The 253,861-nt window shown below is 52.8% G+C and overlaps 3 protein-coding genes and 1 non-coding gene across 6 annotated transcripts; 3 read left to right on the top strand and 1 right to left on the bottom strand.

Annotated features, from left to right (window-relative positions):
- Positions 1-24,956: 24,956 nt before the first annotated feature.
- HHIPL1 (HHIP like 1) lies at positions 24,957-48,943 on the top strand. Its single transcript, XM_036317330.1, has 9 exons — positions 24,957-25,276; positions 30,999-31,645; positions 33,093-33,236; positions 36,233-36,561; positions 37,152-37,278; positions 39,642-39,787; positions 43,082-43,163; positions 45,774-45,856; positions 47,659-48,943. The coding sequence occupies exons 1-9, from the start codon at positions 25,001-25,003 to the stop codon at positions 48,291-48,293; spliced, it is 2,469 nt and encodes an 822-aa protein (XP_036173223.1). The 5' UTR covers positions 24,957-25,000; the 3' UTR covers positions 48,294-48,943.
- A 5,415-nt stretch (positions 48,944-54,358) lies between these two features.
- LOC118660179 (cholesterol 24-hydroxylase) lies at positions 54,359-79,390 on the top strand. The gene is made up of 15 exons (XM_036317316.1): positions 54,359-54,610; positions 61,332-61,412; positions 61,962-62,043; positions 65,566-65,639; positions 66,111-66,197; positions 68,802-68,940; positions 69,779-69,889; positions 70,978-71,128; positions 71,261-71,323; positions 72,202-72,274; positions 75,247-75,331; positions 75,958-76,068; positions 77,663-77,751; positions 78,424-78,490; positions 78,613-79,390. The coding sequence occupies exons 1-15, from the start codon at positions 54,489-54,491 to the stop codon at positions 78,781-78,783; spliced, it is 1,506 nt and encodes a 501-aa protein (XP_036173209.1). The 5' UTR covers positions 54,359-54,488; the 3' UTR covers positions 78,784-79,390.
- A 7,977-nt stretch (positions 79,391-87,367) lies between these two features.
- Positions 87,368-244,085, top strand: EML1 (EMAP like 1). Of its 3 annotated transcripts, none has more exons than XM_036317294.1 (23): positions 87,368-87,521; positions 180,449-180,631; positions 190,666-190,801; positions 201,709-201,843; positions 212,588-212,616; positions 213,454-213,510; positions 216,206-216,335; positions 219,252-219,401; positions 220,639-220,708; positions 222,640-222,750; positions 223,504-223,599; positions 225,122-225,256; positions 226,214-226,313; positions 227,323-227,477; positions 229,220-229,345; positions 229,854-229,985; positions 232,732-232,799; positions 234,034-234,122; positions 238,629-238,726; positions 238,824-238,911; positions 240,567-240,662; positions 241,870-242,000; positions 242,569-244,085. In XM_036317294.1, exons 1-23 carry the CDS (start codon positions 87,494-87,496, stop codon positions 242,692-242,694), a joined length of 2,469 nt encoding a protein of 822 aa, XP_036173187.1. In that variant the 5' UTR covers positions 87,368-87,493; the 3' UTR covers positions 242,695-244,085. The 3 variants fall into 3 exon arrangements, with proteins under 3 accessions (XP_036173187.1, XP_036173178.1, XP_036173196.1); XM_036317285.1 differs by lacking the exon at positions 87,368-87,521 and adding an exon at positions 130,938-131,151; XM_036317303.1 differs by lacking the exons at positions 87,368-87,521; positions 213,454-213,510 and adding an exon at positions 131,085-131,151.
- On the bottom strand, positions 168,990-169,067 carry TRNAI-AAU. The gene has a single exon. It is a non-coding gene; the product is annotated as a tRNA-Ile (tRNA).
- Positions 244,086-253,861: the final 9,776 nt, after the last annotated feature.

Genomic DNA, 253,861 nt, shown 5'->3' with positions numbered 1-253,861 from the left:
CGCGTCTGCTGGGAGAGGAGCGGAGGGGGGCGTGGATCTCCAGGGACCCGCCAGGAGATAAATAAAACCCGCGTTCTCGACCGTGAACGGCCACAGCCTGGAGCGCGCGCCAGCTGATGTCCCCATTTACAGCCGCTCAGCCATTCATCAGCCACTACCAGCACCTACTCTAGCTAGACCTGTTCTAGTCCCTCCCCACCTCCCTTCCGCGCCCGCCCCCGACCACCACCAGGGCTTCTGCAGAGGACGACAGCAGAAGCCGGGGCTCTCTGAGGGAACTTTGCCCTCTGAGGAGAAGGAAAGAGAAAATAAATGAGTTAACTATGAGGCTGTAGTAAGTGCTGTGCAGGGGATTAGACAAGCTGCTGCCACAGAAAGTGATAATCAGTTACTTTAGATCCTGGAGTCAGGGAGGACCTCTGACCAGGTGCATCTAATCTGAGATCTGAGCAAAAAGAAGGACAAAGATAAGAGGAAAGGGCACTCTCGGCGGAGGGAAAGCTAGTGCAGAGGCCCCGGGGCTGGCGGCCTATTCAAGGAAGGCCAGTGGGGCTGGGAGTGGGCCAGGGGAGCGGATGAGCGATGAGGCCAGCGGGGCCAACTCATGCATGATTCTAAAGCAGCTGGGAAAGCCATGGGGGTTAGCAGGAAGCAACATGACCCAGTTTGCCTTTTAAGAGGCTCACTCCAGACCATATGTGGAGAAGGGATTGGGGGGAGGGGAGTGAGCACAGAGAGGCCCAGATTCAGGACCTCCTTCCCCACCCATCAGCCCCTCTTTGCAGGTAGATGGCCAGGAGGGGGCAGGGGGAGGTGAGAGGATGAGCCTCGAGGGCACAGCTTTGAGGGTTAAGCCCCGGGGCACTGAGGGTCCCCCCGCACCTGGCCCAGGTGAGCCTGTGGAACCCAGGGACCCCTGGCCAAGACCCCCAGGAGCACCCCTAGCATCCCCATGGTGCAGCAAAGACAGTGCTAGAGATGAGGCTACGGGGTGGTTTGAGAGAAAGTGTCTGCTCCCAGCACCATGGCTGGACAGGCCTGGGCAGAACAGGATAGGACCATAGGAGGTGGCAAGGGCCAGAGCTCAGACAGGCTCCTGAAGCAAAGCCAGAGCCACCAGAACCCCAAAAAAGCCCACATCCCCCAGGGCCCAGCAAGAGGCACCAAGCCCCCTAGAATATTCATGGCCCAACAGACCCAGAGCCCTGAGCCAGGATCTCAGGAATATCAAGAGTCTGTGCTTATTTAGCCTTCAGTCATGAAAGCCCTGGCTTGTCATGGAAACTGTAGCAGCAGACCATGGACCCCTAACACTGTTTCTCTCCGTACCTAGTGAAAGTCCTTGTGGGTCTTTCTAAACACCAAGGTGCACCCCCACTCCTCTACTTGTTTCCAGACTCCCCCAGGCTATGTGTCCATTTAAGCCACACTAATGTTTCTGAGAGCAGGCTGGGGCGAGAGCTGGTACAGAGCAGATAAAATATTCCAAAACACAGGCTCTGTGAACCGGGAAACTGCGATACACGGGTGGTAAGTGATTGTCCCCCCACCAGGAGGGGAAGGGGCTCTCTCAGCCTCCTGCCTGGCTGAGGCCCTGAGCACAGACCCCAGCACAGGCACCATCTGGTGTTTGCTGAGTGAATGTGGGTCCCTCCGGTGCATGACCAATGAAGTCTGAGCCCCTCATTTTGAAGGTGAAGAAACAGCCACCAGAAGGTCACATTCATCGCCCAGGGTCACTTTCATTCATTGGTTGACTGAACACAAAAACATTACATGTGTCTTTATCCACATACTAGAGGCCCAGTGCACAAAATTTGTGTGTGTGGGGGGGGGGGGGGGGGCGGGGAGCGGCCTCAGCCTGACCTGCACCCTCTCTAATCCAGAACCCCTCAGGGGATGTCCGACTGCCTCACACAATCTGGGACCACTGGCTCCTAACCATTCGCCTGCCTGCCTGCCTGATCATCTCTAACCCCTCTGCCTGCCTGCTTGATTGCCTCTAACTGCTCCCCTACCAGCCTGATCACCCCTAACTGTTCCCATGCTGGCCTGATCGCCCCTAACCGCCTCTGCCTCACCCCACACCTGGGACCCAGGATTCCCTCCTCCAGTTGGTCGCAGACACCCGGGACCTGGGCTTCTCTCCCTCTGGCCGGCCGCAGACACCCAGGCCCTGGGCTGGTTTCGCCCAGGCCAGCCGCAGCCACAGGCACCCAGGACCACAGAGCATGCAATTGTCCCTCTTCTGGGCCACAGGCACAGCCTCTGGCGCCCAGGACTGCAGGGTGTGCAGCTTGTCCCTCTCCCGGGCCACAGCCTGGCTGGTCCCCATTCCTCTCTTGTGAGCTCATTTGTGCCTGGCTGGTCCCCATTTCTCTCTCCCCAGTGTTGAGTGCCTGAGCCGTTGAGGTGTGAGGGTGTGACGATCATTTGCATATTAGCTCTTTATTATATAGGATGCATGTATATGTGCAATCACATATGCATTGTAAATTGTACCACAAAAGAGATGAGCCGAACGCATCATTCTGGGACACGGAGCAGCTTCCTGGAGGAGGTGACACTGGAGTTGGAACTTGAAGAACAAGTAGGAGTTTGTCAGATTGTTGGGAGGGAACAGCACAAACCAAGGCCCAGAGGTGAGCAACAGTGAGGCGTGCGTGCAGACACGGCCATGCCCACTGCTGGAGTACGTGCGAGTGGCCTGGGAGGCACAGGGCTCTGTGAGCCTCTGGAGGAAGTATGGCTGCCTCCCTGGGACACTGCTAGTTAACAATAATCATCATCACCACCACCACCTACCAGCATTCAGTGTGCGCCAGGGATTCGAACCAGGATTGAGCAGGGATTCCTGTAGGCCTGGTTGTTTGTCTCCACCAAGCTCGGATCACCGAGTGTGACCCCATGGACAGTGTTCAGAGGCCCGTGGATGCCTGAGGACTCTGGTGTGGTCAGCAAAGGGTTGTGTGGTGGCTATTTCTGCAGGTCAGGGAGGCGATAGCAGCTGGCCAGTTCTGGGGCCTGACTCAGGGTTCCGTCCCTGCCCCCTGAGGGACCCTGAAACGGGAGGTCACCATGCAGGGCTGAAATGCTGTGATGCAGCAATCAAACAGGGCCCATGGAAAAGTGACTGTAGTTTTGTTTTGTTTTGTTTTTTGGGTTTTTTTTTATGATTTCAGAGAGGAAGGGAGAGGGGGGAGAAAGAATTAGAAACATCAATGATGAAGATCATTGATTGGCTGCCTCCTGCACATCGCCTACTGGGGATTGAGCCCACAATCCGGACATGTGCCCTGACCAGGAATCGAACAGTGACCCTCTGGTTCATAGGTCAATGCTCTACCACTGAGTCATGCCGGCCCGGCCAACTTCCTTTTGGGATGGAGCAGCAGGGAATATGGGGAAGCCCAAAAATGTAATTTAGTGATCAAGTGTCTCAACTCCCACTGACCCTGGGCCACCAGCAGGAGAGTGTGCAGGATGTCAGCCCCTGGAGGGCAGCAGTGGGCAGTCTAGGGGGGAGGGATGGGTCAGAGGGTCAGCTGAGGCTGGGAGACAGCAGGAGGCGGCAAAGCCTGGCCGGCCAGAGGCCAGGGAGAGCCGCCCTGTAGGGACCCATGTGAGGGGGTTGTCAGGATCGGCACCTCTCTCTGCCCCTCTCCTTCCAGCTGGAGCCACTGATGTCCCCTCACACCATTGCCCTTGGCAGCAAGGCCCGAAGGGAGGCTCAACCACAGGGGAAACTGAGTCAGGGGAGCTCTTCACAGGACCAGCTCTCACCTCAATGCACTTAAAAAACATGGTTCGTAGTATGAACTATTTCATGTTACAATCAACTGTGATACAGCTGGTGCCTGGGAGCCCACTGCCTCGCTGAAGGAATGCAGACCGCTGGTCAAATGACCCAGCCCACCCAACCCTAGGGTAACCACAATTCTTTGTGTTTGTTTATTTTTATTTTTTTAATTTATTTTTCCCATCACCATTTATCCCCTCTATGCCCAATTCCGCCCCCCCCCCCCCCAAGATTCTGAATGACACGTTGATTATTCCTGTGCTTCCAGGGCACTCCGTCTCCCCTTTGTGAGGCACTGCTTAATTCTGCAGGCTTTTGCACCTCATTAAATGCTGTTGTGCCCCATACATTCCGTTCCGTTCCGCAGTACGCCTTTCAGTCGTCACGTTCATCTCTGCAGCTTAGCTCAGTCATTTGCATGGCTGTATAGCATGCACTCACTCAGCACGGCTGACATTTTGGATGGAATAAGTACATGCTGTGAGGGTGCAGGGGGCTGCCCTGTGCGTGGTGGGATGTCCACCAGCACCCCTGCCCTCTGTCCATTGGATGGAGGTAGCACCCCAACCCTAGTTGTAAACGCCCAAAAGTGTCCCCAGACCTTGCCCAATGGCCCTGGGGTCAAATGGCCTCCGTGGAGAAGCCCTGCTCTCCTAGAATCCATGGCACGAGTATATGACCTTGACTGCTCCCGGTGAAGGACATTTGCTTCTATTTTTTTTTTTTTTTTTTTTTTTTTTTTTTTTTTTGCTGTAACTGTGATGCTGCCGTGGACATGCTTGTGCACGCGTCCTGAGGCACATGAGCATGAACTTGGTCGGGTGTATGGCAGACCCAGAATGGCTGGCCACACGGGGCACACGGCCTGGGGATGGCTGGATGGTGCCCATGTGCTTTCCGAAGGGGCGGTGCTGCCCGGCCGGTGTGCTCAGTGGTTGAGTTTCCTCCCATCATCAGGAGGTCACGGTTAGGTTCCCTGTCAGAGCACATGCCTGGTTGGGGGTTCGATCCCCAGTCGGAGGCACGCAGGAGGCAGCAGGTCCATGTTGATGTGTCTTGCTCATGGATGCTCCTATCTCTCCCTCTCCCTTCCTCTCTCTCTAAAATCAATAAAAACAGCCCTAGCCGGTCTGGCTCAGTGGATAGAGTGTCAGCTGCAGACGGAAGGGTCCCGGGTTTGATTTCAGCCAAGAGCACGTACCTTGGTTACAGGCTCCTCCCTGGCCCGGGCCCTGGTCGGGGCTCTGGCGGGAGGCAACCAATCGATGTGTTTCTCTCACATCAGTATTTCTTTCTATCTTTCCCTCTCTCTTCCACTCTCTCTAAAAATCAATGGGAAAATATCCTCAAGTGAGGATTTAAAAAAAAAAAAAATCAATAAACAAAGAGGTGGTGCCGCCGGCGGGGCAGAGAGTGCCTTGCCCATCCTGCCAGGGCTGGTGTTGTCCTCTGGTGGGTGAACCTTCGTGCACTTTCCACGACCCACTCTGTCTCCCTCGGGACTCTCAGAGCACCAGAGACGCCCAGGCCAGATTTCACACTGGAGGTGCCCAGTAAAAGAGAAGGAACGGTATGGCAGGTTTGCCCGCTGTGACCCCTTTGAAATGTTTACTTTTATCATAAATGGATGCTCTCACACACGCACAGATATAAGAGTTTGTGCCACTCGCAGGATAATTACAGGGCTGCCGGCAGGAGACATGTTCCAGGTCCCAGACATGCGGCCTTGGAGCCCGGCTGCGGCTGAGTATCTGTGACTGCCGGCAGCACTGTGCCCGGAGGGGGGAAGCCTGGGCGGGCGGCTCCCCCTGTGATGGGCGCTTTGCCTCTGCCTCGCCCCAGGCTGTGCTCCTTGAGGCCAAAGCCTCCCTCTTCCCTGGGACCCTCGGTGGGGCCCCGGTGGTGTCCTATGGGCGTCTGCAGCTGCACCACCCGCACCGGACACCTCTGGGCCACACCTGTGCAGCCCCCCACGGCCCCCGACGCCCTGCCTGCCAGGCCTTGGGTGCTGCCCTAGGCCCCAGGTCTCCAACCCGCCAGGCAGAGATCCGAGGCCCGTCTCCCCTGCTGCCTGAATATTTCATGCGCCGAGGGTGGAATGAAAGTCTGCAAAGGCCTTAATTGTTAATGTGCTTCTGCCGGCTGTGGCCCAGCTCCCCAGCCCCCTCCCTCGTGCTCCCTCCTGTTCCACGCAGCAACCACTTTATCACTCATTCCTCCTGGAGCAGCTCTGGTGAGGCTGGGCTGGAATGAGGCTGTGCCCCCGGCCCCCAGGAGCCTACCGCTGGGCAGAGAGAAGGGACCTAAGTAACTGAAACCACCAGACTATCGGGTTTTGTTCACCGCTGCTCTCCAGTGCCCTGCGGGTGCGGAGCCAGAACTCGGTGTGTGTTGAATGAATGAATGAATGAATGAATGAATGATGAAGTGGGCCGCTGGGCTCAGTGGGGGAACCCTGGGCTTAGAGCAGCGGTTCCCAACCTGTGGGTCGGGACCCCTTTGGGGGTCGAACGACCCTTTCACAGGGGTCGCCTAAGACCATCGGAAAACACATATATAATTACATATTGTTTTTGTGATTAATCACTATGCTTTAATTATGTTCAATTTGTAGCAATGAAAATACATCCTGCATATCAGATATTTACATGACGATTCATAACAGTAGCAACATTACAGTTATGAAGTAGCAATGAAAATAATTTTATGGTTGGGGGCCACCACAACATGAGGAACTGTACTAAAGGGTCGCGGCATTAGGAAGGTTGAGAACCACTGGCTTAGAGTCTGTGTGTCTGGGCTGCAGGTGGCCCTGGACACGTCTGAGCACCTCGACCTCTGAGCCCCTGCTCTGCCCTGCGGTTCATGGGCTGCAAGGCCTCGGGCACCCACAGTCCAGACAGGATGAGCCTCTCGAGACCCCGGAAGCCTAGCTGCAGAGCTGAGCCATCTCCCAAGAGCGGCTTGGCCTGGCAACAACCCAGCACCAGGACCCAGCGCCAGGACCCAGCACCAGGACACCTACCTTTGCTATGAGAAACCATCTTCCACGTGCTGGGCACACTGAGTCCCTGCGAGCCGGTCAGGGTCCTAAGGGGGCAGCTGGTTAGGCTCTCCACACAAGGCCGGCCCCGGGGCTCTCAGCCCTGGGCACGGGTCCGAATTACCTAAAAGCTGGTCAAATGCAGGTGCTGGGCCCTCCCCAGACCAATTTCATCAGAATGTCTGCAGAAGGGAAGTCTCGCAGACAGGGCGGAGAAGCCCTGGGTTCGATGAGGTGTCAAGTCAGCCTGAGCTAGGAGGAGCCACCCCATTTCTCGGGGGCACACCCTTCCCCAAGTGTCTGGATTTAAAAGTCCTTCTTTAAGGTCCAAATTCCCCTAAGAATCCTCAACTCTGTGGCCTAGGACAGGGCAGGGGCCTGGGGATGCGAGAGTTCCCTGTTGTGTTCATGTAACAACCCTCGTTTCTGCCCTGCATCTAGTGGCATAAAACGAAGGGAAGGAAAGTATGAAAGACTAAAATACCAAAAAATTACCTGGGACTGATGAACGCTGTGGACAAAAAAAAAGGCGCTTCTATGGAAAGGAACATGGCAGAGTGGCCTGATCATAAATTCCCAACTCGGCAGGTCATGGTGGGTAGGCATGCCCCAGGCACCTACTAGTAACTTTTAACTTTTTACTGATTTGAGATAGATATATAGAGAGAAACATCAATTTGCTGTTCCACTTATTTTATGCATTCATTGGTTGATTTTTGTACGTGGCCTGATGGGGATCGAACCTGAAACCTTGGTGAATAGGGACACTGCTCTAACCAACTGACCTACCTGTTCAGGGCATACCCGCTGTGGTGAAGGTTTAAGCCAGCCCTGTCCATTGTTCTCCTACATCTAGGTTAACACACCTTTCAGATGCCAGAAGTAACACCCCGCATAATGCTGTTAACGATCCTGTAATTCAGCCCCGCCTTGCTTTCTCCCACCTCCATGTACAGTCCCTCCTCAATTTCAAGTGCATAAAGGAGCTGCATAACTGTTATTAAACTGAGCATTTGAGATCTTGCTTCCCAGCATATGTCGGCAGTTTGGCTCAAATAAACTCATAATAAAAATTCCCTCCCAGAAAAACAAAAAAAATTCCCTTACATCAATAACACAAAGGGCCAACATAGAAATGAGAGGGGGAAAAAAAAAACCACCACCAACAAAAACCCAAACTAGGCACATCAGTACACTAAATTGAGGAGATCCCAAAATCATCATCCAGAGAGGGAGAGAGAGAGAGAGAGAGAGAGAGAGAGAGAGAGAGAGAGAGAGAGAGAGAGAGAGAGAGAGAGAGAGAGAGAGAGAGAGAGAGAGAGAGAGAGGAGAGAGAGAGAGACAGGAGAGGAGAGGGGAGAGGGAGAGGAGAGAGGAGAGACAGGGAGAGAGGAGAGAGGAGGGACAGAGAGGGGCTGAAAGGGAGACAGGGAGAGAGGGAGACAGGGAGAGAGGGAGAGAGGGAGAGAGGGAGAGAGAGGAGAGGACAGGGAGAGAGGGAGAGAGGGAGACAGGGAGAGAGGAGAGAGGGAGAGCGGAGAGGGAGAAGAGGAGAGAGGGAGACAGGGAGAGAGGGAAAGAGAGGGAGAGAGGGAGAGAGGGAGAGAGAGGGAGAGAGGGAGAGAGGGAGAGACGGGAGAGGAGAGAGGGAGAGAGGGAGAGAGGGAGAGAGGGAGAGAGGGAGAGAGGAGAGAGAGGAGAGAGAGAGAGAGAGAGGGAGAGAGAGAGGGAGAAGGGGCGGGCGGGGAGAGGAAGACCACAGACGAAGGATCAGAAATCACAGTATCGCTGATATTCCCAACAGCCCTTCAGAAGCTGGCAGAACCTGGAGCAAAGCCTTCAACCTTCCGACGGAAATTACTTTAGTCCCTAATCAATCAAGTGCAGGGGTAGAAGAAGACATTTAAAAATTTTTTTCTCCCAGACATCCTTTCTCTAAAATTAGGAGAAAGCAAGGAGCCTGTGAGGTGATGGTGTAAGGGCCGCCGCCAAGGGGGAGGGCTTGGGGGCCCGAGGCAATCAGTACAGATGGGGGGTGGGGGAGGGGGAGGGTTCTGGGAGGAGCTGGCTGGAAGAGCGCACAACTCAAGGCATGGGGGGGGGGGGGGGGTGGCCGTCTTCAGCCGGGTTGGTGGAGAACGGGTGATGAGCCCAGAGGAAACCAAGTCAAAGAGGAGGCAATGCCTAATCCCAGGGACGCCCAGAAGCCCTGCGAGGAAGGAAGCAGTCAGGGGACACACGGTGGCTCCGCGGGCTGCAATGTTTATCCTATGTAAACTATTGATTTAACAAAAAAGCGTGATGTAGCCATCCTGGGCGGGCGGGGAGGGGCCTCAGGGGACTCACCCCTCCTGGTCCCTAAGAGAAAGGCAGTGATAAGCCTAAATCAGAGAGAGGAGAAAGCTGTGTGTGCTTGGAGGCAGGACGATAAGGCAAGTGGTTGCCTGGGGGGCGGGGGGCGGGGAGTGGGGGGGCGGGAGCAGGAATCAGGGTGGAGACATGAGGCAGGAGACGTGTGTGTGTGTGTGTGTGTGTGTGTGTGTGTGTTAATAAGCCTTATAATTTTATTTGATTTTTGAAACTGTGTGCGTGCATTTTTAAATTAATGTATATATTCAAAGACTGGCACTGGGCTTCCCATTAGAAACACCAGGAGCTAGAAGATCCCAGGGCCATCAGGTGCTATACAAGACTGAGGGGAAGGGATTTGCTGAGAGAATCAGGCAAGTATGAGGCTGGAGCACCAACATCTTCAGAAATGCAAGCTCGCAAAAAGACATGAAGTGCTGTGCGCCTTCTAGAAGCTTGCGAACACCTGTTCTCCTAGGAGCTGAGAGCAGGGCGACTTCCTCCTCCCTCCCCCCCGCCCCCCCCCCCCCCAACAGCCCTTCACATCCTTCACGAACTGACCAGCTCACAGGTGCAGACCCGTGGGGGCTGGGCTGGGCCAGAAGCTATCAGAGGCCCCTGGCCCAGGGTGGAGAGCTCAGCCTGCGAGGGCCCGGGGCCAAAAGGGGCCGATAAGATAACCGAATGCCTGAGCCGCTGACAAGACTGTCACTGAGGTCTGGAGTAGGTCAGATGGAGAAACTCAGAAGAGAAACACAGATAGATACCTTACAGGTTTTTTAGAAAATGCACCCCCCTCCCCCACCCCCTGCCCCAGGCATAAACAAATGAAACTCTACAACAGCGGTTCTCAGCCTGTGGGTCGCGACCCCTTTGGGGGTCGAAGGACCCTTTCACAGGGGTCGCCTAAGGCCATCGGAAGACACATATATAATTACATATTGTTTTTGTGATTAATCACTATGCTTTAATTATGTTCAATTTGTAACAATGAAATTGGGGGCCACCACAGCATGAGGAACTGTATGAAAGGGTCGCGGCATTAGGAAGGTCGAGAACCACTGCTCTACAAGGAAAGGAACGGCCATTGGCTACTGGGTGACTTTCGGAATAACAGTTACACTGACGGGTTAGCTAAGAACTGGGTAAAGTCCCCTCTCGGATGCTGAGGGTGGAGGTTGGGCAGCGGGTGGGTCTAAGAGAGCTGAAGCCCCATCTGTCACACCTGGAAGGCAATAGAAATATCCAGAATTGGAAAATCTAGACATCTTATTAGGAAACGTGGAGGCCCAAACCGGGGAAACGGGTTGTCCTAGGGAGTGGGGGAGGGGAGGAAGACACAGGGGTCCATTTCCTCTCCTTCCAAATATTGGGGCGTTCTTTGACCTGTTTTTCCTTAAGTGCGTGCATTATTTTGTTTACAACACAAACATAATTTGTGTGAGTAAAAAACCTCGCTGTGAAATAATCGAGAAGGAGCAGGAATGCTCCTGGACAGTCACCCCCAACCCGCCCTCATCAGCGTGGCCCCAGGCCCCAGGGCGTCTTCTCCTGGGCAGCGCGCTGGGTCAGCCCCACATTCTCAGTCATTTCCAGTTTATGAAGCCGCGCTGCGTCCTCCTCCTGTCCTCCAGCAGGCTGTGAGGAGGAGCAGGAGTTATTATTGATCACCAGAAGTTGAAGAATTATTATTGATCACCAGAAGTTGAGGTTCACATGTGTATTTGGGGGTTCATAACGGACCTCTCCCATGGCAGGTGCACCCTGCTGTGAGGGCAGGTGAAGGACCCAGGCAAGAGCCAGGGGAGGCAGCCACACTGGAATTTCAGAGCCAGAGACCCCCTCCTGGCCAAGGGCTCTCAGCAGGGGGCGGGCACGGGGAGCCCAGGCTTGGGGTGTCCTCAAACCAGCCCCTGTGGTCCAGATGAAATGTGCATGATGGGAGAGGGAGAGGCGGGAGGGGGAGACACAGGCCGGACAGGGGTGCCAGCGGCTCAGAGTCCAGCACCACACACAGCCACCTTCCTTCCCCCCAGCAATAAAGCACACAGCAGGTGCTCAATAAAAGTAACTTAATCTTCCTGTCCTCTAGTAATAAAGCCAAGTGTTCCCTTTCCCCGGCAAAATCTTTACATTTTAACAGAAGCCCCTGATTAAGAAGGGGGGGGGGGGTCAGCGGTGGACTCCAGGGCAGAGTGCCAGGCGGCAGCAGCTAGGAAAACCTGCCTGCTCCTGGGGTCCCGTGCCGGCAGCCCCGGGAGCTGGTGCTGCCTGTGGTCTGCTGGGCTCGCCCTCCTCCCCCGCCAAGCCTGGCTGTCTTCATCTGGAATGCGCACTTCCAAAAATCACCAGATTCTCCTGGGCTGAGCTCATTTCACAATCTCTCCCTAATACCGCAGAGGGGTTTTTCCCTGGACTCATCCTTAAGGAATCGCGGCTCTCAGAGCCGGCCTTAAAGGGAGACCTGCAAACGGCTGCTCTACACCCCTATGCAGTCAGACACACACTTGCACACACACTAGAAGCACATCATTAAAATGATAGGAGCCAGTGGGGCTGCAGGAAGCAGCTCACTCTGGGAGGGAGGATGCTCTGTGAGCTATGGCAATGAGGAGCCCCCTTCTGAGCTCAGCACACGCACCTCCTCCACCGGGAAGCCTTCCCAGACTCCTCCCACCCACACAATCAATGCTCCCTCTTGGGGTTTCTCCCGCCTGGGGGTTCCAATAGCACCTTGGTCTCCTCTAGGAACTTCTTCCATTGCCTTCCCCCACTCCCAGTCAGACTGCAAACTTGAGGACATTCATTCATTCAGCCGGGGACGGCCCAGAGCCCTGTACCGTGTACCCATGATCTGTGCTCCTCGCCCTTAATGTGGCCAGGATCCTGATCTGACAGACGAGGAAACTGAGGGTCAGACAGGCTCGGCCATTTGTCTGGGTCTGTCTGGCCCCACGCACAGTGCTGCCTCTCCAGGGACCCAGCTCTGGTTGGGCTCTGGGGACCCCAGGGTCCCAGGCTGTAAGCTGGGGGGAGGGGGGAGGTAGGTAGGCGGACGGGGCCAGCACAGCGCAAGCGTGCCCTGATCAGGGAACCTGGGGCCGCTGGGAGCCTGCCGGGCTGGGAGAAGGACTGCACACGTGTGCCCTGGCATGGGAGGCAGCCAGGTGAGGAAGAGGGACGGGGTGTCCAGGACAAAGGAAACACTGTGGCAAAGGCAGGGAGGTGTGACAGACACTAGCGTGACTGGGAACAAGCTCTTTATGTTGTTCTTTGGACGGAGTGGAAAATGTGGGCCGGAGAGACGGTGGTTAGGAGGGGAGCTCACAGCTCCCTGGACAGAGTGAAGATCAGCGTAACCTGGAGTAAGAGGGTCTCTAAGGGCGGGCCTAGGTCTCTGCCTGCAGCCCTGCCCATCGAGATGAGTGCTGGGATGGAGCCACGGGGGGCTTGCTTCTCAGATGTGCCGCTGGCAACAACGCCCCAGGAGCGCCCGGCATTGCCAGGAATCGCCCGCCGCAGGTGAAGCAGAAATGCAACCAGCAGGACGGAACGGAACAGGGGCAGCCAGGGCAACGTGCATTCAGGCCGAAAGGTCAACAGCACAAACTGACAAGTTATTGGTGAGGGTGTTTGGGTTTTTTTTCCTCCCAAATTGCCTTAAAAGGGGACACGTCCTGAGGCTGAGAGGGGGAGACCTGCCCGCGGAAGGTCTCCCTAAACATCCTGTGGTCAGCGATGGGTGTTTTTATATGTGCCCTGACCAGGGATCAAACCCACAGCCTTGATGTATGGAGTTGATGCTCTAACCAACTGAGTCACCGGCCAGGGCCCAGCTGTGGGAACTTGGGACTGCAGGTTCTGTGGGATGCTGTGGGCTCACCCTAGAAGCACACAGCAGTGTCACAGGCCCCCCTTCCTGTCCCCACCGAGCTGGCCAGGATTCCGTCACTGCCCCCAGGCAGCCCACAGGAGCTGACGCCTCCCAGCAACCTCACTTCACTTCGCAGAAGAGGAAACTGAGGCAGAGGGAGATCTAATCATTGGCCCAAGGTCCTGCCGCCAAGGTGTGCCAGGTCTGCCTGGCTGAGTCCGGTCTGACCACGACGCCAAACTGCCTCCTGTGGTCGTTGCCATCATCACAATAGGATGCTAATCATCGTGATAATTATTATTATTACTGAGGGCGGTGCTCCAGGCCGGCAGGTCTGCGGTGGTGACTGCATCATCGGGGGCCTGGCTGCTGCCCAGAATTTGGCAGGTCCTATCCCAGGGGCCCCAGGACGAGGCTGGAGCTGTGTGGCCTGGGCCTGTGAGCCTGGGTCTGTGGGCTCCCTACATCGCAGAACCTCCAACCATTGCTCCCGGATGCATTTGGTGATGTGGCCAGTGTGAACGGAAACGGTGAGAACTCAACCAGAGCTTTTATGGAGCAGAGCTCCCCGCCCCAGGCTAAGGCCCCTGAACCCAAAAGGCAGTGCGTCTGGCTGGTTAAGAGCGCCAACCAGGCCCAGTCTGCCCGGACTTCAATCCTCCATGTGTGACTCTGGATGGACTTCAATCCTCCGTGTGACGGGAGGAGCGGCCTGGCCGGCGCTCTGCTCCCTCTGCGGGGCAGTGCAGAGCTCCAGGCCGGGCGGGCTGAGCGCTGAGCACTCAGTGTCCGCATCCTGCCCCTCAGCCGGGCGCGGCTGAAGCGGGAGATGCATGTCCACGTGCAGAGGGGACCCGGGCTCAGCATACCGGCTGGCCTCAAGTGTGTTAACTGAGTGGCTGACGTGACTGGGACAGTCCTGTGGCCCCAGCGGCACTGGCTCTGGGGTGGGGAAGCCAGCCGGCTTGCCGGCCGGGGGAGGGGGTCCAGGTCCCTGTGTTTGTGATCCTTGGGCCTCCTGGTTCCCACGGAGCTAAGAGGCCTGGGAGGAGCCTGCCAAACAGGTTCCCAGCTTCCCCTGCCTGTCAGGACACCAGCTCCATCCTGTTCCTGTCTGTCCTGCGTCCTGCCAGCTGGGATCAAGGGATAAGGTGGGCACTGCCCCAGCCCACTCGCGGCCTCTGGGACTCGGCCCACCAGCTGCCCGGCTCTGGGCTTGGAGGCCAAGCCTGCAGCCTCAGGCCGGGGGATCGGTGCCTGGGTCAGCGCAGAGCGGGCTCCATGGGCTCCCCCAGGGTGGGTGCCCAGCCTGCAGGCTGCCTGGAAGGGATGGCTTTGCAAGCCCGGGGTTGAGAAGGGTGGGGGCGGCCCAGACAGAGGCACCAGCACAAACAAATGCAGGAGAGGAGGACTCGCAGGTGCCTTTGGAGACAGGCAAACGGACAGAGCAGAGGCCACGAGGTCCCCGGGGACCGAGGTCCCCCGGGAGTGTTGCTGAGGCTGGGGACCGTGCAGAGGGATGGGGCGGGTGGGGTGGGTGGGGTAGGTGGGCCGTGGCTGCATGTGGAGGACAACCTCTTCCTCTCTGTTCTCTGAGTGAAAACAGCAACAACAACGATCGCTTAGAAACTTCTGTTCAGGAGAGGGGTGTGTGGCCACAGTGACAGGGAGGCTGGCAGGAAGATGGAGAGAGACGGAGCTTCTGGGACGCCAAGAGGCCGAGTCCCAGTCCGGTGCTGCCCTCTCTCCTCTCCAGGATCCTCCTGTGTAGCCCTGGTCACCTCCAGACATGGTGTGGCCACCAGCAGCTCCACGGGGCCCCCTGGTGGCCGGAGAAGTCGCTGTGGCTACAAGGGCGGCGTGTGATCCTGGACATCCACTGCCCTAGGACCTTTCTCAGGGACCCAGAAGGCCAGCCAGGAGCGTCTCTGGCCCCCCACATCCCTGTGAGGTGGGCGTTACCCCCCTGGTCTAGATGTGGGGGTGGGGAACTTCCCGCATCACCAGGCTGCTGCCGAAATCCATTGTCAGGGAAACAAGCAAGAGGCAGAACGTAAATAAAAAATAACATGACGGTGGCCCTGGATGGTTTGGCTCAGAGCATAGAGCATCAACCTGCGGACGGAAGGTCCCAGGTTCGATTTTGGCCAAGGGCACATGCCCAGGTTGTGGGATTGTTCCCCAGTAGGGGCGTGCAGAAGGCAGCCAATTAATGATTCTCTCTCATCATTGATATTTCTATCTCTCTCTCCTCCCTTTCTCTATAAAATCAATAAAAAAGTATATTTAAAAAATATGACAGTGTATTTATTTAAAAATAAAGAGTGTGTGCCCTGGTGCGTGCATAGCCTGGAAGACCGCAGGAGAGCCTGGCATTGCCCGGGGCTGCCCGGAAGCAGGCCTGGGGGCTGGGGCCTAGGGTGGAAGGTCCCATCTCACTGGGTTTAGTTTTGTGCCTTTGGATTTTGGAACAACAGAGAAGTATTGCCTATACTTAAACATGCATGAAAGATTGGAATCTACACGGACGGCCAGTGACAGAAAGACTTGGAAGTGACCACATGTTTCCCCAGTTACAGCAGCCTTACAGGGGTTGCTCACAACTACTTGCATGCCTCCAGGGATGGGGTGCTTACCCCTTATGGGGACAACTCCAATCTGAAAGACCCCCCTGTCCATGGGCTGAACAGAACTCCCTGGTTTAACCTCCCTCCCCTGGTGATCTCTTAGGTTAATGTTGGATGTCTAGACCTACCTGAGCACCCCTGGGTGCCAGGGCCAAGGTTTCAGCTCCCATCGAGCTCTGAGTCCAGTTTCTGGAACCCCAGCCATGGGCGGGGTTCTGAGGCCATTGGGTACAAGCCCTGGGCAGAGCAGGACTTGTCCACTGCACACCGAGCGGGCAGCTGCTTTGTAACAACAGAGAGCAGGCCCTGCTGCCCAAAGCCCCTGTCCACTCACGGTTCCCATAATTCATTGTGCCTTAGAGGTGAGCAGCTCACGCCCTTGCAGTAGGATGTCTGACAGGATGCATCTGAGTGGTCCTCCAGTCTCAGCATCCTGAGCCTCAGTTTCCTCATCTGTGAGGTGGGGTTCATAACAATACCAGCCCTAGAAGGTCGCTGTGAGGACCGAGGGAGATGAAGGGGATGTGCACGGTGGCGTGTGAGAAGAGCCAGGCAGGTGATGGAGGAGGAGGGTGCGCCCAGGAGCGCTGCCAGCAAGTGGGCAGGACGGAGCCACAGGGGGAAGGAGGGGAACTGTGGGTCTGGGGAACAGGGGACATAGATCCTGTCTCAGTTTGCTAGGACTGCCATAATCAAGTTCCACAAGACGGGGTGACAGTAGGGTGGTGGAGGCCTGGGGCAGGGGCAGGGGGCAGAGGAGGACAATAAGGGGTCAATGGGAGAAAAAAGGGGACATACGTAATACTTTAAAGAATAAAGATTTTTTTTTTTTTTTTTAAAAAAAAGACTGGGTGACTTAAACAACAGCGATGTATTCTCTCGAGGTTCTGGAGGCTCTGAAATCGAGGTGTCTGCAGGGCTGGTTCCTTCCGAGGACCCGTTAGGGCTGTCCTGGAGCGAGGCTGGAGCGCCCGCCTCTGGAGCGTGGCAGGACACGAGCAAAGCTGGCATTTATTTCTCGTGGGGCCCGGGAATGAGGAAAGGGAGGCTGTGCTGGGCCCCCCAGAAGGCAGGGGCGCTCACAGTGGGCTCCAGAAAACCTCCCAGCCCCTGGCCCCCTGGGGAAGTGTGCTTAGGGACTCAGGGGGTGCAAACATCTATCCCGGGGATTCTGAGCAAGAGCTTGGGTGAGCATCTCTCTGGGGCCCGGGGTGCTTCTGCTCTAGCGATGCTGGGGCCGGGGATGACATCTGTCCGCCCCCCTACCCGCCCCGCCGGGGGTCCCTTCCACTGCACTTCCCAGCTAACTCTTCTCCACCCCTGCCAAGGCGAGAGTGCCACTCCTTTTTACAGATGAGAAAACAGAGGGCGAGGGTCCTGACTTAGCTCTGTATCGAGGCAACAGGTTAGAATAGTGTTAATAGGTGAGACAAGAAGTCTTGTAAAAGTGAATGAGTGGGCCAGGCTTTGACTGCAGGACTTCTCAGAGCCTTTAGCATGCATCTTGGACTCTCCAGGAGGGGCGTGGAATGTGGTGTTTCTCAAACTTACCCGACCGTGGAACCCTATGCAGCCCCAGCTCCTGACAAAGGCACCCAGAACCCACACTCTACGGAAAAGAGCAGGGAAAATGTCAGGACGTTTGGAGTTGGAATCCCTGCCGGACGGCTGGGCCATCTGGCTGTGGTGCAGATGAGGAAACTGGGGCTCAGGGAGGGACTATTCAAGGTCAGGTTAGAAACCTTGTGCAGATTCGTGGCCAGGACTGTTCAGCACCCTTTGGTCTATATGCTGGTCCTTGGGCCCCTCAGAATAAGGAAAAAGGTCATTTATTCCTGTGAACCCTGAGAAAGAAGACACCTGCTAAGAAGGGCTTCTGGCAGCTAACTGGACTCAAATGTTAAAAAGACAGAGCCTAGCAGCCATTTCTACACAGAGGCCTCTCACACAACCTGCACTCAGGGAGAAGCGGCACTGAACTGCCTGCCTGCACTGTGCTCCTGCCAGTGGAGCCAGCCCTTATAGAGCAGTGCCTGGATTCTATTTCAACCAGTAGGACTGAGGCTTTCCCCATCCAATCAGAGCTGTATAGTTCTGACCAACCAGAGAGGCTCTATTCTGACCAATCAGCATAGTGCCTTTTGTACCAATCAAACTGCAAGGATTTGGAGTCCTCATTAGCATGAAGGCAGACCAATCAGGGACCGGGGATGGGGATTTCTGTCCATATGAGGCAGCTTCCCGGTCCCCCTGGGAGCACACTTTACCTTTTCACCAAGGGCTGTGTTTCCCTGGTGGGGCTGAAAGCAGAGTGGAGCAGACCAGTGCACACCCAGGAGCAGCATGGCCGCCTGTCCCACACTCCCCTTCTGACACCAGCTCCCGGGTCACCCCTGTGTCTGGGCTCTGAGCTCAGCCCAGGGTTACCATTCCCCTACTGCCACCGGCCTCTCTGCTGACCGCACCCGGGCCCCAGGTTGGAGGAGATGCTGAGGGAGCCAGGGCCCTGGAGAACTGGCTGACAGCACCCCTTCTAGGACAGGCCATGGGCTGCTCACAATTAAATCGGCTGCTTTGTCAAAGCCACAGGGGTGACAAGCCAGCAGATTACCAGCGGGATAAGAGAGGGCTGGAGCCCTGAGGCCACACAGCTGGTGGCAAGCAGGGGAGGAGGCAGAGGTGGCAGAGCCTGCTGCTGACTCCACCTGTGCCTTCACCCTCACGTGTCCTGCCCTGAGCCCTGGGCTCAAATCCTGGCCCCAGGACAATTCCTTGTCATCAGCAACCCGTGCCTCAGTTTCCCTATCTGCATGTGGTGAAGGAAGCAATAGAAACTCAGGCTGGTGCAGGCAGGTGGGGAGGGAGGTCTTGGCTGCAGACCATCAGCAAACTGCCTGGCCAGCGTGGCTCAGTGGTGGAGCATCAACCTACAAGCCAAGAGGTCACGGTTTGATTCCCAGTCAGGGCACAGGCCCGGGTTGTGGGCTCAATCCCCAGTAGGGGGCCTGCAAGAGGCAGCTGATCGATGATTCTCATCATTGATGTTTCTATCTCCCTCTCTCTCTCTTCCTCTCTGAACTTAATAAAAAAAACTATTTTGAAAAAAGAGTATCAACTTGCCCTTGCGTTCATGTGAGACCCGAGGAGACTCTGAGAATAACTGGGAAGACTCGGGGGTCCTGGGGGCAGTGGGGGCAGTGTCTGGGGGAAGAATGATCTAGTTCCTGGTGCCCGCTGACAACTGAGGGCCGAGGCCTGACGCCTCCCGTGTGCCATCTCGCTGGTGTGGGGCCTGCCTGAGGTGACACAGGCACAGCAGCGGGTGTTCAATAAACGCTATTTGTCTTCCGCTTTCTTCTTTCCAAGTTTAAACTTAAAAATAGATGTTGTGAAAGAGAACATCCGGTTGGCAGGCAGGCGGGTCCCCTGGGGTGATCGTCGCTGCCGGTGGCGGTTTGCGACAGCGGCTGAGGGTGGCGTTCTGGACAGCAGGTAAATGGAAGGACTATCTACCATATGAGCATGGAAGAATCCCAAACACGGGGTTGTGGGGAAAGAGAAGTCACGAAAGGAAAAGTATGCAACAAGAGACCATCTATAGAGCTTAAGCACACAGTAGACTGGAGAGCATGATGCTAAGCGAAATAAGCCAGTCAGAGAAAGATAACTATCACATGATCTCACTCATTTGTGGAACATAATGAACAACATAAACTGATGAACAAAAACAGATCCAGAGACAGAGAAGCATCGATCAGACCGTCAAACCTCAGAGGGAAGGTAGGGGAGGGTGGGGGTGAGGGAAGAGATCAACCAAAGGACTTGTCTGCATGTATATAGGCCCAACCAATGGACGCAGACAATTGGGGGGTGAGGGCATGAATGGGGGAGTGGGGGGTTGAGGGCATGAGTGGGGGAGTGGGGGGGCAATGGGGGGATAAGGACACATATGTAATACCTTAATCAATAAAGAAAAATAATAACACAGTAGGTGCCCTTCTCTGCATTGTGATAGCCCGTCCACCTGCATGGGCTCACTTTTCAGGAGAATTTCTGTCAGGAGCAGAGGAAAGGCCACGGGGCATCAGCTGCCCCTGCCACAGCTCCATTTATTGAGCACATACTACAGGCCAGGCACTGTTCAATGGCCTCACTTACTATCGCCCCTTACCAGGTGCCTAAACCGAGGCACAGAGAGGTTACGCGTCCCGTCCAAGGTCACACAGTAAGTTTCAGAGCCCTAACTCAAACCCCGTGCTCCTGAGTACTCACCCACATCACCTGTGGCTCACAGTTGCTCATCTTTTAAGTACGATTTAAGCCATCTGAAGCAAATGTGCTCAATTAGTCACATGGGTAACGTCTGGTGGTGTGTTCCCTCTCTTCCTTATAATTCTCTGCAGGTGTGAAGTGTTCAGAAAAGCCCTCTGCTGGCCCCAGGCCCCTGCCTCACTGTGAGCCACAGCGCACAGGTAAGGTAGGCAGGCAGCCAGCGTGGCAGAGCGATGACCAGCTCACTGCTCCGTGTCCATGAGACCCTCCCAGCACGTGGTCCTGCTGGGGCTGAGCGGCCGGAGGAGGCCTGAGCCCGGGGAGAAGGGATTAACCGCAACCTGGGCTGCTCCCCTCAAGGCGGGGAGGGCGGGTGGCCCAGTGGACAAACAGGCTGCCCATGGCCTTCCTTCCCTGTCGTTCCGGAGAAGGAACTAACACCCATGTAGCTGGCAGAGGTCAGGTTTGCAGCGGCCGATGCATGGCTGCCCGCACTGACCTGGTCTGGTTGGAAGAGGTTTTGGCTGGTTGCTGGCCTGGGTGTCCTGGTCCTGGCAGCGCCGGCCCACTGGGCTCCTGGAAATGTGGGCAGTGCTCCTGGGCCCTCATGCAACCCTCAGGACCAATGGGCTGGCACCCAGAGCAGCCAGGCCCAGTCTCCCCCCACCCCCCCACCCGCCAGGTCTCAAGAGGTGGGGAAACTGGGCTGAGGAAGGAGGAGGGTTCTACGTGGGGCCACAGAGGGGAGACTGCAGCAGGACTGGGTGTCCCCCTCATGCCAGGTGGAGCCTGAATGGGCGAGAAGGCAGCTTTGTGGGCCCTGACTCATCGGCTGACATCACTAAGCCAATGTTTGGGGAAGAAAATCTGAGGTTTTCTCAGTCACAGGGCCAGCTGCCCAGGCTGTTCCCATCAGACAGGGCTTGAGGGCAATGGGCTCCAAGGGCCAGCTATGCTCCTGGTGCCAGGTGCATCCTCCCCAGCTCCCCATGACCAGCCCCGGCTCCAAAAGGCATTTGGTGAAATTGCCCAGGTCACCTAGCCTGTGCCTTCCAGCTAAGGCAGGAGGTCAGGCCTCATGGAAATAGCAAAGCCAGAGCATTTCATTCACTCACTCACTCACTCATTCATTCATCCTTTAAACAGTAGAATGTCTGGCATGTGCCAGCACCCTACCCTGGGGGTTCAACAGCTGGAGACCTGCCCTCTGGGAGGGACTAGAAGACCCTGTTCAGACTTCTATTACTGAAGTGTGATCTTTTCTGAAGTTAGTGTAGCTACTCCTGTTGCTTTTGATTCGTGGTACGGTGGTATGTCTTCCTCCATCCCTCCATTTTTACCTACCTGAATCTTTATATTTAAAGTGGGTTTCTTGTAGACAACCTACAGTAGAGCCTTGTTCCTTTTTTAAAAAAATTGATTTCAGAGAGGAAGGGAGAGGGAAAGAGAAACATCAATGATGAGAGAGAATCATGGATCGGCTGCCTCCTATACACGCCCTACTAGAGACTGAGCCCCAAACCCAGGCATGTGCCCCAAACGGATATTGAACCAGTGACCTCAACCAACTGAGCCACACCAGCCCGGCTTTGAAGAACTTTGAACATTATTTTGTAGGGCAGCTCTGCGGCTGCTGCATGCCCTGTTTCCGTTTTTCTGAGAAATTCTTTATTTCTCCTTCACTCTTGAAGGATAATTTTGCCAGGTAGAAAAATCTATGTTGATGGCTTTCCCCCCACTTTCACCACTTTACATACTTGGCTGCACTCTCTTCCTGCCTGGCTTCTAAGGAGACGTTCGCTGCCATTTCTGTCCTGTGCCTCTGCGGGTCAGGTGTTCTTCCCCTCTGGCTTCTTTCAAGATCTTCACTCTGTCTTTGGTTTTTGCACTTTGAGTATGATCTGCTCAGCTGTGGATTTTTGGGGTATTTATCCTGCTTTAGATGTTCTTAGATTCCTTATCTGTTGCTTTTGGTGTTTGTCATTAATTTCAGAAAATTCTTGGCCATTATTACTTCAAATGTTTCTTCTGCTGCATCTCTCTCTCTCTCTTTCTGGTTTTACCACCATACATATATTATTCCTTTTGAAATTGTCTTACGGTTCCTGGATGTTCTGATCTGTTTGACTTTTCAGAACATTTTTTCCCCTCTCTGTATATTAGTTTGGGATATTTCTACTGACATCTCCCCCAGCTCACTGATTTTTCCCCTGGCAGTCCACTGATGGCCTCATCAAAGGCATTTTTCCTTCCCTTTTTTTAAAAAAAAAATTTTATTGATTTTTAGAGAGCAAGGAAGGGAGAGGAAGAGAGAGAAACATCGATGTGAGAGCAAAACATCAATGGGCTGCCTCCTGCGTGTCCCCCAACTAGGGATCGAGCCAGCAACCCGGGCGTGTGCCCTGACCAGGAGCGAACCAACAACCGTTCAGCGCATGGGACGAAGCCTCACCAACTGAGCCACACTGGCCAGAGCAAGGCATTCTTCCTTCCTGTGGGTGTTCTTGATTTCTACCATTTCTCTTAAATGTTTTTCTTAAAGTTTCCATCTCTGTTGACACTGCCCATCTTGGTAACTTTTTCCATTAGAGCCCTTAACATATTAATCACAGTTATTTTAAACTCCCCGTCTGACAATTCCAAATTCCGTGTCTGCCCTCGGTCTGGTTCTGATGCCTTTCCTCTCCGGTCGGCATCTCTTCTTATTATGTGGCATGCCGGGCCGGGCACCCTTTTCTGAAAGCCAGACATGATGTGCTGGGAAACAGGAACTGAGACAGACGGGCAGTTTGTGCGAGGATTTCTGTTAACCTGGCGAGGGCTGGCAGAGTTTCATCTCTGCGGTAGCTGCGGGAGCCAGCGGCTGCAGATTCCTCTGGCCTTGTTTCTCTCGTCTTTTTTTTTTTTTTTTTTTTTTTCCCCGGTTCCCTAAGAACTCCTCCTTAGATAGAGTGTGTCTGGGAGCTCTTGTCATGTGGCCCTGTTATACTGGAGGCCTATTGAGGAGCCAGTAAGGGGGTGGGAGGAGAAATGTTCTATCATCCTATGTCCCTGGGCTGTGATAGTCATTAGTGCCTCTCAGCTCTCTCCCCCCACCCCCTTAGGTAACACGGGAAGGCTAGAGGGGCTGGCGTTGGGGGAATGCCTTCCTCCAGGGTGGACAGGTTCTGGTAAAATCATGTTCCCTGGAGAGTGGGCCTTTGCTGAGGAGAACGATATGAGTGTATTTCACAACGACAACTTTCCACTCCCCCTGCAAGAGCTCCGAGGGAGTTTGGGAGGTTCCTGGAGGTAAAATCACAAAACTGTGCTCCCTCCCTTTAGCCTGTGACCCCCCCCCCCCACGCCCCCCACTCCGGGGTTTCTCAGTTTCATACTAGTGCGCACTTCGCCCAGGCCGTTCACCCGCATTTCGGTGTAAGCCATTCTGCCCGTTTACGGCTCCAGCACCTTCTCCTGGTGAACAGATCGTGGCTGAGACTGGATTTGCTTGTCTTCAGGTTTTTGGGGGGTGTCGACCTCAGAACCCAGTTCTCAAACGGGTCTAAGAAAAGGCACTGGTTTTCAGTTTGTTAGCTTTCCTCCTCCTGGCAGGACGGAGTGACGACTTCCAAGCTCCTTACCTGTCAGAGCAGAAAGGGAGTTGCTTGGGCCCTTGCGCACCAGCGTTGCCACGTGAGCAGGGCAGGCTCCTGACTCCCCACCTGTGTTCCCTCGGCTGTGTGATGGGACCATGACCCAGAGGTGTGATTTGATACTGGGCAGGAGCCCGGCCAGGGCTGCAGGATGGAAGCTGGAAGCCCACCCAGGAGGTTTGCAGCCGTGGAAGGGAGCAGCCCCAGCCGGCCCGGGCTGTAGGGGAATCTGCTGGCTCAAGAGGGGAGAGAGGAGGAAGCCTGGGGTGGGGACCACGGGGGGACTCGGAGGCCACCCCCTCCCCGCTCCCCACCCCCAGCCTAGGTTTCACTTCTACTTGTAATTCCCAGGGCAACAACGCCTGTACTTTGCACCACGGCTTCCCCATTTTCAAGTGATTCTGTATGAATTCCCAGCCACTGGCTCCATTGCATCCCTACCCTGGCCCCATCAGAGGTGGTGTTATAGAATTTTTAAAAATATATATTTTTATTGATTTCAGAGAGGAAAAGAGAGGGAGAGAGAGAGAGAACCATCACTGATGAGACAGAATCATCAATTGGCTGCCTCTGCACGCTCCCTACTGGGGACCGAGCCTGCTACCTGGGCATGTGCCCTGATGGGGAATCTGATCAGAATCCAACCATGACCTCCTGGTTCGTAGGTCGATGCTCACCCACTGAGCCACTTGGGGTGTTCTGTTCAGTAACCGGACATGGTTGTCGAAGGTAGTTTTATTTACTTGCATCAAGTCCAGGACGCAGGACTGGTATCCAAAGCTCTGTCCAAACCCGGAAGGTGGGTTACCTGTTGACGCCTTCTTGGCGGTTGGCTACCCTTACCCTTTGGGTTCCTGTCAAGGTCACTTTGTTTACAGCAGCATCTGCAAAATACTAAGCTCCATCCGAGCATTTACAAGCATAGCATGGAGTGACAGCATTTAGACCTGCTCAGAGCTGGAGACCCTCCTAACAGTGGGGGACGGAAACCCAGGACCCAGGGCCTCTGGCCAGGGCTCCGGAACCTCCAGAAGCAAATAGCGCCCAAGGGCGGACGCTGAGCCCCTGGCAGAACCGGAACCGCGACACCCAGCCCACACCGGGCCCCAGGAGGCCAGGCTATGCCGCTGTACTTGGGAAGGCTGCCGTCCAGGAGGCACGGGCTGCCCGAGCAGCGGGAACAGGCTGTTCGAGTTCCAAGTTCTGCAGGCGCCTCCCTTCCTGCAGGCGCCGAGGTGTCCTGGACCGGAGGGGACCTCCTTGCTGGGGAGGTGGCCAAACGCGAGGGCCCGCCGTCGCGAGCGCCCAGGGAGGATGCGGCGAGAAGGGAGGCGGGAGCTCAGGGCGCCCCCGGCTTCCAGGGGGCCGGGCCGGGCCGGGGCGGAGCGGGGCGGCGGCGGCATGGCGGGACTGCGGGCCGGGCCCGGGGCCGGAGCGCTGCTGGCGCTGCTGGCCTTGCGGGCGCTCGGGGCGGCGGCGCACCCGCAGTGCCTGGACTTCAGGCCGCCCTTCCGGCCGCCGCAGCCGCTGAGCTTCTGCGCGCAGTACTCGGCCTTCGGCTGCTGCGCGCCCGAGCGGGACGCCGCGCTGGGCCGCCGCTTCTGGGCCCTGGCGGCGCGCGTGGACGCGGGCGTGTGGGCCGAGTGCGCGGGCTACGCGCTTGACCTGCTGTGCCAGGTGAGCGGGCGCGGCGGCGGAGGGTGGCGGGCAGCCCTCCTGGACGGGAACCACCCGTGGGCGGCGGGCTTTGGGGCCCCAGTGGGAGTCCCGGGGGCCGGGGCGGGGAGATGGGCATCCTGGGATGGCCCCCGAGGGCTTTGCCCTTCGCTGGCTTTGTGACCCGGGCTTTCTCTGGACCTCAGTTTCCCCTCCGGAGGCAGGAGGGATGGACCAATGGTGTCCTCACTCCCCCAGCGTTTGGGGCCACTCCCTGGTGCTGGACCCTGCACGTCACAGCTCCTCCTTCCCTGTCAGGTGGGGACAATCTTACCCGCCCCAGGATTGCCTCGCAGACTAAGTGAGACGTATTAGGGGTTCAATGGACATTTCCAGTTGGATTTCTCTAGTGCCTGCCTTCTTGGCCCCCACTGGCCGCCACTGGCTGCCCAGCCCTGGGTGGGAACGGAGCCAGGCCCAGAGGCCGGTTCAGCGAGGGCCTAGAGAGCCGGGGACTTGCTGGGTGGTCACACAGCCCAGTGGTGGCCATGGTGGGCACCTGGCCCTCACTCATTGCCAATGTGAGTGGCCGCGTGGGTGGGAAATAAGAGGGGACGGGCCGATGGGGCCCTGGGGAGCTCCAGAATGCACAAGGGGTGCTTGCCCTTGGTGGGCTCTGTCCAGCCCCTGCTGTGCATCTCGGGAGCCAGACGGTCTGGTCAAGGGTCCGTCTGCTTCTGGGGCTCCACAGGCCCAGGTCCCATGGCTTTCCCACCCCCGCCACATAGCAGGGCTGGTGCATTCGCTCCAGATTTGTTGGTCGAGCACTTACTGTGTGGCAGGCTCAGCAGGGCAAATACTAAGGTGGGCTGTCCTCTTTCCCTAAGAGGAGGTCCCCTCTTTCCTCGGGAATCTTCCCAGCACGGGCTGGCCTTGAGCAGCCAGGGTGGAGTGGTTGCTAGCACCTCACCCCAGGCGTTTCTGGGAGTGACCTCACATCTGGAGTGAGCCCAAAGGGCAGTGAGGCTGGCTGGGGCTTCCCTGCGAGGCCTGGTGGAGGGTGGGAGAGGACCAGTTGGAGGACTGTGCTGGGTGAGCCAGGCTGCATCTGGATTATTCAGCACCTCCTGATTTCCACCCCTCTGGGCGGTGGCCCAGTGCCTTATTTGCAAGTGTTAGTCAGTGATGGTAACCATTCCTTAAGCATTCACCTCTGCCTTGGGGGGATGGGCTCCAGAGGAGGGAGGCCCTGAAAACACGCCCACCCCCAGGGTCCCCTCCAGAGCCTGCCCGTCTGGCACCCACATCTCCTCCAGAGCCCCCCCCCCCCCCCCCCCCCCCCCCCCCCCCCCGCCCATGGCTCCTCAGCTAGAGGGCCATTGTCCCTCCTGGCCCTTTCAGATCCTTTCTGGGAAAGGCCACACTTTCCCTGGAAAGGTAGGGAAGGCTTCCTGAAGGAGGGAACCTTGAGTTGCGTAGCCTAGGTTGTTGGAGCATTTGCTGAACAAGCACATGCATCATCTCAATTTATTCCTTCCAACAGCTCTGTGAGGTTGGAACGCCTTTCCTCTTTTGCAGATGGAGACATAAGCACAGAGAGGTTAAGGAACTTGCCCAAGGGTACACAGGGAATGGTAGACTCAATCTCCAGTGTGCTCTGGCTCCAAAATCCTTCTCTTGATCACTTTGCCATATTGCCTGCCTTCTTGAAGCCCCATTGTGGGCTGAGTCCCGGGTTCCCTGCCCTGGAGGGTCCCATAGTCTGTGGGGTGGACAGACATGCTCAGAGATGATTAAGTCCTAGCTAAGCAGAGCGGCTGAGCCGTTTCTGGCAGTTGCAATGTGAGAGCAGAAGTAGAGAGCTCACTCCACGAACCACAGAAGTACAATTTGGTGAATGCTGCATCTGCAATATGAACCGAGGGCTGTGGGAGCATCCATGAAAATAAACACACACACACACACACACACACACACACACACACACACAGGTGAGTCACTTTTCCATGGGTTTTCTGCAGCCTTCCCCCACTGGCCAGGGAGAGCCAGGGCCCTGGGAGGACGGAGGAGTCAGTGGAGACTTTGCAGTTGGGCCCCAAGTCATGTCTTCCAGATGCAGAAGGGGGCAAGGAGGGACCATCCTACACGAGCACTGTGTGCAGAGACTCGTTCTTCCTAAAGAACAGCTGGTGGACCTAAGAAGCCTTCAGGACTCACGCCCTGGCCAGTGTGGCTCAGTGGTTGAGTGTCATTCCATGCACACGCTGGGTTGCAGGCTCAGTCCCCAGTAGGGGGCGTGCAGGAGGCAGCTGATAGATATTTCTCTCTCATCAATGTTTCTTTCTCTCTCTCTTTCCCTCTCCCTTCTCTCTCTAAAAATCAATAAACACACACACACACACACACACACACACACACACACACATCCATACTAATAAAAGGGCAATATGCTAATTAGACCGGGTCAACTGGACATCTTCCGGTCATCCTTCCGGACAAAGCCATGGTGGAGGGTGCCAAGGCAGAGGTGGTGAGGGGTGATCAGGCCAGCAAGGGAGCAGTTAGGGGCGATCAGGCAGGCAGGCAGGTGAGCAGTTAGGTGCCAGCAGTCCCGGATTGTGAGAGAGATGTCCGACTTACTGGCAGTCGGACATCCCCCGAGGGGTCCCGGATTGGAGGGAGAGCACCCTGGTCCTCCATCCTAAGGGTGTTAAGGGTGAAGATTTTAGGGAAGGTCCCAGGGGAAGATCTCAATAGAATATTCATCAGCTTTCTAGGGTTGTCCTTTTAGGGTCTGGGCCTCCACTGATTGACTGGTCGGAGCCAGGGCAGGGGGTCATTATTCAATGCAGCTGGTCCTGAGGTCAGCAGTGGTGTTGCTTGTCTGGTTTTGCTGCTTTTCTGGGCCTGGAGCTGAAATACCACTGAGTCTAGTATCTCTAGGAAGGAAAGGTCAGGGGTCCAAACCACAGGAGCAGCGATATGCTAGGGAGGAAAGGTCGCCCTGGGGATGAGGTCCCACCCTACATTTGCCCTTTGCTAGGCACCCAGGGCTTTCCATCCTGGTGACCTTCTGTACCTGGCCCACCGTCCTTGCTCAGCTCATGTGCATGTAACTGCCTGCCACATCCCCGCCTCAAGAATCTTGGCTCTGAATCAGTGGTTCTCAACCTTCTGGCCCTTTAAATACAGTTCCTCATGTTGTGACCCAACCATAAAATCATTTTCGTTGCTACTTCATAACTGTAATGTTGCTACTGTTATGAATCGTAATGTAAATATCTGATATGCAGGATGGTCTTAGGGGATCCCTGTGAAAGGGTCATTCGACTCCCAAAGGGGTCGCGACCCACAGGTTGAGAACTGCTGCTCTGAATTCTTTCAGAGAAAAGGGACACAGGGTCTCTTCTGTAACTGCTTCCTGCTGAAGAGGGGCAAAGTTTTCCTTTGGAGCTGAGATCCTTGCTGTCTGTCAGAGGGATAATGAGGCCTGGCATGGAAGGAGGTGGCGATGGTGTCTGGAGGTGGTGTTCCCTGAGTACGAGTGGGGCTTGTGACCTGGTGGAGTCTGGATGTCACGAGGCCCCAGCTTGGCCACTTCTTGACGGGTGCCTTTCTGGAAGCGTCAGTTCCTCCTCTGTACAACAGGGGTCACAATGGCCATACCTCGTGAAGATTAGGTGGCATGTGTGTACAGACCCTCCTGGTCCTCCCACAGCCACTGGCTGGACTCAGGAGGCTACGGGGGACCTTGGGGTGGGGAGGTGACACTGCCCAGAGCCAAGCCTGGCCATCTGCCCCACTTGTCAGCAGAGTGGAGCATGTGAAATGTGCGGTCCCTGTCTGAGCTGAGACAGGGACTGACCAGGCTCTACGCACACGTCATCAAGTGTCCCTCAGCTCCACAGTAGCAGCGGAGGGTCCAGGGAGACAGGCTGTGGTGTGACCAAAAGCACAATCATGTAACGGGAGGGAGCAGCCCCTGGCCCGGAGCCTAAGCACGCAGCCAAGAGGGCAGCCAGTCACCTGCTTCCCCTGGAGGCCTCCTGCTGGAACCCAGACTGGCCCAGCCGATGAGGGGGACATGCGGCTGTCAGTGCCTTCCTTTCCACGGGAGCAGCTGCCCCTGAGGCCTCCTGGGCCCACAGTTGAGTCAGAGCAGACCTTGGCCTGATGAGCCCATGGTCGGGGAGGGTTCGCGTCAGACTCAGATTGGAGTCACGTCAGGGAGCAGGGGAGGCGAGGCCTCTGCTCTGGGAAGGTGGGGTGCAGAGGAGGCGCCGCGGTGCGGGGGGCACTTCACTAGGCCTTGGGGGTGGGCAGTTGGCCAGCCAGTGGAGCTGGGATTTACTCCACTTCTCTGCCCGCCCAGCCTGGCCACTCTGGCACGTGACCTTGGTCAGTGGCTCCCTTCTCCGAGGCTCCCCTTCCCCATTGTGCCATGGGGACAGGAGCCAGCCTCCTGCCTGCAGCTGCGTCAGGAGGAAATTCAGATTCACTGGCGTACCCAGCCTGTTCCCTCGCCCACAGCCTGCCCCAATACCCGGGAGCTGTTACTGTTAACTGCTATTTCTCCAATGGCCATGGTTATTCTTTCAGACGGAATAGGATTCTGCCTGTCAGGGAAGGGCATGCCTGCAAAGGGAACAGCGCTTGCTGAGGCTCAGAGGTGAAAGTGTCGGGAAATGGAAGGTGGGCAGGAAGCGGGAGCAGTGGGGACCGGAGCTGATGGCAGAGCTGTGGGGAAGCTGTGGGCAGAGTATAGGGATCGGCAAGGGCCTGGTACCTGTGTCTTGGCTCTCAGGCTGGGGGAGGTGGAGTGGGCTCTTAGCTCTCACAAGGTGGGTGCTGCAGGCTGGACACTGGGAGAGGCCTGAGCAGGTGTGTTGCCTCCGTCTGGGTTCCCAAAAGCAGAACCTGGGGCAAAACATATGGGCTATTTCCTTATTCCGTGAGATTGACGGGGGGGCAGAGAGAGAGCCCAGTCCAGGATGCTGCAAAATGTGGCTGATGCTTCAGCCGGTGGGACCACCTTTCCAAGGAGCTGGGTGGCAGGACTGCCGGTAGCAGGGCCGGGAGGAAGGCAGGACAATTTAGCCACCAGCACCTTTCTCCCACGGAGCAAAGGTTTGCCCCCCGAGGCATGAACTCCCCTACCTCCCAATCATGTTCACGGGGGCACTGAATGGGATCCACAGAGTCTCACCAATGGAGGCCCTGGGGGGAGGTGGGGGAGCCTGAGCTGTTGGCTTTTGTCCCATGGAGTTAGAGGCCAGCAGAGCTGAAAAGGGGCCAGTGAGGCCCAGCGGGTCCGACTCCTTTGTCTCATAGAGAAACTGCTCTGGCAGCCGCTGGAGGGGAGGACAGCACCAGGGGCCCTTGAGTCAGGAGCGAAGCAAAGGAGAACATTATGCGGATAAAGGGCGGCGGCATCAATGGGATTAGAAGAGAAAGTATATAAAAGAACTCAGACCCTCCTGGCACACAGTAGGTCCTCAGGGGTAGCTGCTGATGCTGTTGTTAGTAGCGGTTGTAATGTGCTTAGTGGTTCTCACAGAAGCATGAAGGCGAGGCGATCGGAGGCCTGCGTAGTTGAGACTAATCCTGGTAACGGATGGGATTGTCCCCATTTTACAGATTAGCAGCCTGGGGTTCTAGGAGGCGGGGTGACCTCTCCAAGGCCACACAGCTGGTATGTGCCACCACAGAGCATCCCGAGCTGTCCCTGTCCCTGTCCCTGCAGGAATGCTCGCCCTACGCAGCCCACCTCTATGACGCCGAGGACCCGTCCACGCCCCTGCGCACCCTGCCAGGGCTCTGCGAGGACTACTGCCTGGACATGTGGCAGACCTGCCGGGGCCTGTTCCGCCACCTGTCGCCCGACCGCAAGCTCTGGGCCCTGGAGGGCGACCGCGCCAAGTTCTGCCGCTACCTGTCCCTGGACGACACGGACTACTGCTTCCCTCGCCTGCTGGTCAACGAGAACCTCAACTCGAACCTGGGCCGCGTGGTGGCCGACGCCAAGGGCTGCCTGCAGCTGTGCCTGGAGGAGGTGGCCAACGGGCTGCGCAACCCCGTGGCCATGGTCCACGCCCAGGACGGCACCCACCGCTTCTTCGTGGCCGAGCAGGTGGGGCTGGTGTGGGCCTACCTGCCCGACCGCTCCCGGGTGGAGAAACCCTTCCTGAACATCAGCCGGGCGGTGCTCACCTCGCCCTGGGAGGGCGACGAGCGGGGCTTCCTGGGCATGGCCTTCCACCCCCGCTTCTGGCACAACGGCAGGCTCTACGTCTACTACTCGGTGGGGGTTGACTTCCACGAGTGGATCCGCATCAGCGAGTTCAGGGTCGCGGAGAACGACACGAACGCCGTGGACCACAGCTCTGAGAGGTGGCCTCTGGGAGCCAGGCCGGGCGGGGCAGGGCTGAACCTGGGCCAGTCAGACCCAGCCTTTACATGCTGCATGTTGCACGGGTGGTTCAATGGTTTCAGTGCCACCCGGGGAGGGGCTGACCCCTGTGCTCTGGGGTCAGGGGAGGGACAGCTGCCAGACAGACAGCACAGGATCCAGAGCCCCGGATCAGGCACTTCAGGTGGTTTGTTTCACTGGGTTCTCGTAAAGCCCAGCCAGGTCAGTGTTACTGTCCCATTTCACAGATGAGGAAGTGGAGGCTTCAGAGGTGACGTGACCTGCTAGGTCGCACAGCCAGGAAGCTCAGAGCTAGCATTCTGGCCTGTCCGTCATACAAGCCCATCCCACTGCTCCTCTCACCCCCACCCCATCCCCACAGCCCCAGGTGACTGAGCCCTGCGCCCTGCCTTCCACTTCTCTTCACCTGGACCTTCCCCACTCCCCCCGCCCCCTGCCCCAGCTGGTTTAGCCATTCCTTACCTCCAGGCCTCTGCCCCCGTCAACACTGATCCTGCTCTCTGCGTACTATTTACGCCCGGCTGTTTCTGAGACGGGCTTGTCCTGACCTTGTGTGGAGGGCACACGCACCAGTGTGAGTCCCATAGGGAAAAAGCCTGTACCAGGTCGTTCCCTAGGCAGAGCTTGGCATGGGAGCTACTGGGGTGTGAGGAATGACGACAGAGCAACGTGGGGAGGACGTGCGGCAGCTCTGAGTTTAACAGGTGAAGGAAGCTGCCTCACCTCCTTGGCTGGAGCACAAAGTGAGGGGTTGGGGGCACTGGAGCCCCGAGCTGGGGCCACTCAGCGGAAGCTGGAGCCGTGGTGGGCCCGGGCAGCAGGAGTTGGATCTAGGGAGGAGATAAGCTATTGGCAAGACGCAGCCGAGAGAGAGAGAGAGAGAGAGAGAGAGAGAGAGAGAGAGAGAGAGAGAGAGAGAGAGAGAGAGAGAGAAAGAGGAATGCCCTGGCTGCCCCCTTCCTCCTTGCCTCCAATCTCCTGCCAAGGAGGGAGTGTAGAAGTGTTCCGCTTACGTGTGGGTAGCCATGGCTGATAGAACAACCAGCTATGCCTGGGCCCACAGTTCTGCATGATCATCACAGGGCAGGGGTTAGCAGGGAGGAGCAGTCGAAGAAGCGTTAGACCAGAACTAGCAGACCTGAGTTCTAGTTCCAGCTCTGCTGTGTGCCCTTGGGCAAGTTTGTCAACCCCTCTGAGCATCCAAGTTCTCATTAGCACAACAGAGTGAACTACCCATGCCCAGCCCTCCAGACCTTTGTAAAAACCACGTGCTAAAAGGACACGCAGAGTCTTTGCCACTGTGCAGTGGCATCCAGGGGAGAGGAGGTCTTGTGGCTGTGATCTTGTTTTGTATTTTGGCTGAGGATATTTTGGGGGCCGGGGGTGGGGACATTTATCTTCTTTTAGGATAATCCTGGAGATTGAAGAACCAGCGGCGAACCACAACGGGGGCCAGCTGCTCTTTGGGGACGATGGGTACCTCTACATCTTCACCGGAGATGGCGGGATGGCCGGAGACCCCTTTGGGAAGTTTGGAAATGCCCAAAACAAGTATGTCCTGCTTTCAACTGGCTGGTGGGCTGTTCACATGCCCTGGATCACATGCTGTTCCGGAGGAGAGTTCCCTCCTCAGCCACACAGCGCAGGGCCGCAGGCAGGGGCCTGGGTCCCAGCTCAGCCTGCAGCTGGCCAGCCGGTGACCCAGGCAGGCCACTGCCACTCATCAGCCGGAGGAGAACAGCACTATTGCATGGGAAGGCTTGTTGTGAGGAGTGAGAGCGGTCATGTTTGTAGAGGGCCAGGCACAGTGCCCACTGGCCACAGGCACCTGAGAAGCGATGTTAGAGGGCATCTGGGAAGATGGGATTTTTTCTGAAGTCAGCTCAGCTCTGCTGGAAACAGAGGAAGGAAAGGGATGCTTCTCAGACCACGTGGGGAGTGCGAGCTGGTTGGAGCAGGGCTACATGGCACGTGGGTGTTCTGCCCAAGGCTCCCCCACGATGGCCCAGACATTGAAGCATAGTTTTGTTCTGTTAGTCACTTTTTTTTAAGTACTTTATTTTTTATTTTTGTTATTCCTCAGCTGAGGATATTTTTTCCATTGATTTTTAGAGAGAGTGGAAGGGAGGGGGAGAGACAGAGAGAGATACATTGATTGGTTGCCTCCGCACGGGCCCTGTCCTGGGACAGGGATTGGGCCACAACCGAGGTATGTGCCCTGGACCGGAATGGAACACCTTCAGTCCACAGGCCATGCTCTATCCGCTGCGCCAAGCAGGCCAGGGCAGTTAGGCACTTCTTGGCTTGAGCAGATGGCCTGCCGTCATCCCACTCCTAGACACACACACACACACACACACACACACACACACACGTCTTGTGAGTCTAGACGAGGCCATCCCGCAGCCTCAGGGCAGCCCCCTCCACTCTCTCAGCCAACAGTGATGACACCTTTTCGGCCCAGAAAGTAAAAATAGCGAGCCTGATGCTGATCACAGCGGTGAAAGTGCTCACAACTTGCGACTCGTGCTTTCACCTGGGGCTGTGTAAGAGGCATCGCACTTTCTCATGTTTGGGGCGAAGTTCAGAAAATAGAAAGGAAGGATTTGTGGATAACTGGACAGAACTTAAAACATTCTTTTGCTGCTATGAGCTTGGCCCCCTCATACACGGCAGCCTGGGCTGTGGTCTGCAGCTTGGTGGCGAGCAGGCTGGAGTGGGCGATAGGAGCCCTTGGGTGGTAGGGGGTTAACTGTGGGGCCTCTATTGGGTGGGAGGGTTTTCTCACCTGAGAGGACACGGTGAGATGCCTCCAAGGAGGGTGCTGATGCTGTGAGAATGACAGGCACACAGTTGCAAGACACTTTTTAATATATTTTATTGATTTTTTACAGAGAGGAAGGGAGAGGGACAGAGAGTCAGAAACATCGATGAGAGAGAAACATCGATCAGCTGCCTCCTGCACACCCCCCACTGGGGATATGCCCGCAACCACGGTACACGCCCTTGACCAGAATCGAACCTGGGACCTTTCAGTTCGCAGGCTGACGCTCTATCCAGTGAGCCAAACCGGTTAGGGCAGGGGTGGGCAAACTTTTTGACTCGAGGGCCACAATGGGTTCTTAACCTGGACCGGAGGGCCGGAACAAAAGCATGGACGGAGTGTTTGTGTGAACTAATATAAATTCAAAGTAAACATCATTACATAAAAGGGTACGGTCTTTTTTTTCAATAGTTTTATTCATTTCAAGCAGGCCGGATCCGGCCCGCGGGCCGTAGTTTGCCCACGGCTGGGTTAGGGTCAGGTCACTTTTGTCCTGTGACGAATGAAACCCACAAGCCACTCTCTCCTGGGAGCTGTGTGGAGGTTAGGGCTGCACCCCAATTCTACGTGGTTCTGGAGAGCCCCTGAGGTGACTTTGCTTGCCTCCATGGAGTCCAGAGCTGTCTAGGGGATCTGGCAAGGGGTCCCCCTGGGTTGCCTCATCTTTGAGGTAGGGGTGGAGGGTGGAGACCGTGGGATGAACTGGACCACACCGAGGCCCATCTGCACTCTGAGGCACCGTGGTTCTGCCCGAGACAGCCCTGGGAGTGTGAGAGAGAAAGCGAGAATTCAGCCCGTTTCCGGCTAAGATAGCAGTGTCTTCTCCCCGCTCTCCCAGTCCAACCTGTACTCCATATGGTGCACTTGACTGCCTCCAGTCACTCACTCATTCACTTTAGCAAACATAAGGAGCACCTCTTATGTGCCAGCACTGTGCTGGGCACGAAGAACACTACACGACTCATTTTCCTCGCAGCATTTCTGTTCACCCTGGAGCACAATCCTTTAAGAGGGCAAGGAGGCAGGACCACCTCAAGTGACGGTGAAGGACACAGGCCGGGGGAGGTCAGTGTTGTGGTAGAGAGCATGGGATTTTGGCCCCGGCTGGTGTGGCTCAGTGGATAGAGCCCCAACCTGCAGACTGAAGGGTCCTGGGTTCGATTCTGATCAAGGGCACATGTTCTGGCTGCGGGCTCGATCCCCAGTAGGGGGTGTGCAGGAGGCAGCAGATCAATGATTCCCTCTCATCCTTGTGTTTCTCTCTCTCTCCCTCTCTCACTTCCTCTCTGAAATCCATAAAAAAATATTTTTTTTTAAAATGTGGGTTTTGCGGCCAGCCGCCAGGACTAGACCCCAGCCCCACCGTTCACCGGGGGCGTGGCACGTGGGCATTCATGTGACCTTCCTGAGCTCAGGTCCCCATCTGTAAAGGGGGTCACAGCAACACCACCTGCCGGAAGCTGTGTGGTGAGGCCGAAGCGAGGCTGTAGGTGCTGTAAGTCCAGGGCTTGGCCCAGAGTCAGGTGCCGGGCGCTGCGGAATGAATGAAGGAGGTGACCCAGCTGGCAAGTCGCTGAGAAGGACCTGACCCGGCGGGGTCTCTGGCCCCACAGCCAGGCTCACCTTGGCCCTGGCTCAGCCATTGGCCCCGGGTGGTGCCCGAGCGCCCTGGCGCAGTCACCTCAAGCCGCGCCCTCCCCACCTGCCCTGTCCGTGCCCGCAGGTCGGCGCTGCTGGGCAAGGTGCTGCGCATCCACGTGGACGGCACCGAGCGCGGCCCGCCCTACCGCATCCCGCCCGACAACCCGTTCGTGGGCGACCCCGCCGCGCGGCCCGAGGTCTACGCCCTGGGGGTGCGCAACATGTGGCGCTGCTCCTTCGACCGCGGCGACCCGGAGTCGGGCGCGGGCCGCGGGCGCCTCTTCTGCGGCGACGTGGGTCAGAACAAGTTCGAGGAGGTGGACCTGGTGGAGCGCGGCCGCAACTACGGCTGGCGCGCGCGCGAGGGCTTCGAGTGCTACGACCTCAAGCTGTGCGCCAACGCCTCCCTGGGTGACTGCCTCCCTCCCTCTGCGCCCCGGACCCGCCTCCCGGATCTCCCCCATCCCCCACTCCCCTCCCCAAGGCTGTGCGCCAATGCCTCCCTCCCTCTGCGCCCTGGACCCGCCTCCCAGATCTCCCCATCCCCATCCTCCCACTCCCCTCCCCAAGGCTGTGCGCCAATGCCTCCCTCCCTCTGCGCTCTGGACCCACCTCCCAGATCTCCCCCATCCCCCATCCTCCCACTCCCCTCCCCAAGGCTGTGTGCCAACGCCTCCCTCCCTCTGCGCTCAGGACCCACCTCCCGGATCTCCTCCATCCCCTGACTCCCCTTCCTGTGTCTGTCCCAGGCTCAAGGAGACCGCCCTTGGGGACACCCTGATCCCAGATCCACCCCAAGGGATGTGCGCCAATGCCTCTCCCCTGGTCCCCACACCCGACCCAGGACCTGACCTAGCCTCTTCCCACTCTCCCCCTCCCCCATTCTCCTGGGATGCTCCTTGCTCTTCTCTGCACCTAGAAGCTGTAAGCACCCGCACGATTTGTTTGGGGGAGGGGGGTGCTGATCCCTTCCACTCACCCCGGCTTCCCCCACCCTGCAGATGATGTGCTGCCCATATTCGCCTACCCACACAAGCTGGGCAAGTCGGTCACCGGAGGCTACGTGTACCGGGGCTGCGAGTACCCCAACCTGAATGGCCTCTACATTTTCGGCGATTTCATGAGTGGGTGAGTGGCCTGACAGCCGTTCTAGGAGGCAGGGAGGGCAAAGGAGGGACCTAACAACTTCCCTGGGGGGCCAGGACCTGTCACTGCACCAGCTGGCCAGGGCCCCAGGTGCATTGGTCCAGGAGAGGCCAGAGAGGCCGTCCTGCTGGGGAGAGGGGAGCTGGGGCTCCAGCCCAGGCCTGACCACGGGGGCCCCTGGAGCCTTGTTTCCCAATTCCCACACTCTTCTGCCGGACGCCTCCCTGGGGGGCAGAGCATACCCCCCATACCTGCTGTGGGTCAGACTCCTTCCCCCGAGGAGTTTTGGGGCCTCATGACCACCTCGCTCTCCCATTGTACAGAGGAGAACACTGAGGCCCAGCGAGGCCCAGGGCAGGGATGCACCTGGCACGATGCCTGAAAGTGCAGCTGAGGTGGCCTGGGTCCCATCCTGCCCCCCTATTAGCCATGTGACTGCCTTCTCTCAGCTTCAGTTTCCTCATCTGCAAAATGGAGATGGTGATAGCAGCTGCCTCCAAGGTCGTCTGAGGACTGAGTCCGTTAGTACATGCACAGCACTTAGAATCGAGTAGCTCAGCATCTGGTAGCTGTTGCTTATCCCCACTGGAGCCGGTGTACCGAGGGCAGCTGCTGCTCAGGAGGGTGAGGCGTGAAGGAGCCTGAGGCTGGAGGAGAATGCTCACCTCTGCAGGCTGCTGACCCGGGCGTGTCTGCAGCTGGAGCTGAGAGAGAGCCTCTGGATGCTGGATCCTCTTACCAGCTCCGCCCCTTCCTTGGGGTCTGCCTCTGGGACTCAACTATCCCACCTGGAAAGTGGGTCTAAATGAAGCCTCAGCTTTTACCCCAATTCTCCTATCTCCTAAGTCACCTGACTGCAGACATTTAACTAATTTTGCCTCCCTTTCCCAAGCCCATCTGCTGGGCCAGGCTTTGTGCCAGGGCCAGAGAGAACAACAGAGTTGAAGAGTACCTGACACCCAAGTCAGGGAGACAGACACTCAGTCCACTCTAGTCTGCCTCAGAGTGCTGGAGAAGCCCAAGGTGGAGGCATTCAGGAGGGCTTCCCGGAGGAGGGGGCAGCGACCAGGGCCTGGGAGTATCAGTAGGTAATTGACACGCGGGGAAGGGAGTAAGGGGCCCGATCAGCATATTCTGAAGGTGCCCAGGTTCCATCTTGAGCTCCCAAGTGGAGGCAGCTCCAAAGTGTGTGCTCACTCCTGGCACCAGCCTCGCAGAGCTCTGCCACCCAAGCCAGCTCCTGACTGCCTCCTGGTGGTCACTGGGCGGGGGTGGCCTGAGGGGGCAGGAACCGAGCTGGTCTTTGGTCTCTGTGTGCCCCCCCTTCATGCTTCTCTGGTACACAGTAGGTGCTCAGTAAAGACTTCATGCAGGGCAGGCTTCATGGATGTGAAGGGCCCCATGCTGAGAAGGGCCCGCACATGGCTTCATGCTCTGCTGTCTCACTGTCTTGACATTCTTAACCCTTTTAGAACAAGGGACCCTGCACGCTCTGTTTGCACCGGACCCTCCAGTTGTGTGTGGTCCTGGTTGTGTTGGGGGCGGCAAGAACGGCTCCAGGTGTTAGACCGGCGGGGTCAGACCCGCCTGGGTTCAGCAGCCTCTAGCTGGGAAAGAATTCAGAGCCAAGACGCAAACTATAAGAGAACACTCGTTTGGAAAATCACCAAGGTAGAAGAACTTTGTAGAAGACATGGACTTAGGAACAAGTTACAGAGGCAAAGGAAGGGCCCTTGGGGTTTAGAAGTGAGGCAGGTACAGCTGAGGCTCCTGGGGGGAGGGAAAGGCAGGGCTGCTCCCAGGAGGGAGAGCCCGCTGGGTCCTCTGTCCTAAGGGTGTTAAGGGTGGAGGCTTTAGGGGCGGTCCCAGGGGAAGATCTCAGTAGAATATTCATCAGCTTCCCAGGAGCGTCCTTTCAGGCCTCCACTGATTGACTGGTCGGAGCCAGGGCAGGGCGTCATTATTCAGTGCAGCTGGTCCTGGGGTCCGCTGTGGTGTTGCTTGTCTGGTTTTGCTGCTTTTCTGGGCCTGGAGCTGAAATACAGCTGAGCCTAGTATCTCTAGGGAGGAAAGGTCAGGGGTCCAAACGAAGGAGCAGTGATATGCTAGGGAGGGGAGGTCACCCTGGGGGTGCGGTCCCACCCTACACTTGTCCGTTGCTAGGCGCCCAGGCTTTCCACCCTGGTGACCTTCTGTACCCGGCCCATCGTCCTTGCTCTGCTCATGTCTGGCTAACTGCCCACCACAGTTGCATGGGTAGCAGATGAGTGGGTGGATGGGTGGGTGGGTGGGGTTCCCCTGCGCACCAGGCCAGGCGTGACCCCACAGCTCATTCTCCTTTGCAGGCGCCTGATGTCCCTCCGAGAGAGCCCGGGGCCGGGCCAGTGGCAGTACAGCGAGCTCTGCATGGGCCGCGGCCAGACCTGCGAGTTCCCGGGCCTCATCAACAACTACTACCCACACATCATCTCCTTCGCGGAGGACGAGGCCGGTGAGCACTCCCGAGGACGCTCGTCCCGGCTGCCCATGCCTGGCTGGTCCCCCCATCCCCTGGGTCCTTCTGGCTTGGGGTTCGAGGGATGAGGTCTCAGGCCTGAGGTTTAAGGAATGGGGTGGGTCTCAGGCCTGAAACCACTTCAGGATGAAGAGTGATGTGTTGGCGGGAGGGTGGGGCTGGAGACCTTGCTTGCGCCTCATCCTCACCAGCTTCCCCTCCCCCTCCCCCCACCTCCGCCCTGGGTGAGGTTGCTGGGAGGCTCAGCTCCGGTGACTTGGGGAAGAGTTCAGGGCAGTTAGAGGTCCAGGAAAGTTAGGGACCAGGAAATACTGGTGGAAATGCAGGCGGGGGCAGGGGTGGGGGGCAGGGGTGGGTGTGGGGAGTGCCTCCCAAGACCTCCACTGCCCCGGGTTCCTGATGGCAAGTGTATTGGGCCTAGAAAATGAAGCCATGCGGGCTTCAGAACGTGGGTACCACCGCCCCCTTGCCTGTTAGTGGGTCTCCGTTCAGGCACTTGCATTTTCAGTGTAAGGAACAGTGGGGAGGGGGGAGGAAGAGGGGCCGTGGGGGCTGGGTCCCACTCCAGCCTCCTGCCTTTGTCCTTGGCCCTGGATTGTCCCTGGACAAAAGACTAGGGGCCCACGGTGGGGCCTAGTGGATGCTTGGCCCGGTTGCTGGGCAACACCCACCAGGGGGCCTTTGGAGGGGTATCCCCTTGCAGAGCCCAGTGCCCAGAGACCCCAGGCCTGAGTGTGGGAAACCTTTGTTGAGCCGACACCCATCAGAATCTAAATTCTCCAAAGGGCAGCCGCAGCCCCCACTGCCCTCCCCAAGCCCAGTGGGCTCCTGAAAACCCTTTCTTTTGGCCAATAGGGGGTTAACAGGTTTGGAAGGAGAGATGCTCTCTCTCTCCTCGGCCCCCCTAATCCCCCCCACCCCCCAAGAAAGGCAGGGCCTGGAAGATGCATTTCCCAGGGCCCTTCCTCAGCTCTCTGAGTGGCACCGAGTGAGGTGACAGCCAGGCGGAGGCCCCTCGGAGACGGATGGCCCAGGGACAGCCTGTGGCAAGCTTGGGCCGCGGCCCCTGGAAAGCACTGCGCTCTGGGGTCCAGCGCAAACAACCCGCTCCCAGCTCCAGGCTCCAGCCTCCATCTCTCTAGCTGCGCCTCTAAGACAGCGGTTCTCAACCTTCCTCATGCCGCGACCCTTTAATACAGTTCCTCGTGCTGTGGTGACCCCCAACCACAAAATTATTTTCGTCGCTACTTCAGCACTGTCATGTTGCTACTGTTATGAATCGTCATGTAAATATCTGATATGCAGGATGGTCTTAGGTGACCCCTGTGAAAGGGCTGTTCAACCGCCAAAGGGGTCGCGACCCACAGGTTGAGAGCTGCTGCTCTAAGACTTGTAAATTGTGAAACAAGGGCGTCTGCTGGCCCGGCGTCCTCCAGGGACCGTCCACATGGCAGAGACCAGGAGGGCAGCCTGGCCCCAGGCAGGTCCGTCGTTGCTGGTGGGGCTCCCTGCCTGTGCATGGGGCTAGGGCAGCCGTGGGCAAACTACGGCCCGCGGGCCGGATCCGGCCCGCTTGAAATGAATAAAACTAAAAAAGAAAAAGACCGTACCCTTTTATGTAATGATGTTTACTTTGAATTTATATTAGTTCACACAAACACTCCATCCATGCTTTTGTCCCGGCCCTCCGGTCCAGTTTAAGAACCCATTGTGGCCCTCGAGTCAAAAAGTTTGCCCACCCCCGGGCTAGGGCCACGGCTCCCAGCAGATCAAGGCCAGAGGGAGCGTGGAGTGTGCCTGGTCCAAACCCATCACTTTACAGGTCGGGAAACTGAGGTTGACTATTCTGCTCAGCCCTGGGGCGGGGAATGTTGGACCCAGCTGGTGCCTGGAGGCCTCCCAGAGGGCCATACGCTTGAACTTGGTCAGTTGGAGGAAGACAGGGGAGAAAGGCATTCCAGGCTGCAGAAGTGGAGTGCGCGAAGAGCCCCCAGGCCCTTCAGGGGCTGGAGTGCAGATGGGAGGGCCACACCGCCAGGAGGGAGACAGTGGCTTCCAGGGCCTCTCTCCGGAAGAGGCCCAGAGAGGAAGTGTGCCTGTGTCTTGGCCTCATGGCCACCATGTGTCCTACATCCGTGTGAGCTTGGGGGCAGAGACGGTGCTGAGATAGGGGCCTCGCTTGCACTCCCCAGCTGTGTGATGCTGGACAGGTCACTTGGCCTCTCTGAGCTCTCTTTTCTCACCTCTAAGATGGGAATGATGAAGCCTGTTTCCTGGACATAGGTGCCTCTGGTGGCAAGGGCCGGGGGCAGAGAGCGAGGACTCACATTCCCTGAGCGCCCATGGTGCCAGGTGCTTGTGACCCCACTCACTGCATTTCCACTCCCGTCCCCAGAGGTGGGGAAACTGAGGCCCAGAGTGGGGGTTCCCGGAGCTGCGGGTGCTCACAGGGGGCTGAGTGCAGGGACTGGCATTCACACGAGAAACTCCCCAAGCTAGTGTTCTGCCTGCTAGTCAGTGAGTGGAGACAGACTCTAGCCTCCGGACTTGGCCGGCCCAGATCCCGGTGACTGACATCAGCAGTCAAAGCTGGTGCTGACAGCACTGACCGTGTGCCCTTTTAATCTAAATGACAGTCCTGCCCGGCCGGTGTGGCTCAGTGGTTGAGCATCGACCTATGAACCAGGAGGTCACCCTGGTCACGGTTCAGTTCCTAGTCAGGGCACATGCCCGGGTTGTGGGCTCCGTCTCCGGTAGAGGGCGTGCAGGAGGCAGCCAGTCAATGATTCTCTCTCATCCTTGATGTCTCTCTCTCTTTCCCTTCTCTCTGAAGTCAATACAAATAGACCCAAATGACAGTCCTATGAGGCATTTCATTTTGGGATGAGGAAGTTAAGGCTCCAAGAGCCAGGTGTGCCCGCATTACCCAACAGGCAGTTAGTAAGGAGCTGGGACATGGACCCTCATTGCGCCCAGAGGTGTGTGGTGCTGGGCGTGAAACCCAGGCCGGTGACCAGGGGCTTCTGAGGGCCGAGCCTGGGTGGTCCAGCAGAGTAGCCACTGCCCTGGGGAGCTACAGAGGCCCCGGGGCACGTCCGCGGCCGTCTGGGGCTGTCTCAGTTCTGGGCGCTGGTGAGCTGCGTGGGCCTGGACCCCTCAGGGCTCGCCTCCTGAGGTCGGGGTTGGTCTCAGAGCCCGAGGTGGGGGTGTGGGGCCGCTGGGACAGCCTCCAGGCAGCGTGCTCACTCCCTGCCTTGTTTCTTGTCCCAGGGGAGCTGTACTTCATGTCCACGGGCGTGCCGAGTGCCACAGCAGCTCGTGGGGTCATCTACAAGATCATCGACCCCTCCAGGTGAGCCACACCCCCGGCGCTGCCCGCACTCCGTTACCTCAGTTTCCCTCTCTGGCACTCCCTCAGGCGGAGATTATTCATGTCCCCATTTTCCAGATGAGAAAACTGAGGCCCAAAGAGGGAAGTGGCTAGACAAGCCCATCCTGCTGGTGAGAGGCAGATCCAGGATTCAAACCCGGACTTCAAAGTCCACCTCTATCCACGACAGGAGGGAGTCAAACGCACTGATTGGGGGCTCATAAGCACAAGCCCCATCATCACATTTTTTAAAAACTGAAAGCCCTTAGAATTTAGAATAGTTTTAGGTTTACAAATAAGTTGCAAAGATAATACAGAGTTTTCCCCATATGCCCCTCACCCTTCTTATTTATTTATTTATTTACTTACTTATTTATTTATTTTCCTCTATTATTTACATGTCTTACATTATTACAGCACCTTTGTCACAATTAACGAGCAATATTGGCACATTACTATTCATTAAACTCCATACTTCTTTTTAAAATTGAGGTGACTGCACTTTTTAAAAAGAATTTCTCTAGTTTTTCTCTCAGATTCTTTTTGCTGTTCCAGAATTACGTTAGTCATCACGTCTCCTTAGCCTCCTCTGGTCTGTGACAGCTTTGCAGACATTTCTGCCTACCGCATTTTTTCCTGAAATCACAGGTCTGTTCATTATTACTATTATTTTTTGTTGTTGTTAATCCTCGCCTGAGGATATTTTTCCCATTGATTTTTGGAGAGAGTGGAAGGGAGGGGGAGAGACAGAGAGAAAGACATCGAGGAGAGAGAGGCATTCATTGGTTGCCTCCCGCACACAGCCAGGGCCGGGGATCGAGCCTACAACCGAGGTCCGTGCCCTAGACTGGAATTGAACCCGGGACCCATGGGTCTGCAGGCCGATGCTCTATCCACTGAGCCACATCGGCTAGGGCCTGTTCATTATTCACATATTTCTCAAGAAAACCCTCGGCCTCCCCTCTTTACGTGGGCAGCGCCAGGATTACCTCCGTGTGAAGGGCACCTGCCAGCTTTGCATTTCCCCTCGTTCCTTTCCCCGTTCTGCATAAACATTTCCATGTTGCATCCCCCCAAAAGGACCGGTTTTAATGGCTGCGTAATTTTCTGATGAGTCATCGTGCCCTAGCTATCTTCCCCGTTCCTGGCCGTTTCCAGCGTTTAGAGCAGATGCTTCTCTAAGGAAATGTCACATGCACGGAGCACCTAATTCGCCAGATGCGCCTCGGACCGTCACTGCCTTATCTTGGCTTATCCGGCGGCAGGGCAGAGGTCGCTTCTGCTCACGGTCTTGTGTGTGGGAAGAGGCAGAAACCAGCCAGACTTCCTCCCTCCCTCCCTCCCTCCCTCCCTGACCCTCCTCATCCCTCTCATTTTTCTCTTTTGGAATAAACGTGTTTCTTTGCCCGGCAGCATGTTGCACGAGGCCCCATTACAGAACCTTTGGAAAACGAAGGCATGAGGAGTGGCGGGGTGGGGCAGGGCTATTCATTACCGCCCAAACATAACCGCATTCATGTGGCAGCTTTGGGTGTATCGCCTACCTTTTGCACAACAAAAATGTTTTTCATAATTTCCTTCAGGAACAAACCCCTGCTGGGCCTGTGTGGGGCATGTGGATAGTATTTGGGTTCGGGGCCACCAGAAAACCCACCGTCTCCGGCTCTGACAAGTGCTGCCTGCTTCTTCATTCTGGGGGCGGGGGGGGGGGCAGGGGTTGGGGGCAGGCCCACAGTTTCGCTCTGCGGCTTCCCTCTTTGGCCAGGCCCGTCTGGAGGCCCCTCGTGTCATGTGGCTGCTTCACCCCTTGGGCTTTCCCCTGAGCTGGTGGAACCTATTGAAGTCTGTACCCACGTGGTCAGCCCAGAATCGGCGGATCCCATTCAAAGACTCACAGATCGAGAGCCAAAAACTAATTAAAACGAAATTCCATTCCTTCCTGGTGCCCCTTGAAGATGCCAGAAGAGCCCAATTCATAGTCCTGGCAACCTTTTCTGGCTCTTTTCTCTTCCAACTCTCTACGCGCCTCCCCCCATCCCCCACCCCCCCAAGCCCCTGGGTCCCCCAGCTCTGCTGCCAACCCGGAGACACACTCTCTCTCTGCCTTTTTCCTTTAAATGGACTGAATCTCTCCCTGGTCCCTGCTGGCAGAGGAGCCTCTGTTTCTGCGTCACCAGAAACCCAGGAACCAGGAGGGCAGGGACCCTCCTCAAAGGCTGTGGGCTGGGGCCAGGGTAGGTTACAGTGACAGGAGTCGGACTGGCAGGCTGTGGGAGGTTCAGAGGACAGGCCATGCCCGGAGTTAGAAGTGGCTCAGGTGAGCCACCGGCCTCATGCAGAAGTGGGAGGAGGGATTCCTGTCCTGGGACTGGACTGGACTCCTGTAGATCCTGGGGCAAGGAGCACGTGGGGACACTGGGCCACACAGCAGGTGCTCCATAAATGGCCACCGGTGTCACCTGCCCAGGCCTGGAAGCACACGGGCCCTCCCCTCCCTGCCTGGCCATGGGGGCGGTTGGGGGGGGTGCGATGTCAGAGGACATGCTCAGGGCGGGCTCCCAGGCGGGTTCATAACCTTCTGTGTGTTGGCAGACGGGCACCCCCCGGCAAGTGTCAGATCCAGCCCGCCCAGGTGACGGTGAGGAGCCGCCTCATCCGCTTTGTGCCCAAAGAAAGTAAGTGTCCACCAACAGGGATCCAGTGGGGGAGGGACGCTCCTACAGCCCACACCCAGCATGGGCCCTCCCAGCTGGACCCTCTGCCGGGCCCTGTGCTGGGCACACATTAGACGCTCAGTTAAAGTGGGCAATGTGTGCCAGTCCCAGGCCGTGGGTGGGTGGCGCAAAGGGGCTGCAGGTCTCAGAGGGGGCATGCGAAGGGAGAAATAGCTGTTTCCAGGGAAGCACCCTCAGAGTCCACGAGAGGCACAGAGAAAGAGGGTGTGTCATGTGTGAGCAAAGGATACTGGACCGTTATCCTGGGTGCAGGGTCCCTAGGGGAGGGGGTATCAGGGCTGGGTCGGCCACAGGATGCTTCCACTTTGACAAGGTTGGTGCGGAGGGAGGGAGGGGTGCCAAGCTTCAGGACCTGAGGGGCCGGGCAACGCCACCACTGACTGCCCCCGGGATCAGGGGCTACCTGGAGAGGCTTGCCCTGAGGAAGGAGTTGTTCTATGGGGCCAGGCTCGGTGGGAGCGAGGCCCAGTGTTGCCAGACCTTTCCATTCTTTTTTCTTTTTTTTAATAGTTTTATTGATTTCAGAGAGGGAGAGATAGAAATATCAATGATGAGAGAGAATCATTGATTGGTTGCCTCCTGCATGCCCCACGCTGGGGATGGAGCCCCCAACCCCGGCCTGTGCCTCGAACCGTGACCTCCTGGTTCATAGGTCAGCGCTCAACCACTGAACTGCACTGGTCGGGCCAGACCTTTCCATTCTTAAGAGAAGCAGGAAACCCACCCGTTCATTATTCAGTTCATTCACAGCACTTCCGTGCGCTTCATTTTGGGCATGTCACACTGAGCGAGATGGATGTGGTGTCTGCCTTTCCGAGCTGTTACCTACACATCTCCTCATTTGAAAATGTTGGCTTTAAAAAACCACCCTGTGGCCCAAAGGAGCTACTTCAGGAGGGCGAGTGTACCCAGCAGGTCACCAGTTGGCAGACTGGGTGTAGGGGCTGTAGAAGGAGGGCAAGGCTAGGCCCCTGGGCGGGCGGGGTGCCTGGCCCCGAGGAAGGGGACCCCGGGTGGAAGAAGCTGGGGGAGAGAGGAGCTCGGGGTTTGGGGGGAGTAAGTCCAGCCTCAGGTGGCTTCAGGTCTGGGCCAGTTTTGCAGACACTCCATTCAGCAGTTTCCGGCACTCTTGGGGGGACCCGCTCCAGGTCAGGCCAGGCCCTGTCCTGGCCGGGACACACAGACATGTCATTTAGCATCCCGGACCCAGTGACAGCGTGTGTGCTGGTGCCATGGGGACCCAGGGCAGTGCAGGATGTGGGCATGGAGGTCTCGGAGCAGAGGCTGAGGGCTGAGCCTGGAAGGGAGAGGAAGGGTGCACCATGGCGGGTGGGGGGTGGGGTGGGGGTGGGGGAGAGGAGTCTAGGCAGAGGGAGCAGCAAGAGGCCAAGCGGGAGAAGCCGGCAGCCAGGGGCCTGGCGGGAGGCTGCACCCTGAGCAGCAGTCCCTAGGCAGGCTGGTTCTCATCCAGCCCGTCTGCCGTGGCCCCCTCCTCCCATCAGAGGGTCTCAGCTTCCCCCTTAAACCAACCATTGGAACCGGAAAGGGTCACTTGCTCTGAGAAGCCCCGAGTTTACAGTGTGAGGGACGGGGACTCCCAGGAGGCAGGGCGACCAGAGAGGCACGCAGCCGCGATGTCTGAGTGGAGGGTAGAATAGGACATCTTTCCCTGGGGTCTGCATTCCCGGACGGAGAGCTGGGGGGCCAGGGCCGCTCTGACCGCAGGCTCTTCCCTCCTGCAGAGTTCATCCGGAGGGCCGAGAGCACCCCGCCGCCCACGAAGGTGCCCAGCCGCCGCCGCCCCACAGCCCCTCCCCCCGGGCCCACCCCGCGCCCAGCGAGGCCCACCCCACGCCCAGCGAGGCCCACTCCGCGCCCAGCAAGGCCCACCCCGAGCCCAGCAAGGCCCACTCCGCGCCCAGCAAGGCCCACCCCGAGCCCAGCAAGGCCCACTCGGCGGCCTGGCGGCCGGAGGGTCAGCGGCCGGCGGCGGGGCCAGCCTGGCACCGAGAACTCCGCGCCCTTGAATGGGGCCGTGCGCCTGGTGCGGCCTGCGGGCCTGAGCCCCGGCCGCGGGCGTGTGGAGGTGTTTGCAGGCGGGCGTTGGGGCACGGTGTGCGACGACGGCTGGGACATAAAGGCCGCCGCCGTGGTGTGCCGCCAGCTGGGCTTTGCCCACGCCGTGCGGGCCACCAAGGGCGCGGAGTTCGGGGAGGGCCGCGCGCTGCCCATCCTGCTGGACGACGTGCGCTGCGCGGGCGACGAGAAGACCCTGCTGGAGTGCAGGCACAGGGGCCTGGGCACGCACAACTGCCGACACGAGGAGGACGCGGGCGTCATATGCAGCCATGAGGACCCCGACCGTGGGCGAGGGTAGGGGTCCGGCCCGGCTGTCCTGCCTCGGGTCGGAGCCTGGCAGGGCCCTCCACCCGTGTGTGCCTGGGGCGTGCGCCGGAGGGAGGGTGGAGGTGGCCATGGGTGTCGTGTAGAGGGTGGCGCATCTGAATGCGGCCCTCACTGAGGTGTGCACGGTGTTCTCTGTGTGTCCCTGCTCACGTGTCCCGTGTGTGCGGGGCCCGGGGCCCTGCAGGGTTGGTCCTGGTCTTTTCTTACCTCCGAGCAGCGGCATGAACACCGTCTGGCCTGGGGACCCTGAGCACTGAGGGCAGCCACCCTTTAAGGACAGACATGGCCCCTGGCTGTGTTAACAGAGGCCCAGCTGGTGGACCGGGGGAGGGGACCAGGCCTGCCCTGCCAGGGCTGGAGCAGAAGGCCCCAGAGCAGCTGAGGAATGTGTGGCTGAGGAGTGTGGCCCCGCAGTTAGAGGCGCTGCAGAGAGCGGGAAGGCATCGTGGCTGCCCCCGTGAGGGTTAGGCTGCCTGGGAGGAAGCAGTGCCTCCGGAGGGCGGGCTGGCTGGGGGGGACTGGGTGACCCTGGGGCAGTGGTCGGCAAACTCATTAGTCAACAGAGCCCAATATCAACAGTACAACGATTGAAATTTCTTTTGAGAGCTAAATTTTTTAAACTTAAACTATATAGGTAGGTACATTGTTATTAACTTAATTAGGGTTCTCCTAAGCTGGCCTTTGCTAAAAAATGTCCTCAATCTGATTGAGGTACGTTCGCTGAGGTCGACCCCTTCCAACTCTCCTATCCTCAACTCGTGCATGAATCGCGAGCCCCTCCCCCTCGCTGCGTATCCCGGGGCCCGCCTGCGCCCCGTCTCCCTTTGCCTAACTGACCGACACCCCCCACTTCTTCTAACGCCACTTCTTCAAAATAGTCTCGCCCAGGCCGAAAACTGACTTCTGCGCATGGGCCACCAAGTTTCAATCGCACTGTACATGCGCGCCCGCACGTGGTATTTTGTGGAAGAGCCACACTCAAGGGGCCAAAGAGCCACATGTGGCTCGAGAGCTGCGGTTTGCCAACCACTGCCCTGGGGGAAGCCTCCTGGTCGCCTGGGACCTCATCATGACATTGGGCCCCTGTGGATACTTTGGGGGGTGGGGGAGGGTTGTGTGTACTGGGACACCCATCCCTAAGGCTTGACTCTGCCCTGCTCCTCAGGACAAGCCACCAGCCACTCCTAGTTCCCAGGTCCCAAGTCCCAGGTCCCAGGTGAGTGGGGGACTCCAGGCTTCTCTGCTCACCTTCAGGGCTGCATCCGGGCCTGTGGGCCACCTGTGTGACCTCCAAACCCAGCCCTGCTCAGTGAACCCTCCCTTCCCGCCAGCCCCACGAGGGGCGACCGGGGCTGGGGCCCAGTGAGACTACTGATGCTTTGTCTCCAGGGGCTGTGCCGACATGTGACTGTTTACAACCCCTTCCTGCCTCTTTCTCCGCCCCCCCCGCCTACCTGGGAGTTGGGGTGGGGGCCGACCCCGCAGCCTCTCTCTGAGTCTCTGTGACCATGGATGGCCTTGGCCCTGGCTCATGCCAGGCCTGTGGAGGGGCGTCAGGGACATAAGCAGATGGTCACTGGGCAGTGAGAGCGGAGTGGGCACTAGGGGCCATGTGGCGGCCAAGGAACCGGCTCCGAGTGTAGAGTCCGGGCTGCAGGGCCACCTCTCCGACTCCTACCTCTGCCCTGAGCTGGGCGTCCTGGGCCCCGGCTCTCACGGCGTGTGGGGCCCGTTGAGCCCCTGGTGGAAACCTCCATTAGCCCCGCCACAGCGTGTCACCTCTGTGCTGGTCACCGCTGCGAGACCGCACAGCAACGAAGGTGCACAGAGGCTAAACATCTTAAATGGGGGCACCCCGGCAGGGAGGGAAGAAACCAAACTTGAACCCAAGCAGCCTAGCCCCAGGGCCTGCCGGCACCCTCGCCACTGCACTCCCAAGAACGCCAGCTGCGCCCAGAAAGGTGCGGCTTGGTGCCTTCCCACCCTCCATCCAGCCAAACTCCTCACTGTGCAGAGGGGAGCGCAGTCCTGAAGGCTGTGAGGGCCTGTGGCTGTGAAGGCCGAGACCAGAGCCCGGGAAGGTGGGGTGGCCCTCCAGGCTCTCAGAGCAGGCAGCACCCTGGCCTGCCCATCAGAGGGACAGAGCTCTTGGTCCCTCTGAGCCAGCGTCAGGGGGTAGGTTGCAGCAGCCTCTGCCTCCTCTTCCTGGGCTCCTCCGTGCCCCTCCCCGTGCTGCCCAGCTCCCCTCTTCATTTCACAGCCTGGAGGCTGGGAGGCCACAAGGTGGGGCCTGGGAGGCGGGGCAGAAGTGATGGGGAGCATCTCGGCACTGACAGTCTGGGTTACCAGGTGGGCTCCTTGGCACCTTCCCAGGTGGTGGAGAGGAGTGGTCCAGCCCTCAGCTGGGGCCTTGGGCATCACTGCTGTTGCTGGGGTAACCGGGGGAGTCCAGGCTTCTCCACGCCTCTGGACAGCGCTGCCTCAGCCTGCCAGTCCTCTGGGCAGGGCGCTCCCCTCCCCCAGGCTCCAAACAAGGCTCGGGCTGCGGACTCCTGGGAAGGAAGTTGACAACAGAATCGCTGCTCCTGAATAGTGCACACTCCACAGGCCTGGCCGAGCCAGGGCCAAGGCCATCCGTGGTCAGGGTGGACGGCTGACGTTTGTTGAGCACTTACTACCTACTAGGCGCTGCTCCTATTATTCACTCATTTAGTCCTCATCTTTTTCTTAATACAAATTTTAACATTTTGTGTTGAATTTATTAGGGTGACATTGGTTAATAAAACGATATACAGTAGGTCCTCTGGTTACATCGGAGATCCGTCCCTATGCTGCGAAGTAACACGATTTTCGCCCTAAGTCGGAACCCACCCACATAAGCACCTACGTCACTCACATGGAGCACAGACAGAGCAGTAATGAAGTGAAACAGTAAAAAAAAAAAAGTTTTAAAGATAACAATTCCTGACCTTTACTTGTGGTAAATAAATAATAAAAAACATAAAACACATATGTACATACGTCAAAATGACGGAACTTTTTTTTAAATAAATAAACGGGAGATGGCGACGTAACCACGCAACGATGTACGTCGAGTCCAACGTAACCCTAGGACTGCCTGTATATCCTAAGAACCCCGAAACACCCATCAGAAAGAATGTATGCACCCCTACGTTCATAGCAGCACAATTTACAGTAGCTAAGATCTGGAAACAGCCCGAATGCCCATCAGGAGATGAGTGGCTAAGAAAGCTGTGGTACATTTATGCCATTGGAATACAGTATTCCTAGAAGTGGGGTCATTGGGTCAAATTTAAGCAGAATCACCTGCAGGGCTGGTTAAAACACAAGTTGCCGAGTCCTATCAGAGTTTTTGACTCCGTAAGTGTTGGTGGGCCTGAGAATTTGCATTGTGACACTGGGTGATGCTGATGTGCGTGCCTAGGGGCCACACTTTGAGAACCATTGCCTATGCCACTGCTGTCCAACAGAAATGTAATGTGAGCCACATAGGTCATTTCAGATTTTCTGGTAGCCCTGTTATAAAAGTGAAAAGAAACAGGTGACATGAATTTTAATAAGAATTTCATTTCACCCAACATGTTCAGAAATTATCATTTTAGCAGGAAATCAATATAAAAATAGCAATGAGATTGACATTCCTTTTGTATTAAATTGATGGGATCCGGTGTGTGTCTTTACACACACAGCCCGTCTCAGTTTGGACTACTTAAGCTGCAAGTGCGTGATAATCACATGTGACCAAATGATTTCCTGGCGAGCCAGAGGTTCCCCACCCCTCTAGGCGGGGAGGGGTGGGGGCAGAGGAGAGCCAGGTGATTGGCCAGGTGCTTCCCAGCGGCGCCCTCTGCTGGTAGCTGGCTGTGCTGCCAGCCAGGCTCATTATTCCCCACCCGATCACCGGAGCGCTGAGAGGATCGGATGAGCCGGCTGGGGGGAGGGGAGGGGACACTGTTGACGCCCCAGCAGGGACAGGCGCGCTCTGTTGACAGAAATGCCAGGTTGAGCCATGGTCACATTGATCCAGAAGTCTCTGGTGTTGACCTGTGCAGCAGAGACTATTAACGAACACCCACTCATCTCATTAGGTCTAGCTGGATAGGCTCCCACTCCCACTTGCATCCTGAGGCTGCTCCAGGCCTGCCTCATGGGGGACCCAGACTGTGGCCTCAACAGTTCAGGACCTGGCCCTGCCCTCCTTGCCCTCAAAGGACAATTGTTCGGGGTCCTCCCTTCAAACTGCCTCCAACCCCTGGAGCTTTCGCAGCCCAGAAAGGGCTGAGACCTCTCCGCCTCCCTTGGCCCCGCAGCCAGGGCAACCACAGGTCTCCTGTATGCGCCTGCGGCTGCTTCTCACCGCCACACGGGGGCGCGCCATCTACTGGCCCTTCGGGGAGGTCGTTCCTGGTCCCCGTTCCAGAAAGGACACCCTGGCTGTCATCCCAGGGGCAGAAATCCTGTCTCTTCTGAGCTGGGCCCAGATCTAAAGCTTGGCGCTGTCTGTCACCCCGCAGCCCCTACTCCCCTGACAGTCATGTTCCTAATGGGCACCGTCCTTGGCTGTACCTTTTCTGTTTTCCTGTCCCCCCAACCTCCCCTGGACTGGCCCACGAGTGGGCAAGGGACATGCCCTCTCTTCAGAAACCCAGCAGCATTTGCCTTTGGGCGCCCCCTCGCCAACCCGGAGGATCTTTATCTGGACTAGGAGTGGGCACTGTGGTAGAGTGGGAACTTTTCAGCTCTGCTGTACTGGCTACAGACCCCAGCTACAAATTATAAAACAGCATGCTGCTAGCTCAACCCCATAAGATGTGGTTTTATCACCTTTGCAGTTTGCCCCCAGGATAGCTGAAAACCTGCGTTATGTAAGTTTGCTGTTGTTCCATTTAGCTTGCCAACTAGGATGTGGTGTTAGTGCTTAAAAGCTGTTCTGCACCCGAGGTCAGGGCTGCTCTCTGGACTCCCTGCGTGGAGAAAGGGTGAGCAGTCACTGGCCAGTAATAAAGGCTCCTAAATTTTCATTGGTTTGGACTCCAGTGGTCATTCTGTTGCTCGCACTCCACAACAGGCACACCTGGCCCTTCCCATCCATTGCGTTCATTCTGGGAGCCCTGCGTGTAGAATTGGGAACAAGCCCAGAGCTGGCCTCTTCTGTCATATCCGGACATATGGTTACGGAGAAGCAGGTTAGAAAAGGGAGGGAAGTCTTGGTCATTATGGTTCAAGAATACCCTTGGCCACGCCGACCTTCCCTACCCAGATTTTCAGCCACTCCGACTCCAGCTCCTTGGGACCGGCGTCACCGCCTCCGACGCGGCTTCCTTGGATCTGGGAGGTTCCAGAAGCGCCCGAGATTCCTGGAGAGCAGCCTGGTGCGCTCTTCATTAGCAGACACAGGCCTCCCCGTGTCCCCGGGGGTGCTGGCCACTTGTCCCATGAGCCCGGCTGGGAGACCGAGGGCCCTCGATGTGGACAGGCCGGGCAGGGGAAACCAGCTTTGGGGGTGGGGGTGTCCAGGGAGAGGGTTGGGAACAGTTGGTGTAGTACAGAAATTTGGAGACTGGGCTGGGGTTTCCAGGAAGGTTTTAGGGGGAAATGAAGGGACCTAGGACCGCGCACGCGGAGAAATGCTATTTGGAGGCGCCAAAGAAGGCGGAACCAGCCAGCAGGAGTTACAGCCCCGCCAGATCGCAAGCTCCGAGGAACCAGGTTGCCAGGGACAACGCGTTCTGGGCGGAGCTTCTCTTGGAGTAGAGCTTGAGGGCTGAGGGCGGGGCCTGGAGAGGCGGGGCGGGGCGGGGCTTGCGGTCTGAGCCAGAAGCGGAGTTGTGATTGGCAGAGACCACATGTTATGGGCGGGGCCTAGGCTGGGCTTTTATTGAGGTTGGGGCGGAGCTTAGGGAGGGGCGGGGCAGAACGGGGGCGGACCCCGAGCGTGGAGCTGGAGTCGGAGAAGTGGTTGGCGGGGACCGAGCGCCCTGGGCGGGGTCGGAGCCGGCGGGGGCGGTGCCGAGCGGCGGGGGCGGTGCTAGGTCGCGCGGGGCCTGGGGCCGAGGCGGCGCTCGGCGCTGACAGCTGAGTCGGCTCGCGGCCTCCCGCCCCCTCCGTGCCCGGCCTTGACCCTGGTCTGGCCTGCCCGGGAGCCATGAGCCCCGGGCTGCTGCTGCTGCTCGGCAGCGCCGTCCTGGTCGCCTTCGGCCTCTGCTGCACCTTCGTGCACCGCGCTCGCAGCCGCTACGAGCACATCCCCGGGCCGCCGCGGCCCAGGTGAGCGGGAGGTGGGGGCGGGGGCCTGGAAGGGGCGCTCGAATAGGGGGTCGGGGGACCGCATCCAAGCCGGAGTCGGAGTCGAGGCCAGGGGTCAGCCTCGCCTTAGCGCGCGGCGGCGGCTTGGATACTGCGGCGGGGAGAGGGGCGCTAACTATTCTTAGTAACGAATTACTCACAGTCGCCGCAGCTGCTTGGCGACCACCGCGCTCGGCTGGGCCCCACAAACGTGATGGCAGCGACAACCCAGTTAGGTAGGCGCTATTGTTACCCCATCGGTCAGACCAGGAGACTGAGGCGCGCGGAGGCAAAGTCACCTGCCCAAGGTCACACCATGGATGAGCTTAAGCCTAGATGGAAGCCCAGATCAGCCTGGCTCTAAAGTGAGCGCTCTTAACTTTGGTGACTCGGCCGGGGTCACTCAACCAGGGTTGGAACACACTGTACTTCCGTCCCATGCCCTTTTGTATTTCTGTCCTGGTAGATCCTGTTTGTCTTCTTCCTTGGTACTTCCATTCCATCCTTGGCCCCCATCCCCTCAACTCCCCTCCCCCCACAAGAAGGTACCTTTCCGAAGCTTAAATCACAGGTGTCATTTCTCGGCTCCAAAGGCTTCCCATCGCGTAGAACTAAATCTAATTCTAAATGCAGCCCAGTCCCTGGCCAGCAAGGCCCCTGCTGAGCTGTCAGAACCTGCCCGTGAGGTTCTCTTCCCCCTCGCTTAATCACTGCTGCCCCAGGCAGCCTGCACCCCCATCCCCCAGCTGATTCCCTTCTTGCTAGTTCCCCATCCACTCTGTTTAAAGTCCACTAGCCCCAGGCTCCTGATGGGGCCATCCCCCCCGTGAAGTTACCTGCTGTTCACCTGTTGACTGTCCGCTCACCTGTTGACTGTCTTCCCCTCTAGAATGTGAGCCCGGGAGGGCAGGGATGCCGCGGTGCTTGTGTATCCCCACCCAGCGCCGGGCACATGGAGGATGCTCAATAAATATGTGTTGAATGAATGAATAAACAACAGTATTAGACACACTTTTTAAAACCTCAGGACCTGAACATTCGGGAAGGCATCCGCTTCCAGCACAAGCCAGGTCCTGGTGTTAGAAGCCTGGATTCCTGTTTGGTGGGTTTGGGGAAGATCTCTGTGGCTGGTGCTTCTCCGCGCTGGCTCCGTCCTCCCCGGCGCCCTCTCCCGCCCTGGGGTCTTCCTGACCCTTTCCCCCTCTTGGAGCAGCTCTGTCTTTCATGCCATGTTTCTTCCCAGCTTTCCAGACTTGACTTAAATCCTAACTCCTCAGGGAGGTCTTACCTGCTTGCATGCTTAAATATAGTCTATTCACTTTATAAACGCTAAGGGACCCTAATGGCAATTGGGTAATTAATTATGTGTGCAACCTCCTGTTAAGTGTCCGTCTCTCCCGTGGGCCTGTGTCTGTCTCGTTCTCTGCTGTGTGCCCCACACCTAGCGCAGCAGTGTCTGGTATTCGCATAGTAGGCACGCGGCAAACCACCGATTCAAGGTGGGAATCCCCTGAGCGTTCTGTGAGGGGCACGATCACCTGGCCAGTTTTCAGATCATTTGTTCTGGTAGATCGCATTATGGCTGGCTTTCTCTGGAACCCAAGTGCTTCCAGCATTGCAGACCCGGTCAACCTCTTGAGTCAAGCCTCTCTCTGCTCCTCTCCCCGCATCTCTCTCCCTCCCCCCGCACCCCCGTCATTGCATTTTAAAAATAAAATTCTGCATGCCATATAACTTGCCCTTTTAAACTGTACCACCAGCACTCGCGTTTCATCGGCCCTAAAAGAAACCCCATACCAATGAGCTGTCCCTCATCCCATCCTGACCCCCAGCTCCAGGCAGCCACTCATCTGCTTTCCGTCTTTACAGGTTTGCCTGTTCTGGGCATTGCATATAAATGCAATCATACAATATGTGGCCTTTGGTGTCTGGCTTCTTGCACTTAGCATGTTTTCAGGGTCACCCGTAGAGTAGCCTGTGTCCCTATTTCTTTCCTTTTTAGATCTGAATTCTCCCCCAAAACCTTACAGTTGTGGTGGGGGGGGGGGGGGAGAAGAGAGGGAGGAGGCTGAATGTAATTATGGTTGGGCGCTTTGTTCTAAGGAGGTGAACCGAATAGGGCACAGGCAAAAGACTTTGGATGCAAAGTTGGTTGGTGATCAAACATAAAACGGCACTAAATGAAAGTTCTGAAACCGCTTCCAGCACAAATCAGGTGCTTTGGCATCCAAAGCCCGTGACCGGCAATCCCATGGTTGGCAAGAAATCAGTGTATTGAGTCTCCAGGGGTGGCATTTGCCCCTCGATGCCTCAGAGTTTTGCCAGCTTGCGGGCAAGGACGCCTCTGCCCTGCAAAGAGGCAGCCACTGGGCTCCTGCACACCGACCCTTTCTCCTCCTTATTCTGCAGGAGTCGCCAAGATGCCCTCTCCTCCAGGTTGCCCTCCCTGATTGCCCCTCCTCTGTGTTCTTATTACAAACAATACCCTGCTGCACACCGATCCAAGTAGCGGCTGAAAACTCGGACTCAGTGTTCAGGTTCCACACAAACACTTTTAGCTTCTCAGTTTCTGTCTCTAAACTCCTCATCAGCCCCCACTCTCCTGGTAGCGTAGCGTGGGGCCGGGGGGGGGGGGGTAGGGGGCGTGAACTTGACAATGAAAAGCCTCACTCTCCCAGCGTTTTATTTCTTTTGCAATAAGTTCTTCAGGTTTGACTCCCCGGCGATGTTGGTTCTCTCCTCCCACTGCTACTTGCCAAGTTGCTGGGGGTGGGGGCTGTCCAACAAGTGATGGTGGAGACCCTCTGCTGGACTTCGGTGCCAGCTGAGCACTCACCCCCTCATCCTTCCGGCACCAGGCACCACCACGGCCCCTCACCCTCACTCCTAGAGGGTGGCCCATCCTGCTACCCTCTGGGTGGACACAGTGGGCTCTCCAGATGCCCTCTGCTCCAGTGACTGCCCACGCTTCTCTGCCCACAGGAAACTTTGGATCCCCACTGTGCCCGCCACAGTGTTTTAGGGAACGACACCCGCTGGGACCAGCCAGGCGGGGGATTTGCCCTCCCCTCTCTGCTGGGCTGCCCTGCCACTCCCAGTCCCCCACAGGGCGTGCCAGGTGGGCTTCTGCTGCCCCCTCCCAGCCCCAGTGTTCCACCCTCCCTCATCCTGTGGTCCCTTACCTGCTCACTTCTAACCCATCTTCTGGCCCTGCCTGTGCCTCCCCAGCGCCCCCTGCAGGAGCTGGAGGGAACGGGCTTTAGTTCCCTCTCTTGCCTGGCAGTGGAGACGTGGCCACTCTGTGCCCCTGTCCTTCTCAAGGTGTCACTCGCCTTCCTCCCCAGGGGCCCTGGACCCCAGTGGTTAGGGCGCAGGACCTCGGAGTCGCCTGGGAGGGTGAGGAGTTCCAGGCTGTTCTCACTCAAAACAGGGCGTTTTCCTGCAAAGGAGCAGCTCTGGGGAGTGACCATGGATACCAGATAATTCTGGAAATACAGCCGGTGGTGCGTGGTGTCCGCGGTCCACCTTCCTGCAGGTGGAGCGGGATACGTTCAAGTCCTCACTTCGGGTGGGGCTCAGCTCCCCCCTCCCTTCCTCCCCGGCGGCTGCTGCCCGCCTCCAGCCTCCCGGCCAGGGCGCTCTGCAGTCCCCGCACGCCCCCTCCGCCCCCCACCCGCACTCCCAGCCTTTCTTCTTGCCTCCCACTTCCCGGAGCAAATGGATCAGCCGAGAACTTCTTTTCAGGGCTCTGCTGCCACCGCCACCCCTTTGCCTGCCGCGGGCTGCTCGCCCTCCCCTTCCCGCTGGGCCCAGGGGCCCCGGCCAAGGCCAGCTGCCCTCGCAGCTCAGCAGCTCTGCCCCCACTGCCCCTCTCTGCGCCATCAGATTCCTTCTCCTCTGCATCCCTCCCATTTTTATATAATATGCTGTTAAAGCCACCCTTTTCTTCCCGCTCTCATTCCCTCTCTGCACCCCCACTGCGGCCTGCGGAGCAGCCTGCCTGTCTTTGGGCCCCGTTGTTCCCTCCTGTTCTCTCTTGAACCCACCACCCCATGGGGCTCCGGCTCCACCTCTCCACCCAACCTGCTTTGGTCCAGGTCCCAGCGACCTCCACGGAGCTCCTCCACGGTCCGTGCCGCCCTATCTGGCCCGGCCCCTCAGCAGCCCGGGCAGACGGATGCCTCCTTCCTCCTAAAGCCTCTCTTCCAAGGCCCCAGCCCTTGGCTCTGGCTCTCCTGTGCCTCCTGCTCAGTCTCCCTGGCAGGCTGTCCCTTTGCTGCCTGCCCTTGGGGCTCTGGGTGTGAAAGCGAGTGCACCCCCCTAGGGACCTGGGACTTCAGCGCTGCCCCGAGGTGGAGGGACGGGGCCCCTGGTGGGCGGAGGCTGCTCTGGGGGGTGCTGAGCTGGAGCTTCCGCCTGCCCCTCCTGCAGGCAGAGTCCAGAGCCCGGGGGCTTGGCCTCTGGAAGCCTGCACATCTGCACGCACATGGCAGGGACAATGAGGGGTCTGCTGCTCCCTCTCAGCGCTGCTCCCCTTAGCGAGTGCAGCTCCACCTCCTCCCAGTGGCCAGGGTCTTCCCTGACACCTGTCACTCAGCACACCCACATGGCTGGGCTCCTGGCTTCACTGTCACTCAGAAGCGGATTGCTTCTCACCTCCACCGGCCTGAGCCTGCATCACCTCTCACAGCCCTTCACTGGGGCCCCTGCCTCCACCCCTGAGCCCGCCTCCCCCTTCACTCTCAGCACAATACATTTAAAACCCAGATCCTGCCCTCGCTTTGCTCAAAACCCTTCACTGAGGGCAAAGCCAAAATGTGGACAAGAGCCCACAAGGCCGTCCATATCTGCCCCACCTTGGTGACCCCACCCTGGATCTTGGTTCCCTTATGCACCCTGCTCTAGCCACACTGCCTTCCTTGAACTTACTGAGCCCACTTCCACCTCAGGACCTTTGCACCTGCCATTCCTCTGCTTCAAATGCTCTCCCCCCAGATACCTGCTTGGCCTAGTCCCTTGCTTCTTACAGCTTGTACGACACCTTCCTAGAGGGATGGTCCCTCACCTGCCTGTATAAAATGGCCACCCCACATCCAGCCCCAGCTCTCCTTGCCCCCCACTCGGATTTTTCTCCCATCACTCTCTGAATTCCTATTTACTTACATGTTTACATATCTCCTGTCTTCCCCCAGGAGAATGAGGTCACTGACCCAGAACATCCCAATTGCGGTTTTGTTGTCTGGATGCTGTAGTAAGTGAGCTTGACTGGAAAAGAGTCCTAGAGGAGACAGGAGGTCATGAGTCCCTTGGAACATGCCTCAAGGTGACACCAAAGGGCTTGTCTGCAATTGGGTGATCACAGTGCAGGCTCAGTGTGGCCCCTCCATCCCCTGCTGATAAGGACTATGGGGAACCCTGGTTCCAGCCACACACCTGTGGGCAGGTGACCTCACCTCTCCAGCCTCAGCTGCCCTGCCTCCAGGTGGGGTGGGGCGGTCAGATGGGGTGAGGCTTAGCATGGCACCCAACATACGGAAAGTGCTCAATGAATGTCTCAAGGTAATTCTGCCGGGGTCCAACCCCAGCAGGTCCAGGGGTCCCCAAAGGTGTGGACGGAGTCGGCGAAGAAGGAATGACGCGGAGACAGCGTTCAGTTGATCAGCAGCCTAGCCAGGATCTCTAGCCAGGATCTCCAGCCAAGTTCTGGTCTGGATCTCCAGCGAAGTTCTGGCTAGGATCTCCAGCCAGGTTCTGTGTCCATGTTCTCTTGCTAGGTTCTCCAGGATCTCCAGCCAAGTTCTGGTCTGGATCTCCAGAGAGGTTCTGCTTCAGATCTCCAGCCAGGTTCTGTGTCCATGTTCTCTTGCTAGGTTCTCCAGGTTCTCCAGCCAGGTTCTGTAGGTTCTCCAGCCAGGTTCAGTCACCAGGCTCTAGTCAGGTTCTCTTGCCAATTTCTGTAGTCAGGTTCAGTCCAGGATCTTTTGCCATGTTCTCTCCAGCGAAGTTCTTCTGTCTGTAGGTTCTGTGTTCTAAGCTCTGTATTCTAAGTTGTGTGTGTAGGTTCTGTCTTCTGAGTTCTGTGCTCTAAGTTCTGTCTTCTTACATCTGTATTTATACCAGTTGATTCAATCCTATCAATCTCTATTACAAAGGTTAGGGCGTTTCTTATCTCCATTCCAGGGAGTAAAGATTATGTAGCTTAAGCATGATTGTTCATAGTTAAAGTGATTAATTACCCACCTGGCACTTAGTTAAGAGGTTTTATTCCCTCCCTAACTTCAGGGGAAAATCCCTACCTGGGGAAACAACCTTTCTCAGAGACCTTGGTTAAAACACATAGTGCCAAGAAGGTGAGCAAACATATTAAGAACAGTATGCCATATATGCCAGGTCCCTTGAAACAGCAAGCATGGACCGGCTCCCGGCATAATTCCACACAACGTTACTGAGGGCCAGCCCCTGACCTGCACCCGGGAGATGGTTTTATTTCTCTCCACCACCTCTCCAAGGAGGCCTCTGGAGCCGGTCAGACTCAGGTTTGCATCCTGCCTGGTGACTCCAAGCCAGTGCCCTATCTCGCCATGCCTCAGTCCTCCCATCCACGAAGTGGGTCTAATAACGCCGGCCTCGCAGGGCCCTGTGGGGAAGGGGGCTCTCTTTAATGGTGACGTCCAGTGATCACAATGCTTCTCATTTCTTCTAGTTTCCTTCTAGGACACCTTCCCTACTTCTGGAAAAAGGATGAGGCTTGTGGCCGCGTGCTCCAGGATGTGTTTTTGGACTGGTGGGTCCTAACTTGTCATTCATTGCCCTTATGCCAGGCCAGGCCCCATAGGGCCAGCCCAGTAGCACACACACTCCCTGCTCCCCTGCCCAGGCCACTCCCACCGCCAGCAGGCCCTCCCTGAGTGGAGAGGCACGGCAGGCTGGTTGGAAAGGCAATCCTGTGACCTTAGACCAGCCATCAGAACCTCTCCCGGCCTCAGCTTCCTCATCCGTAACCTGGGTGCGGGGCGTGACTGGACACGAGTCCTTGTGTGGGGTGGTGCTTTATACTTCCCAGAGCCTTTCAGAGACCTGAGCTTGCTTGATTCCCAGTCCAACCTGTGGGGCAAAGGAGGAGAGTAGCAAACCCATTTCATGGATGTGGAAACTGAGACCCGCTGGGAGATGTGACTCCGTAGTGAGTCAGCCCCAGGACAGAGCCTGGGCCCCAAGCCCGTGGTGAGCCCCGTCCTGGGAGGGGACACCCCGTTTCTCCTGCTGGGCCTGGGCGGGTGACACTCACGTCTCCGGGTGTTGACAGCCTCCTTTGGGTCACTTTGGTTTCCAGGGCTAAGAAGTATGGGCCTGTGGTGCGGGTCAATGTCTTCCACAAAACCTCGGTCATCGTCACGAGCCCCGAGTCGGTCAAGGTAGGAAACAGAGTGGTTTCCATGGGGATGGGCCTCCCCTGCCCGCGGTTGGGTGTGTGAAACGTGGCCCTGGGGACGATGGGAGAAACGTTCCAGAGGCACACATATTGGGGCTGGTTTCCCGAGGACCCAAAGGGAATGGCTTCTTTCTAATCACCCCCCGTTGGGGGGCTCCTAAGGGCAGCGCTGTGTGACGCGGTCAGGGAGGGGGCTTTGCTGTGGGACCCGTTTGGCGCACACACGTTTGGTTAGTTCACCTCTCAGCCTCAGTGCCTTCGCTGGTGAGGTGAGAAGATAACCAACCTCTCTCTCTCTCAGGGCTGTGATGCAAATTAAATATTGATCGATTATTAGCAAATAAGGGTCAAAGGATACTTAACCGTGTTTGCCATGGGCCGTGTGCTCTTCTGTGCACCTCTCAGTTATTACCCCATTAGATCTCACAGGGCTAGGACCCTTATTAGTCCCCGTTTTAGCGACGAGGAGAGGGACACAGGGGCATTAAGGGGTCTGTAATGTGTCAGGATGGTGTCTGCTCTGCAGGTCTTTAGAAAGAGTGGCCATCAGACCATCGACTTGGGAGTTAGCAGAATGGGCTCAAATCGGGGCTTTGCCACCAGGTGGCTGTGGGACCTGGACCTGTGGCTGTATCGGTCTGGGTCTCGGTTTCCTTGTCTATAACATAGGGATGCCGCCTTTCTTACGGGGGTTGTGAGAACGGGACTGACACGATGCCTATGAGTTATCTAGCCCGGGCCTGGCCCACAGCGATTGCTCCAGAAATGATGGTGCTGTTATACACGCAGGTGATGTGTGGGGCGATTCTCTGCATGGAGGGTGGCTGGTGGCACAAAGAGGGATGAAAACAACTTAGGGTGCAGATCAGGAGACAAGCTGGACTATTATAGTGCCTCTAGCAAGATGATAAAAATAACTTATAAAATACATTTTTATTAATTTCAGAGAGGAAGGGAGAGGGAGAGAGAATCATGGATCGGCTGCCTCCTGCACGCCCCACACTGGGGATCGAGCCCACAACCCAGACATGCGCCCTGACCGGGAATTGAACCATGATCTCCTGGTTCATAGGTCAATGTTCAACCACTGAGCCACACTGGATGGGCAAAAATAACTTTATTTTAAAAAGTTTAATTTCAAATACAGACATAGTCTAAGACGTTTAAAAGCATGCTACCAAAAGCCATGCACAAAAACCGTCATGATGCTCAATGAGAAAAGAAGTTGAAAGATATAGATCAATATGATGAAATACATTGGTGTACAGTCAAGTGTTAAACCAACCCTGAAATCCTGGTCATGATACAATCTGCCCCTGGATACATGGATACAGTTTGCTCATCTTTCATTAAGAATTTTTGTTTCTATCTTTATTCTTTTCTTATAAGATCTTTGTCTGGTTTTGGTATCAGTTTAATCGGCCTCATAAGATGAGTTAGGAAATGATCCCTTTCCACTTTCTTTCTGAAAGAGCTTGTATGAGAGTCGTGTTATTGCTTCCTTTAATGCTGGATAGAATTCACTGGTGAAGCCATTGGCCTGGCACTTCTTTAGAGAAGTGTTATTTTGTCTTAATTACACATTCAGTTTCTTTAATTGCTATATGACCATCCAGATTTCCCATTTTTTTCTTAGTTTGATGGCTTTCAAGGAATTGGTCTATTTCTTTTAAATTGTTGAAACTATTGGTATAAAGTTGTCCACAATATTTATTTACCTTTTTTGTTGTTGTTAATTCTCAGCTGAGGATATTTTTTTCCGTTGATTTTCAGAGAGAGTGGAAGGGAGAGAGACAGACAGAAACAGCAATGTGAGAGAGACACATTGATTGGTTGCCTCCTGCATGCACCCCGACCAGGGCCGGGAACCAAGGTATGTGCCCTTGACTGGAATCGCACCCCGGACCCTTCTGTCCGCAGGCTGACACTCTATCCACTGAGCCAAACCAGCCAGGGCTGCTTATTATCTTTTCAATGTTTACCAGATCTGTGTGATACTCACTTTTCCCCGGGAGCAAATCTCACAGCAACCAGCACCCCCCGGGCTGATGTGCAGCAGGGATGTCGCCTCCCGTTTCCCAGTACCCCAGAATAAAGCTCAGCACCCCCAGGGCAGGCCCCTCCAGCCCCCCCAGTCCCCACCCTCTGCGGATGCACCAGTAACCCTGCTTCCCCTGCCTGGACCACGGTCATCTCTCCCCTCCCCTGCAGCCGATCAGCTGGATCCAAAGCCTAGGACCATTTACCATGTGTGTGATCTGGGGCCAGTTCTAACTCTCAGCTTCCTTCATCTCTATGTAAATGAGCACAGCAGTACCACCCACGTCCTAGGGTTGACTGGGCACTGAGTGATCTCCGGGTGCTGATGTGCCCCTGGCATTGACGGAGCACCTGCTGGGTACCGGGCACCATTCTCATCCCTGTCATGTGGAACCAATTTATTCTTCAAGCGGACCTACCAGGCAGGCACACTCTTCCCCATCTTGTAAGATGAGGAAACTGAGGGCCAGTGGAGGTGAAGAACTTGCCCAGGGTCATCGGGTTGTTAGCAAAGGGAGGAGTGAGGATGTTGAGCCCATAGTCAGATTCAAGCCAGCTGACTCCCAGCTGGGCTGCACTGCCCTTGTAAAAAAGAAGGAACGCTTAACCATTTGAACAGCATGGATGGACCTGGGGAGCATTATGCTAAGCGAAATAAGCCAGTCGGAGAGAGATAGATATCACGTGATCTCACTCACGTGGGATATGTGGGATATAATGATCAACATAAACTGATGAACTAAAATAGATCCAGAGACGTAGAAGCATCGAACAGTCCATCCAACCTCAGGGGGAAGGCGGGGGGTGGGGAGGAGTGGAGGGTGAGAGATCAATGCATATAAGCATAACCCATGCACACAGTCAGTAGGGGGGAGTGAGGGAATGTCCTGGGGGGCGGGGGGGAATGAGCGGGGAGAGGTCAATGGGGGAAAAGGGAATCATATGTAATATTTTAAACAATAAAGAATTTTTTAAAAAAGAGCTGTTAGCTAATGTTACTATTGCACCATGCAGCTCTTGGTGAGGAAGCTGACCTCCTCCAGGAAGCCTCCCGTGATTTCCATGGCTGGGTGGGCAGCAACAATCCTGTGTCTGTGCCGAGTGTCTCTCCTGTGTCCTGGACACTCTCCCTCCAGGCTCTCTGGGTCCAGAGCAGCCATGTCCTTCTTTGTTCTTGCCACTTTGGAAGGTGGTAAGGTGTGGGCATTGGAGTGAGGAAACCCCCCCAACATTGCTCTCCAGCTGTGTGGCCACAGGACAATTGCTTCACCCCTCGGCGCCCCGTTTTCCTCACCCCTGAACGGGATGCTCTTTCTCCAGAGGGTTAGGTGAGGCCCCGTGTGTGAGTGCTCACCCGGGAGCAGGCTCGCTCCAGGTGATTATCTGGGGTGTGAGTCACAGGATTGAAACTGCCGAGATCCTCTCTCGGGTGCCCGGGCTGACGTTGGTGTTTTGGGATGTTTAGAAGTTCCTGATGTCCACCAAGTACAACAAGGATTCCAAGATGTACCACGCCATCCAGACTGTGTTTGGTGAGAGGTAAGGCGAGAGGGAGGGCCGGGGGGAGGCCTCTGGCTGGGAGGAGAGGGCTCACGGGCCCCAGAGCCTTGGGGTAGCGTTAGGGGCCGAGCTCCTGGCTGCCAGGCACACAGCACGTGCCCCAGGCCTGGTGGCCACTGCTCTCATCATGGGCACCTCCCTTTTCCTCTCTCCCAGGGCAGGTGGGAGTGCGGGGGTCGCTAAGACTGGGACACATGATCGCCTCATTTCTTTTTTGTTTATTTATTGTTTACGGAGGTTAAATTCACATACGTAAAATCCACCCTGTTAACCACATTGGAGGTACAATTAGTGCATGTGGTATATTCACAGCATGGTGCAACCATCAGCGCCGTCCACTCCCAGAACATTGTCGTCGCCCCAAAGGGGACCCCCTGGCCACCTGGCCGTCAGCCCAGCCCCCCCCTCCCCCCCCAGCCTGCTTCTCTCATCAGTGTCTGTGCCCCGCAGGCTGTTTGGCCAAGGCTTGGTGTCCGAGTGTGACTACGAGCGCTGGCACAAGCAGCGGAGAGTCATGGACCTGGCCTTCAGCCGCAGGTGAGCGTGGCCGGCCGGGCAGCGTGGGTCCTGGCTGGGCAGGGCGGTGCTGGGCTGCTGGGCTGGTGGGCAGGGGAGCGGGAGGGGCTCATCCAGGCAGCAGGGACAGAGGGAGGAGGCCAGCCAGTGGGCCGCGAGGCGGAGAGAGGTCCCTATCGGTTTGTGGATATCAGGGTTGTGACAAGGACGTCTGGACGTGTGGGGGTCCCTGTCCCCCAGGAGCTCCCCCCGGCGCAGGCCTCATCACTCTCATCTGGGCTTTTTATGTTATTATAGTTTTCATTTTGGGGTAACATTTGATTTTTTAAGTAACTCACGTTCAGATACAATTCACATACCACGTAATTCACCATTTACAGGGTGCAACTTAATGGTTTTGAGTATATTCAAAACTTGTACAGCCATCACCGTAGTCAATTTTAGGACATTCTCGTCACCCATCCCTCCACCCCCCCTCTGTGCCCGCAGCTCCTGGCACCCACTCACCTGCTTTCTGTCTCTGGATTTTCATATTCTGGACATTCCCTATAAACGGAATCCCACGTGTGGCCTTTGTGTCTGGCTTCTTTCACGCAGCACCATGAGGGCCATTCATGCCACATGATGCACCAGAAATGCGTTCCTTTTTACTGCCAGCGACGACTCCGCTGTCTCGCTGGGCCACGTTGGCTCGTCCGCCCTCATCAGCTGACGGGCACTTGGGTTGTTTCCGGTTTGGGGCTGCTCTGAGCATTCATGTATTAGTGCAAGTCTTTGTGCGGACGTGCGTTTCCGTTTTTCTTGGGCGTGTCCCTAGGAGCGAGGCTACTGGGCCACCTGGTAAGCCTGTGTTTAACATTCTGAGGAAGGTTAATCATCTATTTTGATATAACTTCAGATTTGCAGAGAAACTGCCAAGATAGTCTAAGGAACTCCTGTGTGTCTTTTACCCTGATTCACTTTTTAAATCACATCTGTTTATCGTTTCTTCTCTATGTGTAAATGTAAATATGCTGACGGTTCTCTGTGTGTGTGTTTACATGATTCATATTATTTAATATCGTGCGTATTTTTAAACCATTTGAGAGTAAGTTGGGGACACTGTGACCCCTTCCCTTAAATATTTCCGTGTGTATTTCCTAAGCACAAGGACTTTCTCTCACATGACTACCATATAGTTATCAAATGAGGACATGGAACGTGCTGTCCAGTCAGCCTGAATGTGATTGAATAGGAGAAAAGGACAACTACAAGTAATCTTGCACAAACATAAGCACTTGCAAACCATGCTAGTGTGATGAAGAAGTCGAGGGTGCTGTGGGAGCATCACTCAGCCTACCTGGGGCTCAAGAGACATTCCCAAAGGAAGTGGCACCTGGGTGTCCATCTGGAGAGTGGACAGGCATAGGTGGTAATGGGCGTGGGGATGGAAGGTGCCAGGGAGGAGAGCTCCGGGCAGAAAGGACAGCATGTGCAAAGGCCCTGAGGTGGGAAGGAACATTGCGCTTTGGAGGAGCTAAAAGGCCACTGTAACAGGAAGGCAATGCTGCAGGTGGCAGTGGGCAGGAGACAGGGTCTGCCTCCTGGTCCAGGTGAGGATTTTTGCCTCCCTCCTCAGAGCGACAGGGTGCTCCCAAGTGGCTTAGGTAAGGGACCCCATCAGAATGGTGCTTCTGTCCGGCCTGGGCCACAGAGGGTAAGACGTGAGCCAGCGTGGGGTGGGGTGGGGCTGGGCAGCAGCAGCAGGAGGATGCGGGCCTTGCCGGAGCGGGGAAGCCAGAGCAGGGCTGGTGGATGGGCAGCGAAGAGCTGATTTTCGTTCCTAATTTAAAAAATGGATCCTTTTTCTCTTCTCCCATTTTTTTCTTTTTCATGTTTTAAAAAATGTCGTATTTGGAAACGTCACATTTTTAGATACGTTTTAGGAATAAGAATAGGAGAAAGAACAGCCCTGTATCCTTTACCCAGATTGTTAACATTAAAAAGCGCCTTTAATTTCAAAAGCAGCACCTTCTGTTAGTAAAAAGTCAGAAATGTGTAATGTGCCAAGTGGCAGTCTCCCCCTTCCCACACTCCCCTTGGGGATGCCATGTTTGTGAGTTTGGAGTGCATCCTTCCACGCGTCTTTCTAAGCTCTAGGCCTGGCCGATGAGCCGGCTGGCTGTCCCGGGGCAGGGGGCACGGTGTGTTGGGATCCCTGACTCATGTCCCTGTGGTCTGGCACGGTGACTGCTCACGGGCAGGGAATGGGACGGGAAAGCCAGGCTGCAGGTGGCAGCCCGGGGCAGCCCGGGGCAGCCCGGGGCAGGGCAGTGCCCGCGGAGAGGCTGGTGGGGAAACTCATGGATTCTGGAGACCGAAGACGCCTTTCCTCCCTTCCTTCCCACTGTCCCGTGGAGTTTCTACACTGTCACATCGTCGTGAGGTCAGAGTTGAGGGGCCCAATGGCAGAACGAGGACCCGTGGGGCCGTGTGGACAAGGGCAAAGTGGCAGCGGCATCTGAGTGGAGGGGAATGTGAAACCTCAGGGCTCGTTTGATGGCGGGAACCCAAGCCCGGGAGCTGTGCCTCCCGCAGAAGCCCTGGGCCGGTCCCGCGGCCGTGACGCGTGTGCTGTTTCCCCAGCTCCTTGGTCAGCCTGATGGAGACGTTCAACGAGAAAGCGGAGCAGCTGGTGGAGATCCTGGAGGCCAAGGCGGACGGGCAGACCCCGGTGTCCATGCAGGAGATGCTGACCTGCACCACCATGGACATCCTGGCCAAGGTGAGGGGTGGACGGCCCCTCCCCCTCCCCCACCCCGGGGCAGAGGGCTCCTCTTCCCTCCCTCTTCCCCTTCCTTGCTGCTCCCCCGTGCCAGCGGCCCCTTCTCTGGGCCGAGCGCTTCGTGTCTCCTTAACTATTCAAAACAAGCCAGTGTGAGACGGGAGCCACTAGCTCATTCTCTAGAAATGGACACCGAGAGGGGTGGGCACTGGCCCAGGCTGGTCAGGGGCAGAAGCAGCACTGGCTCTGAGGCCTGCCGTCCTCCCAGCCCAAAGCCCACCTGCCCCCAGCTCATTCTCTAGAAATGGACACCGAGAGGGGTGGGCACGGGCCCAGGCTGGTCAGGGGCAGAAGCAGCACTGGCTCTGAGGCCTGCCGTCCTCCCAGCCCAAAGCCCACCTGCCCCCCCCCTCAGCTCCCCGTGGGGTAGCGGCTTGGCTGTTTACCCCGGCAGACCCAGCAGTGGCCCAGGTAGCCCCGAACCCAGGGGAAGGCAGGCCAGGCAGCTGGGGTGTAGGGACAGGGAGTGAAGCATCGTTGTCATTCAGCCATTCCCTGGGCAGCTGGGTGCAGAGTGGACGCCCACGGGAGGCTGTGTCTCAGGGACAATGCATCGTGTCAAGGAAGGGGTTGAGGTTTACTTAGGGGTTACTCTCTGCGACATAATTCTCACCACATTCTACGGGGTTGGAAGTATGGCTCATTGCAGGGAGTCTGTGACCCGATGCAGGCCAGTCCTTGGCCCAGGGTCTGAGTCTCCAGCTGAACGGTTCCCGGCTCTGCCCTGGGCTTCGGTCCTCCCATCCTCAGGTCTGAGCCCGGCCTGCTCTCTCCCCAGGCAGCCTTTGGCATGGAGACTGGCATGCTGCTGGGCGCCCAGAAGCCCCTGTCCGGGAAGGTGAAGCTGATCTTGGAGGGCATCACTGCGTCCCGCAACACGCTGGCGAAGGTGCGCCAGCACCCCTCCGGCGGCCAGCCGCCCGCGCGGGTGTCCTCTTCTGCTGGGGCGCCTCCACCAGGGATTTTTCCAGAATGAGTTCTGAGTTCCGGTTTGTAGATGTGAAGTGACTTCGACTCAGTTAGGATTTGCATACGTTGCCTCAAGGGGAGGCTCAGAATGAAAGTGGATTATGTAAATTAGGAGTGACCTTTCTCTCATGTAAAATGACCCCCTGAAACGGGCACTCTGGGATGGCTAGGATGGCTCCACAATGTCACGTGTTCCTGGATTTTCTTTCTTTCTTTCTTCTTCTTCTTTTTTTTTTTAATATATTTTTATTGATTTCAGAGAGGCAGGGAGAGGGAGAGAGAGATAGAAACATCAATGATGAGAGAGAATCATTGATCAGCTGCCTCTTGCATGCCCCCAACTGGGGATCCAGCCTGCAACTCAGGCATGTGCCCTTGACTGGAATCGAACCCGGGACCCTACAGTCCACAGCTCTATCCACTGAGCCGAACTGGCTAGGGCTGGATTTTCTTATTGCTCTACTGTCTCCAGCACATCGCCTCATTGTCATACGATGGCTGCTGCAGCTCCAGCTGTCACCCCCTGGTTCCAGGCTTGAAGGAGGACGAAGGGAGAAAGTGGTGCTTGAGCTGATTCTCAGACCGATGGCCAAGGCCCCCTCCATTCCCTGAGGCTCAGCCTCTGAGTTTGCAGCCCTCTGACGCCCCCCATTTTTTCAGCCGCTGATTCCAGCTCCCTGCCCTCTGGCTGTGGTTTCCTCCCTGACTGCAGTCCTAGCCCTCCATCCTTCAGGGACCCCTTACCTTTGCAGGGCTTCCTGAATGCTCTCAGGCATCTCTCCCATCGTTTTTAGGGGTTTGGTGCGGGAAGGGGAAGCCGATGGATGCTTGGGCCTAGCCGGCCTTCTGGACCTGTCTCCCTGGCGCCTTTATCTTTTCTAACATGTCCTCACATTCCCCCCACCTCCCAGCTTGCCAGTGGATGTATGGTCCTTTGGGAGCTGGGTGGGGGCAGTGGGGGCAGCGGGGGCATTCCGTGGCCCGTCCTGAGCTGGGGCTCTTGTTTAGTTCATGCCCGGGAAGTGGAAGCAGCTCCGGGAGATCCGGGAGAGCGTCCGCTTTCTGCGCCAGGTGGGCAAGGACTGGGTGCAGCGCCGCCGGGAGGCCCTGAAGCGGGGCGAGGACGTCCCTGCCGACATCCTCACGCAGATCCTCAAAGGTGGGGAGCCCTCTGCGAGGGCAGGTGGCCGGGGTGCCTCCTGACAAGGCAACTGTCCTTTGGGTCTTGGGAAAGGGAATGTGAGTGTGGCAGACGCTGCCGCCGGGCCCTGAGCCGCTGCTTGTCTTTCAGCCGAAGAGGGTGCCCAGGACGACGAGGTTCTGCTGGACAACTTCGTCACCTTCTTCATTGCCGGTTCGTAGCTGCATTGCGACCAGGGGCCCTGAGCTCTGCAGGAACGATGGGTCCCTGGAATCTGGACTCTGGGAGGTTTTCCTGGCTGACTGAGCAGTTAGGCTGTGGGATTGGGGGGCTGGGCCAAGGGGAGCGAAGCCTCTCTATGCCTAGGGGGGTCCAGGGGGCCCTCTTGGTGGCATCTGGCCTGTTAATGGCGCTGGCAGTCCTGAGGACGTGTGAAGCTGCCTTTTTGGGCTCAGGAGAGCTTGGCCGTGTGAATTCATGTTTCCGCCTCACTCAGAATTGGGGATGCGGGGTCAGCCTCATTCATTGCTCATCAAATATTTCTTGAGCATCAATCTTCACCTAGAAAACTCCTCCTCACTCTTCAGGACCCCCCAGGTGCTTCTTCCCTGGGGAAGCCCTCCCTCATTACACAGACACATCAGCCCCCCCACCCCCACCCCGCCCCGGGAGCTCTCCATGGTGCCCAGAGCTCCTCTGCCCTCATGTCTCACAGTTTAAGTTGCATATTTGTTGGTGTGATTTGATCAACGAGATGTGCTCTGTGACCTCAGAGAGACACATTGGTCTCAGCCTCAGCTTTCTCTTCTGCAAAATGGGAATGGACATCCCCCTTAGGCCAGGCCAGGCCCAGGGATGGTTGGAGGAAGGGGTTTTAGAGTGTGAACACCAGATGCCCTTTATCTGACCACACTGGCTGGCATCAGCTGACGTGGAAGTGGGCAGATGTCCCTTTATATCCATACACCCAGCTCAACCCTAGGGAGCAGAAGTGAGGGCCTGAGCTGCCACCAGGGGCTTGGGGTCTCAGAAGCCAGACAGTAGCTACTTTATGATCTGTGTGGAGCTGCCACTCTCCTCCTTTCCTGCAGGTCATGAGACGTCCGCCAATCACTTGGCATTCACGGTGATGGAGCTGTCACGCCAGCCCGAGATCTTAGCAAGGTACGGAGAGGGGGCCAGGGGGCGGGGGGCTTCCCTTGATGTTGGTGAAGGGGTTTGTCCAATGTCTTATTCCTCAAGGACCACCTGCTCCCACTGCCCTTGGCTGAGCCCTCTGCATTGTGTCCTGCTTCTCTTCACCCCAGGGCTTTTGCACATGCTGTTCCTGCCTCTGGAAGGTCTTTCCCCTGCTTTCCTCCTAGAAAACAACCACTTTTTCTTCTCCTCCTCCTCCTCCTCCCCTCCTCCTCCCCCTCCTCCCCTCTTCCTCCCCCTCCTCCTCTTCCTCCTCTCCTCCTCCTCCTCCTCTTCTTCTTCCTCCTCCTCCTCCCCTCCTCCTCCTCTCCCTTTTTCCTCCTCCCCTCCCCTCCCCTCCTCCTTTCTCCTTCTCCTCCCCTTCTCCTTCACCTACTTCTCAGACCCCTAAAGTAGCCACTAGCCACCTCCCAGCTCATAAATGCATTTTCTCCTGGGACCGTTTACTTCAAGTCTTTTTCAGTCATGGACTGGAAGCACCAAGATTCCAGGGACCATGGCTCTTTCCCTCCCCACTTAGTGCCTGGCCAGGGACTGCCTGTGAGGCCTGCACAGAATTCTAAGTAAAATGCCGAGGGGGCACCCGTCTTCAGCTGGCAGGAAAGGGGGGATGCCTAGGCAGATGGCATCTGAGTGGGCCATTGGCTTCCTTAAATACAAACAGGTTCCCCCAAAGACTGAGCCAAATGTGAGAGTGCCCTAAAAATGCCAGGTGATGCCAGTGAGCATGCCGTCACCCACATAACACGGCAGGGAGGGCACTGGGGCGGTGGGAGAGGCCTGTGGTAAGTGGTTATCATGGCCTAAAGGGCAGGGGGAATGGCTTCTTGAGAACATGAGATCATTTATTGGGTTTCTAAAAGGAAGTCATAATAATATGCTCTTTATAAAAAAATTTGGAAAAGAGCAGAAAAGTTAAAGCAACAACATTTCTAATCTATATATATAAAAGCCTAAGCGACCAGCCGACCATTTGACCATCCAACCGGTAGCTATGACACACACTGACCACCAGGGGGCAGACGCTCAACGCAGGGGCTGCCTCCTGGTGGTCAGTGTGCTCTCATGGGGAGCTCCACTCAGCCACAAGCCAGGCTGATGGCTGTGAGCACAGCAACAGTGGTGGGAGCCTCTCCCGCCTCCTTGGCAATGCTAAGAATGTCTGACTGTGGCTTAAGGAGCAGGCCTAAGCCATCAGTCAGACATCCCCTGAGGGCTCCCGGGCTGCCAGAGGGATGTCTGACTGCCAGCTTAGGCCCCATTCCCTGGGGAGTGGGCCTAAGCTGGCAGGTGGACATCCCGCAAGGGCTCCTGGACTGTGAGAGGGTGCAGGCCAGGCTGAGGGACACCCTCCACCCCCCCAGTGCACGAATTTTTGTGCACCAGGCCTCTAGTAATAATAATAAATCTGTCCATGGTGGCCCCACCCTTCCAGAGACAGTTCATGTTTAACTACTGAATTTCACCATTTATTTTGCCACGACATCACCCCATGTTATTGTAATCTCTTCTCAAATCCACTTTTTAGAAATGTCATGGTAAAGTACACGTATCTAACATAAAATTGACCATTTTAACTGCTTTAACTGTACAGCTCAGGGGCATTAAGTGGATTCACATTGTCACGTACCCATCCCCCCACCATCCCCAGAACCTTCCCATCTTCCCAAAAGGAAACTCTGTCCCCATCACACAAGAACTCCCACCCCCTCTTCCCAAGCTCTGGTGACCCCCATTCTACTGTCTGCCTAGCACCCGAGTTCTCCAGGTACTGTGAGGTGCGTCCACGTGGGAGCAGGTGTCAGGATGCCGTTCCTTCTTATGGCTGAGCTCCTCTTCCACTGTGTGGCTGGGCCATTCTTGTGGAGGCATCCGTGGACGTGAGGTTGCCTCCGCCTTTTGGCTGCAGTGAATAACGCTGCTACAAACATGAGTGTACAGACATTTATTTGTACTTTTAGTTCCCCTGGGCCAGTGGTTGGCAAACTGGCCCCTTGAGTGTGGCTCTTCCACAAAATACCACATGCGGGCGTGCACATACAGTGAGATTGAAACTTCGTGGCCCATGCCACGGGGCCAAAGAGCCGCATGTGGCTCGCAAGCCGTGGTTTGTTGACCACTGCCCTGGGAGCACACCCGGAAGTGGGATTGCGGGGTCAGATGCTAATTCCATGTTAATTTTTGAGGAACTGCCCTATCGTTTTCCACCATTTACCACCAGGGTTCCGGCTTTTCCACATCTGCCACCTTGTTCTCCTCTGTTGTTGACAACAGCCCTCCCAGTGGGTGTGAGGGGGCCCTACCCACTCGTATATATACACGAGTGGCCCTACCCACACGTTATCCTAACAGGCGCCTCCCGAGGCTCTCTTGCTAGGTCTCTGCACCGCGCATTCCGCTGTCTCCCTGGGCTGAGAGGGGCGCCTGTGTGCAAAGCCCTCGCTCTGGCGCGTTGATTTCTTGCAGCCGGTTCCCAGCAGCGAAGACAGAGGGTGAACGTTGTAAAGAGCCTGGGACACGGCTCCCATTGCTTGGGCTCCTTGGTTTGGACATGGCAGTTCCGGGATGTCTTAAGCCAGTGGTTCTCAACCTTCCTAATGCCGCGACCCTTTAATACAGTTCCTCATGTTGTGGTGACCCCTAATTTCATTGTTACAAATTGAACATAATTAAAGCATAGTGATGAATCACAAAAACAATATGTAATTATATATGTGTTTTCCGATGGTCTTAGGTGACCCCTGTGAAAGGGTCGTTCGACCCCCAAAGGGGTTGCGACCCACAGGTTGAGAACCTCTGTTTAAACAATTGGGGGAAGCAGTGTTCACGGGGGGCACCCCAACCTCTCTCTGCAGGCTTCCTTCCACCCCCCCACCCCCCCCACCCCCCCGCTTCTTAAAACTCTGTCCTTGGAGAGGAACTTGTCTTTGACCCCACAGGCTGCAGGCTGAGGTGGACGAGGTCATCGGCTCTAAGCGGCACCTGGACTACGAGGACCTGGGGAGGCTGCAGTACCTGTCCCAGGTGTGGGGGGCGGGGCGGGCGCTTCGGGGCAGATGCGGGGGACTCGTGGGTTTAGGCCGCCCTAACCCATTAGGATGGGGTTCTCTGACCTCGCTGCTCAGGGGAGCCCCTGGGAGACTAAAACAGCCCCACGCCAGGCTGCCCCGGACCAACGACACCACGGTCGCTGGGGGCGGCCCGGGCAGCCGCGTGGGCAGGCTTCGCCGGTAACGCCAGGATGCAGCCGAGGTCGGAAACAGCGCGCCCTGAGTGGAGCTGGGTTTGCGCCCCTGACTCGGCCGGAGACCCGCAGGCCCAGCGCCCCTCCCCTGGGGACAGAGCAGAGCATGGGGCCTCGCCTGAGCCATGGGACTCAGGATGGAGGGACCCCAGTGCAGAGGGAGGTCTGGCTCCCGGTCCGGGCTCTGCTGCTATTGCTTTGCCAAACCCCCTTCTCCTTCTGGGCCTCAGTTTCTCCTTCGGTTGAATGAGGGTGGAACACAAAGGTGAAGGTCACTCTGCAGGGGTCCGGGACCCAGTCCTGGACTCGGGCGCAGTCAGTGCCGGGAGCGGGAGCAGAGATGGGGCTGGGCTGTGTCCCCTGGGGTCTCCCCTTCCTCTCACTTCCTCCGCGTGTGGCTCTGCAGGTCCTCAAAGAGTCGCTGAGGCTGTACCCGCCTGCGTGGGGCACCTTTCGCCTGCTGGAGGAGGACACCTTGATTGACGGGGTCAGAGTCCCCGGCAACACCCCGCTCCTGGTGCGTGGGGGCCCTGCCTGCCCGCCCGCCCCGCGGTGGCTGATGTGGGCGCCCTTCTGAGGTGGGGGCGGTGGTCCATGGCCCCGTTCCCCTCACTGTGTGTTCTCATCCGGATCTCACTGTAAGCCCGTGAGGTCTTTCTCTCCCCTTCACTCTGTCCTGTTTAGATTACAGGGGAGGGTTCTGGATGGGGTGCCCCACCCCCAGCTGAGGGCCCTGAGGCGCAGAGCGGTGATTCCTCTTATGTAAGAAGGAAACCCTTCCCTATCCTGAGCTCGGCACACCCACTGACATCGCCTGCTAAGTTCATTTATTTATTTACCAGCCTCACCCGAGGACATTTTTCCAGTGCTTTTTACAGAGAGTGGGAGAGAGAGGGAAAGACAGCTAGAAATATCGATGTGAGAGAAATACATTGATTGGTTGCCTCCAGGGCCTGGGCCGGGGAGGAGCCGGCCCTTGACCGGAATCGAACACAGGATCCTTCAGTCTGCAGGCCAGTGCTCTATCCACTGAGCCAAACCAGCTAGGGCTGTCTTCTAAGTTTACATTTTTCTTTTGAAAGTGAGGTTCTTATCTACGTGGACTTGACCCTGTGCATGGTGTGAGGTAGGGAGGCCTATTCGTCAGCTGGGGTTGCCATAACACAGGGCCACAGCCGGGGGCTCGCACAGCAGAAACGTACTGTCTCGCAGGTCAGGAGGCTGGAAGTCAGAGAGCAAGGTGCCCATAGGGTTGGCCTCTGAGCCTGGATCCCCGGGCCTCAGTGCCACCTCGTAAGATGGGGTTGGTGGCCACAGTTTACTGACAAGAGTCGACAGGATAACGTACATCACTTGTTCGGCCAAAACCCCTGGCACAGAGTCAGCGCCCTTTGCTGACCTGAGACCCCTTCCTGCCTGACGCTCCCCCTCACTTTTCAGAGCTCAGTCCCAGGCCCGTCTCCATCCTTGAGACAGAGCCAGGGCAGAGCGGCTGAGGGAGACACTGTGCAGGGTCAAGAGGCAGAGGCTGGCACCTGGGCGGGTTGTGGGGGCGTGCCTGGCCCCTGGGGGCAGGGCACGGAGCATCAGGGTGATCAGGAGGCTCTGCGAGGGCAGGTGGAAGGCTGGGGGGCCTGCAGCTCCCACCCCCAGGCAAGCCTGGTGTTGAACAGCACGGCTCTCAGGATGGAGAGAGATGGCCTCGCAGCAGACCTGAGTTTGGCCGTTTACTGGTCAGGTGACTTCAGGCAAATCACAAACCTCTCTGAGCCTCAGTTTCCTCATGTGAAAATAGGGTCAGAGTCATGCTCCCACGGGTGGGCCAGGCATGGGACGACACAGCACACCAGGTGGTGGTTGGGGCATATTGGCCACCCCCTTTCTTCCTCTTAGAGACTTCCCAGGGGCCAGTGGGGTCCCACAATGGCCCAGATGGGTGGGTGGGGAGATGGGTGTGTGTGTGGAGGGATGGATGGGTGGAGTAGAGCAGGAGTGGGGGCTTGGGAGACTACTCTGCTCCAAATCACCCCACTGGGTGGCCGCAGCAGGTGGGGGAGGTGCGAGGGTTCTGATTCTTGGAGCCAGAGACAAGCGTAGCCTCTGCCCGGCAGTTCAGCACCTACGTCATGGGCCGGATGGACACGTACTTTGAGGACCCGCTGACCTTCAACCCGGATCGCTTCGGCCCCAAAGCACCCAAGTAAGTCTCCCTGTGAGCCGTCCATGAGGGAGGCCTGGTGGGACAAGGACGGTCCTGGGGCCTCTGGTCTGAGCTGCCCGTGCCCATCAAGCCCATGTAGCCTTCCAGATCCACGTGAGGGAGCTGTCACCCCACTGTGCCCCCTTTTACAGGGAGGAAATCACAGCTCAGAGAGCTTAGCCCGAGGGTGCACAGCCCCTAAGTGGCAGAGCTGGGATTTGAACCAGTCCAAAGCCCATACTTATAACCAGTCCTTACACTAGGAAGCCCTTGGGCAAGTGACTGCAGCTCCCTTGGCCTTGATGTTCCTATCTGAGAAATGGGAACACCACTGGCTCCCTCTGGGGGAGTGAATAGGCGAAAGGGCTGAAGCAATGCTGGGGCCAGGCTCCAGGGACAGAGCCCCCTGAGTCCAGACCCAGGCTGCCCAGAGCTGGAGGTGTAACCGGCCCAATGATAAGTGACATGGGGCCTCGGCGGGCTGCTCTGCCTCTCTGAGCCTCAGTTCCTCCATCTGTGAAGTGGGGATAATGACGGCTCCTCCGGAAGGCTCAGAGGAGGATGTGTGAGAAAATACGAGCGAGCGCGGCAGAGGCAGCTGCTGCGTTCAGAGTGTGCGAACCCCAGTCCGCCCGTCACGGGCACCGCCTCCTGACGCCTCTCTCCCCACAGGCCGCGGTTCACCTACTTCCCCTTCTCGCTGGGCCCGCGCTCCTGCATCGGGCAGCAGTTTGCTCAGGTAGGAGCCAGGGCTGCGGCGGGACTGCAGGGGTGGGGTGGGGTCTTGATCTGGGCCAGGACCCAGTGTCCATGGCCTTTGTGCTCACTGACTCCCACCCTCCCCCACCCCCACATGCGCAGATGGAGGTGAAGGTGGTGATGGCCAAGCTGCTGCAGAGGCTGGAGTTCCGGCTGGTGCCTGGGCAGCGGTTCGGGGTGCAGGAACAGGCCACGCTCAAGCCACTGGACCCCGTGCTCTGCACCCTGCAGCCCCGGGGCTGGCAGCCCGCGCCCCCGCCCCCGCCCTGCTGAGGCACCTGGGGCAGAATCGGACTCCTTGGGCAGGGGCCGCACCCACCCTCCTCTGCAACCCACTGCCACCCAGCCTGCTCCCTGTCCTCTTCCTCGGGGGGCCTCCACGCCGGCTCCCAGAGGGCCTTCTCCCAACCACCTCCTGCTTCACGCCCCTCAGAGCTCCCTGTCCGCTGCTAATCCACTGCCCTTCCTGGACCAGCCCCTGCCTAACTCCCAGCTGCCTCCCAAATGTGCCATCGCCCCCCTCCCACCTCTGCACAGGCCACTCCCTCTGCCAGACACCCTAACTCTTGCTTACTCCCTAAAACCCTCCTCAGGTGTCACCTCCTCCAGGAAGCCCTCCCTGCCACCCCCGGCCGGGCCAGGGGCCCCTCCTCTGTGCTTCCTTGGTCACCTGTGCTACCTCTAACACCACACTGACCACTGTTTCGTGAGTGCCCTTTGAAGTGACCGACCACCCTGCCAGGCTGTGAGCGCCTCAAGCGTGGGGTCTGTGTGTGATTCGTCTCTGAGGCCCCCATGCCCACCGAGGGCCTGGCACAGAGTCGATGCTCAATAAATATGTGTTGACTGCATGAATGACCGGCCAGACCAGGCCAGGGTGCTCTGCCCTCAGTTTGCTCATCTGTAAAGTGGGGGTGATGTTGAGGCCTGTCTCTCTAAGGGCTGGCACTGCTCTGGAAGTTGCCCCTGGAGAGGCCCAGACACCGTGCCTTCGGGACAAAACTGCCCAGGTTACTGGGAGGCCCCGTGTTAGCAGACACCTGCCCTTGTTACATGCAAGGCCATGCCCCTGGGTGTGGCATGAGGCTGGGATTGTAGGCAGGGTTTGGAGAGCTTGATGTGAGAGAGCCGGGGCTGGGGGCTGGGGGCCGGGGCCTGTGCAGTCTGGTCTACTCCCAACCAGGCCACTGGCTCAGAGGCTGGACCCCCGGTCCTCTCAGGGAATTGGTGGAGCCAAGCACCTGGGTGCCTGGCCTCACCCCCCTGACATCCTCTTCACCTGCTGCCACAACGCTGCCCCTCTCAGCCTGGTCAGAGGAGGCTGGCACGGCCCAGCCCCAGGTGGTGGGACTGCCGCCCTCACAATGGCCGGGGGTGAAGAAGCTGCCCGCCTCCCAGGGCCCCCGGGTGGCCAGGGGCAATAAAATTGACCGGCCAAGGAAGCGGGCTCTCTTCCAGCCCCGTCTCTCCTTCAACAATTGGGAGTATATGATTGTGCAAACACAACCAAATGCCCTCCCCCCGGCCTGGGTACCTGCCCAGAAAGGTGCCCCCACACGAGGCAGGGAGTGGATTTGGGCGCCTTGCTGTCCCCTGGCTCCTCCGTCCTTGCTGAGTCTTGAGCAGCAGCTCCGAGGATCTCCCCTGTCGCAGACGCGGGCACAGGCTCAGGGAGGCAGCGACCTGCCCAGTGCAGCACGGTGCCCTGTACTGGGTGGAGCAGGGACCCCACCCGGGCTGGCGTGGTTTCACCTGAGCCTCTGGCACGGGGCCTGGCCTCTGGAGTGCCAGCAGGCACTCGGCTGGCCCTTATCAAGCTTCTCCCCACCCTCTCTGTTTCCAGTTCCCTGCCTGCGAGTCCAGAACCTTCTGTGGCTCTGAGACTGGTATCCTGGGCTCCGCCGCCAGCTGCATGGCCAAACCCAGCCCTTGCTTGCCTCTGCCCTGCCTGGAAGCAGCCCCTTCTCAGGGCCACCCGAACGCTGCCTCCTCTCGTCTCATTCCTCAGCCCTCAGCCCGTCACTGCGCCCGGAGCCTGTCCTGCTGTGACCGCCACCCCTGCCCGCTGCAGGCACTCTCTAACGTTCACCAGCCCCTACAGTTCCCCCAGCAGTCCCCCAGCAGCCCACCCACAAACTCCATGCCCCCCACCACACTCCCTCCACATACAGGCCCCCAGCCACCCCACTCCATGCCCTCTGCCTCCTGCCATGGCTGGGCCTGGCCCCCACAGGACAGCACTGTCCACCTAAAGCGTCCACAGGCCACAGCCTCAGCATTCCGGGCACACGACCTGGAGGTGTCTGGAGAGGTCTGCAGGGGTCAGCTCCGCTGGAAACGTCAAATTGCCTTTACCATCCCCTGACTTAGAAGATATCTGTCTATTGCTAAGCCTGAGCCTTTGCATCGCTGTTTCTTCAAATCCTTTAGAGTCTGGCCCATTTCACAGATGAGAAAGTCAAGGCCACAGCACACAGCCAGGCCATAGAGGACTCAGACCCTTGGCCCTTTGCGTCCCGTGGCCTCCCACCAGCTTGACAAGCCGGGTCACGGCTTGCCTCTGAGTGTTGGAAACCCAGGGCTGGAGGTGAGGTGTGTTCGACGCCCCCCCCCCACCCCCCCGCCAGGTCTGCTGTTATTTTCTGTGGGTCAGGGCACCCATCCTGACCCTCCTGAGTCACTCCCTCTTACAAAAAACGGGCTCTGTGAGCAGAAGGTGGTTCTCAGACCTGGCTGCATAGATAGTCACCTGGACCAGCTGGATTAGTCTGTGCAGTGGGGCCTGGAAACTTCTCTTTTAAGCAACCTCCCCCCACCCTCCACCCCCCCACCCCCCCGTCCCAGAGACTCCAATGTGCAGAGGGCAGCTGCCAAACTGGGGCCAGGCAAGATGGTTGTGATAAAGACCAAGGCCCTGCAGCTGGGCCTCCTGGGGGCCAATCCTACCCCATCTGTCTCTGGTTATGGGGCTGGGGCCTCAGTTTCCCCATCTGTAAGGGAGGCCAAATAATAGGACCCACATCCTAGGGTTGGTGGGAGAATTAAGAGCGTTCTCTGTGGGTCGTGCTTAGCACGGAGCTTGTCAGCATCAATGCTCAGACCCTGCGGTGGCAGCTATACCCCTGTCGCCTTCAAGGAAGGATTCCCTGGGTGGCCAGGCCATGCAGTTCCCAATACAGCCACACGGTGGCGCCGCGCCGCAGAGCTCCGGTTTGTGTGTCCACAGCAGGCCAAATGGGCGGTACTGACCACCCGCAGGAGGGTCCAGGGAGGGCCCGAGGCTATGCAAGCTCAGTCTCCTGGAGGCTGGGTCATGGCGAGAGGGTGCAAACCCCACCTGGTCCAGGCGCAGGTGGTATGAGGTATCCACTGACCGCTGGGGTGAGGATGGGGAGGTTGTCATCACTGTCCCCACTTCACAGATAGGGCCACCGAGGCCCGCCCGGAGGGTGAGGCAGCTGGAGGAGGTGGAAGGAGCACTGTCATGCAGATGGGGGTGCGGCGATTCCCTCGTCTCTTCGCTCTCACCCCTCCTGGCAATGGGCCTGGGTCTGGCGGTGGGGCTGCTGGGAAGGGGCCACTTTGGCAAGAAGAGCCCATAGAGGAGAAACGCGCAGAGTCCAGGAGGCTGCAGGCTGCTTCCTGCTGCCTGGGAGGCCGGAGTGCCCGTGGTCCACAGAGCTGAGCAGCTTTAACGCTTAAAATGCGCTCTCTCTCTCTCTCTCTCTCTCTCTCTCTCTCTCTCTATATATATATATATATACAGTATTCATTTCAGAGAGAGGAAGGGAGAAGGAGAGAGGGATGGAAACATCAATGATGAGAGAGAATCATTGACTGGCTGCCTCCTGCACACCGACACGGGATCGAGCCTGCAACCTGTGCATGTGCGATGACCGGGAGTTGAACTGTGACCTCCTGGTTCATAGGTTGACACTCAATCACTGAGCCACACTGGCTGGGCTTAAAATGCTCTTTGCAAAGAGTGGAAGCCACCTCCCATGGCCTCGGACCCAGGGGCCTGGAGGTTTGTGTCCCAGGCCGGTCTGGGGGCAAGGCCGCGGGAGCCTTGACCTATGTGGGCTGCGGTGAGAAGATGGGCCCAGCCTGGTCGGGGAGAGGTTCCCCCTCTTTGCTCTGGGGACCGGGACAGGAAGCAGGCTCCAGAATCACCTGGGGGCCCTGCTGGCCCTCAGTGGCAGCCAGTTTGGGTGGACAGAGGGTCACAGTTAGTTGCCCACCTGGGAAAGTTCTGGATGGGGTATGGCCCCCCTGGTTGTCTTGACCAAAGGGGTGTGGTGTCCTTTACACTAGTCCAGGGTCAGGTGGGCCCAGCCCAGGGGGCCCACCGCAAACTGTGTGTGGGGGGGTCCTGGATGATTATGAGAGACAGGACGGTCACTGGGGGGCCTCGGGGCAGGGCGAGAGGGGCTCAGGCCAGGGGATCCTGTGGAGTCTCCCCCCCCCCCCCCCCCGCATGGGGGCCTGCCTTCCTCTGGGCGAGGATCCTGTGTCCCCAGCAGGACCCAAAGTGTGTGTGACCCCATGGAGGGTCTCCACAGCCCTGGGGTGGGTGACCCCCAAGTCCATGTATCTGCCCACAGCTCACCCTTGGGCTCCAGAGAGCCTCTGCCATCTCCTCCTGGCCGTCCGTCCCAATATAACCCAGCCCAGGGAGGGGCAGGCGCTGGGGGTATTTCTGGCAGGCGGGCCATGACTCTGAATCAGGGAGGGGCGGGACCTGGGGAGCCCAGGCCCTTCCTTGGCCTGGAGCTTAAATTCCCTCGGGGAGCACCGTGTCTCCAGCACAGCCTTCTCACTCCAGGAAACCAGGTCAGGGAGTGCCTGCGTGGGGCCTGCCTGGGGCCCTTTCCATGGACAAGACCGGAGAGGTGGGGCCTCACTGTCCCTGGAGGCCGCCCCCTGCTGTGAGCCCAGCAGCCTGAGGAGGAGCCTGCTACCAGCTCCACGTCCCCTGGGTCACCCCCACCCTCTCACTCGCCAGAGGACAGCAGCTCTTTGGCCCCCACCCAGAGGTGGGGTGGAACCAGGAACCCGGAACCCTGGCCCCAAAGGACCCAGGGGCTGCCCGTGCCCTCACACCCAGAGCATCCCATGCAGCTGGACGGCCTCTGCTCCTCTCTGCTGGCTGGGAGCCTGGAGACTGGGGGCTCTCCAAGGCCACCCAGGTGGCCACCAGCTTAGGTGCCTGGGCTGGACGGGCCTGGGTTTGGGAAACCAGCTCCCGGAGCTGTGCCGCAGCATGTGTGTGAGCCCGTGTGTGTGTGTTTCTGAGCTTGTGCATGTGTGTGAGCACTCTGTGCATGCGTGTACGTGAGCTTGCACATGTGAGCCCATGTGTGTGTGAGCCCCACGTGTATGTGTCCACTCATGTCCTCTGTATCTCGTGTTTCTGTGGCCTCCGTCCCTGTGCGTCTGTCTCAGGTACGAGGCTGTGTAGGGGTCTCGGGGTCCGTGTCGGGTGTCTGCACTGCGTGTACCTGGGTGTCTGCTCTGACCCGAGCTGTGAGGAGGTGTCAGTTCTAACGTGAGGGAGTGGACGGACCCGGGAAGCAGGACAAGGCCCATCGGTGCCCCATGGGTGCCCGTCCCTTGCTGTGCATCACGTTCAGAGAGGTTAGGAGGTCCAAGGCCACACCCCCAGAAGGCGTGGTCCACCCAATGTAGACATCACGGTCCTTCCACGAGTCCTGGCCACGAGGCCTGGTGAGGCCCCCATTTGAAGCTGTCCTGCTCTATTTGCAGGGGTCCCCAGCATGAGTCTCTAGGAGAGTCCTGAGAGCCCGTCAGCTGCACTGGGTGTTCCTGGGGGTGAGGATGTGGGACCCCTGAGACGCAGCTGGGGTGTGTATAAATGCGGGGTGAGCAGGAAGCGGGGCCTCCTCCCTGACCCCGCCACACTCAGATGCCCTTCCCACTTTGATAGGCCTCCCCTGACCCTCCCGTCCGTCCTGGACGCTCTCCGCAGAGTGGTGCTGCCGGCTGCGCAGTGTGGGAACTCAGGGTGGGGTGCCGGTGGGAGTGGGACAGCAGCTTCCCCCAGCCACTGTGACTCAGGGGGGCTGGTCCCCTGGTGTTTAGTAAAGTGCACTCTGCTCTTCCGGCACCCCAACTCCCGCCGACTGCCGAGGCCCCCTGGGCAGCCTGCCGCTCTCACCGCATCTCCCACTGCTGTCCATTCAGGGAGCCCCTGCCCCTCGCTGGCCCTTCTCTGTCTGCACCTGACCCTGGTCCTGCCTGGGCTCCAGGCTCCCCTCCAGGTGTCTGCCTGCACAACACCCCTCACCCCGGTCACTGCCCTACCTTTCCCCACCGACTCCACCAGCCTGTGAGCCTCAGGGGACAGCCATGTCCATGCCCACTGATGCGTGGAGATGCCAGGTCTCTGCCCACAGCAGGGACACCAGTGGCTGGCTGGAGAGTCGAAGCTGCAGGATGAGCTGGCAGGGGCCAGAGGTCACATGGGCATGTGTACCCACCACATGTACACACATGCTCCCACAGGCACATACCTGCTCCTGCTCACATGGGATCACCTCCCACATGCATACATGCTCTCTTGCACACACATATACACACGCACACGGGATGAGCGCACACACACACTCCCCTACACCCATGCACATGGGTGCACACTCATACACATTGTCATACACACGTGCTCACTTGCACAAACACAGACCCATCCTCACACATGTACACATACATATGCATTCTCACATGCACACACACTTTCCCACACACGTACCCAGCCCCATGCACACGTGTGGACACTCATACACATTGACACTGGCTCACACAGGCAGTGGGCCCAGAGATGCTGCAGTGACGAGGATCACAGGAATCGAGTTGTTTTTTCCCTACACACGTTCCTACAATAAAGAAAACAGGAAGGGACTTGGGGCCAGAGACAGGAAGAGGGCGTGGCCTGCGCGCAGGAAGCTGGCTCCAGCCGCGTGGACAGGGCGCCTGTGTGGGCGGGACTCAGGATGGACAGACAGACCTGGGAGATGGGAGATGGAATGCCGCCAAGGCATCTGGGCCCTGTGCTCATCCTCACCATAGCGTCCGAAGGTGTCACCCCCGTTTCCAGGTGAGAGACTGAGGCTGGGGCCAGGCTCGCCCCAGTCCCCGTGGCGGCTGGTGGAGACGACGTTCGACCCAGGCCCATTTGACACCACACGCTTCTGGGTCTGGTCCCGCAGCCGCTCCACTACGGAGCCCAGGGCAGGGGCTGCAGGAGACACCCCAGGACTGACCACAGGCCCCTGTAGGAGCGCACGTGCCTGTGGCAGCAGCGGGAGCTCCTCCTGCCTGAGCCTGGCCCACGGCCGGGTGCGCGGGAGCTGCTCACACCTGCTCTACGGTGTGGAAACAGACACGGAGGCCCACCGCCTGCCGGCAGGCCACCAGCCAGGCAGGTCTGACCGCCCGCCCTGAACGCGCTGCAGCTTCAGGAAGGAGCGAGGGCCGGCTGCTGGGCCCCTGGGTGCACCTCCCTGGCCCCCCCACAGAGGCCCGAGCAGGGCAGCAGCGTTCTCTCGCGAACCCTCTAAACCTGAAGCCGCACGCAGGTGAGGCTCCTCCCCACGCTGCGGGCGAGGAGGCCCCAGGTGCTCCCCCTTCTCCGCTTCCTCCCCTCACACCCACCCAAGACAGAGCGGCGGGGTTCCCCCTTTTCGACCCCCAAGAGGGGTCCCAGAAGCAGGCCTGACCCTGAGGGGGAGGCGGGCGGTTTCGGGGTGGGGGTGGGGGAGAAGGTGGGGTTCTAGGGCTCCAGAGACAGTCTTCCTCTGGCTTTGTCTTTTATTTTCTCACTTAAAATGTCAGCTGGGAGGGACCCAGGCTGACTAAGAGCCTGGCACTGAGGTCCCAGGATGCAGGCGGGACTTTTGGGGCCAAAATGGCAGAAGGCCCTGGGGAACCCCAAAGTCATTTAACCTAACCCCACCTGATGCTTGAACTCTCTCCATTGTGTCCTCCCTTAGTGGCTGTCTGGCGCTGCTTGCATACCTCCAGGGACAGTGAGCTCACTACCATATAGAACACCAAGAGCCAGCCCAGAGGGGGACACAGCCAGGACCAGCTCTGACGACGGTGAGGTAAGAGTGAGAGGAGCACAGGGGACCCTGGCCCACTTTCAGGGGCAGTCACACAAGGCTTCCCAGAGGAAGAGATGGGGGAAGGGACAGGGAATTCCTGACAAGGGGACAGCACAGACAAAGGCCGGGAGGTCTGGCAGCGCCTCCTAGGGATCAAACTTTGGAGTTGTTTGCCCGACAGCCGGGGTGACTGCACTCTCCCCTGCCCTGTCCCAGAAGGGGGTTCCTTGGGGAACACCGTGGCCTGGCCCCCCTGCATCTCTCCCCAGGTCTCTGAGCAGGGCTCTGGTGCTGGCGGCATTGCTGCTGGGTGTTGGGGAGTACCACTCCACCCCCTACTTTTCTGAGGTCAGGGACCCTTCGGCACCAGGATCTGCTCCCTCCTCCAGCCACACCCCCTTAACCCTGCGTGGGCACACACTCAGTGGGTGGTATCATCACTCGTTCTTTCTCTCCAAGGCCCATCAACGCCCCCTCGCTGACCACGTGGAACCATCCCAGGGAGGGAGCGTGCAGGCATTCCGGGGTCCCCAGGGCTGGGGCTGAGGTTTTGGGGGGCTGACCAGGCACCCAAGGGTGCCGTGGTTCTTCAGGCACCATTCAGAGGCGCTCAGAGAGGCCCGGGCAGGGAGGGCAGTGCCCAGATTTATCCACCAATCGCACGGGCCCCTGGAACTCGCTCTTATCTGCCCAGCCCAGCATGGGGGGGTGGCCTGGCTGGCGGGGGCGGGACGCCGCCTGGACACTGGGCGTGAGCAGGGCCAGCAGCCCCAAGCCCCACCAGGTGGGTGACAGCCGGGAGGGCTCCCAGCGAGCGTCCCTGCGGGCCGGCGGCTGGCTGCCCGAGCGTCTCCTGCACCATGTCGGACGGCGAGGGCCCCTCTGCCGGTGAGTGGCAGCGCTATATTTACCCACCACAGGTCCGGTTGCAGAGTCAAGGCCACCGGTCGCAGGGAGCTCTGCCCCCCTCCCCAGGCTGCAGGCAGCTGTGGGGCTGGATCCCCTGCCTCCTGGCCTGATGCCTGGGGGGGCCTGTGCTCCTGGAGGGGGGAGCTTGACTTTCAAAGCAAAGTTCTGCCCCCCGCCGCACCCCTGCTTCCCTGGGAGGCTGCAGCAGGAAGCTGTGCTTGCTACAAACCCCACCGCTGTCAGCCAGGGCGCCCAGAGCTGGCCCACAGTGCGGGGGGTGGGGGGGGGGGGCTGGGCTGTGGCTGGACCCCGGGTGGGCTCAGGGTGCCATGGAGCAGGAACTGTGGGCAAATGAGTGTGTGAACTTTTATCTGAGTGGGGAGCCCACAGTTTCCACCAATTCCCCGAAGGTCTGAGACCCATGGGGAGTTCTGAGCCCCTGGTCGGCCAGCACGAACCCCCGGGTCCTCCAGGCTGGAGACGGCTGGGGACATAGGCAGGCGGAGGGGCGGTCAGACACTGGGTCTGCCTCGTGCCCTCTGTCCTGCTCCTGGTGAGGGCGATGGTGGGTCCCTGGCCGGCTGCGCCTGGCTCCTTCCCGTTGAAGGCAAAGCTGTGATGTGGACATGTCCCTGAGCTGGCCTCGGTGGGGCTGGGCCGGGGACAGTGTAATCCCAGGGGGTACGTGGAGGACTCTGGAGTGAGTTCAAACCCCAGATCTTTCGCTTACAACCTGGTGACCTTGGGCAGGTGGCTGAACTGCTCTGAGCCTCAGTGATCCCAGGGGAAGGGACAGTGGTAACGGGACCTGAGCACAAGAGGTGCGAGGGGGAACGGTAGCATGCGGAGCGTCTGCCGGTGCCTGGTGCGCAGGGAGCGCCCATGGTGCCTCCATGAAGCGTCAGGTGGGGGTCTGGGCAGGAGTCCAGGGGTGCAGGGGCCTGTGGGTCCTGGTCCGGCCCCTCCCGCCGGGCCACCCTGCCTACGCCGCTGCACAGCCGTGGATTCCTTATTTGTCAAACCGCTGGGGAGAATCATGTGGCGCTGTCCCCGGGGTCCGGCTGGGTTGGGGGCGTTGGTGGTGTGGGCCCACCCTGAATGGTGTCTGATGGACAGTCCCGGCGCCCGGGCCTGGCTGAGTCAGATTTGGAACAGTGTGTGTGTGTGTGTGCGTGTGTGCGTGTGTGTGTGTGTGTGTGTGTGTGTTGGGGGAGGACCCCGACAAACCTAGCCTGACCTCACCCTCTGTCGCCGGGCGCCAGTGGTGCTGGCTGCCAGGAATTGTCCGCCGTGGCTGTGAAGGCTGAGGAGCCAGCATGGGCGGGGGGGGGGGGGGGGGGGGCGGGCAGACAGGCTCTTTCTGGCTGGCTCTGTCACACCTGACACGAACCCGGAATAGCTCTTTCCCTCCACCAGGGACACGGCCCTGCTTTTAGCAGCTTGTAAAGCCACCCCTGGACATGTGTATTTCAGGAAGGCTGGGATAATATTTAGCCCGCCAGGCTGTGGACTGAGCCCTGAGCATGTGTGTGTGTGCGTGCATGTGTCTGACGGTGCCTGTGTGTCCAGGAGGCTGGGGGAGGCAGCCTGCATACCCCCCTTCACCATTTTAGAAGAGGGTCACCTGGGTTGGGGGCCTGCGGGCACCGTCCTGGCTCTGCCCGCCCTGGCTGAGCAGGGGCCCGTCTGCCTGTAAAATGCCGTGTGATGGCCTTTGGTCTCCGCTGTGTGGGGCTTGTGATAGGACCTGGTTGGTAGATGTGAGGACAGCGCCCGGGTAGAGGGCTGTGTGTGTGTGTGTGTGTGTGGGTGGGGGGGGGGGTCTCCTATAGGGACCGCAGAAACCATAGGGCCGAGGAGGCTGCTGGGACATAGTTGTGCCTATTTTCAGGAGCCAATCCCTGGGCCTGTGTCAACAGCCGAAAAATTCTCAGCTCTCCACCTGCTACCTGAGTGACCTTGGGCAGATTACTCAAGGGCACTGTGCCTCAGTTTCCTCATCTGTTAATGGGGACAATAATGGGACATTAGCTCCTCAAGTTCCAGGGAGGATTAAGTGACTGAAAGCATGTAAAGCTGTTAAAACAATGCCAGGCTTTCTGTGAGCAGTGGTAGGTGTCATTGTTCCACCAGTGAGTGAGCTGCGGTCGCCATGCACATGCAGGGAGCGGATCGTCTGCTGTGTTCCGTGTCCTGGCCATTTTGGACACAGCGTTCCATCCCAGAGGGGGCATGGCGTGAACCCCACAGTATAGCCAGGGAAACCGAAGCTCAGAGAGGCAAACACATCGCCCAACGTCACCCCGCTGGTGAACGGTAAGGCTGGGATTCGAACCCAGCTCCACAGACCCTGTTTGTGCAGAACTCAGATTCGGTGCCCCTTCTCGGGGGGGGGGGGGGGGGCGCCCTGCTCTCACCCAAGGGGGAAGGTGGTCTCAGAGGCGTATTTGGCTCTCAGGCCTCCTCATTTCAGAGATGGCAGCTCGACATTGTCTCCCAATAACATGGAGCCTATAACAAAATGTGTGTGTGGGGGGGCGGGGGGGACACAAAAAGCGTGGCCCTTGTTAGGGCGTCAGGAGCATCCCACGGAGCAGAGCTCAGTGTAGGCGGTCGGCTGCAGGATGTGTGGCCCCAGGCCTGGGCCGGGAGCCTGCAGGCTAAGGTTACCGAGTCAGCATCGTATTTATAGCAGAAACTCAGCTGCACCCCCAACTGCCAGCCCCACACACGTCCAGGGAAGGTGCTGCCCTTACACTCGCCCCGATCCCGGCCTGGCTCTGCCCCTCAGTGAGGTGGGGCGTGGCCGGGTCACTCCCCTCTGAGGCCTGGTTCCCTCATCTGGAGGATGGGGCCCTGGCGGCCCCTCGCTGGGCCTGGGGACAGTGTCTGAGTTGGCACTGCCTGGATGGGGGCCGGAAGTGCTGGCTCCAAGCATCCTGGGTCTGTTGATGGTCTTTTCCTGCCTCTGACCGGACCCGCCCGCTCTCCCGTCCGCAGAGCTCTGCAGGAAGAGAACCCAGCCTCCGGGCTGTCAGTCCCCTGGTGTTTGGGAAAGTTTCCAGCGAAGCCACTTTACAGTTCCCAGCACCAGAGAGCAGCCGCTGCATCCTCGGCCGTCCCCCGGAGCCCAGGGTTCGAGTCTCCGCGCTGCCCCTCCCTGTCTGGGGCTCTGGGCAAGTCACCGAACCTCTCTGAGCTTCCGCTGGGTGGGCACTGGCCTTGCCTCGGGGGGTGAGGTGAGAAGGGACACCCCTAACTCGAGCACATGCTCAGCCAGCGGAGTGACCTCTCTCTCCTCCTGTCACCTCCCATCAGCCCCCCACTCTGGGCACCAGTCACCCTGTTTGTAGAGAGGGGAGTGGCTGCCTTGGCCAGTGTTCAGAACTCCTGGAGGGATTCCAAGTGACTCGGGGTGGGGTGGGGTGGGGGGCTGAAAACGCTCTGGAGACCCCGAAAGGCCCCCTGCTTGGCTCTCACGGCATCTCCCTCGGCCTGAGTGCAAGGAGGGTGCTCTCTTTCTAGTCACTGACTGGCCTGGGAGAGGAAAGGAAAGCCTGTTAGTTATTTAGGCCGCACGCAGGGAGGGAGGGTCTTTCCCAGGAAAGGCGGGCATGGTCCCTGGGCCTTAGCATCTTTCCAGGTTGCTCCCCTCATGCTGGTGAGGGCTGCCCCCTTTCTAGGCGGGAAAATCGGGTTCAAGTTACGTGTCTTGGGCAATCGGGAGCCAGTGTAGACTCTGGCTCCAGGGTGGTACCGGGATGGCTTCAGTGCTGGGGGTGGAGGGACTGCAGAGAGAACCTGCTATGTGCTGTCCTCTCACAGTCCGCGTGCCTCCGAGCCGCGAGTGGCTCAGTCCCTGTGGCTGAGTCCTTTTCCCAGTGTCCCAAGGACCCTGAGGCTCTTACACCTCTGACCAGAAAGGCAGGTTAGAACAGCGGTCCTCAACCTGTGGGTCGCGACCCCTTTGGGGGTCGAACGACCCCTTTCACAGGAGTCGCCTAAGACCATGGGAAAACACATATATAATTACATATTGTTTTTGTGATTAATCACTATGCTTTAATTATGTTCAATTTGTAACGATGAAATTGGGGGTCACCACAACATGAGGAACTGTATTAAAGGGTCGCGGCATTAGGAAGGTTGAGAACCACTGGGTTAGAAGCTGTGGGCCCTGGCCGGTGTGGTTCAGTGGATAGAGCATCGGCCCGCACGCTGAAGGGTTGGTTGTAGGTTCGATTCCTGGTCAAGGGCATGTACCTGGGTTTCAGGTTCGATCCCCAGCCCTGAGAGGGGCGTGTTTGGAAGGCAACCAATCGATGTGTTTCTCTCACTTAGATGTTTCTCTCTCCACCCCCCCCCCTCCCTTTTTTCCACTCTCTCTAGAAGCTGTTGGGAAGTCAACAGGCAAGCGGAAGTTACCCATTTCTGCTCTTTTAAAATATTGGATCCATTCTAATTGATCCATTTCTTGACATAAGATAGATTTTATGTGTTGATTTATTGTATTTTTAAAATGAAACAAAGCTGTTAGCGTTTGCAGCCACTTATCTGTTTGATTGTCTTTTCTTGAAACGATGCCATCAGAATAAAAGCTGGTCCTGACACAGGACACACATCCGCTGTCACCCACCCGCTGATTCCACACTCCTGTGTCTGCCGTAACAGCCCCTTTGTGTTTTATTGACTCTACCCCTCAGGATGGGCTGGGGAGGTTGTAGTCAACAAATCTCAGTGCTTAAAGCAACAGAGGACTGCCATGCAGGCTGGGCACTCCCAGGGCAGCTCCCCTGCCCAGTGGCTCAGCCCGATGCCGCGGTGTGTCCCACGCATCCCTGGGCATCCCCATGTGCCCCACGCATCCCCGGGCTTGAGGCAGAAGAGGCAGGCGGAGATGCCACACTGGCAATTAAATGTTCCCACCAGGAAGTGACTGATCTTGTTGCCACCTGCATTTCATTGGCTCAAGCAGTCACCTGGCCACACCTCATGGCCAGAGGGCGGAGTACAGCCCTCCATCAGTGACCAGCAGTCATGTCTGCCCCTTCTGGCTTTGCTTGCCATTGACTTCCTTTTTATTTTTATTATTTTATACATTTTTATTGACTTTAGAGAGGAAGGGAGAGGGAGAGAGAGAGATAGAAACATCAGTGATGAGAGAGAATCATTGATCGGCTGCCTCCTGCATGTGCCCCCACTGGAATCGAGCCCCCAACCCAGGCCTGTGTCCAGACCAGGAATCAAACTGTGACCTCCTCATAGGTCGACGCTCAATCACTGAGCCACACCGGCCGGGTGACTTCCTTTTTTTAAAGTGACCCATTTTAATTAGGAAATGCTTGGAGCATATCACACGCGCTGTGGTCCGGAGCATCTGAGATGCAGTTCATGAAGCCTCCAACATGCAAATCACAAAGCGAGGGGCCAGATTTTCCAAAACGTCGCTCTCCCGCAGACTCGAATTCGCATTTAAAAGCACAAAAATAAATTTCTGAGAGATTTGGTCAGGACACCAGAGGAAAAGCAATACGTATTAATTGCCCTTAAGCTCTGTTGATTTATTAGTTGCTAAGGCTCAAAAGAGGGAGTTGGGATGGGTAGTTCATGAGTCTGTTTAATAAACGTAGTCAACGTTAAAAAATGGGTGATGGTCCGGCCGGCCTGGCTCCGTGGCTGAGCGTCGACCTATGAGCCAGGAGGTCACGGTTCAATCCCGGTCAGGGCACAGGCCCGGGTTGCGGGCTCCATCCCCAGTGTGAGGCGTGCAGGAGGCAGCCGATCAATGAGTCTCTCTCCTCATGGATGTTTCTTATCTCCCTCTCCCTGCCTCTCTGAAATCAATAAAAACGTATTTTTAAAAAATGGGATATGAGTTGAGAAGGAAATGATTATAGAAAAATATTGGAAAATAAGGACGGTGAGAAGTCTGTGATTCATCCCGCTAATGCAGACACCTTTCCTTGCCTATATGACCCCACCAGCTAGAAGCTGCTGCCTCACTTTAATAACAGGCTTCCCAGTTAACTTTTCATAGCATATAAGTAAACTAATTTAAATGAAAATGTACAGCCCCGCAGAGGGCTGTGGCGAAGGATAGCACACGTCGTTTCATAGGATGAGATGAAACCTGGTTTAAAAAGAACGTTTCCCAAGACCAGAGGCTGTCCCTCGGAGCCGCTGATGTGGACTGAGTGGCTAGGAATGAAGCTGGGATTTGGTTGGGGACGGTTGGGCTCTGCATGGGGGATCTGACCCTCCTGCAGCTCTGGGTCCTACGTGCCAACCTCCAAGCCAAACTGTTTGGAGAACTCTACCAAGTTTAAACACATCCTCTAGGAATCTCGCCTCGTTTATTTCTGGTGGAAAAACATGTCAAAACACTGGCTCAGCGGCAGAGAACACCCTTCCTGCTCTTCCCACGGAAGGCGTGAGCTCCTGGGCCCAGTGCACATGCTGGTTTGACAGGTGCTTACTAAGCACCTACTGTGTGCCGGGCGTCCGGCCTGGCACGGTGGTGCGAGGGAAGAGCTGGGGGACTTCACCTCACACTTCCGTTTCCTCGTTCGCGGGGTTAATAGACTGAGGTGGCTAGAGCAGTGACCGAGAGTGCACACAGTAGGCGCTAAGAAATGCAGGCTCCCTTCCCCTAGCACTAGTGTCCAGGTGCTGTGTGAGGTATGTTCTCACCTCTCGTGGGTGTGCACCTGAAGTGGGATCGCTGGGTCATATGGTGACGCTCCGTTTCACCTTTCGAGGGCCCCGGACCGTTTTCCACAGCGGCCGCCCCGGTGCATTCCCGCCATCAGGGAATGAAGGATCCGTGTGTCTTGGTGCTCGTGCATCTCCGTGTGGTTTCTATAGGCATGTACCCTCATGACTCATGGCGTCGAGCATCTTGGACTTATTTGCCATCACCTCTCGGCTCTGGGGACTGAAGCCTCAGTTTCCTCATCTGTAAAATGGGGGCAAAGACATGCTCTGGGTTCTGACACAGGGGGGCCATCTAGCAAACGTTTACTGCTTGACGCTGCAGGCTGGGCTTGGAGTCCTTCCCCTGAAGGCTGGTGGGAGGGAGGGATGTGGAGAAAGCTGGAAATCTCGGCGTCTCTGCAAGTTCCAAGCCTGTTTAGAAAGGATGCCATCACCAGACACTGGCCCAGCCCGGGTGACTCCTCCCCAGCTTTGAAGCTCTGCTCGGGTGGGCAGGCCAGGCGACCCGGCCGTGTCCACATAGCCCCGGAGGTGGGTGTCCAGGGCACAGCCCATCATTCAGGTTCCTGGTCAAGAGGCGCCTTGCATTTTTCTTATCTCGAGTTCCCTGGCCTCCTCCCCTTGGCCGCTCCCAAGGGGGCTGGCGCTGTGCTTCCTGGACCTGCAAGCTTGCGTGTGTCATGGTGAGCCCTGGACAGAGGCCAGGAGCATCCTCCCGTGGGGCTGGGCGGGGCCTGGGGCCCGTGGAGGTGCTGATGGTCAGGCTGATTGTGTAGAGTAACCTGAGCCAGCGTCAGGCGGGAGTCCAGGGAGCGGATCAGCTCATCACAGCTGGGAAACGCGCCCACCGCCACACAGCTCCCGTCAGACGCCCAGGGCTGCAATTCCGTTCTGCTCTGGAGCCAGTGGGAGAAACGGGAGAGGCCACCCCGAGGGCCCTGGGTGTTCTGCTGAGCCTCTAATCCGGGAATGGCCGGTCCTATCCGAAGGTGACCCCAGGCTCCGGCTAGGAGGGCCCCTGCCTCAGCCAGGAGTCCCAGGCTCTTCCCTCATCCCGCCACTGCGTCCCAGCCCCTCGGGCAGCAGGTGAGAAGCAGGGAGGAGGCGTGGCCGGGGCTCAGACTGCCCGGCCTTGGCATTCACGCTCTGCCACCTGGTGTGGTGGGAACTTTGCTGGTCATGTAATCGCTCTGGGCCTCTGACGCTACCAATAGGATGGCTGCCCAGGGGGACTGAAATACTACAACAGGACCTTCCACATAGCCTGGTCCCAAGGGGCTCCGTCCCCCAGGGACCCCAGCTTCTCACCTCCTCCCGGCCTCCTCTGCCCCTACACAGGCTGGCCTGGACGGCCTGGTATTAGACCCTCGGGGCTGCTGTAACGACCATAGACTTGGGGTCTGAAGCCACAGGAATTATTCTCTCACAGCTCTGGGGGCCCGGAGTCTGGAATTAAGGCCAAAGTCGAGGTGTCAGCACGGTCATAATCCTTGGGGGCAATGCGTCTGTTCCCTGCCCCTTCCAGCGTCTGCTGCTCAGGTGCTCCTGCCTCCTGGTCACATCCCTCCAGTCGGCCTCTGTGGCCGCATCGCCCTCTCTGCTTCGTCAGCAAACCTCTGCCCGCTCCCCGTATGAGCGCACATGTGATGGTGTTTAGGGCCCCCCGACCACCCAGCAGAATCTCCCCGTCACGAAACCCTTCATCTAATCACATCTGGGAACATTCAAAGGGCCTAGGGATGAGGGCCCGACACCCCGGGGCCACCCATGAACCCACTGTAGGCACCAACACAGGATTCCTCAGAGAAGCGGTAGCACCCCCTCCCCCACCCCAGGGTCTAGCTGGGGACCTGGGGACCCAAGGAAAACAGCCAAGGGTCTCAGGAACCCACCTCCAGGTGGCCTTGCCCTGAGAGAGCTGGCGCCCTCCTTGCCTGTGACGCCTGCCCACCCCCCCGCCCCCCAACGCCCGCTCCTCCATTCCTGCTTCCCTGTCTCTGTGCCTTGCAGACTTTTCTCGATAGAGAAAGAGAAGCTTTGGGATTTGGAAACCCCTTTCATTGATGAGACCTGGATCCCAAGTCTCCAGAAGGACCCAGTCTAAGCTGGGCATCCCAGCATGCCACGGTCGTGGCCTCAGTTCGGGGCTATGACCTCTGCCCCCCAAGGAACGGCCACCGAGGGTCCCACAGAAGCCAAGGGTGCCCAGGGGAGGAGCCACTCTGCTCAGATGTGAGTGCCTGGCTCAGAGGAGATGCCGGACACGAATTAGTTCCCATGCCTTCCATCTTCCAGGCCTCAGTTTCCCCAGCAGTGAGAGGAACCTGACTAGAGCAGGTCTGTAAAGACCTTTCAGGTGAAGGAACCAAGCAAGCAATCACTCAGCCACCCATTGTGTCCCAAGCACCTGCTGTTGGTCAGGCCGCAGCTGGGTCCTGGGGCACAGAGGACAGCCTGTCACAACCAATGGACAATGAGTACCCAGCGAGTGTGTGCTGGGAGAGTGATGAGGGATAGTCAAGGAAGGCTTCCTGGAAGAGGTGACCCCAAGCCAGGTCTGAGGCATGAGTGGGAGGTGACAAGGGAGGGAAGGGTCTTCCAGATCCCAGGGCAGCACAGCCACCCAGGGCCCAGGGAGATGCGTGGTGGAGACAGCCTTGCACGCGGGCCTATTACAGACTGAGCCCTTCCAGGGAAGCCTGCTGTATGAAAGCGCTGGGAGCCCTGTCCCAGCAGCAGAGGCAGCAGCAGCATTTAGTCAACCCGTCGTTCACCACTCACTGACACTCAGAGGTGGAAAGGGGTCGGACAGACAGCAGACAAGATAAATGATCAGAGTACGTGCAATGGTGATGAGGGCGATAAGGATGGAGGGCAGTGAATCAGGGGAGAGAGAGAGTGTGTGCTGTGGAGAGAGGCCGGGAAGGTGTCCCTGAGAAGGTGACACTGGAGAAGGACCTAAGGGAAGAGCCCTGGGAACAGCTGAGGGAAGGTGTTCCTGGCAGAAGAAACAGCAGGTGCAAAGGCCCTGGGGTGGGCGTGCCAAGTCTTTTCAGAGAACACCAGCAGGTCAAGTTGGGCAGAGCGAAGGGGAGAGCAGGACAGGTGCTCAGAGAAGGTTGTGAAGGGCCTTGTGGCATTCCTGGCAGGGACATTGGCTCTGACCCTGAGTGAGTTGGCTTTGACCTTGAGTGAGATGCCTTTGACCTTGAGGGAGATGGGCCTGGAGAGGGTCTTGAGCAGCAGAGGGCTGAGATCTCACTTGGGTTTTACCAGCAAGGTAGCAAGTGGGGATGTTAATTTCCAGTGATTCCCAGCGTCAGAAGATAAGAGACGCCACAACCAAGGCCTCCTTGCCCACATGCTGGAGTCGTTAATCACAGCGTCCCCGACGGAGCTGCCCCGAGGTCCCGTGAACAGACCCAGCCAGGTTTAAAATGCCATCCAGCCAGCCCTGTTTGTTCAGATGTGCCGGCAGCTCCGGCTCTTTGCCTGGAGACAATGCAGGCAGCGCAGCCCCCAGGAGAGGTGAGTCTCCTATGTACCTGGAAAGACCGTCCCAGCTTCAAGGCTTTTATTCCTGATGATCCCGCTGCAAGGCCTTGGGCCAAGGACCACGCACAGTCCCTCACTCATAACTCGTGTGGTCAGCACAGAGCATCTGAGTTTCAGAGCAACAGCAGGTACATTTTTGGTGTAAGTGTACGTGTAACCCAGATGTGTCATTCCCCCCCCCTCCCCACCCGCCCCAGGAGCACCTCGGAGAATGCCGCCCGCCCAGCACCTCCCTGAGCTGGTTGGAGCCGGAGAGGGTGGGTCAAGTGCCCGAGGCTCAGGGCCACAGAAAGGGTCTGGTGCTGCTGGCACGGAGGCTGCCCTGGGGGGTGGGAGGGATGGGGGCGCAGGCCCAAGGGGAGGCTCACTTCTCAGGGAAGGGGTGCCTGCGTCAGGGTGGGGCCACTCTGGGCTGCCCTCTCTGGGCCTCCGGAGCTCAGACCCAAACCCTCTTTGGCTGGTGAATGGCAGGTTGCCAACTGCAAAGGTGCATGTTTTCCCCTTGGTTTTCCTGGCCCCTTAAGAAAGTAATTTATGGCCCGGCCAGTGTTGCTCAGTGGTTGTGCGTCGACCTGTGAACCAGGAGGTCAGGGTTCGATTCCTGGCCAGGGCACATGCCCGGGTTGCGGGCTCCATCCCCAGGGTAGGGCGTGCAGGAGGCAGCTGATCAGTGACTCTCTCATTATTGATGTTTCTATCTCTCCCTCTCCCTTCCTCTGAAATCAATAAAAAGAAAAAGAAAAAAGAGAAAGTAATTTGTGGTTCTGAGGAAACGGGTCAGTGGGAGGCAATGGACGGGGCAGCCTGACTCCCGGAAGAATCCGCTGCTGCCTTTTAAAAATACACATTTAGAAAAAGCCCACATCTTAGAGCCAGCAGGGTGTCTTGTGTTTTTGTTTGTTTGTTAATAGTGAAGCCTGAGAAAGGAGAGGAACCCTGGCCTGTGTGGGTAATGGCAGAACCACTGCAGGAAGCTGAGGACAGGCCGTGCACGGGAGGGAGCGGGGCTTTGGTGCGAGGTGGCCCTGCCGCGTGTGGGCGGGTGGCTGCACCTGCCGGCCTCGGTGTCCCCGTCTGTACCCGAGGCCCCTCAGGATGGCCGTGAGGGGAAGCAGGGACGGAGGCACAGTGGGCACAGGACGCGTGGAGGGGATTCAGCCTGCAAAGACCTGTGGTGTCACTGTCTGACTCCCAGGAAATGCACACACCCCACCCCCCGCCACCCCCCGCCACTACACACACACACACACACACACACACACACACACACACCGGCCCTTTCCAGCTACTCCTGCTCATCTCAGCCCAGGGGCCTGGCATCCCTGACACCCAGCGAATGGGACCCTCAGGGAGAATCCCCCATTGGAGTTAAACCTGAGCCTGTAGGCCTGGCACACAGGGGCCTCCCTGGGTGGTCTGACCCCGCTGGCCACCCCAGGCTCCCTGCCCAGCACTCAGCACCCGCCTCCCCACACCCACACCCCATGTGCAGCCAGGCAGGTTCCGGTCAGGGCACAACACAAGTCCTGCGTGCTTCTCCCCTGTGGTCCCTCTTCCTGGAAGAATTCATCATTCCCAGCACCTCCTTCTCTCCCACCCTCGCCCTTCCCACCAGGACGGGGTCTGCTCTCTGCCTCTCCATTGCTCCTTGTCCCCTCGCCAGATGGCGACTGTCTTGAGGGCGGTGTCCATGCCTGAGTCACCTCTGTGCCCAGCACCTGGCACACAGTAGGTGCTCAGCCATGGGTCTTGTCATTCCTGTGATGTCACCGCCGTGCTCCTCCGGCGGCCTGACAGAGCACGCAGGCTGAGCGCTGGCTGCAAGGCCCTACTGCGCGCTGTTTTCTCTTCCCCAGGCTCTGTCAGCGAGGTCTCAGCATCACTCCCATTTCATGGACAAGAAAACGGAGGCTGGGGGTGGGGGAGGTGAGCCACCACAAAGCTAGTCCAGGGAGGAGTGCGGGTTCAAGGGCAGACCTGCCAGGCCACAAAACCAGAGGGCTGTCTCTAAAGGCTTCACCACAGGGTGGGCGTGGGGTCGGTAGAGAGACACAAGACATCTCTGCGCCCGGAATGCCAACCATGAAGACGCCCATGTGTCCCAGCACTAAGCTCCTCCCTTCCCGTCGCCCAGTCCTGTGGCTGGCCAGCTTAGTGGGGTCTCCTCTCCCCCACTCCCTGCTTCCCCCCCCCCCCCCCCGAGGCAGCACCCATGACACTGGGAGACCAGAGACCGAGGGAACCCTGTGAGGCCCAGGAACCCCTGTCAGGCCGCTGGAGGGTGCGATCGGCTCCCAGACCTGCCTGCAGCCCGGCTCTGGGTGCTGGAGAGGGAGGGACGGGAGGCCGGGCCACAGAGACCCTGGGCTCCCTTTGGGGACCTTGCGTCTTTGTTTTCTGCTTTCAATTTCCACTGGACGGGCTGTAAAGCTGGAGGCAGAGGTGTGGGTCGCACACGCGCATCCACCTCTTCCAAGTCCTGGTTTGAGGACAGATGGGTCAGCTGGGCGCCCAACACGGGACAGGCAGCACCGACCGAGCCACTCACCAGCCGAGTGGGCCTCAGTTTCCTCACCTCGGACGTGGCACTGGGGTACCGGCCCCAGGAAGTGTGGCACGTGGGAGCTGATGCCTCCCGCCCCCAGCGGGCCCCTCCCCGCCCCCCCCTCCCCCCCAAGCAGGCGCCGGCCGCTCGAGCCCATGCAGAGCTACAGGAGGGGACAGGTGGCCGCAGGAAAAGCTGTAAATCTAACCGTCCGCCACCCCGCTGGTCGTTTATCTCCCTTCCCTGAGAAGGAGGTCCCGCTCCGCCCGGGCCGGGCCGGGAACAACAGGCCTTTGTGTGCTTTGGGAAATCGAGATGGAACTCCGAGCGGCCAGTCAGGTGTTGGCTCCTTATCTTTCCTGGCAGAGCCCGGGCCTCTGGGCCCAGGCCCGCTGGCAACCGAGCGGAGGCGTGAATAATAGAAGGGCTGGCACGGGCTCCCGGCCGCCGGGCTGTGTCGGGAGCTGAGGGGAGGGACCACGGGGGCTAAACCACAGGGCACAGGCAGCTTCAGATGGCTCCCGATCCTAGAGGCCCAGGGGCGCTCGGCGGGGCTGATGCCTCTCAGAAAGGCAACGTGTCTGCACCTGCTTCACTGTAAAGGCCCTGGGCTCACACCTCAGATCTCACGAGCTGTGTGTCCTTGGGCAAGACACCTAACCTCTCTGAGCCCTCATCTCCTCACCGATGACATCCCTACCCACCTCTCTTGATGGTTTTGGGGCCAGCATCCTCCCCATCCTGGACCACTTTCTTTCCTGGGGCTGGTGGAGGTGCTGATCCCCCCGCTCCCCGCCCCCCCCAAAGCTTTCAGGACTCCAATTCTAATTGATGGTGATGCTGATTGGCGGCTCTGTTCCTGACCCTGTGCCGGGTGGGGCGGGGAAACTGAGATGTGCGTCAGCTGGCCGAGGAAGGGCCTGCGGGGGGGGGGGGGGGGGCGGGGGGGGGCGGGGGAGTGAGGTGCTGCCTGAAGGAGGGTATAGGGCAGGAGCCAGGCCCTAGGCCAAGGGTCCACACAGGCAAAGGCTGTTTCACAGATGAGGAAACTGAGGCTCAGAGAGCTCAGGTGACCCTCCCAAGGCCACCGCCCCCAGCCATGATGTGCTCAGTGAGGGACAGCGTCTTGCCCCTGGGATGACTTGCAGTGCAAAGGAGCGTAGGCCCGGCCGGCGTGGCTCCGTGGTTGAGTGTTGACCTGTGAACCAGGAGGTCACTGTTCGATTCCCCGTCAGGGCACATGCCCGGGTTGTGGGCTCAACCACCGATGGGGGCGGTGCAGGAGGCAGCTGATCAATGGTTCTCTCTCATCATTGATGTTTCTATCTCTCCCTCCCTCTCCCTCTCACTTCCTCTCTGAAATCAGTAAAAATAAATTGAAAGAAAGAAAGAAAGAAAGAAAGAGAGAGAGAGAGAGAGAGAGAGAGAGAGAGAGAGAGAGAGAGAGAAAGAAAGAAAGAAAGAAAGAAGAAAGAAAGAAAGAAAGAAAGAAAGAAAGAAAGAAAGAAAGAAAGAAAGAAAGAAAGAAAGAAAGAAAGAAAGAAAGAAGGAAAACGAACAGGGTCTAGGAGTGGAGCTGTCTGGGTGAGGTCAGCACGTGGGCCCAGGAGGGGGCAGTGAGGATCCCCTGTGCTTTCGGAGTGGCACCCCCTATGGCTTTGGGGGTGGGGAGTGTTGACCAATATGAGTCACCTCTGACTTAGGGTGGGTCTCCCTCCCTGCGGGGGGACTCAGGCCAGGAACCCAGGCGGGGTGGGGCGCCGGGGAGCAGGGCTCAGGGTAGGACCCACAGTGATAAATGAGAAAAGTATCAGGGTGGCAGCCCTGCCCTGCCCTGCTGATGCAGGAGGCAGGAGGCGGAGGGCTGGCCCCTAAGGCCCTTCGTCCTGCTGGGCCGGGAGTCCCTGCAGCCGCGGGAGGCCTCTGGCTGGGCTTCCCCTGGTCAGTAGCCTCGGCGCAGCTCCTTGGCGTTCCCGGTGACTTCTCTTCCTTTAGAACCTGAACTTCAGATCACAGGGTGGGGGTTCTGAGCTGTGTGAAGCTCTGAGCCTGTCCTTACGGAGCACCTCTGCTGTCATCAGCCTCGATTTCTAGCGCCTAAAGGCCAAGGCCAGTGGTTCTCAGACCTGGATGTGCACGCTGGTCCCCTGGGGGAGGGGCCCCCCACAATGACACATTCCTGAGCCCCACGTAGGTCATGGAATCTGGGGCTTCCCATGTGGTTCACACGCCCCCGTCTCAGGCACCTCCAGCACGTTCACTCAATGCCCAATCACGTCCACTTTCTCCAATCCCCACCCCCACAGTCCTCACACAGTCCTCACACACCCCATCTGTGTGCACTCACACCCATGCTGCTCCCAGGGTCGTGTGGGCCCTGGTACACACACAGACACACAGACATACACGCGTGCACACAGACCAGTCACAAGATCTGCAGGGCCCTGTGCATAACGTTCGAGAATGTTTAAACCATTTTGAGATGGTCGCAGCAGAACATTGAACCGGCACAGGCCCTGTGTGACAGCAGGGGTCACCCCTGAACAAAGAGGACATTCGGGTCACACATCCCAGGACCCTCGGGGGTGACCTTGCCCACAGCGTGCACCGCACACGCTCAGGGGCACACTCCCCTGGGTGGCATGTCTTTCAGAAGGACTGTTTATCGGGACGAGGAAGTGGGCTGGTGAATGTTTAATAGGCACAGAGTTGAGTCATGTGTGAATTGCTTGTAAGCAAGAAGCACCAGATGGGGTATGAAATGAATCAGTGTCTTGGGTTTCGTGAGTAACATTTTGGTTGGGTTCTGACTAGTCTGGGAAAGCTTTTCAGCTCCCCCACTCCCACCCAAATCCACACGAAACCGGCCCTGATTTCATAGTCCACACGCCACGAAGCTCACGGTACGGAGTTCCGTGGACAGACTTCTCTACCCGACAAATTCCGATGCGTGGGGCGCCGTTCCTGCTTAGGACGGAGAAGAGGACTTCTCACACTCATTGAGCACCTACTGTGTGCCGCCCCCTGTACTGCAAAACGTGTGATGTGCACACATTACCTATGCACCGCTGTTTGTAAGTGCCAGGCACGGTGCCTGGTATACAGTAGGTGCTTATTGCTGTATTTCATCAGAGCCCAGGATCCCACCGGCTGTGCGATGCCCACCCTCTTCTGGCCGCTGAGGAAGAGGAAGCACTGCCAGGCAAACCCGGGCCCCAGCAAGGCACCGAGGAGGGGCCACGCTCCAGTCCTAGAGGCGTTGGAAGGAGGCATCAGCCTTCCCAGTCAACAGATGGGAAGACCGAGGCCAAGAGAGAGTAAAAACCAGCCAAGCGGCGTTTTGGCTCTTGCTATTACGTGATCCGAGGCACAGGAGGGCTGATTACTGAGTTCCACCCACTGTGTATGCAGGGTTGCTTTGGGGAAGGACACCTGCCTCAGTTTCCCTGGAATGCTGCTGGTGTGGCCTCCCCTGGGCAGCCTGGGGGCTAAGGGATTCCCGAGGGCAGAGGCTTCATTCTCTGCGCCTCCCCACATTTGACCAAAGGCAGGCACAGTCGGGAGCGTTTTCTTCAAAGCAAGGTGTAGAGATTGGAGTAATTTTGAGGCCTGGAGGCCTGCGCTGAGCCCAGGACCTCCCCTCAGGCAATAATTCATTATGTGAGGATTTTTCAGACAGCAACTGGCCTTGGAAGGCAATGAGCTCATGAATATGCATAGGCTCATCCTCATAAATTATGCATTGGATACCGGGCTTCCCGGGGAGGCTAGGAGGGCTGGAATGGCTCAGTCCGCGACAGAAGGCTCCTGCACAAGGGCTTCTCGTAAAGCTCACATCCCTGCCCGCCCTCCCTCCCACCACAATGACCGCAGAGCGCGGTCAGGCTCGTTCGCACGTGGACTCTGGTCCTCAGAGCGTCTGGGTCTCCCTGGCTGGTGCAGTGCGGGTGCGCCTGCAGGGCGTCGGGGTCAGGCCCGCTCTCCGCTGCGGCGGCCCTGCGGGCAGCTAGTTCAGGCCCCACAGCGGGAAAGCTGACGCCCAGACGTGGGATTGACGTGTTTAGATTTAGGGCCCACGTTCCTCCGAACTAGAGCCTACTCGGGTCCAGGTGGCCCTGACATCACCCAACAAGCACTGGGCAGGGAGGCAGGGTGGGGCCCAGGTTCTAGACGGAGGGGGAGGGAGGGGTTCTGTTTGACCCACCACAGGTGTAGGGCCAGCAGGGGGTGCCCGGAGGTGCTGCAGGGCATGCACCGGGCGTGCCAGTCAGGGTTGGGGGTCCCTGCAGGGCCTGCTTGGCTGGAGGTGGCCTCTCCCCAAGGGCTCTCCCTCCCCCTGCCCAGGTGCTGCCACACCTGCCCACCTTCCTGGTCTCACTGACCCTGAGGTTCCCTGGTGGCCCAATGCTCCCTGCAGCCACGCCTCAGCCCGCCTTGCGTGCAGCGGGGACCACTTCTCTGTGTGTGCCCTGTGACTGCCAGCGCCGTTCCTGCTATCGACAGCCACCACGCGTGGGTATGCCAGCCTCCTCGCCCCCATCCCCCTCGCAGCCCGGGCCGGGATCCATGCATGTCTGACGGACCAGGCCTCAGCCAGGGAGGGGGCCCTGAGAGCGGGGAGCATGTCGCCTAAGCTCAGCCACTGTCCCCAGCGCGGTGGCTCTGGGTGGAGCCCCAGCTGAGCCTTCCCCGCCTCACCCGCCACAGGGCCGCGGAGCCACCGCAGACACCATGAATCTTCACGTCAGGAACGAGGGGCCAGGCTTCACCCACTCCTCTAAAAAGCATCCAAAGGTGTGTAACAAGCAACACCTCTGCAGAAGAGGCTCCAGGTGGGGGAAAGGCCCATGGGATCAGCAGCGGTGGTGCCACGGGAACCCAGCGCGGCGGTTCTGAGCAGAGCCGCCCGATCAAGCCGCCCATACGAGGGCATCGCCCATTCCCCCATTTCTCTCCCTGACCACGGCACATGCGGTCCCCACATTGCTGCGCCATCTCCATGGTGACGGCTCTTACCAACTGCCGGACATCACGCATGGACCATTCCTTACCTGGGGCGTTGCTGTGCGGGATTTTTACATCACTGTTCAAGGGGAATGACTTGCGACCGTCTGTTAACTTAATTCCGACGTCACATTACCAGGGGAGGCCGTCTATGGATCCCTCCTCCGCGCAGCCAGCCTCCTATGGCACACGACACACTTCTTCCCGGCCTCGCTCTGCGGGCTCAAGCCCCAAACGCAGGCTGCCAGCCGCCAGCATCCATCATGGGCTCATCAAGTCCGCACCTCCCGGGCTGGACAGTCCCCTTTCGGGCCTCCCTGGCCCCATCGCAGGCTGAGCAAACCTGGACACTTGCCCTCAGCCAGTGCCGAGCTGGGATCGCCTCATGCGGGTGCCTCCCTGTGCATCTCGCTCTCTGCTGCCTGAGGGCGACAGAAATGACCAAGGCCTGGCCCTGGGGGAGCCGCAGCCGGGGGGTGTGGGGGGGGTGTGGGGAGAACTGAGGACTCCTGGGTAGGAGCCAGAAGCCCTTGTTGGCAGCCCCGAATGTCCACGGAGGCTGTGAAACACTTTTTGTGTTTGAAGAGCTTTCCAAAGGTGAACTCACTCAGTCCTCACCGCACTCTTAGGGCACCATTATTACCCCACCTTACTGACGAGGAGACCAAGGCTCAGAGAGGCTGAGAGCCACACCACTTTCACGGGAGAGTCAGGATCTGAACTCAGGCCCTCGGGCTCCAGAGTCCACCATGAACACCACCTCGCTCCTGTGGGCTCTGTGGGGCCCACGTCAGCCCACCTCTCTGCCCTTCCTGTGGCTGGCACAGGGCCTTCCTGGGGAGGTGCTCAGTCAGTGTTTGTTGCATGGAGGCCCGGTGGCCGGATGTGCTGCTTGTGGATAAGCACTGGGTAACCAGGGCCCGCGGCAGAGCCGTGGGGGCGGGCGGAGGCTGACAAACAGACCAGAACCGTCACCGATGGATTTGGGCCCCAAGGCACCACACCCTGCTTCCAAGGGCTACAGCCTGGTGGAGTCCGTGGCCTTGCAGACAGGGGGAGGGGAGGGAGGGGTCCGGCAGGCTTCCTGCGGGGTCTCCAGCAGAGGTGCCACTGGAAAAAAGGAGGAGGAGGCTGATGGGGGAAGAAAGGAGAGAGGCCGCACCTGCATCACAGCCCAAGGACAGAGCAGAAGAAGCAGGGGCCACACGAGGCCCGCAGAACCACGCCCGCATGGTGAGCCATGGACTCAACTTTCTTGATAGACGTCTGGCTTGGCCAGGAGTAAGTCCCAGTCTGTGTTCAGGGACCCCCAAACCACTGCCTTGCCCAATCCTCAAACTTTTATTGTAAAAAAAAAAAAAAAGGAATAAAGTTTTTATTGTGATAAAATACACATGGAAAATTTACCACTTCTTTTTCAGATATATTTTTTATTGACTTCAGAGAGGAAGGGAGAGGAAGAGAGAGATAAAAACATCAGTGATGAGAGAGATCATTGATCAGCTGCCTCCTGCACGCCCCACACTGGGGATCGAGCCCACAACCCGGGCCTGTGCCCTGACCAGGAATCAAACCGTGACCTCCTGGTTCACAGGTGGATGCTCAACCCCTGAGCCACCGAGGCGGGGCCCATGTTAACCATGTGTAAGTGTACAGTTCGGTGGCATGAAGCACATTCACCTGCTGTGCCACCGTCACCACCATCATCTGCAAAACCCTTTTCATCTTGGCAACCAGAAACCCTGTCCCCATTCAACACTCAGGCCCCACCCCTCTCCCCAGCCCCCGGCATCCGACATCCTGCCTTCTGTCTCTATGCCTTTGACTGCTCTAGGGACCTCACGTAAGTGGAACCATACAGTATTTGTCTTTTGGTGACTGGCTTAGTTCCGAGAGCATAACGCCCTCAAGATTTATCCGTGCTGTGCATGTGTCAGAATTTCCTTCCTTTTGAAGTCTGAGTAATATTCCATTGTGTGGAGGGACCACGTTGTGTTTATGTATCCAGCTGTCCGTGGACACTCAGTTTGTTTCCACGTTTCGGCGACCGTCAATAACGTTGCTATGAACATGGGCTGTACCACCGTCTGTCTGAGCCCCTGCTTTCCATCGTTTTGAGTGTTTAGCCAGACGTGGGATTGCTGGATCACACGGTAATTCTGTTTTTGTGGTGTGATTTGTTCTTTTCTGAGGAACTCCATCACTATTCTTTAATCACACCTAGATTAACAACAGTTTTAGGGAAACTTACCAATGACAGGAGAAGCCAGGCTAACATCACTTAGTGTTTGATGAATGGCGCCATCATTCTCGGCTTAGAAACTGGTTTGAACTCCTCACCATTGAAATTCCATTGGGCAATGTTGCACATCCACCAGAATCAACACCAGTAATTTGTTCCACTTGGCAAGGAAAAATGTTTGAAATCGAGCGAAGCCAGCAGATATCCACAACCCCGTGTTGCCAAGCAGCAGTCGTGCTCAGAAACGGCCAGTGCTTTTCTTGAGAAAAGGAGGGACCAGGGCTGGCACGGAGACAGCAGGTCTGTCGCTAATGGAACAAGGCTGGCCGCTGGGTTTCTGTAGGAAGCAAAGTGCCATCCATCATCGTGGACTGTGCACTTGGAAAACGCGGCAAGTCCACTGGGAGTCACAGTTTTCCAAAGGTCCTTTTGCTGGTTCTGCTGATTCATATTCCCATCATTCCTTCCCTGCATAATATTTTCCCATCGCCATGGTGACGGCGTGAGAAGAAGGCGTAGTGAGAAACTTCAGGGTTTATTCTTTTATTTTTTAAAAAATATATTTTATTAATTTTTTACAGAGAGGAAGGGAGAGGGATAGAGAGTTAGAAACATCGATCAGCCGCCTCCTGCACACCTCCCACTGGGGACGTGCCCGCAACCAAGGCACATGCCCTTGGCCGGAATCGAACCCGGGACCCCTCAGTCCGCAGACCGAGGCTCTATCCACTGGGCCAAACCGGTCAGGGCAGGGTTTATTCTTATTTCACAGAACGGAGGTGGGACTTGTGCTGGAGGGTGGGCCGTGTGTTCATATTTTACAGGGAAGAGCTGGGCTCCCCTAGGCAGCGTTTACTCTCCGAGCGAGCGGGGACCAGGGAACGAGACGGCGGGCAGCGGGTCCTAGCTCCGGCGCTCTCTAGCTGGTTCCGGCGCTTTCTAGCTGGTTCTGGCGCTCTCTACCTGTTGACCGTGGGCAAGACTCTACTTCCATTAGCCTCTTTCTCTGTAAGATGAGAGGGACAATGGGAATTGGGATTCCCTGTGGACCTGACTGAGGAACTGCAAGATGCTTACACATTGTAAAACCGTATCCCCTTTCAGAAAAAATCACACCCAGAAAACAATTGCGCAGCCCGTAGTCCAGGGCAAGGTGCTGTGGCAGGTGCTCTGCCTCACATTATGTTGGCTGCTTTCCTCATGGCCGCCCCCGGCCCCTCATTCACACACACACACACACACACACACACACACACACACACACACACACCTGTGACCTGGAGGGCAAGAAATTTACGTTGGATTTATCCCAAACCCTCCATACTGCCCAGCTCATTAGTTCATTCGGAACAGGCCTCAAGGGGCTCTTGAATTCAAATGGGAATCCAGCCAATATTTGCCGGGCCCAGTCTGCACCAGGCTGTGGGGTCACATAGATAACCCAGGGAGGGGCCTCAGTCACCTGATTCTGGGACCTGCCTTGGGTTTCCTGAGGGTGAGGGACAGAGAGAAGCACCCTGACTTTCAAGGGCATCAAAGTAAGATGCCCTTTAAACCTTATCTCAGAGACTTTGGGAGCAGAGGCGCGTCTCAGAGCTGAAGACGCGCAGCCATCACATTGCCCACTTTAAGTGAAATTCTCTGAGGGCAGAGGTGATGCGGAGGAGGGAGAGGTCCAGGGAGCGGCCACGGCCACCTGAGTCCCAGGGTGATGTCCGAGCTGGAGGGTGAAGGACCACGGCGTTGATGGAGCCTGACGCCATTCAAGGAACTCTGAAATTCCACGTGGCTGGAGTGTAGACAAGGGAGGAGGCGGAGAGAAGTCAGACAGGTCCGGGGCCAGGAATGACCACATACCACCGCACCGACTGGCAGGCACCCGCACTCCCATTGTGTGCGTGCACACCAGGCAGCTGGTTCCGGGGGGGGCGGGGGGGGGGGCTCAGAAATGCCTTCGAAAGACCCCCACTGCTGCTTGTGTCTTTTTTGTCAGCAGTTTGGGGCTCCAGGATGACCCCAACTGGCATTGGTTTGGACGTGGAGTTAAGACAGCCAAGTACTGCAGCCCCTTCCATGTCGAGGGAAGCCTGCTGTTCCTCCGCCCTCAGCCGGCCTCTGGAGACTCGCGTTTGCCCAGGACTTGCCCGGGAAGCAGAGGGGGAGCAGCATGAATCGTCGCTCTGACAAGGCAGCCAGGCAGGGGTTTGCAGCACGCTGGGCACTTGGGGCGCTGGGGGTGTCAGTGTGCGGACAGCAAGGCCTGCTCTGCAGGTGGCACCCTACGCACCTGTGGGGACACTTGGCCCACGGGCAGGTCCTCTTGTGGGAAGAACTTATTCCCGAGATGCCGAGGAAAGTACCATCCTCCAGGGCGTGGCTCTGGCCCGGGCTGGGCAGAGGCAGCAGCAGGTGCAGGCCCGGGAACACCTGCAGAGGCGACCCCTTTGAAGGTGGGGCGTGCACCCGAGTTCCACAGAGCTCATCTTCAGGGCTCAGCGCTGGCCCCAGGCCTCAGTAACCGCGGCCTCCCGGCAGTGGGCAGATAGACAGTGCCTCTCTCCCTTCTGGAGGTGTCCCTCCATCCCCGGCCATGCATTGAGCTCAGCTTCCGTGGTTACTGTGGTCAGTGTGATGTCACTCCTGGGGTCTCACATCTAGTGAGTGGGATGCTAATTGTGTGCACGTCTCCACACTTACCCATCCCATCCTTCAGTACATCCGTCTGGACCAAGGACGGGCCATATGTGTTCCAGCGTCTGGACAGGTGTCATGATGCCCTCTGGATGTACCTGCCTTTAACTCAGGGTTTCTCAGGAGATTACCTTGGGGACACTCAATTCAAATGCAGGGAAAATGACTCCAAGGCCGCATCTCCCAGCTCAGCCAGCCAAGAAGAGGGGAGATGAGCAAGACCCCCAAGTCCTCTTTATTCCGTGCTGCCTCCCTCTCTCCCTTTGCCTGGGAATAGAAAGGGAGGCTCAGTTGGACGCGATCTAGCCCTGTCAGCCCCTTGCATTTCCCACCAGTCCCTGCTGCGTCCTCCAAGTTCCTGCCACATGCCATCCATAAATGTCACACGCAGACTTTCCCTCCTCCTCACATTCGCTCACACCATTGCTCTTTGCTCCTCGCCCACCCGGCCCCAATAACCTATAATATAAAAGCATAATATGCTAATTAGACCGGACGTCCTTCTGGACAACCTTCCGGACGAAGCCAGGGCTGCGAGGGAAGCCTGGGGCCCAGGTGCCACAGGGAAGTCGGTGCCGGCAGCCAGGGGAAGGAAAACCTGCTCTTGCATGAATTTCGTGCATCGGGCCTCCGGTACCTAAGTGTTATTGTACCATTCCTCCCCGTTTTCCTCCCAAGTAAAGGATTACATGGTCGTTTTGTAGGAGTCAGAGCTAGTTCAAATTCCAGTTGACACTAGCCCAGTTAGTTTACCTCCGTGGGCCTCAGTTTTCCCATCTGAAAAGCAGGGGTGATAATACCACCTGTCCGAGTAACAAGAACTATTTAACTGTGTAATGGGTTGAACACAGGGTCTTTGCACATAATAGATGCTCAATAAACATTAATTCCTTCTCTTTTTTATAGCAGTTTCCATTAGTATTATAATGACCTGCCTCACCCACTAGATGTTGAATTTTATGGGGTTTTTGATTCAGTCCTCTGTGTTTGCCCTAGACAAGTAGTTTTCAAACCTTTTTTAAGAAATGAGCCACAATAAAAAAAAAAGTTTTACATTAAAACCCATATGTATAAATATCAAGTAGGTCAAGGTACTCTCTGTCATTACTGATTTTTTGTTTGTTTAACTGTTCTATAAATTGCTGAGAGAAGCGTGTGATTGCAGAACTGTCTATTTCTCCCCTTTAAAGCTGTCCATTTTTGCTCTGTATATTTTGAGGCTCTGTTATTTGGCACATATACATTTACTTTTGTTATCTTTTCCTGATGCATTGATCTTTTAATCATTATGAAGTATCCTTCTTTAGTTCTAGTAGCTATTCTTTGTTCTGAAGTCTGTTTTATCTGATATTAATATATTCACTCCAACCTTGTCATACTTACTGTTTGCATGTTACATCATTTTTTATTACCTGTTTGCTTTCAATCCACATATATCTTTATATTTAAAGTGAGTCTTTGAGGGCAGCATATAGTGGTATCTTACTTGTTTTTTTCTATTCCAGTAATCTCTGCCTTCTAACTAGAGTGTTTATTTTGCCCATTAACATTTAATGTAATTATGGCTTCACTGAATATGGGTCTATCATTTTATTATTTATTTCCTGTGTGTCACCTCTGTTTCCAATTTCTCTATTAACCTTTCCTGCCCTTTATTGGGGATTCTGTTAATTTATCAATTGACTTTTCAGCCATACCTCTTTATATTGCCTTTTCAGTGGTTGCTCTAGGGCAGTGATGGCGAACCTATGACACGCGTGTCAGAGGTGACATGCGAACTCATTTTTTTGGTTGATTTTTCTCTGTTAAATGGCATTTAAATATATAAAATAAATATCAAAAATATGTCTTTGTTTTACTATGGTTGCAAATATCAAAAAATTTCTATATGTGACACGGCACCAGAGTTAAGTTAGGGTTTTTAAAAATGCTGACACACTGAGCTCAAAAGATTCGCCATCACTGCTCTAGGGATTATACATCTTAATTTTCACTGTTTTCTTAAAGTTAGTATTACACTACTTTACATAAAATGTAGGAACTTTGCCACCACGTAGGACCATTTATCCTAATTTCCACCACCCTTTACCCATAAAACAGTGTGATAGTTATTGCTCAGTCACAGGTAATTTTTTAAATAAGATTTTAAAAATGGTCTTTTATATTTCCGCAAATACTTACTATTTTTTATGGCTTTCATTTGTTCATGAAGACCTGAGTTTCTCTCCAGCATCATTTCCCTTCAGACTGAAGAACTTCCTTTAGCATTTCTTATAGTACATGTCTGGGGTGAGGAATTCCTTTATTTGAAAATGTCTTTAATTCATCTTCATTCCTTAAAAACTTTTTTAAAGAATGTTTTTAGTGATTTCATAGAGAGGACGGGAGAAGGGGAGAGAGAGAAAGAAACATCAATGATGAGAGAGAATTATTGATCAGCTGCCTCCTGCACACCCTCTGCTAGGGATCCAGTTCACTATCCAGGCATGTGTCCTGGCCAGGAATCAAACCATGACTTCCTGGTTCATGACACTCAACCACCTTGCCACACCAGCAGGCTCATCTTCATTCTTGAAAGGTAATTTTGTTGGCTATAGAATTCTGAGTTGACAATATTTCTTCTTTTAATACTTGAAAGATGTTGTTACACTATATCCTGATCTCCGTGGTTTCTGATGAGCTGTCCACAGTTATTCAAATCATTGATCCCCTGTATGTGATGTATGATTTTCCTGTCTGTTTTAAAGATTTTTGTCTTTATCTTTGGTTTTCAGCAGTTTGACTACGATGTGCCTAAGGCATATTTTTCTCCATTTATCTTACTCAGATTTTGCTGAGCTTCTTGGAACTATTATGTTTTTTTCCAAATGTGGAGAGTTTTCAGCTAGTATTCCTTTAAATACTTTTCCTTGCCCCATTTTCTCTTTTTTTCTCTTCTGGCACTTTTAGGCTTCTGGGGTTGTTTTACATGTCCCCAAGGCTCTGTTAATGCTATTTCACCTTTTCTCTCTCTCTCTTTTTCAAATTAGAAAATTTTTATTCATCTCTCTTCAAGTTTACTGATTCCCACCTCCCCCCCTCCCCCCCCTCCCCGGTCATTTCCATTCTCATTCTGGGTTTATCCAGTGAATTTTTTTTATTTTAGATAATGTGGTTTCCAGTTCTAAATGTTTTATTTGTCATTTAAAGTGTGTGACTCAGTGGTTTTTAGTATGTTCACAAAGTTTTGCAATAATCGCCACTATATAATTCTAAAACATTTCATTACTCCCAAAAGAGATCCAATACCCATTAGCAATAATTCCTCATTTCCCCTTCTTCCCAGTTCCTGGCAACTACTAATTGACCTTTTGTCTTTCTAGGGTTTCCTATTCTGGAAATTTTCTGTTAATGGAATCATACAATACTAGTGGCCTGGTGTACAAAATTCGTGCACTCAGGGGGTGACGGGGGGTCCCTCAGCCCAGCCTGCACCCTCTCGCAGTCTGGGAGCCCTCAGGGGATGTCCGACTGCCATGGAGGCGGGAGAGGCTCCCACCACTGCCGCTGCGCTCGCCAGCCTTGATCCTGGCTTCTGGCTGAGAGGCACTCCCCCTGTGGGAGTGCACTGACCACCAGGGGGCAGCTCCTGCATTGAGCGTCTGCCCCCTGGTGGTCAGTGCATGTCATAGTGACCGGTCGTTTTGCTGTTTGGTCGATTTGCATATTAACCTGTTATTATATAAGATGGGGTGTTTTTGTGACTGGCTTCTTTCACTTAACATAATGTTTTCCAGGTTCATTTATGTTGTAGCATGTGTCAGTACTTTATTCTTTTTTATGACTGAATAATATTCTGCTATATGAATACACAATATTTTGTTTACTCACTCATCAGTTGCTGGACATTTGGATAGCTTCTACTTTTTAGTTATTATGAATAATGCTGCTGATTAGTTCATTTTTATATTTTACATTTATCGATCGAGATGTCCTATTCTTTGTATGGACATATTTTTCTTTACCTCATTGAGTAAAGTTGCTTTAAAGTTCTTTAAATGTTATAATAGCTGCTATAAAGTTCTTTTAAAAAAATGTTTTTATTGATTTTTCAGAGAGGAAGGGAGAGGCAAAGAGAGATATGCATGTGCCCTGACTGGAAATGGGACCATGATCTCCTGGTTCATGGGCTGACACTCACCACTGAGCCACTCCAGCCGGCTAAGGTTCTTATGTAATATTTTCAATATCTGGACCATCTTAGGGGAGGTATCTGTTGATTGGCTTTTTCTTGAGAATGGGTTGCATTTTCCTGCCCCTTCATGTGGAGAGGGGTTTTGAATTGTATCCTGGACATTGTGAACCTTCTGTTGTGCAAACGGATTCTGCGATACTGTTTTGAAGCTTGTTGATGGTTTGCTTCAGTGGGAAACTCACTTGTTAGATGCAAACTTCAAACTCTGTGACACTTGTGGGGCACAAAATGTGGGGTGCTCCTTCCCTGGCTGTCTCCTTACGAGGCTCCTCCCCACCCTCCAGCTACCCTGGTGGCCCAAGGCCCCTTCTCCTCGTCCAGAGGGACCAGAGGCCTCCTACTGGAAGGGACCACCTTGCGCTGCCACCACAAATGTGGCTGCGCTCAGGGCAAAGCCACCCAAATGCGATTGATTCTTCCAGGTTTTGATGTTGCTCCAAACCCCACCTGCTTTTGTTTATTCTCTAGTCCCGTGGTCGGCAAACTGTGGCTCGTGAGCCACATGCGGCTCTTTGGCCCCTTGAGTGTGGCTCTTCCACAAAATACCACGTGCGAACGCGCATGTACAGTGCGATTGAATCTTTGTGGCACATGTGCAGAAGTCGGTATTTTGTGGAAGAGCCACACGCAAGGGGCCAAAGAGCCGCATGTGGCTCGCGAGCCGCAGTTTGCCGAGCCGCAGTTTGCCGACCTCTGCTCTAGGGCCTTCAGGGTGTTGTTCTGTTATTTTCTCTGCAGTTTGTAGATGCTGCCTGCTGCAGGGTTGACTTGTGAAGAATTTACTTCTCCATACCGAGAGGACTATATACATTATACACGTATTGAATATATATATATTTGAAACAAACACAAATACACGTATATTGGAAGCAACAGGTTCATGAATGAATGCTCACCCTACTGCGTAGGGACATAGGATACACCCAGATGTTTTCCGCTCTGCTCCACAACATTTCATTCTTAAGATGCTTGCCTCGGTCTCTTGCTAAATTGATTTCATGACCCGGGAGTGGGGGCACGGCCCACAGTTTCGCCCTTGGCTTCCTAATGGCTGGTTGACCAGGAGCAGATGCTCTGTCCACAAGCTCATTGAGAAGATAAATGCAAGCGCTTCCCCTCCCCCACCCAAGGCTCTGAAGGCTCTGAAGGCTCTGGGTCCTGAACATACTGGGAGCAGGGTGGTCACAGTACTGTCCCCACAGATGGGGTGCACATCTGTGTCCCCTCTCCCACGCCCCCCTCCAGGGACTACAATGACCAAAGGCCAAATGAGAGTCCTGCAGGGGCCCGGCCTCACTGCTCACCATCATTCACACACGGGTACATGTCCCCGAGCCCCCAGGGAGCCACATAAGGCTGCCAACTCCTTACAGTGCTAATTAAGGAATTTTAAAAATGATGACTCTCTGCTCTGGCCACCATTTCATAAAAGAAATGCTATGAAAATGTCAGATGGACAATCTCAGAACTCGGCAAAGTCCTAAAATTAAATTAATTTTGTGCCATGACAAACGCAGTTCCCTTATGTCTCACCATCCTCCTGCCCTCCCCGCCCACGCCCCGCAGGTGTTGGGAACCTCAGGGGTAGAGAGCCGCTGAGAGGTCCAAGAATGCACCTTTCTTGGGGTCAGGCCCAGAGAGGGGCAAACATCTGCCCAAGGGCACACATCTGGAAGAGAAGGAATGCTTTCCAGTTTTTCCACAGGTAATTCACCGAAATCTCAGGTACCCCGACTGCAGAGCCCTGGACACGTGTTCCCCGACCCCTCTCAGCTCCTGGACTCCCAGCCACTGAGCTCATCTCACTAACAGCAGTCGGTCCCCTGAGGAGGTCTCCTCTGCCCTACTTGCCATCACCAGGCCCGCATGGTCTCCGGGCAGAGAGCAGAGGTGGATGGGAAGGGATCTAGCCAGAGAGGCGGGTGCTGCTCCCCCCTCACAGCCCACCCAGCTCCCCAGGGTGCTGGAGCCCGAGACCCAGTAGTGCCTGCATCGTGCAGGCCCCTTTCCGCCTGGCAGTCACCAGCCCTTCTTGCTAAATGGCCACGAGCGAAGTCAGACGCAGGCACTCTGGGCACAAGGCTGGTCTCTGCCTCCCCATCTCTCCTTGGAGGAGGGGCGGCCTGGCTGCTCGCCCAGCGAGGACCTGGCCTGGCCTCTTCCTTCTGCCAAATGCTGGATGAGCACATCCCCCTCCCACCGTAAGGCATGCTGCTGCAGGGCTGGGTACTGGGCCATGGGGGCCTCTGACCTGCACTGGCGGGGTGGTGAGCAGCGAGAGCCCTTTGTAGGGCTCAAGGGGAGGCAGATGGGAGGGTGAAGCCAAATCCCAAGCAAAGAACAGGGGGCCTGGAAGTGAGAGGATGGGGTTCTAGGGCAGGGAGGGGGGATTTCAGCTGGCTCTCAGAATGCCTCTGGTCAGTAGAGGCAGTGTGCGGGGTGGGCTGGTATGCTACCCACTCACGCAGGTCCACGCCCCTCACCATGATGCTCTTGGCATCTTCGGGGCCTGGCAGGGCCAGAGTCAGCTGGTACACCCAGGGCTTGGCCATGGCGATTGTCGAAAGAGTCAAATGTGTTCAAATACTGTTTGTAGTGCTCAGTATTTCTATAATGTTACCTGACCCCCAGTCCTCCCTCAATGGCACCCTTTCCCCTAGACTTTACCCCTCCCCTAGACCTTCCCATGTTCAGCAAGAAAAAGGTTCCTGCCTCACACATCAGGGGGCCTCCAGGCCCCCGCTCCAGCCCTGGCCCTTAGGTTGTTGCACATTTTTAACAGCTGCTTGTGTGTCCACGGGCAGCCCAGGTGGGGAGAGGCTGCAGGGAGGAAGGGCTGGAAGAGGGGGTGCGTTGCCAGCATCCCCTGGATGGGAAAGAAAGTTGAGAGTGAAAATTTTACTTGCAAATCCCACTGACAGCTTGACTTGCAGGGAAAAGATGAACTAAATTTAACCCAGTTAGTTAAAGAGCCAAAAATGCCATTTACTAATTAGCTTAAAATGGAAACTAGCCCAGTGATCAGAAGGAGCTTTTCTGGTTACAAAATAAAATCAATAAAAAGAGAAAAAAAGAAAGCAGTTGTTTCTCTCTTCGCACTGACACACACTTTACATTTTAACGCTGGTTTATAATTAGGGATGTGGCTTGCTGGCACAGGGCCTGAGTCGCAGGCAGAACGTCACAGCCTTCTTGAAAAGTTACAAGAACTTGTCTCAAAGTCAAATCTGTCTCCTAATCACAGAGCATCTGAGGGATTCAGTCTCTGTCGTCAGGGAGCGCAGAGCCCACTGGGTGGACACGGCAGGGCCTCGAAGGACCCGGGTTCACCTGGACAGAGGAGGGGCGGGCCATCGGGCAGGGAGAGCAAGGAGGGTCCCCAGAGGAGGGGGGTGGGTGTAAGTAAGTGGCCTTAGAGAGGAACCAGGTGGGTGGGGTGTACTTTACTCAATAACATGTTTGTTCCAAGTTGAAAGGCATGCCTAATCCACGGGGATGACCGAGGAGCCTGCTCTATGGCCACAGTACGGGGACAGCAGCGAGGACTTGGAATAAAATGTTTTGTAGATTCACCCAGGACAGTATAAATAGTCGCGGCACACCAGGCAACATTGGGCGAAAGAGCATTTTCACAGCAAGTTTTCATGGCGCAGTTAAGGTGTAGCCTCTTCCAACTAAAACATGTGGTTCCTCCAAACGATGGTTGTCTTTTAAGAATATTTTCCTGTACGGCTGGTGTGGCTCAGTGGTTGAATGTCGACCTATGAACCAGGAGGTCATGGTTCAATTCCCCGTCGGGGCACATACCCGGGTTGTGTGGGCTTGATCCACAGTGTGTGTGTGCGGGGGGTGGGGGTGGGGGAGGGAGGGGCGTGCAGGAGGCAGTCGATCAATGATTCTCTCTCATCATTGATGTTTCTATCTCTCTCTCCCTCTCCCTACCTCTCTGAAATCAATAAAAATATATATTTTTTAAAAAGGATATTTCCCAGCTGTTCTCCGCTGTGCCGTAAAGTGTCTCACAGGCAAAAATAAAATCCTAGTGGGTGACACAGCTGCCACACATGAAATACAGAGACGAGGTTCTCCTGGGCGCCCCTGTGGATGAAGCTGTGCATCTGTAACAGATATAATAATAATATTATATAATTATATAATATTATATATTATATAATAACATTATATAATATATAATTATAATCCTGTGGAACCCACGCCTGCAGAACCCCAGTGACGCGCCGCTGGCATTTTACTATCCCGTTGATTGGATAGGGTTAGTTTTTAATCCTTACATGGTGCCGTGAAGAATGTGCATAATACTGTGATTAAGCACCACATGAATTCTAACCTGTTGTCATTACTAATATTGGTCATAAATGAATTCCCTTCTTCCTACATGGCCGTGTGTCGCCCGTAAAGGAGTGGTCAGACTACTTTTCCTGCTGCCACATTTATTTCTCACCTGAGTGGCCGATGTGAGTGTTCACATCGATATGCTATGGGGGCCTTTTCCTCCTGAAAGATCGGTCAGAAGAGCCCTTTAAATCCCAAGCTTCAGCCCCTCATTGTGCCAAGACTTCAAATTGACTTGCAAATGCAGAGCTTAGAGTTCTTGGGGAAATCCAACTCCTGGGCAAAACAAGTAAAAAGACACATAAAGCTTTAACCCCCTTGAAGGTATATATATATATATATAAATTTATTTAAGAGAGGAAGGGAAAGGGAGAGAGAGAGAGAAACATCAATGATGAGAGAATCTGCCTCCTGCACGCCCCACACTGGGGATCAAGCCTGCAACCCAGGCATGTGCCCTGACCAGGAATCAAATCGTGACCTCCTGATTCATAGGTTGATGCGCAACCACTGAGCCACGCTGGCCGGGTGAAGTTTTTTGTTTTTTGTTTTTTTAGGAAAGGCCGTAAGGGGCAATAACTGAGGCTTTGTCTTCACCTGGCACAGGGCCTAACCTTCAGAAGAGGGTTCATAGCAAATGTCTATAGAGTGATGCACACATGAATGAATGAATGAATGAACCAACTGAAGAACAAATAAGAAGTTAGATTAAAATGCACACATAATTTTAAACTTGTTAAAAATAATTTTTTAATCAAGTAGCTCTACAAGGCTTAGTACCAAAAACATTAGTTCCCTCCCCTCATTTCTCGTGCCAGCCCCACATTCCCACTTCCCAGAAGCAACTGCCACTTCCAAATATGTTACCCATTTCTTTTGGCGCCCCTTTACCTTTCTTGAAATAACATGCGTGTGCGGATACTCCCTGATTTCCGGGCTCAGGAGTTTGTTTTCTGCTGCCGTCCCCCAGGGAAGATGAGGGCTTTCACCTCACTCACTACACGCCCACACGTGCACGCACTCTCCCGACTTTCCAATATAGTTATGTCGTCATGTTTTATTTGATGCTTATGTTTACATGGTTATGACTATGAAACACTGTTCATGGTTAAACCATGTAGTATATGATTGAACTTCCTTTCTTTCACAATTTGTTGTTTTCTGGAGCAAGTAACTATCCTCTGGGGTGCGTGTGTGTGTGTGTGTGTGTGTGTGTGTGTGTCTATCACTAAGCCATCCACAAATACTCTGGCTAATGTGCAAATCTCCTCTCAGTCGTTTCTGGGTTCATCTTCTAGGTGGCTCTTCTCTGAGCCTCTGCCCTCGGGCTGCCATCTGGCTGCCTCTGCTCACAGTTGTTACTGGTCATTGCACAGTCGGTGTCTTGGGATCTCTGGGCCCATTTTCCTGGGGATTCTTTTCATCTCTTTCCAGGGTTTGATTCCTCATTTCCTGGATCCCATGTCTTTTTCTTTCTGGCAACTCCCTCGTTTTGGTGGAGCGCATCCTGCAGTAGCTTCCTGAGAAAGAGCTACGTTTTTGCGACCTTCCATGACTGAAAATATCTTCCGTCTGCTCACACACCCGAAATGTTGGTTTGTCTGGGCCTGTGGTGTTATTGGTTGAAAATCAGTTTCCCTCAAAAACTTCACTTTTTGCATTTCTTATGGTCTCCTGGCTCCTCTCATTGCTGTTCAGAAACCCAATGCCATTCTAAGTCTTAATCCTTGTCTTAGCCCTGTTCTTTCTCTTTGAATGTTTTCCTTGTCTCCAGTGTTCTAAAGCATAACGGGGATAGCCATGTTTCTTCTTTTCCGCGTCATGCTAAGCACTTAGTAGGCCCTTTCAGTCTAGAAATTCATGTCCCTTTGTTCTGGGAACTTTTCTTGGATGACTTATTGGATGGCTTGCCTCCCTCTGTTCACTTCCTTCTTGCTTTTGGAACTGCTGTTATTCAGACATTGAACTTCCCAATAGGATGGCTGAATTTTTTCTCCTGTATTCTATATTGCTTTCTCCTTTTGTTCTGTTTTTCTGGGGGATTTCCTTAACTCTATGTTAGAGTCTTCCGCAGAGATTTTATTTCTCCTGTCATAGTTTTCATTTCCCAAAACTCCTTTTTATCATCTAATTTTAGCATCTTGTCCTTGTTTCGTGGCTATAATGGCTTTGACCTTTGAGGATGTCAATGATAGTTTTAGTTCCTTCTGTTCTCTGTTAACTCACAGCCCTCCTTCCTTTTCTCCTTTTATACATCCCCAAGTGTCTAGAGATTCTTGGCTCTTCCTTCAAGTTGTAGAGAGGAGCATTCAACAGCTGCCTAGAAGCTCTGAGTACACAGATGAGACTTGTCACCATGAGGACTTCCTGCTGATTCCTGACCTTCCACACCTTTAGGCATTTTCCCCAAGAGTCTGTCATATTCCCTTTAAAAGGGTCCTCACAGTCTCATCTGCCGAGCAGACACTGGCAGCCAGGATTCCAGGAGCTGCGGTGGGAAGGGGCTGGGGGAGGCGTTGCCATTCACTGACCTCCTATCAGAAGACCCTCAATCTTTGCCTGAATAGGCTGCCCATTGTCCTCAGCTCAGGATGGTCCCCTGTGCAGAGAACCCCTTAGTTCACCTGTTTTAGAAATTAAATCTCCAACTTTCCGCAGGGAGAGAAAGGAGACAGGGGAGGGGTCGACCTGCTTCTCTATTAATGACCTCAGGAGCCAACACAGAATGTCACAGACTAGGGGCAGGACCACCAGAACTTTGTTTCTCAGAGTTCCCAAGGCACGATGGCAGCCTGGTGGCTCCCGGTGAGGGCTCTCTTCCTGGCTTGCATACATCCACCTTCTCGCTGCGTCCTCACATGGCAGAGACGGGGAGAGAGACTGGACGGGAGCGGAGGCTTGGATGGTGACTGCCACGCTCCCCCACTGCACTCTGGTGTGCCAGGGCCCTCCTGTGGGTTTCGGTGTGTTTGTACGTGTTTTCTCCCCTCCTGGACCCGAGACCCTCAGGGGTAGGTTGGTGCTTTATTCCCTCTGGGCCCCCTCTTCCCAGCATGCAGTGGGCACTTGGTGAGTGTGAACAAGTGAAGCAATGGTCAGCCCTAGCCTGTGAGGAAGAACACCGTGAAGGAGCCATGACTGGGGGTGGGGGCAGCACCTCACCACTGACCTCTGATCAGAAGACCCTAAATCTTTGCCTTAAACAGTGGGAGAACTGGAGTCTGGACTCCACGGGCCCAAGTGTGAGCAAGGGTTCCCAGCTAGTACTTGGTTAATTACAGACGAGTGTTGTGTATCTGGACTGCTTCTGAGGTCTGCCTGGGGCCTTCCCACCACCTCCACCACGGGCAAACCTCAGAAGCAGGGCTTTTACTTGACTTTCCAGATAACTGCCCAGATGTCCAGCGACTTCTCTCTATTTCTTACAACGCGGATGCTGTGAGGCAGTGCAGGGTGGCATTTTAAACACACCTGTATGACCCTCAATGATTGTTTCACTGTTCTAGGTCTTTCTGTATTAGCTAGGATGACCACAGGGTTTGTCATCCAAACCAGAATACTTCGGAGTCAGAGGGGGTTGGCTGGTGAGGGCTGGGACGCCGGCATCCACCCAGCTGCCCCGGCACAGGGATGAGTAGTGGACCTAATATTAGTGTATTTACTCTGTGGTTGCTGGGTGGTAAGCCAAGAATGGACAGAAAACCTCACCGCAACACGATGGAGCAGATGAACGGAAAATTCCTGAAAGTGACATTGTCCGGGGGAGAGCCTGGGATGGGCCTTTGTTTGCAGTCCTCGGGAGCACCTGAGTGACTGAGACAATTAAAACGTCCATGTTTACAAGAGAAAACCAACTGGATGTCGCTTTTAACGTTTCCCTTCAGACACTTCCAAATATGCCAGTTCTTTTGATGGATGCAAACCATTAAGAAGGCGTTTGAGTGAATAACCAACGAGGGGCAAAACCACTGTTATCTTAGCGATTAAGGCGCTTTCATAGCCGTTTGGACTATGAACAGCTTGCCTGGGGAGGCTCTGAAGTCCGCAGTCCTACAGCGAGGACAGCTTAGTGATGGGATAAAACGGTGGGAAAGCCCCATAAGACGTGCTCATCACAGTGCTTCCCGTCCAGCACCTCTCACCCACCCGGGCCGCCCAGGGCAGGTGGTGCCAGGTGGGCAGGGGCCGGGTGCCTCAGGCTGGGAATGCCTCCCTTTTGCCAGGTGAGCTGAGGGCCTGCCTCCACCCTGAGGCTGAGGCTCCCGGCCAGGGGCGAGGCCAGGGAGACCCTGGGAAGCCTCCACGCTGGCCGCCACACAGGATGAATGAACACGCGGTAAAGAGCACAGCTCTGCCTCCATGGTATCGACAGCCCAGTGTCTACAGGGCTTCACAGGTCAGCACAGGTGACAGGTGCTGCCGGCCACTAGCATCTGAGGGGACAGCCACACTGAAGGGCAGGGAGGCAGCATCTGAGCTGAGTCGAAGGGCATTTCTGGGGGAATCACACAAGCGAAGCCCCAGGGGCAGGCAGCTGTGGGGGGTTCGGGGAAAGAACAGCCGCGTGGATTGATGGGGAGGGGGCTGGGGAACGGGGGTCGCGAAGGACTCTGAGCCCCTGTCTGCATATTTAGGACTTTGCTGGTTTCTTTTTCTCCAATAAGGAGAATAAATTTAAAACTGAAAAGGCTTGAGGTAACGGCCTTTATGAGAAATTGTCAAGTGAGAGAGGGGGGCTGCTGAGTTACTGCGAATCCATTCTTGAGGCCTCGGCAAACCATCTGGGATTTTGCCAGATGGGAGTCGCAGAAAACTGGGAAGGGAAAATGTCATACTTTTCCAAAGAGCAGACAAAGTTGGGTTCTGGAGAATATAGATGATGAGTTTGATGTTAATATGGGTTCTGAGCACAAATGTGTGTATGGATGACTTGGAAGGAAAGCTGGTTACCAGGAGCCAAAACAACGCCGTTCTCTCTTTTCGCGGCGTTTACAAGGCGCTGGTGAAACTCCTTCCCAAACCCCCGTGGATGGGAGAGAGAAAGACAGGCTGGGCGAACGCACAATCGGGCCGATTTCATAGTTAGTTGGACAAACATATTCGGAGTATTGACAGATCAGTGGAGTTGCAGCGGGGGCGGGGTCCTGAGGTTGTGCACAGGGCTCCCCACTCCTGCTTGTCAGTTATGACATGAAGGAGACATTAAAGGGTTTGCTGTGGCACATTGGCTGTTGCCAAAGGCTGATGTGTTAGACGCCAGATTTAAGACTTTAAAAGATTTTGTTTGGCTAACAGGATGGACCGAAACCAACAAAATGACATTTAACAGGGATAAAGATAATCCTGTCTTTAGATGTAAAAAGAAAAAAATCAGTTAGCTCAGTACAGGATGGAGAAGACCCAACCGCAGTTCATTTGCAAAGACTGATCAGTTTATAACTGATGGGAAGTTTCAAAGGAACCGACAGTATATATGCTGGCGGCTCAAAAGATATCAATACAAACGTCAATTGCATCAAAAGAAACATAATATCCAAGTTATTAAAGGGAAATGCCGCCCGGGTCAGTCCTCCAAGGTTATTGTTTTCAGTTCTGGGTACCGGGATTCAGTAGAAAAGAGACCCATGGAGTGGGGTGGGCATCTATGCCGACGAAGGGGGGGCGGGGTCTAGAAACTGTCACATGATGGATAGGGAGGAAACGGAGAACTTCCTGTTATGTGTAATGGGCAACTGATTTTGTCTAGAGGGTTTGTGCATTCATTCATTCATTCATTCACTCTCTCATTGTTTACTTAGTGCCAACTACTTCACCATTGTGTCAAGCATGATGGGCGTTAGAGGCATCTAATCTCCCAGAAGACACACACACACACACACACACCAGTCCTACCAGGCAAGGTGGGTTGACACGAGGCTGACGTAGGGATACAGCGAAGTGCCAGCAGATGTGGGGGTGCAGCAGACAGCATCGCTCATGACCGCAGCGGCCGCCAAGTTCATGCAGATGATGGGCAGCTTCTAGACTGGCGGGCGGGGAAGGCGGGCACTCGGGGCGGAGGTCCCGGGCATTCAGGTACCTGGCCGGTCTGAGCATCGTGAGGAGCAGGTGCTGATAGCGTGGCATGGCAGGCGCATGTCCGATGCCAAAGACAGCATTTGGGGCAGGAATACAGACGTGAAGTCTGAGCCCAGATGCTTGCACTTCATGGGGCAGGCGACAGAGGGTGAAATGACCTCATTCAGGCCTCTTCGGGCGAGTTAAGCGCTCGGGGCTGTGGAAACCAGGAACGGGCTGTTACCGTACGTAACCTTTCAGAATAGACCAAAGCCCGAACCAGGACCGGGGGAGATGAAATCGACCGGACAAAAGGAGGATCCAGGAAGGGTGCTTTGGGAAGGACGGTTTGGGATACAAATACCCAACTATCTTTTTAACGTTGCGAGCTCTTCACCTTGGCGCTGGCCTGCGTGCCCAGGCGTCAGGGATGCTGCAGCAAAACACAGCTGGGTGGGCTGGAGGGCTGGGGACCACGGAATTTCACGTTCTCTACGGACGCTAAGAGTCTGTGATTACCTCCTATTTCATAGAGTAACAATCCTATCGCGAGAAAGCAGACGTTATCTTTTACCATCGGTAACGAGCGGTGTCCTGACTCCGTGGCAGAGCCAGACTAGCTGTATTAGTTTGCGAGGGCTGCTGGCACACGGACCGCGAACTGGGAGCCTTCAGCTCAGAAACGCCTTGTCCACGGGGCTGGAGGCGGGACATCCCACATCAGGGTGGGATTCTTCCTTCTGAGGCCCAGGCCTCGCTCCTTGCATGGCCGTCCCCTCCAGGGGTCTTCACAGATCTTCCCTGTGTGTGTCTGTGCCCCAAATTCCTCTTGTGTTACACCAGCCATATTGGATTAGTGCCCACCAGAGGGACCTCATTTTAACTAGCTCACCTGTGTGAAAACCCCATTTCCAAATCGTTTTAAAGTACGAGGGGCTAGCGCTGCCACGTATGAATTTGTGTGTGTGGTGGGGGGACAGGGCGGGGAGGACACCATGTAACCCCTAATGTTAACTGAAGGGCAAGTTCCCTTTGCTCTTAGAGTAAACTCAGAGCTCCCTCGTGAATAGGCCGCTCCCTCCCTTGCCCGTCTCCTGGGTCCCTCAGATAAGCCGGCGCTGCTCTTTGTCCCCTGCTACGCGTTTCTCCTGTCCCTGCTCAGCCCAATCCAGATGCTCCCCAATCACCTGAACCCCTCTCTTTGGCTTCATAGCACTCACTGCAATTTGTAATGATCCCTGTCCTTGTATGACTATCATACGCCTGAATGTTTGCCCAGACTCTGGGACCTATAGGGAGAAATAACCTGACATCACAGCTCAGCGCACAGACATTTCAAGTGAAGACAGCACTTCGATCAAAATACTTGCTCTTACTCTGCTCCATGCACTCTGACATTTCCTATTACATTTCTTGTGTGTGTGTGGGGGGGGGGGGGGTAAACGATAGATAGCATAACATTTGCTATTTTAACTTTTTTCTTTTATGTCATTTTATTGATTTCAGAGAGGAAGGGAGAGGGAAAGAGCGATAGAAACATCAATAATGAGAGAATCATGGACCGGCTGCCTCCTGAACACCCCACACTGGGGATTGAGCCTGCAAGCCAGGCATGTGCCCTGACCAGGGATTGAACTGTGACCTTCTGGTTCATAGATTGAAATTCAACCACTGAGCCACACCGGCTGGGCGTGAACCATTTTTAAGTGGTTCAGTGGCACCAAGGACATTTACCTTTGCTGAACCACCGTCACTGCCATCATCTCTGGAACTTCTTCGACATCCCCAAAAGGAAACTTGTCCCCATGAGCCCGCCCTCCCCCAGCCTCTGGCGCCACCTTTCTACTCTCCGTCTCTATGGATCTGACTGCTCTTGGGATCTCACAGAAGTGGAATCGCACAGCATCTGTCACTTGGTGACGGCTTATTCCATTCGGCACAGTGTCCTCAGGCCCAGCCACGCTGTAGCACGCGCCCATTTCCTTCCTTCGTAAGACGGACCAGTACCCCGTCGTGCTGATGGAGCGCCTCTTGCTTTCCCATTTCTCCCTCCGTGGACACTCAGGGTGGCCCCATATTTTGTCTGTTGTGACTAGTGCTGCTATGAATAGGGGGGTACAGTATATCTTTGAGGCCCTGCTTTCAATTCCTTTGGGGAGGGACCCAGAGTGGAATTTTCTATTTCACTGTTTGAAGTGCTGATGCGACTATTTAAATCGACTTCACAGCCACCTGCCGGGAGTGTATCCCAGCCCCAAGATCACTGGGCAACTATGTTTGGAAGAATGTTGAGTTAAACAATAGATGATCGATCATGTGCCTGGGCACTGGTATTACTTCTCGGTGAACAAAGGCGACAGACTCCCATTGTCCTCTCTCTTTTTCGCAGGTTGCACAGGCGTGCATGTAGTGTGCGGAACACGACGGTTGTATTGCCCCAGAGAGCTCACATTCCTTATTACAATGACAACGTTCTTTGGACTCAGGCCATAAATTATCTCAAAATGATGTAGACTAATGGTCTGTTAAAATGTTTGGATAAGCCTGGCCAGTGTGGCTCAGTGGTTGAGCGTCAACCTATGAACTAGGAGGTCATGGTTCTATTCCTGGTCAGGGCACATGCCTGGGTTGTGGGCTTGATCCCCAGTGTGGGGCATGTAGGAGGCAGCTGATCAATGATTCTCTCCAGTCATTGATGTCTCTATCTCTCCCTTCCTCTCTGAAATAAATAAAAAATATATTTAAAAAATGTTTGGACAGAAACCCTCACATTATTAAGTTTTCAGAGATTTTTCTGAATTTTCTCCATAGATCTTTTTTTAAAAAAAATGCTGGATAGATTATACCTAATTGATTTAACATGCATATCCTTATAATTATACTAAATTTTGCTGTTGTATGTGCGTGTGTTTAGAGTACACTTTTACTACTATGGGGAAAACATAGTTGTCCAATACTCTAGGTTAAGAGTGTGATAGTGATCTTTATCATCTCAAAGCAAGTGGACTGAGTTCTTAATTGTTATTTGTCATTTTGCTCTAGTGGAAGTAAAATCTTCTAAGGCAGTGATCGGCAAACTCATTAGTCAACAGAGCCAAAAATCAACAGTACAACGCCTGAAATTTCTTTTGAGAGCCAAATTTTTTAAACTTAAACTATATAGGTAGTTTGTTATTAAACTATATAGGTAGGTACATTGTTATTAACTTAATTAGGGTGCTCCTACACTGGCCTTTGCTAAAAACGTCCTCAACCTGATTGAGGTACGTTCGCTGAGGTCGACCCCTTCCAATTCTCCACACTCGTCTTGTAGACTTGTTTCGTCTATCTCCTTCCGTTCATCCTCTCTGTATGTCCAAACCATCTCAACATACCTTTCTCCATCCTCGACACACCATCTTCTTTCACTCCACAACGTTTCCTAAAATTAACTTAATAAACTTTAAAGTTTTAAGTCAACTTCGCACTGTACGTGTGCGCCCGCACGTGGTATTTTGTGGAAGAGCCACACTCAAGGGGCCAAAGAGCCGCATGTGGCTCGCGAGCCACGGTTTGCCGACCACTGTTCTAAGGAAATGCCCAGCTGAATTTCTCTCCTGTCCCATTTCTGAATTTTCTTTATTCCCTCACCTCTTTTAGTTGGGGGGTCACCAAATATCTACCTTTAACGTTATAAATCAACAATCCCAACATTCTCAAAGAGAACCATCTCCTAATCATTTATTCATGGTTCTCATTTCCTTTCCAAGTTCAAGATGCCATATATTTCAGCTTTTCATATCAATTATTCAACGTTTCCTGACGCAAAAAATCATGAAGTGAAGTAGAGAGCGTGTAAAGATGGGACCAGAAGGGGAGGGCCGGGGAGTGAGAAAACAGAGAAGGGCAAAGTTCAAATGAGTCTCTGTGTTCAGTTTCACCTTTCAAAGGCCCCTTCTCCATCACACATGTCTCTTGCCTTCGAGATGCAGGGGGTCCTTCAGTACTTAGGGGGGTGGGGACACCTAGGTAACCCTCTGGCACCCTGCCCTCTGTGCTTGGCCCATTTCCTTTCCTGCCAGAAGTTCTCCAATATGCACAGGCGTGTACTCCCTTTTCACTGCCCAGCGGCCCTGCTCCTGTCCCCAGGGCCCACTAAGATGCTCCAGGTCATCTGAAGCCCTCGGTCACCAGACGGAAGGGCCTTTCCCCCGCCTCGCCCTCCTGGCCTGTTCTGTGACAAGGCCCGCCTCTTTGCAGCTTTCTGTGCTCTTAGCTTAATGGGTTACACCCTCGGCTGATTTTCGTGCTCCTCTGACTGTGCCTTCAGAGTCTGCTTCCCTCCTCCCTTCCCAAGGCTCTGCCCAGCTCCTGCCGGCCTTCAGTTCTCCCCCTCAGGCAGTTCACTCACCACCTCTTTGCCAGCAGCTCCCAAATCTCAATTCTTTCACCGGGGAGCTGGTCTTGCCCCGCCAGTAGCCACAGCCCACACTCAGACTCATCTCCCCATCAGTGCTCTGCTCAGCCACGCACCTGCATGCAGACCAGGCCTGCCTCCCTCCCTCCATCCGCTGCCGGGTCTCCCACCTGACCCCGTCTCTCTGTCCACTCTGATTTCCCACTGTCTGCCAGACAAGCTGTCCAGTCACGTCCGATCAGCCCTTGGCCATCAGCAGGCCCTGCTCCCTTCCTTCCCCTTTCACTACCACTGTCCTTCAAATACCAGGCCACAGTCAAACCAATGGCACCTGTAGCCTTCAGCCTCCTGCATGTACCTTTCTCCTTCACAATCCCTCTATCCCTCTTGCCTTCTGGGCTTGGTCTCTCTGACAAGGACAGGAGCCAGGACTCACACCATTCCCTCTGCCTTTGGCATCCAATGCCAGGCGTGGCCAACCGGGAGCCCAATATGCCACACACAGCCCCAGAGCCCCAGGCCTCACCCTGCCTTCTGCTATGGAACACAGGTCTCCCTCCATCTCGGAGCCACAGGGAGGAGCCACAGATTTGCCTAAGAGGAACTTTTTGCTCCATCTTCATTTCACCTGTGTTCAACCTACAACTCAAAGCCACTCCGATTTTGCTGTGCAGCCAGAAGATGGTCCAATCCGCGGACTCTCGGATTCCTGGTGGCCAGCGCCTTGACTTCAGGCCATGGTGGTGAAACTCACATGGTTTGTCTCGCCTATGCAAGGGTGGACTGGAAAAGTTACAAACCCGTGTGTGTGTGTGTGTGTGTGTGTGTGTGTGTGTGTGTGCGCGCGGGGGGGGGGGGGGGGGAGTCTCCTTCTGAGATAGAATAACTCCTGATTTCCTTGGTCCCGTAACAAGTTAGCTAGTGTGTAATGTAGCAAGTCCGCGCCCTGGGGGCTGGTCGAGGGGGAGCGAACAAAGCAGATGTTTTAACTCCTGTCAAGGCCCAGCCTTTCTGCTTTTTTAAGTGGGAAGCCGCATCTTTGGCCACTGGTGAGCGAGGGTTCCAGCGGATCAGGAGCCAGGCGCTCATTCTCCCTGGAGGCGGGCCCTGCTGCAAGGAAGACCGTGGGGACCGCGGGGCCCGCCTCGCAGGACGCGGCCAAAAGCGGAGCTGCTCTGGGTGGAAAGGCAGCTGAATGGGGCTCGCAAGTTGTCCATGTTTGGTCCTGCAGCTGCGCGGGCCAGAGGACAGCGCCACCGGGGAGCGCGGGCTTTGGCGTCCGCAGGAGGGGCTTGCCCTGGCCCGAAGGGAGTGTGGGGTCCGCGGGAGGGTCCCCCGCCCCTCCCGCGTCGCCGCCGCCGCCCTCCCCGCTCGCCTTTGTCCCCGCGTCCCCCACGCTTCGGCCTCGCGGAGGAGGCGGGCCTGGCCGCGGAGCCCCCGCAGCATCCCCGCCCGCCGGGCCCGCGCCCTCCCTCCTCTGTGTGCACTGGACGGGCTCGACCCCGACCCCGGCCCCGCCCCCGGCCCCGCCCGCCCGGCCCCGCCCGGCCACGTCCCCGCCGCGGGCGCCCCCTGGCGGGCAGAACCCGCGCTGGCTGGCGCGGCGGCGGCGGGCCCGGGGTTGCCGTGGTAACCGGCAGCGGCCGCCACAGCAGGGCCGCCCCAGCGCCAGCGCTGGCCGCGGCTCGGGCGGCTCCGTGTGGGGTGAGCGGCGGCGGCCGGGGGAGCGGGCGCTGCCCGGCGGCCTCAGCATGGAGGACGGCTTCTCGAGCTACAGCAGCCTGTACGACACGTCCTCGCTGCTCCAGTTCTGCAACGGTGAGCGGCGGCGGGGGCGGGGGCGGGGCGGGGGCCGCGGCGGGGCCGGGCCGAGGGGCGAGGCCGGGCGGCCGGGGAGGCCGCGCAAAGTTGCGGCGGAGGGGCGCGCGGTTCCCGCCGCCGGGGCGCATTGTGCTGGGCCGCGGGCCCGGGCCGCGCTCCCCGCGCCCCCCGCGCCCCCCGCGCCCCTGCCCGCCGCCCGGCTCCGGCCAGTGCGCGCGGGACCGGCTGGTCGGGGCGCCTCCCGCACGAGCGCACCCGCCGCAGCGCGTGGGGAGGCCCGGCCGCCCGGGGGCTCCGGGGGCGCTTGCGTTCTGCTTCCACGTTCACATCGGGTTGGAAAGGTCTGGGTGAAGAACTCGGCAAACAGATCACTTAATCACAAAACCCTGCTGCGGGGAAGCACGCGCATTTGTTGGGGATGGACCCTCAGAATCCATCCGGTTCCACTTTGATGCAGTCATCCCAGTTGAATGCCATCTAAATGGAGAGGCAAAGCGGACCTGCCTTCAAAGTATTTCCACTTATTTTGCTCACACGGTGATAGATTAAAAAAAATTTTTAATTCTTTTTTTTTTTAACAGGAAGTAAACATTAATAGCGACCAATATGGCATCTTTAAAATTTTTACTCTCCCTAGCAGGGTTCAGAAAGATCTCCACAGCACACTACCTGTTTTATCAGAACACGGTGTGTGGTAGTTCATGCACAAACGTTAACGACATGATTTTTTAATACATATCTTGGATTTATTGCTTTATCACAGAGCCCCCAAAAGTTTGTAAAGGAAATTAAAAAATGTGGTGGTTTTTTTTTAGAATTTGTCTGGAATGCGGTTGGAATCATTTGGAATTCTAGATGCTTTGACAACTCAAGCTATTTATTTTGCAACTGTGATTTAGGGGAAATTTTCTAGCCATTTAACACCTGTTTGCAATAGTGTAGCAATAAATATTAGTGAGTGTGCTGATTCATCCTCTATAATGGCATTTTCATCTTTGGTGGAACTTACCGCCTTTTCATGGAAGAGGTTTTGGCAGCTTATCATTTTCATATGAATCCCCTGGGGCCTTCCCTAACTTAGTGCTGCCCTCCCCTCCACAGTGGAATGGACGTGTGGACTCTCCTCCAATGGGACACCAGGTTCCCAGAGCGTTCAGAACCCCTGTGTGTTTCGGTTCTCAGAAGGTGGGAAGGCAGAGGGAGGGTATTTGCTACTCAGCTGGCCCCTGGAATCCCCCATAGTTTAGTCATGGGAACGGTTTTATTCTCCAATAAATTTTGAATACTTTTCTTAATTGACTTAAAATCAATCATATTTGAATTACTATTTTTGATGTAAACGGTAGTACCCCTCCTACGTATTTATGGTAGAATTCCCTCTGTGTTAGTTGTGCAAGGCATGTGGCTGAAAAATTATGTTAAATGATTTCCAGGCATAGAGGTTTTGGTGTGTTTTTTTTTTAAATCATTTCCCAACTGGCCCACCCTCCCTCGCCTTCCCTCTGAGATTCGGCAGTCCAGGGATGGAGGCTTTTATAGAATTACTATGTGGTCATATATGTTGACAGTTTGATTTAGGTTATGGAATGAGCCTCAATGTTTTTATTGGAGCAGCTGATAGGGAGGCCTGGTCATATTGTTCCTAAATTAGCAGTTCAGTCATGGGGTTGACCTGAACTTATATTCATGAGTTTTTTTATTTTCTGCCCTCTCTTGCTATTTGCTAGTTTAGAGATATTGGCAAGATATTTTCCTGGTAATGCTGTCTAAAAGAAAGTAAAAACCAACTCTTACCTATTGTGTGTAGCAGTTTAAAGAAAAATCACTTTAACCCAAGGCAAACAATAAGATCACTTCAAAACACAATGGAGTGAATTGTGACTGTTGAATTACTTTTCTCAAAAAGTTCTTCGCTCTGTTATTATTTTTGGGTTACCTGCTGAATACAGCTTAAAGCAAGAGTTGCCTGTGGGGCAGAAATGAATGCTCACTGATGATATCTTAAGCAACAGATGTTTTGATGTGAGATTATTCAATTTAAGAGGCTCCCATTAAGTGAAAATGTAAATAAATACAATTCAGTTAATTACTATGGTGATTCAATTAAAACATTGGATCACAGAAACACCATTTTACCAAGAACTAAAGGAAACATTTGGATTTTTTATTAGCTGCATTGAAACATTTTTTTTTCTTTTTAAGTTAGAGATTTACATTACAATGGCAAGACTACACAGCATACTGTATGAACTCATGAATTTTCATATGTTGAGTACAGCTCCATGCGTTTGATAGTGACAGGAACTAAAAAGTCATAGTTAGTTATTAGCTTCAGACAATACAACCCATACTTACCACTTGGACGACGGTCACACTGCGCATACTCAAGAGAGAAGATCATATCTCAATGAGACGGGGCGGGAGGAGATTTTGTTCTAATGAATGACATTTCTATCTTCACCTTGTGCTCTTTTTCTTGCTATTTCTCCTACTTCCTTTGTAATTGATGCTACACATAAAGTCTGGCAGTTTCTAGTCTCCTGAAAGACTAGCCATTCTCAGCGTTTAGATACCAGCTTTCTCACAGAAGCAGGAAATCTGTGCAGTGTTTTCTTCAGTGTTTAGAATTTTGTAAAGCAGCTAGAAATCACAAACTTCCTTTATTGCTCTAAGAAAACCAATAGCAGTTGGAAAGTGGGAAAAGCTATCATTTGTCAGCCAATTTACGACTTGGGAAATACCATCCTTTCCTCCACATTTTCTTCAAGGCCTCCCTTTGAGGGAGGGAGTCTCACCATCCTTTTTTACATATGAGGAAACTGAGGCTAAGGGAGGTTGGTAAGTTTATAAGGCCACACAACTGCTAAGGCTTGGATACCAGTGTGACTTTGTTTGTTTTGATAACAGCATCTCTCTATATAAAAGGCTAATGTGCATAGTGTCCCCTCAGGAGTTCAACTGGGAGACCTGGAGCTCGATTGCTCGCTATGACAAGTGCTGACCACCAGGGGGCGGCGCGGGATGAAGGAAATCCCCGGCCGGCCGGCAGCTGGCAGACCCCAATTGGCCCTGATCACCGGCCAGGCCTAGGGACCCTACCCATGCACAAATTTCGTGCACCGGGCCTCTAGTTGTTGAGATATTCACATACCATAAAATTTCACCCCTTTAAAGTATACAATGAAGTGGCTGTTGGTATATTCACAGCATCGTGCAAGCATCAACATTTCTAATTCTAGAACATTTTTTATCACTCTGGATAGAAACCTCAGTACCTAGGAGCAGTTACTCCCATTCCCCCATCACCTTAGACTCTGATGACCACAAATCTACTTTCTGTCTCTAATTTAGATCCTGGGTGTTTAATAAAAATGGAGCCTTGCAATCATCAGCCTTTTGTGTCTGGCTTCTTTGACAGAGCATTTTGTTTTTAGGTTCATCCAAGCTGTAGCCTCTTGAAGCGAGTACTTCATTCCTTCTTAGGGCCAAATAACATCCCATTGGATGGGTCGGCCACATTTTGTTCATCCTTTGCCAGCCAATGGACATGTGGGGTGTTTTCACTTCCTGACTATCATGAATGATTCTGCTAAGACCGTTCGTGTACAAGTTTTTGTGTGGATGGATATTTTCATTTCTTTGGGGTTGATACCTAGGAGTGGAATTGCTGGGTTATATTGTAACTCGGGGTTTAACACTTTTGAGAAATCAGCCTGGAGTTTGTGAAATCTAAATATCAGCTCTTTGTCTCACACCTTGCTAGTAAAAAGAATAGGGAAGTAAGGTCCTGGGTGAACAGGAGCAGGTGGGAAGAACAAAATGTTACCATTCTGTTTCACTTTCACCGCTTGCCCCAGCACAGCTCACCAAAGTGTCAAAGCACACCCTGGCTAGTTGCCATAGGTTATAAGATTCTCAGCAGTTGAAGGGACCTAAGAGATCCCCTCATCTCCTGGTTTATTTTCATTTTTCTTTTTCTTTTTTTAAATCCTCACCCAAGGATATTTTTCCATTGATTTTAGAGAGAGAGGGAAAGATAGAGAGAAACATCGATGAGAGAGAAACACATCGATAGGTTGCCTCCTGCACGTGCCCTGTATCTCTGGGATGCTTAAGAAAACCAAAAACTGCCTGGCCGTTGTGGGTCAGTGGTTGAGTGTCTACCTGTGGACCAGAATGTCACGGTTTAATTCCTGATCAGGGCACATGCCCGGGTTGCGGGCTCGATCCCCAGTGGGGAACGTGCAAGAGGCAGCCAATCAATGATTCTCTCTCATCATTGATGTTTCTATCTCTCTCTCCCTCTCCCTTCCTCTCTGAAATCAATAAAATTACATTTTAAAAAAATTCCCCACAAGACACAGTTTTAGACCCTTAATCACCCTGGTTTGCCATAGCTATACTTTTCTTCTGTCTGTATGCCTTTTAAAACTGGACACAACCGAATGTGGTATCCCAGGTAGGATTTTGAAACAGAGCAGGGGACAGGATACTTCACCTCCCTTATTCTGTAGTTTATATTTCTAATAATGCAGCCCAAGATCACATGTGCTCTTTTGTCGATCACCTCACATTGTTAACCTCTTACTGATTTTCATCTAAAATTCTTGTTTGTTTACACGTACCATGGCTAAACCCTTTCTTTCCTTACTTTTCTTTTTAACAGAACCCCATCAGGTTATAAATAACACAACTGCAATCTGTATTGTAATGCTGTAAATCACTCCAGCCCTCCTGGAGCACATTTCAGCATTACAGTAACTTGGAAGTTGGTCATTGCCTTAAAGGGTATGAATCTGACGAGTCACCTCTTTTTCCTTTTGCCTTGGAAGGGGTCATGAGGGACTTTATTATGCTCCTTCCAACGCCTGTCCATCGCGCATCTACAAGCTCCCTGACACGGGGCTTCTCCTGCAGGTGCTACCCTAAAAGCCACGGCAGGTCAAGGCCCGCTTCCCGCTGCTCTCAGACACATTTTGAAATCACTTTCATCATCTTTTGCGCTATTGGCCATTGACTTATTTCCTAGTTTTGAAATGGAAAATAGTGTTCATTTCCAAGCATTTCTGTTTGGGGAATTAGGAATGATTGATTTAAAATCTTAAACAGTGTTTGGCATCTGTCATACAGATGACTTCCTCTTAACTCGGTGACAGGCTTTTCAGGTTGGCGGACAGTTGGGTTTAAATCAGGGTCCAGGGACGCGTGGAAGGAAGTCCTCTGAACTCAGCACCATGGAGTGTCTCCACACCCCTCCTGCAGCCACCTGTGCTGACGGAGGCCCCCTGGGCTGCGCAAGGGGGCAAACTCAGGCCAGGCTCTCCTGCGAAAGTTCAGGACCCGTACCCTGCTGGGCGGCAGCTTCTAACTGGTGCACCTGGTGCTCTACCCGCAAGGAATTTATTTTATAGCCAAACCACAAGAATTTATGACATTATAAACAAACCCAAGCATTTTGGTGGAAAATTGAAGAAACTGTGTTTAAAAAGTAAACATTCGTTGGTTAATGTTAATATCTGAGATAATGTAAGCCTTTCCCTATAGTCACTTAACAAAATAAACGTTTTAGTGAAGTGGAGGGTGGATCAGAAAAGAGAAATAACCTCTATGTTTCTACTGTTACAGTCTGTGCTATAAACCTGGTAGCATGAAAACCTTACCCATGGAAAGCGTTGAAAAGTATACATTAAAGTATTACTTTTACCAGTAAGAAGTTTCTTTCTCCAAGCACTTAAAACCAGGGGTATTTTGTACTACGTGTAAAAATCTTTTTCAGCCCTCACTGGTTTGGCTCAGTGCGTAGAGCATCGGCCTGCAGACTGAAGGGTCCCGGGTTCGATTCCGGTCAAGGGCATGTACCTTGGCTGCGGGCACATCCCCAGTAGGGTGCGTGCAGGAGGCAGCTGATCGATGTTTCTCTCTCATCCATGTTTCTAACTCTCTATCCCTCTCCCTTCCTCTCTGTAAAAAATCAATAAAATATATTTTTTAAAAATCTTTTTCAGGAGAAATATTATTATTCCGCTTTAAAATCCTCGCTCATTAATAGAGAGAGGCTGTCTAGTATTAGCAAGATGTTTTAAATGACGTCAGCAACATTGATAATAAAAAGAAGTATGCTGTAAATTCTAAATGCTGTAATTTTATTATCAATAAAATCCTCCCAGAGCTTCATGTTTTTCTCACTGGATTCTGACGTGGATTCAGGATGATGCTGAAACAGCACATCTGCTGTGCGGCGGGGCAGCACTGGGTGGGGCAGCACTGGGCGTCCGAGGTGCCGGGAGGGGCCAGGCACACCCTCTGTGGGTGGTTTTAAAGGAAGAGTTCTTTAGAGGAGTTTATCTTTCCTCCAAGTACTTACTTTGTAACTAAGAGTTAGGTGGACATCCTTCGCACTCTGTTTCCTCGTCAGCTGTATCTTCACTGGAAAATAGTGTGGGTTTGGAAAACCACATTTCTGCAGAGTACTTAGTTGTGTCCTAAAAAAAAAAAAAAAAAAAAAAAAAAAAAAAAAAAGCAGTAGCATGGCTATTTGGCCAGCTTTCTGGAAAAGCTGTAAACTCTGTCTTTTATAAACTACCCGCACCGTGTAGGCACAGATCTGACTCAGAGGCTTGGATGCTGCCGGAGGGCGAGCACTCTGAGCCCAGAGCCGGGCCAGAGGGGAGTCTGACGGGAGGCACGGGCACCTGCAGGAGGAGGGAGAGCCGGCCATGCTGGCCTCTGAGGGGCGGATGGCGGCCAGGTTGCGCACTGACTGCGATGTGGTCCAGGACTGGGTTTGTCCTCCGTTCTGGGCACCCTCGTCCTGTGCATCACCGTCCTGGCCTGCAGAGGGTCCCCACACACCACCTTGCAAGGACAGGGGCCCGCTCACAGTTAAGGGGATGAGGATAGAAACGGGCAGGTCAGTTTTAAGGCCTTTAAGCCCGGTTGGCAGATGGAACCCATTTCCAGTGAATCCCTGCAGTGTAGGGCAGTTAAGAATGTCCAGCCCTGGCCGGTGCGGCTCAGCTGGTTGGAGCGTCATCCCAGACACCGAATGGTCAGAGGTTTGATTCCCGGTCAGGGCACATGCCCAGGTTATGGGTTCAATCCCTGGTCGGGGTGTGTACTGGGGAGGGCAACCGATTGATGTTTCTCTTTCACATCAATGTTTCTCTCCCTCTCTCCCTTCCTCTCTCTATAAAAATCAATAAAAACATATCCTTTGGTGAGGATTTTTTAAAAATGTTCAAAACATGGGCTTCCCAGTAATCATCCCAGACTCTGCTTCCTCACACACGGCCCATCTCAGTCGTCTGGGTAGATTCTGCTCCCAAACCTCTGACAGCCACTGCTCCTGCTTTATTTATTTACTTAATTTTAACGTAAAACATTTCCTGAGCCACTAATTTGTACATCTGTATTTCGCTATATTTCTAGTAATTTTATTAGCTTAGACTCCTAGCAGCGGGGTCATTGAGTCAAAGATCACAGGTGCATAGCTATACTGCATTCGAGCTGCCTGTCATACTCTCCCTCTGCACACGTTGAATGTTATGTCTATTTTAAATATTTATAATCAAGTGGGTAGCCTTGAGGTGTCTTACATGTACGTTATTGTTGTTTTAATGTGTATTTCTTCATTACTTGAGAATTTGAACATTTTATGTTTCTCAGCCATCTCTACTCCCTCTTTCCTGAATTATTCACTCATGTCCTTTGACCATTCCAGTAGAGAGGCTTAATGTTTTATTTGCTGACTTGTAAGTTTATTATAAATATAAACATATAAACACATATATATATAAACATATATATATATTAGAGGCCCGGTGCATGAAATTCATGCACTGGGGCTGGGGGGGGGGGGGTGTCCCTCAGCCCAGCCTGCACCCTCTCCAATCTGAGACATCTTTCTCACAATCTGAGACTGCTCGCTCCCAACCACTCACCTGCCTGCCTGCCTGCCTGCCTGATTGCCCCTAACCACTTCTGCCCACCAGCCTGATCACCCCCTAACTGCTCCCCTGCTGGCCCGGTCACCCCAACTGCCCTCCCCTGCCGGCCCGGTCACCCCCAACTGCCCTCCCCTGCCGGCCTGGTTGCCCCCAACTGCCCTCCCCTCTCAGCCCAGTCGCCCCTAACTGCCCTCCCCTGCTGGCCTGATTGCCCACAATTGCCCTCCCTGCCGGCCATCTTGTGGCTATGGGCACTGCCATCTTTAAAGGCATGGCAGTCAATTAGCATATTCTCTCCTTATTGGCTGTGGGCACCACCATCTTTGAGGGTGGGGCAATCAATTAGGATATCACTCCTTATTGGCTGTGGGTGCCGTCATCAATTAGCATATCCCCCTTTATTAGATAGGATATTTACTTTCAATATTAGTTTGTATTAGTTTCAGGCATACAGCACAGTAGTTAGACAATGTGTACTTCACCAAGTGTTTCCTCTGACGTTTCTACCACCCACCTGGCACCGTTCGTAGGTATTACAGTACCACTGACTGTACTCCCCATGCTGTACTCCCCTGGACTGTTCTGTAACTGCCAGTTTGTACTTTATAATCCCTTCACCTCCTTCACCAGCCCCCAACACCCCTCCCCTCCGGCAGCCCTCAGTCTGTTATCTGCATCTATGAGTATTTTCAATTTTGTTTGTTCACTTATTTTGTTCTTTAGATCCCACATATAAGTGAAATCATATGGTATTTGTCTTTTTCCGACTGGCTTGTTTCACTTAGCACAATACCCTCTAGGTCTGATGCAAATGGTAAGATTTCATTCTTTTTTTATGGCTGAGTAATATTTCGTTGTGTATGTGTACCACATCGTCTGTATCCACTTGTCTGTTGTTAGCCACTTGGGTGCTTCCATATCTTGGCTATGATAAATAACACTAAAATGAACATGGGGTGGCATATATTCTTTTGAATTAGGGTTTAGGCTTTCCTCTGTTATATACCCAGAAGTGTAATCTCTGCGCCATAGCACAGTTCCATTGTTAATTTTTTTTGTAATCCTCACCCAAGGATATGTTTAAAGAGAGGAAGGGAGGCTGAGGGAGGGAGAGAGGGAGGGAGGGAGGGAAAGAGAGAGAGAGAGAGAGAGAGAGAGAGAGAGAGATATCGGTTACTTCTGGACAGGGATTGAACCATAACCTAGGTATGTACCCTGATCAGGAATCAAACCTGAAACCTTCTGGTGCACAGGACAACATTCCAACCAACTGCACAACTGGCCAGGACCATTTTAAATGTTTTGAGGAACCTTCACATCATTCCCCACAGTGGCTGCACCACTCTGCCTTCCCACCAGCAGTGCACGAGGGCTCCCTTTTCTCCACATCCTCGCCAGCACTTGTTTGTGGATTTATTGATGATAGCCATTCTGACAGGTGTGAGGTGGCATCTCATTGTGACTTTAATTTGCATCTCTCGGATGATTAGTGATGTTGAACATCTTTTCATATGTCTACTGGCCATCTGTGTGTCCTCTTTGGAGAAGCGTCTATTCAGGTCCTCTATCCATTTTGTAATTTATTTTTTATTTGTTGGTATTGAGTTGTCTGCGTTCTTTATAAACTTTGGATATTAACCCCTTATTGGATGTGTCATTGGCAAATATCTTCTTCCATTTAGTAGGCTGTCTTTTAGTTTTGTTGATGGTTTCCTTTGCTGTGCAAACACGTTTTAGTTTGATGTAGTCCCATTTGTTTATTTTTTCTTTTGTTTCCTTTGCCTGAGGGGGTATGTCAGAAAAAATATTTCTAACAGAAATATCAGAGACCTTACTGCCTATGTTCTCTTCTAAGAGTTTTATGGTTTCAAGTCTTTAATGAAAAGAGTTCTTTCTTATATGTGGTGTAGGAAGGTGGTTTAGTTTCATTCTTTTGCATGTATCTGTGCAATTTTTCCAACACCATTCACTGACTATACTGTCGTTACCCCATTGCAGGTTCTTGCCTCCTTTGTCAAATATTAACTGACCATCTAGGCGTGGACTTATGTCTGGGCTCTCTCCATTGCTCCTGCTTTAGCTCGGACCCTCGTCAGCTCTCAACTGGGATTTTGTTTGTTTTTAAAAACAGCAGCCCCTGCCTTAGCTGGTTTGGCTGAGTAGATAGAGCGTCGGCCTCCAGACCAAGGGGTCCCGGGTTCGATTCCAGTCAGGGGCACGTACCTCGGTTGCAGGCTCTTCCCCGGCCGTGGCCCTAGTCCAGGTTGTGCAGGAGGCAACCAATCGATGTGTTTCTCTCACATTGATGTTTTCCTCTGTCTCTCCCTCTCTTTCACTTTCCCTAAAAATCAATGGAGAAATATCCTCAAGTGAGGATTAAATAACTAACTAAATAAATAAAAATAAAAACCGCAGCCCCAAACTAGACTTTCTGCCTCCAGCCTCGGCCCCTCAGGCCTCTCCCTTTTATGAGCCCAGCTGTGAGAGCCCGCTGTGCTCATAGACAGCGACCTGCGGTTCCAGCAGCGCACGGGAGGCCCGCATTGCTGTTGGGACCTAGACCTTCACCCTTTGCTCGCCGTTGGGTATTAAAGACCCCAGTGCTGGGTGGTCCTAGAGGAAGCGTGTGGAGCAGTGGTGGTGCTGCCCAGCGTTGGGCCGGGCTGGGTGCTGGTGCTTCCGAAGGAAGGCCCATGGGAGCTCCTCCTTCTGGGCTGAGCAGAAAGGGGCTGGGAGAGGGCGGGAGACCATTGCAGTTCCCAAGGGGAGTGTATCGGAGGCCCCGAGGGAGAAAAGACCTTTTGGAAACTGAAACGTCTCCTAAAGCAAAAAGGAGCAGAGTGGCCTGAAACGCGGCTGGGGTGGGGTAGGGTGGGGTGGGGCCCCTGGGGCTCCTCGGTCATGTTAAGGACGTTGGTCTTATTCCGAGGAGCAGAGAGAATGTGGTGGAGAATTTTGAGGCCAGGGAGTGGCGTGGTCAGATTTCCAGGGATTTTCTAAGGAGGCTGGGCTGGGAGATCAGGGGAGGGTGGAGGCGGGCGTCTGTTGCGTGAGCGCAGGGGAGAGGCCAAAGCATTTCCACTGCCGGGGATGCTAGGGCTCCCCTCGCCTGGACTGTGCCATTAGGAGCTGGGACAGGGAGGATCTGTCCAGCCAGGCGTCTGGCTCATTCTCCTGAGCGGGCGCTGTGTGCCCAGACAGAGGGAGCTGGAAGGATGGATGGGGCATCGGGGGCCTGTGGGACATTGAGCTGCGGGCCCAGAGGCTGTGGGAGGCAGGGCCTGGAGCCCGGGCGACGTCTGGACTGGAGATGAAGTGCGAGTGCCGTTGGTAGGTAGATGGTGACTGGCCCGGGCCCGCGTGAGCCCACTCAGGCAAGCTGCGCACTTGGCATGCTCCTCCTGGAGACAGACCCGAGCCTGGCAGCCTCCGTGAAAGTCTCCGGCGTCCCTTCCTCCCACGTTGGCACGCGGGCCCTTCAGCGGGCGGCTGCCCGTCTCAGCACGTCCCGGCTCCATGTCCTGCCACCGTCCCCACTCCCTGGGGCAGCGAGCTGTGCTTCCTCGGTGTCCGCGGGTTATTTAGTGTAACCTCTGTCGTCATGATTGCCCCAGAGGCCGTCATGTGGCTTATTTACAGGCCTCCCGTAAGACTCAGCGCCTTCCCGGCAGGACGCCTTCCTGCTGGGGCCTGGGCAGTACCTGACCGTGATGGGCTCCCATGGATGTCGGAGGAATGAAATCAGGGACAATGTTTTCCTTATGGCGGCTCCTCACACACACACAGCAGGCAGAATGCGCCAGTAACAGGTGTGCACTAACTGCTTAAAGAAAGGACACACTCCCGCCACTTTCCGTGTGCTGGAAACAATGTGTATATAGTCACATGCTAAGTATCACACGCGCATGCCTGCACATGTACACATGCGTGTACACATGTCACATGTGTGTGTCCACATACACACATATTATATGGGATGTGCTCATCAGAGAACTAGTAGACGTGGGCACCGAGAAGGGAAGGCACTCTAGGTGAGGAACACGGCGGGTGAAACTCAGGAATGTATGCACAGGGACAAGGAGGAGCCGGCCTGATGGAGTCAGAACTCACCCGCACACAAGTGATAGGGCGCCCCCAGCCCGACACGGGGTCGCTTGAATCAAGAAGTGGAAACATTTGCAGAAAGCCTTGGGTGATTTAAGCCCAAAACAATTACTCTCAGCAAAGTAGTTAACACAATAAAGTAGTTGTTGGCAAAACTGACAGGTTTAGCACTGAAAATGGTCTGACTGTGAAATCAGCCCCAGAGGTCATTTTGTGTAACAGGGATGTAACCATTCTTAGGAAACTGTGCTCCAGCGGAGAGCCCTTGGCAGGGGGGGGGGGAGGGGGGGAGGGCCAGGAGTTGCCTGCTCCCCAGCATTAGCCATGCCGCCCCATTACAGTGCCATAGACAGGAACAGGCCGAGTGGGCTTCTCCCTCTATTATCTGTGATGCTACCTCCCGGGGTGAACCGTGGAAACCGCTCCCTGGTACCCTGTGGGCCCTATAATGGAGATAATGACCTGTTAGCAAGGCCTCGCCGAACTGGGCCTTTACACAGCCATGACCTGCGTTGCCCGCGCTCCACTGCCCTCACAGACCGAAATCTGGCCCGGTGCATCATTTCTTTGCCTTCCTTCAAAATTTTATCAAGTTGCTATAATTTTTTTTAAAATAGGCTTTTACTGATTTTTAGAGAGCGAGGAAGGGAGAAGGTTAGAGAGAGAGAAACATCAATGAGAGAGACGTATCAATAGGCTGCCTCCTGCATGTCTCCCTGGCTGGGATTTCATTTGGGTGCCGTGGGTGCACGCTGTGGGTGCACAGGGTGCCCATGCCCCAGACCATGCCTCTCACTGCCCTGCAGACCTCGGTTTCCCTCTGGACCAGCAGCGCCCAGAGGACCTGCCGTGGGCCTCGGTGCCTGTGTGCCGAACCAGAGCTGAGCCGGTTCCGAGTGGAAACGCTAAGTGGTCACTTTGGTCTGGAAATGGCCCCTGAGGCAGGTGTTCGCATCCTCTGTGGGCAGCCCGGCCACTGCAGTAGCTGAGCTTTAATGAAACTCCTTCTCTCTGTTAGCAGTTCTGGTTCTCCTGGTTTTTCTCCAGCGGCCTTATTCTAGTAATTGGTCTCCTCCTTTCCCAGAACACTTTTATTTTTAATTCTTACAAAACATACCTACATAAAATTTACCATCTTCACCACTTCTTTTCTTTTTTAATCCTCACCTGAGGATGTTTTTCCCATTGATTTTTAGAGAGAGAGGAAGGGTGGGGGAAGAGAGAGAGAGAGAGAGAGGAACATCAATGTGAGAGAGACACATCAATTGCTTGCCTCCCACATGCGTGACCCAGGCTAGGGATTGAACCTGCAACCCAGATACATGCCCTTGACAGGGAATTATACCGGTGGCCCTCCTGTGAGCGGGTTGACGCTCTAACCATTGAGCTCACCAGCCAGGGACCATCTTCACCATTTTTAAGCCTACAGCTCAGTGGCAGACATACATTCATGTTGTGCAACCATCACCACCATCCATCTCTAGAGCTTCATCTTGCAAAACTGAAGCTCTTCCCATGAAACACTAACTCCTCCCGCAGCCTGGCAACCCCCACTCTGTGTCGGTCCCTATGAATCTCTCCCAGCCCCTCGTGAGAGTGGAATCAGAGGGGTTTTGTCCCTCTGTGCCTGGTTTATGTCCCTTGCAGAAACCCCCTTTTCAGACTATAGTTTCGTGACGTTCCAGAATCCAGAGTGAACAGTGTCTAAGTAAGGGTTCAGGCCAGGCGCAGAGTGGGTAATCACCTTAACGTTCGAGGCCACCAGGGCCCTGCCGGGGCATCCCCAGGTCACACCCACATGTCCTGCTGGCGCTCTGCTCCGCCCTGTAAAGTCTAAGCATCTTATCTCTGGAATCCTTGTAATACAAAGCATGTTCTTCCCCCCACACCCCTCCCCCCACCACCGCTGAGCGTCAGCACGAGGCCAGTCCCGGAGCGGGGCTCAGACCCCGCGATGCCCTTTACGCCCAACGAACAGCCACAAAGGGCTCCTCTGACACGCGGAGAATGGGGACAAGCGTCCGGGCCGTCTTAGGAACGGGGGAGGTGGGAAACATGCAAAGCAGTTTGGGAAAATGACGAGGGGGTGCCCGTGTTTGCTGAAGAAATTCCATGGCATGTGCCCTCCGATCACCAACAGCGCGCCCTCGCTGAGACGCTAAGAAAGGCAACAGCAGATGTGGGGCCCGTGACGTAGGCGAGATGTGGGCCGGAGGCTTGGAATGTCTCTGACTTTCTGTTTTGGTTTTGTTTTTGAAGATTGCTCTTGCACATGGGCACCGTCCCCTCCCAGGAATGTCTGGCTGGAACCTCGCCTTTGCGGGACTTTTTGTTTAAAAAGACAAGCAGGCACAGGCTACACGTGTCCCAAAGGAAGCAGCTCCCGAAAATCAGCAGAAAAAATCGCACACTTGTCTTTCAAGACCCGCTGGAATCTTTCACCAACGCACTCTCTCCCGATGTTCAAAGCGGGGGCTTTGGTGACAGGTCTGGGTTTGAATTTTGATTTTGCGAGTCACAGAGAAGCTGGGGGAATAAATGCCCCGGCACCGCTCTCTTCCAGCTCTGTGCCCTGTTGGGCACACCCAGAGGAAAGCTGAGAGCAAGCGAGCATGTGGCAGCCCCACGCGGTGGTGCTGGGTGGCCCCGCAGCATGGGGGACGCGGCAGAGGAGGGGAGAGAGGTCTGGAGAGCTAACTCGAGAGGCCGACAGTGTGGTCTACAATGCAGACGTTCCTACTTAGTAATACATGTTGCCTTCACCTTTTCATGGGTGCAACCACATTGCTCTATCCCAGTTCCGTGGCCAAGTAGGGACCCCATGAACGTTCCCTCCCTCTGCCTGCTGAGCACATTGTCCCTCCAGGAAGCCGGGAATGCCCATGGCTCTGCGGCCATGCCCCATGGATCCTTCCCCCTCCTGTTTCACCCTGGGGCCCAGCCTGCAGACACCTTCCCAATCTACCAGGTCCCTGGGGTTTCCTCTGCCTTTCCACAGCAGGGCACACACACCTGCTTTATGTCCCTTGTGGTTAGCTGTGCAACCTTTGCCTGCACTGCCAGCTAGTAAGTTCCTAAGGGTAGGAGCCCTGTGTTGTCTTTATGTGTTGCTCCCTTCCATTGCTCCGCACGGCGCCTTACATGTAGTATGTGCCTGGTAAATGCTTGTTGAATGACAAGTCAAACACTAAAACCACACAAAGGGCCGTGCTCACTTCAAACGCTCATGGAAGGCAGGGGAAGACCTCCGGATGCTGGGGGCTCTTCGGGATTACCCAGAACACGTTTCCGTGTTTACATAGTGAAATCACTCAGTCGTACGTAGCAAAGCCCTCTGTGACTGTGGGATGGAGTGCACATATTTGCATGCATACGTGTGGTGAAAAGCAATGTATTTTTTATACCAGTTTGTTTTTTTATTTACATATTTCTTTGGTTGACGGGGCCTCCACACATAGGCCAGCCACTGTAATCTCTTCCAACACTGGAGGGACTTACTGAGAGATGCTAGTTACTCAAGACATGCATGCTGTCCACGGGGACCAAGGACTTTTTCAGGGGTAATTTTTTTTTTTTTTTTTTTTTTTTTTGCTATTATAGGTTGTTTTTTTAAAACAACAATGAATTCAATATTATTTTGCATTAGTTTCAGGTGTATAGCATAGTGGTTAGACCACTGGTTCTCAACCTTGGCTGCACATTAGAATCACCTGGGAATCTTTAAAATCCTGATTTCTGGGCCTCATCCCCTGGAAATTTTGTTTCTTTGTTATGGGGTGAGGCCACATTAGTAACAAAGAAACAGAATTTCCAGAGGATGAGGCCCAGAAATCAGGAGTTTAAAAAGATTCCCAGGTGATTCTAATGTGCAGCCAAGGTTGAGAACCACTGGATTAGACAATCATATACTTTACAAAGTGTTTCCCTGATATTTCCAGTTCCCACCTGACACCATAGTTACTACAATATTATCGACCATATTTCCTGTGCTGTGCTTTAGAGCCCTGTGACTGTTTTGTAACTGGCAACATGTACTTTTTAATTCCTTCACCTTTTTCCCCAGACCCCCCAAAACGCCCTCCCGCCTGGCAGCCATCAGTTTGTTCTCTGTATCTATGAGTCTGTTTCTGTTCTGTTTGTTTTTAGGATCTTCGTTAATGCATCGCTGAATTCAGTTTGTTAGTATCTTGTTGAGGATTTTTGCATCTATGTTCATCAGGGATATTGGCCTATAATTTTATTTCTTTTAGTGTCTTTATCTGGTTTTGGAATCAGATTATGGTGGCCTCATAAAATGAGCTTGGAAGCCTTCCCTCCTCTGGAACTTTTTGGAATAGTTTGAGAAGGACAGTTGTTAATTCTTCTTTGAATGTTTGGTAAAATTCACCTGTGAAGCCATCCAGTCCAGGACTTTTGTTTATCAGGACTTTTTTGATTACTGATTCAATTTCGCTCGTAGTAATCTGTCTGCTTAGATTATTTATTTCTTACTGATTCAGTCTTGTAAAAATGTATGTTTCTAGGCATTTGTCCATTTCTTCCAGATTGTTCATTTTATTGGCATATAATTGTTCATCATATTTTCTTATAATTCCTTGTACTTCTGTGGTGTCAGTTGTCACTTCTCTTTCATTTCTGATTTTCTTGGGTACTTTCAGGTTTATCATTTTTGTTTATCTTTTCAAAGAACCAGCTCTTGGTTTCATTGATATTTTGTATTGTTTTTTTAGATTCTATTTCATTTATTTTTGCTCTGATCTTTATTATTTTCTTCTTTCGTCTCACTTTGGGCTTTGTTGTTCTTTTCCTAGTTTGTTTAGGTGTAACGTTAGATTGTTTACTTGAGATTGTTTTGTTTCTTTAGGTAGGCCTGCATTGCTATAAATTTTCCTTTAAGGACCACTTTCACTGTGTCCTATAGATTTGGGGACTTAGAACAATTTTGGGATTTTGTGTTTTTATCTTTATTTGTCTCTAGGTGTCTTTTGACTTCTTCCTTGATCTCATGGCTAACCCATTCTAAAGTTACACTTGGTGATTTTGCAGAGGTCCCTTAAACTGTCATTGCCGGGGTCCAACCCCAGCGGGTCCAGGGGTCCCCAAAGGTGTGGACGGAGTCGGCAAAGAAGGAATGACATGGAGGCAGCGTTCAGTTGATCAGCAGCCTAGCCAGGATCTCCAGCCAGGATCTCCAGCCAAGTTCTGGTCTGGATCTCCAGAGAGGTTCTGCTTCAGATCTCCAGCCAGGTTCTGTGTCCATGTTCTCTTGCTAGGTTCTCCAGCCAGGTTCAGTCCAGGTTCTCCAGCCAGGTTCAGTCACCAGGTTCTAGTCAGGTTCTCTTGCCCATTTCTGTAGTCAGGTTCAGTCCAGGATCTTTTGCCATGTTCTCTCCAGCGAAGTTCTTCTGTCTCTAGTTCTGTCTCTTGCTCTTATTGCATCTGTATTTATACCAGTTGATTCAATCCTATCAATCTCTATTACAAAGGTTAGGGCGTTTCTTATCTTCATTCCAGGGAGTAAAGATTATGTAGCTTAAGCATGATTGTTCCTAGTTAAAGTGATTAATTACCCACCTGGCACTAGTTAAGAGGTTTTATTCCCACCTTAACTTCAGGGGAAAATCCCTACCTGGGGAAACAACCTTTCTCAGAGAGGAGACCTTGGTTAAAACACATAGTGCCAAGAAGGTGAGCAAACATATTAAGAACAGTATGCCATATGTGCCAGGTCCCTTGAAACAGCAAGCATGGACCGGCTCCCGGCAAATTCCCCCTTTTTTATTTTTTAAAAGCAGGCATTAAAAAGAAAAACCCCAAATGCTCTCTTGTATCCATTTTAAGAGTAGGATTGGCGCTTTCCGCTATTACCTGAGTCCTGATCTATCACCCCAGGGAGAGCTTGCCAATCCTGCACTTTACCGCGTGGAAAGGCTGCAGTGGGGTTAAGGATAAGGCTCCTTGGGCCTACCTTCTCCCATGCCATTACATTTACCTTTCCTTCCTCAGAAAAGCATGGACATATTTCTTGTATAAAACGTTCTGTCTGACTGGGAGTAACCTTAATTCCTCTGCTAGCAAGCATATGTGTTAAAAGATCAATACAGAGTCATTTCTTTAGACTCAGTATGGCACATCCTCTTAATCTAAAGATCAATACAGAGTCTTCTTTCTTTGGACTCAGTATGGCACATCTTCTCAATCTAAGAATCAATACAGAGTCTTCTTTCTTTGGACTCAGTATGGCACATCTTCTCAATCTAAGTTCTGTACTATCCACCTTCTTACCCTACTTATCCTCTATAGGGGGGTCTGAAGTACCCTGGTGGAGTCCTATCCGTCCCGAATGTGGGGGTTCTCAATGGGGGGGGGGCTTACCTAGGGGAATCCTGTTCCACGGGTTCCCAAAGGTGTGGACGGAGTCGGCGAAGACTATCCACCCTCTTCCTACGGTGGAGTCCTATCCATCCTGAGAGTGGGGCTTACCTAGGGGTACCTGTTCGGGCGCCAGATGCCGGGGTCCTGCCCCAGTTTGTTACTCCGTCACTAAACACGTGAGCCATCATGCGAGACAAAGACTTGACGTCGTCCTCGCTCTTGATGTCCAGCTTGCGGAGCATACCTTGGAAGGCCATCTCATGGTTCCTCTGCACGCCGTCCCTGTTCGGGCGCCAGATGCCGGGGTCCAACCCCAGCGGGTCCAGGGGTCCCCAAAGGTGTGGACGGAGTCGGCAAAGAAGGAATGACATGGAGGCAGCGTTCAGTTGATCAGCAGCCTAGCCAGGATCTCCAGCCAGGATCTCCAGCCAAGTTCTGGTCTGGATCTCCAGAGAGGTTCTGCTTCAGATCTCCAGCCAGGTTCTGTGTCCATGTTCTCTTGCTAGGTTCTCCAGCCAGGTTCAGTCCAGGTTCTCCAGCCAGGTTCAGTCACCAGGTTCTAGTCAGGTTCTCTTGCCCATTTCTGTAGTCAGGTTCAGTCCAGGATCTTTTGCCATGTTCTCTCCAGCGAAGTTCTTCTGTCTCTAGTTCTGTCTCTTGCTCTTATTGCATCTGTATTTATACCAGTTGATTCAATCCTATCAATCTCTATTACAAAGGTTAGGGCGTTTCTTATCTTCATTCCAGGGAGTAAAGATTATGTAGCTTAAGCATGATTGTTCCTAGTTAAAGTGATTAATTACCCACCTGGCACTAGTTAAGAGGTTTTATTCCCACCTTAACTTCAGGGGAAAATCCCTACCTGGGGAAACAACCTTTCTCAGAGAGGAGACCTTGGTTAAAACACATAGTGCCAAGAAGGTGAGCAAACATATTAAGAACAGTATGCCATATGTGCCAGGTCCCTTGAAACAGCAAGCATGGACCGGCTCCCGGCATGTCATCATTTTTTTTTTTCTTTTTGCTTTTCCAATTGGGTGTTTTCAGTTGTCTTGTTATCCGAATTTGTGATTGGATCCTCTGCTTCATCTAATCTGCTGTTGATTCCTTCTAGTGTATTTGTCATTTCTGACTGGTTCCTTTTTATGGTTTCTATGGCATTTTAAAAAGATATATTTTTATTGATTTAAGAGAGGAAGGGAGAAGGAGAGATAGAAACATCCATGATGAGAAAGAATCATTGATTGGTGGCCTCCTGTATGCCCCACACTGGGGATTGATTGAGCCCACAACCCGGACATATGCCCTTACCGGGAATCGAACCACAACCTCCTAATTCATAGGTTGACGCTCAACCACTGAGCCATGCCAGCTGGGCTCTATGTCCCTTTTATGCTCACTGTCTCTCTGTTGAAGTTCTCAGTTCCTTGAGCATACCTTTTTTTAATGTATTGATTTAAGAGAGAGGAAGGGAGACAAACATCAGGTTGTTGTTCCACTTACTTATGCACTCATTGGTTGCTTCGTGTATGTGCCTTGATCAAAGCCATGACCTTGACGTATTGTGACGATTCTCTAACCAACTGAGCTACCTGGCCCGGGACCCTTGTACAGTCTTCTAACCAGTGTTGTGAACTCTTATCTGGTATATGTCTTGCCTCTGTTTCAGTTAGTTCTTTTTCTAGAGGTTTTTCCTATTCTTTCATTTGGGACATGTTTCTTTGTCTCCCCATTTTGGCTGCCTCTCTGTATTTGTTTCTGTATATTAGGTAGATCTGCTGCAGCTTCTAGTCTTGACAGGGTAGCCTTAAGTAGTAGGTGTCCTGAGGGGCCCAGGGGCACAACCTCCCTGATCACCTGAGCCAGGTGCACCAGGAGTGTCCCTTGTGTGCTCTCTTGTTGTAGTTGAGTCTTAATTGCTGTTGGCATGTCAGTGGGTGGGACTGACCCACAGGCTGACTGGCTGTGAGAATTGGCCACAGCCACAGCATATGAGCTCCTGTGCAGGAGCTGACCACAGAGTGGGGATCCCACCAGGGGGAACCAGTGCTGGCTGAGACCACCCTTTGGGTGGCTGCTTGAGGAACTAATCAGGTGGTGCTCTACCGTGGTCTGAAGCTAGCCACTGGGCGTGTTGATTCTGGGGCCTCTTGGGAGGGTCTCTAGTAGAGGCCAATGTCAGTCACTGTCTGTGACAGTCTGGGGCCACCTGTTAGGAACTACAAAGTGATCTGCAGTTGATAGCTGCCTGCTGGACCTGGATGTGCGTGGGAGAGGCCACCCTGTGAACTGAGACCGGCTCTACCAGTACCTGGCCTGGGGCAGGCCAGCAGAAGGCACTGGCACTGAGCCCTGTCACGGCCTGCCCTGCTGCTGACAGAGCCTCAGGTGGTATGCAGGTGGGTGAGGCAGGGTCTCAGGGAGCAGCCAGGGTGGGCACATGGTGTTCGCCAGGTTCATGCAGATTCAGATTTGGCTCCAGTGCTGAGCCTGAGGCCACTCAGCAAAAGTCTCAGGGTACACTGTGGCCAGCCGCCACCGCCTGGGGCCTGTGGACCTTGGTCCATGGGGTGAGGGGTCCCAGAGAGCATCAGATTTGGCTGTGTGGGCGGAGGGCTCAACATGGAGACGATGGTGGCTGTCTCTCCAGCCCTCACACTGAAACCGCACAGATCAGATACTCCCTGTATGTCTCTGGCGCCCCCTAATCTTGACTGGAACTCCTCAAGAGTGTTTTTAAGGAAGACTGCAATGTAGGCCAAGGCTGGCTGCCAGTGAAGGAGCCTCAGGTGGCCCGAAAGGTGGGTGGGGAAGGTCTCAAAGAGCCATCAGGGTGGAGCCCAGGCTGATGCAGATTCAGATGTGGCTGTGGGAGGAGGGCTCAACACAGGGACAGCTGAGCCCCCCAAAGCTGCAGTCCTTCCACCAGAGCCCAGGGTGAGTGCTTGCAAGCGAGAGTTTGTGAGCTGCCCTTTAGGAGGACACCTGGGCCTCCATCAGCCTGCCCTCTTGTCTCACCTGGACATGGAATCCCTGCCGACTTTCACAGCCAGGTGTTTTGTGGGCTTCTCTTCCCGGTGCTGGTGTTCCTGGCTGGGGAGCTTGGTAGGGGGCCTGACCCCCTCGTTTTTCAAGGGTGCCTCTGCAGCTGAGCTATCCCTCCTGGTTCTCAGCCGCCACATGTGGGTGTGGGGCCAGCCCTTTTCATGTCTCTGCCTCTCCTACCATTCTCTACGCGGCTTCTTCTTTACATCCTTAGTGATGGGCTCTGTTCAGCCCGTCTCCAGGTGGTTCTCCAGGTTGGTTGTCCTGTAGTTTGCTTGTGATTTGATGTGGTCCTGGGCATGGCAAGCACAGTGCTCACCCACTCCACCCTCTTGACTGGAACTCTCCAGAGTAATATTGAGACTCTCTATTTTAATTTCATTTACTTTCATTTACCTAGTACATAAGCCCAGTTAAACTAATCTCCACTGTCGTGTTTCATAGCTTTACAAGCACCTTCAGATCTGTTTCTTCCTTACCTCCTACAACTGAACTCCAAGGTTAGTGAAGTACTGTTTTATCACAGGTAGACTGATGGGCGTTAAGTAGCTTTACCAGGGTCACACAGTTAACTAAATGACAGGTCTCCTGGCAAAACCCGGGCCCTTTGAACTGTGCCACCTGCCTTTCATTTGTTGACTTCACGTTAGTGTCTGTGTTGATCTGCTAATCTACCTTTACAAGAGCACTCTACTGTATTTAAAAAGAAAATATGATGTAGATAATTGCATCACCTTTTCTGCAAATTTTTTTATAGATGCACCCTGCTTTAAGAAAACCCGACATTCAAGAATCTGGATGCATAAAATATAAGCCATGATAACAGTATTTACAAGATTCCATAGCATTTTCTTAAAACTGTAAATTTCCTTATCTGCTTAAATATATTTACCAGACATTTACCTGCTTCCTCAGAGGCACATCCTGGGTAAAGTGCCTTCTTTAAAAAAAAAAAAAGTTCTTGTTTTTGAATCACAACTGCTGGGCATTGGAGGTGGGGAGCTGCTGGCCTGCAGTGGTCCCTCCCTCCTTGTGTCTGTTTCCATCCTGGGCCAGTGGGGCCGGAACCCAGGTGCCCACGCCCAGTGTGGCCTTTACTCGGCAGCCCCACGGGAGAGCGAGCTTCCAAGTCAGCCCACAGCCCCTTATCTGGGATCTCAGAACCCAGAAGGCCCTGATGACCAAGTGTGTTTTGGTAGCTCATTGGTTAGACTTGGCTGGGTCTGAAGTCATCTCGCCATGGCGGTAGGAAACTCATCCAAATGGGTACATGTGGCTTCTAATGGTTTTCTTTCTCATGGACTTTCCTCCGCTTTTCTGTGGAGTGTGTCTGAGTGTGACCACAGGTGCTGCCCCAGGCCCTCTGGGGTTTGGGTAACATATGATCTATGCCCCGCGCTTCCGTTCTGCGGTCAGAACCGGAATCAGAAGCGTCGAGGGGTGGGGGAAGGCTCTGGGCGAGAGGGACCCGTTAGCCAAGCGGTAGCCAAGCGGGCCCTGGGCCGGGGTGGTTCCTGATGAGACTCCATGTGGGTCTTCCCTGGGTCCTACGCCTGACTGACATTCAGTGGGAAGCTGGCTTGCAGGTGAATGCGGCCTGGGGAATGTGAGGCCAGACCAGTCACCTGTCCCTGCGCCTCTAGGGCCAGCCCTGGCCGCCAGCACAGGCCGCCAGATGTCCAGGTTTTGTCCCGAGAAAGCAAAGTCCAGGGAGAGTCCACTGTCTTCGCTAAATTCTCCCCTCCCTCCGTCCCTCCCTTCCTCCCTCCCTCCCTCCCTCTCGTCCTTCCCTCCCTTCCTCCCTCCCTCCATTCTTCCCTTCCTCCCTTCCTCCCTCCCTTCCTCCTCCCTCTCTTCTTCCTCCCTCCCTCCTCCCTCCCTTCCTCCCTCCCTTCTTCCTCCCTCCCTTCTTCCTCCCTTCCTCCTCCCTTCCTCCCTCCCTTCTTCCTCCCTCCCTGCCTCCCTACCTTTCTCCTCCCTCCCTTCCTCCTCCCTCCCTCCCTCCTCCCCTCCCTCCCTCCCTCCCTTCCTCCCTCCCTCCCTTCCTCCCTCCCTTCCTCCTCCCTCCCTTCCTCCTCCCTCCCTCCCTACCTTTCTCCTCCCTCCCTCCCTACCTTTCTCCTCCCTCCCTTCCTCCTCCCTCCCTCCCTCCTCCCCCCTCCCTCCCTCCCTCCCTTCCTCCCTCCCTCCCTCCCTCCCTCCCTTCCTCCTCCCTCCCTTCCTCCTCCCTCCCTCCCTACCTTTCTCCTCCCTCCCTCCCTACCTTTCTCCTCCCTCCCTTCCTCCTCCCTCCCTCCCTCCTCCCCCCTCCCTCCCTCCCTCCCTTCCTCCCTCCCTTCCTCCTCCCTCCCTTCCTCCTCCCTCCCTCCCTACCTTTCTCCTCCCTCCCTTCCTCCTCCCTCCCTCCCTCCTCCCCCCTCCCTCCCTCCCTCCCTTCCTCCCTCCCTCCCTCCCCCCTCCCTCCCTCCCTCCCTTCCTCCCTTCCTCCCTCCCTCCCTCCCTCCCTCCCTCCCTCCCTCCCTCCCTCCCTTCCTCCCTCCCTCCCTCCCTCCCTCCCTCCCTCCCTGCCGTAGGATTTGAGTGTCTGCTGTTCCCTGGCATCAGCTTGGTCCTTGGCGTTGGGAGCGGTGAGACTTCACATCTGCTCGCTCTCCTCAGCTCACCGTGTGCTTGTAGTTTCTCCGTCCTCACAGCAGCTCCGTGGTTCTGGGTTGGCCATTTCAGGCGGAGCAGTGAGGGCCGGTGCTCCCAGGATGCCCTCTCCACCTGCAGGTCCCAGGCCTGTGCTCTTCCTCTCCTGCTGCCTCCGAGCCCCCCCCCCCCCCCCGAGTTATTTGGTGATTAGGACCAAGTCTCTACCTTCTGGGACGCAGCTCTTCAAAACCCAGTCCAGGTGAAGCGGCGGCTCTTCTCAGAGTCCCGGACAGAACGCCGACACCACTGGGCCTCGGTGTCCCCGCCGTGGAGTGGGCTCTCGAGTACTTGCTAGCGAAACAGTCAGGGACTGCCTGGCGAACCCCGGAATCTGCCTGGCCACGCGGTGAAGTGCTCCCCACTCTCCCTTCTCCCCTCCCACACCCAGATAAGTCTGTCTGGGGCCCCCCGGTTTCCCCCATGTCTTTTGGGGGTTCATCTCATGTACTTCTTTCCACACTGTCCCCCCTGACATCCTCCAGAGCAAGGCCTCTGTTGTCTTCACACGGCGTGGAGAGCTGTGCAGCCTCCCGTGCTGAGCAGTGAGCCTGCTGGGAGTCGCACCCCGAGATGTGGGTGGGGCGCCAGTGGTGGCCTGGTCTTGCTGACTGTGCCTCAGCAGGCGTGGCCCCCTAACCCCCGAGTCACACGTGTCTGACACCCAAACGACTGGGTGTAGACGGAGAAAGTCAAGCGGATGAATGTTTCACCTCAACCTGGAAAGGTCGATTTCAGGCACCGTCCAGCGGTGGCTGCTGTTTGAGGTGCGCGACTGGGGACAGCCCGTGCGAGGCTGGCGCTGGTCTGAGAGCCTCGTGGCTTTTGGAGGAGCCGCACGGCACTCAGGCGTCTCTCACCATTCGTCCCCTGCTGGGAGCCTCGGGGTGACCCTCCTCGTGGCACTGTGCACCCCAGGCTGCATCGGCCCCTCCACAGGGCGTCCGGCTCCAGACCAAAGAGGCTCCGTGTCAAGATCTAGGGCCCTCTGACGTGGTTGGGGGAGGAGGACGCAGGCTTCCCTGCAGGGTGGACGCGAGTTTCAAGGGTCAAGGAATAATGTAAACCTTTGAGTAGGGGCTCCTGAAGAGTTTGCTGGAGTTCCCAGGGGCTAGCATCTCTGTTATCAACGGCTTTGCTACAATTTGCTTTTCTGTCGCTAAACATTATTACATGGTTTTAAAAGCAAGCGAAGGGATAAAGTGTTTCTAAGTGTAATAATTATCTTTTCTGATCCACTGGGAGAGAGGGCAGAGGGGCTGTAAACCAAAGAAAGGACCTCTGGTTTACTCTGCCAGGAATCCGGTCCAGGAGGTCATGGTTCGATTCCCGGTCAGGGCACATTCCCGGTTGCAGGCTCAATCCCCAGTGGGGGTGTGCAGGAGGCAGCTGATCCATGATTCTCTTTCATCACTGATGTTTCTCTCTCTCTCTATCCTCTATCTCTCTATCCTCTCTATCCCTTCATCTCTCTCTCTCTCAAAAAAAACCACATATTTTTAAAAAAGAATCCGATCCACAGCTCCACATCTTCCTCCTCAGGGCTGAATAAACAGATGCCGCCCTTGGCAGTGGAGTAGCCTGCTTGGCCCAGGAATCTCCTGAGCTATCTTTCTTGAGGAAGGAGATTGAGCTGTTATGCCGCAGGAGGTTATGGCCGAACCTGTTCTGTGTGCTGTGAAATACCAGCCTGTCGATTTGGTTTCTCAGTGAACAAGCAACACATGACAAGCTTGTGCAAGAGAAATGCTGGCTTTTGAGGTGTGTGTGTGGGGCGGGGGGGGGGGGGGGGGGGCAGGGGGAATAAAACAGTCACTTAGCTTTCTTTTTTCTTTTAATCTTCAAGGCAAAAACTTAGATGCCTTAGCATAGACATTTATATGGTCTTTTGGTTGTGGAACAGGTAATCTGGTAGATTATCAGAACTGGCAAAAATAACTAAAAAAAAAGTAGAGACGTAAGAAGACTGTAAACTTTGCGTGCACAGTCATGATCCACAGACCGGATATGCAAGGCGGTCTCAGAAGAGTCACGGAGCTGGGACATCCCTGCGGCCTCGCGGTGATGCGGTTGTGAGCACCCCCACGGGCTGCCCGTCAGATGAGAGTGTGGCCCGTGCCGTCGTGTACAGAACACAGCACTCGGCAATGAGCACGAGCGGCCCCATTACCCGGTTAAGTGTTTATGGCTATTTCGAGCGCAGTCTTTCCAGTTATAAAGAGAAGGTTTCTGTAAAAGCGTGTGCGGCGCCCCAACAGCCTCGCACGCCTGGCGTTCACTGCGATTGCATTGATCCCGGCTGCATCCGGCTCCCGCTGACGTCTGTTCTCGCGTGCGGGACCTAATGTGTGTTGCTTCGTGCAGTGGCTGCTGCGCAGGCGTCGCCTGGGTGCGTTGGCGGCATCACAGGCGATTCGTAGGCCGGACCACCTCGGTGTGTGTGCCGTGCTCTGATGTGCGCACAGCGGCGGCGCCCTCTAACAACACGGTCCTCAGAATGTAGCCTCGTCGTTAAGCCGTGCGTGACTGTAATTATACCAACCCAAATTAATGACTAGTTAGCAACCAACATTAATTAAAATGCAGATCAATGGGACACTCGTGTTAATGCTCTGGGCACTCTGACCCCAGAGCCCTTCCACGCCTACCTTGCGGTGGCCGGTGCTGAGTCGGCCGCCCAGGGACCAGGTGCTGCCTGGGGACCCTCCTCAGCTTCCTGGCGCTACAAACCGCACACCACGACCTACACGATGTGAAGGCCCAGGTACCTGACACACCTGTAGCTCCCACAGTGGCCTGTTCCCAAGACGCTGAGAGATGACCCTGTTCTTCCCCCAAACACTGAAGGGAAGGGGGAGGGGTGCTGCTGTCATTCTCACAGAAACCTGGAGATTAAAGGGCCTAAAGGGACTCAGGCTGAGCTTGCCTTCTTAAAAAACGAATCCGAAGAGAAGATGAAGGAGTCCAGTTTATTATAAAGCAAGCTTTGAATGAATAGGTCACAGAGCTGTGAGGCAGAGCCGATTACGTAGTGGAGCGCGTGAAGATGTGAGTTACACAGAGGCTGGGCCGCTCAGCCGAGCCCCCTCCCGTCCCCGCCCTCCCTCGGGGATCCCACCCCCAGTGGACCAGTTAGCGCAGAGCCCAGAGGTGACCTTCCACTTTCCCAGGCCGCCACGCAGGCGTGTCTCGGTGGCCATTGTTCCTGCAAAGTCAGACCCCCAGGGAGGGCCTGTGCCGGACCCTGTGCTGGGTCTGTGCGCGCCTTCCTCTTCCCAGCGATCCCGTGGCAGGCAGGCTGGGGACTGGGTTTCCACCTGGAACAGCTGAGGCTCAGAGAGGCCGAGTAACCTGCCCCAGGCCACACAGCCAGGGCGTGGCCGAACCAGTCCTCCAGCTCCAGTTTCTTTATTCCAGAGCCATCCTGGTACCCGAGCTTGCATTCCCTCCGTGCTGAACGGAGGAGGCTTTGTCTTAACAACAAACTGTCCGCCTTCTAATAGGGTACGGACTGTGTCAGGTTAACATGGATTCGTTGTAGAGAATTTTTTTTTGTGGGGGGGGGGTTGTCTTTGTTAAGACGGGGTGAGGAGATACTCACTTTAGATGCCAGGTCGCAGCTCCGAAGCTCCCGCGCCTGGAAGGGCGGCTTCGATTGGAGGCTCGTTAGTGACAGAGGACCGTTCTGAGTGGGTCTTGGGGTTTTGTGATATTTCCTCTCTGTCTTCTTTATGATCTGAGAGGGGAAGCACGTGGTGACTCTGGCGTGGCTTCCGTGGCGAAGACGCCTAAAGCCGAGCCCTGTGTTTGCTTAGAGGCCAAAGGTGGCTCCTGCAAGGCGACCCGCCAGGAGGAAGGTGGGGCTCCCTGCAGGGTAGGTGCTCCGACCTGCTGACCTGCTGACCGCTGACACCGCAGAGCAGGGGGGAGGTTCACCTCCTTTTACCTGTCCTCCCGCTTCCTCTTTACTTGTCACACCCTTTCTTGGGGGGCGGGGGGGGGGGGCGGTTACCAAGACCAGACCCTACAGCGAAGCCGGGAGTGCGGTCCGGGAGCGCCTGTGCTTGGCTCTGATGGGGGAGGGGGGGCCCCCTGGTGGTTTGTTCACCTCCCACACACTGTGGGCAGACAGTGCTCCTCGGGCTGCAGACAGGACACTGATCGCGGGGCTGGGCACTTCGCTCGGCTCGCCCGCTGGCACCGGCGCCCCCAGGTGACAGCTGGAGGGTTGTTCTTGGGATGCCTGGTCCGCAGGTGTCTCACGGCCTCTCGGTTCGTCCAGCTTGAAAGGTTGCGTGCTTCGTTGGAAACGAGGAAAGTGGGTTCAGGTGGGACAGGGTGAGAGCAAGTCCCAGCTCTGTCTCCACTGCGGGGCCCACGCCGTCCCTGGAGAGGGAGGTGTTTTCTGGTGGAGGTTGGTGAGCCCGTCCCTCTGCTCAGAGTCCTTCAGGTGGACACGGGAGGTCAGGGGGTCTCAAACCTTGGAGTCCATCTTGCCTTTGAACGCTCTGACCCGCGTGTGATTTTGCACCGTCACTGGAAAAACAGGGACTCACTGGGCAGGTCTCACTGATACTGACACGTTGCGTTACATGCATCAGAGTCACAGGGGCTGATGTACCGCGGCCGCCCGAAAGGCCTGGAGGCCTCGGGAAGCCACCCGGCTCCAGCGGTGCTGCGTCTCCCAGGGCCCTGGTTTTCTGGAAAGTTCACATCCTCTCATTGTCAGCAAATTCTGCCCATTGTTTTCTTGAAGCGACAGGCTCACTCCATTGGCTGTTGGGGAAGTGATTCCAGGCCTCGCGTCTGAGTGAGTGCTGCCTTCTGGGCTGCTCTGCAGGGTGGAAGCGGTTCCCGCCCAGCAGCTCAGGGCCCAGGCTCTGCCCGGGGGCAGGTGCGCTCGCTCTGGCCAAGGCGCTTCGTGAGCGCTTCTGTCCGTCCTACAGAATATAAAGGCGCATGTTCGTGAGGGTTGAGTTTTAATAAAATTAACTTGTTTTGCAGCTTCGTCAAAGACATTCTTACGCGAGCTGGGCATTTTTTACTGTCAGTGACAGCAAAGAGCATAGGGACTTGTTGCCACCTCCCTTCCCCCCGCCCCCCCCCCCCCCCAACTGGGCTATGCTCCAGGTCAGCACAAGGACAGAGGCAAACAACGTCTCGGTATTATTATGAAAATCGTTTTGCCCTCATGGACTTCCTGAAGGGGCTCAGGGGTAGTCAGGGGTCTTGGGACCAGACTTTAAGCACTGCTTGCTGCCCGGCTGGTATGGCTCAGTGGTTGAACATCGACCTCTGAACCAGGAGATCGAGGTTCAATTCCCGGTCAGGGCACATGCCTGGTTGAAGGCTCCATCCCCAGTGCAGGGCGTGCAGGAGGCAGCAGATCGATGATGTTTCTCTCTCATCTCATTGATGTTCTATCTCTCCCTCTCCCTTCCTCTCTCTCTCTAAAAATAATAAAATCAATCAATAAAAACCTATTTTTAAAACACCAACACACTTCCTAACCATGGACTCACTGCCTCAGAAGGCACTTTGTCCACTGTCGGTTGCTGGTTGGAGCAGAGGCCGGGCGATAATGAACATGGTCCTTGCAGAGGGATTCTTGCTAACTGTATGCTTTTCCTGCTGCGGTTAGAGCTGTGTATGGTTGAGGTCTCGGCAGTGACCCTGTGAGGTCAGGGCATTGTCCCTGTGGTACAGGTGAGGACATTGCATCCAGGGTTAAAGGACTTTTTCATGGTAACAGGACCCTCGCCCGGGTCTTCTCACCGGCTCTCTGTTTATCACCATGGCTGCCTCCTGGGTGGGAAGAAGGAGACACTGGTCTCTGCCAACTCTGGGCCATCTGCACCAGGTGACAGGAGAGACGAATGGAACAGGAGCGGCTCGAGCAAGCATGCAGATCGGCATCTGCCATTGCACTCCTGCTTGCTAGTATGTCTGTCGGTTCTCTGATTACGTCTGTGGCTAACCACAGCCATTGCCAGGCAGTGTGTCTGCGGTTAGGTAACCAGCGTATCCGCCGCCCGTCCGAGGGCAGGGAGTCAGTAGCGCAGCCTCCAGTGATGCCACGTCGTCGCTGTGGAGCACGGGGCAGCCGGAGCAGACAGCCAGCCTGGCGCACACAACCAGATCCCGGCTGCGCTTCTGTGTATGAAGGTGCTTCGCAGCCTGTGAGGTGCTTGCAAGTGATGGCGAACGGAGCTCTGGCATCTGAGCAGAGGGCGGACTGCATCTCTTCAGTGCAGTTCCCACTGTTAGCATGCTAGCCGCCCCCCCCCCCATACACACACACACACACACTCACACACGCCTCTCTGGATCACAGCGCTGCCTCTCAGTGGTGTTTTTTTGTTTTTGTTTTTTTGCTTTTCTTTTAGTTTATCTTTATTATTGAAAATATTACAGATGTCCCCCTTTTTTCCCCCAGTGATCCCCTCCACCCCACATCCCCTGCCCGCTCCTCCTCCTGCCTTTACCGCACTATTGTCTGTCCATGGGTTATGCATATATGCATATAAGTTCTTTGGTTAATCTCTTCCCCTCTTCGCGCCCCTCCTCCCCCCGCCACACACACATTCCCTGAGATTCATCAGTCTGCTCCATGCTTCCCTGTCTCTGGATCTATTTTATTCATCAGTTTATTTTGTTTACTAGATTCCACATATAAGTGAGATCATGTGATACGTAACTTGCTCTGACTAGCTTATTTCACTTAGCATAATGCTCTCCAGGTCCCTCCATACTGTCTCAAAGGGTAATATATCCTTCTTTTTTACAGCCACATAGTATTCCATGGTGTAAATGTACCACAGCTTTTTTATCCACTCATCTGCTGGTGGGCACTTTGGCTATTTCCAGATCTTAGCTAGTGTAAATTGCACTGCTATGAACACAGGGGTGCATATATGCCGGGGTCCAACCCCAGCGGGTCCAGGGGTTCCCAAAGGTGTGGACGGAGTCGGCGAAGAAGAGATGACATGGAGACAGCGTTCAGTTGATCAGCAGCCTAGCCAGGATCTCTAGCCAAGTTCTGGTCTGGATCTCCAGCGAAGTTCTGGTTAGGATCTCCAGCCAGGTTCTGTGTCCATGTTCTCTTGCTAGGTTCTCCAGCCAGGTTCAGTCACCAGGTTCTAGTCAGGTTCTCTTGCCAATTTCTGTAGTCAGGTTCAGTCCAGCATCTTTTGCCATGTTCTCTCGCTAGGTTCTGTCTCTAGGTTCTGAGGCCAGTTTCTGTCCAGGAACTTTTGCCATGTTCTCTCCAGCGAAGTTCTTCTGTCTCTAGAGAACGTTCTGTGTAGGTTCTGTGCCTAGGTTCCATCTCTCCTCAGTGGTGTTTTTGAATGTCAGTGGCAGGAGCCTGTGTGCACACGAGCGTGGGGACCCTGGCAGCCGATGAATAATCATGTAACGACGTTCAGCTGCTGGAGTTGACACTGGTAATAACCCGTATATTGATAAGGTGCGTTCACTTTGCAGTGCTCTCACGGATGTCATTTGATAACAGGGCTCATGTCATTCTCGTTCCCATCAGGGCTCTGAGGAAGTGGAGCCCCCAGCTGGGGGGTGGGGGGTAGAGGTCTGTTGTCCCCTCGCCCCTTCTACCTCCTGTTTGATTCCTGTGCTTCACACTCATTCACAGAGTACACCCCCTCCATTTCCTGTCTCTGCCTCCCTCGCAGAACATGAGTGATTGAGACCAGCCTGTCTGTTTCGTTTGAAAACACCATCTCTTTTCCTGCTGTCGCCCCGTGGGTCCCTCATGAAGGCCTGGAGCTGGAATGTGCTCGCTCAGTTAGCGGTGCAGGAGGCTCACGGGGTGGATGGCCCGGCCAGCCCTGCTCTCGTCTCCTTCCTTCCATTGTGTCTCCTATTTCCATTCCTCTGGGCCCCGCTTCAGGCAGCTGACACCTCTCTCCAGCCCTTTCGTATTCTCACACTCCCTCTTCTTGGCCTGCGTTGCACTAGCAGACATGCTGGCTGTCGCCAGTGCAGTCCATCTGTGCTTTCTGGATCCACACGGCGTTCAGCTCCTGGACAGGCTGGTCCCGCATGCCTGCGTGCCGGGCCCTCTCAAGCCGCCGCCTCGGGAAGGCGACCAAGACCCCCCTCTGCCTTTCTAGTTCGAGCCTCGCCATCCTGCCATGTCCCTCAGTTCCAGAGGCTGGGGAGGGGGCTGGCTTAGGAAGTGTAACCAGCATCTTTTACACCGGCTCCATTTCTTGTTATAACATTGCCACTTGGAGCCCCTGCTGCCAGCAGGATAGCTTGGCCCCGCTGGAGCCTGGCCCAGTGGGGCGTCAGAGCCAGTCCTTCCTGTGTGGTGTGGGGTGGAGCAGGTCCGGGCAGCCTCATGAGACCTGTTTGAGGCCTCGAGTCTGGACCCTCTGAGCCTGCAGTTCCACCATCTATGAACTTGGATTAAGTGATGGAGCAATTCCTGAAGCAAGTGAAACAGTGTATGCGGACAGACGGCGGCCACACAGGCGCTGGGGGAGTGTTAGTGCTTCCTCCTCCAGGGTGCTTCCTGAGCGCCTCCGGCGAGCCGCGCCCTCCTCTAGGCTCTGGGCACAGGTCGATGCCGGGGTGGGGATGTCCGCCCAGGGCCTGTGCAAGGGCCGAGGAATCATTTGGTCTGGCTCTGCCAAGGCATAAGGTGGGAGCTAATTACATGTTTGACCAAATAAAGCAGGCTAACTTTTTGCTGTTTTTTTTTTCTTTTTTAAAATATATTTTTATTGATTTCAAAAAGGCAGGGAAAGGGAGATAGAAACATTAATGATGAGAGAGAATCATTGATCATCTGCCTCCTGCACATCCCACACTGGGATCAAGCCCGCAACCTGGGCATGGGCCCTGATATTCCGCGGGCACCTGTCTATGAACTGTGATCTGGTTCATAGGTCGACGCTCAACCACTGAGCCACGCTGGCTGGGCACAGGCTGGTTTTTGAGTGGATAATGTTGTCTGGCCCATGAATGTTGTTACGAAACCCAAATGGCCCTGGGCAGAGCACGGGTTCCCCACCCTCTCCTACTGGGAGCGGGACAGTGAACAGGTGAGCAAAGTCGTTGAGCAGGTCCTTCTCGCTGGAGCCTGAAGAACATGAGCTAGTGACTGAGCGACTCAGATTGGTGGCCCAGGGTATCGCCAGGTTGAGCACCGCGTCCTGCCTGGCAGGCGTGGCTCAGTGGTTGACCTATGAACCAGGAGGCACCCAGCACGCTGGAGGAGGGCAGGGATTCCACCTGACATCTCCCTCCCAGAGCCTGCAATGCCGCTCAGCTCCGAGCACTGCTGGGAGCATCGCCCGGAGCATCAGCATCGTTACTTTAAGCCGCAGCTGCAGTGGCCCGCAGTCCCCATCAGTCTCGGGGAATGAGCGCTGTGGCTCGAGTCCCGCCACGAATGGAGACTTTCCCTTGTTCCCTGAATCCGGCGTCTCCACCCCCTTAAACACAGGGCCCTGTCCGATGTCAGTATCACCCTGCTTCTTAAAAAAAAAAATAAAAATAGAGCAAAAAAGACTCTTAGGCTGTTTGAGGACTCTGTCAGTGTTACAAACGCGATTCCATTCTAGAGGGAAAAGGCTGAAGTCCACGTTGATGCCAAAGGGAAGAAACTAGTCGGGAGCAGAGGGGCATTGGGACGCTGTTGTGACCAGGAATGTTCTGCAAGCAAAGGACTTGGTGTGGCGAGGACAGACCCGCACTGTGGCTGTGAACACTGGGGGAGACCAGTCAGGGCGGCTCCAGATTGTGGGTTCAGCCCGGGGAGAGTGTCAGTAAATCCACCCGTTCTTATTCATTCAAAACCAGGCATTGTGCACATAGTAGGTGCAAAGTAAATGCAACAGTGACGGTCCTGCTCCAGGGGAGCCTCTCCACAGGGGACTGCAGATACCCTGGCGGCTGCGGGAGCCAGGAGGACGCAGTGTGTGCAAATCCCTTGGAGAGGAAGGCCTGGGCGCTGTGAACACCGTGTGTTAGGGGCCGAATTGCATAAACTCCCCCCTCACCCCCCCCCCCCCCCAGTATGTTGAAGCGCTAACCCTGTAGCTCAGAAAGTGACTGTCTTTGGAGATGGGTCTTTAAAGAGGTAAGGAAGTTAAAAAGAGGTCGCTAGGATGGGCCCTGGTTACGTAGGACCGGTGTCCTTATAAGAAGGGGAGTAGGACACAGACCAGGTGAGGACAGAGAAGGCGCGGAGGAGAGAGAAGGGCCTGAGGAGAAGCCAGCCCTGCCCGCCCCTTGGTCCTGGACTGCCAGCCTCCAGAACTGCGAGGAAAATGTCTGCTGTTTATGCCACCCGCCTGTGTGGCCTTGTTGTGGCAGCCCTGGCAGCTCACCCACCCTCAGAGAGCGCCGGGACCCAGTAGGCCGGTGTGCGTTTGTGGTGTGTGAATATGCTGTAGACACTTGGGTGTGTCCCTCTTTTGGTCATTGTGATAACACATGAGTGTGTAAGTCTGTTCGAGTCCCTGTTTTCCATCCTTTTGGGTGCACACCCTGGGGATGGAATGGTAATTCTATGTTTAACTCCCCGAGGAACCACCACACTGTTCCACAGGGCTGCACCGCTCTACACCCCTCCCAGCCATGTACGGTCCCGTTTCTCTGCATCCTCGCCAAAGCTTACTATTTTCCAACTTGTTGATTATAGCCATCCTGGTATGTGTGAGGGGGCGTCTCGTGACTTTGATGTACAGTTCCCTAATGTCTACCCATGTTAAACATCTCCTCGTGTTCCTGTTGACCATTTGTGTCTGCTTTGGAGAAATGTTTGTTCAGGTCCTTTGCCCATTTCTGAAACTGGATGATCTTGTCATCATTGAACAAAATGGTTCGGACTTTAAAAAGTGGGCTCCTTAAAAGGCTGGACCCTCCTAACGCCTGGCTTTCTAGGAAGCTGCTTCTTTGAGGGTTCTAGATTGACAGGGATATTTTAATTGTCTCCTGTGCCTCCCCCCTCCCACTGTTTTACTTTCTCTCACTCCCCCCCCCCATACTGTATTCACATTTCAAATTAAACTTCAAATGACACTCAAAAAATCATCCTGCAGAATGTCACGTGGCAAACACTCCACTGCCCAGGTATCCTTCTCAAAGGGTGTTGAGCGCTCCTTAGACATGATGGTGTGGAAACGTAGTCTGAGTGGGATTTCCCCACGCATTTTGCATGGGGTTGGAAGCAGGCAGAGAGGCACAGGTCCTCTTGGGTAGATCTGAATATCCAGCTGAGTGGCTGTGTTGGTGGTTAACCTCAGCCTCACTCTCCGAGCTCTAAGGGGAAGAGAGCAGGTGGGGGATGGGCACCATCAGCAGCTGGGGGTGGGGGGGTGGCGGGAGAGGGGGAGGGGTGTTGTATCTTCTGTGGGATTTGGAATTGGAAATTCCCAGTGGGATTTTCAAAGCTAGTCTAAGAGAGTAAAACTGGGTGTGGGGGGTGTGTGGGGGGGGGTGTGTGGAAACAAAGTTTTGCTAATGTGTAGCACTGGCCTTGATTTAAAATATTTTTAAGGTCTATTAAGAAAAAAATTCTGTAAGCTGAGTATTTTCTCTTTTTTTGTATCCTGTCTCATTTAATGAAGAAGAGTTTTTGATATCTTGTGACACTTATGTAGGTTTTCTGAAATAATTTGCATATGTATATTTGGTGGTTTTTGTGGGGGTTTTGTTCTGCTTTCCTCTCCCTTTTTAAAAAGCTCTCTGGAAGTATTGTTGACATACAACAATCGGGACCTACTAAGTAAGCAAGTTGGTACGTTTGACATACGCAGGTACCCTTGGAACCACAGCCACTATCACAGCAGTGACGTGGTCGTCCTCCTCTGAGGGTCTCTGTGCCCCTTCATCGCCCGCAGCTTGGTCTGCGCCTGTGCCATTTCCTGTAAATGGAGTCACACAGCACGGACTCCGTTCACTGGCTCATTCCACTCAGTGTAATTGTTTTAAGACTCACCCATGTCGTTGCGTGTACCCATGTGAAATGTGTTTATTACTCAGCAGGATGTCCATGGTGTGGACATACCCCGGTTTGTTTATGCATTTATTTGCTGATAGACATTTGGGCTGTTTCCAGTTTGGGGCCAAGTCGCTTTGACCACTGTGTCCAGGTCTGTGCATGAACATGTGGTTTCATTTCTCTTAGGTAAATGCATAGGAGTAGAATGGTTGGACCGAACTGCGGGCGAGCTGTGCAAACTGTTTCCCAAAGTGGTTGCACCATGTATAGTCCCACATACATCCCCACACAGTGTAACACATAATGCCCACGCAGTGTACCCCATGCACGCCCACGCAGGGTACCCCGTGCACGCCCACGTACACTCCCACGCAGTGTATCACAGGTCCAGGTGCTAACCAACACTGTTTTTGCAATATATTTGTCTGATTTTGGCATTAGAGTAAGGCTGACTTTCATAGATGAGCTGAGAAATATTCCCTCCTCTCCAGTTATCTGGAAGAAGTCTATGTAGAGTGGTATTATTTCTTCCCGAAATGTTTGGTAGAATCCACCAGTGAAGTTATCTGGGTCTAGGGGATTTTTTTGTGGGGGAAAAATTAACCATAAATTCAAAATTTTTATTAAAGCTGTTTAGGTTATCTATTCTTGCATGAACTTGAGTAGATCTTGTTTTTCCAAGAATTTGTGTGTTATCGACATAGAGCGTTTCTTAGTACTCCCTTGTCCTTTTAGGATCTGTAGGTCAGTAGTGCTGTCACCTCTTATTCTGGATGCTGGTATTTTGTGTCCTTTCTCTTTTATTTTCCTGATTAATTTGGATGCAGGTTTGTCCATTTTACTTGCTTTGTGAAGAACTAGCTTTTGGCTTGATTGCCCCTATACTCTGTCCGTGTCATTGGTTTCTGCTCTGCTGTGTATCACCTCCTCTCTTTGGCTTACTCTATGTTTCTTAAGGTAGGAGCTCAGGTAATTTTCCTTCACCTCCTCCTCTTCCTTCTCCTTTCTTCTTTTCTGTTCTGGGTGTTTCGTGCTTTAAAATTCTAAGAACTGTTTTAGCCGCATCCCACAAATTTTGATATGCTGTGTTTTCACACTCATTCAGTTCAAAACGCTTCCTGATTTTCCATTCTGTGCCATTTGAGTTAATTTTTGTGAACGTTGTAAGGTCTGTGTCTATGGATGTCTAATTGTCCCAGTGCCACTTGTTAACAATACTGTCCTTTCTCCATCGACTTGCCTCTGCTCTTTTGTTGGAGATTAGCTGCCTTGATTTGTGGGGAATGTCATTTCTCAGAGTTGTCGCCCTCATTCAGCATTGTGTTGGCTATTCTGGGTCTTTGCCTTCCCATGGAAACTCTAGAATCCGATGGTCAGTGTTCATGAAATAGCTTGCTGGGGTTGCGATTGGGATTGTGTTGACTCTACAGATCAAGTTGGGAAGAATTAACATAACAATGGTGGGACTCCTAATCCATGAATGTGAAATACCTCTCCATTCCTTCAGATCTTTTTTAATTCTTTCATCATGACTGTATAGTTTTCTGCATATAGATCTTGTACACATTTTTTTAAAATTGATTTTTAGAGAGAGGGGGGGAGAGAGAGAGAGAGACAGAGAGAGAGAGAGAGAGAAAGAGAGAGAGAGAGCGCACGATTTGTTGTTCCACGTATTTGTGCATTCATTGGTTGCTTCTTGTATGTGCCCTGACTGGGGATCGAACCCACAGCCTTGGCGTATTAGGACAACGCTCTAACCAACTGAGCTACCTGCCCAGGGCTAATCCTTACCACATTTTGTTTATTTCTTTTATCATAATTTTATAGTTAGCTGCATGCACATCCTATACATATATTGTTGGATTTATACCTATGTATTTTTCTTTCTTTTTTTGTGTGTTATTGCAAATGGTGGTGTGTTTATAATTTCAAAATGTTCATTGCTGGCACATAGGAAAGCAGTTGACTTTTGTATTTAACCTTGTATCGTACAACCTTGTTATAATCACTTATTCTAGGAGTTTTTCTCATCTGTTCTTTGGAGTTTTCTACATAGATAACTGTGTCATCTGCAGTTTTATTTCTTCTTTCCCAGTTTGTGTATTTTACTTTTTCCTGTCTTCTCGCACCAGCGGGACTTCCAGTAGATGCCGAACAGGGGCGATGAGAGGCGGCCTCCTCGCCTTGCTCCCGTTCTCAGGGGAAAGCACGTTTCTCATCGTGAAGTAAGTGAGGGGGTTCTGCGTCCCTCATTCGCCAGATTATCTCTTTACCGCTGGTCTGAAGCAGCTTGATTCCGCTCTGCCTTGGTGAAATTTTCTTCATGTTTCTTGTGCTTGGGATTCATTGAACTTCTTGATCTGTGGATTTATCACTTCCTTCAAATTTGGAAAATTTTCAGCCATTATTTTTCTAATGATTTTTTAAATTCTCCTCTCTCTCTTCCCCTTTGGGACGTGAGTTATATAGATATTAGGACTCTTGAGGTTGTCTTACAAACTCCCTGGTGCTCTATTCTTATTCATATTCATTCATTCATTCATTCATCCATTCATTCTCTCTGTCATATCTGTTTTCTTTCAGTATTTCATTTTGAATAGTTTCTATTGCTGTTTCTTTATGTTCACTAATCTTTACAGTTAATCTCATCCAGTGCATTGTTGTTTTCTAGAAATTTGACTTTAAAAATTATGTAATATGCATATATAGCATAAATATAAGTAAATAAATGTCACAAAGTGCAGACTAGGTAATAAAAATACGTAATATAAAATATGGCATATATATAAAATAAATACACACATACTTTCATACCTCTACCTTACATACTCAGCCTTTCCTAGGCTTCTTTAACATACATAATACAGTTAAAATAACTGTCTACTTTTCCTTGTCCAGTCATTTTATTATCTGTGTCATTTCTGGGTTAGTCTTGCTTGCTTGATTCTTTTCCTGATTATGGGTCATATTTTCCTGCCTGGCCATTGTTATTGGGTACCAGACATTGTGAATTTCACCTTGTTGGGAGCTGGATCTTTTTATCTATAATAATAAAAGGGTAATATGCTAATTAGACCGGATGTCCTTCCAGGCGTCATTCCAGATGAAGCCGGGGCAGAGGGAAGTAGCATGGGTCCCGGTGCCAAAGGGAAGCCGGTGCTGGCAGCCGGGGGAAGGAAGGCCTACTCTTGCACGAATTTTCAGGCATGGCCCCCGTATTCCTGTAAACACTCCTGAGCTCTGTCCTGGGCTGTGGTCGAGTTACTTGGAAGCAGCTTTGTCAGGGGACCAGCGTTCGGCCTCGGGTGAAATGTTCCGAGTTCTCTCCCAGCCTGGGTTCTGTGGTCTCCACTCAGGCTGGTGTGGCTGGGACTCTGCCCAGCGCTGTGAGCCCTGCTGTCTGTTCTCTTCACATAGTTCTTCCCCGCTCTGGGGAATGTCCTCCCGCATCCCTGCTGGTCAGTTCTCAGCTGAGGCTCATTCCCGAAGTTTCCCCTCTTTGCAGCCCCTCCCTCCTCTTCAGTCCTCTGTCCCGCGACCTCTAGTCCTGGTGGGTTTCTGGGCTTCCAGCTCGGTCTCCCCAACTTAGGGGGTACCCTCCCCACATCACTTCCTGGGAGCTGCCTCGGGGTCTCCTCTCCGGCTCACCACCTGGGAGGGATCGCTGACCCTGCCTGTCTGTGTCATGTAGTTTTCATTGTAGCTCTTTCAAGTAGGGCAGCTGTTACTGCATCTTGGCTAGAAGCAGAAGTTGATGGCACTTTTTAAGAAGTAGTTACACAGTGTCAACGAGAAAAGCCGAGAAAAAGTTTTACCATAACAACCACCACTAAAAAGGGATGTGGGTGGTGGGAGGTTAGGACTCAGACCTTCCTTTAGGGCATTAATGGCTAACTTATGACACTCATTTTTTTGGTTGATTTTTCTTTGTTAAATGGCATTTAAATATATAAAATAAATATCAAAAATATGTCTTTGTTTTACTATGGTTGCAAATATCAAAAAATTTCTATATGTGACACGGCACCAGAGTTAAGTTAGGGTTTTTCAAAATGCTGACACGCCGAGCTCAAAAGGTTCGCCATCACTGCTTTAGGGTCTAACTAACCTTAGCCTACGGCAGCCCCACTTTTTTGTTAGGAACCTAACAGGTGAGCTGTACACGAGAAGCCAGGTGTCTCCAGGGTTACTGTCTGCCATGAGCCCCGTACCTACTGGATTATCCCGAAGGCGGCCCACCGGCATCAGTGGGTGTTAGGAAGTTTTGTCCTGGAGAGCCAGTTATCTGGCGTTAGCCCCATGGGTGGATTTTTAACATTTGAACTATTCTTTTCTGGTTTTTATTTTTAAGATGTGGTCACTAGCTGAGGACACATGCACTGATTTTTTAAAATATGTTTTTTATTGATTTCAGGTTTCAAAGAGAGGAAGGGAGAGGGAGAGAGAAATAGAAACATCAATGATGAGAGAGATCATTGATCAGCTGCCTCCTGCACGCCCCCTACTGGGGATCAAGCCCGCAACCTGGGCATGTGCCCTGACCTGGAATTGAACCGTGACCTCCTGGTTCATGGGTTGACGCTCAACCACTTAGCCACACCAGCCGGGCAAGAGTTTTCATCGCAACTATCAAAGGACAAACTTTCATGCGAGGGAATATTGTCTGAAACTAATCCGAACTGTTCAGTCTAGAACAGCGGTCACCAACCTTTCAGACCTCATGGACCACCAGTGGTCCCTGGACCACCCATTGGCGACCACTGGTCTAGAAGACGGTCAGTGCTATGATAATGTAACTGTATAGTACTTCAAACAGAAACATTTTATACTAATGGAAATTAATAGAAAAATTAATATAATTTAATATAATAATAGCTTTTATTTTATTATTTTTTCAAAATCCATACCTGAGGATATATTTTTACTGATTTGAGAGAGAGAGAGAGAGGAAGCGATAGAGAGAAACATCAATGTGAGAACAAAACATCAATCCATTGCCTCTGGGGAACCCAGGTGTGTGCCCTGACTGGGAGTGGAATCCAAGAGTCTTTGGTGCACAGGACGATGCTCCACCAGCTTTGCCGCACCAGCCAAGGCTCATGTTCTTTCTGCTGAGAGGTTTTGAAACGATGTATCAAATAACCTCTTCTTAAAGCTACCTTTTTAGATAACTTTCTGTTAAGTCAGTTTAGGAGCCGATGGATGACATCTTATCTAGAGATGTAACGGGCGAATGTTGCAATCGTTGGTCTCCCTGTAAAATAGAATTGGGACCACAGCGCCAGATCTTTTCCAAGTCCTACGCTCACGCGCACTATTCTGTCTGCTCGCCCCTCCCCCACCTCCATCATTTTCATCTTTCCTCCTCCGGTGAGGACTTGGCAACCTGCCGGACTTGCTAGGCGTGCTGCTGAAAGGCTGTAGCCTTTTCCTCTGTCATCCCAGCTGTCCCAGACGCTGGATGCGCCCTTCCTGCCTGTGCTCCCGGGGCCACTGGGCCCAGCGCAGAGGCCACGTTGCAAAGCATATTGTCACACGTCACTGGGGGCCACTTTTCTGCTCAACTGCAGGCAGGAGCCGTGTTTGCTTTAAGACCGCGGGGAAAAGGGTGGAACAGCCTTGAAGTACCTGCGTCTTGTAGTTTCTCACAGGAACAAGAAGCAAGGTAACTCCTGCAGAGGTAGAGGTGTGTGTGTACGTGTGTGCATACGTGTATGTGAGTGCATGTGTGTGTGCATGTGCTCACGTGTGTGGTGTGTGTGCATTTGTGTGTATGCACATGTGTGTGCGTGGTATTAAAAGGACACTCCAAAGACTTTGAAGGCTCCCAGGCTTCCGTGGGAGGTCTTTGTCAGGCAAAAATGAAAAGAGAGTATATTTCAAAATAAAGTCATTGTTTCCTACTCAACTCGAGAATGTCCAGGCTGTTCTTTCTGCGATTGTTCTTATTCTTGCTTCATTCATTGAAACTCAGAAGCTCACCTGAAATCCTGCTCTTCCTCCCGCACCTGTGTTCTGGTCTGGGCTTCTCTGGTCCTCGTGTTACATCTGGAGCCGGCCTTCTTGCCGAGCTGGTGGTCGGGGTGTGGGGGTTGTGCGGTCGCTCTCATTGGGTCCTCTGTTTCTGGGCTGGTTATCTGTGGGCCAGTCTCTCTCCGGGCAGACTGAGGGCCCTACAGCTTACAAGGCTGCATGGTCACTGCATTGCCCGGCACGAGGTCTGGCCCAGAAGGATGGTCAATCATATGTTATTGAATTGAACAAAAAATGTGTTTTCTTTAAACCACATCATGTCATCTGAATTCAGCATAGTCACGTGTTGCTCCTCAAGGTGATGTATGTGTTTATCCTGGTCTCCAGTTTTACAACCGAAGACTCAGAAAAGATCTTTATACCACTTCCCCCTCCCCCCCCCCCCCCCCCCCACACACACACAGGTTCAAGAGGCTCCGCTGAAGTTCCTGTCATCAGCAGGCAGAGGCCGCATCCGCTCCAGCCGAGGGCTGTTGTAGGATCCCTTGACAGACAGGCGCGTGAACGGTAGCTGTAGAGACAGGTTGACCGCTGGGTAGGGTCCGTTCTTGTGATTTTCTGTGATGAATCTCAGGGCTGACGCTCACGTGGCAGGTCCAGCCCAGGGACGAGCAAGGCTCGGGGTTCCTGACTGACCCACAGGATCAGGGGAGAACGAGGAGTCTTAGAAGAGAGACAGCGGCAGCCCCCCAACCAGGGCAGGGCCTCAGAGCTGCACATCCGAGGGGCCGGTCCAGACCCTGACCCAGCAGAGGAGGTAGGGCCTCCCCACACGGCCTCTCTGTTTCAGGATGGTCCAGGTGTGACAGTATAGCACAGCTTTTCTGCAAACAGTGCCACCATGGAAAGCAGCTGTCATGAGATGTCTACCTGCAGGTTGCTGAGTGAAAGGCTGTCATTCCTCCCTGCTCACCTGACTGGTTCTGAAATACTAAACCCTGTAATAAGATTCCCCGCCTCCCTAAATTTGTCTAATATTTTGGAAAAGGTAAAATGATGCATATTTTACTTAGTACCATGCAAGTCCCACTGGAATGAATGCCTGTCATTGGGTGGACCACGCGATACAGTGGGAAGAGCCGAGCCTTTCATGGTCCCCAGCCTGTTGCTTTCTGCTGCGTGAGTCGAGATGAGGTGGACGCTTCTCCAGTGTCACCGTGCGATGGGAGGATGCTGTGTGGCCTGGAGCGACACCGAGAGGGGAAGCGTCGGGCACAGTGGGAATAAAGGGCAGCTGTTCTTGTTTTAAGTGAAGAGAGAAGGAAGTAGGAACATCTCAAGAGGAAGGGCAGATTCTAAGTGAACCTTTTTAAATCGATAGCCCCTTGGACTTCCGGGACTCACTCAGGCAGCCGCAGGTCTTCACAGCACCAGACCTGCAGGGCCAAGAGCTGTGTTCATCTCTAGGTAACGAGACAGTCCTGGGAATGGAGAACAGAGTGCACTTCCCTCGCCCTTTGAATACAATGAAACAGACAGGTTACTGGGAGATCTTTTTGTGCCACTTTTTACCATAAGATGGTAATTCAACTTAAAAGCCATAGCCACAGGAGTCACCTGAAGATCCAGGGTAAGGACAGAGCCTCAAGGTCCTCTTTTTGCCTGTGGAACCAGAGGTGATGTAGGTGCTACCTGGACCCATGACATCACTTTAAGAAGGAAGAGGTGTTTGGCTACGTTCTCACGGGCACCAAGTCTGAGACAGAGCCATGGATGTGAGGCCTGGTCCGTCCTTTGCCCACGAATCACGTGCTCCCAGTACGGGGGCGTAGATGGAACTGTCCTCTCCCCTAAGGCCACTGACACATCTCCTGGACTGACCAGAGGTGCTCCCGTCTGCTCTGGTTCGGGCCTCCCTGGGGCCCAGCACGCACAGTTCTTGCAAATGTGCTCAGTAACTATTGTTGATGTGGGAACACTGCCTGACATGGGTGAGTGGGTCCCCTTGGCTTCCTAAGAAAGCGAACGGGTGCCCCAGCCCCAGCCAGTAGTTCAGACAGAATTTAAACACCCAACAGGTAATAGAGTGTTGTCTTTTTTTCAATCCCCCTCTCCCCCAACTCCATGAAGTTAGGAAGCTTGACAAGGATGTGAAACTGAGGAAAAGATGGAGACTCTATTGTTAAAACTTTTAATGACCTCCTTGGGTCAGCTGTAGAGGTACAGGAGCGAAAATGACTTGAACATAAATAAGGGCTTTCTTTGTGTGGGATCCCCAGTCTCGTGAGGTTTCCTGTGACAGAACTCAGGTGAACTCCCCCGTCTTGTGCTGCGGGACCCTGTGCCGGGTTCAGAGGTGGGAAAGGGGGTGTCGGTTAAGCCAGGCTTTGGGTTGTGCTTTTCATGTGCGAGTCAGCCCCTTCCCGGCTGCACTGGAGGGTAAGGTCGTTTGAACCCTGGCCTGGCTGTGCACACGAAGGGTAAGAACGCCACACTGCTCACACGCTCCGTCCGGAGGGGGCTGCCTGCGGAGCATCAGTTCCCAGGGTCATGCGGCGGCGGCGGCAGCGGCGATCGGAAGCACCAGGTCGTGCCTTAGGGAACAGCTCAGCCGGTCTCATAAATGGAGGTGCTCTTCGCGGGTCTGGCATTCGGTTTATAATCACTTGTATTTGAGGGCAGGTGTGTTCAGGTGGTTCGGGTTTTTTTTGTTGGGTTTGGGGTGCGGGTTGTTTTATATTTTGGTTTTTTGGGGGGAGTAAAATTTTAAAATGAGACTTTTTCTTATACAAATTTCGCAATGGAATGAAAACAGAGTCTGTTGCATGCAGTTTTAGTAAAGCCACCTGCAGACCAAACTGAGGCCACACGGATGCTCTTTTGCACCATAACTTTTTAGAACTCAGAGCAGGCCTATCGCACTTGATATGTTGTTGTACTTGTTTTGAAAACTCAAGGCTGTGCGACAGAGGCTGCCAGGCAGTCCTCGGCAGGACCGTGCTGGCCCCCGCAGCCACGTGCTCAGGCTCAGCGGTGAGCAGGGGGCCCTCTCCCGGCCGCGGTCTGCTCAACCCCAGGAGATGACAGAAACGCGTAGGAGTCTGTGTGCCAGATTCTTTTATGACATGAAAAACACACATTATTAATAAAGCACCGATTTCCAATTAATTTTTCAGTACTATTTTGCATGTCGGTGTCTAGACAGCATATAGGAATTTTCAAGGAAATGTTCAACTTGAATCTACTTTGGTAATTTTTATCAGTAATAATCGCTTAATCATAGCTTACATTCATAAAGCACTTACTACCTGCGAAAGGATAGCCTAAGTGCTCTACATATATCAACTCATTTCACGTTACAACATTAGATAACTGTTGTCCATGTTTTACAAATGGGGAAACAGAGGCACAGAGGGATGAAATACTGTGCCCTACACCACACACTGGCAAGTAGGAGGGCGGATTTGAACCCAGAGTCCATGCTAAGAATGACCACAGCATTTGCCTCTTCTGCAAGTCCTCTCCAACGCGGGCTTAGCTCAGGAGCCCCTCCCTGCCTTCTTCCTGCGGCCACAGCCTTCCTGGCGAGGTGTGCGGTGGCCCAGGATCCCAGGTGGCAGCTGTCACACAGACTTGCCCTCCTGTCTCTTGCTCACACGTTGGAGGATTTCATCCAGCTGTTGAGCTCCTCAGAGGGAAGACAGATGGAACATGACCTTTGGTCCTGCTTTCCCCCCTCGCACTTGGCGTGACATTATGAAGGGGGACTTGCTTGTTTTCCCACGCTGGCCCGAGGACACGTGGGGAAATCCCACAGGACCTGTCCTTCCACGAGATGTGCTATAGAACGTAAGGACGGCCTCTCTCAAATGAGCTACAAGTACCAGTTTTCACTGAAACTTCCCTTTGCTGAGATGGTATAATAGCAGCCAACCTCAACAAGCAAAAGTAACCCCTGGCTGACAAAGCCAGTGGGTAGACCTGTTCTTGCTTGGATTCTGGAAAAGTATATGTATGTGTGTGTGTGTGTGTGTGTGTGTGTGTGTATAATTTGTATTGATTTCAGAGAGTAAGGAAGAGGGAGAGAGACGAAAACATCAATGATGAGAGAGAATCATTGATAGCTGCCTCCTGCACGCCCCTTGTTGATGATTGAGCCTATAACTCAGGCATGGGCCCAGACCTGGAATCCAACCATGACCTTCTCGCACATAGATCAGTACTCAACCACTGAGCCAGGCTGTCTGGGCTCCATTGATTTTTAAAGAGAATGGAAGGGAGGGAGGGAAGGAGGAAAAAAAAGAGGAGGGAGGAAGGGAAGGAGAGAGAGAGAGAGAGAGAGAGAGAGACATTGATTTGTTATTCTACCTATTTATGCATCATTGGTTGCTTCTTGTATGTGCCCTTGTATGACTGAAGATCTATTCTGCAACCTCGGCCCATTCCGGCGACACTCTTACCAACTGAGTTACCCAGCCAGGGCTTCAAAAGGTTATTTTGTTTTTTAGCTTAACATTCAACAAAATTCCCATTTTGAGATAATTCAATGTATTTTAACACAGTCTTTTTTTTCATATTTAAAATAAATCCCATTTTAATCAGTGCATTAAATCTGCTTTTTAAGTTCATTTGAATGATGATTATCTTTTCCCCCTAAAGAAATGAATTTAATAGGCTTTTAAGAGGTATCTTACAACAAAATTGTAACTGTAAATGTAACACGGCCTTGATGCACGTAACTGCCACCACCATCAGGACACAGAGCTTTTCTATACTATCCCAAACGCCCTTGTGCTGTGCCCCTCCCCCAGCCCTTGGCACCCACTGATCTGTTCTTCCCTAGAGCCCTGCCTTGTAGAAATCTCATGCATGGAATCATACAGTGTGTAACCTTGGAGACCGGCTTCCTTCCCTCAGCATAATGCCTGGAGAGCCGTCCATGTATCCATTGATCGTTGCATGTGTCCATCGGTCACTCCTTTCTGTCCCTGTGCAGTACTCCACTGCATGGGGCACCACCGCCGGTCCATGCACCAGTTGGAGCGCACCTGAATGGCTCCCCGTCGTTACCACGTATGCATGGAGCCACTATAACGCGAGTGTTCACTTCTCTGGAGTCAGTGCCTAGATTGCGAGGTCACATGGTAATAAGTATACGTTTAACTTTATAAGAAACTGCTAAACTGTTTTCCAGGGTGGCCATACCATTATGTGTGCCCACCAGCCATGTAGCAGAGCTTCCTTTGCCCTGTATTCTCACTGCCTTCGGTTTTGTCCGTATTTTATATTCGAACCATTCCCACAGGTGTGTAGTGCTATCTCACTGTGGGTTTCATTTGCATCTTCCTAATGGCTATTGGCATTGAACATGTTTTCCGAGGCCTGTTTGTCTTTAAGGAAGGGTATATGCGAGTGTTTCCTGTTGGCTCCAATGGCTTATTCGTTTTGGATTTGTACTCAGCTTGTTTTTCCTTCTCTTGAGAGTGTCTTCCGTATCTTGATTCTTCGATGTCCTGAGTGTCCTTGGGTTGCACCTGGGCGTGATGAATGCTTAGCGGTGGAGATGCTGTTTTCTGTTTTCTCCAGGGAGCACTGTGTCCTGTGTCTCAGTGGGGACCTTTCTCGTTGGACTTGAACTGCGAGCTCCGTTTCTAGGCTGCAGCTCCGGTCCCAGCCGGATCTTTTGTAGTTACCTAGCTGGAGGGTTGAGTCCGTGAGACCCTGTGTGTGTATAGACAGTTTGGGGATCCCCTCTGGCTTTTTCCTTCCTGGGATTTCCCCACTTTCCTCAGTGTTCACCGTCTTTGGACTTCACTTTGGGTTTTCTTAGGGATAAAACTCTGATGGGTTTTCCGCACGTACCCTCCCCCGTCGTGTGCACCTGGCTCTGGCTGAACACCACAGACGTCGTCCATCTGCCTCCGCCAAGCGCATATAAACCCCCATCAGAGTGTCTGTGCTGCAGGGCCCGCTTCTAGAACCTTCAGGAAGCTGTTGTGTGTGTTTCCAGGCTTCATACTTGCTTTCTGCGTGGGGTGCTGTCCAGCAGGGTCTGTTGTACCTGGAAGCAGAGCGACTCTGATGTGCACATTTTAGCTCGGAGACGGAGACAGTGAGTACGCACAGGAGCAGTCAGAGTTTGCAGTGAAGCTCTGAAGCAAGAAATAAGGCTGAAGTATTGCCACGTGGCAGCGTTAGTAAGGCTGTTAAAAAGGTTCTCTGAAGGGCTCCCACTTGAGTGGAGACGTAAAGATCGGGGACTTTCATTATGAGAAAAGCTGGTTGAGAAATGTTTCAGGCAAAGGCAGCAGCAGATACAGAAGCCGCAGGCGGGAGGGAGGTCAGCACGGCCGCAGCATGGGTGCCCAAGGGGAGACGACATAACGGGGTCAGGGAGGCGGGAAGATCACGCAGGGCCTGGTGCCCCTTGAGGAGGACTGGGGACCAGCGATTCCATACAACAAAATGTGGTTACCATGGTCCCACGGGTATGCACACCGCACAGATGCACCCCTCATACTGCTTGGTCAGCGTAGCCAGTCCCTAAAGGGCTTGCCCGATGGGTGGTGTGGCCTCGTGACTATCTGACCTACCTGTGCATTGTTGGAGCAAAAGCTGGGAGACTGTGCGTGGATTGGGCCATGTGTGGGAAGTTGAAATAGACAGGTTCCAACACCCCGCTACCTCCGAGGTCCTCTGCTATCATGGAAGAGATAAGGCGGCCTGCATCTAGTAAATACAGTAGCAGTTACAACACAGTCTAAAACATGAGCAGCCCTGCCCTGGCTGGGTTGCTCAGGTGGTGGGAGCATCATCCCGTACACCAAAAGGTTGCAGGTTCGATTCCTGGTTGGGGCACATATGGGAGCTAACCCATGTTTCTCCCTCACATCGATGTTTCTTCTTTCCTATCTCTCCAAAAATCAATGAAAACATATCCTCAGGTGAGGATTAAAAATAATAAATAAATAAACAGTGAGGAGCACTCCCAAGGTGGAGGGAGACTAGTAGAAGGAAGTGCAGCCTTTTGTTTAAAGGCTCCAGGTGATTCTGCAGGGAGGCCGCCGCCTCTGGGTTTAATTACTCCGTTGCAGCGACAGCGACAGCGACGGGCCGGGCTGGGCGTGAGTGCCGGGCTGGCTTCCCTGGGGTGCACGGGAGACTCACTTGCTCCTTTCCTTGGGTTCAGATGACAGCGCCTCCGCGGCAAGCAGCATGGAGGTGACGGACCGCATCGCCTCCCTGGAGCAGCGGGTCCAGATGCAAGAGGACGACATCCAGCTGCTGAAGTCGGCTCTGGCCGACGTGGTGCGGAGGCTGAACGTCACGGAGGAGCAGCAGGCCGTGCTCAGCAGGAAGGGACCTACCAAAGGTGGGTGTTCGCGTCGCCAGGGGTGCGAGGGGGTCGGGCTCCTGGTCGGCCCCTCCCCGGGCCGCACTGCTCTGATACTGCCAGGGACCCACGCAGAAAGAGTGCCGCAGCCACAGCCGCAGCGTGGACAGTCACCTCGCGGGCCAGGGCAGTGTTCTCCTTGATGTCGGTGACATGCAGCCCAGAGGGGACAGTTTTCGGTGACCAGTAAATGCTGGGGGGCCGAGGAATGAGAACAATTGTTCATCCAGATTCTCTGGAACAGAGTTCGGTCGCAAGAAACCCCGCCCTCCCTCGCGTGGGTGCCCTTGGGAGGCGTTGGCTAACTCCCCGCCCCTTCTCAGTGCTCACCTCACACCTGAGGCTGGGCCCTCCCTGAGGAGCTCAGAGCCCTGAGGTTTATCCTTGCCCCCCCCACACGCACACACACACGCACACACACACACACGCACACGCACACGCACACGCACACGCGCACACACACTAGCTAGTGAGCTCCTCCTGGGCAACCCCGTTTCCATTGAATCCCCTTCTCTGCTCTCTGTGAGCACAGCCTCCCCCAGGCTCCTGTGCCCCGTGGCTTCTGGGAAATGGATACTCCTTTCATTTCCCAGGGCACTGGGAACAACACATAACAAAGGCAGTGGTGTTTTTTGTTTGTTTGTTTGTGTTTTTTAAAATGTATTTTTTATTGATTAAGATATTACATCTGTGTCCTTATCCACACGTTATCCCCTACCCCCCCCCTCATGCCCTCACCCCCCACCCCCCTGTTGTCCGTGTCCATTGGTTAGGCCTATATGCTTGCATATAAGTCCTTTGGTTGATCTTTCCCCCTTACCCCCACCCTCCCCTACCTTCCCTCCAAGGCCCAACAGTCCAATCAATGCCTCTCCGTCTCTGGATCAGTCCTTGTTCATCAGCTTATGTTGTTCATTATATTCCACAAATGAGTGAGATCATGTGGTATTTATCCCTTAAAGGATACCTTTCAGCATTTCATATAATCCTGGTTTGGTGGTGATGAACTCCTTTAGCTTTTCCTTATCTGTGAAGCTCTTTATCTGACCTTTAATTCTGAATGATAGCTTTGCTGGATAAAGTAATCTTGGTTGTAGGTTCTTGGCATTCATCACTTTGAATATTTCTTGCCACTCCCTTCTGGCCTGCAGTGTTTTTGTTTAAGTCACTTGGTAGGGACCTTCTTTTTGGAATGTTGGGAATGAATTGCCTCCTGACAGCTTCTGTCTAGCTAGTTGGTGCCCTGATGTCTGCTTCCAGCCCATACACGTGGCTCACCTTTTGCCAGAATGACTTTTCCTCGTGGCCACCCTCCAAAGCGGAATTAAATTCCTCTTGTCTGTGTAATTCCTTCGGTTAGTTTTACAGCGGTTCTCAACCTGTGGGTCACGACCCCTTTGGCGGTTGAACGACCCTTTCACAGGGGTCGCCTAAGACCATCCTGCATATCAGATATTTACATTGCGATTCATAACAGTAGCAACATTACAGTTATGAAGCAGCAACGAAAATAATTTTATGGTTGGGTCACAACATGAGGAACTGTATTTAAAGGGCCAGAAGGTTGAGAACCACTGGGTTAGAACATTTGAGATTGTGGCCTGTAATGTCCCTTTCTTTTATTTTAATTTTTTTTTTATTGACTTCAGAGAGGAAGGGAGAGAGAGATAGAAACATCAATGATTAGAATCATTGATCGACTCCACCTGCGCACCCTACACTGGGGATCGAGTCCTGCAACCCGGGCATGTGCCCCGACCAGGAATCAAACCCTGACCTCCTGGTTCATAGACACAGATGCCCAACCACGGAGCCACACCGGCCGGGCTGTAATGTCCCTTTAAAATGGACTTTCTTATTTCATTTGGATTTGACAGGTGATTGACAGTTCCCATGCTTTCCTGTAGTCAGGAGGGGCCTGTCTCCCTCGGGTGCGAGGTGTTCCACCAGGACTCGGCTGTGTTCACATTCCTGTGGAAGGAAGTCTATTTCTTTGTGCTTTGGGGTCGTCACCGCCAGCTCCTATGAGATATACACGTTAGCAACGTCTGCATTTTGAATAATTCTTTCAAGTAATCTTTCTTTCCTACTAAATGGCAAAGCAATCGGGCGTTTTAAATAGAAACCAGGTTATTTTAGGTATTCTTGACCTACTCAGCTTTCCAAAAATAATTGTGATGACTACTGTATCTTAAAGGGTACATTCGAAGTAGTTGCTTCATGTAAAACTCCAGACTTGTGCAATGTCTTTATTTTTAGAAAATTAGGCGGGGCGGGGGGGGGGGGGCGGGGGGGGCGGAGAGATAATAAGAGAAGGCTGTCCAGGAGTTATCTTTTCTTGATTCACAGTAAAGTTTGCCCTGGCTGGTGGTGGGGTTCAGTAGTTGGGGTGCCAGCCTGGGCCCAAAGGATCTCAGATTTGATTCCCAGTCAAGGGCACATACCTGAGTTGTAGGTTCTATCCCCCCTCTCTCCCTCCCTCCCTCCCTCCTGTCCACTCTCTCTAAAAATCAATGGAAGAAATATCCTCCTGTGAGGATTTAAAAAACCGAGTGAAGTTTGATTTTTGTAAAACTCCTGTGAGAAATCACTTTTTCCATGGTTAGAGCTGGTGTTTCTTATAACATCCTTTTGTGAAAGTAAATCAAAGCAGAACAGCCAGAAGGTCACGTCAAGAAACGGAGAAGGGCCATAGAGGCCGGTGCGGGTGGAGCCCTGAGGGAGGGGTGGTTCTCCCGGCTCACCTGCTGCTCCCTCCACACAGGACACTGGAGCTGGGAGGAGGTGTCCTTCACCAGCTCTGGGTGCTGTTGCTTCCGAGGGCCCGCGTTGGCCCACATGCACACCCCCTGCCTGGAAGGCTGGCACTCCGCAGCCCTGGTTTGGTTGGGGCATCTTTTAGAGAAGATGGGTTTTAGACAAAGCTCCTTTGGTTTCTAAAAGGCCACATTGTTATCACTTCACTCTGGCTGGCCATCCTAATACAGGCCTGAACTAGCCTGGACACGTGGCATTCTAACTTTTAAATATTCAGTGACCCCTCTCCACCCTCCTACTCTCCCCCATCTCCCCTACCCCCCCTCCCCCACCCGCCAAGGTTAGATGTCAAAGCTGAGGGCTCTGTCTTGAGCTTGAGTGTACATCCCTGTGCTGTTCGCAGCGGCAGGGACGGGGACTGGGCCGCAGTCAGCATCCAGCGCTCAGAGCAAGTGCAGGGTGAGCTGTGGCCTGTGCTGTCCCGTCCCCGGTGGTTGGACTGCACCGTCCACTCACTGGCCTCAGCGTGGCCTGCGAGGCCATGGACGATCGTTCCAGTTCCTCTCCACTTGCTGGAGGAGAGGCAAGCCGTCCGAGCTGGGACTCACCTGGTCTTTCCTCCTAGGACTTAACCAGTGTGACAACGAGAACTGCGGTCCCCGACATAACTCACTCAGAGCAAGTGCGAGGCTTCCTGAGACGGAGGACTGCGGCCATCCCCACAAGTGCCTGTGGACCTAGTTTAAGTGGAGGGAGTGTGTCTCGGGCTACTCTTCCTTTTTACAATATTCTCCTGCCTTAGAATGGCCGACTGCACTCATTCCCCATCTCTTCCTAACCCAGCGATACTGGCTCATAGCCAAACTCAGCCAAGCCCCCACACCGTGCTATCTCTTTTTCCCTTTCCTTTCATATGTTTTTTAATATTAAGAACTGGTTGCCTCACCTGTGTCTTTACTGTAGAGAATGTCTGCCTACAAAGTTAGCTTTGTCCACGTTGGATCCACGTGCAGACGGGAAGATTTGCTGAACTTGGCTTACCATAGAGCGGAGAAGAGAGAATCCACCTGCTTGCGGGGCATGTATTCTAAAACTCTCGCTAGTATTCAGGTTCTCGCAGCGTTGTGGTTGCAGTGGGGCTGCACTCTCTGCTGGTAGAATGACATGAACTGACCCCTTTATCTGTTGCTGTTGTGAGTGTAAATACGGAAAATGCTTGTGAATACAGGGGTTCATTGTGGCATTATGCACAAGGGGAATTGGATGGGAAACAATAGGGGTAAGCAAGCGCAGGGCATGGCCAGAAAACTGTGGCACCTCCTGATTGGACGCTGTGTATCTTTAAAAATATCTGATTGGAAACAACAGCAAAATGCTCATGTATTATGTATTCGGAGTCAAAAGCAGGATATCAAGCTGTAAAGACTATATTCCAACTACATAGACCTAATCTATGCCAACATTTGAAAGAACCATACCAACAGTTATTACCGGGTTTTCCCCTCAGTGGTAGGCATATGATGTTTTACATTTCTACATTAGTTGGCTTCTAAATGTTCTTTGGTGAATAGTCCTTCATAAGCAAAAGACATTTATGTTTAAAAGTGCCTCCGTTCTCACCGAATCTGCCCTTCGCTGCTCTGAGGCAAGCAGCAGGCTCTCCACTGGCTTCCGGGGCTGGAGTTGGCTCACGTGCTTCTCGAATTTGTTAAATGAATAACGGATCCATTGTACACATGCTTGGCTAACTGCCCTGCCAGTGCCAGGAGAGCATCATGGGTTCTACATGTAAAATGTGGGTTGCAATATGGTTGTTGCCCCAGCATCTGGGTCGTGGGCTTTGTTGACATTAACCACGAGGAGCTCCTGTTGCTCATTTTAATTTGGCTGCAGTTGGACAGCTTGCTTTTTGTAAAACTTTCATGTCCCTTTGCAGACTTTTTTATCAGTAGCCTCATTGGTGATCAGAGACTCAATAAATATAACCAAGCACCCCTGCTGGCGGTGCTGGTGATCTTTAACAGCGTAGCCTCTGCTGCGGACAGTTCTCGTGATGTTTAAAATGTCACCGTAGCTACCACTCATTAGCTGCTAGGGGCTGGGCTTGGCAGTAGATATTGGGTCTACCAGTTCATTTCACCTCCCACAGTCCTTTGAGGGAGGTATTAACATGCCCATTTCACGGAGGAGGCAGCAGCCTCCAGGACGGAATAATCTGCCCCAGGCTACACAGCTAGTGAGGGGGGATCTGGGTCTGGACCCCAAGGCCACTGGACGCATGAGGGGGTTCTTTCCGCCACCCATGCTGCTTTGCTGTGCTCACCTCTTAGCAGTGTTATTCAAATTCGCATTATGCAAATCAAGTCACATCTTTAAGAAATGCATAACTATATGACTGGGAATGAGGGCTCTTTTCTCAAGGTCTGATTTGATTGGCAAAGTATCCCAAGTACAGTAGATCCTATTCAGCACATAATTATGTGAAAGATTATGTTATGGTCCCTTCACAAATCTTATTAGATAGAGACAACTAGCAAATTTGCAGTGAGTTAAATTAAAGAATCATGAATTTAATGCAGCCGGGTCCACAGATACATGTCGAATACCTCCTGGGTGGGGTGTCGTCACAGGTGCCACTTCCAGGAGCCTCCAGTCTCGATCGCCAGGCCAAGACACAGGGGACTGACCACGTGGGCGTTGATCTCTTCTCCCCCATTCAGCCATCTACTCAGTCACCTATGTGCATCAGTGTGGACTCGTGGCATTTATTTTAAACTTGGGGCTACAATCCAATGCAGCTTGATTTATCTCGTTGCTCAAATTGTTCCAGCTTTGGCCGTCGGGAGCTTTCTGTTGGCTCCTGCCTCCCTTTGACTCACCGTCCCGTCATCAATACAAGTTTTTGGGTTTTGTTAGCACTTCCTTACTTTCTGACACTATAAGATGCTCCAGGCTCATGTGGTATGTTCCTGCCCTTGCCCTAGATGCAGGTATTTCCCCAGGGGGCCCTGTTCCTTTCACTGTAGAATGATATTAGAAACCAAGGTTTGGGCACTGGGTGTCCCTGCCTTAGGCTCTCAGCAGACAGAGCTGGGGAATCCATGTGTTTACACCAGCCTGTGTACACACACGTGTCTACGATTTTGTATCTGTAGCTCTGTCCAGCTAGACGTGGCTTCATCCAAGGTCTCCTCCTCGGCCCCATCACCACCTGTTCCTTCCAGCCTGCCCCCTGCTGGTCTTTACCACCCTCTCCTACAGCGAGAAGCCTGGCTCCACCCATCCTCCGTGCATTCGCTCAGCTGTTCAATCTAGTAATTATGTATAGTGGTTTAGGAATTGTGTCCCCATGGGAAGCAACTTTACTAAGTAGAATACAGGGCTCCGTGCAGTTCCTTCTGTAAGCTTACCTCCTCCACTCGCTTCCAGAATTACTTGTCAGCACCTTTCCTCTCCACTCCCATCCACGAGGCTGAGCATATCTTTGTAGTAAGTTAGATTCTTTTGTCACAATCTGCATCCCATCCTGAGGTTCCCCCATCTCCTAATTGACTTTATTTGCATACCTTCAAGTTCACTCTAGGCTTTGACAAATGCATCGTGTCACTTTCCACCACCACAGTATTGTTCAGAAGAGTTTGACCACCCTAAAAAGTCTCCGATGCTTTGCCTGATCAACCCCTCCCCTCACCACCACCACCGCTAAACTCTAGCAACCACTGATCTGGTCTTGGTGCCTATAGTTTTACCTTTTATAGGCTGTCGTGGGAGGCTACAGTAGGTAGCCTTTCAGACTAGCCCCTTTCACTTAGCAACATAGAAATAGGGCTCATCCGTGTTGTCGTATGGATTGGTTCATTGCCCTTTTCGCTGAGTCACATTCCACTGTATGGACATACCAGAGTTTGTTTATCCCCTCACAGTGGAAGGATATCTTGGTTGCTTCCAGTTGTTGACAGTTATGGATAAAGCTGCTATAAATACTAAATGCAGTTAATATAGACTTAAGTTTTCCAGTCATTGAGAAAATACCTCGTGTCCCTCCATTGCTGGATTGCATGGTCAGACTGTGTATGGCAGCTGCCAAACTGTCTTCCAGAGGGACTGCGCTTTCGAATCCCACCAGCAAGGCATGAATTCCTGTGGCTGGGTCCTGCCCAGCAGTTGGTGTTTTGTCTGCTTTCTGGAGGTTAGCCATCCTAATAGGTGTATAGAGATAGCTCATTACTGTTTTAATTTGCATTTCCCTGGTGACAAAAGATGCTGAGCACCTTTTCATATGCTTATTTGCCATCTGTGCATCTTCTTTGGTGAGGGGTCTGTTCGGATCTTTTGCCTTTTTTTTTTTAATGGGCTGTTTGTTTGCTTACTGTTGAGTTTTTAGATGTGTTTTTTGTTAATATTCTGTGTACAAATCCTTTATCAGCCATGTGATTTGCAAATATTTTCTCCCAGGCTATGACTTCCCTTTTTATCCTTTTCACAATGTCTTTCGCAGAGCGAAAATTTTTATAATGTTAATGAAATCCAAGCTATTAATTTTGTCTTTATGGATTTCCCTTTTGGTGTTGTAGCTAAAAAAAAAAAAAAAAAAGTCATCTCCAAACCCAGGTCCCATTTCTCCCATGTTTTCATTTAGAAGTTTTATAGCTTTGCATTTGACACTGAGATCTGTGGTCCATTGTGAGTGAGTTTCTGAATGAGGTGTGAGGGTGGTGTCTAGGTTCTGTGTTCCAGCACCACTTGTTAAAAATCCCCATTGAGTTAGTTGCCTTTGCACCTTTGTTCATTTTTGCTGACATTGATAAACATCAATGCCTTTCTACATATCTTTTTTTTTTTTTTTTTTTTTGATTTCACAGTTTATTCATTAATGTCCTCCTCCTGCTCCAGGAGACATTTTAGGGTATTACATTGCATTTATTTTTATTATTCTTTTTTTTAATATATTTTTTATTGATTAAGATACTACATATGTGCTCTTGTCCCCACGTTACCCTCTACCCCCCCCCCCGCCCCCCGCTCATGCCCTCACCCCCCCGTTGTCCGTGTCCATTGGTTAGGCCTATATGCTTGCATATAAGTCCTTTGGTTGATCTTTCCCCCTTACCCCCACCCTCCCCTACCTTCCCTCCAAGGCCCGACAGTCCAATCAATGCCTCTCCGTCTCTGGATCAGTCCTTGTTCATCAGTTTATGTTGTTCATTATATTCTACAAATGAGTGAGATCCTGTGGTATTTATCTGCTCTCCAGTTCCGTCCATGCTGTGGCAAATGGTAAGAGTTCCTTTTTCTTCTTCCTCTTCTTAAAGAATACCTTTCAGCATTTCATATAATGCTGGTTTGGTGGTGATGAACTCCTTTAGCTTTTTCTTATCCGTGAAGCTCTTTATCTGACCTTCTATTCTGAATGATAGCTTTGCTGGATAAAGTAATCTTGGTTGTAGGTTCTTGCTATTCATCACTTTGAATATTTCTTGCCACTCTCTTCTGGCCTGCATGGTTTCTGTTGAGAAATCAGCTGACAGTCGTATGGGTACTCCCTTGTAGGTAACTGACTGTCTTTCTCTTGCTGCTTTTAAGATTCTCTCTTTGTCTTTTGCTCTTGGCATTTTAATTATGATGTGTCTTGGTGTGGTCTTCTTTGGATTCCTTTTGTTTGGGGTTCTCTGCGCTTCCTGGACTTGTAAGTCCATTTCTTTCACCAGGTAGGGGAAGTTTTCTGTCATTATTTCTTCAAAAAGGTTTTCAATATCTTGCCCTCTCTCTCCTTCTGGTACCCCTATAATTCAGATGTTGGTACGCTTGAAGTTGTCCCAGAGGTTCCTTACACTATCTTCATATTTTTGGAATCTCTTTTCTTTTTTCTTTTTCGGTTGGGTATTTTTTGTTTCTTTGTATTTCAAATCTTTGACTTGATTCTTGGGATCCTCTTGTCTGCTGTTGGATCTCTGTAAATTATTCTTTATTTCAGTCAGTGTATGCTTAATTTCTAGTTGGTCCTTTTTCATGTCCTCCATGGTCTCACTATACTTATTGAGGGATTCATTAAATTTATCGGCGGTTTTCATAAAATTCTTGAAAAACCTTATAAATGTGGCCTTGAACTCTATATCCAGTCGTTTGCTTTCCTCCATTTCTGCCATTTGTGACCTGTTTCTTTGTCTCCGCATTTTGGCTGCTTCCCTGTGTTGACAGAGTGGCCCTGCGCGCCAGGTGTCCTGTAGGGCCCAGTGGCTCAGCCTCCCCAGTTATCTGGGGTGGACACTCTTGGTGCACTCTTGGTGCCTTGGTTGTTGTAGGATCACTGGGAGGAATTGACCTACAGGCCAATTGGCTGTGAGAATCAGCTGTGTCTGAAGTGGGAGAACTTCTGTGCTGAAGACACCCTTCTGGGGCAAGACTTGCTTCAGTGGGGCTTTGGTGCTCACTGAGTCTGCTCCCTGAGTGTGTCCCTTATGGATCTGAGGAGTTGCAATCTGGATGGTCCCCCTCTGACCACTGGGTACAGTGGCTCCTGGATCTAAGGAGGTGCTAATTCAGCCTCTGCCTGAGGCCACACAGCAGGAGCCACGAAGAGGCTCAGCTGTGAAGCAATGCAAGCCGCTGCGGGGCCTTGGGCCTTCTCTTGGAAGTTCTGGGTCTGCCTGGCTTGGCTGCAGTTAGGTACATTCACATGCAAAAGCCTCTGCCGCAGCCTGGGTGGGGCGGGGTCTCAGGGAATCAAAGGGCGGAGCAAGTAGCTATGGCTGATTCTCCGCCCAGCCCTAAGGAGTCGCGCGTCTCAGTGACCCGATAATTGCTGCAAGCACCTCTGAGGGAAAGCCTCCCTCAAGTTCGCCCACTGCCCGACAGCCCAGCTTCTCCCCGTATGAGTCCTGGGTCCCCAGAGACTTCCCGGAACCGGAGTTCAGAGCAGTCGGGAGCTTGTGATTCAAAAAAACAGCCGTGTCCTCAGGTGCCACCCCCTTTCCGCGCGTGCGCGAGCCGCCATACCTCTGCACTTCACCTCCGCAGCTCCTGTGGCTCTCAGTGTGCTCTTCTTTCCTTCTAGTTGTAGAATTTACACTCAGCCAGCCTTCCTGTTGTTCTGGATGATGTCCACTCTGTCCTTTGCGGTATTTTTCAATTGTTGTGGGAGGCGGCAATTTCCCGGTGTTTATCTATGCCGCCATCTTAGTTTCTCTTTCTACGTATCTTAAAGAGGTACCTTGACAAGGGGCACATTCTGATTTCCTTTTCTGCTTGTCTTACAGCAAGACCCCTGGTGCAGACCTTGCCTTTAAGAACCACCGTCAACAACGGCACCGTGTTACCAAAGAAACCTAGTGGCTCTCTGCCGTCCCCCTCCGGGACCAGGAAAGAAACTGCTATGCCGGCAATAACCAAAAGGTAGGCACAAAGTGACTTAAAGGAAGCCTAAAAGAAATCCATCTCGGATGTTTAAATACATATTAAATACATATTCCTGCCCTAACTGGTTTGGCTCAGGGGATAGGGTGTGGGCCTGTGGACTAAAGGTTCGATTCCAGACAAGGGCGGGCTCGATCCCCAGTAGGGGGCGTGCAGGAGGCAGCTAATCAGTGATTCTCATCATTGATGTTTCTATCTCTCTCTCCCTCTCCCTTCCTCTCTGAAATCAATAAAAAAATATTTTTTAAGAAAAGCTATCTTTAAAAAAAATGTATTTCTGTTCTTATATGACACTTTACAATTTCTCCTCTGATTAAAGCTTGTAAAAGTATAATATTGATGTGTTGCCATAACAGAAACCATATAGATTTATTATTCTGCTTTTTAAAATTTAATCCTATTTTTTGCTATTTATTTATTTACTTTTTCAATTACAGTTGACATTCTATATTATTTTATATTAGTTTCAGGTGTACAGCATAGCAGTTAGGCATTTATACCATTTACAAAATGTTCCCCTGGTAAGTCCAATACCCAGCTGGTTCTGTACATAATTATTACAATGTTATTCATCTACTCCCTGTGCCGTATTTCACGTCCCTGTAAAATTTAATCATAGTACCTTTGAAAACCCATTACCTAAACTACACTGTACCGTCTTGTATTTTTTTACTTACAATTCTCTTTTGAAGAAAAATGGGGGTATAACCCAGGTAAAAAAGAAAATGCTGTTCCCAGGCCTACACTTGGCACATGGCAAAATTCAGGTTACCACAACCTTCATGTTGCAGTCCACCTTTATTCTTCTGCATGTAGATATTCAATTTTCCATGTACCATTTGTTGAAAAGCCTGTCCTTTCCCCGTTTTGTAGTCCTGGCATCTCTGCCAAAAGTCATTTGGCCGTATGCACAATGGTTTATTTCTGAGCTCTCTGTTCCATTCCATTGGTCTGTATTATCTGTCTTTATGCCAATAAAGACACCACAGCAGTTTGATTACTGTTATTTTGCAGTATGTTTTGAAATCAGGAAGTGTGAGGCCTCTAACTTTGTTTCTTTTCAAGTTTATTTTGGTTATTTGGGGTCCCCTGAGATTTCTTATGAATTTTACAATTTTTTTCTGTTTTTACCAAAAAAATGCCATTGAGATTTTGATAGGGATTATACTGACTCTATAGATTACTTTGGGTAGGATAGACATCTTAACAGTAGTAAGAGTTCCAATCCATGAATATGGGATGTGCTTCCATTTATCATTTTTCGATTTTTTTAGCAATTTTTTGTCATTTTCTTTATTTTTAATTGAATTTATTAGGGTGATATTGGTTAATAAAATTATATAGGTTTCAGGTGTATAATTCCATAATTCATCATCTGTATATTGAGTTGTGTGTCCACCACTCCAAGTCAAGTCTCCTTCCATCACCATTTCCCCCCTTTACCCACTTCTATCTCCTCCCATGTAGTTTTTTTGTACAAGTCTTTCGCCTCCTTGGTTAAATTTTTCTTAAGTATTTTATTCTTTTTGATGCTATAGCAAATATGGTTGTTTTCTTTTTTTAATATATTTTTTATTGATTAAGATATTACATATGTGTCCTTATCCCCACGTTACCCCCTACCCCCCGCCCCCCCGCCCGCTCATGCCCTCACCCCCCCGTTGTCCGTGTCCATTCGTTAGGCCTATATGCTTGCATATAAGTCCTTTGGTTGATCTTTCCCCCTTACCCCCACCCTCCCCTTCCTTCCCTCCAAGGCCTGACAGTCCAATCAATGCCTCTCCGTCTCTGGATCAGTCCTTGTTCATCAGTTTATGTTGTTCATTATATTCCACAAATGAGTGAGATCATGTGGTGTTTATCCTTCTCTGACTGGCTTATTTCACTTAGCATAATGCTCTCCAGTTCCATCCATGCTGTGGCAAATGGTAAGAGTTCCTTTTTCTTCTTCCTCTTCTTAAAGAATACCTTTCAGCATTTCATATAATGCTGGTTTGGTGGTGATGAACTCCTTTAGCTTTTTCTTATCTGTGAAGCTCTTTATCTGACCTTCAATTCTGAATGATAGCTTTGCTGGATAAAGTAATCTTGGTTGTAGGTTCTTGCTATTCATCACTTTGAATATTTCTTGCCACTCTCTTCTGGCCTGCATGGTTTCTGTTGAGAAATCAGCTGACAGTCGTATGGGTACTCCCTTGTAGGTAACTGACTGTCTTTCTCTTGCTGCTTTTAAGATTCTCTCTTTGTCTTTTGCTCTTGGCATTTTAATTATGATGTGTCTTGGTGTGGTCCTCTTTGGATTCCTTTTGTTTGGGGTTCTCTGCGCTTCCTGGACTTGTAAGTCTATTTCTTTCACCAGGTAGGGGAAGTTTTCTGTCATTATTTCTTCAAATAGGTTTTCAATATCTTGCCTTCTCTCTTCTTCTGGTACCCCTATAATTCTGATGTTGGTACACTTGAAGTTGTCCCAGAGGGTTGTTTTCTTAATTTCCTTTTTGGATTAGCTGTTATTAATGTATAGACATGCAACTGATTTTTGTGTGTTGATTTTTCTATCTGTAACTTTGCTGAAATTGTTTACTAGTTTTAAATTTTTTGTGTGTGGAATCTTTAGTGTTTTTTACATGTAAGATAATGTTCTCTGTAAACAGGTAACTTTATTTCTTCCTTTCTAATTTAAATGCCTTTTTTTTGTTTTTCTTGTCTAATCGCACTAGGAGGACCTCCAGTGCTATGTTGAGTAGCAGTGGGGACAGTGGGTATCCTTGCTTTGTCCTGTTCTCAGAAGAAAAGCTTTTAGTCTTTCACCACTGAATATGACATGAACTGTGGGCTGCTCATAGATTGCTTTTACTATATTATGGTATTTTCCTTCTATTCTAGCTTGTTGGTTAATGTTGTGTATTACATTGATCGCTTTTCATATGCCAATCCCTGCTTTCCAAATGTGAATCCCACTTGGCCATGGTATATATAATTATTTTAATATACTGTTCAATTCAGTTTGGTCTTATTTTGTTGAGGATTTTTGCATCAATGTTCATCAGGAATATTGGTCTGTGTAGTTTTTCTTGTTGTGTCTTTGTCTGGTTTTGGTATCAGAATAACGCTGCCCTCATAGAATGAAATTGGAAGTGTGTCTCCCCCATCCCCCTCAGTTCTTTGGAAGAGTTTGAAGAGGATTGGTATTAATTCCTCTTTAAATATTTGGTAGAATTCTCTAGTGAGGCCATCTGGCCCTGGGCTTTTGTTTGTTGGGAGAGTTTTGATTACTGCTTCAATGTCCGTCTAATCATAGATGTGTTCAGAATTTTTATTTGCTTCTGATTCAGTCTTGGTAGGTTGCATGTATTGAAGAATTTATCCATTTCCTCTAGGTTATCAGTTTGTTGGCATATATTTGTTCATAGTAGTCTCTTAAAATCTTTTTTCTGTGACAACTTTTATTTCTGATTTTAGTTGTGTCTTCTCTTCCTTAGTCAAGCTGAGGATTTGTCAAGTTTGTTGAACTTTTTAAAAAAATTCTTGATTTCACTGATTTTTTTTGTTGTTTTTCTTCTCTATTTTATTTATCTCTGCTGTACTCTATTATCTCCTTACTTTTGCTAACTTTTGTGTTTTTCTGTTCCTTGTGGTTTAAAATTAGGTTGTTGATTTGAGATCCTTTTTCTTTTTAGTGTATGTGTTTATGGCTATAGATTTCCCTCTTAATACTGCTTTTTCGCATCCCATAAGTTTTAGTATGTTTTGTTTTTATTTCTATTTGTCTGCAGATATTTTCTAAATTCTATACTAATATCTTCTTTGACCTATTGGTTGTTTAAGAGTGAGTTGTTTAATTTTTAGATGACTTTTTTAAGGAGCAAGTAGTTAATGGGGGAGAAAATGAGATTCCCTTTTTTCTTGAAGAAAATATAATTTTATAATTTATGCCTCTTTTATGTACTTGGAACTTAAAAGGCATTCTTTTCAGAGCTTAAAAAAATAAAAGTAAAGTTATTATCTAGCTGCGAATTAGAAATACATAGTTTCCTAAGATGGAGTGTCCAAGACTCTTGGTTTCTATATAGAGTGTGGGGATTCACTTATGTTTTTTCTCTGGCTTTTATGGGCTTCTGTGGATGTGCGTTCCCATCATTTGGAAGTTGGAAGCGCAAACAGTAGCATCTGATGGTTACTCCATGTTTGTAAAGTTCCTCTAGTCTCTCATTAGGAGAGAATTTTGAAAACAAAGATGAAGAAAAAACAGAGACGGACATTGTAAATATTAGGATTTAAAACAATTTCCAAGCACTTCAAATATGTTTACAACCGTGTAGAAACGTTCCTGTCATCGGAGTTCCAGATTCGCCGCGTTGGAGCATCTGTGGTGTGTGGATGGGCCTGTTTGTTTTCTTTCCTGGGGGCTCAGCCAGTGCTGAAGAACAAAATCCCCTGGAAATTGTCCAGGGCCTAGTGGTTGTGCTTTGTGTTGTCAATTAAGACTTGGATGGGGGGCTGGATTTGGCCTCCTTGGGAAAAGCTTTGTTTCCATTAGTCAAAGGAAAAAAGGCAGAAAATCCGGGAAGATGTTGTAGGTCATATCTTGCTCAGTGGGAGTGCTGAAGCTGACAATAGACTAACACTTCCACGGTTCCGCACAGACCATCACTCGTTCTTCCCACTCCTACGTGGGGCTTTGCAACGGGCGGCGCTGTGAGAGGAGAGATGGAGAGAACAAAGCGGGTGCAGAAGGAGAGCATAATTTTAAAATCACTCTGCTCGGGGTGGAAGGCAGGACGGTCAACCCGCTTGCTTCCAGACAGACAGCTGGCGGTCCTTAGGAAGGGGAGTCGCACTTGTTAGAGATGCACCTTTTATAGATGCGCCACAGCCAGATACGGACCGTGCACGACTTAAAGAATAGACAAACAAAATCTGCTGTTAGTTTGTTTTTAAATGTTTATTTCTAATATTTTTGTCATTGAGGTGCATCAAAATGTAGGCGTGAAATTCATGCTCTGGGTCTGTTCTCGGCAGCAGAATAGAGATGGAAATATTCTCCTGTGAGCAGAGGAAGACCACTCAGCTCCTACCCTTTAGCAGGCGTGATCCCCTCTCTCTGGGCGCAGGTAGTTGGCTACATGTGGCAGAAAAAACCCCACACACTTCTTGTGATCTGTCGATTCTCCAAGAACACCAGCCTTCTTTTTGTTGTTAATCCTCACCAGAGGATATTTTTGCATTGATTTTTTTAGAGAAAGTGGAAGGGAGAGGGAGAGACAGAGAGAGAAGCATCGATGTGAGACATCATCATTTGGTTGCCTCCCACATGCAACCCAACCAGTGTCAGGGATCGAGCCTGCAACCGATGTGCGTGCCCTTGTCCGGAATCAAACCCAGGGTCTTCCAGTCCACAGGCCGATGCTCTGTCCACTGAGCCAAACTGGCTAGGGCATCACTCAGACTTTATAGGACAAAAGCCATCTTGTGGCCCCGTGTTGACTCCCCAGTGCTCTGAATGGCGCCCAGGATAAGGTCGGTGCCTAGTAAGGGTTTGCTGAGTGGATAATCGTTTTAATCCAGAATTAGTGCCGCGGCTGCAGTGACACCGTCGGAGAACCCTGGTCTTGCATAATAGCTACCTGACAGGTTTCTGGTTTTTCTACTGTAAAAAATGTGGGGTCATTTGGCAAAAGTTTGTAAAACCAGTTCTCAGTTCCAAGTCACATACAAAAGAAAGACATAATGATAGTTTATTATGCTTAGAGTTATCTGATCATAAAAAAAAAGACTGCCACTTTTTTTTCTGGTCACCGATTTCCCTGGCAGAAATTTCATGAGGTTGGCAAAAACCATCGAATGCATATGTAAGTGTGAAGTCTGGAGAGCTGTGATCTTTTCAGAACTTAGGTGTTTTATTTGAAAAGGTAGCAGAGACCAGAAGGAACAAGAAGAAAGGCTGGCATCTGTGTACCTCTGCCCCAGAAAGCCTCTAAAAAGACGCCTGTGTCACCAGCCAGCACTCCTGCGACCCTCAGAATAAAGGGCACTCTTCTGTCCAGAGGGAACACCCCGCTGGTTACTATAGAGGTGCCTCCTACTGCGGATACAGTATTACTCCCTCTGCCGCCCCGGTTTCTGCCAATGTCTTGTCTTCCAGCTTATTTTCTGTCCTTCACTCTGGGCCCCAGTAAATCCTTGCATGCATAAGAGCTCTGGCTCTCAAAAGGAAATGTCTTGTTTCTTCTATGAATACAAAATTGGTAGGTTAAAAAAATAAAAGCTTTACATTTTAATGCAAATGTGTGAAGGACCAGTATGCAGAAAGAGTTGTGATGGATTATACCCACGTCTGTATATGCAAACCGCGCATTTTTCCACCCAGCGTGTGGTGTGAGTTCTGTAACTATGGAAGCTCACCCAGCTATTTCTCCAGCCCTGATGATGGCGCTCGCGTTTCTTCTGCTTTGTTTCTGCGCCCTTATACGTACATGGAACGGGTCTGTGAGTCTCCTCAGTGCAGGCAAACTGAGTAGGTACCACCCAGGGGAGGGCCACCTACTTACTGTACTTGGTAACCCTGGCTGCCTCCCCAGTAACCTCAGCTCCTTTTTTAAAATGTGGATAGATAGATAGGTAGATAGATAGATAGATAGATAGATAGATAGATAGATAGATAGATAGATAGATGATAGATAGATAGATAGATTTCAGAGAGAGAGAGAAACATCGATGATGAGAGAGAATCATTGGTTGGCTGCCTCCTTCACACCCCTACTGGGGATCGAGCCGGTAACCCAGGCATGTGCCCTGACTGGGAATTGAACCTTGACTTCCTGGTTCATAGGCCACACTCAGCCACTGAGGCACACCGGCCGGGCTCAGCTCCCTGTTAGACAGTAGCTTAGAGATCTTAGTGCCTCCCGTTCATCAGGTCTCAGACCTGTACCTCAGCAGGTCCTCAGAGTTCCTGAGCGAGGGCTCTCATGGACTGCAGGGCGTCACAAGGGGGCTCAGGGGAGAGAGCAGGGGGTGAAGGACCCGCAGCGGGTGGCTCTGTGCCTGAGTCTGTTCCCTCGCCTGTGAAGTGGGCGATGATGCTTCTGCAGGGGCTTTGTGAGGTTTGAATTAGGTGACGGGTAAAAGGCAGGGTCCTTAATATACGTCACCTGTTGCTGCCGCGCTGGTTTCCATCATTACTGTTCCCTGTTAACGCTTCCAGCCACCAGGTTGAGTGTTAATGACGAGAAATTGGGCTTTCGGCTCTTGACAGGTGTGTTTATCCAAGCCTCTATTTATTTATTTTCCCCAGCACCTTCTATGTTCAGAGGCCCTTCACAGACCGTTTGAGCTGGGAGGGACCTTAGGGGCCACTTTCTCCACTTTGCAAATCAAGACAGTCCATCTGTGAAAGGGACCAAGGGCAGGGGTGGGAAGCTCGGGTTTGCCCAACGAGCATCTGTTCTCCAGGCGTTTTCAAGGCATTTCATCCCATTGAGAGTTTGAATTTTTTATTTTACTGTTTTGAGTGAGGAAGCTGAGCCTAGAGTTTCAGGACCGTGTCCAAGGCCAAGGTCCCCGGCTCATCAGCACTGCCCCTGGGGCTTGCAGGAAGCCAGCCTGGTCCCCGCCCCCGAGAGACGCAGTCCATACAACAGCGACAGCCAGCAAGCAGGGCACTCTGCTGCCAAGCTGACCAACTGTCCACCGTGCTGCAGGCCTCTTCCTTAGTTTTTATTGAATTTATTGAGGGACTTTGGTTAACACAGTTATATAGGTTTCAGGTGCACGATTCTATAATAATCGTCTGTATATTATACTGTGTGCTCACCACCCCAAGTGAAGTCCTCTTCCATCTCCATTCCTCCCTCCCCCTCGTTAAATTTCTGTGAACTTCCTGTGAACTCCCACAAGGACCCCGCAGAGGCTGCCTCCCTGCCTCCGGGTGCCTAGGAGCCTCCTACAGGATGATTGGCCCAGAATGACCCCTGACGTCACGTCAGCCTGTGCTTTTCCTCAGTGAAAAGATCTTGAACTTTAAGCACAAAGGTTTCTGTCATTTTAAGATGTCAATCCCCACATTTCAGAAATGTCATGCTCTCCTAAGATCTGTAATTTCCTTGTCCCCAAATTGCACATTCTAAAAATTCCCGTTGGCTGGGGCCCGCCCGCCCCTGCTGCTCGCTGGGAGGTGCTGGGCTGCGCCTTCAGAGCCTCCTCCGCCACCAGCGGGCGTGCAGGGAGCTCATTTTAGTTCTGTTTGCTCACGCAGAGAGGGAGTGGTTTCTCAAACGCTGGCACACCGTGCGGTTTTTAAAAACATGCTAAGAGGAAGGATGGAAGTCACGAAGGGAGGAGGACTGCACGGTGCCCGGAGGGAGGATGGACAGAGCGGAGCCGGAGCACCTGCGCAGGCGGGGCTTGCAGCACTGGTGTTGTAATTATGGGGGCTCAGCCCAGGGGACGGTCCCCCGCCCTCCCCTGGAGCCGTGCAGCCTGAGCCGCGCAGACTTCTGCGTCACCTCTCCTCCCTCCCGCAGCGCCAGCCCCTAACCAGTCCTGCCGCATTTTCTCTGCCTGGGCCTCGCTCTCCTGGCTCCTGCCTTCCCTGTCCCTCGGGGTTTCTCTGCGCCTCAGGCTCCTGGGCAGTTTCTCGGCCCGCAGCCGACAGCTTTCTCTGACCCGGATTCCTCTCAGCTCCTTCCTCACGCATGGTTTCCTCCACGGCTGTGGTTCGGTGCTGCCCTGAGCGCCGCGTGCTCACAGGCTCGCATTAGGACGCCCACCCCCACAGGGTCCTCCACAGGCGCCAGACCCGACTCCCCCCAAGTCCTTGTCTTCCCGCAGCCCCAGCCCTGGCCTGCCCACCAGCCTCTCCATCCCTCGTGCTTCTAGAGCAGGTGCTCAACTGAAACGCTGGTGTCTCTTCCTGTGACAGGGTCAAAGCACGAGGCGCCCTGTATTGGTCACTACTTCACCCTTTTCTAATAAGTATTTATCAAGCTCCAGTGCCAAAAAGTACACAAGAATGATAAGTGAGATCAGATCTCAAGACATGTATGGCCGGTGGTGATTTCAAAACTCCGCAGGGACCTGTGATGCAGTCACATGACCCAAGAGCAGAGCAGTCAGCCTGCGCCCCTGCCCGGCCCTGGGTTGCCCCCCGCCCCCCGGGAGTTTCCTGAGTCTGGGGCGTGCCTGTGGGTTACGGCGCTTCCCCACTCTGTCATTTCAGTTCATTAAAGCCCTTTATCTCTCCCAGAAAGGCAGTCTTCAGGCATCTTCCCCAGACATTCCCCCCAGTTCCCAACCACTCTGTCCCCAGAAAGGGTCCTGTCCCACGTGGTCTGCCTTGGCCGGTAGCACGTGGCTTCTTGACTTTGTACAGGAAAGATTCACACGAGTCCAGGTGATCTTGAGAGGACGTTTATTAAATCCGGGAGCAACAGTGAAACAGGAAGGGCCTGGGAGAGAAGCAGCAACAGGAAAGAGACGAGGCAGGCTGCTCGGGCTCTAGAAACGTCGTGGGAGAGACGTGAGCCACACGGCTGCTGCCGGCTCACTGAGAGTCAGAGAAAAAGGGGGCCTGGGGACGGGTTCAGGGGGTAGCTTGGGACGAGCTGCCTCTGCCCGCTGCTTCTCTGGGTGCAAATCTTGTGGGACCCTGAGAGTTTAGGAGGGGGGGGCGGGGGGGAGGCATGGGCATGCTCCGGAGAGAGCCTGCACAGAGTCTGTTACTTGGAGGGCTCTTACCTACTTTCTGAAGGTGGGGATCCGAGGGGAGGGCCATGGAGGGTCTCGGTAGACTGCCCCTCGGCTTCCCAGGTGTGCTCTTTACAATGCTGATGTGCCCAAGTGAGCGGCGCAAAGAGGGACCGGCCGTTTTCTGGTCGCTCTCCCTCTATTGTGGGTTTGCTTGGTCCTAATTGGGTTGGTTATTTATCCCCCTGACTTATCCGTCCCTGGGTTTGGCTGGCACAGAGGGCACTAATCGGGTCTCTGGTATCTACCTCCCTGACCAGGTGGCTTAAGCTCTTTACTTTCCGGTTAGAAAAGAGAAGTGTAACCGTTTGCTCCCGTGCCCTTGGCGGGGAAGAGAAGACCTTGCGGTTTGCTAGCTGCCTGTAAATCTCTCCAGTTGTTTGGCCCCATCTGTCTAACCATCTAGCTCAGTTTCCCTTTTCTTGTCAGAAATTCTAACATCTAACCATCCCGCCTCCACCCTAGTCCTCAGTTTTCCAGAGGGAAGTCAGTGCTTCCATGGCACCACCTCTAAGCACAGGCGTGACACAGCTGGGCTGTTCCGTCACTGCCTGTGTGCCTGTGGCATCCTGTTCGTGTTGGTCCCACGTGTGCCTTCCAACCAGACTTCTTCAGTGTCCGCACCATTGACGTTGGGGGCTGGCACCGCCTTTGTTGGGGGCTGTCCTGGGCACGGTCGGGTGCTGAGCGGCATCCCAGGCCTCTGTCTAATAGACGTGGGCAGTAGCGCCCCCCCGCCCCCCGGCTCTGACAACCAAAATGTCTCGGACACTGCCCAGTGCCCAGTGTCTGCGGGGCACAGCCAGCTGAGTTGAGCACCTGGGGCTAATCTGAAGCTGCCCAGGGACAGGTGGCCTCCCGTTACGCCCTGGGGTTCTCTCACCGTGCTGTGGGCTTCTTCCTTCCAGTGTCCTCTGTGCCTTTCAACGCTACTGGTTGCCAAGGTTACAAAACAGCGAGCAGAGGCAGAGTCCAAGTCACATTCGGAAAAGTGGTTTTTCATCTCCATAGTCAGGACTTGAGACGCGACCCGTCCTTTAAGCATCCATGGGGAAGTGGGGTGTTCCGGGCGTACATTTTTATACTCGGCCATAAGGAAGGCCCCCGGTAAGGCTCTCACTGTCCTCTGCATCTCCCCTCAGCACCATCAAGAGGACCAGCTCTTCGGAACGCGTGTCCCCCGGCGGCCGAAGGGAAAGCTACGGGGACTCCAAAGGCAACCGGAACCGCACGGGGTCCACCAGCAGCTCTTCGAGCGGCAAAAAGAACAGCGAAAGGTACGGGGCCCCGAGCCCGCTGGGTCCCTCTCTTCCCCAGAGATGAGCAGAGACCCCGACCACGCACCCACACCCGAGCCAGGGCCCTCGAGGGCGCCGAGGCCTCTCCGGAGGTCAGGGTGGCGCCGCTCAGGCTGGGCAGCTCCTGTCCGGGTGGGAGTTACTCCGGGGACTCCCAGCCGGGCCGAGGGCCTGTTTCCACCAGCTCATGGAATGGGGGCGCTGGTCCGAATTTCCGCAGGCCCTGAAAGCTAGTGTGAGCGCATCGCTGAGGCTGTCAGCAGCGTTTTCTCAGGTCGGGTGGGTGAAACGTTGTACTTTTATGATTTGTCAGAAACCACCTGAACTAATGCCAGAAGCAGGAACCTTTTTTTTATTTACTCGTTTCAGGAAATACGATTACTCCTAATTTTGAATTTTTCTTTGAGGTTAGTGTATAGTGGATTTTGACAAATATCTATAAACTATTAGAAACATTTTGTGAGTGAGAGCTCATTTTTGGCATTTTAATGGCTTTTCATGCTGAAGAATGTATCGTGTAGATGAGGTCCCTTTCTCTGTGTATAGCGACCTAATGTACTTTGGTCTGCCTTTTCAAACATTGCGCTTTATTTTTATTCTCTCTGTTGAGCGAGGCTTAGGGAGGAATTTCAGCTTCAGAGGCAAATACTCTTTTTGTTTTTGCAAGTGCTCATGTAAGGAAAAAGCTTAGTCATCAAGCAATCAGCTCCAGCCCACAGTCTGTAAAAATTCCAAGTTTGTAAACCCGTCCCCATTCAGTCCTGTAAAGGAAGCTTAAACTGTTTTCCACTTCATCTCTGAAAGATATCTTTTGCAGAAGAGAAGCGAGCACTTCTCACATCCTCAGCAGGTCAAGTTCATGGCTGATTAAACCATTGACATGGGTTCTGTCTTCTAATGAAGACTATTAGTGCTTCTTATCAGAAGATTATGTTAATTGGGTGATAATACCCTGGAAATAAGGCCAGGTGGTTACAATGGCAACAGAGGGTGAGTCCAGCAGGCACGCAGTGGCCCGTGGGCGCCTCTGAGCTCAGGGTGAGCTTGCAAGTCGACCTGAGAGGTCTAGATTTTGGCAGCTGTTGAAAACTTGGCCCCTTCTATGCACATCTGCATTTTATTAAGAATTTCCAAAAGGAGTCTGCATTGTGCAAACTCCAGATCGGTTTTATCTTTTAAATCCTATGGTTTGGTGAATATGCTGGGTAAATATTTCCATAAAAGGTATTTTAAAAGGGATTTTTTTTTTTTTTCAAAAAATAAATGCCATAGTAGGACATTTTGATTTGGAAATGAGGGTCTGAGTAAATTTACTAATCATGTTCTCAAAATAATGTAAGCAACCGAATGTGTCCATTTAAAAATAATTCCCTGTCCTATTAGAACCTCCTCCACTCAGGTCTCCCTGCAGCAACCGCCAGGATGGCGCCATGCTCTGAGGGCCATGCGCCGGGCTGGGGGTTTTCCTACGGTTCTTATAAATTTATAAGACTCAAGGGCATTAGATATAAAGTACCTACTTCACAGAGGGAAGCACCGAGGTCCAGAGGCGTTCAGTGGCAGAACTGATGTACAAACCCAGACCCTGTTCTTACTCCAGAGCCTGTGCCCTTTCCGTTATGCCTTGCTGCCGACAGTAACCAAGCAGGACATCCTTTTTAAAAGTAAGACAGCGTCCCAGAACCACGGACAAATACTAGTGAGTGGTGGGTAGGAAACCACGAAATCTAAAAGTGGTTCGGTGGGGATCAAGTGTGGTAAATCCTCGAGGTTCCCACGGCCCTTAATGTCACATTAGAATGAGCTGGTCTGTGTTCAGGGAACTACATCAGACCGAGAAAGACAAATACTGTATGATTTCTCTTATATGCGGCATCAAAAAACACACACACACAAAAAAAAACGCAAATGAACAAGCGAAACAAAACAGGAACAGACACCTAGAGAGAACAAGCTGATGGTTGTCAGAGGGGGGAAGGGGGTCATGGTGAAATTTTTTTAAAAAAGAAACCAAGAAACCTTGACATTGGGCTGAGGGTGCCAGTCCTTTAAGCCAGGCTTTGACAACAGAAGATGAAGCAAAAGAAAATAGGTCACATACACTAAAGGCTCAACACTCAGACTGGCTTTAGCCTGGTCCTCAGCACTGGGGCAGCTGGAAGACTGTATATCTTAAAAAAAAGGGGGGGGGGGGATGAGCTGGTCTGCAGGTCTGGTGATTCAGGACCACTCATCAGAATGCAGGTGGGTGAGGAGATGCTCTCAGAAGGAGAATCTGGATCGGCCCTGATCTGTAGGACAAACAAGTCATTCACCGGCGCTGCTTTCCCTGGTGTCAGTCATCGGTTAGCTGCTGTAAAGCTCAGTCACCACACGCCATAGGCAAGCTGTCGTTAGCACGTGTGACTCTTCTGCGAAAATTAGAAAAAGGCTTCTCTTCCTGGAGAAAAAGGAGGCTTTTTTGCACATCAAGCATATTTAGTTCTCAATAACAGTGATTACAGCAAGTGAAAAGCCGGTCGATATAAATTGTGCAAATCTTAGTGTTGAACCTAAAATAATAGTGTTCTTGAGATCTCACCATTCACATTTTCTAAGATGTGATTCATTTTAAAATCGTTCCATTTTGCTTTCATAGACACTCTATGATTTATGATAGTGTCAGTCTTCTTCTGTTTCTCATTTTCTTTGGAAATGGTCACTGGATTTGACAGTCTTCCATGTGACATTGTAGACTTTTATCTTAGAATGCTTAACGTTTTTATAATACTTGATAGTAACAAGCCACAAAAGTTTAATAGCACTTAATCTTTGCACTGACAAAACTTCCAGAAAAACAATAGCAATATATGGCAATGTAATATTTTCTTTATATATTATTGATGGCAATAAATACTAACAATTATATAGTGATTCATGTCACAGGGAAGTGCTTATTAAATTTAAATAGGGAATCGACAGTAACATCCTGATGAACGACCTGGACTATCTAATGTAGCCCGTATACCAATCCAATAGGATTTTTTTTTTTTAATTTTAAAAGGTGTTTTATTTCAGACAGAAAAAGTTACTATTTAGAATGCATAATTTGTGTTAGATGTTAGACTGATAAACTGTTTCAATTATAAAACTGGTTCCCCCTTTGTAATTCTGCTGGGAATGAGACATAGCAACTTAAAAAAAAATACTTTGTTTCCATCAAAATGCTGTTCTAATGGTTGGATTTTAAGAAATGTTTCAACCATCTGCTAGAAACCTTGTTGTAACAAACATATAAGCTGTCCTTCTTCGGAGTCAACATATATGAAAAAAACTTCAAAATAACGGAGATGCTGCCCTGGCTGGTGTGGCTCAGTGGTTGGGTGTTGTCCTTGCACGGCAAGGCTGCCCGTTCAATTCCCGGTCAGGGCACATGCCCGGGGTTTCAGACTCGATCCCCAGGAGGGGCGTGTCGGAGGCAGCTGATCGATGTTTTGCTCTCACATAGATGTTTCTCTCTTTCCCTTCCTCTCTCTCTAAAAATTAAAATATTTAAATAATCATAAAGATATCTACGTGTGGAAGTGGTCCCCTCTATGCCCTTTTGCCTTGCACAACCCATGCACCTATACCGGCCGTGTTATCCAGCCTGTAAGGTCCAGACCACTAGGCTGGACACTCTGAGCTCCATCCCTGAGTGACACATGGAGGCCCTGAGATTTGTGTCTTAGCATAGCTTTTGGTGCAGCCTCGCTCCTAATCCTCCCCCAGGGCCTCCAGCCACCTCCTGACTCCTCGTCAGCCCTGTGCCCTGAGATCCACACCTCTCAACACCAGCTCTCACTTTTCCCCAGCAAGGTTTTTGTTTGTTTTCGGTTATTTTGTTTTTTGGTGTGTGGTTTGTGTGTGTGTGGGGGGGGGGGGGGGGAGTGTTTGTTTGTTTTTGAGGAAACTTATTTATTTCATAAGTAACATGTGTTTTAGGAAACCCAGATGTTAAAAAAAAGAGGAAATGGAAATTACCTATAATCTCACCCACTCAGAGAACTCATAGCTTAACATTTTATTACATTTCCATCTGGTTTTGTTTCTGGGGTGTAGCATATAATTTTGACAAAAATTATATTCTTCAGCATATGTTTGGTAGCCCTCTTTTTCATTTGCTCTGTGACCAGGTCTTTGTGTCAGTAAATATACTCTTCCAACTTTATTTTAGATGCGGGTCATCATCTTTCTAGGCAAATGCACTTTAGTTTCACGCTCTTTTTTTCTAATCCAGTTTGACCAGCCCCACCCTCAAGAGCACTGCCTGGCACATAGTAGGGCCTCAGTAAACATTTGTTGAGTGTATCTTTTCACCCCAATCAATATAACAAAACAGGTTAAACTGACAGGCGATACAGCCGTAAGCCAGTGTTACTCCCAGCCCTGCCACTTTCTGTGTGACTGTGGACAGAATACTCAATGTCTCTGGGCTTTTTTTCCTCAGAGCCAGTAAAACCAGCGCTTACCTCCCGGGCCTGTCGTGAGGATTAAATAAGTCCTGTATGTGGACTCCTTAGCATGGAGCTTGCTGCCATTGGCCCTCGGTAAATGGCAGCTGCAGTTACTCCTTTTCTCTCCCAAAGTGTGGGTGCTGCTGTGTGCACACCTTTGCTAGCTCCACTCCCCAGTCTTGAGGCCCCTCTCCTCATTGGGACATTTTGAAATCTTCCAACTCCTGTTTCGGCCCTCACCCCTCCACCCCCACTGGGAAAGGGAGGAATCAGAAGTTCTGGACATTTCTGTCACCTTACTCATTCAGTTCCACAGCACTGCCTAACTTACTGAGCACCTACTATGCGCAGAACACAGTGCAAGTCTTGGTGGTAAATAAAAGGATTTGCACACAAAGTTCATTCTCTCAACAGACATTAGTGACACGTGCAAGTGAAAAGGGCTAGTTTTCCTCATTTCCAAAGGACTCAACACACACACACACACACAAAAAAACAGTGAGAAAAAGGACAACTCAGTAGAAAAATGGGTGAAGGGTTTGGACAGGTTCTCTCTGAGACATACAAATACCAACTAATGAAAAGATGGTCAAACTCAAGTCTTAATTAAAGAAATGCAAAGAAGATAGCGTATTTAGAAAAATCTTTTTTATAAAACACAGATACCATAAACACACACACACAAATGCATAGCTTAATGAATTAAACTTTCTAGCACTTTCTCCTGAGTGACATATATGTACAGGGTGCCCCCCAAATATGTATACACACACTTTGAGTAATTATAAGGCAGTGTCTGTTAAAATACATCTCATCTTCATTTAACAGACCAGCTGTTAAAGTGTGTGCATGCATTTTGGGGGACACCCTGTATATGTGTCTGGGAATTCGCCGGGAGAGGGTATTGGGTAAGTGTGGAGGAGCTCCGGCTTGTCCTTCCAGTCCTGGCAGGGTGCCCCTTTCTCTGGGAAGCTGCCCTGGCCCTCGGGGCCGAGTCAGGTGCCGGTCAGGTGGCTTTGGAGCAGCCTGTTCACTGTCCGGAGCTGGAACTCTTTCCCCACTCCCCACACCCACACCCTTGCCCTCCGGGGCTCTGGGAGGCAGAAGCTGCGTCACTTACTATTCTTGCACCTCTACCACTTTGCACAGTGCCTGGCTCACAGTAGCTGCTCAATAAATATCCATTGAATGAATGAAAGGATAGTATCTGTTTAAAACCGTTTAAGAAGTGTGTAAACAGCGCCACCTATGGGCAGATGCTTTTAACACAACATTTTAGAGTCTGAAACATTTTGCACTAGAAATTAGGTGATTAAAGTTTGGCTTTTTTTTTTTAACTGAAGAGATTGTTTCATTCTTCGGGCCCCAGGGGTCATTTATCCTTTAATAAATGTTAAAGTAATCAATTCTAATATTCTTACATTGTTTTAGTTTTGAGGCTGTTAGGTGAAGAGCCCAGAAATACATATACTCGTGTCAGTGAAGTCAGGAGGAAGAGGGAAGTGATAGTAACTGGTCACCACGCACCGGGCACTTTGTACATGACTCGTTGATTCTGACAATGCCCCTCGGTGGTCTCATCCGTTTTGTAGACGAAGGAAACCAAGGCCTGGCCTGTGGAGGGAAGCGACTTGCCGGACTGGAGCACAAGTCAGCTGACTTCGCCATCCGTGCTCCACCCACATGGCGCGCTGGGAGTCGTGGTGGGAAATGTCTACGAAGCAGCAGTTTTTGTCCCCAATAAGGTCTTCAGTGACTTCTAAACCTTTTTAATAGATGGGTTCCTAAATGATCCTATTTCTAGCTGCTTGAGGCTATTTCTATAAAGAATCTTTGCTTGCATAGGATAGTATTTTGACTTCAGCAGGAATTTTATTTCATTGAGTTAACTCTTTGGAGAAGGAGTCATGGAATGCGCGATGAGGAAGTTTTTACAGGCGATAAGTCACAGGGAAATAAGATGTTTGACTCTGCGGAGGCCTCCTCCTTGGTCCAGCCTTACCAGTCATTTTCAAAAGCCAGTATCTCTGCTCAAACAGCATTTGGCCCTGTCAGTGCTGCTTAGCCCTGGCTGCCCAGGGCTCCCTGCTGCACAAGTCACCTGCGTGTTGACCTGCAGCGCAGCCCGAGCCCCTTTCAGGAACTTGGGGTAAATTAGGGAGCAGGTACGACCCAACTCGGAGGAGGAGGCAGTGAACACTTGGTGGATTGAATCTGGATATGGTCCCTGCTGGCCTCTCTCCTCATAAACACCCAAACTGCAGGTGGCAGGTGTGAGTTTTACCAGATGCAAAGAAAGCCAGCCACACTGAGCCCCTGCACCCCAAGGCCGCAATGCAGAGTATTTCCCGGGATTGGTAATAATGTGACTGAGTTGTAGCTGCTTTGTGGGAGTGCAAACCTTGGTCCAACTTCCTGGTTTTCAAATCCTGCCTCCAGACCCAGCCACGGGTCTGGTGAAGGCTCCAGGCTCCCCGTACCCACTGTGAGCCCTCAGGTCCTGTGTGAACCACGTCCTGCATGGTTCAGGGTTCAGGATCTGGAGAAGGGCCGTGCGCAAATGACAGAGATGAGACAAGAGATAATAATTTGGAAATATTGGGGGCCAGGCGGGAAGCCTAACACAAGGGGAAGGACTTCCACCGGTGCCCAGGCCTTGCCAACCTTCTATTCAATTTTGGATACACATCTAGCCCTTAGGCAGGTAATTGTAGTAACAGACTGACTATCTTAAAGGTCAGTAAATATTAGAAAGACTTACTCTGAGACTATTTGGTCAGGAAATTGCTTGAGCCACCATTGTCTGGACTAAACAATCCGTGCATAGCTCTGGCCCTTGCCAGGGCTCAAGGTTCAACAGCATTCCAGGCTCCTTGTTTACACTTCTCTGATAGTGAAGAGAATGGGTGGATTCCTACAAGGTCCTACTTGTCAGAGGCCTTGGGAGAGTCTCCTGAACGCCCCCAACTCGAGGGAGTGTAAGCCAGGCTCCTCCAGCCACTCCTTTCTGACAGAACACGGCAGTAAAACCACTCAGATTGAAACACTGTTCATTTTGCAGATACTGGCCGCAGCCTAGTGTTGAGGTAGCTGAGAGATGAGGGGTTGCTTGCCAGTGGGCACCTCCCTCCTCCCCTCTGGGCTTAGCTCTCTCCTGGGCCTCTCCGGAGGGTGGTGACACCTGTGTCGACTCCATGCTCAGACAGGGATGGACGAGGTCTCATCAGGTCCCGGGGCCTATTCCCCCGCCCGAGAGAGTATCGTCACCCACTTCATCTTCCCAGTGAGCCCCCACTAAGGAATGGTAATCAGGGACATTGCATGACACCTGCAAGGCGATCTCCGGTGAACTCACAGCCAGCAGGTCTCACGTGGTGCTGGCTTGATGCCCACTCCCAGCCCCCTGCCCGCGAGCTCTGGAAGGACTCGTGTCCACGCATTTTGACGAGAGGCCACAGTGTCCTTCATGTTGGGTCATTGGCATCCTCGCACCTTCCATGGGCCTGCCCTTCTAGTCATGGCCGTGTTCTAGGTCTGTGTTAGCGAGACGTGCACACACGCATGGAATTACCTTCCCAGGCACCCTTCTTGCCTCTCAGGACAGTTGGTGCGTTGGCAGGGATAATGATTCTAAAGTCAACATAGTATTTTTTTTCTATAAAAATGTAAATTTCTAAAATAATGCAACATAGCAACAATCTGCTTTCTAAATACAACAGGCCAAAGAGTGATGCCGAGTTTAGGGCAAGACGTAAGGAGCGTGAACACCGCAGCGCTGCCTGGTGCCTCTCCTGGTGACGGCCAGGTGTCCGCGCAGGCCGCCCTTCCTAACCCTTTGCGGAGACTCGTCCTCCTGCGCTGCCTCGACATCGGGAGCCCATGGCCGCCCGGCGCCGCGCTCAGGTCCCTGCGATTTCCTTTCTGAGAGGAACACGGGCCATGGCTGCTGTCGTGTTCCCCAGGAAAGGCGCTGGGCGGCTTATTTCTGTGCTCATAGCTCTCGAGTCTTTCTATTTCTGTGACCAAAGTCGTGCTGGACAGAGCAACTTCCGTCTTCGGATCCCTGCCTGCGCCCCTGCCCTCGTGCCTCTGGGGGGGGGTGCCTGTGATCTGTCTTCCCCTCCGCCGTGTCCTTACCCTGCGAATCTAATAACATACACAGTGCGGAGTGGGGGCTGGTGCTTCCGCTTAGAAATCACAAGTGTCGCTTCCCCGCAGCAAGGGACACGCCGGGTGGCCTCTGAAATGGAGCTATTTTAACCCAACCAGGATCACACAGAAAGGCTGCCTGTGTCCGGCGGAGCTGCAGGCAGCGGGAGCCTCGGTGCTGGGAGGAAGGAGGAGCTGGAGGCTCGGGGTCTGGAAAGCTGAGTGCGGCCTGGAGGACCTGGACTGCAGGGCGGTTAGACTCCTGGAGCCCTGGGCTCAGGGGCCCCTCACACCACACCCCCTCCCACAGACCTCGGGGGGCTGCTGTCTGAGGGCAGAGCGGAGAGCCCGGAGAAGTCACACTGTGGCTGGCACAGGAGACAGCCCATCCACGGGGGAGGGATGGGAGACCCAGAGAGGGCCCCCGGGGTGCAGGCAGAGTGGAGTCAGGCCCTGGGGGGCCTCACCCCAGGCACCAGGCAGCACTGTCTCCTCGCCCCGACCCGGGCACAGCCCCACAGGCTGCTGGAGTCTGAGGAGGGACAGCGGAGAAAAGTCCCTGCGACTCCAGAGGTCACCGACTTCCTGGCCTGAGCGCAGCAGGGAGCAGCACTGAGACCCCATCTCCTGCAGATACCTACTGGCGGGAAAAGCAAACCGGGTGCCTTGGCTAACAGGGCTTCAGAGGAAAATAAGGGTGATGGACTGGGAGGCTCGGGGGCAGGGCCTGAGGTGCCTGCAGGTGGAGCGGCACAGACCCCACTCGGCCTGGGGCTGGCCACGCACTGGCTGCCAGGGTGGGGCTCCTGGCACGTGTGAGGGCGGCGCCGGCAGCGTGGCTGGACTCAGTGACGTTGGGCAGAGTGTAAAGGGCAGTAGGTTGTTCGGGGCCTTTAGGCCAAGGTCAGGTGAGGCTTTTCCTCATGGGTGTGTGGTGCAGTGAGGAGTTTCAGTGACCAGAGGTCAGCGGTCAGGAAGCTGACCCTGTAACAGGCCCTGAGAGCACATGAGCAGTGCAGACAGACTGCAGCATCCGCAGGCCCCGCGACTGCATGCAGCGCCCCGGAAACCCAGGACAATATGTATCACATCGCGGGGCGAGGGCAATTCTGTGGCTGGTGTTTCACGTTTAAAATTAAGGAGAAAAGTCATATTAGGGTGATATCTGCTCAGGGACATTTTCTTAAATACGCACACACACGAAATCAGTGAGTTCATGTTCCTCCGCAGGCTCACACCCCTCTAGGCTCCCTTAGGCGGGGCTCCCTTTACGGTGTCTCGTTCTGTACCCCAAAGTGGGACGCGATCAGGAGGCTGCTGGCCGGGGAAGCTGCTTGGATGTCGGAGCCTCGCTGACCTGGTTCACGTACGGGCTCTGGTCTGAACGGTGCACTTCTTGCCCTGCCTGAGCTCCCTTTCCGCACTGGCGGGGCTGCCCCACAGGGGGGCTGTCTCCCCGGCACCCAGACTCCTCGTGGGGGCTCGTCCTGTCGGGAGCTTGCCCAGGGTGACCTCCGTCCCTCTGTGGCTCGACCTTGAAGGCTTTGGGGGATTGCTTTCCCAGGTGCAGTCATGGGGCGGCCTCAGCCTGGCCAAGTCCACAGTGGGGTCCCCACACCTCCGATGACACGCCCCCCAAGCCTCACTATTCTTCCCTCCTGTCTCCCTCCCGCCCCGTCTCCCTCCCCGTGGCCTCCCTGCGGAGTCGGGCTCTGAAACTCCTCACCAAGCCCCTCTCCCAGGAACCCGCTCGTTTTAAATAAGTTCTTTTAAGAGACCATTCCAAAGGGCACAGGAAGGAAAAAAACCTTCTATACCCTTAGGCTGGGCCATGCCCACCTCAATGAACCAGAGGTTTCCTCTCCAACCTCACCCGCTCGCGAGGAGCACCGCTTGGGGAGGAGGCGGGATCGCAGCCTCCGGCCCCGGTTTTGGAAGTTTTTGCTCACACTTGCTCCCTTTTAGATACGTGGTTCTGTTTTCCTCGTTAACATGTGCCCCTCACGCAGCACGCATGTGACAAGCCAGCTGACCACTGTGGGGGTCTCGCATGCATGGGGTCAGCCTCCCTCTAAAATCTGGTTTTCTTTTCTCCACAGCAAACCCAAGGAGCCCGTCTTCAGCGCGGGTAAGTCTGCACCTTTGCCGGTGCCCTCACTCCCCTCGGAGCCCGGGCACAGCTCAGAGGCAGCTGGGCCTCGGCCGCTGTCGACACCAGAACTTGGGTGTCTGCGTGGCGAGGCTGATGTCGGCCGGTCCCGGGGGCCCACCGCTCAGATCACACAGACTGAACCTTTACTGGCCCCTTTAAGAGCTGGTTTCCGATACGTCCACCAGGAGGAGGAAGATGCCAGCGGGCAGCGCAGGGCACTGGGGTCCTCAGACCTGCCGCCTCTTCCCGCTCAGGGGGTTCCCGGCATCAGCGTTTGCCTTTCCTGACAAGGAGCGTCTCCCACGCACCGAGTTGTCACTTGTCTGCAGGAGCTTTTCTTCCTGTCCTGCCTGTGGTTTCCTAACTTGCAAACAAATAGTTCGTTTGGACCTTTCCGTAGAGCTTTTTTAAACACATTTCATAATAAGGTACACGCTATCTATAGGGTATTAACCTTATTTAAACGTGCATTTAAAATGCAGAGAAATTGACACGTGAGTAACTGGGTAAATCCACTCACTTAATTTTCGTCTTCCCAGTGTTTTCCAATTTGGAATCGAAGCATAGAAGTCACAGAGTTCCGATGTGTCAGCAAGTGCTGTCATATTCGTTGCGTTTTCAGGGAGCGTGAGATCGCTCACTGACGGTGTCATGGCCGCAAGCCTGCAGAGCTAGGCTTCCCTGTCGGAATCCCTGAAATGTGTCCGGGATTTTCTGCCGGGGGCGGGGGAAGGTAGCCTCTCCCACCAAGAGCCAGCGAGCGCTCGCCCAGGCAGGCAGCCCCCCTGCAGTTCTCCGCGTCTCTTTATCTAGCCCTTCTGTCTCTGTCTCCGAAATCGCAAGGGAAGCGCCGGGTGACGCACTGCCAAGGTAGGCCGCCTGTCTGCGCCCTCATAGCTCTCTGAGCGAAGCTGTGGCCCAGGCTCCAGAAACGCTGTTCATACGTCAGACACACCCTCTCCCCGTGTGAGAGCGTTTCTGCGACGCACACCCTTGGCTGGAAGTTGAGCCCCTGAGCATTTGACTAAGTAGCTGCCATTCGGGTCTTGGTCGATTATGGGCTGATTACAGGAACTTTCCCAAAAATCTGTATAAGCCTTAAGAGAGCTATAGGACAAGGCCCGGCGCCCACTGTGTGCGATGGCCCTGCACCCCTGCTGGCCTGCCCCGCCTCCGGTGCGCTGGCTGTGTGCTGCCACCCTAACACGCCTGAGAAGCGTTGCTTCCCCTTGCCGCATCGGGGCTTTAGATGTAGGCCACCTGCGTTCCCAGGACAAAACCAGGCCAAGGCCAGTGTGTCCATAGGACATAGACAGCAGCTGAGATTTGCGCAGGAAGTGAACCTCGGTCGTAAGGCCTTCGTCAGCAGCACCTACTACAGTCTACGCAAGTAGTTATACTTGATCGCATTCAGACACGGATTAAACACAGCCTCGGGCCCTGCGTGTGCTGCAGAAGCGGCGCTGTGTTCTCTCGACCCCTGGCCTGCAGTCCGATTCCTCTCTCACAGGAGAGTGGGTGGACTCATTCCGAGTTAAGGTGCAGCTCTGTCATGCCGGCCCCTCTCTTCACGGCTGTCAGTCTGCTGGGTGCTTTAGGTTCTCCAGTGGGAGCCACGCATGAGCTCAGATCTGGGTGAGGGGTAAAGGATGGGAAGAGGTTTGAGGCCAGGAGAAGAGCCTGTTAGGGGTCCAGAGCAGGACAGATGTGTGGGGTGGCCCGGAAATGCAGCTGGCCAGAGAGGAGAACCCACGTGGGTGGTTGTGGCCGAGCAGTTAGACCAGGGGTCCTCAAATTTTTTAAACGGGGCCAGTTCACTGTCACTCAGACTGTTGGAGGGCCGGACTATAGTTTAAAAAAAAACTATGAACAAATTCCTATGCACACTGCACATATCTTATTTTGAAGTAAAAAAACAAAACAGGAACAAATACAATATTTGTGGCCCGCGGGCTGTAGTTTGAGGACCCCTGAGTTAGACCTTTGCATCCAGCACATCAGAGACAAGTGGAGGATTTGGGGTAGAGACTCAGTGAAGCCCAGGTTGGGCCTTCATGGGTTCAGCCGCAGAATGTGAGATGGCCTAGGGCCGTGGTCGACAAACAGCGGCTCGCGAGCCACATGCGGCTCTTTGGCCCCTTGAGTGTGGCCCTTCCACAAAATACCACGTGCGGGTGCACACGTACAGTGCGATTGAAACTTCATGGTCCATGCGCAGAAGTCGGTATTTTGTGGAAGAGCCACACTCATTGGGCCAAAGAGCCGCATGTGGCTCGCGAGCCGCGGTTTGCCGAGCCGCAGTTTGCCGACCACGGGCCTAGGGGACCGATAGGAGAGCCTGCAGTGCCGGGTCTCAGGTGGGCTGGTCTCAGCGCATTAGGGAGTTCGGAGCCCAGTGAAGCATTCCAGCGGGATCCACAGCCCCGCGGCGGCTCCCTGTGCGGGATGAACGCGTGCTGCTCTGACCGCAGAGCCCTCTGCACGTGTGGAGTGAAGAGTGTGTCACGTGCATGCAGCAGGCCTGGGGCACGCACACGGCAACAGCAGAGCTGGCCTCGGGCCGCTGGGCAGCAGTGCATGCGGCGTGGTTTGACACCCTTGGGGCTAAGACTGACAAAACTAACGTGTGACGGTGGCACCTGGCGGTACGGGAATGATTTCCTGCTTGCTCTCCCCTCCTCCTGAGGATGGTTTCTGTGGGTTACCACAGATCTCCCTGGTCCCAGCTGCCCGATTTAAGTGCCTCTCGGCTGGTCCTTTGGTCCGCAGTGACGCACCCGAGCGCAGCGAGCGCTGACGGGGAACCGCATTCTTCAGGACCACCCACCAGAGCCTCCTCTGGTCTCACCATGACCTGAAAACGCTACCGGGAAACCCCAAGTTATTTCCTTCCCAAAGTCCAGGCGATGCCATGTCGATATATCCCTGGGTTTTACTTTTGTCCCCACAATTTATGAAAACATTGGAAGTTATTTTATTATGAAAGTGTTTGCTCCAGAAAGTTGTCTTTCCCAGTTTCCCTCTCTGATGGGCCTTTTGCTCGTTTGTTTTCCATTTCTAGCTTTTCGTTGAGCGTTTCCCTTTTTGCATGCGTCCTAGCATGTACTTCTGCTTTGAGGTTCTTCACACGGGACAGCATTGTCCCACATAAAAGACACGTAGAGACACATTTTTACATCGCCATGTAACCAACCAATTTAAACATTGGAGGATATCTTATGACTTTCGACGTGGAAATTATATATACGTGGAGCTCAGAAAGTTTCAGTGGCTTTCTTGTGTTATGGGAGGAGTATCATTTTCTTCCCTCTTGATGATAAAATGTGTAAGCACTGAAACCTCATGAAAAAATAGTGGAATCCAGTTCTTGCCTGCTTTTTACCGCTTCTTATATACTTCATGTACTTAAGTGAATAGGAGGTCAGAGAGGACAAGGTGACATTAGACGTTCGTTAGAAGCGACAGGAAAGGGCAGCCATTTCCCTTTGCACTGAGAGGCCAGGAAGGGACGTGGCTCGCAGGTCCCTGGCGCCGAGCTGTCTCACCGCGTCTGTTCTCCTTGCAGAAGAGGGCTACGTGAAGATGTTTCTCCGCGGCCGCCCGGTCACCATGTACATGCCCAGGGACCAGGCGGAGTCCTACAACTTGGAAGCCAAGGTGGACCTTCCAACCAAGAGGCTCAAGCTGGAGTGGGTGTATCCTCGTCCCTCGCGCGGGGCTCGCACGAGCCGTCGCTGATCATGCTTTGGGCTTGATGCTCAACTGTAGAAACTCTTAAAACTTAATTTCTCTTAAGCATCTTTAAAAAAACACCAAAAACATTCTCTTATTTAAAATTAATTTAACAGGATCGGCCATAAGTCAGCACCCCGTAGACTAGAAAAGCCGTTCCATCAGAGCTAGCGATGATGAAGGGCACCTACTTGTCGTTCCTGAGGTCAGTATTTGTGGTCCTCACTCAAATACATACACATCGTCTTCCTGAAGAGAGACTCTTAAAATGTTCTATGGCTGAACGATTCTTTTGGACAGTTGTGGGAAAATGCATCACTAGTTTCTGGCCAGTATTTTAATTTTCCTGACAGAATAAAGTTAGTAGTTAGTTAAAAACTCCTAGAAAAGCAAATTTAGCAGAAATCATCTCAGTGGGTAAAGGTTAGGATTCTAATGAACATGGGAGCACGGAAGGAAGGACGCACACCCACTCCAGCCCAGCAGGGACTTGGCCGCTGCGGAGCCGGACTGCAGGTTAACACGGCCTCGCTGAGGGGCTTCTGTCAGCGAGAACCCACGTCCTGCATGGAACCCCCACGTGGCATAGCTATGATACCACCTGAAAACCATAAAAAACCTCTCCCCCACCCCCACATCTAGGCCACGGAAATGCCAGTCGGCCATATGACTACCGTCCTTGGTATTAAGTGCTGCCCAGCCTTCACGGGGTGAGGTTTGGAAAGTGAAGGAGCTTCCCAGGGGAGATGCTGAGAGCCTGGGGAAGGGCTGAATTAAATGTTGACATTTTATTTTACTTTATTTTATTTTATTTTTATTTTATTTTATTTTATTTTATTGTGCTTTAGAGGAAGCCAATCCACGCAGATTTTAAGACAAAGCAAAAACCCTTCCTCCCCCTCAAACAGATATGGATTGATTTCCAGTTTAATGCAAAGCCCTAAACACAGGTTATACGAAGCAGGTTTAAACGGAAGCTGTTGCAGTTTGACTTACGAGAATTGCTACTATATTTGAAGTTATGGAATCGGGTTCTTTGGAATGTTTTTAAAATTAGTATCTGTACCTAAATTTCTCCCTCCAAAATATATCTTTTATTTTTCAAATTCAGATGTCATAAGCATTTCCCTGCCCCTAGTTTTCAATCTATTTGGGCGCATGGAGTTGGAGTTCTTTGAGTCAGTCATTGTTAAATTGGCTAAATCAGATCTGGAAAGCATTATTGGAAAAATCGCATTTGCTCAGCCTACTCCCTGTCTATATTGTAGAAAATATAAAACAGTGGAATTTGCTCCCAATAAGTGGTGGGTTTTTTTGCCAGGTTACTTTTTTACATCCAAGTTCACATGTTTTGCTTGCAAAATCGTTTTCAAGGTTTGGAAGTGTTCATGTCAAAATCTCCGTGGTAATTAGCCTAAGCAGCAGGCAGTGGTTGGAGGAAGGACCTAAATGTTTTACTTTTTATTTGTGTGTGTGTGAGAGAGAGAGTGTGGTTTGCACCTTTACAAGTACTTTTATAAAGATTGAGCTCCAAGATTACAATAAGAAACAAACCCATAATTGGCTTAATAACCGTAGTATGTTAAAGTCCATTATCAGCATCTTAACTTTTTTCAAAATAAAACATAGAAATTATCAAAGCTCAAAGTTTTTTCTTGGAGGGGATTGATAGCTTCACTTAACATTTTGAGATGTATTTTGTTTTCCATACAAGCTACCAAAGACGCGAACTATAATAGGATTCAGTTAATTTCCCAACCATGACTCTAGAACCAGGCCTGCTCTCTCGTTAACCCACAGAGTAAGGCCATTTCAGGTCCCCATTGAAGGTTTGTGTCCCAAGACGACAGTGACATGGAGACGTGGATGAGTGCAGGCTCTGCTGGGCCTGTGGCTCCTTCTGGTTCTGGTTCCCAGCGTCAGGCCTCGCCTCTAAGGAGCAGAGGGAAAGTGAACACCCCGTGGGCCCGGTGATGGCTCAGCAGATCTGAGCAGTGTGATAACTGGAGATGAACGTTACACAAGCAAGGCAGCAGGAGGGAACGAGGGGGGAAATGTGGTGCCAAGTATTCTAGCATTCTTGGGAAATGAGTGTCTACAGCTTCAGGTGACTTTAATTCTGGAGGCAGGATGTCACAGTTGTCAGCCTTTCAGAACACCAGCTTGGCCAAATTTAAAGGGAGACGAGGTGCAAAGAAGACAGGCATCCACGTAAAGTCCAACAGCTCAGCATAAAAATGTGCCCCGGCTGTCACTCCCCAGAACCAGGATTAATAGGCTGAGTCAGAAAGAATTCGTCTGCCGGTGACGTCACAAATGTCTGACCTAGTTACCTTTCGTAAATAAAATAGTAAGTTACCACTTTTGATCAAGCTTAAACAATTCAGCTTTCAAAATATAATAATACTTACTTTTGCCCGGCCGGTGTGGCAGGTGGTTGAGCGTTGACCTATGAACCAGGAAGTCACGGTTTGATTTCTGGTCAGGGCACATGTCTGGGTTGTGGGCTCGATCCCTAGTGTGTGGTGTGCAGGAGGCAGCTGATCAATGATTCTTTCTCATCATTGATGCTTCTATCTCTCTTTCCCTCTCCCTTCCATTCTGAAATCAATTTTTTAAAAAAATACACACACACACACACACACATTCTTAAAATAAAACCAAATCTTCATATTATTAAAAATAAGTGTTCACATTAAGTCAATGGCCATTTCCAACTTCATTGCCTTCCTATTTAGGGAGTGAGATGTATTCGGCCTCCTATGTAACATTTTGTGTAATTGCTGGTAATAGTCGTGTAGAATTGTTTGCCTATTAGACAAAGCTGATGTTCGTCAGCTCTTCAGAAGAAAACAAGTTTTCTCTTGACGTACACGAAGCTACGGGTACAGGGGCCGGGACTGTCGGAACAACCTGTACCTGCTCCCGACGGGCGAGACGGTGTACTTCATCGCATCCGTGGTCGTGCTGTACAACGTGGAGGAGCAGCTCCAGAGGCATTACGCCGGCCACAACGACGACGTGAAGTGGTGAGTCCCCCGAGCCGAGGCGGCTGCTCCTGGGGAGCACTGTTAGCAGGAAGGGCTCCAGTCGGGGCATCACTAAAGAGAAGGGACCTGAGGAAAGCATTTCGTGTTCTGTGCTGTCCACTAGCTCCCTGGCCTCTAAGACACCTTTGGAGTTTTCTGTTTTTATAACCCATAATCTTAACCAACCACCTTACCTGAACCAGTAGCTCTAATAGACCCCTGATTAGAAGGCCTTCTTAACACATCTCATGCTAACGGCTTCTAATTTGGGTCTTTATTTTTTAATAAAAAGTAAAATGTTTTGCCTTGTGTTTTGGGCTGGCTCTGCTATTCCCATAATTTGTTCACAGCCTTCGGTGGGGTTTTATGCATTTGGAAAGATGGATGAATGAAGCGATGGATTTATGCTTTTCTATTTGCCCTAGGTCCCTAGTCTGTTATAAAAGTCCTGTTGAAAACAGTGGTGTCTTTGCTATTTGATATACTCAACATGGCTTTTTTAAAAAGCTTGCTGACTAAGTAGTTCTGAGATTGAAATGATATTTTCCAGCAACAACAACAACAACAAAAAAATGCTTTTTCCTTGAGTTGAAAATTCTCTAGAGATGAAGGAATCAAGATGAAATGAAATAGGCACTAATTGTCTAAAGTCATTGGAGTGCTCAGATGATTTACTGTGAGTCTGTAAGAAATTAGGCATTCTATATTTTTATATTTAAACTAGTGACCTGGTGCACGGATTCATGCACATTGAAAGGAAATTAATTAGAAGGTGGCCGGCAGGGAGGGACTGGGCAAGATGGGCCAGACGCATTCTGGAGCCAACCTCCCATGGTCCCTCCCTGCCAGCTGCACCTGGGGTGGTGCCGTGGCTCAAAGGGTGTTTGCAAAGTGAGCAGGGTTTCTCCAGCAGGTGGGGTCCCTCAGCCTGGCCTGCAGAGATAGGGCCAAAACTGGCTCTCTGATATCCCCGGAGGGGTCCCGGAGTGCGAGAGCTGCAGTGACTTGGCAGTGGCAGTTCTCGGGTGACGCACCCCGAAACCAGAGAAGAGGGAGTCTGATTCCTCGTGGAGTGTCTGCCCCCTGGTGGTCAGTGTGTGTCATAGCTACCGGTCAGACAGACACTTAGCATATTAGCCTTTTATATATAGAGATTGTCAGCTAGATTATATTTGATCAAGGAAAAAATAAAGCTTACCTTTAAAGAGTAAGAATTTTATAAGTATCTTTTTTATAGCCTAGCAGTTCATCCGGATAAGATTACAATAGCAACAGGACAAGTCGCGGGCACTTCCAAGGATGGGAAGGTGAGTTACATTATCTCTTCCTCTTTGTATAACATAACATTTTGCTAAACCTGCTTAGATATAAAGCACCTGAACACTTCTTAATCTCTCATTAGAACTTTTTATTTCAAATTAAAAATTTTACAGTAATCTTAAAAACCCTTTAAATTCACCTTAATTTCAGCCAATTTTTAAATAACATCATTCTTGCCTAAGAATTCACTAATTCTTAAGATATTTACCTACATGATAAACATTAAAATACCAAGTACACATTTAATGCGTAAAATTAAAATCATAATGACATGATTTGAAGTGGGCATTTTGCCTCTCCAGTGACTTCAGATACATTCTCTTGATCCCTGTAATCAGGACCTCAGCCCTAGAGTTTGCATCTGTGTGAGATCCACAGAGACCGCTGGGCTTTCGCACAAGTGCTGTAATCGGAGGGGGAACTAGTGGAATTCAACAGAGAACAATTCAGAACTGGCTGTCCTTCCCTCACTTACTGCAGGCTGTGGTCATTGTCACGTCTTATTCAAAACTCCTTATAGCTTTTATTTGTTGTTGTGATTGTTGTTAATCGTTACCCGAGGATATTTTTCCATTGATAATTGTTTTTTAGAGAGGGAGAGACACAGAGAGAGAAACATCGATTGGTTGCCTCCTGCATGAGCCCTGACCAGGGCCCGGGATTGAGCCTACAACTGAGGTATATGCCCTTGACAGGAATTGAACCCGAGACCCTTCAGTCCTCAGGCCAGTGCTCCTACCACAGAGCAAACAGCTAGGGCTCCTTGTAGCTTTTTGACACCTGCCTAAGGATAGCTCATTATGGAGCATAGATGATCTGATACTCCGCACATGAAATACTTCCATGTTTATCAACACTGCCTTCCAGCAAACCCAAGTGTTACCATTTTTTGGAAAATATTTCAATAACATCAGCTATTAAATATTAACTGTTTTCTATTTTCCATTAAAATTCTACACTTGAGGTAACAGGAACAATAAATCAGACCACTATTATGTAAATACACATGCATGGAACAGAGTCACCTGTTTTTGTTAAATGTTAAATGACCTTAGAAGTTCTTTGAAATTAGTAGTAAGCTTTTGTTCCTCCCGCTGGTGAATTGAATGTGTATTTCCGTTTCTGGCATTGAAATCAGAAGTTTGCAGCCAGAGAAGATGTGATGGCTATCTGAGCCTCCCATTACAAGTTACAAGTGGAGAAGTCCAAGGTGATCACGTGACTGTCTGCAGTCACCCAGCTGCTTAGAGACCAGTCCACCCCAGAACCTAACTCACCTGACCCCACTGTCCTCGAGGTGCATTGCTGTGCACTGCTGGGCCTTTTCTTGACAAATCTGATGATAGTTCTGGGCTGCTTTTCTCTGTTGAGGAAGAAAAAAATTAGTATAAATCCCCGTGAAACACAATTGAGAGGGTATTGAACTGAATCATAGCAATTCTAAATTTTATTTGTGCATAATTAATTGCCTGTTTTGCTCTTATGGGGCCCACGGAGCCCTTAAAATGATTTGGTGGTGACCGTCTTGATGAATTTACACACAGACACCCACACACACCTTAATAACAATATGAACTTTGTAAGACTAATCCTTATATGAGATTCCATTCTCCTTATCATTTTTTAATTTTAAAATTCAGTTTTATCCAGGTGTATACATTAGAATATCAGTTCCTGTGTGATTAAAGAATTGGCTATTCAAAATTTAAAACTTGACAGACCTCGCCTAAGGTTAAATGGCACAGAGGCTGTGACCCTGGAGACATTGGGAATCTGCCATTTATGTTAAAAGACAGAATTATCAAATGCAGAAGAAGACCTTTTGTCTTGACAAAATTGAAGTCATCTTGTAGCTTCAAGGTAAAGGTAAATTTGCGGAACTCTCACAATTGGTGACTTGGCGTTTTTTCCTCAACAGCAATTGCCCCCACACGTGCGCATCTGGGACTCTGTGACACTGAACACCCTGCACGTCATTGGGACCGGCTTTTTTGACCGAGCGGTCACCTGCATCGCGTTCTCTAAGTCTGTAAGTCTGAGCCCTGCTGGTGGCGCACTCTCTCCACAGGGAGGGGTCAGCTCGCGGCCAAAGAGGGAGAGAGTTGCACTGGGGTGGCTCCTGCCCGCTTCCCGTCCCCACCTTCAGAGGCCACCCTCCTCCAGTCAGCCTTCCGTCCGAGGGGCGAGCAGAGGGGAGGTCCTGCTGCAGCTGTCCTCCGGTTCTGCAGGCCGTTGGCCTGCTCTGGCCTTGAATGTCACCTGCCCCTCCCGAGGGGACCCCAGCATGCCCCTGCTGTCCTCACAGGCTGGTTCACTGTCACAGGGCTGGATGGCGCCAGGGTCTCCCCCAGACCCTCCCTGTCAACCACGTCTTCATCCAGTTCAGAGACTATGTCCAAGGCGCATGCCTGTGTCCACATCCAACAGCACACGCTTCACCCCAGTGCTCTCCCTCCTGGCACAGCCTTTCAGGAACCCCGTTAGCACCAGGTCTGTGCTGTGCCGGGGGAGGGCTCGGCAGCCCTGAGGAGGCTTTTAGTGGACCTGCTGGGGGGAGCCCCCCCGAAGCCTCTCTCCTGCTGCTGTCCCCTCATCAGCCCCCCTTCACCGGCTTTCCTTGTGTATCCGCCCACGTCAGCAGGTCTCAAAGGCAATCGGCAAATATTCTTTAGCCTGCATGCGGCAGACTCCTTGTTAAAAGTAAAATTATCGTTCATTTTTAATCATGCTCGACCAGTTTATCCTCAAATGTAGTCTTCCCGGGAATGCTTCTCTTTTTCAGAATGGAGGGAGCAACCTGTGTGCTGTGGACGATTCCAACGACCACGTGCTGTCCGTGTGGGACTGGCAGCGGGAGGAGCGGCTGGCGGACGTCAAGGTCTCTCTCCCAGCCTGGCGCTGGCCACGCTGTCCTTCTCCATGTGGAGCCTTCTCAGGCCACGGGCCGCTGGCCACTTCCCTGCTTCTCAGAGGGCTTCGGGTCCCCATCCCCCGGCAGCCTCGGGGGACACCTGCCCCAGCATCCCTGTGGCCCACCCCGCCCCTCCCCTCCCAGGATGCCATGTACAAGGCTGACAGGTTGCTTCCTCTCTTCACAATGTCTACCAGGGTTTGCCGACCTCATTGAACAGCCATGGCCCTTTAAATTCATTTGTTCACTTTTCCTCGCTTTGATTCCACAAATGCCAAGTGTCCCCTGTGTACCCAAATTCAAGCAAGCAGGCACTGGAGGTGCAGTGACACTGAGTCCCAGGCAGGGAGGGGCCGGGAGGGGTGGGGGGGAGGAGGTCTGACCGCCAGCCCAGGGCCCAGAGCTCAGGACTGGGGAAGGAGGGGCCTCGCCGGGTCCCAGGCTGGTGCCCTTAGGGTTTCTCTCTCCCACCTTTGATCTGTTCTGCACAAAATAGCAGTGAACTTCCCCAACCCTTTCTTATGTTTCCCCCCGTTAAGTCATGGTTCAGTCTACTTTATAGAATCAACTTCTTATTTCTCATCCCAGCATTCATTAACCTTAGGTAACCTAGCTTCCCTCACATTAAGATTAGCACTGAGTCATCTTATCTCATGTGAGGGGTAGCATTGGGCACCTTACTCACCTGACGTGAGGGGCAGCATTGGGGACCTTCTCACTTGCGAGTCTGGGTGCAGACCCTGTATACTAATCTCCCACTTCCTGGCACCTGTGTTCATGCTATAGCCTGCCTCTAGTGTGGTCAAGTGCTGACATTCCTGCTACGTTGCTAGGTGGGCAGTAACCAGAGGCAAGTTGTTATCCAGATGTGAGAAGGTGTAACTGATTATCAAGCGGAAGGAGCAGGCAGGATCTCGTTCCTCTGGCCAGGGTGCATAGGAACGAGATAACGGGGTGAAGGGTAACCCGAAGAGCCGCATTCCTGCATCCCACTGGCCCAGTCCCAGGAGGGACTCCCACGGCGAGTGGTTCTGAATGTCCAGGAGCAGTGGAGCTGTGTAACATGCAGACTCCTAGGCCCTCCTCGAGGTCCCGTCACTAGATAGGGACAAGGCCTGGCACCTGCACGAGACGCACCCCAGCTGATTCTGCTGTTGGGCCGGGGCTGGGATCCATGTCTGGATGAGGAGGGCAAATGCTTGCTGCTAAGTCCCTTCCTGCCCCTGCCCCTCCTTCAGCGAACGCCCACTGCCAGGCCTGCTCTGCGCCCACTCCTGTGATGGGTCCTCACAGGGAGAGGGCCCCTGCCCTGCCCTCAGGCCAGGGGCCAGTGGGGGAGAGAGACAGGAGAGGTCAAGGCCACAGGCTTGGTGTTTATAGACGATAAATTCAATGGGGAAAATGGAGAGGCTGGGGCTTAGCTTGAGGGCGTGGTTTATTTGTGGGGTCTTGTGAGATCTGAGACATGTGAGTGTCCTGTTTCGCTCAGTGCTCTAATGAAGCTGTATTTGCCGTGGACTTCCACCCCACGGACACCAACATCATAGTCACCTGCGGAAAATCACACCTCTACTTTTGGACGCTAGAAGGAAACTGCCTCATTAAGAAGCAAGGATTATTCGAGGTGAAGTTCCATTACATTGGTAGTTCGTTTTCACTGAGTGGTGACCAGCTTTGCTTGTGACCAGGAGCTGTCAGGCATCCGGTCTCAGAATTTTTTTCAGTGGCCAATGCGGGGGTGCAAGTGGGGTGTCGTGACAAAGACTATTCCCAGATCCAGATCCCTAACAGGATTGGGGAGCCCCTGTGTCATGGGGATGACAGTGGTGATGCCGAGGGGGAAGGTGGGCCGACACGGGGCGCACAGGGAAAGGCTGCCCCGGGAGCCGCCATGATGGCCAAGAGCAGCCGAGAAGGCACTTAGGGGTCATCTGGGGAGCCCACCTCTGCCAAGGGTGGTAGACACTCTGCCTTTTAGTCTGGCCACATGGGGCCTTGTGAGAGCCCCAGGAACAGCACATCTTCTCTGTGGGGACGATTGCTGCTACACCCGGAGATGGAGTTAGAGTATCTTTATTCTGGGTCCAGGACCCCGCTCCGCAGACTGTAGTCATGACAACACCACCCACCCCTAACCCCCTCCAACACCTTCCTCCGCTCGAACTGCCTGCAACGTTATACATCCCAGGAATTTCTTTAGAGCAGGTCATCTCACAGCGTAAGTGACATAAAGGTAGATGAACATGAAAAGCATCGATGTGGGGGCTCCGTCCAGCTGGGATTATCGTGAGTCTAGCCCAGGGGTGGGCAAACTTTTTGACTCGAGGGCCACAGTGGGTTCTTAAACTGGACCAGAGGGCTGGAACAAAAGCATGGATGGAGTGTTTGTGTGAACTAATATAAATTCAAAGTAAACATCATTACATAAAAGGGTACAGTCTTTTTTTTCAATAGCTTTATTCATTTCAAACGGGCCGAATCCGGCCCGCGGGCCGTAGTTTGCCCACGGCTGGTCTAGAGTGTTAATACAGACGAAAAGCTGCCCTGACTGACTGTATTTATGTATTTACAACATTTGCAGAAGCAAGAGAAGCCAAAGTTTGTCCTCTGTGTGACTTTTTCTGAAAACGGCGACACGATTACCGGAGACTCGAGTGGCAACATCCTGGTCTGGGGAAAAGGTAACGCCTGGTTTCTCCCAGAGCTGACTGGCTTTGGCGGTGTTCTGAGAAGTCAAAGGCGACTTCTGTAAGATTTGCCTGTCAGTAAGTCCACAGGCTGACTGTGAAATCCCACGGTGTGCAGGTACATACATGCACGGGAGCAGAGGAAAAGGGAGGGAAGGGCCCGTGACCCTCCGTCATCCTGAAAGACTGGTTAAGCCCAGATGTTATGGTGGAATAATAGCTTTATTAGGAGAGCTAGTAACATATCGTAAGGATGAAGGCATCCATGACTGTTTGCTTAGCTATGTAATGTTTCATAAGTATCTGGTTCACGTAGCATTTGGCAGACGTTATCGATCACCAGTATGCGAGAGGCAGCGTGCTACACGCTGGGGCATACGGATGAGTCACACCCGAGTCCCCCGTGCCAGTGAGCAAACTGTGGTACGGAGGAGCCGTCACTCAGAAAACGTCCATTCAGTTACATTCAGTGCGCAGTTATGCACACTCACCATGTGCCAGGAAATAAGGAAAAGTACACCATCCCTGGCTCAGGACCTTAGAGTTTGGGCTGTGGTGAAGGTGGGAAAGACCCATCGGCGTTATTTCCGGCCAATGGGGTGACTTCTGTGGAGTCCCCGCTCCTCTGGGTGCCGGGTGCTTGCTACAGTGTTTTCTTCCCTCTTAGAACAGGCCAGTGGGAAAAGCAGAGGGGAAACTGAGGTAGGGCAGGTAAGTCGCCTGGCCAGAGACGCAGGTCCCCAGACTCGAGTCCCCGTTCTGAGCTGGGGTCCCTGGGTTCTCTTCACACTGCCTTCCCATCAGCAAGTTTCCTTAACTGTGCAGTAATCCTGCCCGTGCCTGCCTGGTGCTCTGTGAACGTCTGCACATCAGACCCTTTATAGCTAGATTTACACATCAGTGATGTGCTAACCGACAATGTCAACTTTAAAACGAGTGGAAGCGACGGGCAGAGGGGAGCCTCTTCCCAAGGGACTAAGGATGGTTTTCTTGGTGTGTCTAGGTACGAATCGAATAAGCTATGCCATTCAAGGGGCCCACGAGGGTGGTATTTTTGCACTTTGTATGTTAAGGGACGGCACCCTGGTGTCGGGAGGCGGGAAGGACCGGAAGCTCATTTCTTGGAATGGAAACTATCAGAAACTTCATAAAACTGAGGTAAGACAGCAAACAGTACATTGCCATCCGTTTTGAACCTTCAGCTGTTGTCCTAATGAGTTTCCTTGTTGGTTTGAAATCTTTAGCGTACAGTTTTGAAAGTTGTTTAGATAAAATTTTATTAAGTAGTGTAGTATTTTATTAAAATCCTGGAGGCAGTTTAAGTACAACTATTAACATGGAATTCGATGTATAAAATCTGAGGTGGTAACATATTTCACATTTAGAATATTTTTATAATAGAACCAATCTCACTTTTCCAAGGGAATATTGTCTACATCAGTGATGGTGAACCTATGACACATGTGTCAGAGGTGACATGCAAACTCATTTCTTTGGTTGATTTTTCTTTTTTTTTTCTTTTTATTTTTTTTATTGCTTAAAGTATTACAAAGAGTATTACATTTGTCTCCTTTTTTTCCCCCGCCCTTGACAATCCCCTGGCCTCCCCTACCCCCCAGTGTCTTATGTCCATTGGTTATGCTTATATGCATGCATACAAGTCCTTCGGTTGATCTCTTACCCCCCCCCCTCCTGCCCCCCACCCTCCCCGGCCTTCCTGCTGTAGTTTGACAGTCTTTTTGTTGTTGTTAAATGGCATTTAGATATATAAAATAAATATCAAAAATATAAATCTTTGTTTTACTATGGTTGCAAATATCAAAAAATTTCTATGTGTGAACGGCACCAGAGTTAAGTTAGGGTTTTTCAAAATGCTGACACGCCAAGCTCAAAAGGTTCGCCATCACTGGTCTATGTTTTTACTTACCATTAAAATCTTTCTCCTTTTGTTCACTGTAATCTCCAGGGTGTTGCTTTGGAGACATTATCGCTTTGAGCTCATGTTTATTGAGTATCTACTTTGCACCTGGCTGAGTGCCAGCATGTTCTGTCGTGAGCTCTGAGTCCTTGGCCATCTCTTTCTCTTCCTTTTACCTGGTTAGCAGCCTGCAGACGGCAGGAGGCAGAGGCAAGAAATCCAATATTCCCTCCACACTCACCCCCAGGCCCCAGGAAATTATGAGCAGACGGATAGCACATCAGTCTGACAGTCGATGGTCTTTCTCCCCACCAGAGAGTGGGCACGCCAAGCGCATTTCCTGCCTGAGAGGCAGGTTCTCAAACTCAACAGTAACACACGTTCCATCAGAGAGCACCGCACCGTGCTTTGGCTGTAGAAGAACCTGGCTTTCTGATTATTGCTCTTAAGAAAGGAAGGCTTTCATCTGAACTTGGAAATCACTTTCGCTTTCACAGAGTTTGTTTTTTTGTTTGTTTTTTTGTTTTCTAGAGAGAATGGAAGGAGATAGGAGGGAAGAGAGAGAGAGGAGAGAAAGATAGAGAGAAACATCAATGTGAGAGAGACACATCCCTGTACGCCTCCTACTGGGGATCGAGCCCAGAACCCAGCATGTGCCCTGACCAGCAATCAAACTGTGACCTCCTGGGTTCATAGGTTGACACTCAACCACGGAGTCACATCAGCCAGGCAAAAAATGCTTTATTCTTTATTATATTTTTTTAACAGCCTTACTCTTGCTGGTTTTTTTAAGGTATATAAAATGTTCAGAGTTTAAAAGTAAAATTTGGTCCACCATTTGATTGTGGACCTTTCCCTGTCTCTCCGTGTATAGCTGTGTGTGTATGTGTGCATGTGTGTGTGAGACTGTGACAGGAGCTGTCGTCATGGTATATAAGCAAGTATTTTTAATGACGCCTCCCATCTTCTCTTTTCAATGCAGATTCCAGAACAGTTTGGTCCGATACGGACAGTGGCCGAGGGGAAAGGCGACGTGATCTTGATAGGCACCACCAGGAACTTTGTCCTGCAGGGCACGCTGTCAGGGGACTTCTCGGCCATCACTCAGGTGCGTCCCGTAGGCCCACCCCCTCCATCCCTGTTACAGACTATTAGAAGGTGATAGAGCACCACACAGAGGAGGTTACTGCTGCGTTTTATATGAGCACAGCCTGCCTGCGCTGCGGGAGTTCCCGCTGGCTGTCCTGACTGAGGTGGGGGAGGAAGACACTCTGATGAGATTAACTGTAAACCATTCAGCAAGCCTAGCTTGTAATCCCTGAAAGCTCCCAGGCCCAGCAGTGTGGCTCAGTGGTTGAGAATCGACCTATGAACCAGGAGGTCACCGTTCGATTCCCAGTCAGGGAACATGCCCGGGTTGTGGGTTCGATCACAAGTGTGGGGGGTGCAGGGGGCAGCCAATCGATGATTCTCTTTCATCAACTGATGCTTCTGTCTCTCCCTCTCCCTTCCTCTCTGAAATCAATAAAAATATATTTTTAAAAAGAATGAAAAGCAAAGCCCCCGAGTGCTGGTTGTGGTGTTTCAGAGAGCGTGCATTTGTCTTGGTTCTTTAGGGTCACACTGACGAGCTCTGGGGACTGGCCATCCACGCCTCAAAGCCCCAGTTCCTGACCTGTGGGCACGACAGACATGCCACTCTCTGGGACGCCGTCGGTCACCGGCCCGTCTGGGACAAGATAATAGAGGTAGATGTGCACGTTACATTCCATTTTTCTTGTAGAAATTCATCTGGAACATGTTTATTTATTTATTTGCATGAAATTGATAGATGTTAAATTGTCCCAATGCAAATGTCACTTAATTTATCTCCTTTGATTTGAATTATGTTGCTTTAAACCAGTGGTTCTCAACCTTCCTAATGCCACGACCCTTTAATACAGTTCCTCATGTTGTGGTGACCCCCAACCATAAAATTATTTTCGTTGCTACTTCATAACTGTAATTTTGCTACTGTTATGAATCGTGATGTAAATATCTGATATGTTGTATGTGTTTTCCGATGGTCGCGACACACAGGTTGAGCATTCCTGAGTGGTCTCACCCATGTAATTGTAAAGGTTGCTATCGAACTTTTTTTAAAATATATTTTTATTGATTTCAGGGAGGAAGGGAGAGGGAGAGAGAGAGAAACATCAGTGATGAGAGAGAATCCTTGATCAGCTACCTCCTACATGCCCCACACTGGGGATGGAGCCTGCAACCCAGGCATGTGCCCTGACCAGGAATCTAACCGTGACCTCCTGGTTCATAGGTTGATGTTCAACCACTGAGCCGCACCAGCCGGGCACTGTTGAACTTTCTGACAGCAAGTCAGCCCCTCTGAGTCGGTGGTTGGGTTTCCTAACTGCTCCCGTCCACTGGCTTAGAGCTGAGAAGCCCTTGTTTGAGCCTGCATTCTGTTCACAATGTACCTTTGGAATGAGAATGATAAACTGTTCTAAAAGCGCACAGTTTCTCTCTACAACGCAATGATAACGGCCAAGCTTTCGTTTTAAAGTCCGCATCTCTGTGATTTTTATGAAAGGCCTCAGTTCACATAGCACAGCACTGAACCGTCCTCCTACGCGTAAGGCGGCCGTGACTGCCCGTATTGAGCGCCGTTTGCATACCGAGCACCGTGGGTGCATTCACGACCCTTCACCCTGGTGCAGCCCTGCCAGTTGAAGTCTTTGTACCCAGCTCTGGTTGATTCAGACACTGAGGCTTAGAGGCGTCACATCACTTGCCAAGGTCACTGAGTTGGTGACAGAGCCAGTGTTCACCCAGCTCAGCCTGATCCCCAAACCCAGGGTCTTCCACTGCCCCCACTGCTGTGGGCCAGGAGCGCATCCTGCAGGGCCCCATGTTAGGGGGCTCCTCTGTGACCCACACGCCCTGCAGCCCGCACAGTTGCCAGCATGCCCCAGCGTGCCGGATCTGAGTCTCAGCCGCCTGCTTTTTGCTTTCAGAGAAGGTCAGTTCGCTGGGAGAGCAGAACAGGGGATGCCAGAGCCTGAGGGGTGGCCCAAGGTGGCAGGGCATGGCTACAGGAGGTCCTGCCTTGTACCTGTCCCCACGCAGGGACTTCATGTATGAAAAATACATGAGGGGTTTGTGCAGATCTGACAGCAACCACCTGCACAGCAGGGACAGTGGCGGTCCAGGCGGGTGGCCGTCCCTGAGGCCTCAGCCAGCACAGCAGCCTTGCTGAAAGCTATCCGGGCACACACCCGCTCCTGCACCAGGCTGTGAGCTCCCTCCACCTGCATAAGGGTGGGGACTGACCCGGACACCAGAAACATCCAGAGTTAAGTCCTGCCGCCTTTCTCCACTGGCCATGTGACCTGGACAAGACCTCCCTGAACCTCAGTGCCTTCATCTCACGAATGATATACTGGAGCCTCAAGTGGCCGTGACCTCTGTCTGTGTGTCCGTGGCAGCCCGAGCTTCACGACAGCTCCCACTTTGGAAAAAGCATCGCAGTAACAGAGTCAATACCTGAAGAGCTCTGGTCGCATCTTTTGTTTATCCAGAAGTTTCTCCTTCTCCTAATTCTGCTTCCATTGCTGCTCTTTTCTTGTCTTCCCGGGATTAACCTCTTCTCACTTCAGTTTGTCCTAAACACCCTGCCAGGTGGCCCTCTGTCTGTCACAGATTCGATCCTGGAAGAAAAGACCCCTCACTGTGCTGTTTGCTAGTGACCACAGTCCTTAGCATAGCCACGCAGCCCCATTCCCAGTGCCACCGCACGCGTCCCCGTCCCCACCCCGTGAACTCGGCATTGTAAACCCACTGCCGTTTCTCGGCTGGGCCCCAAACTGCATTGCTTCCACCTTTTTTATCACGTTACTGTCCCCTTAACCCTTGATCCCCCAAAATACTGGTGTGTCTACTTCCACATTCACCACCGATGGGTCTTCCTGTGGCAGAAGGCGGAGTCAGGCCGTCTGCCTCCACCCAGCCTCCACCCAGCCTCCCTGTCTGACTCCTCTGACTCCCTGCTCCTGGGACCCCACAGCTTGTCATCCACCACGTTCCATCTTGTATCAGTTAGCATTGAACACTTGTGTGTACCCCCAGACCCAAATGGGAACGGGCCTTGCTCATCTCTGATCCTTCCAGGGCTCCAGGCTGCCCCACACTCAACCAGAGTCCACCTAAGGGCACAGGTGCAGTGGGCATGCGTCCCAACAGATGGTGCTCACCCCGCGGCCTGGGGTCACCTGCACCGGCTCCCAGGACTTAGAGGACAGGTGCACACTTCCTGCCTGCCACCTGACTATTGTAGCTGTGAAAGGGTGTGAGACAGAAAGGGGAAAGTCCCAGTTTCCTCCCTGGAGAGGAAAGAGATTTAAAATGGGGCCACACGACCTGGGGGACTAGGGCTGTGCTGTGTTTTTATGCTCCCGTGCTGTCTGGCCATCAATTTACACTTCCTTTACAATATTTTAGGATCCAGCTCAGTCTTCTGGTTTTCATCCTTCAGGGTCTGTGGTTGCAGTTGGAACACTGACCGGGAGGTAAGTCCACAGCAGCGCGCTGTGCTCACGGTTCAGGGAGTGTGTTTCCCCAGCCTCTGGTGACTTACCCAGTGAGGCCAGAACCCCAAAGGGAAATGAAGACAGGGTCCTTCACGTTTTGGCCCTGGGGAAAGCCTGGGGGAAGCTGTGGCCCTCTCCTGGAGGAGTACCCACACACGTGCATGCACAGGCACACACAGGCACATGCACACACGTGCACATGTACACACACGTGTGCACACACACACACCCTTGCATCCAGTTTCACAGGATGAGTTGCTCCTCGAGCCCTCTGCTGCCCGTGGTGGGAGGAACCTCAGTTCGGAATCGGGCCAGGAAGCATTTCACAGCACTGAGAATTTAAAACGCTTTTTCTTGCTGCCCTTCCGAATTTTAGAAACCGCCCCGATCCCGAGCCTCAGATTCAGACCCAGCTCACACTTACTGACCATGTGCCTCGGAAGGCCAGGCAGCAGATCGGTGCTGGAGCTCCCGCCTCTCCGCTTGGAGAGTGGGTCATCCGCTGTTGGACATGTGCCGAGCGCCGTGTCCTCATTAGGGATTCGAACCATTTCTGCATCTGTTACAGCCTGCACTGACTTAGCCCTGGGTCTGCACGGTGGTTCTGGGCCCTGACCCCCACCTGACAGCTGAGGGAACAGCCCAGAGGGGTTAACCTCAGACACCAGCCCTCTGCTGGCTCTTCTGTTCCCTCCATCGTTTCTTTCACCCGGCTGGTTGCACGCCAGCATTCCCGGAGGTCAGACACTCCACGCAGTTGGGCACATCACCACCCCTGAGGGTGTCCCAGCCCCACCTCCAGCACCTGCTCTACTTCACCCTGCGGTGGGGCCATGCAGGGGGTCCCTTTGCCACTTCCTGTGGCCACAGCCCTGAGTTAGGTGTTGGTCCCACTTCTCTGCCCAGAGCTGTCCCTCCTTTTACATGGAAGTGACAAAACTCAGACCTAAGGAAGCCGTCATAGCCTTGGTAGCAATCATTCCTGGTGGTAGGGTGTGCTCACAGGTAGGGTATGCTCACAGGTAGGACCTTTTCTGTACATGAAAGCTGGGAATAATGCAGAGTATTATTGCTAAATAACAGACTATCTTGCTAAGTAATACAGAGTATTAAGCCCTTGGGTCAAAGTTTCTAATGGCCTGACTATTACTGTAATAGTCCTGCTTCACTTCCCACCAAACCACGGATTGTGCTTTTCTCCTGTTGGCAACAGGTGGTTCGTGTTTGACACAGAAACAAAAGACTTGGTCACCGTGCACACGGATGGGAACGAGCAGCTGTCCGTCATGCGGTACTCCCCAGGTGAGCGCGCCGCCCCGGGAGGTCTGGGCAGATGTCTTTAAAGGAAGTTTCACACGCCTCGCAGAATGGTCCCTATGCTTGTGTTGTTGTCTAACTCTTTCTTAGGGAAATTTTTAAACAAACAAAACTGGACAGAAGAGCATGAGCCCCCGTGTATCCGTCAGCTGCCGCAGCACTCCGGCCTCTCAGCCAGTCGCGGCCATGTGTTTTATTAGAGCCCCACTGCCCCCATGTTATTTTGAAGCAGTTCACAGACATCTTAGCCTTTCTTCCGTTAGTATCGCTGTGTCTCAGAAAAGTGAGGACTCTTTTTTAGCAGCTTTATTGAAGTATAATTTACATATGACAATTTACCCATTATAAACGTATAACTCAATTGATTCTTAGTGAATTAGTAGAGTTGTGCAACCATCACCACAGTCCAAGTTTTGAACCTTTTCAGCACCCCCAAAAAGTCCCCTTCCTGCCCGTTAGCAATTAATCTCCGCCTCCACCCCCAGTTCTGGCACCCTCTAATGCTCTGTGCTGATCTGCAAATGGCCTGTTCTGGACATTTCATATCAGTGGAATCATACAACATGTAGCCTGTTACATCGGCTTCTTGTTTTTAGAATAATGTTTTTGAGATTAATTTATGTTATTGTGCATGTATCAGTACTTTATTCCTTTTTTAATTGAATTTTGGGGGTGGCATTGGTTAATAAAATTATGGGTTTCAAGTGTACAATCCTATAATACATCAACTATATATTGAAGTGTGTGTTCACCACTCCAAGTCAAGTCTCCTTCCATCACCATTTATCCCCCCTATATATCCCTTTTTAATTACTGGATAGTTGCCGGGGTCCAACCCCAGCAGGTCCAGGAGTCCCCAAAGGTGTGGACGGAGTCGGCGAAGAAGGAACGCTGCCATGAACAGTCATGATATGTACTTTTTGTAGACATTTGTTTTCATTTATCTCGGGTGAGTTCCTAGGAGTGGAATTGGTGGATCATAGGGTAAGTTTATGTTTAACATCTGATGAAAATGCTTTTCAAAGTGGCTGCCCCACTTTACAGTCCCACCAGCACTGTGTCAGGGGTCTAGTTTCTCCACATCCTCACCAGCACCTGCCATAGTCTGTCTTTCAGTAGAGCCCTCCTAATAGAGGTGTAGTGGTTTCTCAGGTGGTTTTAAGTTACATTTCCATAAAGACTGTCAGAGAGGTTAAGCAACTCTTCATGTATCTACCAGTCATTTCTGTATCTTCTTTGATGAACTCTCTACCCAAATATTTTGCCCATTTTTAATTGGGTTGCTTATCTTACTACTGAGTTATAAGAACTCTTTCTATATTCTATGGGTTCTTTATCAGCTATATGATTTGCAAATGTTTTCTCTCAGTGTATGGCTTATCTTTTCATTTTCTTAATGGGGTCTAAAAAAGCAGATGCTTTAATTTTGATGAAGTCCAGTTTATCCATTTTATTCTTTTATGGATCTTGCTTATGGTGTCATAGTCAAAAGTCACATAGGTTTTTTCCTATGCTTACTTTTAGAAAGGTTATTGTTTTAGCCATTTATGTAGGTCTATGATCCATTTTTGAGTTAATGCTTGTGTATGGTGAGAGGTCAGTCTAAGTTTATTTATTCTGCATGAAGATATCCAGTTGTCCCAGCACCATTTGTTGAAAATACAATTCTATCCCTATTGGATTATCTTGACCCTTTTGTCAAAAGTCCATTAACATGCCCTAGCCGATTTGGCTCAGTGGATAGAGTGTCAGCCCGCAGACTGAAGAGTCGTGGGTTCAATTCTGGTCAAGGGCACATATTCGTGTTGCTGGCTCCATCCCATGTGGGAGGCAACTAATTAATGTGTCTCTCTCACATCGATGTTTCTCTCTCTCCCTCCCTCCCTTCCACTCTCTCTAAAAAACAATGGAAAATATCCTCAGGTGAGGATTAACAACAACAACAGAAAATCCATTAACAATAAATATAATGGTTAATTTCAAGATTCTCAGTTCTATTCATTCATTTATATATCTATCCATATACCGATACCACACAATTTTGATTATTGTACTTTTGCAGTAATTTTTAAAATTGAATAGTGTAATTACTCCAATTCTGTTCTTTTTCAAAATTGTTTTACCTATTTTAGGTCCTTATCATGTCTATGTAAATTTTAGAATCAACTTGTCAAGTTCTAATTTTAAAATCTACCAGGATTGTAATATGTTGAACTTATAGATGAGTGGTTCTCAACCTTCTGGCCCTTTAAATACAGTTCCTCATGTTGTGACCCAACCATAAAGTTATTTTCATTGCTACTTCATAACTGTAATGTTGCTACTGGTGTGAATCATAATGTAAATATCTGCTATGCAGGATGGTCTTAGGCAACCCCTGTGAAAGGGCCGTTCGACCGCCAAAGGGGTCACAACCCACCGCTGAGAACCGCTGTTATAGATCAATATGGGGAGAATTGCTATCTTTACAAGATTGAGTCTTATAATCCTTGAACTTAGAATGTCTCTCCATTTATTTAGATCTTCAATTTTTATCAGCAATGTTTTACACTTCTCAGTGCACAAGTCTTACACTTCCGTTGTTAAATTTGTCCCCAAGTTGCTTTTTATGCCATTGTGAATGAAGTTGTTTTTTCTTTTGTTTTCAGAATGTAGTTTGCTAGTACAGAGAAATAAATTCTTTTTGCACATGGATCTTATATCTGTGACCTTTCTAAACTCTCTTATTAGTTCTAGTAGGTTTCTTTGTGTGTAATATTCTTGGGATTTTCTTCACACGGGAGCATGTCATCTGCTAACAACGACAGTTTTACTTATCTTTTTTAATCTGGGTGCCTTTATTTTTTTCCTTATTGCATTTGCTAGAACCTCCAATGTGATGATGAACAGAAATGGCAAAATGGGTCCTAGCCTTGCTCCCAGTCTTAGGGTGAAACAGTCACTTACTGTTAAGTATCATGAGGAAGTTCCCTTCCATTCCTAATCTGGTTGGTTTTTGTTATGAATGGGTGTTAGAATTGCCAAATGCTTTTTCTGTATCTATCAAGATGATCATGTAGTTTTTGTCATTTTATTAACATGGTGCATTACATTAATTTTCAGATGTTAAGCCATCTTTGCATTCCTGGGATAAATTTCACGTGGTCATGGTGTCTAATCCTTTTTATATTTTGCTGGATTCCGTTTAATCTTCTGTTAAGGATTTTTGCATCCACGTTTATGAAGGATATTCGTCTGAAGTTTTTTTGTGCTGGTTTTGTCTGGCTTAGTTACGAGACTGCTACTGGCCTATAGGGAAACTTGGAAAATGTTTCTTCTTTGTTCATTTTCTGAAAGAGTTTATCAAGGATTGGTGTTATTTCTTTATTACATACTAGAGGCCTGGTGCACAAAATTCGTGCACTGGGGGGTGTCCCTCAGTCCAGCCTGCACCCTCTCCAATCTGGGACCCCTCGAGGAATGTCTGACTGCCCGTTTAGGCCCGATTCCCTCTCACAATCCAGGACTGCTGGCTCCCAACTGCTCGCCCGCCAGCCTGATCGATGCCTGACTGTTCCCCTGCCGGCCCAATAGCCCCCAACTGCCTTACCCTGCCAGCCATCTTGTGGCAGCCATCTTGTGGCCACATGGGGCAGCCATCTTTGACCACATGGGGCAGCCATCTTGTGTGTTGGAATGATGGTCAATTTGCATACTGGTCCTTGCTAATTAGCATATCTGGTCATGACTAATTAGCATATCTGGGCTAATTAGCATAGCCCTCTCATTATATAGGATTAGATAGAATTCGTGTGAATTCAGTGAGCTATCAGGGCTTTTCTTTGTAGGAAGGTTTTTAATTTCTAATTTAATTTCTCAGCTTCTTATAGATCTATTCAAATGTTTTGTTTTTTCTTAAGTCGGTTTTGGTGATTTTTACATCTGAGTTGTCTAATTTATTGGCATAAAGTTTTTCATAACATTTGTTTTTAATCCTTTTCATTTTTCTGAGTTTGGTAGTGAAGTCTCTTCTTTCGTTCTTGAATCTGGTAACTTGTGTTTTCTCTCCTTTTTTCTTGGTCAACCTAGTTACAGATTTGTCAACTTTATCTTTTCAATAATCAGGCAGAGGCGGGCAGTGTGCACAGAGATGAGGCGGGAAGGGCCGCCCAGGCCGGGGAGGAGGCGGTGTTCAGAGGCCTGAGACCCTGCAGCTCCGTGAAGAATGAGTGGCTACATCCTGGAGGGCCTTGTGGCCCCACTTACAAACTGAGCCTCGGTGCCTCCGCTTCTGCGGGGGAGGGGTGTTATAGGCAGAGGGACTGGCCAGGTGCGATTTCCAAAAGGTAGTCCTGGAAGTGGGAGAGGAGTCATTCACGCGCACTTTTCTCTTTGAAATAACTCATTAATCTGGCCGTTTTCTAAATCTGTGATGGCACCTAGCATTACCCCTTATAATTGATCAAGTGTTTATTTTTAATAATTGAATTATCATCTGCCATATCTTTGTAGACGGGAATTTCTTAGCAATAGGCTCCCATGACAACTGTATCTATATCTACGGAGTCAGTGACAATGGGCGGAAGTACACGCGAGTCGGCAAATGCTCGGTAAGCCCGCGATTTCTCATGCCCGTGTCGGGGGTCATTACTGTTGGTTAGGGGCTCATCAGACGAGGGAACCTCATAGGCTGTGTTTCTCTCCCAGGGCCATTCCAGCTTTATTACTCACCTGGACTGGTCTGTAAACTCACAGTTCCTCGTGTCAAATTCTGGAGACTACGAAATCCTATACTGTGAGTAGCACCCAGGGTTCCGTTTCCTCTGAGACCAAAGCTGGCCTCCTGCCAAGCCCGCTTCCCGTACACCTCGGGCCTCGGCTCTGTCCTCTGGGAAACAGGAGGTGGGCTGGGCCCCTCGCAAGTCCTTCCCAACGCTGAGATGCCCGAGACCGGGCCGACCACGGTCCTGTCGAGGAGATAAGGGCCCCGGGAAGGAGAAGGCCAGGCTCTGCACAGAGAAGCCGGAGGGGGCAGCTGTGGCAGAAGAGAGTGGGGTCAGAGCCGTCACAGTGAGAGGGACCCCGTGGGGACATCATCCCCGAGGCAGACCATGAAGCCTCTCCCGCCTGGGTGACAGCAGCCCCCTGGGACCCCTCCTCCTCTCCCAACCCCTCTGGCCGGTGTCTGTGCCCAGGCAGGACCTGGGAGTGGTGAGGGTCATAATGGCTGGCACTTACTGAGCACATGGTGCATGCCGTGCTCTGCTTCTGCAAACACTTGCCAAGCACCTGCCGCATGCCCAGCTCTGGCTAAACACGGCGGGGGGGGGGGGGGGGGGGGGGGGTCGCACAGAGCATGAGGGCCTGGGCTCCACCTGCTGGAAGGCACTGAGAAGTGTGCGGCTCTGACCTCCATCTCCTCCAGGAGCCACAGCACTTGCAGGCTCATCCCCTTTTGTAAACAAGGAAATCCGGGCCCAGACACGAGGCCATAGGCATCAAAGCCAGCAAGCAGGTGGCGGGGGGAGGGGTGATCACCCAGTTGTTAATGAGCCCGGACAGGCAGGGCAGCTGGAGGTGGAGGGAAGGAAATTCCTGGGCCAGGACCCTGCCCCCTCCAGCAGGGCAGGCAGCCAAGGGCAGCCCTCCTGCCCTCTCCAAGGTCCTGCCTTGTGCAGGGCAGAAACAGGGGAAGGTTTTCAGAGACAGGCCCGGGGTCTAGACCAGGGGTCCTCAAACTTTTTAAACAGGGGCCCAGTTCACTGTCCCTCAGACCGTTGGAGGGCCAGACTATAGTTTTAAAAAAAATATATGAACAAATTCCTGTGCATACTGCACATATCTTATTTTGAAGTAAAAAAACAAAACGGGAACAAATAAAATATTTGTATTTGCATGTGGCCCGCGGGCCGTAGTTTGAGGACCCCTGGTCTAGACTCTTCTCAGACAGTCTCACACTTCACTAGTAAGAGCTCATTTGGGGAACAAACCACTCACCTGGGAGGCCATAGGTACTTGGTCAACTGGTTTTCATAAGCTTGGGGTTAAAAGGATTGGTGTGTGTGTGTGTGTGTGTGTGTGTGCGCGCGCGCGCGCGTGCACGCGCACGCACGTGTGCGCGCTTGTATGTGGGGAGGGGGAGAGATAGGGAGCTCAAGTTGTGTTCAGGGCTCCAGGGGGCACAGGAGCAGGTGGAGGCCTAGGAGCCAGAGGATGGTCAAAGAGAAGAGAAGCCAGACTGGGGGAAACAGACCCAGGGAGGGAGGTGGGAAGACTGTGAGGAAGAGGTGGGCCCCTCGCAGGCCCCAGGCTGGGCTCAGTGCCGGCCAGGAGTGCGATTCCCCTGGGCTGGGAGGTGGATCCGGTCCCTTCCCTGTGGGCCCTGCCTCACCCCAGGAAGAGAGGGGGCTTTTGCTCAGGTGTCACCACACCTGCGTTTGCTTTTTCCAGGGGTTCCCTCCGCATGCAAGCAAGTCGTCAGTGTGGAAACTACAAGAGACATCGAATGGGCTACATACACCTGCACTTTGGGATTCCATGTCTTTGGTAAGTTTCCGCAGCTTTCACACGGTTCAATGTAAGTGTGTCCACTTTCAGAATATTCCCCTAACGGTCAGGAAGCCTCAGAGTCGCCAGTTTCGTCAGCGTGCTGAGCCGCTCTGTGAGGCCGCAGGACCCAGTCCCTGCAGCTCCGGGAGGGCCGGGCGAGAGGAGCCAGGACATGGTGTCCACCCTTTCCTAGTGTGTGAAGGTTGTGCCGAGTTCCCTGGTAGATGAGCAGACAGCACTCCGTCAGTTCACTCGTCCTTTGTTAGTTATTACTCTACCTTCTTGGTCCTTAAACTCGAATTTTCACTTATAAATTCAGATTAGGAATATATTCATAAATGATCTAAATTAAATTGCCACAATACAGTATTTATAACCTCTTTCTGCAAGACTATAGGTCATTTGGTGAGAATTTCACAAATCTCCTTAGAGCTGGCATTTTACCATTTTCTGGTATTAAAAGCGAGGACCCCTGGGTTTACCACAGAACTTCCAGCTGAGAAACTGATGCACACACAGCTCTCAGAGCCGAAGTGACTGGGACCAAAGGGGTTTCCTGGAGCAGTGGTCAGGAGACACCACCCCCAGACCACGCTTCCAGCCCACCAGAGCCAGAGCTGCTGCCTCCCCCGGCCCACGGCAGGCAGACACGACACCTGCCCAGTGTCAGCAAGCAGCAGCCACAAAGAGCTGACCCCAAGAAATGTCTGAAAGGCACACTCAGACTCAGGGTTAGAAAGTTCTTGGGAGAGACTTTCATATATAAAGAGTTGCCTGGAAAAAAGAAAAGTTAGGAAACTGCATGCTTGACGACTAGTCAGCTTCCCATCAGACACTTGGGGACAAAAGAAAGGCATTGTGTCCAGAAGCAGGGTTTCTGGCGCACTTTGTTCTGTATTGTCAAGAAGCCTCCCCCACAAAAAAGGACAAAAAAGAAGGGGCCCCCAAAAGGCAGGAGCCCAGCAAGCCTGTTGTTGCTCCTGTCCTGCCACAGAGCAGGGCTGAGCCTTGAAGGGGTTCTTGGGAGGCCTGGAGTGAGCCGCTCACAGGAACTGGGAGAGGCCAGAACCAGACAGAGCGCTCTCTTGGTCCTGGTCTAAGCCCACGATGTGGGCGATTTTACTTTGGTGAGAGTTTAAAGCAGTCCCCATGCAGTGGCCGGTGTTTCTGGTATTTCCCATGCTGTCTGTGGTCTTCGTTTTAGGAGTGTGGCCCGAAGGCTCGGACGGGACCGACATCAATGCTGTCTGTCGCGCCCACGAGAAGAAAGTCCTGTCGACGGGCGATGACTTCGGCAAAGTGCACCTCTTTTCTTACCCTTGTTCGCAGTTCAGGGTAAGGACCGGTCTTCACAAACCTCACCCCTCGTGGGATGCGCTTGGCACTTACATAGAAAGGCCCATGAGTGCATGCCACCGATCACAGGTGCAGACCTGGCCCTGTCACCGCTGCCCTTGAGCACTTCAGGGGCTCCCCCTGCCCTCCAGGAAGCCCTTAGACCTGGCTCCGCTACCTCTGTGGCTTCCTTGGTGGGTCCTACTCCTCTCCCCTCCACCACAACCCCTCTGCTGCAGCCCTGCTGTGCTGAGCCAGCACCTCTGCCCAGCTTGCCCTTCCTGGCCCTTCCCTTTCCTGACCCTCCTTCAGCAGGACACCCCTCACCCTCCACCGCTGGCATCTCTGGGGTTGAATGTGTCCACCCAGGACAGTCCCTTGCCCCTGTCTGTCCCCCAGTGGTTGTGTCTGGGTCCCGCCTGAGCTGTGCAGAGCATGGCACAAAGGAGCACAGCCGAGTGAGGGGAGATGCAGGAATGCGGGAACGCACGCAGAATTCCCACACCGTCGGCTCCAGATCATCAGATCATGCGCTTTGCGTTGAGCTCCCTCCCTGTCTTCTTCCCAGGCCCCCAGCCACGTGTACAGTGGGCACAGCAGTCACGTCACCAACGTTGACTTCCTCTGTGATGACAGCCACCTCATCTCCACGGGCGGCAAAGACACCAGCATCATGCAGTGGCGGGTCATTTAGTGCCGGCGGGGACCCGGGGCAGCGCAGGCCCCGAGGCACGGACTCGGTTACTCGGTCACTGTGATTTCTGTTTTGTTTGAAAAGTTCTCACAAACCTCAGGAAAACCACTCCCTGTACCGGTTACCTTAGCGTAGTGGATCAGTGAGCGCCACGTCGGATCAGCAGTTCAGGTTTCTCTGTTGTACAATATATAAAACACATGTAATGTAAAAAAAAGAAAAAAAAGCCAAGGTTTACAGCACGGCGACATCAACAGGTTAACCGGTATATCCTTCCTACCTTTTCTATGAACTCTTCGAAACGGTCACAGAATGCCTTCCGATACTGTACGTAGGCTTGACTCGCTCACCATGGAGCCTGCGAGGCCGGTATTTATGAGAATGAGGTACTGAATCACGATCACTGTTGCTTAATTGGTCCTAAAGGGACACACGGATTGAGTAGAGGGAAGAACCGACTGCACAGCTGAGTCAGGAAATGCAGCTATGACTTTCTTTGGTTCCATTGTCTACGGTTCCATTCAGTTCTCCCTCTGGGAGGCGGGTGGGAAGGGGGTTGATTAACGGTTCAGCCGGGGATACAGGCATTTCAGAGTTGCAGCTAGACTGCCCACCGAGCCCAACGCAGTCAGCCCTGACTCCCCCGTGAATGGCACCCCCTGTGGTCCCCGTCCACCTGCCCCATCAGTGGAGACAGTTGGCCACCTTCCTCTGTATATTAATTGGCATGATATGGTATTGTACTTGTATAGGATTTTAGGGATTCAAAATAAATACGTAAGGCTAGGCTTTACTATTTTATGCTTATGGACATTGTATATTTGTATTTTAAGACCAAGTAGACCAAGTCAAAAAGATACCACAGACCTGCAGCAGGGAGTCTGGGAGGCTCTGCCAGGTACGCAAGGCAGCTTCTTCCCTGTCTTGTGTGCCTGGCCGGCTCGCTTGGCGATGAAATGAGATTGCGTTCTGATAAGTAAAACGTAGGCGGCGTCCATTTGTCAAGAAGGCCTTATCCATTTCGATTGTGAGGTAGACTGAAATGTATTGTTTACATTGAGGAATGTATCTCAGATTTTAAAATAGAAGAGTAATAAGCAGACTTTAAAAACAAATATTAAGGTTTTTACTTGTTCTAGGCAAGTAAATGTTGAGCTGTCTGGACTCAGCCCTGGCTGTCCTGCCAGCCGATTGGTCACGACACTGCGAAGCGTTGTGATGACAGACAGCTCCCGGCTGCTGCGGACAGGGCGCCAGTGAACATGTGTTAAAGGTGAATCTGTTTGTATGTATCCTTATCAGATATATTCTGTAATGAAATAAAATCTGAAAAGTGGATTTCTTATTGACCTATAATCATGAAAGTATATAAATTAAAATATTTAAAATTAGCTATGATTCACACTATATTCTGTTTCATATTTTACCTCACCTGGGGACTATAATTTGCATATGGTATATAAACATTCATCAGAGTCACAAAATAATCATTTTCAAATGAATAATTGAGGGAATAACCATATCAGGGAAGGAAAGGGGAACCATTATCTATATATATAAAAGCCTAAGGAACTGTCCAACCATTTGACTAGTAGCTATGATATGCAATGACCACCAGGGGGCAGACGCTTCAACTGGTAGAGGAGGGAGCCCGATTCCTCGCAGAATCGGCCATGGGTTAGGTTGCTGCTGGGGCACTGTCAGTCCCGAATCTGCTTCACCTGCACCCCAGACCCATTGGGGAATGTCGGAGGCCCAGTGCATGAATCCATGCACCAATGGGGTCCCTCAGCCTGGCCTGCACCCTCTTGCAATCTGGGACCCCTCGGGGGATGTTGGAGAGACAGTTTTGGCCCGATCCCCACAAGCCAGGCCGAGGGACCCCACCAGTGCAGGAATCTGTGCACTGGGCCTCTAGTTTACTTATAAAATCTATTTTTATTTCTGTATACTTCCACCATTTTTTAAACTCAATAATAGAAAAGGGGTATTGTAAACCATTATTGCTGTCTTCCTACTTGCCTGCATTTAAATGAAATTCTTTAAACAGCCCAGGATTAGCCTTGTGGGTATTCATTATTCACTCCCTCCCTCATTAGCATAACAAGCAATGGCCCTGGCCACTGGGGCAGGAGCCAGGCAGCATCCCAGAGCTCTGGGCTGGGGGCACCTCAGGTTGCCCCATCCTCACATCAGTCATTGGGGGTCGTGGCATTAGGTGATATGAAAGCATTTTCAGATTTGCAGTTTGCAGAGATGGAAAAGGAGAGGATTTTCCCTGTTCTGGCATGTTCCCTCCTCCGTGTCTCCTTCCCAGGCCGAGACAACACCTGAACGGAGGCATCAGCTGGGAGCAGAGGCTGGGAGGACACAGGTGCTCAGGACAGCCATTAGTGGGGGGGATGTGGGGTCCAGGAGGGCAGCTAAGCAGCTATCACAGTCTCACCTCCCCCCAGGTCCCCAGTTGCTCTGCCAGCCCCACAGAAGGATGTTTATCTGAATACCTTGTAGAATGGTGGAGCTGCAGGGGAACTTGGGGAAGTGTTTCCCAAAGTGTGTTCCTTGGAACACCATTCCACAGGGTGTTAATAGACCTTGTGTTTGACAGTTAAACAGGTTTGAGCAGGGCTTTTTTTTGTGTGGGGCGGGGGGATGGATCTTCTCAGAATTTGTGAGCACACAGAGTTCCCAAAGCCTGACTACACAGCCTTTCCTTTCTGGGGCCTCTCTGAAGGCACAGTCTCCAGAAACACACGTTGGGGAACCTTTTCTTTAGCCCCCTCTTTCTATAGTGTAGAAACTAAAGCCCTCGGAGAACAAGGATTTGTCCTGGTGATCTCGGCAGGGGCAGCCCCTAGCCACCCTAGTTGGTTTCCTTTTATAAAATAAAGTTTACTTGACTTTTTAATGAAAAAGCTAACATACACCCATTTTGGCAGATTCAGAAGGAAGCCTGCTCAACCCCTACCACCCAGAAATAGCACCACTTCTTCCAGGCATCTCTCCCTGCATAGTTCTCTACACATACATTTTAGGTGTGTTTCCATAGTTGACATATTGCATATACAATGCTTTATATCGTTTTTTTCTTATCACTTTATAAGCAATTTTTTCATGTCATTATAACCTTGTTATAAATAACTCCTGTTAGCGGCAAAACAGGTGGCTGTGATTAATATCATGGCTCCTCGTCCAGGCCTTTCATGGTGATGATAATGGCAAGAAACATCATAAAGGCCACGCCTACTGGGGGCATTTGTCCTCAGCGTGCTCTCCCCAGGCTCTTCCCACCAGCGTTTAGGCAGCTCAATTCTTTCCCGTTAAAAAGACCCTCCCTGTCTGTCGCTTAGCCCTCTGTGCTCTGCAGGTCTAAGGCCCAAATCCCTGTATTTGACTCGGTTTCCTTAGCTTCACCCCTGCTGTCCCCCTGGAGCCTCAGTCTCATGCCCCAAACCACTGCGCCCACCTATTCCCCCACATCTGCGCTCCGTCCTCCCGAGTGCCCAGACCAGCACCGTGGGCATCCGTCGCGCCCTCTCTCTGACCCGCTGCCCACATCAGTGGCTGCCAGTAACGGTGACTGGACTAGCAGCAGTGACCCCACATGGCACCACTGAGTGCCTGACACACGGAGACTCCTCCATCCTCCCAGCAAGCCCGGGAGACGGCTTCTGACCGTGACCCTGAACTTTGAGGGGCCACACAGCGAGGAAGTTGGATGGGAACCTATGGAGTCGGGTCCTGAGTTCTCACTAACCACAGCACCATTCTGCCTCCCCAACACTCACTGTTGCCTGCATCTATGTGCCCCCCCGCACCCATCTGGGCTGCCTCCGCCCTGGCCGGCCGCCATCACAGCTGGCCTGGCTGCACGGGCCTCGCTGGCAGTGAGCGAGCTTTCAAAATATGTCCCTCTCTTGGTTAAAGTCTGCAGTGGCTCTCAGGGAGCACTCCTTCACGTGGCACACAGGACCTGTTCGGTGGGCTGTGTCCCTGCAACACCGGCTCTGTTCCCGCTGCCGAGCTGTCTGTCCTGACACTAAGTCTGCTCTCTGCCACCATGCAGTCTTTCCACGCGCTCTGTCCTAACACACTTCCTCCCGTATTTCCTTGCCAGCTGCCACAACATGCATAGCCCCGCTGAGAAGTCGCTTCCTCCAGGAAGCCTTCCTTGAGTACCTAACCTTGAGTTCTGGTCCCTCTTTTGTGTCCCTGCTCATTGTGCTTCCCTGACCACATTGGATTGTAAGCCTTGTGTAGCCCTCATGCCCCTCAGCTCCCTGAGGCATGAATGCTCTTTGCACAGGACCAGGTGTGGACAGGTGACCAGTAGGTGTTGAGTGGACGAGAATGAATGAATGAATGAATGAATGAATGAATGAATGAGATTCCTAAACCTCTGCCCTCAACCCTGAGTATTTTTTCCTGCTTCACTGTTTCACTTTTGCCCACAGCACTGCCAAGAACTGCTTTGTCCAGTGGGCTTTTTTTTTTCCAGACAGAATGGAAGGGCAGGAGAAGGTGGAGAGAGAGAGAGAAACACCAGTGTGAGAGAGACACATCGATTGGTTGTCTCCCGAACACACCCAGCACCCCAAGGGGATCAAAGCTGCAAGCCTTCTGTCTGCTGACAAACCGACTGCCCAACCATCTAGGGCAGCGGTTCTCAACCTGTGGGTCGCGACCCCTTTGGGGGTCGAACGACCCTTTCACAGGGGTCGCCTAAGACCATCGGAAAACACATACATAATTACATATTGTTTTTGTGATTAATCACTATGCTTTAATTATGTTCAATTTGTAACAATGAAATTGGGGGTCACCACAACATGAGGAACTGTATTAAAGGGTCGCAGCATTAGGAAGGTTGAGAACCACTGATCTAGGGCAACTGTATAGCAGCTATACTATACTATAGCTCATTTATTTCATCTCTAAAGCAATGTGACTTACTTCTGCCGGGTCATTGTTATGATTAAATGAGTAAATGCACTTAGGGGTCATGCGTACATTTTACCAGTATCCGTCAGGGTCCTGGTAGGAACCAGATAGCACATTTAACCAGGGTAGTCTGAGGAGAGCTTAATAAAGGTCTACAGCTGTTTACAAAGGTGTGGGAAGAATTTAAGGGTAAAGGACAAGGGATATTGCAGTGCTGTGGGGCTACTCCCCCACTAAAGGAGTTTGGTGCGGGGGGAGCAGTTTACAGAACCCAGAAAGGGGGGCTGCGTGGTGCCACCCCGCAGGAGTTGTGGCTCTTAGGAGGTACAGCTAGCCAGTGGGCCTTTTTTAAAGTTCGGTTTACTTCCTCAGGGCAAGTGGACGGGCTGAATTGAGCACAGATTATCTTCCTGCCCCCTGATACATTTTGCAAAAATAAATTCCAAAATTATGGTGGCAATTTGGGAGCCTTTTCCTTTTTTTAGCAAATGAATCCTTTTTTCCTTTTGTAAGTGTCTTCCTGCCGGAAGCGGCTCGAAGCTATTTTTACCTAACGGCTGTAAACCTCATCACTCTCAGAGGAGAGTGGGGCGCCGTGCAGAAACTGTACCCGCCTCCCCAACCCGGCAGCCCTGCCCACTAGCCTAGTTCTAGGTCATTTGGGAAAAGCAAGTTTAAATTATGTTCCAAATTAAGCAGTGGTTTTGTCAAAGGAGAAAAACTTACACATTATTAACTTCAAAATTCTAACAGACCAGGAAGTCATCAAGGCAGAGCCGATGAACTGTGGCAGGTGAATGTTATCAAAAGATGAGAGGGGAAAGCAGCTTGGGGGGCTGTGGGGGTGGGAGGGGGGAGGTATCTGACTTTCAAACTTTGTTTTAGCAGCAAAAGCTTTCTTCAGATAAAATCGCACAGGAAAATCCACTGGGTGATATGAGTGAGGAGGTAACCATGAATACTCTCATCCTATGTTCATTTCTCCCACCCACGCCACTCCCCGCAACACCCCACCCCTCCCCGGCCACCTCCAGCTGCCCCAGTGACACCAAAGTCTACCATGTAGAAGCTCAGCAAGGGCCACTCACTGAGTGGTGGCAGAGCAGGGTCACCTGCTGGGCTCCTGGCCTTGTTTACCTGCGGTCTTTGCCGCGAGCCTGCTTGGTGGTGCAGTCACAGTGCATAACATTTCTCCAAGCTGGTCCCAGAGCTGGCTGGCTTCCCAACGCTCACCATCCAGGGGTCCCCAGCTATTAATTTGGTTTTAGGCAGGGATTTTCAACTGATGTGCCACGACAGGCACACTGGTGTACCGCAAGAATTTTTTAAACATACAATAAACCTCTTTCCCCTAAGATTGTCAAATAAAGACTGACAACAGCCAGTACAACAATCGCTGTCCAGTGTGAATGAATCAAAAAATTATACTTATTTTTTTGTCAGATCGGCAAGAAAATATATTTTTTTGGCGTGCCACAGAATTTTAGTAATTGGTTTAGGTGTGTGATGAGGTGAGAAAGGTTGAAAATCATTGGTTTATGGTTCACTGCAATTTCTATTACCAGCATTTCTACCTATTTGTGTTTTTTAAAAATTATCCATTTCACATGGCTCCTCAAATGTATTGAAATAAAACTGCCATGGTATCCTCATAATTATATGTAGGTGCCAGGGCAAAGGGAAATTCAGGTAGAATTACATTAACAGCCAACCTCGTGGGCGTCAAGCGGCGTCTCACTGTAGTTTTGGTTTGCGCTGCCCTGGCAGCCAATGATGCGGAGCATCTTGTTACGTGCTTGTGGGTCAGTGGCGTATCTTCTCTGAAGAAGTTATTCAGGTCCTTTGCCCACTTCTGAACTGGCTTCCTTGTATTTGTATTATTGAGTTGTAAGAGTTCATTATATACTCTGGATTCCCTTTTCAGGTATATAATTTGCAAATATTTCCCTCCATTCTGTGGTTTGTCTTTTCGCTTTAATGATATTATTTCCAGCAAATGTGTTTTACATTGATGAAGTCCAATTTATCTGTTATTTCTTTAGTTGCTTGGGCTTTTGGTGTCATATCTGGGATGCCTTTGCCTACCTCAAAGTTATGAAGATTTCCACATGCAGGGTGGGCCAAAGTAGGACAACAGCTGTGAGTCCACAAAACACAGAGTTTATTCTTGTATTATTATTTATTAACTAGAGGCCTGGTGCATGAAATTCGTGCACTCAGGGGGTCCCTCAGCCGGGCCTGCGCCCTCTCACAGTCCAAGAGCCCTCGGGGGATGTCCGACTGCCACAGAGGTAGGAGAGGCTCCCGCCACCACAGCTGCACTCGCCTGTGGGAGCACACTGTCCACCAGGGGGCAGCTCCTTCATTGAGCATCTGCCCTCTGGTGGTCAGTGCACATCATAGCGATGGGTCGTTCCACCATTTGGTCAATTTGCATATTAGCCTTTTATTATATAGGTTTATTGTATCATTTTCCATACAAACAACTGTAAACCTACTTTTGCCATACCCCGTATATTTTCTTGTCAGGGCTTTATAGTTTTAGCTGTTATATTTGGGGCTATGATCCACTTGGGGGTAATGTTTGTATATGATGTAAAGAGGGATCCAGCATCATTTTTTTTTAATATGTGGCTATCTAGTTGTCCCAGCGCCATTTGTTGAAAACTATTCTTTCCTCCACTGAATTAGCTTGGCACCCTTGTTACACCACAATTAACCATAAATGTAAGGGCTTATTTCTGGACTCCCAGTTCCATTCCATCAATCACACTGTCTTGATTACTATCATTTTTTCAATAAATTTGGAAATCAGGAAATATGACTCCTCCAATTTTGTTTTTCTTTCTCCAAATTGTTTGGCTGGTCTGGATCCTTTGCATTTCCAAGTGAATTTTAGGATCAGCTTGCCAATTTTTGCAAACACAAAAAACAGGCAGCTAGGATTTTGACAGGGATTGTGTGGAATCTGTAGATCAACGTGGGGACTCTTTTTATTTTAACCATATTAAACCCTTTAATTCATGAAAGGGTGTCTCTCCATTTATTTAGGTTTTTAATTTCTTCCAATGACATTTTGTCATTTTCAGTGTATAAGTCTTACACTTCTCTTGTTAAATGTATACCTAAGTATCTTACTCTTTTTTGAAGTTACTGTAAATAAAATTGTTTTAATTTTATTTTCAGAGGTTCAAAGCAAGTGATTAGAAATGCGATTAATTTTTGTACCTTAATTGTGAATCCTGCAACCTTACTGAACTTATTTATTTAAATAGTTCTTTACTGGATTTCTTAGGATTGTCTATATACAAAGTCATGTCGTCTGCAAATAAGAGTTTTACTTGCTTTCCATTCGTGATGTCTTCTTGCCTAATGGCCCTGACGAGCCTCCATTACAACATGGAGAAGCAGTGGTGAGATAGGTAACCTGTCTTGTTCCTGCTCTTAGGGGAAAACACCCAATCTTCTGGTGAGTTCTTTTATCTTAAAAACTCTATTTTGTCCTCAATTATGGCTTCTGCTCCTTCACCCCTTTTGGAACTGCTATTATTGAGAAGTTGGGCCCCTTGAATCTATCACTTACGTGTCTCATTTTGTCAAAATGATAATTTCCATTTCCTCCTATTTTACTCTGCTTTGTGAGGGATTTTTTTTTTTTTCATTTGATCTTCTAGGTCCCGGATCAAAACAATGGCCTGCAGGCCCAATCCAGCCTGCCTCTTATTTTTATAAACAACATTTATTGGAGAACAGTCATGTCCATTCATTTACATGTGGCCTGTGGCAACCGTCACACTGTAAGGCCCCGTGGAATAGCTAGAAAAGAAGCTGAATGGCCTGCAGAAAGCCAAAGACATGCACTCCCTGGCCCTTCGCAGAAAGTGTGCCAACTGAGTTTAGATCAGTGTGTTTTCTGTTTCTCACTGCCCCTAATTAAAGTTTATATTTTAAAAACATGTACTGTTTTTAAAACAGGCCTTCCAGCCCCACGTGGGAGTGAGTTCCATCGGCCCCCACAAAGGCCTGGCTGTCAGGGTGTCCAAGGCCGAGGCCAGTGTGAGACAGCCAACAGGGAGAAGTGACCAGGAAGTTCTTCCCCAGGGCTGACACCCCTCCCCCCTCCCTCCTTCCCCACTGCTCCTCCCCCCCTCCCCCATACACACACACACACACACACACACACACACACACACACACGCCATACAGGGATCTGATGACTGAGGCTGGGATACTGGGGGGGGGGGGGGGGGCGCTTTTTGAGGTTGGGGTGGGGGTGCATCCCTTCCCAGAGTCCTGGGCTCCTGGGAAAGGGCATAGGCTCCCACAGAGTCAGCAGCTCCCTCTCCTCTGGGCTCCCTGGCGGCCGGGCCGGGAGGCTGGCCTGAGGCATGTACTTGGCTTAGTTTTCTTAATGAAGTGGGAACACTCATGGAGTCTGAGATGGCAGGACCTGGCTCCAGACCCCTCCAGAAAGGCAGGCCTGCTCCAGCCTGGGACTCAGCCCTCCTCCTATTGCCAACAATGGCACTAAGAAGTTGTCATCTGCTGGGCAAGTGCCCAAGGTCCCCCCCACATCTGGCCGAGCTTCCCCTTGATTGGCCCAGGTCTTGGAGTTACCCCATCAGGAAACTGGGCTCCCCCCAGTATGACACCAGCAGGCTCCTTTCCCAAGAGCCCCCCTCCCCCTCCCCACCTCCTGAGTCTTCAAAGTGGGTGAACCTTAAGGAGAGTTGTATTTTGAGCCAAAGAGCCCATGACACGGAGTGAAATGAGCAGCGCCAGCTGTGACCCACCCTCAAGCGTGAGGAAGGCAAAATGGGCTGGAAGCTGTTTATATTTCCTGCCAGATGGAACCAGGATACAGGCAGGAACTCGCGCTTCTACAGGTCATGCCTGTGCACACAGGCTGGTCCGACCCCCGCAGGCACCTCCTCGATGAGGATGGTGCTTCAGCAGGGTGTCTTCGGCTTTTCTTCGAAGGGGGGCAAAGAGGAATAAAACATGCTTGCTGCCCTCATGAAGTTCCCAGGCTGGTGGCGGAGCCAGCCACTAAGACCGTCGTGGCAGGGAAAATGGGCTGAGCCCAAAGCCCCAAAGCCACGTGGAGAATGGTGCATGCGGGGGCTCAGGGTTCCAGGAGCAAGATCACGTGGGCGGGGTGTATAAGTGATTTGCCATGTACACTAAGGCAGTGGCCTGCCTGGGTGGGAGAGGAGGCAAAAATGTGTAGGTGCTCAATAAACACTGAATGAATGAATGAATGAATGAATGAATACAAATTGTGTTGTATTTCCAGAAAACAACTGTTGTGTCAAAGTCACTGACTTCGGTGAGCTATTTTTCAAATCCAAAAACTGGTGACCTCCACAAACAAATCATTTAGGGGCCACATATTTCCCCAAAATGTTTTCTTTTTTTTTTTTTAATATATTTTATTGATTTTTTTACAGAGAGAAAGGGAGAGAGATAGTTAGAAACATCGACGAGAGAGGAACATCGATCAGCTGCCTCCTGCACATCTCCTACTGGGGATGTGCCCGCAACCCAGGTACATGCCCTTGACCCTTGACCAGAATCGAACCTGGGACCTTTCAGTCCGCAGGCCGACGCTCTATCCACTGAGCCAAACCGGTTTCGGCTAAAATGTTTTCTTTTTATCAGAAGAATGGAATGCATGAATTCATGTGCTTTTTAAGGAAGAACGCCTTTATTCAGTAAATGGAAACTCGCTAAAAGGACATGTTTCAAAGGCTGCATGCATCGTTAAGGGAAAGGGGGTGGGGACATGAGTGAGGTGCTGGAGAAGGGCAGGAAGGCTGCTCTGAGGGAGCTTGCTTTGTGCTGATTCTCAGCAGGGCCCGCAAGACAGAATCAGGTGTCCCCTCTCTCGAATGAGAACGGAGGTTCAGAGAGCTCTGCAGCTGGGTCTGCGCGCTCTCCCCTCCTTGGGCTGGTTAGACGGGCGCATGCGCAGAAGCCGGTATTTTGTGGCAGAGCCACACTCAAGGGGCCAAAGAGCCGCATATAGCTCGCGAGCCGCAGTTTGCCGACCACTGTTCCAGGGGATTGGTAGGTAGCAGGAAAGGGTGATGGAGGGGGTGGGTACGTACCCCTCGCCTTTGGTGTTCGATAGCAACTATACCATCGATATAGTTGCTCGTGTTCGATAGCAACTATACCATCGATATTTCCCAGCAAACCTTCGTCCAGTTACCGGATAGTAACA

The sequence above is a fragment of the Myotis myotis genome, unplaced genomic scaffold (genome assembly GCF_014108235.1).
Source record: "Myotis myotis isolate mMyoMyo1 unplaced genomic scaffold, mMyoMyo1.p scaffold_m19_p_1, whole genome shotgun sequence".
NCBI classification, from domain to species: Eukaryota; Metazoa; Chordata; class Mammalia; order Chiroptera; family Vespertilionidae; genus Myotis; species Myotis myotis.
This window is presented reverse-complemented; position numbering and strand designations above follow the sequence as displayed.

What these genes read in the sequence shown, in the direction of transcription:
- HHIPL1 (XM_036317330.1), top strand. Translation starts at nt 25,001, where the DNA reads ATGGCGGGACTGCGGGCCGGGCCCGGGGCCGGAGCGCTGCTGGCGCTG. An exon ending in GTGGACCACAGCTCTGAGAG is followed by an intron (nt 31,646 to 33,092) that starts GTGGCCTCTGGG and finishes ATCTTCTTTTAG; the next exon opens with GATAATCCTGGAGATTGAAG. An exon ending in TTCGGCGATTTCATGAGTGG is followed by an intron (nt 37,279 to 39,641) that starts GTGAGTGGCCTG and finishes TCTCCTTTGCAG; the next exon opens with GCGCCTGATGTCCCTCCGAG.
- LOC118660179 (XM_036317316.1), top strand. Translation starts at nt 54,489, where the DNA reads ATGAGCCCCGGGCTGCTGCTGCTGCTCGGCAGCGCCGTCCTGGTCGCC. An exon ending in CAGGATGTGTTTTTGGACTG is followed by an intron (nt 61,413 to 61,961) that starts GTGGGTCCTAAC and finishes TTTGGTTTCCAG; the next exon opens with GGCTAAGAAGTATGGGCCTG. An exon ending in CAGACTGTGTTTGGTGAGAG is followed by an intron (nt 65,640 to 66,110) that starts GTAAGGCGAGAG and finishes TGTGCCCCGCAG; the next exon opens with GCTGTTTGGCCAAGGCTTGG.
- EML1 (XM_036317285.1), top strand. Translation starts at nt 131,085, where the DNA reads ATGGAGGACGGCTTCTCGAGCTACAGCAGCCTGTACGACACGTCCTCG. An exon ending in ACTTCTCGGCCATCACTCAG is followed by an intron (nt 229,346 to 229,853) that starts GTGCGTCCCGTA and finishes TTGGTTCTTTAG; the next exon opens with GGTCACACTGACGAGCTCTG. An exon ending in ACCCTTGTTCGCAGTTCAGG is followed by an intron (nt 242,001 to 242,568) that starts GTAAGGACCGGT and finishes TCTTCTTCCCAG; the next exon opens with GCCCCCAGCCACGTGTACAG.